This window comes from Rhyacophila brunnea, unplaced genomic scaffold (genome assembly GCF_057557595.1).
Source record: "Rhyacophila brunnea isolate RB1 unplaced genomic scaffold, BYU_Rbru_1.0 scaffold_13, whole genome shotgun sequence".
Lineage (NCBI taxonomy): Eukaryota > Metazoa > Arthropoda > Insecta > Trichoptera > Rhyacophilidae > Rhyacophila > Rhyacophila brunnea.
Genome location: NW_028232785.1, coordinates 19,450,366 through 19,738,723, shown reverse-complemented (window position 1 = coordinate 19,738,723; position 288,358 = coordinate 19,450,366). Strand labels below are relative to the sequence as shown.

Sequence of the window (288,358 nt, the reverse complement as noted above, 5' to 3'; positions counted from 1 at the left end):
GACAAACGATAAATGAAGTAGGGAGTTAGGTCATGGTAACGCGCGTGTTTGAACATGTACCGCTTTTAAAAAAATGTTTTTTTTCGGTTAAATAAGTACATGTTCTAAAACATTAGAGCGAAAGGTTTAAAAGAATATTATTTTATTTACTTTATTGGATTAACGTAGTAACAAATTTTCAAACAGCCACGAATGTATTATAATATAATAGTTTTATAATACATCTTAAGGATATGTTTGAGAAAAACCTTTCAAATACAAATCTTTGAGTACACATTTAATCATGCCACTTGCTTAAGAGCATACATAAGTGAAACAGCAAATAATTTCAACAATAGGTAGGACGAAATTCCCCATTCGTCACCAATCGCCGAACGGCATTTGAGATGAGAGCACGTTAATTTTTTGTGTGATGGCGTCGTAAGAATATGTTCTTATATTATAGACGTTATGGCTTTACTCGAAAAAGAAAATATGTCAATCAATATAATATTATTATTAGTAATATAACAATAAACAAAACAATTAAGGACGCATGTTGAATTTTTATGACAAAGTATGTACCGTTCGTCACGAGTCATTAGCACAATCCGCGCGTCGCATAGTTACGATCTTTTTAGACCATGCCTCAGCTGAGGTATAGCCTTAAGGAACCATAAAATCGCACCGTGAGTGTAAAACCAAGGTATCTGCAAAAGACATATTTTGGATTTATTAGGGTTTGATGTCTTTGTTTTGTTAGGAGAAATAGTTTAAAAAAAATTCATAATATTTGGTTTATATCTTATCCATTTTATTGCATCTGTTACTTCACTTTTCATTATCACGACTTTTGCTGTTGTTTTGCATTTAATCTCGAAATTGAAAAATTTGCAGATGCCTTAGTTTTACACTCACGGTGCGAAATAGTTCGTAGTGGTGAAAAGCCTTTAAAATGCGATTTATTTGATTACAAATGTAGTCAATCCGTTAGCTTATAAATAAAATGTATGTTGTTGGTTAAGACAATTATTATTATCTTTTTGTCTCTCCTATGCGAGGAATGTTCCTGAATAATTTACAAGAGGTGTCATTTGTTTTTGCAATGGAATTTACGTTTAACATATTTTCGGATTATTAAATGAATCAATAGGCGTTTGTGTGATCACCTGAATACCTACCGTTCTGCTTGGGTGCCTCCTGCAATGGTTTCGTGAATATTGTCTGTGACCATTTTTGGATCATAATAAAGAATTATAATATTGTAAAATTTAATTATCCGTCAGGCTTACATAATATGATCTAATAATTAACATAGCATAACATTGTTAAATAGGTATGTGATTGTATTATATTCAATTTTAAAGTTACAATATTCTGTTATTAAGGTATTGTTCTCAAATGTCCTTTAATTAACAATTATAAAAGGTAATTTTATTTATTAGAATTAGAATGTGTAGCGTTTGAATCATATTCCTGTACACATGCATGGAATTACTGTTGGCAATTGTGCTTATTTTAAACTGTCATGACAATAACTGTTTATACGTAAAAGTGCTGACTGTCTCTCTAATTTCATTATTCAAGAGTAAGCGAAACGCGACGTTGTCATTTTATACTACTTTCTGACAGGTCGTATTGAAAATCGGAGCTCAAAATGAGTAGTTCGTTTTTTTTGCCGGCAGGTTCGCTACGATCGCTCTAGTGCGCAGGCGCAAATCGAAAATAATCTTACTGTCGCATTGGAAATTCAGAATCTTCCAATCTTGTTTGATTTATGTACGCAATCTTGTCAACTGCAAGATAATACATACATTTTCTTACTGTGCACAGTACATCCATGCACGTGTAAACGGGGTACTACATTGCACCGCCTAAACTCTTTGCATACTGACAAACACAAAATAAACAGGTACCAACCCAACGATATTTAATTTGTCACAATATGTCCCTACTTTTAAAAATTATATTTTTTCTTCGTAATTATTTCTCACAACACATAGGATGAGAAATAAAATGATTTCAATAAATACCTCTATTAATTATTATAATATATATTTATTAAATATCTGATTGTTCACCTAATGTTACAGAATAAATGATTAAATTTGAAAAATTGTTTTCATATTTTGAATTCTCTCTTTGTTTTTACTCCGCAGGGTGCCCTGATAAATATAATTTATGTATTTACAGACAAATAAAATTATCTAAGTACTATATTCAGATAGGTAGGTAGCTACCTAATTATTGAGTCATCCGGTTTGTAAAATTTTCCATTTCGAGGGGTGTAGATCATTCGAAGAACAGAAGTAAACAATAAAATTATCATTATTCAGTGCTGGCACTGCAAAGGATGATGGCATACTGAGAGGGAGATCAAAGTGCTTTGGATCGATGAGATAATCAAGTCAGCAGTAGGTAGGTAAGTGGTAACAAATGAATAAATATAAATTTGGGTTTCACGTGTCCGAGATAATAATACAAAAAAAAAAAAAATCGGTGTGTGTATTTATGTACGCGCGTTAGAAGTTATACTTCTTTGGCGTAACAAAACAAAACTTGTGATAACCTAGATTCTTTGGCTAGCTCTTATATATCTTAAGATTAGAAGACAAGATTAAGATTAGATTAGAAGATAAGATTAAGATTATAAGATATAAATCTTGTTAAATTACACAATCAAGAAAAAGGACCGCTTGTTGGATCGCCTTTGGTTTATTTCTATACACTTTAAATTATATTACTAATTTATATAGTGGTTTCTGGTTGTTATTATTTTTAAAGTACCAACTGTCACTGACGTTTAATCGTTTGATTACGTAAGGAATTGCAAATGGCCGACAATAATAAATACACTGCCTAGGCAACGGAACAATTCTAAACTATAGTATTATACTGTATAATCGATTGCATTATCATACTGTGGCGAAAAGGTAGTGCGTTCGGCTGATAACCGAACAATCGTTGGTTTGAATCCAATCGAGGGCGATTTTTTCGTGTGAAAAAATAAATTATGTGTTATATGTCACACGCCGAAAATACACTCTGATCTGATTTCCCAAACGCGCCAAAAGAAGTATAACTTCAAAAATAACAAATCTTGTGGTCATCCAAAGTGAGGAAGCAGTAATCTAAAATGTTCTTTGATTAAAACAAAAGCGAAAATATTAACATACCTATAAATTATTCTGGACATTTAGGGGCCTCCACAGAGTAGAGGTTTGTAACAGATTTTGTTTTTACTTACTTTTCACTTGCTCAACCTATTAGGTCCATATTCTGACTCATACACAAATTGAAAAACAATATGACGTGTAGGTACTACTTGTCATACCCCGGATTCGAACCTGAGACCCAGGACCCAATGAGCCAACGCTTAAGCCCCGCGGCCATCGTTGCTATTATTGTTTGTATTTTTATTATATTGAACATATTAGGTACATAATTAGCAAACATTTGGGCTAGGATCATATGGGCCTCCACAGAATGGAGGTTTGTATTGACAGATTTTATTTTTATGAGAAATGGATGTCAGCCACTTGCTCAACCTATTAGGTACATATTCTGACTCATACACAAATTTAAAAACAATATTGTGTACTTGCCAGACCCAGGATTCGAACCTGAGACTCTCGACGCTATATGCCGACGCTTAAGCCGCTGGCCATCAAGGTGGAAAATTAATACAAAATTCCTGCATTTATAATAATTTTGTAAATAATAATATAATATTATGAATATGATATAATAAAACTATTGACGTCACGTGCGAGTAGGCAGGTTATACGTTGCTTATCGCAGAAATTACGAATATTACAAACATCATTGATGGTAGATTCCGTGGATGTGAGAGGGCGTTAACATCGCATGCTGTGGCATAATGAATGTTTATATACCTACCTATGTAGATAAGTATGTGTTTAAAAAAATATTTATGTATGTACCTACAGAACTACAAACTTATCTAGAATGGCCAAAAATGGAACTACGAACTAGGTACCATAGGACGCCATTTTGAAAATTTCATTCGAAAGCCAGATTTTGACCAGTTACGAGTCTTAATTGGGTGGTTTTCGACAGTGGCTCTCCCATCCCATTCTTCGGCTAACTTTATTGGTCTGTACTTCAATCATAAGCAGTTCGGTGCAGTGACGTCTCTAGACAAAATGCCGCCCCTAGGCAGCGTCAAAATGCTGCCCCATTTTATTATACAATATTAAGTAGGTATCATCCATTCATGAATCCAATAACTAATAAATGTGTTGTATGGATACATTACTAACAAAATATACACCACAAAAACATACAAAATCATATCTATATATAGACACTTTAGACACTTATCCAAATCATCAGACTCTGGGGTTTTATTTGATTGATATTTCTGACACATTTGCTTTGTAGGTAGTGATGAATATAATGATAATATTATTATAACTGTAAATGAGTCAAGGCTAAACGATGATGCACAGCAAAACAAACAAAAAGAAAGTTACCGTTATCTGTTTCTGGGCGGACGAGGGATCGAGGGTGGTTACGGGCAGTCGGCTACCTACCCTTGAGCCCATACGTCGCCTCTAAATACGATTCGTTACCTTTTTCGCGCCAAGTCGTGTGTTTACAAAAAAAATGTTGTTAATTAATTGTTACTTGCCAAGCGAAATATACTTAATGTCCTTGAATCGGTGTTTTTAATAAGTGGAAAAGTGTAAATCAACACCCTCCGTAAACCCTTACCTATCAGTAGGTATCATTAATAGCAATACGTACCAACACAGATTTATTATTTTCCCATATTTTTTACTATGCTATTGTTGTACAACATGTAAACAAAATAATTTTAGCTATTTCTATAGTATATAGGTACCAAACGATTCTCCTCGATTAACCGCCTTTCGAGTAACTGCCGCCTCTAAGCGACGCTCAATCTGCCTACCCCCAAGGGACGTCACTGGTTCGGTGACAAAAGATAGCAGCACTGACTACATTAAGGCGATACATCAGTGAAACGGCAAATAATTTTCCACTATAGGCGCGAAAAAATTTTGGACTCGCTGCCATTCGGAGAGAGACCGTTAATCTGGGAACACGTCAATTTGTTTCGTGATGGCGACGGGGGTATTAATTCTTAAATCGTGTAAAGATGACTAAAAACGTTAAAAAGAAAACATCTGAATGAATATATTATTATTGTTACTACTAGAACAATAAACAGAACATTAAATGGACGCATTTTGGATTTATATGACAAATTATATTTTGTTTGGCATGCGTCATTTGCACCCGCGACCCGCAATCCTCCCAACACCTTCCCACAATCTTTTTAGACCGTGCCTCAACTGAGGAATAGCCTTAAGCGTCAATTACACTGAGCTTCTTTACGAGCTGTTTGTTGGCGAATTTAAAAGCGGGCGATTCAGCTACTGCGATTTGTTGATTACACACAAAACTTTCCATTCGCTGAGAAGCCACAAGCCAGCGACTATTTTGACAGAGCGTAGTTCGTTTTTTACCGGGAGGTTGCTACTGCGCAGACGCAGTAGGCCCACTCGCCGGCGTGTAGCGTGTAAAGTTGACCGGCTTTCAACTTTTCTCGGTAGAGTGTTTACAACCTGCTTGTTAGCTTGTTCGATGATTACACTGGGCGACTTTACAGGCAGATTATAAATTCGCCAACAAACAGCTCGTAAAGAAGCTCATTGTAATTGACTTAATGATATTTAAATTTTATTTTATGGCAATACAAATAGTATTTTAGTCTATGGCAATACAGCACAAAATAACAAAAGTTTTGTTAATTGCAAAATCGAAGCCCCCTTAAAAATGGACATAAAAACAGAACCAGTGGATTATAACGATCAAGAATCAAACGAATTTTTTCGTAATGATTCAGAGGAGAGTTTCCATCATACACTGTCAACGAACACGCTGTATGTAAAGCAAGAATACAACTTCACATGTCAGCAATACGAAGTAGGGTTATGTTGATAGACATTATTTAATTTTGACATTTCATTTAATACCCAGTTGGTTTTTATCAATTTTACTTGTTTACAACACCGTTTTACCAAATTTAGATACTTATTTCGGTGTATAGTGATTGAAATATGGATACCATCGATGGAGTGGTGTTTAATTTGGGTTACCAGATATAAAAATGAGATGGAGAGCAAATTAATGACTTGGAATGGAGGACATTATGTTAAATTTAAAATGAAAAACAGATAATGAAATCAATCATTATATTATAGGGTAGGGATGTGCGTATAGACATACTGTCTTCAATTAAAACATTAATTTGTTTAAAAAAAACGGTCACTCGGGGACTACACAAAAGTACGACACAACCATTTTTTAATTGTTTTTATATTGGAGGTCTCACTTCTTTATTCATTTTAGAGTGATAACACCATTGATACGTACCAGTGGCGAGGGGTGGAGGTAGGCTCTTAAGATCAGCCATAAATAGTGCACACTAAACTTTGTCAGTCATACTTTTATTTGTTTTTAATTGAACTAAGATTACAATTTACAGATGGTGTTGGTTAGTTTTTTAAAACTCAATTAAACTCTGCGAAACCAAATCATAATAAATAATAGTAAAAAATACGTATGTATCTATAAAATATCTTAAATTGTGCAATTAAATCATATTACATAACTTGAGATATTTTATAAAAGTATAAAGTATTGACTAATATTATGTATGTATTTTTAATCAGACGAAAACAAATAAATATGTATGAAAAAGTGTGCACAATTTTGTCTTATCGCCCAAAATATACCAAAACTAGTATGGTTTGGTTGGGCAGGGTTAAATTGATTTTTGAAATAAAGGAATAAAAACAAATAGGTACGTATGACTAACAAAATTTAATGTGCACTTTTTATCTGCGGATCATAAGAGCCTTTCTCCACTCTTCGCTACTGTTACAATATTTTACATATTAATATAATAAGCCTTTTTATTTCTTACAAACAAAAGTAATTGACTATATCTAATGAATATATATAGAACCTATGAATATATCTATTATGTATGTATATCTATCTATGATTGTATTATTTATTTATTTTCTAGTCTATATAATATTAATTATTTTTATTTTTTATATTTTTGTATACTTAATACATATATATGAGTCGCTTAGAATCATAACTCACATATTCCAAAAATCAAGTTTTGAGATAATCGCTAAAAACCAACAGAGCACTATTTTTTGTAATTAGATGAACAGTATTGAACTCCCTAGAATATTAATGAGTGAGAGAGTCGAATAACTTTTTTTTAAGTATATATACCTAATACTCCTAACGTTGCAGACATAAGGCGTTGGTGACAAAACTCTATTCTTTGAAATATACGACATATTACACCAACAATGAACTTTGTCAACGATTTTCACATGGTTTAAATTGACTTTTAATACTCAACTACTTTTCGGTATATAGATTAATTCATTTAGAATCACTTGGCATATTTAACTAAAAAACGACAAAATTGCAATATGTGAGTTATGATTCTAAGCGACTCATATATATATTAAGATTTTTTATTTTGTATATACTACTATTAGATAATGTTTATAAATTAAACAATGATATGTAATTGGTTTGTTTGGTTTGTAAGAACCCCTCTTCGGGTGAAGGCCTCCTCCAAAGAGTCTCACTGGACTCTGTTTTTGGCTATTTGTAGCCAATTTGGGCCCGCTGTCTTTATGATGTCGTATTGCCATCTCGCATGGGAACTTCCTCTATAGCGTTTCCCTTTAGGGCCGTTCCATGAAGTAATTATTTTTGTTCATCTCTCGTCTTGTAGTCGCGCTACATGACCTGCCCATTTCCATTTTTTTCCATTTCGCTACTGTTACAATTACAATAATTGGTTGGATTACAAAAACTTATGATGTTATGTTTTATTTCCGTAAAATACAGAAATTAAAACACCAATTTTGATAAGCATACTATGTCTTTGGTAATGCCGGCGTTACTTACACAACTCAGCATCACCAATGATTGGACCCAATGGGATGGGCATCATCAGCCCGTGGTTTTATTGACTACATTGTACCAAATACATAAAGGTTTATGTATTAAGTACATACTTTCGTTATTTACAGGTGGAAATTGTACCTGCTGTTTTTATCAAACCAGAGCCTATGGACCTCAGTGAACCAAACACATCAATAATTACAAGTGACACATGTCTTGGAAATAAATATATAGATCAAAGTACAGATTCGGATTGGAAAACAAGTCAGGTAAGTTAGTTCGTGTCCGCAAACTTGTACGTATGCAGTTCGCCGTATCACACTTAAGCCTCAATTGCATTGAGCTTCTTTACTAGCTGTTAATTGTCAAATTTAAAAGCGGGTGATTCAGCTACTGCGATTTGATGATTACACACAAAACTTTCCATTCGCTGAGAAGCCACAAGCCAGCGACTATTTTGACGGAACGTAGTTCGTTTTTTTTACCGAAAGGTTGGTACTGCGCTCTACTGCGCAGACGGCACCCACATGCCGGCGTGTAGCGCGTAAAGTTGACCGGCTTTCAACTTTTCTCGGTTGAGTGTTTACAACCTGCTTATTAGCTTATTCGATGACTACACTGGGCGACTTTACAGGCAGATTGTAAATTCGCCAATAAACAGCTCGTAAAGAAGCTCAATGTAATTGAGGCTTTAAAATGCTGTGAAAATATATGGCCGTATATTAAAGACCGTCCAACCTCTTTGGGTCGTATAGTACTGTCATAAAATTCATGTCTGAATAAAACATGGTTCTTGTCGGTTTACTATTTAGAAGAAGCCAGCAGCAAACAAATTAAAAAAATAGCCGATATACTGGATTATTTGTTAGGTTAAATTAGGCATTCATTCTTAAATTCATGAATTTTGCCAAAATCAGCCATGAAAATTTAATTAATGTTGATATTGAATCGAATAAAATTGGAGACCGTATACGGTCATCTCTTTCCGATACGAAAGCTCACGGTGAACTGTGCTACGGTGAAATGTGTTACGTACAATTTACATGTAACCAACTTAGTTATTAGACTTTGTTCCTATATAATATTTTTAATGTGGTGAAAACAAGAAAGACAGTAAGTACTCCATGGATAGATCAGACGTGAAAATTGTGGGAAAATCAATGGCAGCTCAATCAGTTGAGATAAGATAATATTTGCGCTGGTTAAAGCGTGTGAACCATATCGCCTTTCCGGCAGAATAATGACAATTAAAGATTATCAAGACATGACGTGAATTCATCTAAAGTTAGTAAGTTAAGCTGGGGCTACACACTATTCAGGTTCATGGTCTACTACTCGGCCTCGTCCCCGAGTTCTCTCTCTCTAATTGGTCGCACAGCCTTTCTTCGTCCACTTTGACGTTATCCGCAGTGGACCTGAATGCTTAAAGATGTTCTTTCGTGAACTTTATGAAGAGCTCTAGATACATCGCAACTAACAATGTGACCGACCATTGCCGACAGAAGTAGAAAGCCGATACATTCACAACGACTGGTCCTACTTTTTCCACCCCTCCCGTTGTTGTCTATGGATGACCTGTCATTTTCTATAAAGTTTTCATACTGACGCGTCTGTCGTGTTCACTCAGGGAATGGTTTGAATTGGATAGATGAGTTACATGATAAATAATACACTAACATTAACACACCTTCTAAAATTAATGTAATGCATAGATCAATGCTACATATTTTTTTGGAAATCCATATTACCACCGGTTTTTGTGTGAAGTACTAGTCTGACTTTGACAGCTGATAAATAACGGGAATGTATATAAATAACACTGATAGTTAATATATTATTTGATTTGATAATTTTTTATAATTATTCAATTTGAAACGAGAAAGCGCGAATTAATATGCCAAGCAATCTGGGATCTGATTTTGACAGTTGAACAGTGGACCACTCGTTGTTTGTGCAAAAAGATATGCTTAGGCTTTATTGATCTAAAGATGGCGCTGGACCGACCCATTTGTGGCTTCGCGCCCTCAAGACATTGACTTTATTGGGCTTAAATTGTTCGCATATGCGCCACTTTTTGTCTCTTTTAACCGGCCCAAGTATTTTGTTTCAGAAGACATGAACAGCATCTTATTGTTTCTCTGTACTTATGTATAATTATTATATCCAATAAAATGAAATAAAGTTTTGTCTATTATGTTTATACTGATGTGTTTTTTTTAATTTACAGAAGATTCCATTAATATTACAAAATGAAATAAAAACTGAGACAACTGACATTCAACATAATGGCTTAGCCATAGAAAAAAATAAAATATCTCACCAATACGATGGCAGTTTCGAAACACATCAATTGCAACATATTATACCAGCTGACCACACGTCTGAGATTCAGTCGGCAGTCCAGAATGAAGAATATAAAATTCACAAATATAATCACGTTAAAAAAGAAATAACACTTACATCCGGGAAAGAAGTCTGTCTTAAGTTGAACAAATCTTCATTTTTTACAAATAATTTTGTATGTCGTGTGTGTTTTGCTTTTTTTTCATCTCAATGCATACTAGACGAACACCAGATTATACACTTGTCTTTGTCTGGTGATACTAAAAATAAATGTGACCTGAATCGATTTGGTTGCGATGAATGCGATTATAAATGCAAACACGCTAGTAGTTTAAAGGTACACAAAATGATACATACTGGCGAAAAACCGTACAGTTGCAACTTGTGTGATTACAAATCTACGCAAAAATGTCACTTGAAGAATCATAAAATGATTCACAGTGCTGAAAAGCCTTTCAAGTGCAATGTTTGCGATTTCCAATGTAATCAATCTAGTAGCTTAAGAAAGCATAAAATGTGTCATACTGGAGAAACTCCCTTTATTTGTAACGAATGCGATTTCAAATGTAGACAATCAAGTAACCTAAAGAAACATAAAAGGATTCATAGTGGTGAAAAACCTTTCAAGTGCGATGTTTGTGATTATAAATGTAATCAATCCAATCGGTTAAAGGCACATAAAATGATTCATAGTGGTGAGAAGCCATTTAAATGCAGTTACTGTGAATATAAATGTACAGAATCTAGTAGGCTAAAGAAACACAAAAGACTTCATAAAAGCAAATCTCCGCTAGATGGAAATTAAGGTTCTTCTTCTTCTTTCACCCTGTCACGTCCCAATATTGGGGCATAGGGCAAGTACAAGTTGGCGCCACTTCCCTCGGTCCATCGCCAACTCCTGCGCCTCCCGCCATGTAAGACCTGCAGGACGTAGGTCGCTTTTGTAGCATCGCTGCAGGGTGAGGGAGGGCCGGCCACGGCGACGGAACCCTTGAAGCTGTGCCACAAGGGTACGAAGTGCCGCACTCTTTGGCGGCATCCGGAATACATGTCCCAGCCACGTAAATCGTCTCTTCGTGATAACTTCAATCACCGATTATTATTTAATTTATTTTTAAGGTTACAAATGACTTAACCAAGACGTACTAATGGTTCATACTCCGAAAAAACATTGAAGAATTATTTTTATTTGTAATTCTTGTATAGAATCAGTTTTGTGAATACAAATTGCTCCGCTTAAGGGGGGACATGCTCGTCGAAGGTCAAAATTGAGTTTTTATTGTATTTTCAAACCATGATCCTGGACACTCCTTAAACGTTGTAGATGATCTATTTATATAATTTTGAAGCCTTATTATCCTTTATAGTTATTTTAAACATTTAATGACAGCATGAAGTATTTTTGTTACATAAAATAGTATTCTTTTAAACCTCTCGCTCTAATGTTTTAGAATATAGTCATATTTCGGTACATAACTGTGCAGTGGTGTTAAGATTTTTTACATTTATTAATTTTTAAACGCATTTAAAAAACCATTATTATAATTTATTACGAGATAATTTTTGTAAAATATTCACGATAAAAAATTATTTTGATAATCTCTGTGATCCCAAATTTGACAAGAATTAGGCATTTTATTATTCAAAAAATCGGCAAGATTAACACATTTGAAGATGATTCTAAAGATATTTATTATAAGCTATGTCTTTGACCATTCAAGTGTGATAAAAATCTTATGAATAATGATTGCTTTATAATAATTATTGACATAAGAAGAAGGTAGTGTTTTTTTGAAATACGCCATTTCTTTTGTCATTCCCTAGTGGTTAAGCTACAACATACGGCCGTAGCCATAAAATGACAAACTATAATTAAAGTAGGGAGTAAAATTATGTTAACGCGCGTGTTTGAACATGTACCTAACCGAATTTTTTTTTAATTTTTTTTAAACGGTACATGTTCAAACACGCGCATTAATATCATTTTACTCCCTACTTTAAATATAGTTTGTCAATTTATGGTTACGGCCGTATGTTGTAGCTTAACCACTGGGGAATGACAAAAGAAATGGCGTATTTCAAAAAAACACTACCTTATTCTTAGGTCAATAATTATTATAAAGCAATCATTATTCATAAGATGTTTATCACACTTAAATGGTCAAAGACATAGCTTATAATAAGTATCTTTAGAATCATCTTCAAATGTGTTAATCTTGCCGATTTTTTGAATAATAAAATGCCTAATTCTTGTCAAATTTGGGATCACAGAGATTATCAATATAATTTTTTATCGTGAATATATTACAAAAATTATCTCGTAATAAATTATGCTAATTGTTTTATAAATGCGTTTAAAAATTAATAAATGTAAAAAATCTTAACACCACTGCACAGTTGTGTACCGAAATATGACTATATTCTAAAACATTAGAGCGAGAGGTTTAAAAGAATACTATTTTATGTAACAAAAATACTTCATGCAGTCATCAAATGTTTAAAATAACTATAAAGGATAATAAGGCTTCAAAATTATATAAATAGATCATCTACAACGTTTAAGGAGTGTCCAGGATCATGGTTTGAAAATACAATAAAAACTCAATTTTGACCTTCGACGAGCATGTCCCCCCTTTGGCATCATAGGCCGAAGAGAGAGTTATGTGACATTTCTAAAAAAAACATTTAAAAATTAATTCTTTATAGGATGTTTAAGGAGAGACATTTCCATAGTTTTCTGTTCCTTTACTGGATTGATTGAAGATGTTGCCAGGAGGCTTGTGTGGCCCTGGATTTATGTACAGTGACTAACCTTGTAGGTAGTTAGATAAGTGATGTCCCGTGGGGGTAGACAGATCATATGTTGCTCTAGGGCGGCAGATGAAGGAGAGAATACGATCATTACAACGTTTGGAAGAAGTGGCGATTTTCCATGAAGCGTCTGGGTCACTTCGTTAGAAATTACCGACATCTTTGTTTTAAGAAATCACAGGAGGGCCTTCATATTTGTCAGTGCGTCAGAGTAAGTTTCGTAAAACTGCTCTAATCGTCAGTAGATTATCTTATGCAATGACATTAATATGGACGAAGCACCTAGAAAAAAAATGACACTTACTTTTTTGTCGAGTCTGCCGAATGGCATAATCTGTTCTAACGCCATTACAATAAAGGTGATATTGCTATAAATTCCCAATGCTTTTTGTCGGGTTTGCCGAATGGTCCAGTTCGACGGGTTCGCTCAAATGAATATTGACACTAGAAACACTTCTAACGCCATTACAATAGAGGTGATATTGCTATAAATTCCCGATGCGTGATATCGCATAATGGAAATTGCGTGACGTCTACTATACATCTGCGAATGCCGCTATGCACGAATTTACTTGCTAGCTACTGTATTGAGTGCGTTGTCCATTAATAATGTCATTGATCTTATGTATACACCTAATATATATTTCAAGATTTATGTTGCATTTGTCTGCTTAGGTTTCAGATGATAATTATTAATTTAGGGATGCACTAAATGATTTCGCATAAAATTAGACAATATAAATTAATGGAAACGGTATTCTAAGTCTGCCTTAGGCCTGTACCTTGCCTGAGTGCGACCCCATCAATACAGCCAGATGTTAAAACTAATCAAACCATTGTATTAAGTAGTAAAAATGTACTAAAAACTTGGTTGCAGCCGAAATAATCAATTTTGAAATAAATCACCGCTTACAAAATATTCTTGCTTAGAAGTTAGTGGTGTATCTTTTTTTAAATTTATTTTACAGTTATGTATTATTAAGTTTTTGATATTGTGTTATATACAATGTTTTGAATAAGTAATTTTACTTAGAAATAAAATTGATTTTCTCAATTTAAGATATCTATTTATTTATTAGTTTATTTAAGAATACATTATCATTACGTTACGTGCTGTCACAGTAAGCTGTAAGGGAAAAAATGTGTAACGTTTTTTTTTTCTTGGTATTTAAAATGTTATCAGACGGATGCCCCCGTCCCGTAGAGCATTTTTAACCAACCTTTTTACACCTGCGGACCGGTGGAAATAGAATTATTTCTTGGAGCACTAATACAAAATAAAAACTCTTATTTACTTTGTATTTTGTTTAGGTCTTATAAAATCGAAATCTTATTAAAAAAAAACTACTGGATATGTGACTGTTTGATTATGTAGATATAACAACAGATATACTATGAAATTACTATTTAGTAATTAAAAACCGGTCTGTAAATAAATTGTTAAAAAGTAATAAATTTTCTGGAATTTTGAGAAGGTATCCTAGTACTCCAAACGCGCCAGTCGCGGTGTTAGCACTAAATGAGTTAAAGTTAGCACTCGAAATGGAAAATTTTACGAACCCGAGCGCTCGATGATTTTACGATAATATTAACATAGTTATCACAATTTATGAGTATTTTTTTTGTTTTATGGCCGATCTAGCTCAGATGGTCAAAATATTTTCCTACGAGATTTTATTAATCGGAACGGCGCTCCGGGACGTTTCGATCAATTTCGAGCCCTGGTTAAAGTGGACCACATATAACTGAGAAGAAATATGTTTAGACAGTAGAAAAGGCAGTTCAAAACCAGTCATCAATTTTCAAATCATACTTACACCAAAATCTTGTAAAAAAATGAGTATTTCTCACAGAATAAATGCTTAATTATCATTCAACGTGTTAAAATCAGTGAGTTGAAGTGAAGAGACAGCAAATTATGGCAAAAATTTCAAATATTTTGTGATAAGTTTTACGGAGCATTGGTATCCTTAGCTAATGGACAGGTGAAATAAATGGAATTGTAATTTTTTTCATAAAGTTTACAATTTATTCGACTTTTTGAATAAATAAATGGTGCCTATTGCAGTGACGTCCCGTGCAGATTGAGCGTCGCTTGGGGGCGGCAGTAACCCAAAGGGCGGCAAATCAAAGAGAATCATTAGGTAAACATAGATAGCTACCTAAACTTAGTAATAACTGAAATATCTTCCCACTAAAAAATTTAGCTCACTGGTTGGAAAAATAATATTAATTAGGTAGATACTATAAAAGTTTTAACAGGACTTTTTTGTCGGGTTTGCGATGTCTAGTTTACTTCCGTTGTCTTTGGACGTCACGTTCTTGGTGAACAGTAATGACACGTGCATACCTAATTTAAAAATTATCCAAATATGTTTGTCAGTCACTCGCGAGTTTTGGAAATACTCAGGAACATTTTTAAATGTACCTTTCTGAATCTGTAGATTCGCAATATTGTCTATTGAAGCAGAGATGGCATTTAAATTAGATTTAGTGGAATACCTATATCTTGTTAGTAATGTATCCATACAAAACATTTCTTAGATATTGGAGTCATGGAAGGATGATATAAAGTATTGTATAAAAAAATGTGGCGGCATTTTGTTTAGGGACGTCACTGCCTATTGGTTTTTAAAAATGTACAAATCGTTCACTTTGTAAAATGCTAGTTATAGAACATGTTATTTGTTCTCTATTATATGTCAATGTTTTATTATCTAATTAACGTCCATTTGTGCATGTAAGGAAAGTTCAACAACTTCTAAACTGACGCGGCAATGCTTGTGCATCCAGACGGTCATGGTAGTAACGAATGAGAGTCAACCACGTCCCATGTGTCCAGCAACACCTGCTGAATATTTCTCTTTGCTTTCCGTAATATTCCATCGTTGCTCGCTTGTTGGATTCCGCGCAATTCGGACACTATAAATTTTCCAAAATTGTCTATTTCACTATGAGGAGACTCTTCGGGATTTGCCTTATCTTTTATAATTTTTGACATTTCCGTCACAGTATTAAATGCTTGAAACAGCAATGCATCGTTTGGTGCAAATTTGGATTTTAATTTTTTTGAATTCTGTAATGTGTTGTTAGTCTTTCTACTGACAGGTGATGGCGGATTATTGATGTCTGCATCATCAGCCATTGAACGCTGAAACAAATAAAACAAAATAGTCAGGTCCACATCAAGGGTGGTGCAGCCAGGGTGTCTGAGCCTAAAATTACTCCCCCCCCCGCCGAAAATTAAAAAAACTTTTTTTAGTGAAATCATCAAACTACGAAGGTACTCATTTTAACATAAATATGCTATAGGTAAGTATTTCACAGTATGAATTTATTATAACGTTGAAGTAGTGATTTAAAATAACCAAATAAAGCATATTTTTTATTAACTATTTTTATATTCAACAAATAATTCACAAGATTTAAGAATGTAACATACCTATGTTATATATTATAGAACATACTTACATAACTTTGAAAACTCTTCTGAGAAAATATATTAAGTACCTATAACCAATAGAAAAAATCTTTTTGAAAAACGTAACCGGAATTGAACCTGCGTCTCTTGGGTATCGCGCCCACGCACATAGACCACTATGCTAAAGGAGCCATACACTTAATTTCGACACATTTTTACTAATGGCTTTCAATACTCTCTGAAGATTACTTTAATAATATCTAACCGACATCACGGATCACTCCAAGATTTTTTGTTGCAATTTACTTGCACTTGCTAATAATTTTAAATTAACTATTTTTTTATTGAACGAATAATTCACAAGATTTAAGAATGTAATCTAATTATTGAACATAAATAATTTCGAAAACACTATAGTAGTATCATCTAACTGTATGATGCTACAGAAATTAAAACCTTGGATTACGAGCATAATTCATTTCTTAAACGTGTTTTTAATTATTCAAAGCACTCGTAAATCAAAGCTAAATTTCCTATAAGAAATAAGGGAAACAATATTCGTCCCAAACCCCTAAAATACTTATATAAAATTGACTTATTAAAAACGTTTTTAATATTTCAATTAAATATAATGTTTCTATAATATAATTTAAAAACATCTCATGCATATATCCACTTAAAAATGTAAGAGCCACTACTTAAAATCATCGTTATTAAATTAGTCGTAGATGGCCCTATTTTCATTGATAAAGCACACTGGCACGACTTCAGCGGTTACAGGTTCAAGTCGCATCGGGTATAGTCATTTTTTTCTTTCAAATTTTTTTCTAGTGAGTATGTGCATATGTTTGCAAATTATGTACCCTAGTATGTTCAATATAATAACAATAACACCAACGATGGCCGCGGGGCTTAAGCGTTGACCTATTGCGTCGTGGGTCCCAGGTTCGAATCCTGGGTCTGACAAGTGCACATATTGTTTTTCAATTTGTGTATGAGTCAGAGTATGGACGTAATAGGTTGAGCAAGTGGCTGACATCCATTTCTCGTAAAAACAAAAATCTGTCAATACAAACCTCCAATCTGTGGAAGCCCATATGATCCTATTAGGTCGAAAAAAATCTTCAATATATAGTAATGTATAGTTCAATATATATAATAATCATTTTTTTCTTTAATTAATTAATTTCTCTAATTCAATATATATATTTATATAGTTCAATATATATATTCAGATGACGCGTGTGTCGCCGCGGGTGGATGTGGACAGCTCAATGAGGTCACATGTACCTCAACGCACGCGAGAAGTGACACGCGGCGATTACATGTAGATGGTTCAATGAGTTCACAATATGTACCTAAAATTCGCGCGTGTCAAATCGCGCCATCTGTACAAGGTCATAGAATCTTACATTCTCAAATCTTCTGAATTATACGTTGAATAAAAGAATTAATAATTTATTAAAAAAGTAGGTACTCGAATTTTTTAATAAGCATTGTGTATGATGTCTTTTATTGTCACTTACGGAAACACTGCTAAGTGCTGACTCATTGGAATCATCTTTCACAAGGAACCTGTCCAATGACACTTGGTTTTGCCTCATTTCAAGGATTTCGCGGAAATGTGATATTGCATAGAGGTTAAACAGATTCATTGCCCGCGCTGTTTCAGTCTTATTCGGATGGTGATATTTTACAAATTTTTGCACTGTTTCCCACATCTTACACATCTCCATAATCTCATTTGACGTGAGGGATTTCTCTGTGTTTTTCTTCTCCTCCTCAGGCGAGGTGTCTTCTAAAACCTCTTGCTGTTGCTCACGATGCAGATCCATCAGTTCGTTGGTGGTCAGCTCCTTAACTTCCGAGCTCGCAGCTTCTCGGTGCCTCACAACACTACGGATGCCACTTCTTCTCTTAAAGTTATCAAACCATCCCCTGCTCGCCTTGAAGCCTTCCTCGTTTTCTATAGACGTACTTGGCAGTTTACTTATAAGGTCGGCGTACAAGGCCTTTGCCTTTTCGCATATCAAGTTCTCAGTCACATTATCACCTCCTAGTTCTTTCTCGTTTATCCACAACAATAGCAACTTTTCTACGTCTTCCAAAATACGTGGTCGTTGCTTTGAAACTCTCGTGACTCCTTTTGCTGCATCCAGCCCCATTATTTCTTCTTTCTTCTTTAATATTGTGCAAATCGTTGACGTAGACTTTTTATAAAACCTAGAGATGTCAGCCACTTGCATACCTTGTTCATGCTTCTTGATTATTTCCTTCTTGACTTCCAGTGTAATCATCTTTCTCTTCTTACCGCCTTCCGTTTTAACCTTTCTCTTCATGGGGGGCATTGTTGGACTATAGTTACTACCAATGTTGCCAACTGCCATTGACAAAAATAATTTGCAGGAAAGAATACTAGATATTCATATACTAGAAAGTAGCACTTCTAAAAAGTAAGCCAGAATTTAGAAGTGTTTTTCACGAACCAAATACAGTAAAACTTTGGATTGCGAGCGTAATTCGTTCCCGATACGTGTTTTGAATCTAGCGATATACTCCTGGCCTGCAGGTGCAACTAATGCGCATAACTTAACAGTCATAATTATTATTATATCCGTCAATGTCCATTTGTGTCATCCGCGCTGTCTTGTCTTTTAAACATGCCGTATCAGAATAACATTAAAGCATGACATTAACATTAACATTATGAGTGTCACGGGTCTTGCCGAGAGAAGAAGGTAGGGCCATCCCGTTCAGAAGGCTGTTTAAAAGTAAAATCATCAGGATCACGATTCGCAGTCATAAGGTTCTGAAGAACAACTAATAACATGTCATTTACTTAATAAATAATTTGTATTTTTTTCGTTTTTGGGAGGTTCCAGATCCGATCACCCCCGAGTGTGCACGCCTGTTAGTTTGACGTACCTACGGTATATCAATGGCTACATTATCATTAGGTATTTTTTCAATGCAGACCTCATAACTTCCTTCATTTTTTTTATATTGCTCTATTGCTAACTGCAAAATTCTTTCAGTTCGATTGGGAAACATGACCTGAAAGAAACAAATTAAATCACATTATCCAAGATGTACTGTAAGACTGCCGATAGACACTTCTTCCACCTCATAAATGAGTCGATGCAGATCAATGACATTAATATGGACGAAGCATCTAGAAAATAAAATGACACTCACTTTGTGTCGGGTCTGCCGGGTGGCGAAATTCATATTTTAATATCGGTATCCTACGCTCAAATGAACATTCTGCTTGCAAGCGGTCTGGCGACACCGCTGGGTCTGCCCATACAAAATTTCTGACTGTCAGGTTTCAACTCCACCGTTATTATTGTGTTACAAAATGCCAATGTGCATAGTTAAAAATTGTAAAAAAAATCTACTAAACACTCCAAGAAAGATGGGATATCGCTTTGCATGTCTTAGTACTATTTATTATTTATAAAATGCCATTTTAAGATATTGATGAATGTTTATTCAATGCAATTGAATGACAGGAACCATTGGAGTCAGTCGCCTGTGATTCGCTGGGCTCACTTGCGTCTAATCTCCGAGAAGTCGTAAGTAACCGAGAATCTGTTTCTAACGCAATGAGTCATGACACTAATACGCCATTACAATAAAGGTTATATTACTATAAATTCTCGAAGCTTGTATCGCATAATGGAAACGGGTACGTCAATGGTCACGTGACATCTACCTATACATCTATGAATGACTTTCATGCACAATTTCTCGTGCGCGTCGGGTATGAAGTGAGTCGTCCATTTAATATGTCATTGATGCAGATAGACACTATTTTCCGCGTCAAATTTGAGCACTTTAGGATTTTTTTCGTTGAGAAATAATATTTTCGATCCGTCACCAAATTTTGTACAAAAAAAACCGATAAGCCAGAATTCGCCAAAACTGCAGATATATACTATTGTCAGATCAACGTCCAAGGCAAAAATGCTGCTGAAATATATATTACTTAGTTACTAGTCAATTTTTTTGCTATTTTTAAATTTTGTAACCGTACTAAGAAGGAAGATAGTGGTATGACATTTCTAATAATAAGTGAGTTTTAGCTGTGCGTCATATAACTGGATAATAACCCTTTTTAGTATTATTGGTCTGAGGTTGTATAACGCACTGTTACTGCCTTACTTGGGTGGTGCTATTCTACAAAAATTTGCTCGTGTTTATCAAAATGATCGCCTTGCAAAACACTCTCGCACATCAAGTAACTCGCAAGCCAAGGTTTTAGTGTAGGTATATTGAAAAACAATTTCGCAACTAAACAACCAGCAATGTATCATGTACGAAATCCAGTCATGACTTATTATTATCGTAATAATGTTACGCTTAAGTAATTTATTGGTAAAATATTATAAGACACAAGCACAGAACAGATTAATAAATATAATTCCAATAGGCTATATCCCAATACACTACATTTTGATGCAGGGTTTTGAATGTGTGAGTGTCCTACGAAAATGAACCACGCATTATTGGCGTGCAATTATGTGTGTTGAAACCTTCATATAGACCAATATTCAATGAGCGTCAGTGCATACACCGAGAGTAGTTGTCAGTATTCGACGTATGACATATTCTTGACACGTGTTTAAGTTTATGCCGTATTCTTCCACACTCTAGATCAGTTGCCTGCTTCTCCACACCCGTTAGGTATTTAAGTTCCCTGTCTAGTATGTTGATTTTCAAAGAAATTGGTACCTAAGTATAAACTTAAAGTTTTTATGAGAAATTTTCAGATGTGTGTGTTGTTTTAAAAATGCTAGATTTAATGTCATTCGCTAGATGCGTATTTTGCAAGGCAGATCCGGTAAGAAAAAAATCTAAGTTGGCAACGCCATTCACTACACTTTGACACAAGATAAAATAAAAAATGTTTTACACAGTCGCTTGCACGGATGTCGACTATAATACGAGTGACACGTCACGTCGACTAAGACCGAGCAAGGGAGACCATTACATAAAATCCCGCAGCGAGAGAAAGAGAGAGAGAGAAGAATTATCGATCACGTGATGCTCGTGAGACAAAGCGTTTACTCGTATTGCAAGACTTCGCTCGTATTAGTGGCTACTATTGCCAGGATTGGAAGATATTATACCACACTTACTTGATAAAGCAGAAATGATAAAAATACAATGGCACACTGCCATTTTCAATAAATTGGAATATTTTTAGTTATATTTTATGAAATATCAAAATAAAATAAATGACTTGTCCTGTCATCGCCGCGATCTTTTCGTCAAAGTTTTTTCTGGGCCGTATAAGGTCATTTTGTCGTTTCTCTTCTTTGCAGTGTGATTTATATTGGTACTAATTATTAGTCTTTCGCTCTAGGTACCACCACTTTTCAACACTTTTTGTAAGTGAGTACCTAGGTATAAAAATAACACAATATCTAAAAAAATGACTTATAGCCAAATTGACTGGACGGGTTTAATCTATTTCCTTACAGCACACACTAATAAGAAACGCAAAGCATGAATTTTTATCGAGGGACACGAATGTGACGTATGTACAAAATCACCAGCTGTCCTGCGGGTATACCTACCTACAAGCTATTGCGAGCTGTCGTACCTATGTATATTATTACCTATCGAATGCATGAGGCTTAATGATTCTTAGTGTGTGGCCTCAGTGACGAGCGTTGTGCAGAGCGCAGCGCGCAGCGTGGAGGACAAACACGTGTTACGCAATGCAGGTGGCCTTACTGGCTATGAAAAACAGCAGGGGTGTTTGTGTTTTTTACAGCGCGCAGACGAGCGCGCGCGCCCATGACAAACCAGTTTGAAATTTAACAGCGTTTAGTTCGGCGCGCAAATTATTTTCGTTATTCGGTGGAGGGAATTAGCAGTAAAAGTCGGAATTGAAGGAAAATAATGTTTTTATTTATTAGTATAAAGTTCGTTGTATTATTAAGTATTTCATTACAAATTTATTCAGGCCGGAGTTATTCTGTTTTCCAAAAAATAGTTGAAAATTGGTTTCTTACATCTCGCGCTGTGACGGAAGAACTGTTGTTTCGTCTATTACCTGAGAATTTATTCGTAGTTGATTCTGTAGGAATATTATTTATAATGTAATGATTTTATTTATTTATTTAATTATTTATTTTATTTATTTAGAAAAAGAGTATTACGGCATTACAGCGATTAGCCAATGCGCCATAATACATAATAAATGCAAAATTATAAAAATGTCTTAATTACAAATAACAACTAATATAACAAGAAAGCAGAAAAAACAGCATGTGTTTATGTAAATATTAAAAAAACATGATATATATAATTATAAATTTAACATATTTAACACGTTTACTAACATTATATAGTTGATAAAAAATAAATCAACCTTTATGGTGCCATCAAATAAGTTAATCGCATGATACACAGCATCATGAAACATAACATCTGTCCTGCGACGAGGTATCATGAAAACCGTAGAGTTACGGGTAATATTGGTGGGAACATGAAAATTAATATTTGCCAGTATTACGGATTGTAAATGAACCCACGAAGAAGTTAAAAGAAATGCTTTAAAAGAGCAATCACTCTTCTAGTGGACAGGGATTGCATTGAAAGCATACCCAGAATAAAACGAGTCGGGAAATTCATTTTATTATCATTATCACAAGGAAAGAACCCGTATGTTCTTAAGTAGAGAAATCTAAGAAATCTATTGTGGATGATGATCAAAATTGCCTTCGAGATCTCTTATAACATTGTGTAAAATGCATGTAGCTATTATTATTAGACAAGCATGTTCCACGTTCGTTTTTATCGCTTTACTTAATATACACCTATTTGCATATAAACTCCCAAGAACACATTCAATACACTTCCGTACGCGAGAGAGCCAGAGTTATTAAAATTTTCACTTTGGCTAAACGCTCCAAACGCTCACTGTGCACTAAGGACAGATCAGAGAACGCCGCACGCTGCGCTGCGCGCCGCGCTGCACGCAACGCTTACTGAGGCCGTACACTTAGTGTACGTCTGTGTCGTCCGCGCTGTCGTGTATGTTAGTCATGCCGCATCGGAATATTACAGCAAACATGCCGCCAATATTTGCATCTATATGAGTAGGTAATTGAAGCCACAAGTTTTGCGTATTGCAAAATACCGTGAGGAATGCAGGCAATCCTTGAGAAGTCAAAAAAATCAGAAGTCAAAAAATCAGAAGTCAGAAAGATTATTCTATTGACCTAAAATATTTTGTATTTTTTCCATCTCTTTTGTGACCAGTAAATTAAAAAGGACCAACGATAAGAAAAAGGGATATAAATTAATAGAATAACACCTCACGCAAAGAAGAAAGAACAAACCTTATCTCAAGGACTTCTAAGTCAACATGACATTGATTAATAAAAGTTTTAATGGTAGGTATGTAGTTAAAACTCCTTTCATTTTTTCCATTTCTTTCGTGGAAACTTGACCCTGTGTGCGTGTTTGTGGTAATAAAATATGTGAACTTTACTCTAAAATCTAAAATACCTACCTACATTATTTAAAGCGGTACCTAGGTAATCATATTTTAATATTATTATGTCAACAACGGATTACCTAGGTAACTACGTATTTTCATCCCATCAGAATCTCCTATATATTATTATCATAAGAGATTTTGGAAAATACGTCAACTTTTTTATTTAAACACCGTTTTGTTGATTATTAAAGGAATTCACTTCAATTTTTGGAGTCCCGAATCTACTTCCATTTGAATCGGGCACAATCTGATAAAACTCGACACAATCACAGATAAAATCATTTTTAAATCGCGTTTTACATCCGTCACCATACATCTTCGCATCTTGCTAGCCATCTACGGCAAATTGATTATATTGTCACTTAATACTTTTTATATTTCACAAATCAGAATTAATGTTCCACCAAACTATTCAAATCTGTAAGTAGCACATAGGCGTGCTACAAGAAATAAATACATCTTTCCTCATTAATTACTACGAAAATATAATCTAAAACCATGTCACTGCTTTTTATCTGTCAAACTAATAGACTTAGATTGTCATTTGTTTTCTTTCGCAAAACAAGTTCATTTGACGTGTCAGATTTCAAATTTAGAATTTGCAGAATTAATCGAAAAAATGTGAAATTTCTATTAGCAATTTTTTTTAAATACTTCTTTGTGGCTGTTCACGAACACTTTTTTATTGAATAATTACCTAGGCTACTAATTTCCATAGATTACAATATAGTCATATTAAGTTGCCATTGCAAACAATGAAATAAATGAATACGAATTGTTATAGTTAACGAAATTTGTGATATTGTATAATATCTACCTGTTTTTACCATCCTTACCATCATCAATCTGGACCTATCCACTGCTGGAAGAAGGCCTCCTCAGCCTTATTGTACTCCGTACTTACACATGAATTATTATATATTCACCTATTTATATTTATAATGCCATTATTATCACGAGCCTCATTAAATCCACTGCTGGATGAAGGCCTCTCTACGTTGATTGTATTCTTGACAGTCTTGAATTTCATCATCATCATCAATCCACTGCTGGATGAAGGGTTCCGCAACCTGATTCTACTACTATAGGTTTAACAAATTTGTGATATTATACCCATTTCTATCGTCCTTATCATCATCGACCTGAACTAATCCACTGCTGGATAAAGGCCTCCCATGCCTGATTCTACTCCTTTATGTCATTTGAATTGCTGTATTTATTAAAATCGGTGATATTATATCTATTTATATTGCCATTATCATCATGAGCCTGAATCAATCCACTGGTGGATGAAGGCCTCTCTAAGTTGTTTGTATTACTGTCGGTCATATGAATTGCTAAATTTATCAAAATTGCTGATATTATATTTACCCATTCATAATATCGTCATTATCATCATCCACCAAGATCAATCCACTGCTGGATGAAGGTTATCCCAACCTAATTCTACTTTTCTTAGTCATATAAACTGCTATATTTTTTTAAATTTGTGATTTTATATACCTACCCATTTATATCGTCAATATCGTCATCAACCTGTATGAATCCACTGATGGATGAAGGCCTCTCCAAGCTGATTCCACATTTTTAGGTTTTATAAATCCCTATTCTTATCAGAATTGGTCGATTCCTCTCAGATATAACATGTATTGCTTTATTATTTATCAACATTTGTCTCGATATGAATGTCCCGCACCGGGAAACTATATTATTTAAGGTTAATTTTGAATTCAAAATTTGATTTTTTAATTAATATTATTCTATGGCTGCAAGCATTTATTTTTTATAGACAATGAAACAAAACAATGTTTAAATTTGTTTTTTATGCTGCTAACCTTTTTCTATTATGTAAATGGGTCCCGAAAGAGATTAATATTTGGATATATTGGATCGCTTTTTATGATTATCACATAATATTGCTATATATTCGAATGAATGAGATGTATAATTATTTATCATATTTAAATGCACATACCTACACATAATAATATATTGTATTAAAATTAAAATGTCATTGGTAGCAATCGGCGATTGACAGCTGTTCTGCTAGGCCTAGCAGCCTGAAGTGGTGTCAGACGATATTGTGAAGGCCAGACTCCAGAATAGACTACGCATATGACTCCAAATTTGTATTGGCAGTGACGACATGCAAATCGTAAAACTGACAAACCAGCGAAATGTCAAACTGTCTGACGTGAATGAAAATCCATCCCGAAGGGACAACTATACATACTTTAAAATTATATTAAAATCCAACACCATGTCATCATGACGAAAAGCTGTCTGCAAGACCTAGCGAGACAGACTGGCGAGAGCCAGCTGGCTCAGCTAGTAATACAATTATTATTAAACCGTTTCTAATTTATTTTTAATAATGGTATTATTTCCCTTCCTTTAATTATAATGGCAATACAGTCTTGAAAAATAATTAAAATAAAATTGTTGTACGTCACAGGGCCGACGATAACAATGAATATAAAAACAGAATCAGATGATTATTACGAGCAAAAATCTAACATAAAATATCGTAATGACCCAGGGAACAGTGCTGACGAGAAAATACCGACGGAAATGCCATATATTAAGCAAGAAAACGAATTTACAAAACTATACGAAGTAAGGTTATGTTTGTTGTACAATATTATTTTATGTTTGTTTTGCAATGTATTTATTAAAAAGGTCTTTTCTGTCAGTTCTGTTGTCCGTGCAGTCGAGCTTTCAGTTACAGTTTGTCCAGTTTTGAAATTGCGGTGTATTTAGATTTAGACAATCAGTTCAGCGGGTCTATTCTATACACAAGCCTGCTTTCGGTCCTCTACGGCAGCTGAATATGGTAGGAAAGTATCGAATTATTAACACTTATTGTAACAATTACAATAAGTTAGCCGTCTGAACTGTCAAAACTGTCTATCTCGGTCTAAAAATTTATCACAACCAAGAAAGGTGCTGTTAAAACATAGTACGTATGTATTGTAACAGTTATAACTAAATTATTGTAATTGTTACGACAAGTGTTAATAATTCGATACTTTCCTTCCCTTCTTAGCTGTCGTAGCGAACCGAAAGCAGCCTTGTGTATATTATAGACCCGCAGTTGTCCGTTGTCTCAGTTGACAGTTCAGTTGGGAAATGGCGATGTAAAATTAGGTAAGTACTTATTTATATCCACTAATAATGGATGTTATTTTTATAATTCCTAGCGGTTGGTATAATGCGGTAACTGTATTGAAGCCATTGTCCTTAAAGGGCCAGGAAAACTTAAATCCACGCGGCCGCAAACATTTCGCATTGGAAAAACAACAAAAACAAGTTTCTACAAATTGTTAGGTAGGTACCAATCTCGGCGTTCAATTAGACACGATGTTATATTTCGATCACCATGCTAAGAACACCTATACTTGACTGACACACATTGCGGTCCAGAGCAGGGGTATTCTAACATATCACATAACTCCAAATCAATAAAAAAGTGATAAATATGATATTATGTCGTCGCACCTATTCAAGCAGTTAGTTGGAAGTTAACTGTCAGACGTAATGGTTTTAACACGGCCGCACATGAGCTGTCAAATTTCGTTGAGTACCTAACAGCTAACATGTGATACTTTCCATACATTCTTTGGTTCTAGTCGGTTATGTGGAATACAGCGGCAAACACATTTTGAAAATACCCTATATACTGGATTATTTGTTAGTTTGGGTTAGGTTAGGTTAACCTAACTAATAATCCAGTTTATCGGCTATTTTCTAAATGTGTTTGCCGCTGTATTCCACATAATGAATTTGTACCGATATTTTTCCTGTTCTAGAGATTCTAATCGGATGTATTTTGAATTAAGTAAGTTACCAATTAGGTATTGTAGATAACCGCTCTGTATAGGTACAGATTTTGGATCAAGAAACATAATGGAAACCTGTTTACCATGTTGTTTCTTTGTAAAATAAATAAATTTAAATTTGATCTGGTTCGGAATCGATGGTCTACCCGTGCATAGTCTGTTCATTTGATGATTGTCTTTATTTTACAGGTTAAAGTTGAACATACTGTTCAAATCAAGAAAGAAACCGTCTGTATATACGAAAGCAGCTCACATGATGAAATATCCCCTAATGCAGTTACCGCATTAGGTACACACTTTGCCATTGGTTGCACCAGTCAAGTGAGTATTATTTTGTTCACCATATCTTCAGATGTAGCATATGGATCCCACAATTTCGTCTAACATATTAGCTGGAAGAAGATAATGCTCTTCCAAACTACCTCCACGCGCATTCAGCATTGAAAAATCTTACGTTAAACCAGTGGTTTCCAAACTTTATGTTACTACGCCTCCCTTTTAAAAAAATCTAATCTTGGCACCTCCCCCCTTTATTTCATAAAATAATACAGACACCTTTTTAAATAGTCAACAATTTACTAATACAAAAAATGAAAAAAAATATAAAAGTAAACAAGTTTTTACTACTTACTTATATTAAATTCATTTTTTAATTAAGATTTGTTTTATATGCGACGAATGAGCTTGTTTATTAACACAATCAATTTTAATAGTAGTCAACCAATTTCATCATCGTTCATTGACAAAAATTAATGGATTCTATCATGGGCTCCACATTCTGAAGCGGACCCCAGGCCAGGATCTTTCAACCACATATTTGAAATTTTTAATAGCCCTGAAATAAAGTAGCGACTTTTTTTTACTGTTAACAAAATAATATGAAAAGTGCATTAGCAAACTAACCAATAACTCAGGAAATAGATAAATTTGCTTCAAATTTTAACATTATGATTTGACCCTTTTATTTCATTTTTTCACGAGATAGCCAGTGCACTTCACAATAGTACAGAAGTGAGGTATTATAAAATTAGTCTCCATATTTTCAGACAATTCAGAGTTTGCAAACAACCTTTTATAGGACTTTTTTATGTGTAGTTTATAACTAGCGGCCGTTTTATAAACTATGCATTTGCAAACTTCAAACTTGTGAGTACATTAGTTGTGTTAAACTCTTTGCGCCTCCCTTTGCAACACTCCGCGCCTCCCAGTTTGGAAATCGCTGCGTTAAACTGAAAATAATGTAATGTTTTGATATAGCGAAGACACATTACAGTGATAACACATAGTCCATAGGTCGACTAAGGTGATGAGGGGGAATAATTTCTAAATTGCGTTACTTATTTTTTTTTTGTACAAAAAGTTTTTTTCTATTGGTAACAATAATTATGGCCAACGATGGCCGCGCGGCTTAAGCGTCGGCCTATAACGTCGTGGGTCCCAGGTTCGAATCTTGGGTCTGAAAACTACACATATTGTTTTTTAAATTTGTGTAGAGTCAGAGTATGGACCTAATGGGTTGAGCAAGTGGCTAACATCCATTTTATCGTAAAAACAAAATCTGTTAATACAAAAACCTCCACCCTGTAGAGGCCCATAATATGATGTTATTAGGATCGGAAATGGTTAAAAAAAATATATATATATATTTATCTCAAAAGTGTTTTCAAATTATGTATGTTCAATAAAAGAATGTTACGTTTTTTTTATGTTATTAGCATGTTCAAGTACGTTCGTAAAAATTTGGAGTTATACTGATACCGGTTAGTAAATTTAGGAAATTCATTTAAAATACAAAAGCCGTTGTCAATAAGTAAAGCAATTTGAAAGTGGTTCAACGAGTATTGTAATCAACATTAGTTAACTTCGTAGCAATTAGATAGGATACGTATAGCTTAGTGGTAAGATGGGCGCGAATGTAGGAGGCGCAGTGTTTCCAATTTATGTATATACAATAAATGTATACACGTTACTGAAATGCGCCTTCGATATTGGTAATATTGGAGACTTTTGAGAGTATTCAAGCAGGCTTTCTATTTCATGTTGTCATTATTAGTTCCGAAGAAGATGAAGTAGAAAATGAAACTTAATAATATTTTATTTATTATAATTTATTTTTCAGAACCCTCCCGAGATTAATATAAAATCTGAGACTGACATCCAGCGAAATAACTTTAAAGGTGAACGTCTTGAAGGCCACGAAGATTCGAAACCAGGATGTTCATATTCAAAAAATTCACTTGATCAGGTACATTGATTTTTTTTATACTTTAGGGTTTTATTAATAACAAAGGGAATCCAGCACTTGCAACTATTCTTTTCTTTATATTGAACATGTCCGATCCTAATAAGATCATAATATGGACTTCCACAGAGTGGAGTTATAGATGTATGATCTGGAGTTGTTCGGTACGTGTAGATCCAACATATTTTATATTATATTATGCTGAAGGTTGCGTCGTGTGTGTGATGATATGCTCGGGGCACAATTGAAATAATACACAGCGTTGACATTGTTTGTTTTTATATTCTGGTAAAATCATTTTAGATTGTAGACGGCATTACGAATAGAGATACAATGATATTGAAAGTTGATTACGTAGGATTTTACATTATGAATTTTGATGAGTTTGGATATTCACGGATTCGCGAGTGAATTTCTGACTGTACAGTTTCATGCCTAGAATGCAACTGATTTATTGGCTCTCGTTTCCGCTTAGTATTATTTTCTGTGCTACACGAATGACCACAGACAATAATACGTCGGTTGTAGACTTGGGTTTACCTCTACAAGTAGGTATGTATCAACAGATTCTTGTTTTTACAAAAAATGGATGTAAGCGACTTGCTCAACATGATAATATTAGGTCCATACTCTGACTCCAAACACTAATTGAAAAACAATAGGTGTATTTGCCAGACCAAAGATTCAAACTTGGGATCCACGATAATATTACCATTATAAAACAAAATGTGCAACATTATTGTCAGTTATTTTTTACTCCCACACTGACAGAAATCATGATGAAGGTTTTTTTTAACGGTATTAATTTTAAATTATTGACATTGGTGAAGGGTTCCTATTAAATAAATGTAGACTATGTTAACGAATTGAATTTACGTATGAATGAGTGTTTATTTTGTTAAAACTACTTAAGAATTGTCTTTAAATCTGTAAATGATAAAATTATTCATAACTTACATTATTAAAATATTTATATTATTCTATGCAAATTAGTTAAGTCCAATTTTATACAATTGAACAAACGTATTTGTTCTGAAAATCTTTGTAAAATTAATTTTTACATAATGTCAATATGTATTTCTTTTTATAAATGTTGTATATTTTGCATCAGTTGATTATATCCTATTAAAGTAGACAAAACCGGCAGTGTTTTATTTAATTAATACTTACTGTTTGGTTAATCGTGTATTTTTTGTATTTTTACGACTTTCGGATTAATAATTTTAGCTAATAGTACCCACTACAGATGACGAGAATAAAATGCCATTTGGCCTTGGTGCCTCTTATAATTGATTCAGTTATCAATTAGAATTGAGTCGAGCTTGGCTTCGTCATGAGACCTAATTCACATAGTTCACTACAGTAGTCTTGCTTGCACTATGAAAATGGATAAACGGTTAGCCATAAGCCCTTTCAGAGTCAAGTGAGTTATTCGATTGAGCCAGGTTCATGGTCTCACTATGGCGTAGTTTCAGTATCTTCGAACTTATACTCGCGCATATCAAATTATCGTATTGTTACCGTATAAAACCAAATATACCATATACTGTTCGAGACACCCACGACATATCATTTATAAATAGAGGATGGAAGAGAGTTTCACCACTTAAGGCTCATTTACACTGCGGATGATCCTCCGCAGGGAATTGGATTCTGGCATTCACCTTTTGTTTACACGTGTCACCGAACGTGAAATACTCAATTCATTCCAAAATGGCGTCAAGTCAAATAGCAATCACAGAAACAGTAACCAAGAATCACAAAACACCACTTTGTTTATTACAATCAGTATGTACTATCAAATATGATGTGGACTGCAGGAACATTCATTTCACCGGTTCGTTTTCAATTATTCTAAATGACAGTTTACGTTCATATGTAAATATTATGACAGTACTCAGGGGCGCAGTGAGCATGCGTGGGGTATGCGCATGCGCGGAATCATCCGCAATGATCGTCAAACGTGAACCATGTTATATATATAGATTATAATTATTTTAGAGAAATTTAATTTTCAAAATGTTTTATTTTGTGTTTTATGTATTTCAGATACATCCCTTTACCTTGAAACACGAACGCGGAATTGATTCAAATGACATACAACAAAACGGTCTATCTGCGGATAGTTACCAAGTGTTTAATAAAATCGATGACAACATTGAATTACATCAAAGTCAGCATTTATCATCTGATTACATTTGTACGCATCTGAATGATGACATTAAAATCGACGTGCACGATTTTAAAAAGGAAATAAAACTTGCAACCGCTAAAGAAGTTTGTTTAAAATTGATCAGAGTTGTCTTTTATTCAAAGAATTTTGTATGCCGTGTGTGTCTTGCTTTCTTCCCATCTCAACGGATTCTCGACGAGCATAAGACTACACATAATGTAACCACGTCTGGTGAAGATAACATAAAAGAAATCGTTTGCAATGATTGCAACTATAGAACAACTGATATTTTCAATTTGAACAGACATAAGCGAGTTCATACCCAAGAAAAATCTTTTAAGTGTAACGTGTGCGATTATACATGTAAAGAATCAAGTAGCTTAAAGAAACATAAAATCATTCATAGTGAAGAGTTTCCGTTCGATTGCAATTTTTGCGACTACAAATGTAAACGATTGCGCGATTTGAAGAGACACAAAATGATCCACAGTGGAGATAACCCCTTTCAGTGTAACGAATGTGATTATAAATGTAAAACAGCTAATTACTTGAAAGTACATCAAAAGGTTCATACTGGTGAAAGCCCCTTTGAATGCGATTTATGTGATTACAAATGTAAAAAAAGTAATGCCTTAAAGATACATAAAATGATGCATAGTGGAGAATTCCCGTTGATTTGCAAGTTGTGTGATTATAAATGTAAAGAACCAAGTAGTTTAAGAAAACATAAAATTATTCACAGTGAAGAGTTTCCGTTCGATTGCGATTTTTGCGACTACAAATGTAAACGATACGGCGATTTGAAGAGACACAAGATGATCCATAGTGGAGATAACCCTTTTCAGTGTAACGAATGTGATTATAAATGCAAAACAGCTAATTACCTGAAGTTACATCAAATGGTCCATACTGGCGAAAGCCCGTTTGAATGCGATTTATGTGATTACAAATGTAAAAGAAGCAATGCCTTAAAGATACATAAAATGATACATAGTGGAGAATACCCGTTTCATTGCAAAGTGTGTAATTACAGATGTAAAGAATCTGGTAGTTTAAGGATACATAAAATGATTCACAGTGGAGAAAATCCGTTGATTTGCAAGTTGTGTGATTATAAATGTAAAAGGATCAGCGATTTGAAGAGACATCAAATGATGCATGATGGAGAAAACCCGCTTAAATGTAATCTGTGCGATTACAAATGTAAAGCACCTTTTAATTTAAGGAGGCATCAATTGGTTCATAATGAAAAAAATCCGTTTAATTGCAAGTTATGTGATTATAAATGTAGAAAAAACAGTGACTTAAAAATACATGAAATGATACATGATGGTAAAAACCCGTTTAAGTGCGATGCGTGTGATTATATGTGTAAAAGAATCAGCGACTTAAAGAGACATAAAATGGTACACAATGAAGAAAATCCGCTTAAGTGCAATCTATGTAACTACGAATGTAAAGTATATTTTAATCTAAAACGACATAAAATGATTCATAGTGGAGAAAAACCGTTCAATTGCAAGTTGTGTGATTATAAATGTAGAAGGACCACTGACTTAAAGATACATATAATGTTATATCATAAAGAAAATTCGCTGAGTGAATTGAAACGTGATTAAGAATGTAAAAACTTGGTTATTTAAAAAGGCATATAGTGGTTATTTTCCCGATTATAGTGTTGGCTCTTTGATAATAAGTGAGAAAGCTTTATGATTTTCATAAAATAATAAAATGAAAGCCATCTTATCAATAATTACTACTTACCACTATATCTATCTCCCCTGGAAGATGCTGCGAAAAGAATAATTCTAAATGTTGAGAAAACTAAGCACTTCAGAGCGTCTAAGAATAATAGACACCCAATAAACATTTTGGTAAGGAATTTGAGTATGTACGTGGGAATCAGCAGCTGCCAAGAAAATAAGAAGAACGTAGAACTTGCCAGTAGACTGAAGAGTGGAAATGCAACGTCAAGCGATTGTCCAATAAGACTTCATTTCGACTGTACAACGTGACTGTGGGAGCAGTGGTTACATGTAAATTGTACCTAAAACATTTCACCATGGCACAGTTCGCCGTGGGCTTTCTATCGGAAAGAGATGACCGTATACTATACGGTCTCCAATTTTATAAGATTCAATATTATGAATATTTATATATAATAACCTGGACATTAACTCTGCGAAATGAACGAGCCCTGAACATCTTTGAAAGAAAGATTCTCGGCCGTATATATGAACCGATCAGGGATGGCACCAATTGGAGGAGAAGATATAATGCTGAGCTCTATGGGCTGTACGAAGATTGAAGCGCAGTTCAATCAATTACGATTTGGAGACTGCGATGAATAGGTCATGTGCACCGTATGAATGACAATGAACCGGCAAAGAGAGTGATGTCCAGCAATCCAATAGGACGTAGAAGAAGAGGGAGGCCAAAGATTCGCTGGTTAGATGGAGCTGCCAGTGACTGCCGTTTTCTGGGGGTACCAAATTGGAAAGCGGCCACACTGGATAGGGACAGGTGGAGGGAGCTGTTGGAGGAGGCCAGGACCCACACCGGGTTGTCGCGCCCCTGATGATGATGATGATTATGAATATTTATTCAGTTTTAATAGTTGATTTTACAAAATGATTTTTTTTTGTATATGCATGAGATGTATTCAAATAAAGTATATACTTACATAAAATTTTGACGCAGGGTTTTGAATGTGTGAGTGTCATATGAAAATTAACCACACATAGACGTGCAATAGTGTATGTTGCAACCTTGAATTATCTACATCAATATTCAATGAGCATCTGTGCATAAACCATGATCTGTTGTCAGAACAAATGACAAGCGTATTCTCGACACGTATTTAAGTTTATCCCATTTCTTCCACACTCGAGATCAGTTGCCTGTTACTCTACACCCGTTAGGTATTACAATTCCCATTAATTCTTTGTTCCCTTTTTCCAGTACTTCTAATGAGGTAGATACAGTCTATCGTAGCAAATGTGGTGTGGTGGGATAATGCTATTTACAAGTGAAAATCAAAATTAGTATAAGTGCTAGATTAATATTTTTAAGTTTCTAATTAAGTGTAATATACCACTATTGATAACTAATTTTAAATAAGCTAATACAATTTAGCTTGCTCACTCTACACGTTTACTTTTTAGTCCTGTGCTTGGTAAAAAAGTGAATCGACAGAAAATACGTTTTTAACACTCCCGTTGCCACGATGGTCTCGGAGTTTAGAAATGACCTTAAATCATAGATACCCCACTTATTATTATGTATATAAACGTCTACTTTTAGCTATTTGTAGATAAAATATTTAGGCATAAAAAGAAAAATATGTCGGTAGTTGAATTGAATGTCTTATATGTAAAATTAATCATTTTTCGAAAGTCTAATCAATATTTTGATAAGACAGTGACAGGGCTATCTAGAAAGATATATGTTAGAGAAACGCGCATAATAGTAATGTAAACATGAGACACTATTTTAAAATGTCATTTGTTAGTCAGAGATAGAAATTTATGTCTTTGTTCAACATATCGAACCTTGAATTATAAATGTTTCAAATGCATCTGACGATAAACGCCAAAGCAACCCTTAATGTAATGTTATAAGTGTTCATTTTAGCAAGTCAACTTCGCTTTATATGCCGTTTATTTCAAAATACTGACCGGAAAGGCTCAGTTTTATTGCGCCCGTAATAAAAATAAATTTACCCGGATTTTGAATACAAACCCTTATTGCCAGGTATGTAAGAATTACATCGGTTTGTGGGCCATGTGTATTTGAAAACTTCGAGCGACCTAAAAAAACATACTATTATTTGGGTGTACAGCAGGCAGTCGAACGGTTAGATTTGTGCGTACTCCCATCATCTACACGTCGATTATCAAATTGACAAATATTTTTGAAAATATTTAATCATGCCGAGAAGATATTTAACAGAGGAAGAAATCAGGGTGGCTGCAGAGGAGTTTTGTGATGACTCTGATATTGAGTTTGAAGTGAACGACAATAATATTTCGGATAATGAAAATTTAATAGAAGTTTATAATATATAAGTATTAAATTGCGGTACCTATCATATTATACATAATGTATAAAAGTAGATTTTTCTGGGGATACAATATTACATTAAATATATGTTTATGTATTTTATTATTGACTATAAAACCTCTTGTTATGAAATTATCTAAAAGTAGGTGTGATATATCTATAGTCTAAGAGATATAGACTTAATACGTGCATATAGGTTCAAGTAACGTAGTGATTTAATTTTTTTAATGTGTATTATTTCAACATAATAAACATAATATTAAAATATATTTAGTGGAAACTATACGATCGGAGTATTTTTGTTGTTTAATTATTCTTATGTAAGTATATTTTTAATGTGTTTTAAAATCCGATTTTTAATAAAACCTAATAACATGATACAATAAGATCACAATTTTTAAAATTATGTATACAGGGAATCGATATTGCAAAATTATAACTATTATTTTATGTGGTAAACGTGATAACGCAAGTCCATGCAGATGTTATGCTACCTAAAAACATCCCTCGTTCGCTTCGGATGAATTAGCCACCCCCACTCTCCGTGAAATGACAGCGTGTGTTGGTTGTTCCATTTAAAACAGATCGAGACATGCCGTGGTTTGGTTATGACGTACATTTATCGATGTTCGATTATTATACACGATTATAAGATAATTGCATGTCATATACACAGAATAACATGTTAAACGATGACTAAATAGTATTTAAAAACATACTTTACCTTTTGAAGCAATCAATTAGCTTTTAAAATGCCTTAAAATGCCAAATTTCCATCGGGACACTGAGTGGACGGCATGGGATCGGGCGTAATTTTTTTACCATGGTAAGGGAAAGGTTAAACTCTGGCAGCACCTAAGTGTTGTTCTCCTTAATTACAACGTTTTTCTTAGCACGTATTCTAATTTGTCCGGTACAAATCTTGCAATCGATTTTTACTAACTTCCCGACTAGCTAGACATTTGAAACTTTTAGAATATATCAGAACACGATGCCAATGCATTTTTTAAATACTTTTAGCCACCTTTAAGTAGAATTGATTTCATTTTCAGTTAATTCTGTTTTGTATGAAAAGTTATTTCGACACCATTATTGGTTGTTAGGGATCTGGTGTCCTAGCAACTAAATTATCGATATATACGTGCGTTACTATGGAAATTAATATGACATGTCAAGTACAACTTTTTTTGATCGTTTAAGCTAGTCAAGTCAAGTTTATATGGTTCAACAAAATTTAAAAACGTTGTACTTATATTATAAAAAGTTCATTTTATCTTGTAATTATTTTAATAATACGAGTACATTGCCGCCTGCAAGTAGTGTCATGCACTTCGATGTACTAGTATAAGCTTTCTAAGCTCTTTTTGTTATGTTGTTAAGAGCTGTAAGTGTGAGACAGTTGTAACTTTTGTCTCCTAGCTTTGCCTAGCTACGTCACTGGTGTGGTCACACGTAATTTGTACGTAAAAAATTTCACCGTAGCACAGTTCGCCGTTAGCTTTTTTATTGGAAAGAGATGACCATATACTATACGGTCTCCAATTTCATTAGATTCACTATGAACATTAACTCATTTAGTGCTGACATCGCGACTGGCGCGTTAGCATTAGTTGGCCATTAGATATAATTAACATGGTAATTATTTAAATGTGGTAATTAATTAGTAATTATCTGGTCAGCAGTAAATGTGTTTTAATTCAATTTTCATAGCTGATTTTGGAAAAATTCAAAAATGAAAACCTAACCTAACCTAACAATGTGGGGAATTTCGAATGATTACAGTTGATTTAATTATTGCAAAATGACATAAAGCTAACACAATTAAAATATTCTTATATAGGTATGGAAAGTACTAAATCCAGAAATATACTCATGCTTAAAGGATGTTGATCTTCGTTTTCTTATATTATAAAATTTATTAAATCCAAATAGAATAAAATCCAGATTTCACAGACTATCACCTTGATGACAGTTTACGTTTTGTAATAACTTAAGTAATTATATGATTAGTTATTTCAAGATTGTCAATGATATACACTGTCAAATATTTCCCTAATTATAGATAGATACCTACATATTAATAAAAATATCTTAATGATAAATTGAATGCTTTTATTCATCCTTGCTTCTCTCATATCTATAAAAATATTAAAACTCTTTTGTTTTTGCAGATGTTTAACGATGTTTTGCCTACATATGAGAATGAATATTATTTACTTTGGAGAACTAAAAAAGCTACAACAAAAATTATATAAGATCCTTATCAGAAGATCACCATGAAAATTGAAATATAGTTTAATGCAAGATAATTATATCCAACCACATGACCCCCACATCTTGAAGCGGGGCCCCAGGGGGCGCTAGGGTTAAAGGCAATGGGACTTTTCACAGAATCGTTTTCTAAATGTTGTTTCAGATAAAATTAAGGGTATCTGGTGTATTTTTAGCGATTTTTTTGTAATGTTGAATAAATCCATTTGAATCATGGAGTTGTCGGATATCGACACACAATAGGTAATAAAAAATTACATCACACAACTGGACATTTTTAAATGTTAAAACTTTACAAAGATAGCGCCGTAGGCGACTTTTTTCCGCATTAGGGAAAATTCTTTGTGATGTGTGTTTATCTCAATTATCAGGTCAACCCACCACGTAGGGCCCCCCCAGAGCCCGGGCCCCTAGGATAGAGCCCTGTCAGCCCCCCTTTGTGGAGGTCATGTCCAACCATATAATAATTTAATAATCTTTTATTTCATTCGACGAATAATTTACAAGGTATGAAAAGGTCAGACATGAGTAATTATTAAAATAATCGATTCCTTGATTTTAGTCAAAACTAATTATTGCCAAAAATTATCAATTTATTAAGCGCTTCAACTATACAACAAACTACTAATTAATATCGCCGTAATCGGATAAGATGCACATCATGGCCCCCATATCCTGATGCGGGCCCCCTACCTATCGCTAAGGTTAAGATCCGTGTAATGTTCTACAATAGTGATCCACACATTGTATTCTACGAAACTGCAGGTTCTGTGTAAAATAAAGAATTTTCCGAGATTTTTGGCATTTTTAAATAAATCAACTTGAATTGTCGGTACGGTATCATTTATTATGAAGCAGTGATCGCGACCCCCTTTTGTGATAGCCAAGTAACATACGGCCTTTCGCCGTATTGGACAAATAGCCGTTTATATTAGCCAGGAAACACTAAAAATACTTAAAAATTAAATACCATTCTTGAAATAGCACCGCAGGCGACTTTATTACTATTAGCGCGAATTTGTAGTGTGTGTTTATCTCGCTTAAGTGATCGACCCACCACGCCGGGCCCCCAGGCTAGAGCCCTGTCAGCCCCCCCTTGTGGGCGCCATGATGCACATGCATCAATTATGTATTGGTAAAGCAGTGGATGCAGTTTAGAGTCCCGTTATATAATATAATATATGAGGTATTTTCAAAATATGTACCTATGCTTAATAAATAATGTTACATTCTCAAATCTTGTGAATAATTCGTTGAATAAAATATAGTTTATTAAACATAACATTGCAATTAAAAGAATTTATGGTACCGATGCGAATTTGAATGACTGTTTAAGAATAGGAATATTCACATCATAATATAAATGAAAATATGTCTGAAGAAATACCATGGTTAAAATAATTGTCATTATTTTTGTTATGTAGGTACTTAACCCGTTCAGACCTGAATTAATTCTGAGAGGTAAAAAAATTATCTCTATGTTGATTCCGTGTGATATGGACCCAAATAAGACAAAAATATTTTTATTTTATTTTTTTCGTTGAATTTTCCTAGTTTTCCAGCATGGGCATAATTATGCACATTTGGTCTCAAGCGTTGCAAAATTGGTACTCGAAAGTATTGCAACACCAATTAAATGTTTGCCTGTTTTGTTAATTTTAAGGCTATTTATTAATATATTCAAGAAATAAAAAGTACAGTAAATACTTAACATATTATATTTTATTGAAATTTAAGATCTAGAGACATAAATGTTGACAATTAATTATGTTTTTCTGTGATATGTTTCTAAACAATTTCTCTCCTTCTTTATGCATAAATGAATATTACTCTTATCATAGTAAAAATGTGTTTTTTTTCTATTACATAGGTATATTATTTTTACATCTTTTCGCTTCTTTACTCTGGTCCAGATGTGGCATATGATCAATGCGGTCATACTGAACTTCAGGAATCGGTTTTACCTCTTCGTTTGGTTTCCTAGCCTTTTTTCGAGGCTCACTGTAACTAATATCACTAGGGCGGCCAGGTTTTTTTTATTTATAGTTTTATTGGCCTTTACCATTGACCCTGACAGCCTCATGCGGAAGCGGTACAAATCCATCTCATCTTCGCCATCGTTTTCTAATGGCATTATATATCGGCCAAACCTTGAAAACTCTATCGGTTTGTACCTACACGACTTCTCGACGGCACCACAGGTGTTGGGATATCTGCCAGTTCATCATCAGACAAATCAAGCAGTCTCTCATCACACCGAGAGTGAAGAGGCGACGTTGGACCTGGCTCGGCTACGTGCTGCGGATGCCAGAAGAGAACCTCAACCTGACTTGCCTGTTCTCCAAACCGACCGGATTCCGGCATCCTGGAAGGCCGCTAAATACTATCTATAGAGTGTATATAGCGGAGTTACGGGATGCTGGTTTGACATGGAATGAAGCAAGAAGAATGGCAAGCGATAGGGATTCTTGGAGGCACCGCGTGGTGTCCATTTGCTCCAACTAAGGGGCGGATATGGCCGAAGAAGAAAAACTTTTGTCCAACATCTCCAAAAGCTTCTCCATATCTTCTTCATTGGTAGGATCATACATTTTTGCTGAAATACGGTGTTTTATACCGATATAGAAATATATAACACTTCTGCATTCGGCATATTATATAGTGACGTTGAGACCAATTGTGCATAATTATGCACATGTAAATTCAAAAGTCTGTGAAATATTTTTTTACTGATATTTTGTTTATTTTATGTTTTCAACATGTCGTTTATATAAATATATTATTCTAATGCTTAACGATGCCTCAACTTGAGTTTATCATAATAAAATGTACTAACCTCGAACGCTGTTCAATGTCAGTGCAGAATAGGTTTCATATTCGATCATTGTCAGTTTATCATTCATAGATGGAGTTAATTGTTCCATTTATAACAAAGAGTATTAATTGATCGAAAATCACATAGATGGTGAAGTTTTAATAAACGAAAAATGAATATTTTATGAAGGTTTAAAATAAGTGTGCATAATTCTGCACATGGGGTCTGAATGCGTTAAGTATATATTTTCTGTATACGACGTTCATAATAAAGATATAATTATATTAATAGGAAATATTATAATCGTTTGTTTTATTAGGTATATTTTAAGACTACACTACGAGTAATTATTGTAAAAAAATAGAAATAAACTTTACTTGCAAATTACATATTAATTAATAAATCGGTAATTACTTAATTATGGCGACTATATAATAATACAACAGGCCTAGAGGTCCAATGACAGTACTGTAGGTATTTAGTAATATAAGTGAAACAATCACAAACATCTAGGATTTGAGAAAATCACATTAATAATTATTATAATATTATTGTGTCCTCACCGGAACCGAACCCGGAGCACCCGGATGGAAGAAAAGGCCAGCGCCACATGCACTGCACTACGAGAGCCGCTATTATTATATTATAGTAAGTATCTATTGACTTCGCAGTGTATGTTCATATGCAGATAACTTCACACTACTAGTATGACAATACCTATTAATTATTTGCCAATTTTCAGACCTTATATAAAGACATACTGCCACGATGGGAAGTTAGCCAGCAAATATAATACTATACTTCAGTTAGCATTATTGTACCTACAGTTGGATTTTTTTTTTGTAAAACCGTTTATAAACTGCACTTAAGTACCTAAAAGTAAACACAATTTAAATTTAAAAAAAAATGCTGCAGTTTCTTGCGTGAGAAAGTCGGAATGGCAACTGAACGATCATAATATTTGTGAAGATTACCGACTTAATCATGCGCTCGCAAAATAATTTCAAATGTTTTACAGAAAAGTAGTGTTCACGACCCCTTTTAAAGGTACGTAGGTACTCCAAATTATTTGTACTATACTGATGTTCTGTCCACCAAGGGTTGTAGTGCCATAAAAATAATGATGATAATGTATAAAAATCAATACATATACTGTCAAGTATTATTAATATATAGATACCTACATGCAGTGACGCCCTGTGTCAGTAGGCAGATTGAGCGTCGTTTGGAGGCGGCAGTTACTCGAATGGTGGTAAATCGAGGAGAGTCAGTATATATATATATATAAATAGATACCTAAACTTAGTAATAACGGAAATATCTTTCCATTAATAGATTCAGCTCACTGGATGGCAACATAATGTATTAATTAGGTACGAATAAGATTTTTTTTGTCGGGTTCGCGATGTCTAGTTTACTTCCGTTGTCCTTGGATGTCACGTGCTTGGCGAACAGCAAAAACACGTGCATACCTAATTTAAAATTATCCAAATATGTTCGCCAGTCACTTGCGAGTTTTGGAAGTTGTCAAGTGTATTTTTAAATGTACTTATCTGAAACCGTAGACTCGCAATATTGTCTATTGAAGCAGAGATGGCATTTAAATTAGATTTATATTGTTAGTAATGTATCCATACAACACATATTTCTCAGATATTGGAGACATGAAAGGATGATATTATAAAGTACTGTATATAAAAATGTGGTGGCATTTTTGCACTGCCTAGGGGCGGCATTTTGTCTAGGGACGTCACTGAAGAGAATCATTTGGTATTTATATAGAAATAGCTAAAATTATTTTCTTTATGTTATGTTGTGTTGTACAATAATAGTTTAGTAAAAATGGTGTGAAAATAATAAATCTGTGTATTCCTAAATGGTACAAACCAAAAATGTGTTAGATACTCAGATATAACAACCAAATAGAACCTTAGACTCTGGTGAATTCGCTTTTTATAGCTAAATTTAATTATGTATACTATTTCAGTGGTCAGTGTGTATTTTGTTAGTATTGTATCCATACAACATACAACACATTTCTTAGATATTGGAGACATGAAAGGATGATAAAATAATACTATATAAAAAAAAATGGGGCGGAATTTTGGTGCTGTCTAGGGGCGGCATTTTGTTTAGGGACATCACTGCCTAGGTACATGGTTAGTAGGCGACTATTAAACCAAAAACATAAACATACAAAATAATCTCAACACAAAGGCCGAGGCAGGTACCTACTCCACAAAAATAGTTTTTAGATAATCTTTCTATATTATCATTATGGAAAAAACTAATAGTTTATAGTCGGTTGACAATTTAAAACATCATTGTAAACAATATTATCTTATTCAAAGAGATTGAAATTCCCCTTTTCGATCTTGTTACTTCGTATGCCGGCGCTCCATTGGCACGCAAGTCAGACGATTTACAGTCTTCGGACTTTTTTTTCGCGTGGAGCACCCCAGGTCTGCGGACTTTTTAATCCGCAGACCAGGCTCGTTGGATTTCAAACATGTTTGATATTTTACTCGCCGAGCCGCTGAAATTCGTACGTTCACCACGCTTTACCGTCACATTATTTATATCTATGCCGACGGACGACAGCGCCATCATTATTTTACTGTCATTCAAAGTGTTCGGACATCTCACATCGATAACAACAATGGTAGATCTACGAGTGCATTCGAAAAGTTTCTTGGAAGATTTTATTAGTTGTTTTAAAGACAACCCATCGTTGTGGAAGACGACCAGCCCACTATATAAGAATCGTGATGCCAAGTCCTTGGCGTATGCGGAACTTTTGGAGATTTTAATCAAGGTGGAGCCGCAGGCAAGGGTCGACGATGTTAAAAAGAAAATACAGACATTGAGGTCGGGTTACAGAAAGGAGAGAAATAAAGTAAGGACATCATATCGAAGCGGAGCCGGCACAGACGCAGTTTATCTACCCAAACTGTGGTACTATAAAAATTTGGAGTTCTTGAACGACCAAATGGAAGGTACGTAGGAATGCTTTAAAGCTATTTATTATACACGTGCAGATTATGAAATTGTCGTACCTAGCTCTGAAAGTGACATCGCATTAGATTAGCTACTATTAAGCAATTAAAACATACAGCTATGAATCATTTCTAGTCACAATAAAATTTCTTATTCTTTGCCGAGGTAGGTAATAAATAATAATAATATATAGGTACGAGGGAATGCTTTAAAGCTATTTATTATACACGTGCAGACTATGACATTGTCGTATCTCTGAAAGTGACATCGCATTAGATTAGCTACTATTAAGCAATTAAAACATACAGCTATGAATCATTTCTAGTCACAATAAAATTATTTATTCTTTGCTGAGGTAGGTAAGAAATAATAATATATAGGTACGATCATGGCGGTGGAAGCGCGGCTTATTGAGTCGTGGTCGGGTCCCAGGTTCAAATCCTGGGTCTGACAAGTACACATTGAATTTCAATTTGTGTATGAGTCAGAGTATGGACCTAATATGTTGAGCAAGTGGCTGACATCCATTTCTCGTAAAAACAAAATCTGTCAATACAAACCTCCACTCCGTGGAGGTCCATATTATGATCGGACATGGTCGAAAGAAGAAGAAAAGAAATGATCATAAAATCAAAAATCGCTCGAGTTAGGTTCCTTCAGAGACAATCAATAAATCGTCAATCATCAATCAAAATTAATGGTACAGTTTGGTTATGAGGAATACAGCGGAAAACACATATTGAAAATACCCGATATACTGGATTACACCAATTATACCAATATCAATATTAACCGTATGAAGGAATGGGTACTTAGGGGAGAAATAATAAAAAACAAGTTTGAGTATTATGTTGTATTTTAACAATTTACATTTTGTTTTACAGAATCGAGCTCAATATCCAGCATGGTGGACGATTTGGAAAACATGTCTCCTGATGAGAGTTACTCCAACTCGTTAAACAACGAAGATTGTATTGAGGTAAACCATTTTAACTAAATTGTTACATTGGTTTAATTTATCTATTGCTTATCATACTTTCTTGCCATGTGACAGCCCCGGTAGTATTAAAATATTTTTCGAAATCTCCTCGCGCTTTCTTAGCATTGGCAGTCGAGTTCCGATTAGTCGTTGCTTCCAAAGGCGCTAAGGTGTCCTGTGACCTCAGTCCGAGCTCTATTAAACCTGTCTCAGGATTTTCCCTATCAAGGTCATGAGAAGGAGTATAAGTATGTGTTGATTTGCGACGAAGAAAGTTGTGCAGCACACAGCAAGTTAATACAACTGTATTGATATTTTCAATTTTCATGTTTATTGGAGCTTGAAAAATGCGGAATCTAGCAGCTAAAATGCCAAAAACATTTTCTATAATTCGCCTGGCTCTGCATGTCCGATAATTATATAGGTATTCTTTTACTGTGATTTAATTGCCTTTGTGAATACGGCTTTATGAAATCGTTACGTAATGCAAAGGCTTTATCGCCAATATAAACAAATGGCAGTGCATCAGAATTAGCAGTAGGTTTTTTTGGTGCAGGTATTTTTAATCTGCCTTCGTCTAAACGTTTGAAAAAATCAGATTTTCTCAGTACGCCTCCATCAGAAATACGTCCATTTGTTCCAACATCAACATAAATAAATTCATAATTAGCATTTGCAATCGCCATCAAAACAATGCTGTGGAAATGTTTGTAATTATAAAAGTGGGAGCCGGCGCCTGCAGGTGGCACGATTGCAATGTGTTTCCCATCAACTGCGCCCAGGCAATTTGGAAATTGCCATTTACTATTAAATTCTTCTGCAATCGTCTCCATTTCTTCGTGCGTATCAGGGAACTGCAACAAAAAATAATCAACATTTTATTTACAGATAGAATATTCGCCTTCAACATCCACGTTGTCGACTACTCCAAGGTCGAATCTCAATAGAGCACCAGAACCCCCATCGTTCAAACGAAAAAAATCGAATGATAGCGCCAACAAAGTGTTAGAATTAATCACCGACAAACTAAGCAAGACTGAAGATGAATTTGATGTTTTTGGCAAAATGATGGCCATGAAACTACGATCGATGTCACAGGGACAAAGATTGCTGGCCGAGAAGCTGATGCATGAAGTTGCCTTTATGGGACAAAGTGACAAAATAATGCCAGCAACTACTGTTCATACTCAACCAGTTTATCGTATATTAAGCAAAAATGTACAAAAGCCGGTATAATAAATTAATGTTTTTTGTATGAATAAATATCTTGTAAAAATATTTGTTTTTTTGTTTGTTTTTATGCCTATAAACCTTAGCTTAAGCGATACAACAAATGGTAAGTATTTGAGCTATGTTAGCAAACCTATATTATTATGTGGCCTCATTTAGAAATCAAATTCCATGCTTGCTTTTCGAAGAATATGACTAGTATTACAATACATTCAACAGGAATAATTAAGCAGCTTGCTTACAGCCTATATGGAGAGTCCTGGCTAGGTACAGCATTCTAATGGTCTATTGAATATTTAGCATGTCAACGATGGCCTTATTTGTGACTATATATATACCTATCTCAAATGCATCTTGTCTGCCATTCTTATGATGTTGCCGTCTATGATTTATATAGGTAAAACAATCCACTAAACGTTCACTTTATAAGACCAACCAATGTCTACTTGTTAATGATATATTTGTAAATTTGCCCAACTTTATTAGATGACGTATAATATAATACACACCTTTAAATATTCTCCTTTCAAAACGTCAATGATGACTTGGCAAGTTTCGGGAATTATCTTGCCCAGAGTTTGTCTTCCAATCCCAGTTCTATAATGCAAGTCAGTGAATGTTCCGCCGGCAGCCAAAAATCGCAGGGTTGCACATAATCTATCATGAGGAGAAATAGCTTCCCTCATCATAGTATTTTTTTTTTTAATAAATGGGGAGACCAAATTATACAGTTCTGTGTATACATCCTCCGACATTCGCAAATAATTGCGGAAATCGCTCGGTTGCAAACGCAATTCTCGTATTAAATTTGTGTGGGATAATGTCGTTCGTTTCCTTATCCAATGTTTCACCCAGTATTTGTGTACCCTTTGCTTCGTTATTACATTATCTGCCACCCAATAACCCAAAAAACATAAAACGTCGGTATCATTTAACGCCATCACGATTTAACTGTCAGATATACGTATATTATCTATGCTGTCAAAGTCGACTGTTTTACTCGTCAAATTAATTATATACTCGTTTCGTTGAACGTCTGTTGGCCAGTAGCAGAACGTAGAAAAATCTGAAGACTTATTGTCGTCGGACTTTTGGCTCGCCAATGGAGCGCTGGCAGTAGAATAATCTATTTTTGATTATTTTCTTGTAACTAGCAACACTTTAAAACAATACGCAAAATGGCCGCTGTGTATGGCGATGCAAAATGGCGAATCGATTTTTGTGTCATTTTGTGTCAAAGAAACTATTCAGATTATAATCACAGTTTAGTGATAGCAAGTAGCACTTAATGTAAGTTGAATTTATTATAATATAAAATGAATGAAATTCATACATATGTAGTGTTATTCTAATTGTAGTGTTTCATTATAATATTTTAAATTTATATTATATGTTTTTGTAAGCTCTGTTAAAATGTGACAGGAGTTGGTATGTTGGTACCTGCCTACTAAATTACTTGTTCATTGATATTTATATTGTTTAGCGACGTATTTACACAATATATATAGCATATATATAATTATTTATATATTTAGTGCACGATATAGTAATTGAAATACAGTACAAACTAATAAATTATATTAAATTGTCTGTGGGACTTGAAGCCGGCGTTAATATGGACATGAAGACGGAACCAGTCGATCATATTAAGCAAGAATCTGAAGAAAAGTGCTATCATGACCTACGGAACAGTCTCCATGACGAATTACCAACGGAGACACCATGTATAAAGCAAAAATACGAAATCACAAGTCGACAATACGAAGTAAGGTTATGTTTTTTTTTGACATATTAGTTAATACGTCATTTCACTACGATTACAATAGACGATGTTACATACATTTCGATGCATCATTATCACACACTAATAAATTAGGTTGGGGTAGATAAGGTTAGGTTAGGTTGGGTTTCTTCTTAAAAGAAAGTTTTAAAAGGTCATGCTGTCATTGGCCGTATTTTACATAACTCAGATAGTTCGCCATATGGTCCAGATGTCTTTTTTTAAAAATATATGAATTCAATTGACATTTTGATGAGTCCTAATTGAAATTTTCTTAAGAGCGTCTTCAGTGAAACGGAAAATAATTTTAAACAATAGGTGGGACGTAATTTTGCATGCGTTGCCAGTCGGAGAGCGAAAATCGACCTGTGATCAGGTCAATTTGTTTTGTGATGGCGTCGGAGGAATTAATTCTTAAATCGTGTAAAGATGACTAAAAAATGTTGTGTATTTACACGAAAAACAAAACATGTCAATGAATAATATATTATCATTATTACTTAAATAACAATAAACATAACATTAAATGGACGCATTTTGGATTTTTATGACAAATTATGTTTTTTTCGTCACGCGTCGTTTGCACAATCTGCGCGTCGCATAGTCACGATCGTTTTAGACCGTGCCTCAGCTGAAGTATAACCTTAATATAAGATGGATTTAAACCTCTCACTCAAAACAAATATGTTTGCTTCTTGTAGAAGGGACCGAAATCACGAGGCATCTCCAATATCGCTCATACTTAAAAGCTTCTTAGCATCGTCCGTAAGAAAGAGATGGCCGTATAGTATTGAGATAAAAACGTTTTTGGTAGTACAAAATTTTAATTACCTATTTTATTAAATTCAATCATCGATATTGAACGGTACCTATCAAATATCTGTCTAAATACCTATATTAAACTATCATTAGGTATTATCAGATATTTACTAGGTACAACGTAATACTTACGAGCAACTACCAGAATTTTACCTATATAAATTTTACGGTATGATTGTATTTCTAATTTATTTACCTTCCTACCTGTTTTCTTCTGTCTATCCCTTATAGTTATTCCGTAAATTTTTACTAAACTATTTTTAAGTGTATTATTTGATTTAAATACTATACAGCCAACTATTGCCGTTACAACATCTCACGGTATACTGTGATCCTACCAACTGCATACGTATAAATTACATAAGAAAACGTGCATTCTTTTTAACACTACAACATACCTAGAGGCCCAATGATAGTAGTGAAGTTTAACAGTAGTATATTTTAGTAATAGCAATGAAAAAATCACAAACACCCAGGATTTGTGGAAATCTCGTAAATATATTGTGCCCTGACCGGGTCGAGCCCGGAGCTCCAGGATTAAAGGCCAGCACCTTACGCACTGCACCACGAGAGCCGCCTATCCTACAATTCAAGTTTTGAATAGGCGGGATTCGCATTTGTCGAGACCTATGTGGAATTCTTTGAATCCTTTTTCAAATTAGCTTTAAATCGATCTCACGTTGATGTTTCTAATATTCACTAATATTGTTCTTTTCAGGTGGAAATTATACCCGATGAGTGTGTCAAGCCGGAACCCATAGATTTTAATGTAAAACACACATTGTTACATACCCCTCACTATCTTCCTCTGGGCCAAAGTTCAGACATCTCTTGCAACGGGCAGGTTGGTTACCATTGTCATTTCGTTTAATTTTGTTTTTATATCACTATGTTTAATAAGAAAACAAAAAATGTGATTCTTCTGTCCTATCCATGAGTCAAGTGGAGACGTAAACCGTTGTGGGGAAACAAGTGTTATTCGATCAGTCTTATGAGTCGTGAACCAGTGGCAAAGGGTGGAGGTAGGCTGTTAAGATCCGCCATAAATAGTGCACACTAAAGCTTGTCAGTCATACGTTTTTGTTTTCATTGAAATAAGACTACAATTTACAGATGGTGTTGATTAGTTTTTAAAATTCAATTAAACCCTGCGAAACCATGCCATAATAGTCAAAAATTATGCAATTAAAATATCATACATAACTTTGGATATTTTTAGACATAATAATATTTTTTCTATTATAGTTTGGATCAGGCAGGGCTTAATGAATTTAAATAATGAACTATCGTATAATAATATGTAATTATGACGTATTATTAGTCCCAACGAAAACAAGTATGAATGAAAAAGTGTGCACAATTTAGTCGTATCGCCCAAAGTACACAAAAACTATTGTGGTTTGGTTTAGGCAGATACAAAATATAGAATATTACAGTTATTTATTTAACAAATTAAAAAAAAAACAATTATTTTCTAATTATTTTTTTTATTCTTTTGAAATTTGAATCATTTTATAAACAACGATTTCACCTTTCGGCATCTTCATGCACTATCTTTTAATAAATACATGTAGATGCTTTTTTAACACTACATCAAGTCAGGAGGTCCAATGACAGTAGTGTAGTAACATAAGTGTAATAATCATACAAACTCAGGCTTTGAAAAAGTCGCGTCAATGTAGTGTGACCTAACCCTTAGCCCCAGTATAAGAAGCCAATGCTGCATTAACCAACGGCAAATGCACACTGACAGAATACAGTTAACACTTGTTTATTTATAAAATTAATACATTAAAAGAATGTCAAAATATTAATTTGTTATTTAAACGAAATTTAGATACTTATTCCATGGTGATTGCGAACATTGCCTGAAGATGCCGAAAGACGAAATTCAGGTCACATAAAATGACCCGAATAAAGTATAAAACTTAATTGAATTAGAATTTAGAAGCAGTTATTGTATTAATTTTTTAATGTTCTTTTATAGGTTAAAGTTGAACCAAATGTTCTATTCGATAACGAAATAGACCACTCATGTGAAAGCAGCTTCCTTTGTGAAACATCCCTTAATTTAAACGGAGAGTCAAGTGAAAGCTCTGCCATTGGCTGTAGCAGTCAAGTAAGTATTTTTTTTTCAGATACACCGTACCTAGGTATATAGTTTTTGAGATTTTATAGAGATTTAGAAGTCCATGCCTATCCAATAGTCAACCGATTGATATAATATTTTATAATATAGCTAAGGTGATTCTATCATCATCATCAGCTGGAGTCGATCCATTGCTAGATGAAGACCTCCCCAAGCTACATTAAATCTTCTCGGTCACTTTTTCTTCACTATCACGTACAAATCCACCGAATTTTATTAATTTGTCTATTCAGCGGGTTTCAGGCCACCACTGTATTACAGCAGTTGCACAGCGGTTCTTCACTCGCCGAATGACATATCTTGTCTATTGCCAGACGACATATAATATTACACGTACCCTTGTCTACTTTTTATTCTTTTGGTTTCTTTTATGGTTTTTGCGGGTTATGTCCAACTTGCACATTTCCATACAACGTTGCTCTACTCTTAATTTTTGTATTTCTCTTACATTGAGAGTATATATTTCACACGCATACATGGTAACTGATAATACACATTTGTTGAACACTTTACGCTTAAAACACAATGGAAGATACTATTGAGATGCTCAAATGTTATACTTTTTATGACTTAAAACTGTAACTGCAATTACCCCTTTCCATTTAGATACAAAAGCTTGTTCGACTGACTTGAATGGACTTTTCTTTCGTTGCACATTTTATAATAATCAAGATAATCAATAACGAACACTACCGTCGTAATTTTCAATGTTGTGCCACGGCCCGAAAGTTGACCTTGACAGGTATCCTTATGATTAATTTGAAAACGACTTTTAACTAATCTGTTTAGGTAAATAAACATCTTAATTTAATGTTTCCCTATACATGTCGTTCCTGATGTATCTGGGGGTGTAAGGATACAACATGTACTATGTTTAGCAGAAGGTTGCTTCTGGCGCATGTGTGTGACAAGGGATTTCGGCAATTAAGGAAACACTCGTTTGTCGTTTAGTAGGACTTGTATTTAGTCACATAGTTACATATTATTGATAACAGATATATACTTTGTTTATCAAGTCTCACACAATACATTTACGTGTAATATTTTGGTGGACAGGAGCGTCATCGTAACTTTGTCTAACGGAAGAGGGTTATTAGTGAATTGTCGTTCGGGCGTATCCGTTTGTACTGTTGTCTATGCCCCAGACATGAGCATCGTCAACAGTATGACAGTTGCTGAGTTCAATAAATCTCTACATCGCCTCCAATATTATCCATCTAAATCCACCCTCGATTGACGCGTTGGACAAGACTATAATTAGGCAAAACATTCTTGTATAAACTATAATACAGTATGGATTTTGTATCCAGGAGCCTTATGTTATAACTTGTGACATGAAGTCACCCGACGACATGACGTAATTGTGACGTAACCTCAATACACGCATCGAGGCGAGCCGCCCAAGCACACGGCTCACCATAGATATGATTATGCTGAAACACCTTTTTGTGTATGGGGACAATGAATAACGCCAGTATTTGAGTAGCGTTAATTTCTCGAATGCTATTACCACTCCGGTAGTACGTCACAATGACGTCATATGACGTCATGTCGACCGGGCGACTTCAATTCGCAAGTTACAACATAAGGCCCCACCTTTTACAATGGATTCTGTTCGCCATACGCTGTGGATGATAGCTATTTAAAATTATTTTGCATTTTTTATATGTGTTTTGATTTACAGGAGATACCACTAATCTTGAAACGTGAAGAAAAAACAGGTTCAAATGATATCCAACGCATTGGTTTATCTGTAGGAAAATCCAAAAGATATCAAATCAACAACATGGAATTAGGCCAATCTCAGTACGTATCGCCAAAAATAGTACTTGCACCTGGGAAAGAAGTTTGTCTGAAGTTAAATAGAGCTTCATTTTATGACAAAAATTATGTATGTGACGTTTGCTTCGGGTTTTTCTCATCTGAAAACACCCTAAAAGACCACAAGGTTATACACATATCTTCGTGTCGTGATGATAAAAATAAATGTGACGTGAAACAATTCGTTTGCAACGAATGCGACTATGCAACAACAAAATTTTCTTATCTGAGTATACATAAATTGGTTCACAGTACCGAAAAACCGTTTAAATGCACAATTTGTGAGTATAGTTGTAAAAAATCTGCCAACCTTAGGAGACATATTAAAATTATTCATAGTGGGGAAACCCCATTTGAATGTACTTCGTGTGATTACAAATGTAAAAACTCTGCACATTTAAACAGACATTTTAAAATGACACATATCGGTGACAAATCTTTTAAATGTAATATTTGTGAGTATGAATGTAAAGAGGCCCGTGTTCTAAAGATACATAAAAGTGTGGAGCACACCGGAGAAGCGCCTTTCAAATGCAATTTGTGCGATTTTCAGTGCAAGAAATCGAGTAACTTGAAGAGACATAAAATGGTACATGATGGTGGGAAACCATACGCATGCGATCTGTGTGATTACAAATGTAAACAATCTAATCATTTAAAGACACATAAGATGGTTCATAGCGGAGAAAAGCCTTACCAATGCGATGTATGCGAATACAAATGTAATCAATCCAGTAGTTTAAAAGCGCACAAAATGGTGCATACTGGTGAAAAGCCATTCAAGTGCAGTTTATGTAAATACAGATGTACGGAATCCAGTAGTTTAAAGAAACATATAATGGTTCATAGTGACGAAAAACCTTTTAAATGTAATTTGTGTGATTTTAAATGTAAGCAATATGGTGGGTTAAATAAACATAAAGTGATTCATAGCGGCGAAAAACCGTTTGAGTGCGATGTATGTGATTTCAAATGTAAAAACTCCAGTAACTTAAATAAGCATAAAAAAGGTCATGGCGGTCAAAAACCGTCAAAGACGTTGAAGACAGCAGTAGAAGGACATTTTCTTTCGTCATTTTTGTATTAAACGCAATTGTGTGACTATTAACAAACTGTCAAATTTTAGAACTTTGATACATGTGTGTGAATAATAAAGTAACTTACACTTATTGCCGTACTGTATTAATAAAACTAACACACGCGGTATATAGACTCACTAAAACCTACTGGATCAACGAAAACTTATGATTCCAGAAGAGTGTAGGGAGTTGGGGAGGCCTCCATCCTGCAGTGGATCGATTGTGACTAATGATAATGTCCATGTATTCTGCATGCCGTCAGAGAGTGCAATACTCCGTACCCTTATGTCAGACCTCATGGATTACATCGCGCTGGTCGACCTTTCTACTCCTGCAGCGGTGCTATTAAAGCAATCTTCACGCTGTTGTTCCTACACACCGGCAAGTACGTCACGTGGCGATGTGATAAGGGTATGGGGCGATCTGGTGCTTGTCCTATGCTCCAATACTCGAGAGTAAGAGCCTGCAGTTTTTATATAGATCCATAATAAAGTATTTTATTGGGACTTTAACAATATGACAATTAGATTAAGGTAGGAGAGGTTGTTGTAAAGTTATTTAAAGTATAACAAAACATTCGTCTTGCAAAACTACAATTTTAATATAAAATACTCAATAGATCATTAAAAATTCTTGAGTCTTGAGGGTATAATGATTATATTTTGACACTCTTCGTTAATAGGCGCGTACTGACTGAGCGAGCAGCCTCAAGCATTTATTTGCTTCGCAAAAATCGCAACAATATTAATGTCACGCAAGGCAGCCGCGCGCAGCACCTTTGAGGATCGATAAACCGATAATGATTGGATCGGCTGTGGCAACGCTTGGGCGAGGCGGCACGTGCGTTTACCTCGGGCGAGTCGCGTGCTGACTGACTGAGCATTTTGCCTCGCGAGGCTTTTACGCATATTATCTATAGCGAAGCTGCCTCGCGACCACGCAAGGCTACTCGCTCAGTCAGTACGCGCCTATTGGTGCATGGCACGCCTGACAGATCACTGGAACCCTTTGAAATAGTAAATTAACATATTCGATCCTAAGCACAGTATATGGTACTCCACCAGAGTGGAGGTTATGTTAGTAGACATGAAAAGTAATTTTTTCCCATTTTCCCATTCCATTGGGTCTTTGCACTGGATCACACATTCGGCAAAAACAACGTAAATTTTTGATTAGTAGTGTGTTCGACCCCCCCACCCATAGTTTTTATACAAAAATGCCCATACTTACTACATGTCCGGAAACTTGTACGTATGCAGTTCGCCGTATCACACTTCACCGTAAAATGTTGTATCGGAAACATATGGCCATCCAACCTCTTTGGGTATTATAGTACTGACATAAAATGCATGTCTAAATAAAATAGGTTCTTGTCGGTTTACACTTTACAGGAAGCCAGCAGCAAACAAATTTAAAAAAAACCCGATATACTAAATTATTTGCCAGGTAAGGTTAGTATTGTTGTTTTAATTTAATAAAACCAATTTTTGTAGTGTTTATTCCACTTTTGATCAATAAATTAGGACCGGTTTCGTCTCAGTCTCCTCCGCCTCAGAGGGACATTTTCAACTGAGGCGAAACCGATCCTAATTTATTGATTAAAAGTGGAATAAGTACTACAAAAAATGCGTTTTATTCAATTAAAACAACAATACAATGCAGTTCCACCGTGAATTGACAGTTAACATAAAAAGGTAAGGTTAGGTTTTGATTCTTGAATTCTGCCAAAATCAGATATGAAAATTGAATTAATGTTCATATTGAATCTAATAAAATTGGAGACCGTATAGTATACGGATATCTCTTTCCGATAAGAAAGCTCACGGTGAACTGTGTGACGGTGAAATGTTTTACGTACAATTTACATGTAACCTACGAACTAGGCCAAAAGTTGTGGTAAAAACTATGTCGCAAATAATATGATATCGTTGGGTATAATTAATTTGCTTGCTTTTAAAATTATCGCATGACAGATGGTGAAACATACAATGAACTCTATCAGAATATAAATAGGCATAAAATATAAAAACAAAAATATAATATTAAAATAATTCGATTATTAATTATTAATATTTTTAATCGATAGTTATTGCACTATTATGACATTCTAATATACAATTGTTTTTTTGATATTGTAACTTTTTACTATTCAATATTTTCTGTGCACGTAGAATACGATTAATGACAACTTCTTGAAGTCACGTTTTTAGATATTTAACAAAATATATATTTTTTTAAGTAAGCATCATAAGGATTTCAATCTGGTTCATAAAGATTGCCAGTCGCGTACACTACCAATTATTATTCACAATTATTAATTGCCTATATTGTATTCAATAATAATTTTAGATGTATTTAAAATCACACTATAGAAGAAGATAAAGGCAGCTGTATGCATTTTATTTTCAATAATAAAACAATATACTTCTATAATTAAAATTATTTCTTATTTATATGTAATATAGCGGCAATGGGTTGATGTAGGCTGTGGTGATCCAAAATAAATAGTGCACACTGACCATTGTCAGTCATACTTATTTGTTTTCATTAAACTACGAATACAATTATTTATGTATTGGAAATGGTGTTTAGTCAAATCCCGCATAAAGCACACCATAATAGACATCTTAGATACAATAATATTTTTTTAAACTGTTATGGTTTATAGTAATAATAATATAATATATTGTGAGAAAAATATTTAATGTTATATTCATTGTCAATATAATTAATTAATACTATTAAAATTTATTTATAACATGTTCGTTTAATTTTATTTTCCAGATATGACGTCTCACGATTTTGGCTATTTTTAGCCTCCTCCCCCATCGCCACATAACCTTTTACCCCCTGTTTATATTACGTCACATTTTTGACCCTCCCCTAAATGTTAAAAACTTTCTTTTTGAATATGTACTTATATATTCTTAAATTCCCGATCCCCAATATTGTGTTTTCAGATCCTTTAATTTTTTTGTTTACTTTGTGAAGTCACATTTTCTCTAACCCCCCCCCCTCTCCACCCTTCGTCACATTATATCAACCCCCCCTATAGACCCCAAAAAAAACGTAGGTATTCGTGTAATTGTATTGTGGAAACTGTTCATTCTATCTGCTGATTATATCGACTTGAGGAAAGGGAAAGTAGGAAGGGGAAAAAGGCATAATCCACACAAATTAAATTTTACAGGAGTCACAAAAACGTTTTTGTTATGTTTTTCGGTCAAAGTTAAAATACAAAATAAACATAACCCTAAAATGCATGATAATTGATAATTTGACACAATCACTGCCAACCTTTTAATTACCACATTTAAATAACACGTTAATTATATATAATGGCCAACGACTCCAAGCGTGCCAGTCGCGGTGTTAGCACTAAACGAGTTTTAATGTGATATTAATTTATTGAGTTAATTAAAAGTCGTTTTTTCTACGTCACTTCTTTTTTTTCTTTAATTATTAGCTAAATTTAGATAATAAATCAGCATTCACAGCATATATCCTTTGGACACAACGTGTACTTATTTAGTCGTATACAATGTTATTATACAATAAAACCTAAGTTTTTTTTTTAATTAGGGTTACGCCTTTTTTCATTTCTAAGGTATATAAATAATTTTGAAAGGCATTTTTCATATAATTTTAATTACAATAATGTTATTATTCTTGTGCTCGTTAATGCCTTTTTTATTGATGTGTTTGAATAATAATTTCAACTTATTTATTTCATTTTTTTAACATATTGTGGACATTACAAATTATAAGTTTAAGACGTTCACAACATGACATTATTTAGAAACAAAGAAATATAAATATAACCGTAGTACATAAAAAAAGAGATATATAAATTAGATAGGTACAAAGAAGTACACCGGATGAGTTAAACAGACCCTATTTTAAGAATTTATAAAACAACGTCCACCTAAACTCATTATCACGTAGGTGGAATATATCAACACCCGAAGCAATTACGTTGAACATAGTTATCGCCCTCCCAATTGGCATTACCAGTGGCAGGTTGGTTCTGCACCTTGGGAGAATAAACAACTGATGGTAATGACTCATGTCTCTCCACATGCAAAATATAACATAGTTTGCAAGACTTGAGCATAATGAGTTTTTAACGATATCTATAAGTATGATGGTTGGTAAGTATTATAAAATATCACATTCAATCTGGAGGACCTGGAATAACATGCAATCATCTCTTTTTGAAAGGTACCTAACACCATGTTATTAATAAACAATGTTAAAAATATTATAATATACTTAATGGGAATTCACATCAGATATACCTACATCCTTGAAAAAAATACGACGATTGGCGGGACTTGAACCAGCATCCATTGAATTCCGGCAAATAATGTGGTTTACCAATTGAGCCATCTACGTCTTATGTGTCAATTACATTGAGCTTCTTTACGAGCTGTTTGTTGGCGAATTTATAATCTACCTGTAAAGTCGCCCAGTGTAATCATCGAACAAGCTAACATGTGTACAATGTAACGTTTAAGAAACTGAAAGTTCTTCAATTGTTATTATAAGATAAATACTTACCTACATACAAGACTGGTGCTCATATGTAATAACTGTACTTAAATGAGGATTAATGACTTAACCTTTATCGGACTTATAATTCTGGTTCTGCTCGTGCCGACCTCGTTCTCACCTCCACCTGCCTTTGCCACCTTCCGGTGTAGAGCATGAGATTCTCTTTATCAAAGGGAGTGGATACGGCCACTATTCGTAGCAGCTAAACCCACGCCGGGAAGCATCTCCCTTGGCGTGGATTCCCAGACTCATAAAGAGTCTGGAGTTAGGTTTGCATGTTTCATCTAACCTTTAGGTACCTCCGTCCAACAGGGTGGACGCCAGCAAGCTTTTCTTTGGGAGGGAAACAGGTGCAAAAGACCATGTGTTTGATGGGATTCTAGGTCGATAATTGAAAGAAGAATAAAGTTAGAACGCCGTGACGCGGCAACATTTAATGCAAGATATTGATCGAGTGATGAAAATACAAAGGTTTATGAAAAAGATAAATGGACGAAGACCCTCACATGAGACTCTTGAAGCTTAGTAAGATGCCATGTCTCACAGCCATACAGGAGCACAGGTAGCACGCGATAAACAAACGACGTTGGGTCCTCACCAGTGGCGCACCCTGGGGGGGGGGGGGGGGGCAGGGGGCCTTGCCCCCCCCCGAAAATATGAAAATCATCAGAATGACTTTACACATTGAAATTGAAAGCCAATAAACTATACCTTGGGCTTAGACAAACAACACAGCAAAAAATGATTTGTAATTCTCCAGCACCCTTTTTAGTAAAATTTCTTAGATTTAAATTTCTAATACAAAAATTTCGAAACACTAATGTCAGGTTTTTTTAGAAACCATTCCCCAATGAAATTCTCGGTGTCCACCCGAATTCCGGAGTGGTATAGGTTATGGCTGGGGAGGGTTGACAGGGCTCTAGCCTGGGGGCCCGGACTGTCAGGGGCCCGGCGTGTCGGGTTGACCAGATAAGTGAGATAAACACACATCATAAATTAGCTTTAACATGCGCCACTGGTCCTCACAGAATACAGCCTTGACCTCCATGTGACTCCAAATTGGTTGAATGCGCACCTGCCATACCCATGCGGATTCCAAACTAGGAGAATTACTAGAATATAGGAGTGAAAACGTCAAAAAATTGGAAACCACAAATTGGTGACTCCTTCAATAAAAAATATACAGCTATCTACCCACATCAAATTATAATAATCATGGGGTAGTACTAGGTAGCGATAGGTAGCAGCAGTAAATAATTAGGTATGTACTTGAAAATTCACTTGAAGTCGCTCCATTCCGATAGAAAGATTTTAAAAAGGAGATAAAAATAACTTTACAAATACAATTACTATTATTATTTGGTTTATAATTTATTTCATGAACCTATTATCGTTGATTGTTTTTCTTAGTTTATCTGTTTTTATGCATATTCACAAGTTCTTTCAAACAATCAGATTATAAAATACCTACTATACCTACATACTATTTATTTTTATATGTTAATATATTATTAATTTGACATCTTTATTGAATTAGATAGGTACACTGTATACTAAGAATTTTACTATAAATAAAATAGCTAATTTCTCTGACTAGGTGCTACATATAATATTATTTTTATGACAATACTGTTTAAGTATAACATAGGTAGCTACCTGCATCATTTATCTTCATTTAATAGAATGGCAATACAGACTCCACACTTCAATGGAAAATCCTGTACATAGTCGAAGCCAGTGTTTAAAAATGGATATTAAAACTGAACCAGGTATTTGCGATGAGAAAGAATCAAATGAACAATATCATAAAAACACTGGATACCGTTTTCACAATGAGATACAAACAGAAATGCCATATACAAAGCAAGAAAACGAACTCAAAAGTCGACAATACGAGGTAAGGTTATGTTTTTTGACATATTAGTTATACGTCATTTCCCTAGGTACGATTACAATATAGACGATGACGTTACATACATTTCGATGCATCATTATCACACACTAAGATTAGGTTAGGTTGGGTTGGGTTTGGTCTAAGAAAGTTATAAAACGTCATGCTGTCATTGGCGACACCAAAAATTATATAATTAAATTGTGCATTTATTTTGTAATAAATAATATACCTAATGTGTCAGCCAGGGGTCTCTAAGAGGCCAAAGGTTAGTACGACTTCAGTGGGTTATGCCTGATGCCAAATCAGGTGTGCTTCCATTTGAAATGCTGAGTGGTATGTCGACTATCTATGATAGCTCTGCCAACAAATCCCACCTCTAACCTCTCCGCGGGGGTCCCTACATAATGCAGCATGCTGTAGTGCAGTGGTGCCCACCCTTTAATCTATTGCGTCGTGGGTCCCAGGTCCGAATCCTAGATCTGGCAAGTACACAATATATTGTTTTTAAATTTGTGTATGAGTCACAGTATTGACCAAAGTCCATAGGTTAAGCAAGTGGCTGACGTCCATTTCACGTAAAAACTAAATATGTATATGTGGAGTATATATGTGGAGGATCCATAGATCGGACATGGTTATATGTGGGCTGATTCCTCAATTGGAAGAGCTTTATCCAGATAGTAAAATGGTGTTAGGTTCAAATTCCTCGTGGTCAAACTTATTTATAGGAATTTTTCTAATATCTATGTTTTCTTAGTTTTTAAAAATATATATAATATATTATTCAATATATCGTAGACCTATAATTTTTTGACCGTCGGTATTTTCAGATTTTTGCATTTTGTTATAATGGTTTTCCAATCAACGATATTTTTAAACACATTTGCGATGATATACTTTCCTAAAGAATTTTCTCTATCCGATATCTTCTGCAGACCCTTGCCTTGATGGATATAAAAGCCGAGACGAATTTACAGCTAGATGACTTCAAAGGGGAATCTGTTCAGGGTATAATTCGACCATTGAGCTATGAAGAACCACAAGCTGGATGTTCTCATTCAGAACATGTGCCACAAATTCAGGTACAGTTATATTTTTACAAACAATTCTTGTTTACTACTGTTACTACATATGATTGTCGGAATCATGGCCCCCACAAGGGGGAAGGGGCTGACAGGGCTCTAGCCTGAAGGCTTTGACAGTAAAAAAGTCGCCGGTGGGGCTATTTTGCTTCCAATAATATTATTATTAAAAATACAATTTTTAATTGTGTATCAATTCTCGACAACTCCATAATTCAATTGGATGTTCATATATATACAAAAAACACTAAATATACTTACACATTAATTTTACAGCATACACCATTTGGAAAACGCTACTGTAGAGCGTCACATTGCCTTTATACTTAGCGATAGGTAGGGGGTAATTCTAAGATATATCAGGGACACAGTCAACACTGTAAGAATGGCAGAGTTCTCATTTATACCTCGTATAAGTCGAAAAAAATACATAGCTCAAGGGGGGACATGCTCCGCGTAAGTCAAAATGGAGCTTTTATGTTATTTTTAAAGCATAATCCTGGACATTCATTAAACGTTGTAGATAATCTATTTATATAATTTTGAAGCCTTATTATCCTTGTCGACATAAATTATACTAATAGTTTTATAAATGCGTTTAAAAATTAATAAATGTAAAAAATCTTAACACCACTGCACATGGATGTACTGAAATATTACTATATTCTAAAACATTAGAGCGAGAAGTTTATAAGAATACTATTTTATGTAATAAAAATACTTTATGCAGACATCAAATGAATGAAATTAAAATAAATATGAAGGATAATAAGGCTTCAAAATTATATAAATAGATTATCTACAACGTTTAAGGAATGTCCAGGATCATGCTTTGAAAATACCATAAAAGATCCATTTTGACCTACGCGGAGCACGTGGGCCGTTAATAAAGATTTCTTCTAAATTGCAGACTGCAGTTTGTCAGTGTATTATGAAAGTACACAGAATGAGCTTATTAGAACCCCCATTTTAAGAATTGTATTTATTTTTATTTTGTCAACCAACTCTGTTGATGATAATATTTTATCATGTTTTGGTACTTGTAAGATTGTTTTGTCCTGCTTTTGCTAGATACATAAAATATTTTAGCAGAATACATACTAACTTAATTATTGTTTTTCAAAAGGTGCCACTACATTTGAATCACGAAAAGGTGACATCTTCTTATATTCCATACAAAGGTATGTATAGTGGTAAATACAACATTGGATTGCATCAATATCAATACATACCACTTGACATGGATATTCAGTCCGCACTGTCATATAATGATGACATTGACATTCAGAAACATGACATAAAAAAAGAAAAAGTGCTTACGCCAGCTGCTAAAGAAATCTGTCTGAAGTTGAGCAGAGTTTTGTTATATGATAATAATTTCGTATGTGATGTGTGCTTTATCGTTTGCCCATCTCAAAACATTCTTAATGAGCACAAAATAATGCACGTGTCTGAAAATGACAAAAACAATTATGTTGTTAAACACGTCGTTTGCAAGAAGTGCAACTATAGAGCAGCGAATAAAGCTATTTTGAAGAAGCATAAATTGATTCATATTGACTACAAACGTTGTAACTTGTGTGATTACAAATGTAAAGATTCCCGTGATTTGAAAAGACATACTTTGGTCCATACTGTAGAAAAGCCCTTTAAATGCACTATATGTGATTATAAATGTAAGCAATCTCTTAGTTTAAAAAGACATCAAGTGGTGCACAGTAATGAAAAGCGCGTTGAATGTCACCTATGTGATTTCAAACCTAAACACACTGCAAGCTTAAAAAGACATTTGAAGTTTCATTCAAAGGAAAAACTATATAAATGTAGTAAATGTGAATTTACATGTAAAGGCTCAGATAGTTTAAAAAAACATAAAATTGTCCATAGGGTTGAAAAACCATTCCAATGTACCATGTGCAATTACAAATGTAAATACTCTTCGCTTCTTAAAACACATTTGATGGTTCATAGTGGAGAAACGCCTTTTAAATGTAATTTATGTGACTTTAAATGTTATGCATCGGGTAACTTAAAAAGACATATGGATGCGCATAGCGGTGTAAAGCGGTATGCGTGTAGTTATTGTGATTATAAATGTTATGACCCTAGCCCTTTGAAAAATCATACATTAATTCATATCGGTGCAAAACTATTTCATTGTACTATATGTAACTACAAATGTATTAACTCAAGTAGGTTAAAAACACATGCATTAGTTCATAGCAGTGAAAAACCATTTCATTGTAATGTATGTGATGTCAAATGTAAAACATCCGCCAACTTAAAGAAACATGAAGCCATTCACACTGGAGAAGCTCCCTTTAAATGCGAGTATTGCGATTATAAATGTTATCAAGCTGGCCGTTTGAAGCAACACATAATGGCCCATATGAATTGATGAAAAACCAATTAATTGTAATATGTGTTTTTTATAAATCACAGGCTCTCAAACTTATTTCAACCACCGCCCACTTTGAGATTTAAAAAAAAATCTAGTACCCCCTATATTTTTTAACTTACCTTTTCATATTACCATCTGTTGCGTATCTTAAAAACAGTTATTACAAATATAATTTATAAACATGCATTATTCTATGGATGGGATAGATAGGGTGTGACCCATATCCTATTTCTGAGATGAAAGAATATGTAGGTAAGGGAGGTGTGATGGGTAGGTTACGAATGAACAGAAGGATTTATTGCATGATAAAGTAGCCCAAATTTATTATCCCTTAACAAACAAAAATACAAATTCAATTACAGTTCGTACAACGAGAAGTTTACAAATAATATTTACGAAGAATTGTATTTGCAATAAAAACTATTTAACGTCGAAGCGAGAAGCGTGTAGTTAGTTTGAATGATTTGAAGGTACTAGTTACTGTCGTATTGCGACATTTGTTTTTATATTAAAAGAAGACAAAGGAATATCAGAACTGGCGTGGGTTGACTGACCGCTGTAAGTTCCCACACCGTGGATTATTTCTTAGAAATTTGTCTGCGAAATTTGACTATGACACAAATGTTATCAATTAAATAATGGATTTCTCACTACAATGTAGGAAAAATGCACCATTTACTTGTTAATTCTTGTAATACAACAGATGAAATTTGCCACGTAAACATTCCTTCGGACTGCGGGAAATGTCTATGCGTCGGTTCGCACGATCGAGTTTACTGATCGTAAAAATTATATTGCTGTAAATTTTGGTTTGAAATACACTTTAAGATTAGTTATATGATGTACATATTTCTAGGTTTTTTTTTACTATGACTTAAATGCTATTGAAACGTTGCACGTTGTCTGCGGAACCTTCTTCCACCCTCAAATATTTCAATGAGAGGAAATAAAACTCATACTTAATGATATTTAGAAATATTTTTATAAACATTAAAAAAAAGCCCTGAATTTAAAATTTATCTAATGTGAAAGATGAATCTGATGTATTTCGACGAGTTTGTCAATATCAGGCTCGAATTCACTTAAAAACAGCCGTAAGTCACCGCGTTCAGTAACTCGCAGCCGATTTCTCTTTTTAGTTTGCAACGTTGCCACAGCACTAAATCCACGTTCATACAAGTATGACGATGGTAATGCTATCAGAAATCGTTGTACAACCGACAATAACCCAGGGTACAGTTGAGAGATTCCCTTCTGAGCCAAATTCTTGGTAGCCATTTTTTAAATTCTGCGTTTGTTGTCAGTTTTATAAGTTCATCTTTATGTTCTATAAGTTCTTCTTTCTATAATTTGTCTGCCGTCGCCCCTCTAGATTTCCTTAATGCCCCCTAATTTTCTTTAAGCCTTCTACTGCCCACCCGAAAGCCTCCATCGTCCACAAGGGGGCGTAATCGCCCACTTTGAGAAAACTGGTATAGATGTAGAGACTACGACTCCTTAAAGAGACATAAGATTATTGTTCACGGTGCTGAAAATCCTTATGTGATGTCAAATGAAATCAATTGAGTGATAAGTGAGCCAAGGATTTTGTTGATGACGTTAAAAATTTAATGAAAATTGATCATAGTAATTTGGTATCATCCTTGACCGGACCATCTCCCAAGTCACGTTCTCACGTGGAAATTTTGAACGTTCAACTGTTACCACTAAATGGAACCGACCAGGTAGCAGTTGCGAAGGGTAGTAAAAAAAATACTCGTCTATCTATTACATATTTTAAATTATGCAATTAAATCATACATAAGTTAAGGATATTTTATAAATAGAATAATATTTGTTATCTAATAAACCTAGTGTAATTAAGGCTATTTAATAAAAATAACAAATAGTATGTGTACTTACTATGTATTCTTAATCTATAGTTACCACGACGTCTTCAGTTCCTTAAGGTAAAGCCTTTACTGAGCCTTTTTTAAAGAGGTACCTAGCGGAAAAATATGAAGCTTGCAATTTGGGATTTTTTTTTATAATTTACAATTTGAACTGGATTTATTAATACATATCGACTGTGGAAAGGCAAAAGGAGTTAATCCACACTAATCAAATTTTACAGGAGGCACAAAAAACGTTTTGATAAAGATTTTGGGCCAAAGTCTAAATATAAAATAGACACAAACTTGAAGTGGATGGTGATAAATAATTTGGTGTTATTTTTTCCTAATCTATAATTAAATAATGAAGTTATTGAAGAAAAACTAATAAAAACGAGGGTTAAGTCATTTTACCTGACAAAAAATTAGGTAGGTATTAACATATTTGGAGTTAGACACGTACATTTTACTTGCGATTTATGTTATTACTATAATAAATTAACACAAAACAGTGCATAATAATGATATTAGTCTATTACAATGATATTAATCGTAAATTAAAGCGAATTGAAAACAATTACAATTGAGAAGTATTTTTGACACATACATAACCTATAAATCGCATGGCAGTGTTTTAAGTAAATTCGCAAATATTGTATTACTTTTCTCAGATATTATGAAATCATCAAATCAATTAATCTATAATCGACAATTAAAACACAATATAAGTTGTCACATGCTGTTTCATACCGATATAGATAGAATTTACAATAGCTCTTCTCGCGTGTGATATAAAAACTTCAAGATGTAATTTTAAACACTAACAGTTCTTGTCGGGAATGTTTGTTGCGTCCATATTAATACCACACTTTTCAAGAATCATGTTGCTTCGTTCTGTTGCCATTTTCACGCAATGTTTAAACTTTAAATGATTTTTTATGAAAAGACTGTCGAAATCCATGTTAACTGTCAAACGACCGACCGAGAAATTTACGTGCTTAAGTCCTCCTTCTGGTTCATAACTTACCCGGTCGGCCGGCAGAGTTTAGTAAAACTACCATTATTTTCATACATTTGCAACTTAAGATGCATAACGCCTTTTTCCTTTCCGTAAAAGATTACTTGAACGACTAATAATGTCATTGATGTGGAATAAATCCTTTTACCTGGACGCAAATTACAAACGCCCTTATTTTTTAAAAATTAAAAGCTAAAATTTGATAATAATTTGGCATTTTGCAGCTTACATCCTTTAGGCAGAATTTGTATTCAGTTGTGTGCAATGCTTTTATTCAATAAAATCTATTTTGCAAAAAGTGAGGGTTAAATCCTTTTGCCTTTCCACAATCGATATGTATCTGAAAACATTAAAAAGAAACATATTTTTTTATTTATAAGTCAATGATAAACTTCCAATTGTAAAAAAAATGTAATAAAATGTGATTTTGTTTAATCAGACCGCCTTTTATTATTACTTACATAATGAAAGGAGTTTTACCTACCAATAAAACTCTTATTATTCATGTTGACTTTGAAGTCCTTGAGATAGGGTTTGCTCTTTCTTCTTCGCGTGAGGATATATTCTACTAATTTATTTTTCTTTTTCTTGTCGTTGGTCATTTCTCCGTTTTCATTTACTGGTCATACCCGCGCGTCTGTTTTTTATGTATAAAGTTTGGCATCACTTTGTTCATTATGATATGACTCAAGGAACCAGGTAGAAGTTACCTGGACTTCAAAGTCAACATAAATAATAAGAGTTTTATTGGTAGGTAAAACTCCTTTCATTATTCGAATTTGACTTTGAAGTCCTTGAGATATCTGTTTGTTATCACCTGGTGTTGGGTATGCCAAATTCCTGTATGTGACAATGATTCATTGACGAGGTATAGACCATCGTGACTTTCCATGTATATGTTGAATAGAGAAGTTAATGGGTTCTTTTCCCCTTCTGATGGTGGTGTATCCATCGTTCTCTGGTAGTTGTCGTGAAATGTCGACTCACTACGCCAGTTACCTCTCTTTAAAATATCATCTATTGGGTATATTTACAGTTTAAGGAAGCCACTACTGAGCGGACACTACCTGGTGGTTCTTGTACCCCTGCTTCCAACAGTACTGACCATATCCAATTCCCTATAACTGTCCTGGTGGTTGGTTTTGGTGATCCTCTTGAAGATATAAATAATTCCGAAATACACCGACCTTCCCCTCTCTTTTAGGTTTGACCAGCGCTCGAAATGGAAAAGATTACAAACCGGAGCGCTCGAAAATTAACATGGTTATCAAATTTTATGTGTATTTTATAAACATAAGTGTGCTAGATTTTTTTTTTTTTTTTATTATATGGCATATCTAGCTCGGACGGTCAAATTATTTTGTCCACGAGACGGGGCGATAACTTTACAGAATTCACGAACCGGAACGGCGCTCCGGTGCGTTCCGGTCCATTTCGACCCCTGGGTTTGACATGCAGACGAGTTTCCGTAACCAGAATACTGGGTCGATGTTTTGACACGTGGAAGCGCTTAGCTTCCATTCCGATTGACGATGCTTGGCGGTATCTGTATTTGAGCCAAACATTGGCCATACAATTTGTGGCCACTTTTTTCCACTAATCCATTGTCTACTATTACTGAGTAGTGTGAGGTCATGAACCCTTCGTCCCGATGCGAGAGGCAGCCGAGTAGGTGGCTGTCCTGCGAGAGGTTTCGAATAGGTTGTACTCCACCGGTGTTGTTTTCCTAAGATGATCTACCACTCGTCCTGGATCCCAAACCGGTGGTTTGATGGGTTTCATATTTTCAGTTATCATAACCGAAATTTCCTGTAACATATTGTGTTGTACTACCACGTTGATGCTGATATCTACAATGATAATCGGTTTGCAAAATGTGGCTATGGCTGACTTATGCACCAGGATGGTTATGTACGACAAACCCTCCATGTTGTGCATGTAGCCTAGGTATCTGGCCAATTCCATTGGTTGAGGGCTATTATGATCCATTAGGTTCATGTTACCCATGTCATTGTCTTCCATTTGTTCCAAGCTGGTTTATTTTTAGAGTCGAAGGCCGCCATCTGGAAGTAAGAAGTGCCCTTTCTTCCACCATTCAATTTGATGTTATTTCCACCCCACCCGAAATTATCCATAGTTAAAGGGACAGGTCCCGGGTCCTTGGAGGTGGACCGTTGGTCTCCATACCAACTAGTGTCGTATGTAGGTGAGGCATTGTATAAGCATTGTTTCCAGCTTGGTGCCACTAGTGAGTACTTCCCTCTTGCTGAGTTCAGGTGCGCTAGGACTCGTGAAAGGATGTTTGGTGGGGGAAATATCCACGCCAATCTAAAGTCCTACACTCGGCTGAAGGCGTCGTGAAACAGCGCGCCACTGTCTGTAACGTCTCGTGACACATACGTTGCAATGACATGTGCTGTTTCGCTTGCGAAAAAATCCACCTCGGGAACACCCCATCTTTGAAACAGGGGGGTGGTTGCGGTGTTGATGAGGTGCCATTCGGGAATGAGTTGTCTGCGGGAGAGATGATCTGCCACGCAGTTGTAATTTCTGCGGAAGTATTGTGCAGTAAACGTAATGTTGGTTCGACTGGTAAATACTAGTATCTGTCGGCATAGGTTTGGGAGGGTGACAGATTTTGTGCCGCCCTCGTTGTTGATGTATGCCACCACTGTTTTGTTGTCTGTCTGCAGAAGCAGATCTGATCCTATGATTTTGATTGTATCTGAGATTGAATTGCAAACATCTCCTTCCTGTTGGAATGCCATGCCATGCTAACTGGTCTTGTTTCCACGTACCTGATAGGTGTGTTCATTCAGTTGGGCTACCTAGCCTGTGTCAGACGCGTCTGTCGTCAGGAGGTGATTGATGTGTGTCAACTCTGAGGAGCCTATCACCTGGAGCCACCACATGATGTCCTGTTAGGCCTGTGGTGGGATTGTCGTCTATTGGCGAGAATGGGACCTCGACAATTTTGATGACTGGAGCTTTGTAGCCGTCGGCAATGCAATCTTCCTCGTGGAGGTAGGATGCGAAGTTAAGTCGCCCCAGAAGGGATTGAACATGTGCCTACCTGAGGGACCAACTGCCTTTTTGTAACTGCGTTGTGTCAAATCTGAGGATCCTATCGCCTAGGGCCACCACAAGATGTCCCGTTGGGCCTGTGGTGGGATTGTCATCAATTAGCGAGGATGGGACCTCGGCCATATTGATGACTGGAGCTTTGTAGCCGTCGGCAATACAACCTTCCTCGTGGAGGTAGGATGTAAAGTTGAGTCGCCCCAGAAGGGATTGGATATGTGCCTGTCTGAGGGACCAACTGCCTTTTCCTGCGTTATGTCAACTTTGAGGATCAGCCACCACATGATGTCCCGTTGGGCCTGTGGTGGGATCGTCATCAATTGGCGAGGATGGGACCTCGACCATATTGATGACTGGAGCGTTGTAGCCGTCGGCAATGCAACCTTCCTCATGGAGGTAGGATGTGAGGTTGAGTCGCCCCAGAAGGGATTGGATATGTGCCTGTCTGGGGGACCAACTGCCTTTTTGTACCTGCATTAGCAGCTGATGGTGACGGAGTGCTACACACTTCTCCGGCGACAGAAACCCCTGCTTGTTGTGTGTGTCCTACGTGATGTCCAGGGACCCTCATTGTTGGCTTGGGTTCAGACAGGATCTTTTAATATTTATAAACCATCCTAAAGACTGTAGGAAGGTTATCCTGTATTCCACCTGAATCGAGACTGTTTCTCGGATTGGTTGGCTACTAAGAAGTCGTCTAGGTAAGTGAATATTCTCAGCCATTCTTTCGTAGGCGTTCGGCGACCCAATCGGTCAGGGATGCCAACATAATTGGAGCGGTTGGCAGCACGAACGGGAGTCACGTGAATCGTAGGAGCTCCCCTTGGTAGGGTAGTCGAACGAATCGACGATGTTGAGAAGCCATTGGTACCTGGAGGGACGCCTGGCTTAGATCTATTATTACTAGCCAGTCTTCTGTTTGTAAGACGGCTGGAACCTCGTAATGGTGAATTAGTTTGAATGGCCTTGGCTGTAGGAACGCATTCAAACGCTTTCGGTTGAAAACAGGGCATAGGGCCCCGTCTTCTTTCTTGATCAGAAACAGGGTAAAGAGAAAAACCAGGGGTTTGACCCGCTTCTTCTAGAACCCCTGAGTTCTTTAAGTCCTCGATCTGGAGAGTGACCGCTGCTGATTGTTGCGTTTGAAAATCTTTCCGTAAAAGTAAAGAAGGACTTACCAATGGTGGTATCCGCACAAAAGGTATGCGGGCTACGGCTATTATTTTTACCAATTGTTTTGAGGATTAGTTGCCCAATCCACTAACCCTTGCATACCCTTTCAGAAGCTGTCCCGTTGGGAAAAAATCGCATTCTGGAGGGCCGCGATGGTCCTTTTCGTCAGATGGTTAGCTGATCACGAGTGGTCGCACCGACGCAACTTGTCATTTAGACCTAACTCTACGACCGTAGGGGCCGCCAAGAATTGTTTTTTGGGCGTTGTGCCACTCCTTGCCGGTCCCCCTGCTGAAATAAGGTACGTAACGAGGATACCTCAAACATCAGCATCTTAATCGACGTTGGTACGTTGAACTTTTCCTCCTGTAGCAGTTCTGCTGCGCCGTCTGGTGTCCATTGCTTTTAGAATATCCTCCTCACGGTCATTCAGATTTTGCGCCATAATCACTGATCACTTAACGTTCACTTAACTATCACTTAACGTTCGTCCAAGATAATTATTTTGATAGTTAGAATGAACTGTCAGAAGCAACACGTAAACAAAGTAAGAAGTCAAATCCATAAAGAACAAAGTGATGCCAAACTTTATACATAAAAAACAGACGCGCGGGTATGACCAGTAAATGAAAACGGAGAAATGACCAACGACAAGAAAAAGAAAAATAAATTAGTAGAATATATCCTCACGCGAAGAAGAAAGAGCAAACCCTATCTCAAGGACTTCAAAGTCAAATTCGAATAATATATATTATGGTTATATTTATTAATAAAATTTGGTTTATTATTTTTCTTAGCATCGCCTAAGAGATTTTTGACTAATTCATAGTTTTAATATTTTTTATAAGTATATATTTTAAAAATCATCGATTTTTATAAAAAATATAAATGTGTAGGTATATCTTGAAATCCATTTTATTTATATCAAATTTTATTTATGTATGGTCCCAATATTGAAGCTTGAAACCAAACCATAATAAAGTTGGTATACTTCGTGCGAGACGATACGATACGAAATTGTGCACAATTTTTCATTCATATTTTTTTGTTTTTGTTGGATTAAGATTAAAAAGTTAATAACACGTCGCCTTCTGTATCCATACAATAGCGAACTGTCATTTTGAGAGTAAATTTTACTGAAAAAAGTAGGTCAAGTAGGCAATGCACTTTACCAGTGACTGATTTCAAAATAAATTCGCGAGTCTATATAACAGTACCTACACACACAAACTTATTTAAAAATCCGTGTGGTGTAATATTCATTGATGCTAAGTAACTGAGAGTTAGTGTGAATAAAATTTGTTTCAATTTGAACAATATAATAAAGCAAATGAAATTTAGACAAGTTACGATCAAGTCAATCAGTCAAAATGGGTCGCCCCCACCACGCGTCCTTCACGCCCCTTTCAAGGGTTTTTCGGAAATACATGACAGTGTGCGTGAACATTTGCTTGTGCGTAGTGTTGCCAGATTTCAAATGATTTTACAAGCGACTTATTTTTATATTATATTAATAAATATTAGCAGAGTGAATTTTGGTAATAAGAAATATATAAAGGTAATACACAGTCTCAAAAATACGATTAATATTTATTACATTCCTAAAGATGTTCGGAGAAATAATGTTTTCATAAAATTTTATTATGTAAACGTCAAATTTGTGTTGTTATGTCTTACGCAAGACAGGACACTACGTGCAACCATACTTACCTATGTTATTCATATTTAAAAAACATAATTGTCATTTATATAAGTATATGCATATAAGTACTAGGTAGGTATTGTTCCTTCAGAACTCAATGTCAGACCTGTCAAACGCAAACGAGAATGATTATCAGCCAATTATTGATTTCAACCAAAACGTACAAAGCTTAAACTTATAATGCTTAACATAGATACCTGCATATCTAATTTTAAGTAGGTACCTACCTATATTTTATAAAAAATAAATATTTACTATTTTTTGTTATAATTATTAAGCCCTACTACAACTTATCTACATGTCAAATTATTTTTTTCCACGAGACGGAGCAGCGATAATTATTTCGCCGATTTCATGAACCGGAACGGCGCTCAGGCCATTCCGGGTCCCTTGCTTCTCTCTTAAATTTATGTTTTGTTGCTTCGCGGCTTTTTTTCCCACCCCGCTTCTTTCCTAATTCCATTCCCAATAATATCAGCTAGTTCAACAACATTTTTTAATGTTGATGCATTTCCAAATAATATTTTTCTTAACGTTGGTAAAAAAATGCAATCCTCTTGCCAATCACAATTAATTACATGATCATCAGGATCGTGGTCCAAAATACAAGAATAATCTTGATATCATTGAATCAGCCTTTCATGAAACAATCATATTATTTTGAATTAGGTACCTACTAGGTACAATATTACCAGTTGACATATTACCTACCTACTATTAATTTCGTTGTCTTGCAATATTTCTTGAGATTTTTTAGGTTTAGTATGAATATAATCATAAAAGTATTAATAATCTCCACAAGATTTCGATTATTTTTAGGGATATATATTATTTTCATCCAAGGACAATGGGTAGGTATTATAATTTATACCAAAATTATAAATTTCATGGACTACACATGGTGATAAAAAATGACAACACTAAAAATTTGTCATACTGTCTATGGTACGCTACTAAAGTATATTAGTCTATGGTAAATAATTGTCACGTGGCGTTTTAAAGGTGTGGAAGATTTTGATGTTAAATAACGCATAAAATGGAAGTAAAAACCGAACGAAACGATGAAATATCGCCTGATCATGCGGCGGATGAAGTCAGCGTAGGCGCTTACCAACGGATTGACATAAACTACTTCAAGAGAGAGAGTCGATTTGACGTTTCAGTCAAACAAGAAACTATCGAGGACGTCAGCAACAGTATCCACTTCAAGGAGGTGAGTAGATTCCTTATTTGTTTAGGCGTTGGTACCTATTCATAATGGCACGACTATTCTAAAAATTAACCATAAAACCCTCCGCCGACGCAGCAACTAAAATCCGCCGGAACTGAAACTCCAGTATCTAGCTAATGTATTTCAATGACGGCTCGCTGACGGTAAGACTAGTGTCTCTCAGTTTCAAAGTATCCGCAACTGAAATTAAGGAAACGTGACATGCTAGTCTCCCAGTCTGTCTGTTGCCAGTCATCCATTAAACAGTGGTACCAATATCAGTAGATTCAATGAAAAAAACATATTTTTTTACCAAAATTGGTAGCACTTGTAACAGCGTCATGCCATAAACCATAAGATTACAAACCAAGACGTCAAACGCGAGCAAAGATGGCCGAACACATTTTTAATTTAAATTTTGTGGCAGTAGTCGAAAAACATCCCTGCCTGTATAATTGCAGACTACCAGATTATTCCCGTAGAGATATTACGGAAAAGGCTTGGAATGAAGTAGGAATTTTGGAATTTGTTTCTCGTAGGTCATGTGCAGCAACGAATAGTCTGCAGTTTATATTTTTGTCTATATAAGGATGTATCCAAAATCTTCTTTTATTTTGTCTCAAATATCTGTAATATTGGTATAGAACCAAAGCCTCGCCATCACTTGACCCGCTCGAAGACATTATCTATTAAATATTCGATGGACAGGGTAATAAACTAAAGAGAGTGATGCATTCTAGTAATTGCGTCAGCTTGCGTGTTGTCGGATTTTTGGTACGATATGCAACACCGGCATCGTGTACAAAACAGCTGATGGCCCAGTTTGAGGTAATGAGATTAGAGTTCCAGTAACGCTGTGTGCGAAGCACCGGTCACAGGCCAGTTTATGAGTTCTCTCACCAGCCATTTTACGGAATCTCAGTTGCTGCGTCGGCGGAAGGCCTAAAGGTGTCATCAAAGGAGCATTTGATACGAATTTCGTGTTTTGCCTCACACCAACGCGGCAACTATGCAGCCGTAGACTAAATAATTTTATTTCCGAAAACAGTTAATAATATTAATATTTTACGCTAAATATTCTGTAATTTTTATGAATTTAAACGAGCAAAGGGAATACAATCAAATGATATATCATATCCTAATGAATAGGATGCAACAGTCCTGAAAAACTACAATAAAAACCAAAATTAGACGCTATTTTACAAACAAGAAGAATATACTTAGCCAGAGAGATAAGTAATCAAAGAAATATGGGAAAAAGGAACTAAAAAGGACCAGTACAGAAGAACACAAGGCGAAAAATACGATCTACATCTCAAAGGACTTCAAAGTTAATTTAACCATCAAAAAAACAATTCATTCAACTCGAAAAAATATACGTGTAAAATTAAAACAAAAAATGCGAATGGCCCGATTCACCGTCATCTTAAGATTAATAAAGCCTGAGCTTAACTGTTTTCAGAAGCAACGAGTGGTCCAATTTTCAGCTGTCAAAATCAGATACCTGATTGCTTGACAAATTGATTCGCCCTTTCTCGTTTCAAATTGAATTATAAAAAAATCTCAAATCAAATATATTAACTATCAGTGTTATTTATAAATAATATTTATTCCTGTTATTCATCAGCTGTCGAAGTCAGACTAGTCCTTCACACAAAAACCGGTGGTACCTAATATCGATTTCCAAAAAATATCGACTGTGGAAAGGAAAAGGGGCGTAAGCCTCAGTTTTTGCAAAGTGGGTTTTATTTGTTATTAGCAAAGTATTCAACTCAATACATGGTATGCCCAAAGGATTTAAGCTGCAAATGACGAATTATTATGAAAATTTAGCTTTTAGTTTTTAGAAATGAAGGGCGTGTGAATTTTACGTCCAGGAAAAGGGGCTCAAACCACGTCAATGACATTATAAGTCGTTTAAGCAATCTTTTGTGGTAAGGAAAAGGGCGGTAAGCAACTTAATCCGTAAATGTATGAGGATAATGGCAGTTTTACTAAACGCTGACGCCCGGCTGGCTCAGGTATGAACCATAATGAAGATTAAGCCACCTAATAGTTTCGCTCGCTCGTTTGACAGTCCAACACGTTTTTCGACACTCTTTCCATTAAAATTCATTTAAAGTATACTAATCCAGTGAAAATGGCAATAGAAAGAAGTTAAAATATTCTTAAAATGTGTGGTGTTAACATGGATGGAATAAACAACACAAAGAAAAATGGTAAGACCTTAAAATTACGCCTTGAAATTGTTATGCCGCACAAGTGAAGCGTCATCATTAATTCTCTGTAAATTGTTATAAAACATTATGTTACAACTTATATTGTGTCTTAATCATTGGTTAATGATCTCTTGTTCATATTAGATGATAAAATTAATAAAATATTTGCTATATTTACTTCAAACACCGCCGTGCGGTTTATAGGTTATGTGACATGTCAAACACAATTCTAAACTGTCCTATGTACGCTTATATTTACGATTAAAATCATTGTATTGGACAAAAATTATAATTATGCACCGTATTATTTATAGTAATAACATAAATCTCGAGTAAAATGCGTTTTGTTTTAATTTGTTGTCAGAAGCCACTGATCAAAGTGACAAGTGATTGTCAAGAACCAAATACATCCGAAAATATTGGTTATTTGTTATAATTATTGTAAATAACTAAGATTAGCTTGAATCAATATACTATGTCTATCTATATATAATAAAATATTTGCTATATTTACTATTATCATTATTACTATTATGTAATGATTATGTGTCATTTATGGTTTAATAAAATACTTTTTTTCTGAAAATAATAAATTATGATTGTTCTAATTTTAAACTTAATATAATTAAACCATAGGAAATGAAAAAATATTAAATAAACACCTAGTGAAACACTATAAAGAAATACATTCCCAAGAATTTAATTAAAAATAAGTGTGAAAAAAGGCTATTTGCTGCGTAAGTCCACTGTATTTTATGAATACGACATTTGAAATTGGTAAGGAAAAAGGATGTTACCATCATTTTTATCGGTTTTTCTCTAATAACTTACGTAATTAATGTCAGATTGGGAAAATATTACACTAAATTATTAATCATTATGCACTTTAAGTCTGTGTATATTTTTTATTTTGATTTTGACAGAAAATCATTGAAAAAACGTTTTTTGCTCCTCCTGTAAAATTTGCGTTGTGTGGATTACGCCCTTTTTCCTTTTTACAGTCGATATGTAGTATTGATCTATGCATTACATTTGTAGAAGGTGTGTTAATGCTAGTTTATTATTTATCATGTAAATTCATCTATCCAAATCAAACAATTCCTTGTGTGAACGTGATAGACTCGTCAGTATGAGCACTTTATGGAACAATGACAGGCAATGACAGGTCATCCATAGACAACAACGGGAGGGGCGGAAAAAGTAAGACCAGTAACCATGAACGCCTCAAACATAAATGGTACGTTTATCAGACAATAATGGTTGTCTCTACAAAATTTTAATAAATATATAATTAATATTCAACCAATGTGCGCGAATAGTATAATAAATAATCAGAGCATCACGACTAGGGAATCAAATCCCGAGCCAAAATTCTGATCCCGGGATTTCAGGATTACAATTTGACAATCCCGGGATCCCGGGACTGGTCCCGTGATTGGCATTTTTTCCATTGTCAATATAAAAATTTTATATTTACAAATAACATTGATAAAATCGGTCAAAAATAAATCTTGTATAATTTATACTATTTAATACATTTATTGTTGATATTGTATACGTTCAATCTTGGAAATACACAAGTTTAATGGAGTAAATAATATTTAAATGAGATTTAAAATAGTAAAGCAAATCGTGGTGTACTTATGGCGTTTCTGCTTCATAAATCCAATTAGTCAGCCATATATGAAACTGCCGTAAAACGTATGAGATCATGGTGGACTTACTTTGTTAATAGTGTGAATCATTGTTTTTTCCAATCTTTCTCATTTTTATTAACTTATGTGAAAAAATAAAATGAATCGGCAACTTACACATAGGTATAAATCAAACTACATTCAAACTCAGTTTATTTCTAATGTGGTTATTTGTTATTAAAAGTATTTTTTTTTGTTATATTTTCGTTTTTATTATATTTTCCATAAAAATTGATAAAAAAAATCAATCCCGAAAGTTTCGAAATTATGTTTATCAATCCCGGGATTCATAGGTATGGCAAATAGCTCGGGATCCCGGGATCCCGGTATTGGAATCCCTAATCACGACTAGCTTCAACATAGCATGGTAGATATGGTGCATGTTAGGCACCACACGACAACACATAAAAAAACATGTAGGTACACAGCTTTATGATGTATTAAACTTATGAAGGTTAATTGGGCTATAATGTCGCTCGGTGAGTATAAAATCACTTGATTATAATGGTTATAATATTACATTTTATTTATAATAATGTTATTTTCAGAAGCGTGAATACGGTCTGATCAATATAAAGTCTGAGAACGATAATGAGGGAATTGTCATCAAAGCGGAATTTGTTGACAACGCAATCCGCCAAATCAATAATGAGATACCGCAACCTGGTTGCTCCGATCCACAATACAGGTCATTAGATCAGGTATGTTCAATTATAATAATGTTGTTTTTTAAGCCATATAGAATTTTAAAGTGTAAAACCTATACGCGTTAACTATTATTTTTTTTATCCGAAAGATCGATAATAACACCCGAAAGTCATTTTAGAGATAAGGCACCGCAACAGTGGCGCACTCAGGATTTAATATTGGGGGGAGTCCAAGGACTAGAATGTAAATTAGTCACATAGGCTCTTTTTCTTCTTCATATAATTGTTTTTACATATTTTCACAATACACGGAGGCATATTTGTACAGTTTCTCCTAATTTTTATTAAATTAGAGGCATAGTGGCGGTAACCGTTGAACCGTCCAGTGACCATGCTGGACATGTGTGCCTAGTACCTAGAGAGCTACAATATTTTTAATGCCGAATTTCTCTGAAAAAAAAAGTTCTTTTGATTTATACCACCACCGACTATTGTAGTAAGTTTAGTCGTTCTTTTCGCCGAATATTTATCGTCGATTTTTGGTTTTTTAATATTGAGGTTCCAAAATAATAATTGAAAATTGACAAAAAACACTATTATTGCATTTAACGTATACAAAAACCTACTCAACACAACACAGCCTAATTTCTCGTTTATCGGTCTTTTGTCTATTGCACTCGGTGTACCTACACCATGGCCCCTACATCTTGAAACGGGCCCTCAGGCTAGGATATTTGGCGGGCCCCTTACCTACCGCTGAGATTAAAGGCAGTGTGAAACACTACATTAACGTTTTTCAAATTGTGTTTTAATTAAAATTAAGGGTTGTTTAACAGTTAATTATTAGCGATTTTTTATACATCTACTTTAATAATGGAGCTGTCGAGTATCGACACATAATAATCAGAAATTTTAATTATTCAATTATTAATATAATTTAAAATGTTTATGGTCATGAAGTATAATAGCGCCGCAGGCGACTTTTTTTACTATTAAGGCTAATTTATGATGTGTCTTTATCTCACTTATCTGGTCAACCCGACACGCCGGGTCCCCCACAGTCCGGACCCCCAAGCTAGAGCCCTATCAACCCTCCCCAGCCATGACCTACAACACTCCGGAATTCGGGTGGACACCGAGAATTTTTTGAAAAGAAAACCCGACATTAGTGTTTCGAAATTTTTCTGTTAGAAATTAAAATCTAAGAATTTTTTCTCAACGAAGCAAATTATGTGCGTCCAATTTGGGTCACGTTTCCGAGCACAATCGGCCGTATTGTCTTTGGTCTAGTCACAACTTTGTAGGCGAATTGATCGGTCCATTTCTTGAAATCAATAACTTGTCGCCAAATCGTTATGTAGAACATAGTGTCATCCTGTTTAATCCAATCCGATTTTCGCCCTTAACTTTAAAGAAATATATTCACATGATGTCACCAGCATGTATACAGCATTTTTGTCATCCTATGAGTTGAATGGAGTCTGGAGGGACTCGTCTGGCTTGGCCTCACTTCATATGCGGAGGTTTTCCTTTTTGGCAACCCGTTAAGCCAAAAGTAAGCCTTATCCGCTGAAAGTAATTTTTCGTTAGAATGCAATTACAAGAAGTGTATATATCGAATACTGATATCAAAGTAAATTTGTATATTTATTCAACGAATAATTCACAAGATTTAAGAGTGTTACATTCTTGCCAAAGTAGCTTGATTTCGAAGAACGCTAATGAGTAGGTATTACAGTGACCAATAGTTTAAATTTGTCGCTATTAGTATGTCATACCGTAGCATAATGGATAAAATGCGCCGATTGGGGCGTTTACCCGTGAAGATGCTGGGTTCGATTCCCGGCCGGGTGGCTTACTTTTTTCAAAAATGATTTTTTCTATTGGTTATAATATAGTCTCTGAGAAAGTTTTTTTCCTAAATTATGTAATGTTCTCATTACTGAACATACATAATTTTGAAAACACTTCTGAAAAAATATATTATAACCAATAGAAAAAAATCTTTTTGGAGGAATTCAACCTGCTTCTCACGTGTATCGCGCCCATTCACATATACAACGCACATATTATTATACCTCGTGCAATACCCGAGAGATAGACGTTCGATTCCTGCGGGGTTGTACTCTTTTCAAAAAGATTTTTTCTATTGGTTTTAATATTTTTTCTCAGGATGTTAAATTTGGAATATTGGGGAACATAATCATATTTTATTTATTTTAAAGCTTTTTAACTGAATATACCAACAATATGCTTTTTGTAGATATCTACACAGCAATGTTTCACGTTCCATCACAGTAAACCACTGGAGATCGCTCAAAAAGATACAGTTGACAACAACATGGTTAAAAACAAAATAACACATGCGACTAATACAAATATGGTGATACAGCATTCAGAGATAACTATAGGTATATCAAACGTCAAACGGGAGGTTCAGAAATTATACTTGCCAAAGGAGGTCCGAATAATGTTGAGTAGAGTTTCATATTTCCCACGTAACTTTATTTGCAATGATTGTTGTGAAGTGTTTGAATCTTTAAATCGTCTCAAAGCTCATGAAATAAAACATACTGGTGAAAAACCACATGAATGTGATGTATGTTTTAAAAAATTCAAAAGAAATTATGCCTTAAAAATTCATAAAATGACACATACTGGTGAAAAACCACATCAATGCGATGTTTGTTTTCATAACTTTCAGCGAATTGGTTGTTTGAATAGACATAGAATGACACATACCAGTGAAAAACATCATCAATGTGATGTGTGTTTAAAAAAATTCATACGTGTTCATCACCTACAAAATCATAAAATGACACATACAGGTGAAAAACCATATCAATGCGATGTGTGTTTTAAAAACTTTCTGCGAATTGATAATCTCAAAACACATAAAATAACACATACCGGTGAAAAACATCATCAATGTGATGTGTGTTTTAAAAAATTCATACGTTTTCATCATCTAAAAAATCATAAAATGACACATACAGGTGAAAAACCATATCAATGCGATGTGTGCCTTAATAAATTTCTGAGTATTGATACACTTAAAGCACATAAAAAAAAACATACTGGTCAAAAACCACATGAATGCGATGTGTGTTGTAAAAAATTTCTGCTTATAAGTAAGCTCAGAATCCATAAAATGACACAAACTGCTGAAAAACCACATCAATGCGATATATGTTTTATTAAGTTTCGGTTTATTGGTAATCTCAAAACACACAAAATAACACATACTGGTGAAAAACTACACCAATGTGATGTGTGTTTTAAAAACTTTCTGCGAATTAATAATCTCAAAACACATAAAATAACACATACCGGTGAATAACATCACCAATGTGATGTGTGTTTAAAAAAAATCAAACGTGTTCGTCAACTAAAAAATCATAAAATGACACATACAGGTGAAAAACCATATCAATGCGATGTGTGTTTTAATAAATTTCTGAGTATTGATACACCTAAAGCAAATAAAAAAACACATACTGGTCAAAAACCACATGAATGCGATGTGTGTTCTAAAAAAATTCTGCAAATTGATAATTTCTAAACACATACCGGTGACAAACATCATCAATGTGATGTGTGTTTTAATTTTTTTTTGTTTATCAGTCAGCTCAAAGCACATAAAATGACACATGCTGGTATAAAAACACACTAATGCGATGTGTCTTCTAAAAACTTTAATGGAATAGGTACTCTCATTCACTGATACATACTCGTTAAAACCACTCCAATGCGATGTGTGTTTGAAAAACTTGCTGCAAATAAGTAATTTAATAGACGTACTGGTGAAAAAGTCATCAGTGTGATGTGTGTTTAAAATAAATTCTGCAAGTTAGTGAACAGAAAAGACATAGAATGACACATACTAGTGAAAAACCACATCAATGCCATGTATTTTTTAAAGACTTACATCGAATTAGTAGTCTCAAAAGATATAAAATGACGCATACTGATGAAACATCACATTTATGCGATGTCTGTTGTAAAAGCTCTTAGCAAATTGGTTATTTGAATAGACTTAAAATGACACAGTTACCGGTGAAAGACTTCTTAAATCCGATGTATACTGTAATACTTTTCCGCGAATTGGTCATAAGATCTAAAATGACACATATTGGCTAAAAATCACATCAGTGCGACGTTTAATATAGAGAATTTAAAAAGCAAACCAAAATTGTTTCGTGTTCTGAAGAACTCTCCGTGCTTCAATTATAGTTTTATTTCAATAAAACTAAGATCGAACACCGATCGATTGAAAATACGATAATTTTTACCATGCTGTCAGCAGTGTTTTCAAAAGTATTGATTCTTCGCTTAGATTGCTCGATTTAGTAGTATGTGTATAGCATCACCAATTTGTTAAGTGTTCAATATATTTGAGCTCGTATACTTGCATATGAAGCACTAATGTGCTTACAGTTCGCAGATTTTATTGATCAGGTTGACGTATCTGATCATGAAGGAGGATTATGTGTCTTTAAAGAAGAGACTATGGTCGTTAAGGCAAAGTCGGGTTTATTGGAAATTTGGTATGAAAGTGTTTTTTGTCAAAATTTATAACTCTTTAATAAATTGATATGCATAATGAAAGCGAGAATTTCAAGTTTTTTACTGATGACTCGGAGATGGTGGAAATCCTTTTAAATCCGATCAAAGCAAATGAAGATATATATACTGGCTGGCATGTCCCCCACATCCTGAAGCGGGCCCCCAGGCTAGAATCTTTGAAGGTCCCCCTACATATCGCTAAAGATAAACGCAGTGTGACGCTCTATAATAGCGTTTTCCAAATGGTGTACGCGGTAAAATTAATGTGTACTTATATTTAGTGTTTTTTGTATATTTGAATTCTTTAATTTGAATTATGGAGGTGTGGACTATCGATACCCAATCAAACACTGTATCGTAGAACCACATAATTTTAAATGATACTAATATTGAAGATAAATAGACTTTTTTTTACTATTCGATAGAATTTTTGATGTGTGTTTAAATCACTTATCTGGTCGATTCCCCACGCCGGGCTCTTCCTGAAACCGGGCCCCCAGGCTAGAGCCCTGTCATCCCACCCTTTGTGGGGGCCATGCTGGTTGGTACTTTAACTGAAATATCAATATAAAACAATATGGGAAGCTTAACGAAAGTTAACGATTCGAATTAAAACAAAAAAGTGTTGACCCTATAAAAAACACATTTTAAAAACCTTAAATATTGTGAACGGTGTACAGGTTTCAGCAGACAACTACGAGAAACAAAATATGTAACATGTTCAACAGTATATTAGCTTATCAACGTGGATTCTACCTTAAAATGTCGGCAGACAAAATATTGGATAACTTTTTGATTAAGAGCGTACATAAGTGAAACGGCAAATAATTTTCAACTGTATGTGGAATGAAATTACGGTCGCGTTGCCATTCGGAAAGTGATAATCGATGTGTCTGCACGTCGATTCGTTTTGTCATGGCGTCGGATGAAAATATTCTTAAATCGTGTAAATATGATTAAAAAACTATACGTATATACTTAAAAAAGAAAACATTCCAATGGATATACTATTATTATTACGAATATAATAATAAACATAACATAAAAAGGACGCATGTTGAATTTTTATGACAAATTATATTTGCACCCGCGACCAGCAATCCGCGCATCGCCTAGTCACGATCTTTTTAGACCATGCCTCAGCTGTGGTATAGCCTTAAGATGGCTTTTATAGAAATCTTCCAAAACAATTTGCCCTCGAAATAAAAACGAAACATTAGTATGAAAACAACAATGGAATAAAAGAATTTTAATCCTTCGATAATCCAAAAGTTTACATATTAGGTACACTGCATGTTAATTGTCCAACATATTCAATTTAAAAAGTTCAGCACATTTAGTCATTTCGCAGAAACTTTTTTCAAACACATCTTATGTTATTTTTACTCAGCCTTCTTTACAAGAGTTGATGGATATGACAATATTATATCTTTACAGTTTTTGGAAACGAAATTACGATCTAAAGACAATCTTCAAAACTTGTAGTTACATCAAAGCATTATTTGCCCATCCAAAAAGTCCCTCAAGACTGGTAAAACTTCTTGCGAGTCCTTAAATAAATTTACATTTATTCGAAAAAATGTCCCACATTTGCAAAAATCAACGAAAAAATGTTAGCTGTACATTTGTGGTTGATTTGGCGACCGCATAAAATGATTTATTACATGGATCAATTATCATTGACATCATTGATATGAAATATAATCACTTTGAAATTGATTTAAGAATTACCTATGTCATATAACTAATAATTAGTTAGGTATATGACAAAGGTAATTCTTGTAAGTAAGTAACAATTGTTGTAAGCTTTATTATCACTTGCTATTGTCATTATAGGTAACTCATATTTATATTGAATGGTATGGAATAAAAGGGTATTTTCGGATACACGCAATCCATTCTGAATCTTTTAATCACAACCTAATCCTCCACTTCCTATCCCACTGCCATATATATAATATGTATAGCTATTTTGAAAATACAATTATTTATAATAACACATAACATTAGACATTCTGGAGAAAAATTACATCAATGCAATGTATGGTTTGAAAAAAATCTTCACATTGGTCATCTCAAAACACATAAAATAACCCATACTATTAATAAACCACATCAATGCGATGTGTGTCTTAAAAATTGCAGGAAATTCGTGAACTTAAAAGACATAAAGTAACACATACTTTTGAAAAAGAACATTATTGCAATCTGTTTTCAAATTTGTACGTCCATAAATATTATATCCCTAAAATTTAAATAAATATTAAAAATAGACTATCAGTTTAATATAATAAACAACAGATTAAATACGATATGTATAGTGAAGATTTTTACTATTCACTTTTCCAAATCGCAAGTTGCTGAGATATCTGACAATCGTGCACAAATGACCTAAGCCGCAAATGACATTTATTATACAATGGACAAACGCCCCTACGGTGCGTGAGCCAGTGTACCACGTGGTTATAGTAAATGCACAAAGAATATTACACTGACATCTTGTGATGTAAGTGTGGAAAATTGGCTCGGGCTATTTCCACTTATTAAATGATTAATGGAGAATTCAAACACCAGCTTTACTCAGAAAGCGAAATATATGGGTTGGGCTTTTGTTTTTCGAGCCCCTCAAATACGAAAATAGGTAAGTCGATTAGTCATGATGACGAAAGTTAATAAATTAATTTAAGTATTAGAACAGGTTTGGCTAACTTGTTTGAAATTGCGCTTTTCGAGTAGAAAATTTTTTCGCGGTCTACTTATGAAATTCGCGATATTTAATACATAAACACACTAACACTTTTACTCCTATTCGACCGATATTTCGGCCCACCCTACCTATGTGAAAACTCCCACTGGGCCGATTCATAGTTTGGAACCAAATTTACGACTTTTTCAATTTTTTTTGGTCATATTTCGTCTGGTGTAGACACACCACTATATGTGCTCTGTCTTACGTATGACTAATATTTATTTTAGCTTGCACTCTTGTTAATAATCTGTGTCATAATACCCATAACCCCCGTTTCAGACGGGACACCGGTTTCGCGCTCGTATATGAGGCCCTTGTATTCGAATGAAGGGGCCTTTGTATTATGTTTATGAACGCCCAGAGCTAATGAGTCAACGCATAATTTCGCGATATAAATTAGAACATAAAACTGACTGCGGTCATAAAAACATGTGTATCAGCGGCTTGAGAATGTAGCGGCCGACGGAAAAGTTTGCCGGACACGCTTTGACTAATTAGCTCGGGGCGTTCATAAACACAATACAAAGGCCCTTTTATTCGAATATAAAGACCTCCTTCTTATACAGGAGCGCGACACCGGTGTCCCGTCTGAAACGGGCCTAACTCACTTAGTCATAATAGCTTTTCTGTCGAAGTATTTTTCGCCGCCAAAGAGGGTCGTAAAAAATATTGAAACATTATTTTATAACCATTTTAATTTCTTATAATTAATTATTTTTGTTATTTTATATATCAATAAATCATATATTATCAACCTACATTAGGAATTGTGTGATTTTTAAAGACATACGTGACGACGTGACTGAACAAACAAGGAATGTTCACTGTTATTTTAGTTAGTAGTATGTGAAAAAATATATAATTTATATTTTGAGATGAAAATTTAGTACTATTCACATAATTATACTTCATTCCATTATCAGCAGCCCTCGATAGGTATTGTACCGGATGAAAACTGACAAAGATACTTAAACATTGTAACATTCATACATTTATTATACTTAATATTAGGTAAGTAGGTATCTATATAATAACCTAGTAATATTATAATACATAACGCACCCCCAGTAAAATAGTGTCGTAAGTCTGAAATTGGCGTTTTGGAGTTATGAATGTGGTTGGATTCGTTTTTTTTTTACTATTTTAATAAAATACTTTCGTATCCCAAACTCAAATAGTGTAAGAGAAAAAGCGCTTAATACAGTATATTACTTTCCGAAAACTGTTAAATCGATAATAAAATAGTGTTGTAACTAAGTTACGACAGTATTTTACAAGAAGCTTTCTAAAAAACTAAAACAATACTTCAAAAAAATACTGTTGTAACTCTGTTACTACAGTATATTATTGGGTACATATTATAATGTTTGGTGACAGCCCTAGATACTACAGGTAAACAAGTCAGAACAAGTCAAGTGACAGCATCTTGCTGCGAATTAATTTAACGTTTTCAGTTTGATTTAAGTATTAAAATGTATTCAAGAGGGAAAAAAATTGTTATGATGTTGAAGGAGTTCACCATAAATCAAGGTAAGATGCGAAAATATTCAAATTATAATGTTATTGGTGTTTAAATATTATAACGAGAAAGTGAGGTTATGACGTTAAGTCAACTACTACTAACAATAATTATTATTGTACATAATAGTATTCATAATAATTTCAATTCTATGTTTACTATTTCTAAATACTTTTATACAAATAATTACTACTTTCCGAACAGATACAGTGCATTGTATTATATCAACGCGTGAGGTCATCCACATATTATTATTTATTGTGAATTAAGATCTTATATTAACACTTATGTACGCAGTAATAATATTCTGTCTAGTGTGTGATATTACTCGATTACTGCATACTTATAAATATGCTCATTGGGTGAGATTTCATTACATTTAAAACCTTGTAACCTTGCTATACTGAACATTGTTTCCATTTTTCATTACAGACAATGTTGACAAAGAGTCTTCAACTATCGTAAATGCAGAAGAATCTCGGATGACAAACAATGAAGAAGGAGTGAACATTGAAGGTATTTTTGTTGTGTAGTAACGATAGTTTAGTTATATAACTATTTTAATTGAAATTTTATAAAATAACTATATTGATTTTCTCTTTTCATTCCAGAAAATGTTGAAGAGGAATTTTCGGTGATTGCTAATTCAGAACCAGGAGTGTCTCAGGAAGCGAATAACTTGATGTATATTGCAGATTCCATTGTTATGGCCGATAATATAATTTACGAATACATAGATGAATGCCCACCACAAGGACCTGTTTCTTTGAATAACAGTAGAGAGGGTAAGGTATATTTTTTGGAAAACTCAACTACAATAAATTTTCTAATTTAATTATGTATTATTATAAAATTAAGATACCAATTCCATGTTATTACTTACGTAGAATTGGGCTTCTAACATTATTTAGATGCTAATCTCCCTATGTAAAACAACATTATTGATAATCATTATCTTTTTCTTTACAGCTGGTACATTCCACACTACTCAGATTTCACCGAAAAAAAAAACACGTAAGCGAAAATGTAATCCAAAAATGTGGAAAGATAATTTAAAGAAATATAAAAGGAATTTGGGACAGTCATACAAAACTAATTCAGGAAAAGAGGTAAAACCGAGGACCGTTGGACCTAACTGTTCAGAAAAATGTCGTCTGAAGTGTCCGATACTTATTCAAGAAGAAGACAGAAAACATTTTTTTCAAAAATTTTGGGACTTGGGAGATCTTGGGATGCAGCGTAATTTTCTCACTAGTTGCATGGATATTATTGTTCCCAAGTATTCAAACAAAAAAACTGGAAGCAACAGAGGCAACAATTTTCGTTATAAACTTCTATTAAATGGAAATAGAATACACGTATGCAAAAAATACTTTATCAACACATTTGGGGTGAGTGAAAGGTACTGCTCTACTGCGTGGAAAAAAAGAGATCTCCTTTTTGGAACGCCAATTCCAGAACAAAGAGGTCACCATGCCAATCACAAAAAAATTGATGACGTTTTAAAAAATGATATAAGAGCTCACATTAAGTCTTTCCCAGTGATCGAGTCACATTATTTACGTGCACAGACGTCTAGATTGTACTTGGATGGTAAATTAACAATTGCTGAAATGTATCGGTTATACAAAAAACAACAAGCTGACAACAATATGCCATATGAAAAAGAACACGTATACGCATCCATATTTAATAACGAATTTAATATTGGCTTCTTTAAGCCTAAAAAAGATTTGTGCATTGAATGCGACCTATACAATAATTCTTCACCAGAAGAAAAAGAAAAAATCCAAGAAAAGTATGAGGCACATCAACATGAAAAAAAAGAGGCAAGGGATGAAAAGACTAAAGACGTAGCAGAGTCTCGAGCTAATGGCCAAAATAGCGTCATTAATGTAGCTGTATATGATTTGCAAGCTGTGTTACCGCTTCCTTGCGGAAACGTGTCAACTTTCTATTATAAACGAAAGTTGGCAATGTACAATTTTACAGTCTATAATATCACTGAAAGTATCGCAAACTGCTACATGTGGGACGAGAGTCAAGCTGCACGAGGATCTAATGAAATTGGTAGCTGTGTACTCGATTACATTATTATTATTAAACTGGCGCTAGGGGCCGTTCAGGTCCATGGCCGACTGCACAACGTTTTTCCAGGCATCTCTGTCCAGCGCTCTCTCTTCCCAGTTGACTATCCCCAGCCTTTCCGCATCCCTTTGAATGTTGTCCGCCCATCTCCGTCGAGGGCGGCCAAGAGGTCGAGTGCCAGCTGGTGTGCCTTTGTAAATCCTATAGAGAGTTCTAGATCGTTCAGATCGTACAACGTGGCCCGCCCATCTGAGCCTTCTTGACCTCAGAATATTAGTGATTCTAGGTTGGTATCGGTCGAAGAGCTCAACCCTCTGGAAACATTGGAATAAGAAACTCCTCGTTCGAGAGAACCTCTCTCTTCAAGTACTTGGGCTCCAACATTACCTCTAAAAATGAAATGTCCCTAGAGCTCTCTGACCGACTGAGAAGTGGAAATGCAGCGTACTTCGCGCTGAGTCGTCTGTTCAGGTCCAAAATGCTGTCCATCAAAACGAAATTCCGGGTGTATAACGTGGTCATCAAGCCAATCGTCATGTATGGATGTGAAACGTGGGGTTTAACAGAAAAACAAGAAAAGGCGCTCCAAGTGTTTGAAAACAGAATCCTCCGGAGAATACTTGGACCCGTCAATGAGAACCACTCGATTACATTGAGTGTGAAAAATATCACCACATTGAGCATTTTATTTTTTACAGCGACAATTGTGCCGGGCAGAATAAAAATAAACACATTGCAGCAATGTATTTATATGCCTTAGGGAATTCACAAAAAATTAAAACGATCTCCCATAAGTTTTTGGTCACCGGGCATACACAAAATGAAGGTGATAGTGTCCATTCTACAATTGAGCAGCAGAAGACTAGGGCTCTAAAAAGTGGACCGATATTTGTGCCCAGCCAAATGATTACCATTGTACAAACAAGTAAGAAAACAGGACAACCATACATAGTTAAACCTATGACGACAAATAATTTTCACAACATGAAAAAACTAGCAGATGAAATCGGTAAAAATTACAACACGGATGAAAATGGAGAAAAAGTTTTGTGGCAGAAGATTAAAGTTATAAAAGTAGACAGGGACTATCCATACATTATTTTTTTTAAAACCAGTTATCATTAAGAATTTAGGAAATTGAATGTTCGTCAACGGCAAAGAGGTAAACCGTTACCAATGAATGGTCTCAATTTATCCAAAGCATATCAAGAGCTGCCAAAAATAACGGCAATTAAAAAGAAGGATTTGCTTTCTCTCTGCACTGCTAAACATCATGAATTTTATTATGATTTTTTTGCTTCTCTTCCAAGTGATGATTAAAAATTAAAAATTGTACCTAGAAATTTTATTTGCACATTAAATAAAAAAAAAGTATTTTTTTGTTGTTTTGAACTAATAATTATATTTTTCTTATTTTTTTCAATAAATCTTTAAAGCTTGTACCATGTCTTAATATTTTGAAAACCTGTGCCCAACGAATTAGAGTTAAAATTATTAGTGTGATGGTAGGGAATTTTCATAGAAAGTATTGAGTTAATTCAAATTTTACCATGAAAATTTCAAATTTCCTAATAAAATACAGTCGTAACTCAGAAATATTCAAATATCTCCATTTTTATATGTTTTAGAGAAAAATGATGAATACAGTTGAAAATAGATCATGTTTTTCTATAAAAATGAGTAATAATTTTTACATTCACACTTTTCCTGTATTTACAAAGAATATTTGAAACTTCAAATGGCTCTCCTGCAAAATGCCAATTTCTGGATTACTACAGTATTTTACTGGGGGTGCGATAATTTATATCTCTTTAAATAAATTAAAATAAAATACGTTTTCGAATGCTGTCGTAATGGCCACTGAAACATGTGTCATAAGGTTCCTAATAGTGTACAATATCAATAAAAAAGTCAAGACTACTGAGGGACAAATCAAGTCACGTGAATATTTTTAATGAACAATACTTCTTGGCAGCCCCAATCTACGTAGAGCTGGGACTGAACGACGAGTACCGTCGGTACGACCATTGATTTGTCATCAACCAATCATCTAACGGAGAGGACGATCGCACCCCTCCAGAATGCGATGCTTTCGGAACGTACAGCTTCTGGAACGGTATGCAAGGGTTGGTGGATTAGGCAGCCAATCCTCAAACCACTATGACGGCCACTGGCCTGTAACAAAAAATCGAAGAGGGTTTTGGGGACAAGTGCACGCATAATAAAACTTGTGAGGATACGGCCAAAATCCTCACTGGGAAACGCGTCGAGATTATAAATACAAGCTAGGCGACAGGTGAGTGCTCTATCAATAGAGTCTATCTACTTAGGTAGGTACCATATAATAATAATTAAGTAAGTATAAAGTTTCATCAAATTTACCTTCTTTTTTAAAGAGTTTGTTCATCGATTTATGTTTCTGTACGATTTATCTGAATTCAATATATATTATGTACCTAATAACAAAACCATTAAAGTAATAATAAGTAAACTTATTAGAACTTATAGCTAAAGATTGCTGACGTCACAAACAGTGCTATACGCTATATGGTGGAAAATCGGTTAAATAGCTTATAAAGAATTTGGGAATCTCATATATACGACCCTACGTCTAGTAACGCCACACTGTGTACAGAAATGGGATTCTTGGATTTGCAGATTCTTATTAATTGCTCCAAACTCCTTCGTAAGTACCTACTATTATTTCACAATCAGCCCCAGTTTTGTTCTTTTTCATCACAGCATGGACACCATCAACCTTAAAATTGGTGTAGCATTTCAATATAACAAAAAATTGATTGAAGCATTTAATATGTTGTATTTAGGTACTCAAAATGATTTGAATATTTATGTTTTGGCCCTTACAATTAATTTTCTGCCCAATTGGTCAGTTTTCTATGTTTGTTGAAAATTCCTCGTACCTACTTCATAGTTTTATGCGTAACACGTCATCGTATTATAATATTGTTAGATTGTATGTGGAATGCTAGATTAGGACATAGTTAGAATACTTAATTACGTTACAACATTTCTGATCCACGTATAATAATCACGGTGTTTTTCTCACCCCTGCTTTTGTTTTATTTCGTAGAACTAGAACTACGAACACATGTATTGATTGTGTAATGTTTGAAGCTTTCACGGTTGTTTTTTATCGTAGTAGATTTTTGGGTTTCCACTGTGTGTCCTTCTTCCTTATGTACTCGACGTTTCGGGCTCGTTGCAGAGGTCATTATCCTGACATGATATGCTTTATGATGAAAATGTAGCGTAGGTATGTGAATGTAAACGTTGCTCTAATAATGTCAAAAGGAATCCTTTTAGCTAAGAGCAAACGTTGCTCAGAGTAATCTGTCAATCGTTACGACCAGGGATACCGGCTCGAATATTGGATTTTGCTGATTGTGCCAGAAGCCATGACGTTTTTAACGGTAATCCATCATCCCTATTAATATTTTCAAGGTTTCTATGGATTTCAATAGCCTCCTTTAACAATCGTGCGAAATATCCTTTATTTCCCCAATTTATACCCAATATCTTGGTTTCAAAGTCAAATTTGTATCCTGTATCCATCGAGTGCTCGGTAATTGTCGACTTCGTTTAATGTTTAAGTCGGTATGGCCTCTCGTATTCACTCACACGCTTCTTTATTGTTCTAGAAGTTTGGCCTATATACTTTTTTGACGCACGGTGGAAACCCAAAAATCTACTACGATACACGTATTGATGTCGTTGTTCACAATTTTAGGTGCAATAATTGACGCTTTTGATTTTTTCGTGTTACATTTTTTATGCCTACACATCTGTAGTCCTTCCATAATACCTACTCCAATAAGTTTTTTTTAGATCAATTAATTATAAGATGCTGATTGATAATATTGTAATTCTCCAGTGCTCGACATAATATAAGAGTTCATGAACCTAAGTGCTCGATAATTTTCCTAAAATATTAACATATATACCTACCTATCCAATTTTAAGTAGGTAGTACCTTCCTACATTAATAAAAAAATAAGTGTGTTCTATTTTTCATTATTATTATTATGCCCTAACTACTTACCTACGGTCAAATTATTTTTTCCACGAGATGGAGCGATAATTATTTTGCCGATTTCACGAACCGGAACGGCGCTCCAGTGCGCTTCAGGCCATTTCGGGTCATTCCTTCTCTTAAAAATTTGATGCTTATGCGTCAATTACATTGAGCTACTTTACGATCTGTTTGTTGACGAATTTAAAAGCGGGCGATTCAGCTACTGCGATTGTGATGATGACACACAAGCTTTCCATTCGCTGAGAAGCCAACAAGCAAGCGACTATTTCGACAGAACGTAGTTGATTTTTTACCGGGAGGTCGCTACTACGATCTACTGCGCAGACGCAGTAGGCCCACACGTCAGCGTGTAGCGTGTAAAGTTGACCGGCTTTCAACATTTTCGGTAGACTGTTTACAATCTGCTTGCTAGCTTGTTCGATGATTGTAAATTCATATTATTTCATATAAATTCAATTAAAGTACCTAGCTGAATGTCATTGAGGCTTTAGCGGCATTTTTTTCCACTACGCTTCTTTCCTAATCCCCTTCCCCATAATATCAGCTAGTTCAACTACGTCTTTTAATGTTGATGCATTTTCCAAGTAATATTTTTCTTAACGTTGGTAAATGCAACCTCTTGCCAACCACAATTATTACAATCAGGATCGTGATCCAAAATACAAGAATAATCATGATTTATATTATAATGTTGTATCATTTATTACCAGTTGACATTATTACCTACCTACTATTAATTTTGTTGTCTTGCAATATGTCTTGTGATTTTTTAGATTCAGTATGAATATAATCATAAGATTATTAATGGTCCCCACAAGATTTCTGTTATTTTAAGGGATATATATTATTTTCATCCGAGGACAACGGGTAGGTACTATAATTTTTGCCAAAATTATAAATTTCATGAACTACACATGGTGATAAAAAATGACAACGCAGTCTATGTCATAATGTTTATGGTACACAACTAGAGTATACTAGTCTATGGTAAATAATTTGTCACGTGGCGTCGTGAAGTTGTTGAATATTTGATGTTAAATTACGCATAAAATGGAAGTAAAAACCGAACCAAACGATGAAATATTGCGTGATGATGCGGCGAAAGAAGTCAGCGAAGGTGCTTACCGACGGATTGACATAAACCACATCAAGAGCGAGAGTCGATTTGACGTTTCAGTCAAACAGGAAAATATCGAGGACGTCAGCAACAGTATCCACTTCAAGGAGGTGAGTAGAATTCCTTATTTGTTTAGGCGTTGGTACCTATTCATAATTTTCTTAACAAATTCTAAGTCGGAAAATAGGCAGGCACGACTATTCTAAAAATTAACCGTAAAGTAGTTATCAAAGGAGCATTTGATGCGGCTTTCGTGTTTGGCCTTACGCAAAGATGGCGGTGCCTCACGCCAATGCGTCAACTACGCAGCCATAAACTAAATAATTTTATTTCCGAAAACAGTTATTAATAATATTTAACCCCAAATATTCTGTAATTTTTATGAATTAAAACAAATAAAGGGAATACAATCAGCTCATGGATAGGACGCGACAGTCCTGACAAACTGCAAAGCCAAAATTAGACGCTATCTAGCAATAAGAATGTAACCAGAGAGATAAATAATCAAGGAAATATGGGACAAGGGGGTTAAAAAAAACCATCAAAGAAGAATACAAGGCGAAAAATACGATCTACATCTCAAGGGACTTCAGAGTTAATTTAACCATCAAAAAAACAATTCATTTAACTCGAAAAAATATACGTATAAAATTAAAACAAAAAAATGTGAATTGCCCGATTGCATTAGGACATGCAAAAATTATGAACGCTTCAAACGTAAATGGTGTGTTATCGGACACTAATGGTTGACTCTACAAAATTTTAATAAATATATACCTACTTAATTATTATTCAACCTATGTACGCGAATAGTATAATAAATAATCAGAACATCACGACTAGCTTCAACCTATTTTGAATAGTGTTAAATGTTGGTAGATGTGGTGCATGTTAGCCACCACACGACAAGACATAAAAAAAACATGTTCATAGCTTTGTGATAATATTAAACTTATGAAAGTTAATTACGCTGGAATGTCACTCAGTGAGTATAAAATCACTTGATTATAATGGTGATACTGTTACATTTTATTTATAATAATGTTATTTTCAGAAGCGTGAATACGGTCTGATCAATATAAAGTCTGAGAACGATAATGAGGGAATTGTCATCAAAGAGGAATTTGTTGACAACGCAATCCACCAAATCAAAAATGAGAGTCCTCAACCTGGCTGCTCCGATCCACAATACAGGCCATTAGATCAGGTACGTTCATATATAATAATGTTTTTTTTAATCCCTATAGAATTTTAAATTGTAAAAATTATACGAGTAACTTTTATATTTTTTTATCCGAAAGATCGATATTAACCCTGGAAAGACATTTCAGAGATAAGGCGATTGCAAATTTACTATTCTCAACAAAGCAAATTATGTACGCCCAATTTGAGTACTATCGGCTGTATTGTCTTTTGATTTGAATGAGGTGTCAAATATCACAACTTTGGAGGCAAATTGATGGGTCCATTTCTCGAAATCGATAACTTATTGCCGAATCGTTATTTGGCACATTGTGTCATCCCGTTTAAACCAAACTTGTTCTTCTTATTGTGCCATCCCCTAGCGGAGGTCGGCCATTATCAAGGCGAAGGCCATCTTATCTTTGTCGTCTGCTACCCTGAACAATTTAGTGGAGCTGCACTCGTACCAATCACGGAGGTTCTTAAGCCATGAAATGCGGCGCCGTCTTCAGCTACGCTTCCCATTGATCTTTCCTTGAATGACAAAATGGGGAATGCTGTATTTTTGTCCACTCATAATGTGGCCGAGGCACTGTAGTTTCCTGGTTTTGATACTACGTAGAACTTCTCGGTCCTCCCCCATTCGATTGAGAATTTCATCATTTTGTCACCCGGTTAGTCCAAAGAATTTTGAGGATGCGTCTATACAGCCACATCTCGAAAGCTTCAAGTCTCCGTGACATCTCTTCGTTTAGAAACCAAGCTACATCCGATTAAATGTCAATGATAATTTCAAAAAATATCATATCAAAATATGGTTCGGTGACCATCCCCATTCACCGTACCGCGTTTTCCGTCCATATTTTTGTAAAAATATATTCAAATATTGTCACCAGCACCGCTACCGTACCGAACGGCATTGTGCCATGTGCATTTTTGTCATGTTATGCATTGTATAGAGTCTATGGGGACTCGTCTGGATTGGTCTTACTTCATACGCGGAGATTTTCCTTATTGACAACCCGTTAAGCCAAAAGTAAGCCTTATCCGCTGAATGTAATTTTGCGTTAGAATGCAATTAAGGGATGTGAATATCGACAACTGATTTAAAAGTAAAATTGTATGTTTAATTGACTATTTTTTTATTCAACGAATAATTCAGAAGATTTAAGAATGTTAAATTCTATTTATTGACCATACATAATCTTGAAAACACTAGGATCACCTGAATCCCGCGACTAGCTCTAGTGTTAAGTTTAGAATCCGGATCAACAAATAATAAATAGTTTTTTTCTCATTATTTGGAACTATCCAAATTATTTCAATATGAAGTCAAGTAAAACTCATCAGATGTTTAGATTTAGTTTATATTCTCTTTTTTTGTTCAATTAAAGTACACATAATTATTACAGACGTTCAGTTTTCTTTAGTAGGTTCTTAAATTAATTTCTAATTAATCTACTTTTAATAAATATATTTTAATTAGGTAAGTATAATTATCTAAAATTTATTATATTATTATATACTTGGTACCTATTCAATTACACAGTATGTTGAAAAATAGTCATTACTCCTAAATTAAAAAGGGCCTCTAGTTGAGAGCCGCTGGTCTAGTATTATTTTCACTTCCAACTTTATTATGTTAGAGTTGACTTCTAAGCAAATCTTTAAGAATACAATTTTGGGCCTTTAGTAGAGAACCCCTGATTTAATATTATAATCAGGGCTTGAAATGGACCGGAACGCACCGGAGCGCCGTTCCTGTTCGTGAAATCGGTAAAATTATCGCTCCGTCTCGTGGAATAAATAATTTGACCGTCTGAGCTGGATAGGCCATATAATAGAAAATCTAGAAAATGAAATTTTTTTTTTATAAAACTTTGATAACTTTACTATGTAAAAATCTTCAGAAAACTGTCAAGCGCTCCGTTTCGTAAATTTTTCCATTTCGAGCGCTGATTATAATATACATTTGAACTTTAATTATGCATATTGTTTAGTTATATTTTCAAAAAATAAAAATTATGAAAATTAAGCTGTCAAAATACATAGTTTCGATGCAATATTAGGGAACATAATCATATTTTATTTATTTTAATGTTATTGCACTGAATATACCAGCTTTCTTCTTTTTGTAGGCTTCTACCCAGCAATGTTTCACGCAACAACATCACAGTAAACCACTGAATATCGCTAAAAAAGATACAGTTGACGATAACATAGTTAAAAACAAAATAGCACATGCGACTCATACAAATATGGTGATACAGCATTCAGAGATAACTATAGGTATATCAAACGTCAAACGGGAGGTTCAGAAATTATACTTGCCAAAGGAGGTTCGAATAATGTTGAGAAGAGTTACATGTTTTTCACGTAACTATATTTGCAATGATTGTTGTGGAGTATTTGAATCTGTAAATCATCTAAATATTCATTACACTACATGCATAAAGTCTCAGCATCATGAGTCATATAAGAAGCATATTGTTGAAAAATCATATAAAACCTCGAACCGTAGTAAAAGTATTCACAAAATTGGTGAAAAATTACACCAATGCGATGTGTGTTTTAAAAAATTTCTGCAAATTGGTGTTTTGAATAAACATAAAATGACACATACTGGTGAAAAACGTCATCAATGTGATGTATGTTTTAAAAAATTTCTGCACTTTGGTAATCTAAAAACTCATAAAATGAAGCATACTAATGAAAAAGGACATCAATGCGATGTATGCCTTAAAAAATTTCTGCATGTTGATTACCTGAAAAGACATAAAATGACACATACTGGTGAAAAACCACATCGATGCGATGTGTGTTTTAAAAACTTTCTCCAACTTGGTGTTTTGAATAGACATAAAATGACACATACCGATGGAAAACGTCATCAATGTGATGTATGTTTAAAATTCTTTCTACACATTGGTAATCTAAAAACGCATAAAATGACACATACTAGTGAAAAACGATATCAATGCGACGTGTGTCTTAAAAAATTTCTGCATATTGATTACCTGAAAAAACATAAAATGACACATACTGGTGAAAAACCACATCAATGCGACGTGTGTTTTAAAAACTTTATGCGAATTGGTCATCTCAAAACACATAAAATGACACATACTGGTGAAAAACCACACCAATGTGATGTGTGTTTTAAAAACTTTCTGAAAATTAGTGATTTGAATACACATAAAATGACACATACTGGTGAAAAATGTCATCAATGTGATGTTTGTTTAAAAAAATATCTGCATATTAACTATCTCAAAAAACATAAAATGTCACATACTGGTGAAAAACCACATGAATGCGATGTGTGTTCTAAAAGATTTCTACGTTTAAGTGATCTCAAAAGACATAAAATGACACATACTGGTAAAAAATCACACTAATGCCATGTGTATTTTAAAAAGTTTCACGGAATTAGTCTCAAAATACAAAAAATGACACATACAGGTGAAAATCTTCATTAATGCCATGTGTGTTTTAAAAAAATATCTACAAATTAGTCGTCTCAAAATACATAAAATGCTCATCGTTTAAGACACACATCGCATTGATGTGATTCTTAAAAGATTTCTGCAAATTGGCGTTCTCAAAAGACATACCATGAAACATACTACTAAAAAAACACACTAATGCGAGGTCCGTTTTAAAACAAATAATAATTTATCATCAAAATGACACTGACTGGTTACATGGCATTACAACTATAACAATGCGTCGTTTGTTTATAATGTAAAAAGGGATGGCACGGAAAATTGTTTTCGGTTCTTGCTCAAACGACTCAAAACTACTCGACGTTCCAGCTCTTAAAATCCGCTAGTCCTTACTTTACCTATCTCGTCTAAAAATGTTTTCGTCCATATTTGCTCGCGTTTGACGCCTTGGTTTATAGGTAATCTTGACATGGTTTATGGCATGATGTTCTTAGAAGTGCTACCAATTTTGGTAAGAAAATTTGTATTTTTTTATCGAATCGACTGATATTTGTACCACTGTTTAATGGATAACTGGCAACTGAGAGACTGGGAGACTAGCATGTCGCGTTTCCTCAGTTTCAGTTGCGGATACTTTGAAACTGAGAGACTCCAGTTTTACCGTCAGCGAGCTGCCATTTAAATACATTAGCTAGATACTGGAGTTTCAGTTCCGGCGGATTTTAGTTGCTGCGTCGCCGGAGGGCCTTCCTATTAGTTTTTGATAAATTCAATCATTTTTTTATGATTGTTCAGTGTGTACATGATTTTGGTGCAAATTTATATATATTAAATTACGATAAGGGAGTGATGATTGATGACTTATAAAGAACAATGATGCACATTGGGTGATGTTTTAGGAAATGGGAGTGCAGCGCACGCGCACGATGTTAGAAAAGCCGCCGCTGAGACTCGCCCCAGGGCTTTTCCATTGCAAACATTTTCCTATCAATTTATTAAAATAGTTTTTTTGCAACATTCGTTTATTGCTATAATTTTAATTATAACATGTTTCCAATTTTATTACCGATTGAAGAAAACATGAGGTTAAATAAATTTTATTTCATTTTACCATAATTAATGTTTAAATGTTTTATTAAGAATAATAAGTATTCAATGGTTTACTCACTGATCATTTTTTTATAACAATATGGTCTGTATATTATTAAGTTATGTTTTTGTATAAGTACCTAATAATTAAAATACATGGCAAACCTATACATAGCTACATATTTAATTACACACTCCTGAAATGTAATTTGATTATACCTAGGTAATACGTAGATGTAAAAATATAATAAAGCTTTTGTTTATTCATCTAATTAATTGTAAATTAAATGCCTCATACAAAATAAAATACCTTATCATAATTAATAATTAATGATCATTAATGAGCTGTTAACAGAAAATGGTAACAGAAAACAGCTGATTATTTATATAATTTAGTTTGGCTATACCTACCCTATTACACTACATTTTGAAGCAGAGTTTTGAATGTGTGAGTGACATTCGAAAATGAAAAACATTATAGACGTGCGTTAGTGTGTATTGCAACTATATAATACACCAATATTGAATGGGCTTCAGTGTATAAACTGAGATCGTTAGCAGTCATCAGAATGAAGAACAAACTTAGAGTGACGTGCCTTGATACGTTTATCAAGTGTGACACAACACAAAGGTGCACGCGCCCAGCGCCATCTTTAGATTAATAAAACCTGAGCATATCTTTTTGCACAAGCAACGAGTGGTCCACTGTTCAGCTGTCAAAATCAGATCCTTGATTGATTGACATATTGATTCGCACTTTCTCGTTTCAAATAGTATACAAAATTCTCAAATCAAATATATTAATAAATTATAAATAATATACATTCCTATTATTCGTCAGCTGTCAAAGTCAGACTAGTCCTTCACACAAAAACCGGTGGTAGGTAATATAGATTTCCAAAAAATATGTAGCATTGATATATGCATTACATTTTGTAGAAGGAGTGTTAATGTTAGTGCAATATTTATCATGTAACTTATCTATTCAAATCAAATCATTCACTGTGTGAACACGACAGATGCGTCAGTATGAGCACTCTATAGAAAAATGACAGGTCATCCTTAGCGCTAGGCCACAGTTACGGGCGGGTGGCTGCGCGGCGGCGTCTTGAGCAACTGAAACGTATCACTGCGTGTGATATACCAAAAATTTAAATACATGGAGGTATTTAAATTGTTGTTTTTACAGCATATGAATGCTGTTTTCATTACTAAGCAATTTAAAGAAAAGGATGTTTCTGTTCCATTTAGATACAAAAAATCATTAGGTATGCATTGAATGTCGATTTCGACAAAAACGAATATTCGACAAACCAATCTATAGCGACGATTACGTTGATCGGTGGTTACTCAGTGGAAGACATTCGGCCATAAACTCTAACACGAAAAGGAATCGAAACGATTTGCCAGACGAAAATTAGACTGAACTTTTGAAATCACCATGGTCCCCACAAAAGGGCGGGCTGACAGGGCTGTAGCCCGGGGGATCGACCAGATAAGTGAAATAAATGAACATGACAATTTTGCTCTAATCGTTAAAAAATCGCCTGCGGCGCTACTTTTCTTCAGACGTATTAACATTTTAAAATAATATGTGGGTGTGTAATAGCATTTTTTTGTTGTTTGTTAATACACTGAATAACCTTAATTTTACCTCGAACACCATTTGAAAAATGATACTATAGAACGTCATGTTGCCTTTAACCTTAGTGCTACGTAGTGGGCCCGCCAAACTGGACTGGGGGCCCGCTTCATCGTGTGGCGGCCATGGAAATCACTATATACTTTTATTCAAGTAATATGATGTTTTTACAATTTTATATTTTACAAATATTTATTTGTATTGTTGTTTGTTTGTTTATTTTTTTATGCAATTCGTGGCATAGGAAAAGTTTCTTTAAATGATATTTAAATATTATAATTTTCTTTAGTAGGTAAGAAGTTTGGCGAGAAGTCAGTTCCGGCACCTTTTTTATAAAAAAAGCCCTGAGTACCTACATCGATAACAAAACGTGAAGCAGGGTATCAAAACACATATAATCACCAATTTTTAGAACCTACCACAATGTGCAGTTTCCGTGTTTTAAAAAATAGTTTAGTAACAGCTACCATCTCACTCGTCGACTTAATAACGTCTGGCAATGACATTAATTTGGACGAAGCATCTGGAAATAAAAATATCACTCACTTTTTTGTCGGGTCTGCCGAATGGCATAATCTGTTCTAACGCCATTACAATAAAGATGATATTGCTATAAATTCCCGATGCTTTTTGTTGGGTCTGCCGGACGGTTCGGCTCGAACTGGTTCACTCAAATGAACATTGACACTAGAAACACTGTTCAAACGCCATTACAACAAAGGTGATATTGCTATAAATTCCCGATGAGTGATATCGCATAATGGAAATTGCGTGACGTCTACCTATACATGTGCGAATGTCACTGTGCGTGAATTTACTGACTAGCTACTGTATTGAATGCGTTGTCCATTAATAATGTCATTGTCGTCTGGAGAATAATCCATGTATTCACATCAGAAAACATGGTGTCGACACCATTTCTGATTATTTTTTATAAATCAGTGACCACCCCTCCATAGGTGGCTTCAGTGACGTCCCGTGGGGGTAGGCAGATTGAGCGTCGCTTGGGGGCGGCAGTTACTCGAAGGGCGGAAGATCGAGGACAATCGTTAGGTATATATAGAAATAGCTACCTAAACTTTGTAATAACGGAAATATCCTTTAATTAAAAAATCAGGTCACTGGTTGGAAACAAAATTTATTAATTAACATACATGATTTAACAGGAATGTATTTTTTGTTGAATTCGCGATGTCTAGTTTACTTCAGTTGTCCTTGGAGGTCACGTCCTTGATGACCAGCACTTGCCTAATTTTATCCAAATATTTATGTCAGTCACTCGCGAATTTTGGAAGTTGCCCGGTGTATTTTTAAATGTATCTGAAACCGTAGAAAGGATAATAAAAAGTACTGTATAAAAAAATGGGGCGGCATTTTATCTAGAGACGTCACTGCATGGCATCATCCAATAATTTTTAGTAGATACTGAAAAATCTTAATAGCTACACTTACTACTAAGTTACACATTCCCCCAATTCACCTTACAGCATGTATGTAGCTAAAAATAATGACAAAAAAACATACTTACATATTACTTCAATTTGTCTGCTTCTAATCCACTGCTTAGTCACAAAAAATAAAGCATTTCTGTACAATAGGTAGGTATCTACATAATCGAGTTGAGTTTTTACTTACATTAAATTTAATAATCTGAATTATTAATTAATTAAAAAAATTAAAATTGTTAATCATATATGAAATAGGTACCTACACACGTGATCTATCTTACCTACCTATGAATAAAAAGGGAACCTTCAATTACTCAACTGTTTCATTGTATATATAGTTGGTATTTTAAACAGAAGACGTAGGTACATATTTGCCAAAAATCTAAAATTCAGGTAATGTAAAAATGGCAACACTGGTTGACATCATAATGTCTATGATAGACATCTAAAGTATATTAGACACGTGCCGTTGTTAAGGTGTTGGAAGATTTTGTTGATTATCGCATAAAATGGAAGTAAAAACCGAAACAAACGATGGAATATTGCCTGATGAAACGGTGGAAGAAATCAGCGACGGTGCTTACCAATGGATTGACGTAAATCACTACAAGAGCAAGGGCCGATTTGACGTGTCAGTCAAACAGGAAAATGTCGAAGACGTCAGCAACAGTATCCACTTCAAGGAGGTGAGTAGATTCCTAATTTGTTTAGGCTAATTAATAATTATGTTGAAAATAAAGTCAATTATTAAACGAAATTGGAATTATTCTTAAAAAATTACCATTCATTTGGTAAGTAACTACTAGGCTAAAACAGAAACCGTTAAACTGTAGTTTTTCCTTCGAATTTACGAAATCAGTAGGTATTGCAATGATAAAAAATAGGTACTTATTGACACATCTACATTACGTACTGATAGAATACTAGTCAAATCGCATGCTATTGCGTGACAGAACATTGTAATGACCATAGATAGTTTTTATTGCAGTTGTATTCGGCGACGATCTATGCGAGTACCTACCTAATCTCGTAAAGGCCTATTTACTCCTATTTACTCGTCGACCCAACCAGATTCAATGATCATCGTGACCAATCGTCGACTTTAAATAGCAATAATTTGGAACAATTCAGCTAGGTACCGACTCAGCCTGTGGACGCTTGATTTGATTCATAATATAATATGCTCAGTTATAAGTAAAGCAACAAAATTAATTAATAAGTGAAGCAGCTTCCAATTTCTAAACGTCAATTTTGTATTTTGTCTAACGCGTGCTCTTTTCACGACTCCAGATAAACGACCCAAAGGTGTCTGTTTAAGATCGTGGCAGACCAATTTTGCAATATAATATGAGTTTAGCAAAACAAGAACACCGTTTATGATCATTTGTTGCTGACCATGTCAGGCAAGGTGTATATTAATCATGTCAAACTCAATAGGTACCTACGCATCTGAGCAGTGACATAACTAGGGTTGGTGTCACCCGGTGCGGTAAATGTACACCCCCCCCAAAAAAACACATACAATCTTTCAATAAAACTTATATTTTTAACGTATTTATTAATGTCTTCAATCTTCAATCAAATCTTCTTAGTGATCGCATTTGAAATATATATATAATAATAAGTTTTCTATAATTAGTACCTACACTATATAATATTATGTAACTGTGCAAGCAATTGTATTGTTCACTTGAATGGTTTGTTACGTAGGTACACTGAACACACCTGTAGTTATTTATTACAAAAATTGGTTATTAGTTATGTATTATAAATGTTTTAAGTAAAAAACACTGCTTTTTCACACGAACATTTTATTTTTACCGTTTAAAAAATATAGTAAGAAATGTGATGATTTCACAATAAGGACTACTATGAGACTGTACATACTGACAATGTTTCTTGCAAGTTGAAACATGTCAAAGACTAAGAAATGTAGAGGACCCGGCACATAGGTGGTCATTGATATACACTAAAATACCTCCGTACTTATTTTCTTTTCGTATACTTTGGGACGAGATAGAACGAGACGGATATAGCGATCCCGCTCGACATAAAATTTCACTTACATACTCGCGTTAGTCGCACTTGACCTTCGCCTTCCGTGCACAATTATTGTGCACGTGATGGTTTCGTTCATTCGAGCAAAACTAAAGTCTGGCAAAGGAAACATTCTTTTACAATATTTTTGTGTGAGGACTGTACGGAGGATAAAAACGTCATGTGTGCAGACACATGTAGGTAGGTGTGCGAGCGCTCTTGCAGGGTACATTGATACCTGGCCTTTTTATCATTAAAAAAACTTAAATAATATTCATAAAATAGGCATCGGGCCTGACAAACGCAAACTATGAGAATGGTTATTATCCAGTTGACTTCAACCACTACCTTCTTGATAATAACTCTAAATAATAATGATAGGACATCCATTTACATCAACTGGAGGGGCAGGAGAGGTACGACCAATTGTTGTTGGCACGTCTCATTTTATATCGGTTTGTAATTTGTAGTCGGCAACGCTGCAACCCATTATGTCCATTGTTCGAAATAGAAAAGTAGGTAATACACAAGAGTTAGGAATGTAGCATTCTTTATTAAATATGTATAATTTTAATCATCTCAAAAGTGTAGCTACATATAAGAAAAAAATATTCACATCATGTGGGCACGTGTGATAATTTATTCTCATTTGTTTCTGATATTGATATTATTATACAGAGATTCTACTATATTCTATATTATAGATATATATTCTACTATCTACAATTAATTCTACCCGAAAAAATATATGTACCTAAGTATATAATTAAAACAATAATTATATTAATTTTAGATGCGTGAATACAGTCTGATCAATATAAAGTCTGAGAAGGATAATGAGGGAATCGCCATCAAAGAGGAATTTGTTGACAACGCAATCAACCAAATCAATAATGAGAATCCTCAACCAGGCTGTTCTGGTACACAACATATACCATATTATGATCAGGTATGTTCAATTGAGCGTAGTTATGCACAAAGCAGCCAAACCACAATTTTGAAAAAAATGAGTTATTGTGATTTCCATAATCTCACACGTTTGTTTTACGTTGTGCACAAATCAGCCAAGCTGCTGTCATACAAACATCTCATATAAATGCGTTTTAAAGATTTTGCAAATCGCAGAATATGACATTTTCGATTTGCATAAAGCAACCAAGCTGCTGTCATACAAAAATGTCATATAAATGCGTTCTAAAAATATGCAATATGTATTCGTTCTGCAAAAAGCAGCCAAATGATAATATTATGTACTTACGTAAATTTTTAAAATCGTGACTGTAAGGTGTGTTTTTCTACATTCAATTAATACACATTATTTTCTCAATTACATTATATGTTTTTCATTTTATTATATATAATATAATATACAGATTTTTCCAGCGCTCGAAATGGACAATTTTACGAACCGGAGCGCTCGAAATTTTTCGAAAATATCAACTATATAATACTATAACTACATTAATTGTTAATGTGATTTATAAAAATAAGTGTGTTATTGTTTTATTATATGAAATATCTAGCTCAGACGGTCAAATTAATATTTCCACGAGACGGAGCGATAATTTTGTGGATTTTATGAACCGGAACGGCGCTTTGGTGCGTTCCGGTCCATTTCGAGCTCTGGATTTTTCATATAAAAAATAGTGCCAGGCAGCTAAATATTGATGTATAATTTACAAGTTTTTCGAATTATTTTCAGAATTTTGAAATTCCCATAATAATTTAGTAACCAAAGGCTATTTTTAAAGAAAATAATCAAAAATAAAGACTTTTCTTACAAAAGTAAGAGATGGCTGCATTCTGCAGAATGCACATTCTAAAAAAAATCATTTTACTCAAAACACCTGGACTGCTAAAACACCAAAATTTCATAGATTATATGCTTTTATCTCTTCAAAAGTTATACAAAATCATATTTATATAATATCTATCTAGCTTTGCTGATTTAAAGAAACACAATTTCCATAAAAGTGCTTCTATCCCTGTTTGAGGTTTGTGTGGCTCGGCTGCTTTGTGCATAACTACGCTCAATTATAATAGTTGTTTTTTTTAAACTTGATCACCGCCATATTTAGATTAAATAAGCCTGAGCATAACTTTTTGTACAAGTAACGAGTGGTCCACTTTTCAGCTGACAAAATCAGATCCCAGATTGCTTGACATACTGATTCGCCCTTTCTCGTTTCAAATTGAATTAGAAAAAATTCTCAGATCAAATATATTTACTATCAGTGTTATTTATAAATAATATACATTCCTGTAATTCATCAGCTGTCAAAGTCAGACTAGTCCTTCACACAAAAACCGGTGTAATATGGATTTCCAAAAAATATGTAGCATTGATCTATGCATTACATTTGTAGAAGGTGTATTAATGCTAGTGTATTATTTACCATTTAACTAATCTTTGAGTGAACACGTGAGACGTGCCAGTATGAGCACTCTATAGACAATGCTAGACAATGATATGAGAGGGGCGGAAAGGTAGGACCAGTCGTGAATGTATCGACTTTCTGTTCAGTCGGCAATGGCTTGATAGAACTTTAAAATGTATAAATTATACACGACGTTAACTTTTATTCATTTTTTTTCGAAGGATTGATATTCACACTTCAAAGTAAAGCTGTTCTCAACAGCGAATTCTGTCCGTCCATTTTTAGCCACTGATTTTTGAGCATTGCCGGCCGTATTGTCGTACGGTTTGAGGTGTCAAATTTCACGGCTTTGGAGGGGAATATTGAGTGCTTTTTACTGGTTCTCCGTCGTCATTATCTGTCAGTCGCCATTTTGGAATTAAGCTATCTTTTTGTCATCGAATTATAGTACGCCGTCCAAGGCATTATAGTATTTCGGCAAAAGTTATAGGATGTGTTGAAAATGTAAGTTTTTTGTTTGTCACATACATAAACATAAAGGAGAATTCGAGAAATTCCGATGCCCTGCTTTATTAAAACACCTCTTAGGCATAAAGCCCACCAAAGTGGCGCTCGGTGCGCTCACTACGAAGTAGGCCCCCTCCCACCCGCGCATTACCCTTCACCTTTATTATTATCACCGTCTCTCATAATAAAGCAATAAAAATATTATTAAATTTCTCGGGGCTTGTAATTAATATTTACGATGACATCATTCTACCAGCGAAATATCGGACACGCAGCAACTAAACAATGAGTTCACTGTTATAAAATAATGCCTACTCGCCAGTCTATCGACGACGCTTCCAGAAGCGTGATTTTGCTTGCCGTGTTCAATGAATGGGCTACGTTGTATTTTCGTCAAATCCAGTGTGCTCTGGCGTATTTTATTACGTAGTATTTTCGATGATTTACGCGCCACTAGTGAAATTTTGCGCGAGTGCCCCACTCGCTGCGTTCAGTAGGTTTTACGCCTTACGACCAAAAAATGCTAACGCCGGCCGCTGTCATTAAGTGCAAGAACGTAGTCGTCGCGCGGAGCGGCGGCGTCTTGTGAAACTCAAACGTATAACCGTGTGTAAAATGTTCGTAAACAGTGTCTTTTTTGGGGCATAATACACACGGTTATACGTTTGAGTTTCACAAGACGCTACGGCCGAGCACTTAATGTCACGTTAGTTTTTTAGAGTACAGACAACGCAAGACTACGTCCATAATCGGCGAATTCAATTAATTCTATTTTTCAAAATTGTGGTATTTTTGACGTACTATCCTTTTTTAATAGTACGCGAACCAAAATTTACTATAATTATAGTTGATAAATATATTATATATAGTTATAAATATATCACTGACAGATGACAGCGAGCGGCTGCGTAAACCAGTAAAAAGACCCGAATATTGCTAGTATAGGTACCTACTTGGTTAGAATTTATTATAGCATCATTGAATACGGTTCGGTAACAATCTTCTTACAGCGGTTTTCGCCCTTATTTTTGAAGAAATATATTCAAATGATGTGACCAGCGTGTAAACCGCACCAAACGGTGCATTTTTGTCATTTCATGTATATGTTACACCGAATGTGCGAAATTGACTATTACATGAAATGGCCAAAATTTTGGCTAATTCATGTAACAGTCAAGCCTGTTGCCTTATTCATGAATAAGGCAAATTTTCTGCTGGGTACATGAATTCGCCAGGGTATGGAATTCTTGAACTGTCAACATGACAGAAGAAAAAGTAAATTTAATACGGATGGTTTTATTAGTTATAATTGGACATAATATAATATTAATATTATTAGGTTAGGTTAGTGACGATACCCTGGTCCCGGAATAGTCTCAAAGGTACTTTATCTTCAACCGGTCCTGCCCTCGGACCGATTAAGAACCTTTGTTTGGCTAGCTCAGTACTGTTTGGGGAGAGGGTGGTCAACTAAAGTTCTTGATTGACACTTTTGGAATACACTTAATCGATATTATTTAGAATCACCACCTAGTAATAGGTTGGTGTCTAGGCTATTAATTATCCGATTAACTTTCAAATCGAATTTATTTTCGTAAATATTTACGTAAACGTCAAAGACAGCTGACTATCTGTCACTTTCCTTAGTATCGTTTCGTAAAATACTTCGCAGATTATTTTCAAAATAAAGACTCCTTGTAATAATTCAGTTTAAATTATTTATTAAATTATTCTTAATAGATAAATTTATTTTATTTAATTGTTTATTGACAATTATACACTTTAGTTTAATTTCAAATAATTACTTAATTATTTTATAAAACTTATTTAACTTAATTATTAAATAAAGTTAATTAATTATAATTACTTTATTTTTAATTTATGTACGATTACACTCTTATAACTATGAGTCGCCGACCGTAAACTTTAAGGAGATATGCTTCTTTAAAAAAAAAAATAATATCGCGAGAATAAGATCGCGAATGATGACGCGACGCGGTGTTGTTTACGTTATCAACTGACAGTCCGAACTGCGCGTCATCTACTTATGACGTCAGACCTGTGACACGTCGGAAATATCCCGCGAATGAATATATCGGGAAAATATTCAAAAACTATGCGAATTCAGATCGCTCTCGGACACAACCTCTCGGCAATATTGGAAAATCGGCGACTAACTTATATGGAAAAACACGTTCCTTTATACTCTCCAAAAGGGAACTTCCCGAGATTTGACGTCATTCCCCCCACTCTAATTTTAAGTTTTCTTGAATAACTAAAGAACTACTTATATTTTTAATCAAGAGATTACGTTTACGTATAAGGATTCAAATACTTGTTATCGAAGTATAGATTTTATTAACTTATAATATCAAAAAGGGACCTTAAGGGTCTTACATGATTTTTCTAGGCGTGTTCATGCGCGAAAAACGGACCAATGAGAGATTTTCCTACCTCCTCCACAGAGCCAAAAACCAAAGTCTTGGACCAATCACAGAAAAGCCGTTTATTTACCGGCTTTTCCGGAAAATTATGATCATTTAATTAAATAAAAATAAACAATTTATAAGTACCTATAGGTGGTACAAGTTTGGTAACAATCGTAAAAGTCTTTATAGTGCTTTCGACATAGATTGTCCAAATATTTATTAATTCATTTATCAGGTTAGCGGTAAAGAAAAATGAAAATATTTTCGCTAAAAATAGAGCGTAATAGGAACGTGAATCATTAAAACCACCGATCAGTTACGTGTGCACAAAGAGAATGGTAGAAATCGAACTTGTCCGTTTCTTTTATGCAGAACTTTGCGGGCTAACTGTGGGTAACCGGAAGTGGTTACGATTAAAATTTATTTAATTACATTTATAGAACACTTCAACTTAAAGGTATAACATTAGTTTCAGTCTAGATTTCTATGACAAGTATTTATTTATTGAGTTTGAAAATTACCTATTTCGGGTAATTTAATATTGATCTGTCAGGGTTAATTGACAAGTCTAAAGAACAATTTTTATTTGTAAATTAGGAGAGCAACCGAGTCCTTAAACTTACATTATCAGAATTTCTATTTTCGAAATTCCTTCATTTAACTTTTACAAAAGTAGGTACTTAAATTGGTACCCTTTTTATTACGATTCTAAATATTAATTCATTATTTAAATTGAACGTGTGTAATCAGTACTTACAAAACTTAATCATTAGATTTTAATTACGACAATATTTGATATCATAATTTATTTATTTAAGTTATTTTGCTTTGGTATCGGCAAATAGATCGAGACCAAATTTGAAAAAATAAAATTTATTTTTATATAATTCAAAATCAGATTAAATACAAATGGACATTTATTTACAATGTATAGCAAATGATATCCCATAAGTCGTTTACAATTTATTATCTATTTTTAACCTTAATCCTATACATTTCAATTACTTACATTTCACCTTATAAGGCCGTTCGGCCTTCTTGAAAGAAAACTCATCCATAGTTCAGTCTGAGGGGCTATAAGTCGCTCAGACTGTACTATGGGACTCAATACATAATTAATATAGCTTTGTTTAGAGGTAGGCCGCGTATTTTCAAGTAAAATCGACATTTAAGGTCGGATCGAAAAGTTGTGACGTCACTAATTTATTAAAAGAAAATGTCGGCTAATGGTGTACATTTTATGGCCGTGTCATTAGGTTAGGTTTGGTTTTGTAATTCTGAATTAAAGTATTCAACTGAATGTCCATTTTGAGGTTAGCTATCAAGTGTCAACAAACTATCACATACATTCAATCGACCAAGCACGAATCAAATCACGAAAATATTTTTCAATAAAATTCTTCCGTTATCATATTATAGTTCTAGATTTTTTTTGCGCATAGTAAATAGATATGAACGTCATTGCAGTTACATATTGATTGATATATTTTTATATTATAATCAATGACATTTGTTTAGTTTGATTAGTTCCAAAAAATACCACCGTAGCGCTACTATCTAATTTGTCCAAGACATGAACTAGACAGAAAAATTACTGCCGAATTCACGCACTCTCCAGATATTTTGTCTAATTTATGAACAAGGTAACGGGCTTGCATTTTTCATGATTTAGGCAAAATTTTGCCCATTTTATGTAATATTCAATTTCGCACAATCGGCGTAACATATACAATGGAGTCTGTAGTATTTCGTCTTCTGGATCTGTCACTTCATATGCGTTATAATTCCTAATTGATAAACCATTAAGCCAAAACTAAGCCACATCCGCTGAACGTATCTTTGCGATAGAATTCTAATATAAGATGTGCACATTGACAAACAATATCAAAGTAAATTTGGTAGCGTTGATCAAGCGTGAGTATTCGTGAGTAAGCACAGTATCACTTTTAACTTATTCGTTAATTCTATTTTATCAAAAGAAATACCGATTTTATACATAAAGATTAGCTGTCAAAACTTAAAGTATTTATGCAATATTTATATAATGATATATAATATCACAAGTATTTTTTATTTATTTTTAAGTTATTGAAATAAATATACGTACCAACCTTATTCTTTTCGTAGATTTCTATCAAGCAATGTATCACGGAACAACGTCACAGTAAACCACTGGACATCGTTAGAAAAAGTGCGGTTGACAACAATTTGGTCAAGATCAAAATACCAGATGCAACAATGAAAATCAACAATATGACGATACAGCATTCAGAGATAACTATAGATGAATCAAACGTCAAACGGGAGGTTCAAAAATTATACTTGCCAACGGTGGTTCGAATAATCTTGAGAAGAGTTACATATTTCCCACGTAACTTTATTTGCAATAATTGTTGTGGAGTGTTTGAATCTGTAAATCATCTAAATAGTCACTACACTACATGCATGATGACTCGGCATCATGATTCATACAATACGCATGGTGGTGAAAAACCATATGAATCCAATGTGCGCCCATGTAAAACCTCGAAGCGTGGTATTCACAAGATTGGTAAAAAACTACACCAATGCGAAGTGTGTTTTAAGAGTTTTCTGTACATTAGTGATTTGAAAAGACATAACATGAAACATACTGGCGAAAAACCACATCAATGCGATGTGTGTTTTAAAGGATTTCTGCAAATTGGTCATCTCAAAATACATCAAATGACACATACTGGTGAAAAACCACATCAATGCGATCTGTGTTTGAAAAAATTTCTGCGTATTGGTCATCTCAAAGCACATAGAATGACACATACTGGTGATAAACCACATCGATGCGATGTGTGTTTTAAAAGTTTTCTGCAAAGCTGTGTTCTCAAAACACATAAAATGACACATACCGGTGAAAAACCACATCAATGCGATGTATGTTTTAAATTCTTTCTACACACTAGTCATCTCAAAGCGCATAAAATTACACATACTGGTGAAAAATCACATCAATGCGATGTGTGTTTTAAAAGATTTTGGCGAATTGGTAGTCTCAAAGAACATCAAATGACACATACTGGAGAAAAACCACATCAATGCGATGTATGTTTTAAAAAGTTTCTGCGAAATAATCATCTCAAAACGCATAAAATGACACATACTGATGAAAAACCACATCAATGCGATGTGTGTTTAAAAAAATTTCTGCGAAAATATCATCTCAAAACACATAAAATGACACATACTGGTGAAAAACCGCATCAATGCGACGTGTGTTTTAAAAGATTTCTGCAAATCGGTGTTCTCAAAAGACATAGAAGGAATCATACCCCCAAAAAAACTGCACTAATGTGATGTGTGCTTATGAAAATATTAATTTATAATCTCAAATGACACTTACTGGTTACATACCATACCATTAAGCGTCGATTGTTTATATATAAATTAAAATTAATTAATGATGATTCATAATTAACTATTTATTTTATTCAACGAATAATTCACAAAACAAGATTTAAAAATGTACCATTCTAATTATTGAACACACATGATTTTGAAAAACACGTCTGAAAAAATATATTATAACCAATAGAAAAAAAATCTTTTTGAAAAAAGTAAGACACCCGGCGGGAATTGAACCTGCATCTCTTGAGTTTACGCCCCGTATCCGCATTATCCACTATGTTACGAGGTGAAATACTAATTACACAAATTTTAACGATCGCACATTACTATAAATGAACTGTACTGTATAATATATTGTAGGTTCACTCTTAAATCTTGTGAATTATTTGTTGAATAAAAGAAATAGTTAATTAAAAATTATTAGCAAGTTCGAGTAAATTACATCATAAAATATTGGAGAAATCCGTGACGTCGGTTAGTAATGGAAGTAGTAGGTACTAATACCAAGAAGAATGGATGGACTCACATGTATTCTGGCACGATTCTTCATAAGCATCACTTCGATTGGGAGGTGCGGAAATCACGGGATATAATATCGATAAAACACATTATTTTTGGTTTGACAATTTCCCCGCGCAGGGATGTTTAATTTCACTAAATTATTCAGACGTCGGTGGATATTACATTATTGATTACATTGTAGGTTACAACAGAGAAGATACATTATTATTACAGGCCATTGTCGCAACACTTTTTATTTATTCGGCACTGACACTGTGGCCAATTAATTTATTTAGGCACATTTCCGGGATTAACACCGACGCACTTTTCGGACGCACGATTCGTGTTTAAGGGTCGTTATAGGAATTAATATTAACACATTATCGGTAAAAGGGATTCACTAATTTGTAATCTAGGAACAAGCGCGGCCTTACGTTTTTGTATTGAGGAAGGCCGCGTGGTCACGCCAAAGCGTGACACGAGATACCTTCAGCTTTCACCGGAGAATCTACACTGTCCCACAATTATCTACAACGAATCTATGGGTGATGAGACAGCGGGGGGGTGCAAAGGGAAGGCTTTCGGTCAAGTCAAAACCTAACGGTGATTTTTTCTGTCACTTCGGCCGAGCGACGATTTCGACGGTAGATACAATTTTTTTCGCCCATCGAGGGTGCTATTATTTACTTGGCTCTGTCAGAGATTCTAAACATTCGTCAGGGGTATCCGAATGGTGTTTTTGATTAAATTGCTGATTTCGAATTTTAAACGTCATCGCGCCGTAGTCTTTTTCTTTTTGTCTGGTAACAGTACCTACTTCGATTTAATAAACGAAAACCGATTGCCAATAGTAACTTGATTTGGAAGACCGCTTATGAAAGGAAAATAGTTAAAAAAAAAAATTGTAATTAGTATGTCATCTCGTAGCATAGTGGATAGTGTACGGACGGAGGCTTAAACCCAAGGGATGCAGATTCGATTCCTGCCGGATGTCTTACTTTTTTCAAAAAGATTTTTTTCTATTGGTTATAATATATTTTCTCAGAAGTGTCTTTCAAAATTATGTAAGTATTATTAATGATCAGTCTGCATAGCCACACTACACTATGAAGCCAATACTTATGGAAACTGGCCCACAACAATTGGTCCTACCTTTCCTGGCCCCCCACCCGCTGGTCTCAATGGATATCGTATCATTGTACTATAATATGGAGAGTGTCTGTGCTAACGCACCTTATATTGTTTTTTGTAAAAAACGAATTATTTTAACTTATCTTTTAGATCTCGGAGTTCATCTGTTTTAGTGGTTATCTGTTATTAATAATTGAAAGTTACGATCAAAGTAAGTATACTTGTGTTCATAATATCATAATGCAGTAGTATGCTTGCTAAAATTGTGACAGTCAGTTCAAATCGATAATAACTAATAACTTATTTATACTCTCCAGTCTACATCAGGGGTGGTCAACCTTTTTATACCTGCCGCCCATTTTTGTATCTCTGTAAGTAGTAAAGTTTTCTAACCACCCACCGGTTCCACAGTAATAATGATTTATAAAGTAGGGAAATAACTTTACTTTATATAATTTATAAAGCGAAGTTACAGCAAGTTAAAGCATATAATAATAATTACTTACTTAAGTTTTGCAAAATAGTTCCTTATAAAACAAATAATGACCGTAGTTAAACCTATCTTTTTATTATACATAAAAGCATAAAGTCTGATAAAATTACACTTAAAAATGTTTTTAAAACCCCTGGCGCCCACCATGAAAGCTGGAACGCCAACTAGTGGGCGGTAGGGACCAGATTGACTACCCCAGCTAGATTATAATATATCAAATTGCGACTCTCAATGGTGTAATAAACAGAACAAATCGTCCCCTTATTGCAGAACTAGCCTAACTGATTTTTAGACATTTTACAGGAGAGCACTTTTAAACTTTATTTCGTCATTAATTTGAAAACTGTAAATATAAAAAAATTGATTTAAATATATGATAATGCATTGGTTAAATGCTTTGTTTATGTGAAAAAAAAATACCAAAAAGTATATTCCGTCACATATTTTATGCAGATAGGCTACTTTTGCACTACAGTATTTGAAATCAGCACTATCTTATTTGAGTTAAGCTTGTTCTGCATAACTATTAGGATATAGTTGTACTACAATAATTCAGATCAGAACTATCTTAATTGAGTAAAGGTATTTGAACGCGAACATAATGCAATAAAAATGGTACCTTAAGCGCATTAGGAAGTTAGGCTAAATTTGTATAGCACTACAAAATAAAAATTATATCTCACGACATAGTTTTTTTATTCACAAAATCTACCAAACACTTCAATGAACATGGGTACTTATAATATACTGTAGTTATTAATGAAAGTTAAAGTTCAATAAGTTATATAAATGAAAAGGCAATAAAACCTATTACTCATAAGCACTATTTTTAATTTAATCACTGTCGGTTTCATCCCTATTCACTTCTTGTGGTAAGGTGATCAGTCTTGTATAGAAAGAATGGTAGTCAACAGGGATTATTTTCTCCGGGCAAAGATACATTAGGTCACAATGTTTTAGCTTAGCTATTGGTATGACCGAACTTCTTACTGGCATCAATTTGAAGTCAGTTATCTTTTGAATTAGTGGTCCACGGCTGCGCTCAGCTGTATTAACTGGTGCAGGCGATTCTTCAAAGTTGTACTCGATTTGGAGTGTGTGTGGATTTTCTGGCATTACTGAGATTCATTTTATCTTTTGCCAAGAAAATTTGATTCCACGTTCATCCTAATCCCAATTTTTGGTTGTTGATTTCAAGCAATGTAGGCGTAGGGTCTCTTCCTACATGCTGATCGTGCTATTGAATACCACTAGCTCGGTGTATATACTGGTATTTTCTTGGCAGCCCTTTCAATAACACTATGAATCGAATCAACTTCATTTTGCGTGTGACCTTTTTCTGAAAAGATATGTGTTATTTTACAAGAGAAATTGGCCGCACAGAACATGTATATACAGTACATGAAATAGATACATTTTTTTCCAGCACGATTATCTGAAAAAAATATGATTTCTTTTATCCCTTCCGATACCTGTTGTTTGATGAAATCAAAGACACAGCTTCCAAATTTCACACACTCCTCTCATTCCAATTGATTCATGTCACATAAAACAATGACCTTGTTGTGATCCTAGATCATAAATACTGAGATTGTATGTGGCATACTTTCGTTTATGTTTATAGTATAGTTGTGCGGCTTCTGCTCTGGGATTTGTAAGACTTGTTGTTGCGCAATAGGAACATTTTATTTAAGTTTGCCTGCTCCTTGACATTTATTTTAACTTTCGGGTAATTTCTTTATTTTTTAAATGAGTATCATATTCTGCTTTCATAATATCTTTTTCTTCATTACTGCTCTGCTCATATTTCAAGAAAAAGTCACACTGGTCCTTCTTCGGAGTAAAGAATAATTAAATTCATTACAAAATATGCCTCTATATGTAGGTACATTGAAGCAATGGCTACTGTTAAGCTTTTTCCTTCGTAGTCCTTTTTATATAGGTCAAACATCTTTGTTATATTTAATGCTGCATCCAAGTACTGCTTCGTGGTCTTTTTTCGGCAATAATGGCTGCTTACTGTAGAAAAACTGTTAATGTGATCCCTCACGTTTTGCTTCATGTGGTCGCTTACCGCAAATATCCTCTGCAACCCTCTGCTGTCATCAGCAACCGTGTTTTAATTAAGGTGGTATGAATTCTTTGCAGCAGTCTTAACCATTTGATAACGTATGCTCAATGAGTTTTAAAACAATTGGCATATTTTAATCTTGTTAAGATCTTCTGAAAGAAAATTTGAGTTGTCAGTCATTTTACGATGACTTCTTTCTCGACCTTCACTTATATCAATTGTAGTTCTTTTTTTTATTAAATTCAACGAAGCGGTTCACGTTGATTATTTATATCACCTAAATTCCAAAACTGATGAAATATTGCAATCCTCTGTCCTTGGGTAATTTTTATAGAACAACCAAATTTGCATGTTTGAGGAGAGGGTTCCTTCATTTGACGCTCACATATTACATTGTTTTTCCAGTTTATAAATTCGTTTCCAGAATTTCGCTACTTTTTATTACATTTCTGCGCCACAGAGCTTCATTACGATGTCTTTTCCTAGTCTTTTTTTCCCTGCTTGACTTGAGTTATACACCTCTAGGACAGGTGCTAGAAGTCGATTTACAATATTACCAATACCATTTGATGAGTTTTCATCACTGTGTGATGATAGTGAATGCTGTGATGGTTCATAGTCTGATCCACTGTCGGTAGAAAATGGGTCCACTTTCCCATCATTATCAAAGGAATCAGATGTCGAAAGAACCTCTTGATCATCCATAAAATTATTGCAAACCTTGTCGATGATTACAGAGTCTGAAAATATATACATCATTGAGCTAATGTGCGGGATAGAAGCAAATTGCAGTTCTTATTTCAGTCAACAAAGTGTTTATTTTTGTTGTAAAAGTGAACAATAAAACTCATAATTACCTCGTTGTTCTAATGTAAAGTGGGCCACTGTGGCACTGATTTCTCCTTCGTTATTTGGAGTCAGCGGGATCAATCGATTTGATGTTGATTGAACTCCAGTCATGCCACTGATTTCGGTAGAAAATGTGTTAACTATCTCATCATCATCAACCGAATTAAATGTGGAAGGAGCCACTAGATGGTCCATAGAATAATTGCAATACTTGTCGGTAATTACAGCATCAGCGTAATTACGTTGGCAGTTGACATTGACAGCAAACTAGTACAAATAAATCCTAACTGCAATAGAAAGAGGCGATATTGCCAACGTGTAGGTGTAATTTTGCGTGCAGAACTAGCTTAACGTCAGTTAGGCTAATTTAGTTCCAAAATATTTTTAAGATTGAATTTAGGCTTGGAATGATCTAAGCTGATAACTTTTTTTATATTGATAATTCAGATACGCCTGTTCGGACTCCAAATAGAGAATCAAAAAAGGAATTTTTCTCTCAAATAAAAAAAAAATCACAAAAAATCAGTTAGGCTAGTTCTGCAATAAGGGGACGAAATATTATTATCAAATTGGTATTTTGTCACGAATTGTACAATTATATTGAGCTATTTTAAAATGACAAGTTTGACGTTGTCGCGCAAATTTAGTTGTCAAAAAAACATTCAGAAATTATTTAAATGAGTTTTATTTTGTTAAATATACTGGAAATTCAGTCATTACCATAACCAAGTATCACCAATAAATATTTGGTGTTGATATAGGTTGAGGAGAGAGAAGGTCGTTATTTGTTGGTTGATTGGAGAGACTTTATTGTTGATACGTGAATAAAAAAATACAATGCTGAAGATGACAGTGTGTTTGTAATCGCGGGTAATGATAAACTGGTGAAATCGATGTGATCAAGAGATTGATTATATTTATGAACTGGTAGACTCCATTCGAGTGGAATGGCGGTCGACTATGTCGACTGAAGGACTCGTGATGATAAGTAGTGTATCGCATGACGGACTCGATAAGTTGAGGAAGGATTCATGCATTGTCCTTCCAAATTATACAAATGCAATACATAATATGACAAAATGAAATACATACAAAATGCTTATGACTATAGTTTAAAAACTACAGATATTTTTTTAAATTGTGTACCTATTGATTTATGTTGATTCGGATGTTGTATTTTTTTAGTGGGTTATTTCAGATTATTTATGTTTAATTAAATATTATAATACATCTATGTAGCTGTTTACACTAATTATAACCTTTTAAAATGTAATGAAAATCGTTAAATATACATTAAGTAGTTAAAAATAATAGAAAAAGATATGTAGGTACTTTCAGTAGGTGGACTTTTTAATATTACCTTTTAATACATAAAATAACTTAGGCTAGCCCAGCAACTGCCTGTATTAAAATAAAATAAAATAAATAAATATAAATATTATAAAAATGTTTTTAGGGTAGGGACGGGTGACATTATAAGAGAAAAATAAAAGGACCGATTTGTGCACTAGCGTATTGTTTGTATTTGTTATTCAAAGTTTCAGTTATATTAACAGAAAAATTATACTTGGATCGTTATACGTAATTATTTACATATTATATATATTCTAAATAAGATCTATTATTTATGTCCCTGTTGTTAATTTGCACAATACACATTATAAATTTAAGCCAAATGTTTCATAAAGTAATATGTGCAGTGAATGTGCTTTTATAATTAATTATCGGAAGAAATTACGATTTGTTTAACCATCTCAACTGTCAAAGCTCGACTTTTTTACTCGTCCGTTGCTCAGTAGCAGAGTATAGACAAATCGGACGATCCTTAGACCTTTGGCCTCAGAGCGCCTGAGCCTGCATTATCATAAATAAAGAAAAGGTACAATTCAAAGTGAATTACTGTAAATTGGTTATCTTTTTAGATAGACATTGTTTCTTTGCAGTGCAATTTTAGTAAATAAATGTTTACACAATTTATAGATAAATAATTGAGCCATAAAATGAATATAGATCCAAAAGTACTTAATTAACACAGTATTAATTAATTAATTACAGCAAATTGAAGGTTGGATTACAAAAACATTGTATGACAAGTTTTTTCATATTTGAGATATAAATGCATTTTTTTTTAAATATGTCTTATGCTCTTATTTAAATCATTGTTTCAAAAACAGCACATGGCATGAATAAGGTGTTTTAAGTTTCTTTGATTCAAGTAAAAGAATCATTTGTCAAACAGTTCTACAAACACACCCACATCATAATATCGTTATTCGGCATGCAATACCGCGTAAGCGACCATTTTACCGAAAAGTATGTTTTGATGCTATTCGAATTTAAATCTATATCTCCAGATATGTGCATTCACAGAATGCTGGATATTTGTTTAAATCGACATATTTATAGGCAATTTGTAACACTGGTTGTGTGATTTTGCAATGCATAGTGTAGTTACTGATAATACACACCACGCTAGTTGAAAGCGTCACCGCTTAATGTTCATTTCCCATGCGAATCAAGCATACGTAATATATGATTTTTTTGTAGATTCTACAGATAAAAACACCACAATTATTTATCTATCTATAAAGCTGATTCGTGGAGTTGGACGCAATGTAACTGACATTGAGTATTGCAAAAGTATTCATTTACCTAGTATATGCCCAAGCTAGATATTTTGTTTTATGATTCAACTAGATTGCTAAAGCACAAATTATTGCATTTTTCAGGACTATTTGGAAAATACATAATTAAAATATTACTCCACGAGTGTCTAATTCATCTATCTAGACGCCCCGTTTGATTTTAAATATTAAATTAAAAAATGAAGACATTATTGCATTATGAATAATTATTCCAGCACAAAAAAAGTAATATAATACCACAATAATATGAAATTATTAATTGATGAAAAAGCCAGATAATATTTATCATATTATATTATTAAATACACAGTCAGTACGTCTGCAACATGGGTCACTTTGTGACTAATGAAATATTGATTTAAGCACCTCAATATCTAATTTTTTTAAATTAATATTGATAACATATAATGTTAAAATATTTACGCACAAAATAATAATTATAATTACCATAGATTGGAAACATATGGTAGGTATTATAAGGAATAATAGGCCTCGCCTCATCAAAAATAGCCCTTACAAAGGAAAAATAATAACACATAAAAACTAGATTAAAATTGAACTATACCCATAAAACTGAATTAATTATTATTTGGTAGGTATCTTATTATCTAGTCTTTTTAAACTTGATGTATCTAATTCTGGCGGCAAGTTTACCAGGATCATCGATAATAATTATCACTGTTATTTTTACCACTCAGGATTTGACAGACATCTTTGCACCAACTATGAATAACTGTTTTAATGGATAAAGTACAAAATGTCCTAATAAATTCAGTCTTATGGATATCACAATTTATAAAATTAAAAATAACATGTTTATCTACCTGATCATGAATTTTCTTTTGCAAACCTAATGTGTGGCAATCATGTCTTAAATAACGGCAAGTTATTTCTTTAATACGGTTGAATGCAGTTATTACATCAATAGATGGATAACCAAGTGAGTGATGTTTAGTGTTATATTCGCGGGAATCAATGACCTGAATGCCAGGTGCATTAGGATTGCCGAAAGAAAAGGCATTGCACAAGGAACATTTTTTAAATAAGGTCTTTTGTAACTTCTTAGCTACATAGCCAGCAACATAATTTGCTGCGCCAGCCTGTATAGAAGTCATATTGTCAGATACTGTACTTTCAGAAAATAATATATTGTTTTCCAAATCTGTACTTATATCTTGCTCAGGGGTAATGTCTTCATCACGCAAAAATATTCGCAGTGAATCTAGACATTTCCCTGAGTCATCCTTATCACAATTAGAACCTACAGAGTGGGACGAAGTCATATTATTTATAAGGAGCGTCTTGTACGCGGCTTCAAATCCTGAGCATGTCGGCATAACATTCCGAACCCCTTGGCTTCGGATAGATCCGAAGAAATTTTCTAGGGGGTCTTGATTGAAATGCCGAAGAAGCAAGCATTTGACGCCACGACCTTTCATATCCCTAGAAATGTCTTTGAAACCCCTCAGTGTTCTCCCCCAGTTCCCCAAGGTAGGTGGCTTGCTACACTTACCATTGCCATCGACAAAACATGCAGTCTCGAGTGTGGAGATGGCCTCTGACCAAAATTCCCAATGGAAAGAGTTTTCAGTCAGAGGTGCTCGGAATATTTTCCCTCCGACAAGAGTGGAGCTGCAATTGCAAGAGTCAAACAGCTTGTCGAAGAAGAGCAATATTCGAGCAGTCTCACATGCTTCACTCGGGATTAGGTTGACATCTGAAAATGAAAGACATGATCACAATAAATTTTATCATGCTAATAAATCATATAGGCACATACTCAGGACTATGTCAATTTTTATACCTCTTCAGAACATATTTATTATGTATTTATATTATCAGACATTTACTTACATCGTTACTAATCGTTTGTTAACTAAATTGGCAAAAAAAAAGGTTTAAATTCAATGCACACTAAGTATATAAAATAATGGGGCACTTGTTTTTATGCTGAAAAATCAGAATAAATACCTATAATATACTATATTCAGAAACAAATTGTATAATATACGTACTGGCAAAGAGTAGCATGTTCGTGCCCACTCCATGACTAAAAATCTGACTGGCATATTTCACCTTCATTTTTGGGATTTTATCTGGTACTACGTGGAGCTCTGTCAATTTTGGTAACACCCTAATCTCATTCACTATAGTATCAGCATGATATACTTGTACCACATGATCCCATTTTCCAACTAATCGTTTTCCGTCAATTGTGCATTTTAAGTGTTTTGTCAATAAATTATTTCTCATTCCTTTCATTAAATGGGGAATATCAAATAGTGGTATTACTTTGTGCCCATTTACTTCAAAGAAATTATCCTCACTCTTAATACAGATGAGCTCGTTTCTCGTCGCTCAAATACGATCTTTTTGTCTGCTGGATGAGTTGCTTGATGGCAGCCTCATTACTCTTGCCTTGATCGCATACTGTTGCTACAACCTTTAGTCCAGTTGAGTTGACAGCTTCTATAACGGCTTTCAACTGAAATATGAGTTCAGGTGTTTTTGTTGACCCTGCACAGAATGTGTAAGCAACCGGTTGTTTAAATTTACGACGTATGCCTCTTATCATAAAAACAAGCACATGATCAGCAATTATGTTGGTCCTTCGATTATTGCCATAGTCTTCGAAGCCTTCGATTCTGTCCTTCCTTTCATCATATTGTAAACGGGGACTCAGAGCCATTTCATCAAAGAGTAATGTGCAATATCTTTGTTCTTGTGGTATTCTATGCACAATCTGTTTGAGGTGAGTAAATATATGCTCATTAATGCCAGCAGTCAATGGTACTCTCTGAAGAACTTTCAGCAATGTTCAGGCAAAACAAACACTTTAGATAAAAATCTATAAGCTTTTGGGCTCTGTTTGTATAATGATAGCGAAAGTATTTTTTCATCCTCCGTAAAGCGTCTTCCTCTAGCCTTCTTGTCAGACTGTTTTGCTTGAAGAGAGGTAAAGATTTTTGCAGAAGCTGTCATATTATCCGTTACCTGCATCAATGCCTCATCTTTTGAAAATACCTCCGCTGCATGAAGTCTACTTCTAAAACTTCTGCATTTCTTTAATACCCTTTTCATCTGCCTTCGAACATTAACCGCTGTTCTATGGAGTATTCTTGCTTGGGGGTGAGTTGTTCAACACGAGGGACACCAACACGAGCTAAAATGCTGTCATATCTTTTACCTGAAACATCATAAAACAATGTATTATTTACTTATAATTATAACAATAAATCTTTTATTTTTCAGTTTTGTATAGTTGGCCATATCATTAATTTAAAACAAAAGCTACGATGTTTTTGAGAACACCATGTGTAATATGTATTCATTATAATTTAATTATTATTCTTGCAAGTCGGATTTTTATAGTCCCAGTAAATTTAGCATCTTGTGAACCTGCCAATTTTAGTATTTTTTAGTTGTGTGGATATGATTGATTTCTGTCAAACAGCCCTAGTTTTGTGCTTAAAGGCACCTAAAAAAATATTACTCACATTTCTCTTGCCGAACAGCAGAAGTGCTAGGCCTCTCCAACTGACGCTGTTGCTGCAATGACAAGTGCACTGGCGATTCTACACGTTCAACTGAAATCGTACAATATTGACCATCATTAATAGTCGTTGAGGAACAGTCTATCCTACCGGCTAACATATCAAGCAGTACTGAAATAAAGTTACTATCGTGATAATAATTGTTCACACGTTAAAATTTTGACTGCCTCGCCAAATTCATTCTTCAAATGTAAGCGAGACGCGATGTTGTCAATGTATGGTGATATTTGACAGGTTGTAAAAATTGGGAAACGTCAAATAAGCTCCGCACTGACGTGTACTGCGTATTATTTCCAAAAGGTTCGCTTCTATCGCTCAACTGCGCATGCATATCTGCCAAGCAAGTCCTGACTACTGCATTTGGTAGGTACGTTACTTAAAAATATTACTTACGTTCTTCTTCCCAAACAACAGTAGTTCTAGGCTGCACCAACTGAGGCTGTTGCCCTATCGTCAAAGATGATTCTGCACCTGAAATCGTGCAATGTTCGCCATAATTAGTAATCGTTGAAGGGTTTACTTTTTATTGGGTTATTGATCTGATGTTTATAGTGGAACAAATGTAAATCAAATAGCTTAAAGAAGCACGATACATAACTGATAAATTTACTCTTACCTGGAATATGTAGCGTTGGTATTACCAATATGCTGAGTCTATTATTACGCATTCGATACTTATACTCAAAGTGAGCATCACATATCCGTCGGTGCTTACGTATAAAAGTCGCATCAAATTGTTTTATATGGACGCCGCTGACTCGTGCCCATTCTAAAAATCTATCTGCTTCTTTCTCTGGGTGTGGATAACTGTGAAGGACCACTCCAGCTGAAATATAAAATAATACCAAATTACTGCAGCGGTGCTACAAGAGTGACCTACGTGCTGCAGGTCTGACATGGCGGGAGGCGCAAGAGTTGGCGATGGATCAAGGGAAGTGACGCCAACTTGTGCTTGCCCTATGTCCCAATGTTGGGACGTGACAGGGTGGAAGAAGAAGAAGACTACATATTTTCAGACACCATGGAGCGGGGCTTATACAGACTTTTCTACAGGTCTTTGAGTAATATTCATATTTGAGAGAAAGTTTGACATATTATTGTATGTAGAAATGTTTTTTGGGAACGCGAAGTCTCACATTGAAATTAGTGCAGATGTTTTAATACTAATATTGATAACTTACGTCTAAAAATAACACAGTCATCAACAGCACATTTTTTTTTTGACATTTTACAGCTATGAATAGGTACTTAACACAAGAACATAGAGTATAATATTACTGTTTGCTGGACACACAATTATATTAGGCTAGTATTCTGGACACAAGAATAGACTAAGACACAAGGATTTCTCCTAACTTTATAAAAATCAAGAAATTATAAACATAACAAACTGACACAACACAAGCAAGTATATTAGTCTATGACATAAGCAAAAATTGATTTTAAATTTTCTAACGATGTTTGCAGTGCTGCCAGATGAAATGAACTTGCCAGTTTATGATTATTTGTCCAAGATGGAATTATTATTAATTATTTAATATTAGATTAGCACGAAATAAATAATTACACCATTATAGATATGAAGATTTAATTTTGAATATTAATCCAATATCCCACAAGCCAGATTGGCATGAAAAAATAAATATAAAATGACACTGCCATCTATCTGTAGTGGTCGACTTAGATTTGCTATGAACAAGTACCGTTATATCAGTTTCACCCCCCGTATATATAGTTGGTATTTTAAACAGAAGACAACGCGTAGGTACATATTTGCCAAAAATCTAAAATTCAGGTAATGTAAAAATGGCAACACTGGTTGACATCATAATGTCTATGATAGACATCTAAAGTATATTAGTCACGTGCCGTTTGGAAGATTTTGTTAAATATCGCATAAAATGGAAGTAAAAACCGAAACAAACGATGGAATATTGCCCGATGAAACGGCGGAGGAATTCACCGACTCTGCTTACCAATGGATCGATATAAATTATTTCAAGGGTAAGGGTCGATTTGACGTGTCAGTCAAACAGGAAAATGTCGAAGACGTCAGCAACAGTATCCACTTCAAGGAGGTGAGTAGGTTCCTTATTTGTTTAGGCGTTGGTATTCATAATTATGTTGACAAATTCTAAGTCAATTTCTAAACGAAATTGGATTATTCCTAAAAATTTACCAAAAACAAGAACCGTTTATAGGTACTGTAGTTTTTCCTTCGAATTTACAAAATCAGTAGGTATTGCAATATTGTATTGAAAAAAATATTCACATCATGTGAGCACGTGTGATAATTTATTCTCATTGGTTTCTGATGTGTTGAAATTATTATACAGAGATTCTACTATATTCTATATTATAGATATATATTATTCTACTGTGTACAATTAATTCGACCCGAAAAAATATATATACCTAAGTATAATAATTAAAACAATAATTATATTAATTTTAGATGCGTGAATACGGTCTGATCAATATAAAGTCTGAGAAGGATAATGAGGGAATCGCCATCAAAGAGGAATTTGTTGACAACGCAATCCACCAAATCAATAATGAGGATCCTCAACCAGGCTGTTCTGGTACACAACACATACCATATTATGATCAGGTATGTTCAATTGAGCGTAGTTATGCACAAAGCAGCCAAGCCACAATTTTGAAAAAAATGAGTTATTGTGATTTCCATAATCTCACACGTTTGTTTTACGTTGTGCACAAATCAGCCAAGCTGCTGTCATACAAACATCTCATAAATGCGTTCTAAAAATATGCAATATTCGTTCTGCAAAAAGCAGCCAAATGATAATATTATGTACTTACGTAAATTTTTAAAATCGTGACTGTAAGGTGTGTTTTTCCACATTCAATTAATAAACATTATTTTCTCAATTACATTATATGTTTTTCCTTTTATTATATATAATATACAGATTCTTCATATAAAAATAAGTGCCAGGCAGCTAAATATTGATGTATAATTTACAAGTTTTTCGAATTATTTTCAGAATTTTGAAATTCCCATAATAATTTAGTAACTAAAGGCTATTTTCAAAGAAAATAATCAAAAATAAAGACTTTTCTTACAAAAATAAGAGATGGCTGCATTCTGCCGAATGCACATTCTAAAAAAAATCATTTAACTCAAAACACCTGGACTGCTAAAACACCAAAATTTCATAGATTATATGCTTTTATTATTAAGTTAATGAAATAAATAAAGGTACCTACCAATCTTATTCTTTTTGTAGATTTCTATCAAGCAATGTTTCTCGGAACAACATCACAGTAAACCACTGGACATCGTTAGAAAAGGTGCGTTTGACAAAATCATAATACCAGATGCAACAATGAAAATCAACAATATGACGATACAGCATTCAGAGATAACTATAGATGAATCAAACATCAAACGGGAGGTTCAAAAATTATACTTGCCAAAGGTGGTTCGAATAATCTTGAGAAGAGTTACATATTTCCCACGTAACTTTATTTGCAATAATTGTTGTGGAGTGTTTGAATCTGTAAATCATCTAAATAGTCACTACACTACATGCATGATGACTCGGCATCATGATTCATACAATACGCATGGTGGTGAAAAACCATATGAATCCAATGTGCGCCCATGTAAAACCTCGAAGCCTGGTATTCACAAGATTGGTAAAAAACTACACCAATGCGATGTGTGTTATAAAATTTTTCTGTACATTAGTGATTTGAAAAGACATAACATGAAACATACTGGTGAAAAACCACATCAATGCGATGTGTGTTTTAAAGGATTTCTGCAAATTGGTCATCTCAAAATACATCAAATGACACATACTGGTGAAAAACCACATCAATGCGATCTGTGTTTTAAAAAATTTCTGCGTATTGCTCATCTCAAAAGACATAGAATGACACATACTGGTGAGAAACCACATCGATGCGATGTGTGCTTTAAAAGTTTTTTGCATAGCGGTGTTCTCGAAACACATAAAATGACACATACCGGTGAAAAACCACATCAATGCGATGTATGTTTTAAATTCTTTCTGCACACTAGTAATCTCAAAACGCATAAAATGACACATACTGGTGAAAAACCACCACATCAATGCGATGTGTGTTTTAAAAGATTTTGGCAAATTGGTAGTCTCAAAACACATCAAATGGCACATACTGGAGAAAAACCACATCAATGCGATGTATGTTTAAAAAAATATCAGCTAAAGAGTCATCTCAAAACGCATAAAATGACACATACTGATGAAAAACCACATGAATGCGACGTGTGTTTTAAAAGATTTCTGGAAATTGGTAATCTTAAAACACATCAAATGACACATACTGGCGAGAAACCACATCAATGCGATGTGTGTTTTAAAAAATTTCTGCGAAAATCTCATCTCAAAACACATAAAATGACACATACTGGTGAAAAACCGCATCAATGCGATGTGTGTTTTAAAAGATTTCTTCAAATCGGTGTTCTCAAAAGACATAAAAGGAATCATACCCCAAAAAAAACTACACTAATGTGATGTGTGCTTAAAAATATAATCTCAAATGACATTTACTGGTTACATACCATAGACACTATAACACTAAGCGTCGTTAGTTTATATATAAATTAAAATTTAATAAATAGTAATTAACTATTTATTTTATTCAACAAATAGTTCAAAAAATTTAAGAATGTACCATTCTAATTATTGAACACACATAATTTTGAAAAACACGTCTGAAAAAATATATTATAACCAATAGAAAAAAATCATTTTGACAAAAGTTAGACACCCGGCAGGAATTGAACCTGCATCTCTTTGGTCTGTGCATTATCCACTATGCGATGACATACAAATTACGACAAATTTTAAGGAATTTTATGGAAACATTATATGGAAACTGGCCGACAAAAATTGGTTTTAGCTTTCCTGGCCCCCCACCCGCTGCTCTCAATGGATGGAGTGTGTGTGCTGACGTGTTTATTTGTCAAAGCATTTTTTATTGTTTTTGTAAAAAACGGATTATTTTAACGTATCTTTTAGACCTCGGAGTTCATCTGATTTAGTGGTCGATAACTAATAACTTATTTATACTCTTCAGTCTACATCAGGGGTGGTCAACCTTTTTATACCTACCACCCACTTTTGTATCTCTGTAAGTAGTAAAATGTTCAAACCACCCACCGGTTCCACAGTAATAATGATTTATAAAGTAGGGAAGTAACGTTACTTTATATAATTTATAAAGCGAAGTTACAGCAAGTTAAAGCATATAATAATAAATACTTACTTCAGTTTGGCAAAATAATTCTTCATAAAACAAATAATGCCCGTCGTTAAATCTATCTTTTTATTATAGATAGAAGCATAAAGTCTGATATAATTACATTTAAAAATGTTTTTAAAACCCATGGCGCCCACCATGAAAACTGGAACGCCAACTAGTGGGCGGTAGGGACCAGGTTGACTACCCCAGCTAGATTATCAAATTGGTATTTTGTTACAAATTGTACATTTACATCGTGCTATTTTAAAATGACAAGTTTGACGTTGTCGCGCAGATTTGGTTGTCAAAAAAAACATTCAGAAATTATTTAAATTAGTTTTATTTTGTTATATATACCGGAATTTCAGTCATTACCAAAACCAAGTATCACCAATAAATATTTGGTGTTGATATAGGTTGAGTAGAGAGAAGGTCGTTGTTTGTTGGTTGATTGGAGAGACTTTATTGTTGATACGTGAATAAAAAAATACAATGCTGAAGATGACAGTGTGTTTGTAATCGCGGGTAATGATAAACTGGTGAAATCTATGTGATCAAGAGATTGACTATATTTATGAACTGATAGACTCCATTCGAGTGGAATGGCGGTCGACTATGTCGACTGAAGGACTCGTGATAATAAGTAGTGTATCGCATGACGGACTATATAAGTTGAGGGAGGATTCATGCATTGCCCTTCCAAACAAAATGCTTATGACTATAGTTTAAAACGACAGATATTTTTTTAATTGTGTACCTATTGATTTATTTTGATTTGGATGTTGTATTTTTTAGTGGGTATTTTCAAAATATTTATGTTTAAGCCAACCCGACAGGGAATCAAACCCCGTATCTCCCAGATTCTTCCAAATATTTGGAAGAACACTGATGAGTAGGTATTAAAATTGACCAATAGTTAAAATTTGTCGCAATTAGTATGTCACCTCGTAGCATAGTGGTAATGCAACGGATAGGGCGTAAACCTGGGAGATACGGGGTTAGATTCCCCGTCGGGTTGGCTTACTTTTTTTCAAAAAAAGATTTTTTCTGTTGGTTATAATATATTCTTTTAGAAAGTGTTTTTCAAAATTATATATGTTTAATTAAATATTATAATACACCTATGTAGCTGTTTACACTTATTATAACTTTTTAAAATTTAATGAAAATCGTTAAATATACAATAAGTAGTTAAAATATTAGAAAAAAAGATAGGTACATTAAGTAGGAAAGCTTTTTAATGTAACCTTTTAATACACAATCTGACTTAGGCTAGCTCAGCAACTGCCGAACTATGGTATTAAAATAAAATAAAATAAATAAGTATAATTATTATAAAAATGTTTTCAGGATTGGGGCGGGTGAAATTATAACATTAAGAAAAATAAAAGGAGCGATTTGTGCACTAGCGTATTGTTTTTTTTTTGTTATTCAAAGTTTTAGTTATATTAACAGAAAAATTACATTTGGATCGTTATACGTAATAATTTACACACACACACATATATATATATATATTCTAAATGAGATATATTTATGAGTCCACAAACAACTTTTATTTCTTTTATTTTGTTAACTGTCAATATTTGGGATTGTTATAACATAACTTTATATATTGTACATTATTTATTATTTTAATTTTTATTTAATTTTGACTCATATTTTGGTTGTATTTGTTTTGTATTCGATCTCACTTCAATTGATAATATTGTTTAGTTTAGTTTTCTCATTAGTTTTAAATTAATCTGTTATTGGGAAGGTATTATTGGACGGATAATTATTTATGTACCTATTGTTATATTATTTCTATAGCTTTGGATTTTGTTTGATAAATACTGTTTTAAAAAAAATGTATTCAGTTGAGAACGTCCCTCTGATGCGGACGAAACCGGTCCTAATCTATTGATTAAAAGCGGAATAAGTACTACAAAAAAAATGCGTTTTATTAAATAAAAACAACAATCCACAAACAACGTTTAAAAATGATTTCAATAATATTATTATGTTCCTGTTGTTAATTTGTACTATACACAATATTATAAATTTCAGCCAAATGTTTCATAAAGTATTATGTGCAGTAAATGTGTTTATAAAAGATTTTTTTGTACCGCCTTAGTCAAATAATTACAAGATAAAAAGAACTTTTTATATACAACGATTTTAAATTTTCTGTTGAATCATATAAACTTGACTTGACTAGCTTAAACAATCAAAAAAAATTGTACTTGATAGAAATAATACTGAAATGTCATATTGATTTCCATAGTAACGCACGTATATTTTAATATTAATAATTTAGTTGCTACGACCCACTTAGCAACCAATAATAGTTTTACTTTTTACGGATATCTTTCGAAATAGCCTAAAAGATGGCTAAAAGTATTAAAATATGCATCGGCATCGTGTTCTGATATATTCTAAAAGTTTCCAAAAATGTCTTGCTAGTCGGGAAGTTAGATAAAAATCGATTGCAAGATTTGTACCGGACAAACAACCACCGGACAAATAAGAATACGAGCTAAGAAAAACGTTGTAATAAAAATACATGAACTGAGTAGATATCAGATTTTGTGTAAAAATAATATTGGACATTGACTACCTGTGTAAACATTCAAAGGTTATTTATTTAATTATTTATTCTGCGGATACAAATCGTCGCTATAGAATTGGTTTCCCGAATATCCGTTTTTGTCGAAATCGACCTCTTAATACAGAATGTTTTCTAATTAAATCTAATTGGACGAGAACCATCCCTTTCTTTAATTTTTTTGTAATGGTAATGAATACGTCATCATTCATATGATGTAAAAATAACAATTTGGATTATGAAATTTGTTTTTCGGCTCCTGAACATTTGGTCTATTCGGGAAACCAATCCACAGCGACGAAATAAAAAGGAAAGAAGGATTTTTTTGTATGTATTTACTTATGTAGTTTGGCAATATTCGTGTTGATATTTTAATATTTTCAATTAGTATATAAGTAGCCTATTTACAAAAAAGCATTGCAAATATGACAAAATGTTATACAAATAAAAAAATTGGAATTTATGGTTTTATTTTACTTCTCTGTAGTTATCGCATATTGTTTTGTCTCCCATTTAAAAAAAAAAAAAAAAAAAAATTAGCATCAAAACTTAATTTTCGAAAAAAGTTGAGTTAGTGGAGAACACACAGCATTATAGTATATGACAGTTAAAGTAGGTAACTAGTTAAAAATAATGACAAAAAAGATAGGTACCTACACGAAGTAAGCAAACGACGTAGCACTTAAGGCATGTTCGGACTGTTCCAGTGATTTAGTCGAGTAGCGAGCGAATTATTGAGAACAGGTAAAGAGGTAGGTACACATTATCCTAGTGTCCATAAGAATAATTATAAGTTACATTCATTTATCATTCCGTTTTTTTGTATAGTCAGTAAGAACCATGGAGCATAAAGTAGGTACATATTTTTTATCTAAACAAACTACAAAAATACATAGGCATACAAAAATTTATGAAACCACAAAAATATAAAAGGTACTTATCCAATGTAAATTAGTATCCATCAATAGGAATTTGGAGCATAAATCGATTCAATTACGTCAACGCCGTTTTTGTATAATATTATTATTGACATTCGAATTCTTTTAAAAGTTTATCTGGCAGACGGCAGCACTCTCGTATCGCGCGAATGGTGTCCGATTTGAAATATCCGTCGCTCTGTTCATTTTGACACGTCACTCACGTTACTAATTTACTAAATCACTCGCCACCCTACTAAGACACTCGACCGGTGCGAACCGGCCATTATTAAAAGATAATGCAATTTTGTACAATTAATAATCGTGCCGTGTTTTTAATTCTATAATATAAAAATAATTTGAAATGAATCGAAATAAAATACAAATTAAAGATCATAATTATTTAAAATACGATAATGCATACTATAATTTTATTTTAGCCGAAATTCTAAAATTTCATCGAACGTTTGCTGATAAAAAAAAAATGGCAACACTTGGCCTTGTCATAATGTCTATGGTAGAAAATTATAGTATATTAGGCTATGGTCAGTAATTTATGACGTGGCGCTGTGAATGTGTTACAAGATTTTGTGTTAAATAGCGCATAAAATGGAAGTAAAAACCGAACCAAACGATGAAATATTGTCTGACAAAACGGTGGAGGAAAACAGCGATGGCGCATATCAATGGATTGAGATAAATAACCTCAAGAGCGAGGGTCGATTTGACGTGTCCGTCAAACAGGAAAATATCGATGACGACAGCAATAGTACCCACTTTATAGAGGTGAGTCACCGTCATCTTTGGATTAATTAAGCCTGAGCATAAATTTTTGCACAAGTAACGAGTGGTCCACTTTTTAGCTCTCAAAATCAGATCCCAGATTGCTTGACATATTGATTCGCCCTTTCTCGTTTCAAATTGAATTATAAAAAAATCTCAAATCAAATATATTAACTATCAGTGTTATTTTTTATAAATATTATACATTCCTGTTATTCATCAGTTGTCAAAGTCAGACTAGTCCTTCTCACAAAAAACCGGTGGAAATATCGATTTCCAAAAAATACGTGGCATTGATCTATGCATTACATTTTTGTAGAAGGTGTGTTAATGCTAGTGTATTATTTATCATGTTACTCATCTATCCAAATCAAACCATGTCCTGTGTGAACGCGACGGACGCGCCAGTATGAGCTCCCTATAGAATGACAGGCAATGACAGGTCATTCGTTGATAACAATGGGAGGGACGGAAAAGGTAGGACCACTCGTTGTGAATGTATCGGCTTTCTACTTGAGTCGGCAATGGGTGAGTTGATTACTTCGTGAGCAATCGTCTACGTTTAATAGCAATAACGCTGAACAATTTAGCCACCGATGCAGCCGTGCGGATGCTTGATTTGATTCATAATATATGCCCAGTTGCTAGTGTTAACAATTATAAGTAAAGCAACAAAATTAATGAAATCATTAAAATAATGAATAAGCCAAACAGCTTTCATTATGTACCTAAACGTCAAATTTGTATTTTATTTAACGCATCATGTCTTCACGACTCAAATGTGATTTACGATCGGGAGCGATCGTGGTAGACCAATTAATTGTCAATGTAATTGATCTCTAATGGAATCAAGTTCTGTACTATTCCATTTAAGTCGTTTTCCCGGGTTTCGCCTTTCGGCACCTTCAAGCGCCGTGTACACTCACCAAAGGTAAACACACACTGACAACGAACTCTCTTTACACTAGCTTATATAATAAATCAATACAATAAAGTAGGTAAAGACTCCATTACCTACCTATCAAGTCAATGAAAATAATATACAGAGTACATTTTATTGCGATACAATAGACCTTCGAGTACTCACTGGTGTCACGCCGTACACCCAAGTGAACATAGAACAGTAATTAGTATTTAGCAACTCGCGCAGCCAGTGCCAGAGTTAAACACGTATTTATTTTATTCTTATATTATTACTTATAGTATTTAATTATGTTGTTATATAAGACGGCTATACATCAACAGGAACAAATATGTTTAACTGTCAAATCCTTATGTAAGGCCATTTCCAGATCAATCGGTAAGTTTTCAAATTCTGACTTTTGGTTAGTTGATAACGGACAATACTTGAGACGTTTAGATAAAAGGGATGACTCATCATTATTTAGATTAATACTTATAAGGTTAACTATTCTATCAAAAAATTCTATTTTATTTTTGGTCATGCTGGTTGCTACACGTTCACTATTGATTTTCTTTAATTTATAAGCTTGTTTCTCGTATTTGGCTTGGCTTATTACTGAAACATTATATCTCAACTCCCTACCTAAGTTATAAAATTCAATGGGATGAAGTTTACGAGCAAGTAAACAGTGAATTAATAAAGATGTTGACTTACTTTATCCCGTACTGCATACCAGTGATTTGTTTCCTCCTTCAGCCATGCTGTTTTTGCTTTTATTAAAACATTAACAGCCGGGCTAAACACTCCACCTGATACACTTATTTTAATATTTCGAGATATGAATTTTGGAATCACATTATTTTTAATACAACTTTTATTAAACCACAAATTTTGACACGCAACGCGAAATTTTAAAAGTAATTTACTATATAATTCAGTCAATATTGCCGTACTAGCAATATTTATAATATTAATACTATCGATTAAAGGTACTTGATGGAATTTGAATTTAAATTCTAATGGATTCAAGCTCTGTACTATTCCATTTAAGTCGTTTTTTGCGACTCGGGTTTCGCCTTTTCGCATCTTCAAGCGCCGTTTATCTCACCAAAGGTAAACACACACTGACAACGAACACTCTTAACTTTATCTTATATAGTAAATCAATACAAACACGTGTGGCGTGTGACAACGGTCACAAAAAATACAATTAACAAATTATTATGAATAGTTAAAGTGTCAGTAAAAAACCTAATTAGTAAAATCCCTATCTTCTTAATAGTAATACACTGGATAGCATATTATTATAATAAATCGTCACCGGTCACACGACAATATCTAAAAAACATTTACAGCGACGCGTTAAGCCGATGAAAGTTTACTTGGCCGGAAGTCTCTCGGCGAGTATAAAATCACTTGATCATAATGGTGATACTGTTAGATTTTATTAATAATATTGTTATTTTCAGAAGCGTGAATACGGTCTGATCAATATAAAGTCTGAAAACGATAATGAGGGAATTGTCATCAAAGAAGAAATTGTTGACAACGAAATCCGCCAAATCAATAATACGAGTCCTCAACCTTGCTGCTCTGATCCACAATACAGGCCACTAGATCAGGTACATACTCGTACATTAATTATAAATGTTTGTTTTTTAAACCGTTTTAATTCGTCAAATCGTCGTGTGGCTGATAGTGTCATCCAGGTTAAAACAAATTACCTAGATATTACCGAGATCGCATTAAAAAAATCATACAAAAAATCATTTAATGAGAAAAAGACGTACAAATGTAATGAATGTGGCCACATATCAACTAGATCTGATCTTTTGAAACGTCACAAACTGATTCACTCTGAAGTGTTGGGATATAGTTGTGGTTTATGTGATTTTAAGTGTAGGTACGCAAGTAACTTGAAGAGGCACCAGTTGATTCATACCAGTGAAAAGGATTTTAAATGTGACGAATGCGAATATGAATGCTCCCAGACGAGCGCTTTAAAAATACACAAAAATACCATTAAACTAAAACTTTCATTCTTTTATTAATAATATTGTTATTATCAGAAGCGTGAATACGGTCTAATCAATATAAAGTCTGAGAACGATAATGAGGGGATTGTCATCAAAGAAGAAATTGTTGTCAACGAAATCCGCCAAATCAATAATGAAAGTCCTCAACCTTGCTGCTCTGATCCACAATACAGGACACTAGATCAGGTACATTAATAATTATGAAGTTTGTTTTTTTTAAACCGTTTTAATTCGTCAAATCGTCGTGTGGCTGATAGTCTCTTCTAGATTATTCACAAATTATTTACAACATCTAGCTCTCAAAACACATAGGTAGGTACTACAATCCTACAAACTTATAAAGAACGATCAAAAATAAAACTACGAACTACCATATGGACATCATATTGAAAACGTCATTCGAATGTCAGAATCTGTACAATTGTGAGCCTTTATTGGGTAATTTACGACTGTGCCCCCATTTATTCTTTAGATAAGTTTGTAGGTCTATACCTATTGATGCAATATTAGGGATAACAATCATATTTTATTTATTTAAAGGTGTTGAATTGAATATACCAAAATTATTGTTTTTTAGATTTCTACCCAGCAATCTTTCACGGAACATCAAAGTAAACTACTGGACATCGTTGAAAAGGTTGCGATTGACAATTATTTGGTCAAGAACAAAATACCACATGCAACAAATAAAATCAAAAATATGACGATCCAGCATTCAGAGATAGCTATAGATAAATCGAACATCAAACGGAAGGTTCAGGAATTATACTTGCCAAGGGAGGTTCGAATAATGTTGAAAAGAGTTACATATTTCCCACGTAACTTTATTTGCTCTGATTGCTATGGAGTGTTTGCATCTGTGAATCATCTAAATAGTCACTACACTGCTTGCATGAAGTCACATACTGGTGAAAAACCGCATCAGTGCGATGTGTGTTTTAAAAATTTTCTGCTAATTGGATGTCTCAAAAAACATAAAATCATACATAGTGGTGATAAACCACATCAATGCGATGTATGTTTTAAAAACTTTCTGCGAATTGGTTGTCTCAAAAAACATAAATTGATACATACTGGTGATAAACCACATCAATGCGATGTATGTTTTAAAAACTTCCTGCGAATTGATGGACTCAAAACACATATGATGACACATACTGGTGAAAAACCACACCAATGCGACGTGATTTTCAAAGCCATTCCGCGAAGTGGTGACCTCAAAATACATAAAATGACGCATACTGGTGAAAAACCACATCAATGCGATGTGTGTTTAAATTTTTTTTTGGAAATTGGTAATCTAAAAGCACATAAAATGACACATACTGGTGAAAAACCTCATCAATGCGATGTGTGTTTGAAAAACTTTCTGCGATTTAGTGATCTCAAGAGACATAAAATGACACATACTGGTGAAAAACCACATCAATGTGATGTGTGTTTTAAAAGCTTTCTGCAAATTTATCGTCTCAAAGAACATAAAATGACACATAGTGGAGAAAAACCACATCAATGTGATGTGTGTTTTAAGAAATTTCTGCAAATTCGTAATTTGAATACGCATAAAATGACACATGCTGGTGCAAAACCACATCAATGCGATGTTTGTTTTAAAAAATTTCAGCATTTTGATGGTCTCAAAAAACATAAAATGATACATAGTGGAGAAGAACCATATCAATGTGATGTGTGTTTAAAGAAATTTCTTCAAATTGGTAATTTTAAAGCACATAAACTGACTCATACCGGTGAAAAACCACATCAATGCGATGTGTGTTTTAAAAAATTTCAACAAAAAAGTGGTCTTAAAAAACATAAAATGATACATGATGGTGAAAAACCACATGAATGTGATGTGTGCTTCAAGAAATTTCATCAAGTTGGCAATCTGAAAGCACATAGAATGACCCATTCTGGTGAAAAACCTCATCAATGCGACGTGTGTTTTAAAAACTTCCTGCGAATTCGTGAACTCAAGAAACATAAAATGATACATACTGGTGAAACGAAATTGCAAAATTGAAATTGCGAAAAAAGCGAAATTGAACGGTGTGTTTTAAAAACGTTTTGCTAATTGCTGATCTCAAATAATATAAAAATAACAACACATACCAGTGATAAACTACATCAATGCGATGTGTGTTTGAACAACTTTACGCGAATTAGTGTTTTTAAATTACAAAATGACTTGTACTAGTGTAAACCTACATTAAAGCGATGTGTGTTTCAATAAGTCACTTCACAAGAGCCGTGAAATGAGAAAATACAAAACGTGACAATTATTCATCATTGCTATGATATTATTCTTTTTTTTTATAATCCAAACGCAACTACTAGCTTTGACGAAACCTTAGTTCTGTCATTGACAATATTTTAAATTAATTTTTATAAAAAAATTAGTACATTAAGATTTAACCTATTTGTTTTCTGTGTTTACCGTACTTCTAAACCAATCTTAACATCTCTCTTTATTATTAACATCTATCGTTTCAAAATGCTTAGTAAAATATACTGTTCCCTTATTGATATTAATTAATTACTTTGACGATAAATTAAAAATAAACTCAAAACCAGACCCTCGTGGTTCAGTGCTGGCCTTTCATCCGGGGAGTTTATATTTTATCTCTTTAACCAGGTTCGTTTCCCGATAAAATCACAATCTTATTTATGTGGTTTTTTAATGCCCTGGGTGTTTGTAATTGTTTCATTTAAAATCCTAACTACACTACAATATAACATTCCGATTTAACTTAGTTCTTATCAAGACATCTTTAGGCATGTCGGATGATATTAGGATACATTGCCATCCCACACACAAGTATTTAAGCTAAATCGCGACGTCTGTAGTGTTGTTAGGTGATATTATTGATGAGGATCGCTTTTGGTTCAGGAAAGCAGGCTATCATTTCTTTTTTCAATTTGTCATCTGCAGTCTCTGGATGATTGACTGGTTTATCATGTTTTCTGTTCAACAAATACGGATACTACCTACTAAGTTGTCTGAAAAGATCTTGCATAGTGGCTGTGATGAATCTCGGTGAGATCGTGTCGCCTCAACATTATCATATAAAAATATGACTATTACGAGTACATCTGGTGAAATAATTGTGGATAGTTCGAAGCACTCAAAAGGTATTTTCCACATAATGCAGTGATACACCCCTGGGCGTTGGTCCTATACTGATGTCCACCTTAGAATATTTAAACGGCCTAAACATGTAAGGAACCTGATCCAATATCACTTGAATAAAGGAACAGTATGCTCAAATTCCTTGATTAAGTAAAATGATTATTTTCCAGAAATAAGTCCCATGTTTTCAAGCTGTCTTTGTAAGACGTGGATGCGAAATCCTGTTAAGGCGGTGTGAAAGGTGAAGAATGAGATCAGACTTTTCTCCAACATGTTTAATAATAAACATTACTTGTATATAAAAACGTATAAAGATGTCAGTATTAAGAATATAACATGTACTTAGCACGTAAGATGTCATAAATAATTATAATAGTCTGCCTAAAAGAGAAGGGATGACAGAAAATGTATAATGGTTTCATATTAGTAATAAGTTTTAAATATTAATTTTATACGAAATGTTAGATTTAGATTTTCACACATTGTATTGTAACATTATAATACGTTTAGTCATAAGAATTTTTACGAATGTACAGTATAGGCCGAGGAAATTCTTTTCGCCCTGTAACTTAGTTCGCTTGCGGTATTATTTTCAATAAGTTGCAGGGCCGAATCTCTTTTAAATCACCCATATTTAAGACAAACCTGAAAAAATGCATTTTGGAGGTACTTCATTTTTGGGGGATATCTCTAGGAAATTTCATACCAAATTCTTTTAACTTTCCAGTCCTATAACGGTTTATATTTTTGAGAAGTATAATGGCAGATTCTTATTCTAACATATCTCGATTTAAACGTATATGACGGTAAATCGTGTAAGTATATAATTGTTGAAAAATAAGATCGTGGATCAATAGTAAGAGGTGTTAAAATTTAGTTGTTCTTACCGATTTTGTATATAACCAAATTTCGATTCGCCGAATTCGCTTTATATTCGCCAAATCCGTAGTACAAATATAATCGCGCTTGAGCGCACAATTATTGTAGTAATTTTCGCATCAAACAGAACGTACTATAAACAGTCACCCACGGGTGACGTCGGCAATTATCGCGCCAAATCATAGCGCGGATCAGCTGTGATCGTATGGATGGCCATTTTGGAATTCCGATCCCAACGTAATTTGCCCTTGTGAATAGTGAGATACCTGTTAACAGGTAAAAATTGGTAGAGCAGTGACCCTCCAATAGCGGCCCGTTTTTTCGTGAAAAAAAAAAGATTTTTTCTATTGGTTATAATATATTCACTCAGAAAGTGTTTTTCAAAATTATATATGTTCAATAATCAGAATGATAATATTATATTCTTAAATCTTGTTAATTATTCGTTGAATAAAAGAAATAGTTAATTATAAATAATATCTTCGTCTAATTAATATTTAACTACATTAAGAAAACCTGTATCAAACTTTAACGAAGGTAATTGTTTTTTTTTTTTTGTAACTCTTTAATGTGAACTCAGATCGTTGGAGCGGAGCTCAGAGCAGGAGCACGGAGCAGTGGAGTGATAAGGTTTACTCGGATTACCCAATACTTATAGAGCTCTACTGCTCCTCCGGATGATTTTATTATTATAAAATTATCGTCCTAAAATAAAATGAAATTATTATTTTGACATTTTGAACCACTGGAATTACTTGAACTTTGAATTATTTGAACACCGCTGAGTTTTAAATTTACTTTTTTGACAGAATAGGCAGATAATGAAAAACAATTTGTTGTCGGATTTTGTTTTATAGTATATATAGGTAAAGAAAATTATAAATAAAACCTTGTTTCAAAACTACTTACACATTATTTTTTTTTAACATTTTGTATACCTAGGTACCTATTAACACTTTTTACCCGGAGCGGAGCAAACCCCGTAGGAAGTGTTAGGTCCCGGAAAGGAGCAACTAAAAAAAACTCAGATAATAAAGCTCCAGTGACCTATTCCGGTTTTTATTTGTAAGAACTATTATTGATTGAGCCACCTACCTGACACTTTATACTGAGTTTAAATCACACTGACATTTATTTAAATTAGGTAGATAATCTATTTTGTACTCTGGGCTTCAGTTAACACCCTGAGCTTGTTAGAACACTGGAAGTTACAGTAGGCATAGGTAATGTTCAAAATCATCTTCAAAAGATATAGGTAGAGCTAAATGGATAAATAGCCTCAGAAAATATTGGTACATTGCCATCAACCATATAATACCTATATAGAAACTAATTGCTGTGAATAAATTATTGAAATGATTCTATACATTCGGATTTGGTTATTTTTATTTGATTGTATCCAAAAAGAAATGACGAATGTAAAAGCAAAGAGTATGAATCTTTTTGTACAACATTTGATAGCAGCATCCATTTCTCCAACCGATTTATGATGTTATCCATATTGACGTTGGCTGTTTGCAGACCTCTTATGAAGCAAGCGATTTTTAAATCAGTCTCAGACATTTTCCTGACTCCGCCTTCTCGGAATATTGCTTTGTCCATTTCCTTCAACATAAATGCTCTTTCGTACAACTTGCTGGTTATAGAAAATCTCACAGTGAGGCCATGTAATCGGTGCAGATTGACCTGAAGACAACAAAAACAAATTGATAAGCATCAACATAACTATGGTTAATATTCATGGTTGCGCGGGTAGAGAGCGATTGTCATCCTTCTTTCCCCACCCACCTCATAATGCCTTGGTTTTGTTTCAAGACAAGACGATAAGCAATCATGGGTCAAAGAACACCGTAATTGCAAACAACAGGCAGTTACATATACATAGCGGACGTGAGCGGGTTTCTGATAGCTTATCGTCGCTAGTAATTCAAATGAAAATACAGACAAATTCAGGAGTAACATCAAGTCACCTGTCGCGCGTGAATCAACTCGAGAGAACAGCGGTGTTCGTTGTCGCACCGCGTTATACAGAGTGATTCAATACATACAAATCATTCTCATCCATAAACTGTGTACCAAGTGATGCGAACAGGGTGACCCAAAACAAACTAGTGCGTGAGTGTATGACGCGGCACCCATGCCAGTGCGCGCCAGACCTCATCTCATCAAAAGTTCAGTGCCTGGTATTCTCGTACATCACCCCCCTCCCCTTTATCCGGAATCCACCCATCCAGCATCACCTTTAACAATAATTACAGTCCACTTGTGAAATGCTCATCCAATTCAGAATAATTTCATTGAGGAGCCGATGACTAAAAGCATACAAGTGCGTAAGTAAAAATATTGAGTACATAGGTAAGTACATCAATTTCAAAATTTAATAGCGATCGTAAATTTTAATTACTACATCATAATATTGTCCAAAGGCTCGTCTTACGTGGGCGAAGTTGCGCGAAGCGATGAGCGGCGCGCGCAACTCAAACGTTTTTGTATAAACGGGGATTCGGGTCTGGACATATTTGCGTGCGCGCCTGGCATAGCCCCTCAAATACCTAAATATTTAACTTATCAAATCACTCACCGCATGTTTGAACTGCATGTTTTGAATACTGAATGGGCCGTCACAGAAGAGAGATTTGCATGCAATCAATTGTTGTATGGATGGAGAAACTCCGTCATCAAGAGTTTGCAGGACTTTTTCCCATTCTAATTGTACATGATCGTCTTTGATAAACCTGGACCGCGTTTTCAAGTATTTCAATAAAGTCGTGTTTGCCAGGAGTCTGTAACTCAGAGAGGTAGAATTGAATTTTTTTTTTGCTCAGGTGTCCAAAAGTGGGAAGGTAAAAGTTTTTGCGGAAACATGTACCTAAAATACATAATAAAATAAATTACTTATTTATCCCACATAGACACCTTTATTAATAAAAAAAAATGTATGTAAGTATAGCTTGTGATTGCTCCACTGTTTTCAATTCTCTAGATTTTAATATAGGTATTATATGAGATTGGTTAATTTATTTCTCGAGATCTCAAAGTTTTCGGAAAATGTTGATAATACGACGTATAATTTAAAAAAAAATCCATCGACCGAGGGTAGGCCAGTACCAGTACAGAGGATTTTGAAATTAAATTCTAATTGATTTAAGTCTTAAAATATTTAATTTGAGTATTTTTTGCGATTCGGGTTTCGCATTTCAGCATCTTCAGACACCAATGGTAAGTGCACACTGACAACGATTGCAGTTTAAATTCCTGTTTATATTAACTACAACATAAGAAAGTAAAATCCTTATTACATAATTATTATTTAAGTATCTGGGCTGCGATCAGTGCGAACTAGTGACAATGGCTGCCTAGTTCGCGGCCAGCCTATGTGTAAGGCCTGAGTGGACAGAATTCGGCGGGGCGTGCGCAACTCAAACCACACTCGGGTCTTAGCGATAGTGCCCATAGAACGCGTCGAGCGGGCGAAGTCGGCGAATGAAGCGTTTATTCATAACCATAATCACACGTCTCTTGCCGCGCATTACCCTTCACCTATGTAATAAGCGGCCCAAGCAGCGCAAAGTAATTATTATTACAGCGTCTTTCATAACAAAGCAATAAAAATATTATATTATTTCGGGGCTTGTAATTAATATTTACGACGACATTATTCAACCAGCGAAATATAGGACACGGAATAAAATTAAGCAATGACTTCTCTGTTATTAAATAATGACTTCTCGCCCATCGAACAACGACGCTTCGAGCAGCGTGATTTTGGTAGCCGTGTTCAATGTATGGACTCCATTGTATTTTCTTTCATTCGTATCGCCGAGAAGCCAAAAACGATGATTCATGCGGCGGGCGGGGCACAAGGCATCGTCAAGTCCAGTGTGCGCTGGCGTATTTGATTACGTTGTATTTTCGATGATTTACGCGCCACTTGTAGAAATTTTGCGCGAGCGCCGCACTCGCTGCGTCAATGGGCTTTATGCCTTACACTTAAGATTTTCTGTCCCACGCTAGGTACTTATTTTTTTTAAATTTGTTATAATTGTAATATATTTCTTTGTTCGTAGCCCAGTTTGGCAGAAACTGATCTAGGTAGGTGATGCAATAGAGACGTAAATACATTTTGTGCATGCCAAATAGATGCTTCAAAAAGCAGAAATACGTCGCATGCACCCCAAGTTTACACATGCACCTAGATGCATGTCGATCCCACTTTTTACAAGTCATTCCTTAAAAACACACATTAAAAAATGAATTACTTACGCAACCGGAAATACAACATAATGTGCAAATGGGGCAGCTGATAATATCAATACGGGTGCTATTTTCAACATGTCTTTGGGCATTTGCTGGTAAAGTTCAATGTCTGCCCTTTTGAGAGACGAAAATCCCTCTTCCTTGCTCGTGCTGAGTACCAGGAGTCTCATTTTGAAGAATTTGTTAAAGTCTTGGTAGAAAGTTTTGATTCCGGAAGTGAAGACCCGATAGACCTGCATGGCGGACGGAAATCGTTTCTCCAGCATCTGTTCGTAGCGGTTCAGGTACTTTAAATAGCCGGTCATTATGTATCTTTGAAGTTTACTTTCTTTATTTTGGTCTGTTCTGTCCTTCCATGCAGCTGCAGTCGTGGACAGATATCTGATAATGAAATAAAATAATTTTGAATTTGGATCCCTTTCTCTCATTTTCTATCATATTAGTACCACTTACCTAATAGTTTGAACTAATATACGCATGTCTTTAAATAAATAAACATACCTAGTAGGTATAAGAACGATTTACAAATATTTGTATCAATATTTTTTTTGTATTCGCCACCAATCGAAACATAACTGGTATATGGCTGAAACAACTCTGGAAAAGGCATACATATAGCAGGACTACACGATATGATCCATGGTTTGAATCTCACGGCTCTCACAAAGATATTTAGAAAACCTAGTCAGGAAGATCGTCCAGTGAGTTCATCATTAGAATGCAGTTCCTCACACCCGAAGCGATCACGTTGCCAATAATGTATTGACAACCATACAAGTGTGGTCATATTCACGTGATTTTTCAATATTATAATTTAGCGATGCAGTTTCATATAAAAGCATTCAAATTTATTCAATGTGGACTGTCCAAATAACAGTTATTTTAATGGAAACGTTTGCAGATGACGTGGACTAGCATTGAATTTCAAACAATCGATTGTAAATTTGCATGGTGGCAAAAGCTTAAGAACCATTGAGTATAATTTGTTTGCAGACTTATGTATAAGTCTGAACTAGGCTTAATTGACTATAATTCTACATCAAATAAACGTTTCAGACTTGCACATATGCCTGCGGGGATAAACAATTGTTGTAATCTGTGTATTATTTAAACTAAAACACAATTTATGTAGTAGGTACTAGTTCTACTGTCAGTTCTGTCCCTCAGAAGCGACGAAACCGTTCTAAAATATTTAAAAAAAAGTGGAATAAGTACTATATTATTATAACAAATGGTGTTGGGCATTGCATCTTCTTGCCTACTTATCCTTTTGAAGCAGGCGCCATAACTCAATCCATCTTCATATTTTCAACACCTGAGTGCTCTCAGTTCAAATTATATAGCCTTCTTACTCATCGGTTCGTAGCAACAAATTATTTGATATATGACGTACAAGTTTAAATTTTATCATGTAGGATAACTACCGAAACAAATTAAATATAATATAATCTTGTACACAAAATTTGTGTAATAGAATATATCCTAAGATGTACATATCAACACGAGAGATCGTCTATGTACATGTTCAAGTGAGTAAGGTTATGTCAATATTAGATCCAATAATAATTTATTGAATATGAATATTTTTATATAATGGCATCAAGTCAACACAGCTCATAGATACTTACCTTTTAAATAAAAATGGTCTGGTTAGACAAACGCGAAACATATTTCTAACGATTATTATGCAGGTAGGTATATGAATTTAATTCAAATTATTAAAAAAACAAAGTTTTATGCTGCCCACTACAAACCACTGGACTGGAATGTCAAAAAAGTGCTGCCATCTTTTTGGCACCGAATTATTAATAATACGCGGTCCAAGAAGATAATAATTATTAATACCTACCTTATATATCGGCAAAAAAAAATGGTGTTTCTCACAAAACAAATAACGGAGAATTTGAGAAATTACATGGTTCTCTTTGCAGATTACCACTTTGCAGTGGACCACGTATTGTAATTCGATGCCAAAAAGATGGTAACACTGAAATAGGCTTTAGGACAGTGGTTGAAAACCTATGGAACGCATAATGCAGATGATTTTGCATGGCAGGCGTTTGAAGAGACAAATACCTATAATAATGTAAACATACAATTTCATAATATGTCGGTCCTAAGATTTTATGCGTCACATATAATATTATCGCAATAACCTCATTAGGCGGCGAGGAATGCCGCTACGCGAACCTTTAATAATTTTAATCGATTTGCAATGATCGAGAGGCAATTCTGATGTCAATTTGTGCGTAAATAACCAAACTAATTAATACATTATTTAACAAACCAATTTCATTTCTAACCACAATAAAAATGACTGTACCAAATAAGAAACAAAAAGTTGGTGAAGCTAGTACTTACCTAATAGTTATTTTGACATATTATAGTTTCAAAATTGGTGGACCAAAATTTATGGTGTAATTTTATTTTAAAAAGTGATATAGCTATTAATATGACGTGTGCTATGTTCTTTTAGTAGTATTTAGCCACAATATTATCATTTTTTTTAATAGAATTTTTAAACACTATTTTTCCACATAACAAGCGTCAACACGATTGAGTTGGTAGTTGAATCGTTCGTTGTAACATTAATTGATATTTTTATAGTCGATGATTAATAATTTTACGACGATCGTTGAATCTGGTTAGGTCTGCATGTTAGTGAATAGCCTTTAGCAACGTCAAAATGTTCGCCGGTCAGTTGTCTATGGTAAAAATATATATTGACACGTCAATATTATTTATGTTGTTGTCAATTGGCTAAATCAGCTGTAAAATGGATATTAAAATAGAGCCAGATGACTGTGAATCCTGTCCAGATGAACAGCCGCCGAGTGCATGTTGGTTTGACGTGCCAATACAACGTTCACTACCACATAATTACATCAAACAAGAACACGTAGACCAAGCTGACAACAGTTTTGAGGTTAGTTTGCCAAAAAAAATCCACAAAATTTATTGGATTTAACGGTAATAATTCATTCTTAGATCTAGCTCCAATACTGTCACGTTACGTATTGCGGAACACTTAATTAATTTTTTTAGCATGGCTGTTCTAACTTAATATAAATGAACTCCAAAATCAATAAAATAAGTGTGTGTACTTATGTACGCGCGTTAGAAGCTATACCTCTTTGGTGTAACAAAACATAAACAAAACTTGTGATAACCTAGATTCTTCGACTAGCTCTTAATTATCTTGTAAAATGACACACTCAAGAAAATGGACTGCTTATTGGAACGCCGTTGGTTTATTTCTATACACTTTAACTTATATTACTAAATTATCTAATTATTTATTGTTGTTTTTATTTTTAAAGTAACAACTGCCACTATGACGTTTAATAGTTTGTTTACGTAAGGAATTGCAAATGGCCGACAGTAATAAATTCGCTGTCTATTCAACTGAACAATTCAAAACTATAATATTATACTGTATAATCGTCACGATTGCATTATCATACTCTGTCGTAAAGAGCAGTGCGCGTTCGGCTGATAACCGAACAATCGTGGTTCGAATCCAATCTATTGCGTTTATTTTTCGTATGAAAAAATAAATCATGGGTTACACGTCACACGCCAATAAATACACTCTGGTCTGATTTCCCAAACGCGCCAAAAGAAGTATAACTTCACAAAGTGATAAATATTATATAACCTATGTCGTATATTGGAGGTTGATTATCCCGGGAAGTTCTTAAGATCGGATTCTTTCGGTTTCCGTAACGTTAGCGTCAATTTATACAGCACTGCACGCGGCATTGTTAAGTGAGTATCTATTTTTTTTACAGAACAATGCAGTCGACATCTCCCATATCAAGATCGAAACTGATCTACCACAAAACATCCGCCATGAGCGACTTATTGACGATACGTTTCCAAAAGAATGTGACATTAAATACACCGGTGGATGTTCCTATTCTCAAAACAAACCAGTAAGTCAGGGTTATATTACTATCAGCCAAAATTAATCAACTGCTAAATCAAGGTATAATATATTTTCTTACAATTGTTAACCGGAAACCAGCTGTGTTTACCAGATCGTTTAGACACACATATTTATTTTGTTCTTCCCGGACATTAAATGACTATTCGAGATAACCATGTTAACTCCTGACCATCACACCAGTCAATTTTTGTCAGGCCACGGTGGGTTCGCTGCCAAACTTAATGTGCCGATATAAGCAGGTGCAAACCACATCCTCTGGGAATGTCCGAGAATGTGCTGTGAGAGGGAAGAGTTACTCGAGTCGGTCCAACCAGCTGTTGGGCTCATCGGGCCGTCCGACCTCGTCGCCACAAAGGCGTGAAGATCTCTTCAAATAATTTTTGCTGTCCGTGTGATTAGCTTCGTTTTTTTGTTGTTAATCTCCTTGTGCCTTTTCTCTCCCCTGCACTTTGCAATAGAGGAAAATCAGTAAACTGCTTGTCAAAGCTCAACGACCTCAGTCTCGGGTAACTGCTCCTGGGATATTAGCAGGCGTTAAAAAATGTATAGATGCTTCACTTCAAACGCAGTGCCTAGTGATACGCTCGATTAATACCGAGTGTGTTGCGGGGTGGGTTTGGCTTGGAGGGCGTGTTTGTGTTATTCGTTTAGAATGCTACTTAGTTGTATTAATGTGGTAGCCAGACGATGGGATCTAGGCTGGTGGGCATGGCGAGGTATTAATGAGGCGAGTAATGAGGTCTTTTTTTATCAAGGTCCAAATTTGGACGCTGTACGATTTTCTATGGTGGCGTCTTTAGAGCTTAGCAATAATTAACTTTAAACCTTTATTGGAAAATAATAACGTAGAACTAGCCTATTGAATATGAATGGCTTGCACTTAGACATAACCTTCTTAATTGGGTTACATGTAAGTTGTACGTAAAGCATTTCATATTGGCACAGTTCGCCGTGAGCTTTCTATTGGATAGAGATGACCGTATACTATACGGTCTCAAACTTTATTTGATTCAATAATAACATTAATTCATTTTTCATAGCTGATTTTGGCAAAATTCGCGAATTCAATAATAAAAACTTAACCTAACCTAACAAATAATGCAGTATATCGGCTTTTTTCAACAATTGTTTGCTGCTGACTTCTTGTAAAGTGTAAACCGACAAGAACCGTGTTTTATTTAGACATGAATTTTATGTCAGTACTATACAAACAAAGAGGTTGGAAGGTCTTTAATATGGGGCCATATATTTGCAAAACAACATTTCACGGTGAAGTGGTATACGGCGAACTGCATACGCACATGTTTCCGGACACGTTTTATTAGTAATAGATTTTTGAGTTTTCACGTTTCGGACGCGTTGCAGATGCCATTACCAAGAGATAATAATCAGATAAACTTTATTAAATCACTTGTAAAGAATATGTTCTTTTTTAGTTACACCTGTATCATGATAGCAGCGCTCCAAATGAAGAAGTTTACGAACCGGAGCGCTCGACAATTTTCTGAAGATAACATAGTTATAATATTGTATATGTAGTTGATAATATTAAGTGTGTTAGATGTTTTTGTTATATGGCCTATCTAGCTCAAACGGTCACATTATTTTTTCCACGAGACGGAGCGATAATTTTATCGATTTTACGAACCGGAACGCTCTCAAATCATTTCGAGTCCTGCATAATATCCAATAATGTTTGTCTTGTAAACCAAACGATAAATATTTGAAAACATTCAAATGATATTGGTATACCTTGCGTTTTATAGTCTGGCCGTTATTAAGTCGTAAATAAAAGCAGGCTTCAAATTCTTGGTCAATATATTCTGGTGGATTTCCATGGAGCACATGCTCCGTTAAAAAGTACAGATAGCTTAGTTTAAAAAAATCATAAAGGGGCCTGCATATTTGCTAGCGTCTCAGACTTCTACGTAACTAAAATCGCCACTGTTTGAGCGTAGTTTTAGTTGAGTACTCTAATACTTTGTAGATGCTGGGTAACATTTGCGTATATTTTGAGATTAAAAGGGGACTGTATTCTAAATGTGATTAAGGGCGGCACTATAGGGTCGTCACTGATTCATGCTCCTTTTGTATAGAATATGTTTTCTATAAAGTTTTCGTCCAATTACAACGTTTTTCTTAGCTCGTATTCTTATTATTTGTCCGGTACAAATTTTGCAATCGATTTTTAACTAACTTCCCGACTAGCTAGACATTTGAAACTTTAAAAATATATCAAAACACGATCCCAATCCATTTTCTTAATACTTTTAGCCATTTTTAAGTAGAATTGAATTCATTTTCAGTAATTCTGTTTTGTATGAAAATTTATTTCGACACCATTACTGGTTGCTAGGGATCTGGGGTCCTAGCAACCAAATTATTAATATATACGTGCGTTACTATGGAAATGAATATGACATGTCAAGTAAAAAAAATTTGGTCGTTTAGTTTATATGGTTCAACAGAATTTAAAAAACGTTGTATATAAAGAGTTCTTTTTATCTTGTAATTATTTTTAAATTATTTTATAGGACATGAAGATCAACGTGTGTTCAGTTATTGAGAAAACGATTTTGAAATTATCCGAACATGATCTACTGTTGCCACGTAGTAAAGTCAAAGTTGAACTGCAAAATATTGAAAAAGAATGTCATTTAGAAGCTGTTATTGAAATATAAAAAACTATCATGTATAAACGGAATTTCGTTTGTACTGTCTGATTTAAACACTACACATCGTCAGACATATTGACAATTCACAATACCTTATATAGACAATCAGAATTTTGTAATATCATTACTTTCAATACATCAAACTTTTATTCTTTTATTAATAATATTGTTATTTTCAGAAGCGTGACTATGCTCTAATCACTATAAAGTCTGAGAAAGATAATGAGGGAATTGTCATCAAAGAAGAAATTGTTGACAACGAAATCCGCCAAATCGATAATGAGAGTCCGCAACCTTGCTGCTCCGATCCACAATACAGGCCATTAGATCAGGTACATTAATTATAAAGGTTGTTTTTTTAAACCGTTTTAATTCGTCAAATCGTCGTGTGGCTGATAGTGTCATCCAGCTTAAAACAAATCACCTCCGACTAATGTCAATCATAATTTCAAAAAAATATCGTTGAATGTGGTTTGGTAACGATTTCCACCGACCTTACCTTGGAAGAAATTTATTCCGATGTCGCCAGAACAAAAAACAAACCTAACGATGCATTTTTGTCAAGTTATACAATCTAATTGAGTCTGTAGGGCATCTTCTGGATTGGTCTCGCTCATGCTGATATGTGTGTTGTCTCACTCCATATTGAGGATTTTTCCTTATTGACTGACCAATTTTGCAATACGTAATTTTGCAATAGAATACAAATACTTATTTATGTGCAAATCGATGACTGAGATCAACGTTAAATAGGAGAATTTGGTAGCGTTGATCAAGCGTGAGTTTTCATGATGATAAGAATTAAATTGTAAAAAAATGGGCGCAGTCAGTTAACTTATTTGTTAGGTCTATTTTATCAAAAAAAAAAAACTCAAATTAGTTACAACTTCTAGCTCTCAAAACACATAGGTAGTACTGTTATTAGGTAGTAGACAACATTTTGAAACCGTCATTCGACTCTCAGATTCTGTACAGTTGCGACTCTTGGTTGGTTAATTTACGACTGTGCCCCGTTTTATTCTTCAGATAAATTTGTAGGTCTGTACCTATTGTTGCAATATTAGGGATAGCAATCATATTTTATCTATTTTAAAGGTGTTGAATTGAATATACCAAAATTATTGTTTTTATAGATTTCTACCCAGCAATGTTTCACGGAAAATCAAAGTAAACTACTGGACATCGTTGAAAAAGTTGCGGTTGACAATTACTTGGTCAAGAACAAAATACCACATGCAACAAATAAAATCAAAAATAGGACGATACAGCATTCAGAGATAGCTATAGATCACAACACTACTTGCATGGAGTCACATACTGGCGAAAAACCGCATCAGTGCGATGTGTGTTTTAAATTTTTTTTGGAAATTGGTACTCTGAAAGCACATAAAATGACACATACTGGTGAAAAACCACATCAATGTGATGTGTGTTTTAAAAGCTTTCTGCAAATTCATCGTCTCAAAAAACATAAATTGGTACATAGTGGTGATAAACCACATCAATGCGATGTATGTTTTAAAAACTTTCTGCGAACTGGTGATCTCAAAATACATAAAATGACGCATACTGGTGAAAAACCACATCAATGCGATGTATGTTTTAAAAACTTTCTGCGAATTGATGGACTCAAACAACATAAAGTGACACATACTGGTGAAAAACCACATCAATGCGACGTGTGTTTCAAAGCCTTTCCGCGAAGTGGTGACCTCAGAAAACATAAAATGACGCATACCGGTGAAAAACCACATCAATGCGATGTGTGTTTTAAATTTTTTTTGGAAATTGGTTCTCTGAAAAAACATAAAATGACACATACTGGTGAAAAAACTCATCAATGCGATGAGTGTTTTAAAAACTTTCTGCGATTTAGTGAACTCAAGAGACATAAAATGACACATACTGGTGAAAAACCACACCAATGTGATGTGTGTTTTAAAAGCTTTCTGCAAATTCATTGTCTCAAAAAACATAAAATGATACATAGTGGAGAAAAACCACATCAATGTGATGTGTGTTTTAAGAAATTTCTGGAAATTCGTAATTTAAACGCACATAAACTTAATCATACTGGTGAAAAACCACATCAATGCGATGTATGTTTTAAAAAATTTCAGGTAATTGATGGTCTCAAAAAACATAAAATGATACATAGTGGAGAAGAACCATATCAATGTGATGTGTGTTTAAAGAAATTTCTGCAAATTGGTAATTTTAAAGCACATAAACTGACTCATACTGGTGTAAAACCACATCAATGCGATGTGTGTTTTAAAAAATTTCAACAAAATGGTAATCTCAAAAAACATAAAAAGATACATGATGGTGAAAAACCACATGAATGTGACGTGTGTTTCAAGAAATTTCTGCAAATTGTTCATCTCAAAGAACATAAAATGACCCATTCTGGTGAAAAATCTCATCAATGCGACGTGTGTTTTAAAAACTTCCTGCGAATAAGTGAACTCAAGAAACATAAAATGATACATCCTGGTAAAAACCTACATTGAACGACGTGTGTTTTAAAAACGGTTTGCTAATTGCTGATCTCAAATAATATAAAACTAACAAATACCAGTGATAAACCTGGGTGTTTGTGATTGTTTCATTTAAAATCCTAACTTAACTATAATATAACATTCCGATTTAATTTAGTTCTAATCAAGACATCTTTAGACATGTCGGATGATATTAAGATACAATGCCACCCCACACACAAATATTTAAGCTAAATCGTGACGATTGTAGTGTTGTTAGGCGATATTATTAATTAGGAGCGCTTTTGGTTCAGGAAAGCAGGTTATCATTTCTTTTGTCATTTTATCATCTGCAATCCCTGGATAATTGACTGGTTTATCCTGTTTTCTGTTCAAGAAATAAGGATACTACCTACCAAGTTATCTGAAAAGATCTTGCATAGTGGCTGTGATGAATCTCGGTGAGATCGTGTCGCCTCCACATTATCTTATAACAATGTGACTATCACGAGTACCTACATCTGGTGAAATAATTGTGGATAGTGCAAAGCACTCAAAAGGTAATTTCCACATAATGTAGTGATACACCCCTGGGCGTTGGTCGTATACTGACGTTTACCCTAGAATATTTAAACGGCCTAAACATGTAAGGAACCTGATCCAATATCACTTGGATAAAAGAACCGTATGCTCAAATTCCTTGGTTAAGTAAAATGATTATTTTAAGTCCCATGTTTTCAAGCTGTCTTTGTAAGACGTGGATGCGAAATCCTGTTAAGGCGGTGTGAAAGGTGAAGAATGAGATCAGACTTTTCTTCAATATGTATAATAATAAACATTAATGTTATATAAAAACGATTAAAGATGTTAGTATTAAAAATAAAACATGTACTTAGCACGTAAGATTTCATAAATAATAATGATAGTGTGTGGGAAAGAGAAGTGGTTGACAGAAAATGTATAATGGTTTCATATTAGTATAAAGTTTTAAATATTAATTTTATACGAAATGTTAGATTTAGATTTTCACACCTTGTATTGTAACATTATAATACGTTTAGTCATAAGAATTAAGAGTTATAAGAATTTCGAAAAAGGAAATTCTTTTCGACCTGTAACTTCAGTTGCGGTATTATTTTCAATAAGTTGCAGGGTCGAATCTTCTTTAAATCAACCACCTTCGAGACAAACTTCAAAAAATGGATTTTGGAGTTGCCTAATTTTGCGGGGAAAATCTCTAGGAAATTTCATACAAAATTCTTTCAACTTTCAAGACCTGTAACTTAGTCCGCTTTCAATATTTTTTAGAAGATTATTAGCAGATTCTCATAAAATTCATTTGTCTTTAAGGTAAACCCAGAAAAATACGATTAGGAAATAATTATTTTGGAGGGGGGGTGGACAAAATTTTGTAAAATTCTTTCCATCGACTCATACTAAGAGCCAAGTCTCCAGCTCGAGTGAATGTAAGGGATTAATCCAATAATCAGACCGCCTATTGTTCTCGATTTTTTCTAACACATTTCGATTTACACGTATATGGCGGGAAATGGTTTGAGTATATTATAATTTTAGAAAAATAAGAACGTAAACCAACAGTGAGAGGTGTTAGAATTTAGTTATACTTGCTGATTTTATATAAAACTTCATATATTTGCCAAATCTTTAGTAGAAAAATAATCGCGCTTTAACTATCAATTACTGTAGTAATGTTCGCGCTAAATTATCGAATAAATAAAAATATTACTCGAATCAACTGTGTTCGTGCGGACGGTCATTTTGGAATTCCGATCCGAACGTAATTTGTCCTTGTGTATAGACATTCCTGTTAACAGATTGACGTTCACCCCGGTCCGGGAATAGTCTCAAAGGTACTTTATCTTCAACCGGTCCTGCCCTCGGACCGATTAAGAACCTTTGTTTGGCTAGCTCGATACTATTCGGGGAGAGGGTGATCAACTAAAGTTCTCGATTGACACTTTTGGAATACACTTGATCATTATTATTTAACTTTATATTATTTAGGACCACTACCTAGTGATAGGTTAGCACCTAGATCATTAATTATCCGATTGTCTTTCAGATCGAACTTATTTTCGTGAATATTTACGTAAGCGTCAAAGACAGCTGACTATCTGTCACTTCCCTTAGTATTAGATGTTTTTCACGAAATGTTTCGTTAGTTGTTTTTCAAAATAAAAATGAAAACTCCTTTTGGTAATTCAATTCAAATTATTTATTAAATTATTCTCGATAACAAATTTAATTTCTTTTCTTAATTAATTATAATCGACAATTATACACTTTAGTTTAATTTCGAATAATTACATAATTATTTTATACTCTTATTTAAATTAATTATTAAATAAAGTTAATCAATTATAATTATTTTATGTTTAATTAATGTACGATTACACACTTATAACTAAGAGTCGCCGATCGTAAACTTTAAGGAGCTATGCTCTTTCAAAAAAAATATATCGCGGAGATAACCTCGCTAACGATAATACGACGCAGTATTATTACGTTATCGATTGACAACTCGAATCACACACGTCATCCGCCGTGACGTCAGACCACGACGCGACCGAAATATCTCCCGAATGAATATCGGAGAAATATCCAAAACTAAGCGAATTCGGATCGCCTCCGGGCACAACCTTCCGGGAATACTGAAAAACCGACGACTGACGGTACATAAAATGCAGACCGTTATATAGACTCACAGCGGGAAAAACCCGAGATTTTGACGTCATTCGAAATATGGACCAATGGGAGATCGTTCTACCCCCTCCACAGAGCTAATGGCCAAAGTTTCGGACCAATCATAGAAAAGCTGTTTATTTCCCGGCTTTTCCGGAAAATTATGATCATTCAATAGAATAAAAATATATAATTAATTAATACCTATAGGCGGTACAAGTTTAATAACAATCGTGAAAGTCCTTATAGGGCCTTTGACACAAATTGTCCAAATATCTGTTAGTTCGTTTATCGAGCTAACGGAAAGGAAAAATGAAAATATTTTCGCTAAAAATAATACGCAACAGAGGCGTAAATCATTAAAATCACCGTCCAAGAGCGCAGATATAATAAGACTGACGGAAATCGCAGTTGTCCGTTTCTTTTATGCAGAACTTTTGCGGGCTAATTACGGATAGCCGGAAAGGGTTGCGATTAAAATTTATTCAATTATATTTATAGAACACTTCAACTTAAAGGTATAACATTAGTTTCAATCAAAATTTCTATGACAAGTCTTCATTTATTGAGTTTGAAAATTACCTATTTTGGGTAATTTAATATTGATCTGTCGAGGTTAATTGACAGATCTAAAGAATAATTTTTATTCGTAAATTAAGAGAGCAACCGAGTCCTTAGACTTACATTATCAGAATTTCCATTTTCGAAATTCCTTCATTTAACTTTTACAAAAGTAGGTACTTAAATTGGTACCCTTTTTATTACGATTCGAAATATTAATTTATTATTTAAATTAAGTGTGCGTAATCAGTACTTACAAAACGTAATCATTAGATTTTAATTACGACAATATTTGATATCATAATTTATTTATTTAAGGCATTTGACTTCGGCCGCGGCGAAAACATCGCGACTTAATTTAGAAAAATAAAATTTATTTTTATATAATTCAAAATCAGATTAAATAGAAATGGACATTTATTTACAATGTTTAGCATATGATATCTCATAAGTCGTTTACAATTTATTATCTATTTTTAACCTTAATCCTATACATTTCAATTACTTACATTCCACCTTATAAGACCATTTGGCCCCCTTGAAAAAAAATTCATCCGTAGTTCATTCTGAGGGGCTATATGTCACTCAGACTGTACTACGGGACTCAATACACAATAACTATAGCTTTGTTTAGAGATTGGGCACGTATTTTTCAAATAAAATCGACATTCACGATCGGATCGAAAAGTTGTGACGTCACTAATTTATTAAGGAAAAATGCCGGCTGAGGGCCTACATTTTGGGGCCGTGTCAAGATGGAAATTGGTAGACCAGTGACCCTCCAATAGCGGCTCATTTTTTGTGAAAAAAAAACTATTACAATAACTTCGTCTAATTAATTTATATAACTAAAATACATTAAACTTTTATTGTAATTTTTTTCTTTTGTAAATCTTTAATGTGAACAATACAATAATCAAAGCGGAGCAGTGGAGCGATGCCGTTTTACCCGGATCACTCAAAATTTGTAATGCTCCACTGCTCCGGATGATTTTTTTATTATTAAATTTTCGTCCTAAAATAAATGAAATTATTATATTTGACATTTTGCTACACTGTAATTATTTGAAATACGGCAACACCGCTGGGTTTTAAATAATTTATCTTTTTTGACAGAAGAGGCAGATAATGAAAGATAATTTGCTGACGGTAATTTTGTTTAATATAATAAAATATGTAATGAAAATTATGAATAATAAACCTTGTTTCAAAACTACTTACTCTTTATTTTTTTAACATTTGTATACCTTTTAACAACTTAAACCTAGTTTAGCAAGCGTCATAGAGCGTCTTTAGGAGAGTCATAGCGGAGCAGACCCTAGAGCAAGTACCTATTAGGTCTCGGAACGGAGCAACTAAAAAAAGGGACCGCAACCACTCTCTGATAATAATACTCCAATTCCGCTTTTTATTGGTAAGAACTCTTATTAATTGAGTGACCCACCAGACACTATTTACTGAGTTTAAATCACACTGACATTTATTTCAATTAGGTAGATAATTTATTTTGTACTAAAGGCTTCAGTTAAAATCCTGAGCATGTAGTTAGCATCCTGGAAGTTACAGTAGGCATAGGCAATGTTCAAAATCATCTTCAAAAGATATAGGTAGAGCTAAATGGATAAATAGCCTCAGAAAATATTGGTACATTGCCATCAACAATATAATACCTATATAGGAACTTATTGCTGTGAATAAATTATTGTAAAGATTCTATACATTTGGCTTTGGTTATTTTTATTTGATTGTATCCAAAAAGAAATGACGAATGTAAAAGCAAAGAGTAGGAATCTTTTTGTACAACATTTGATAGCAGCATCCATTTCTCCAACCAATTTATGATGTCATCCATATTGACGTTGGCTGTTTGCAGTCCTCTTATGAAGCAAGCGATTTTTAAATCAGTTTCAGACATTTTCCTGACTCCGCCCTCCCGGAGTATTGCTTTGTTCATTTTCTTCAACATAAATGCTCTTTCGTACAACTTGCTGGTTATAGAAAATCTCACAGTGAGGCCATGTAATCGGTGTAGATTAACCTGAAGACAACAAAAACAAACTGATAAGCTTCAACATACATATGGTTGATATTCATGGCTGCGCCGATTGTGAGCGATTGTCATCCTTCTTTCCCCACCCACCTCCTAATTCCTTGGTATTGTTACAAGACTAGACGATAAGCAATTATGGGTCAAAGAACACCGTAATTGCAAACAGGCAGTTACATCTACATAGCGGACGTGAGCGGCCTTCTTACCGTCGCTAGTAATTCAATTGAAAATACAGACAAATTCAGGAGTAACGTCTTCAAGTCAGCCGTCGCGCGTGAATCAACTCGAGAGAACAGCGGTGTGTGTTGTCGCACCGCGTTATACAGAGTGATTCAAAGTTAACTTAAATATATCTGTAAGACATTTGTACATACAAATCATTATTATTTATCATCCATAAACTGTGTACCAAGTGCTGCGTACAGGGTGACCCAAAACAAACTACATAGTGCGTGAGTGTATGACCCGGGACCCATGTAAGTACACTCCAGCCCTCATCATATCAAAAAGTGAGTGCATGGTATTCTTGTACATCACCCCCCACCCCAAATATCCGGAATTTACCATCCAACATCACCTTCAATACAGTCCACTTGTGAAATGCTCATCCAATTCAGAATAATTTCATTGAAGAGCCGATGAGTAAAAGCATACAAGTGCGTAAGTAAAAATATTGAGTACATAGGTAAGTACATAAATTTCAAAATTAAATAGCGATCGTAAATTTTAATTAAGAAACTATTTAAAACATTCTGTAACTACATCATAATATTGTCCAACGGCTCGTCTTACGTGGGCGAAGTTGCGCGAAGCGATGAGCGGCGCGCGCAACTCAAACGTATAACCGTATAAACGTACAACCATAAAAAGTCAGTTTACGAACATTTTCACACACGGTTATACGCTTGACTTGCGCGTGCCTCTCAACGCTTCGCGCGATTTCGCCCACGTAAAACGCCCCGTTAATCTGAAATAATCTTTACTTAAAATATATATATATCATTATAGACATCGGATGTAATCTAATAATAGGATGCAAATGTTTTAAGGATCATGACTTGACAATCTGACCATCAACCAGTCTTCTCCACGACTTGGCTCCACTTCTCTCGACCATCTTGTTGTTTAAATTAAGGTATAGACAACACTAATTTTAATTCCTGGACAGCGTCATGCCATTGTAGCATTGTTAATCTACATATAGATTTTAATCACTTTAACTGCAGAACAAAGCACGTTTAGAGAGACATTCTTCATACTCACACACTTTGAATCTAGCTATAAATACCTGGTTTCCTGCCAGGTATGGCTAATGATGCTCACCTACGAGTTTTTGCGAGCTGTCGCATTCACAAGTGGCTATAATTATTAACGTTGTTAGTGTCCATTCATGTCACCCGCATCGCTATATTAAAGAAAACACTGGATGGCCCACATTGCATCAATTCATGAGTGCCACGGGTCTTCCAGTGGTCACCAGTCTTACTTGTTTTATAATGCCTAGAGGAGTGGGGGACATAAATATTTTGTATTTTTTGTTTCTTTGGTCTGAACCTCTTTCTGTGCGCGCCTGTCATAGCTTCTCAAATAAGTACCTAAATATTTAACTTGTCAAATCACTCACCGCATGTTTGAATTGCATGTTTTGAATACTGAATGGGCCGTCACAGAAGAGAGATTTGCATTCTATCAATTGGTGTATGGATGGAGAGACTCCGTCATCAAGAATTTGCAGGACTTTGTCCCATTTTAATTGTACATGATCGTCTTTTACAACCCTGGATCGCGTTTTCAGGTATTTCAATAAAGTCGTGTTTGCCTGGAGTCTGTAACTCAGAGAGGTAGAATTGAATTTTTCTCTTTGCTCTGGTGTCCAAAAGTGGGAAGGTAAAAGTTTTTGCGGATACATGTACCTAAAATACATAATAAAATCAATTATTTATCACAAATGGACACTTTCTAAATAATAAATAATGTACTTATGTATAGCTTGTGATTGCTCCACTGTTTACAATTCTATAGATTTTAATATAGGTATTATTTGAGATTGGTTAATTTAATTCTCGAGATCTCAAAATTTTATAAAAATATTAATAATATGACGTTTTAATTAAAAAATAATAATAAAATCGACCGAGGGTTCTGGTCTGATGGAATTTGAAATTACATTCTGATTGATTAAGTCTTATACTAATCAATTTAAATATTTTTTTGCGACTCGGGTTTCGCATTTCAGCATCTTCATACACCAATGGTAAGGGCATAAAGAACGACTGCAGTTTAAATTCCTGTTTATAAAGTAATTTAATACAACAAAAGAAAGTAAATCCTTATTACATTTTATTATTTATGTATCTGGGCAGCGATCAGTGCGCGGCCAGCCAAAGGGTAAGGCCTAAGTGGACAGTGTTCGGGGGGGGGCGTGCGCAACTCAAACCACACTCGGGCCTTACACTTAAACTTTTCTGTCCCACGCTACTTATTTTTTTTTAATTTGCTATAATTGTAATGATCTTCTTTGTTCGTAGCACAGTTTGGCAGAAACTTATTTAGATAGGCGATGCAATAGAGACGTAAATACATTTTATGCTTGCCAATAGTTGCTGCAAAAAGCAGAAATACGTTGCATGCACTCCAAATTTACGCATGCACCTAGATGCATTTCGTTCCCATTTTTTACAAGTCATTCCTCAAAAACACACATTAAAAAAAATACTTACATAATCGGAAATACAACAAAATGTGCATATGGGGCAGCTAATAATATCAGTACGGGTGCTATTATCAACATGTCTTTGGGCATCTGTTGGTAAAGTTCAATGTCTGCCCTTTTGAGAGACGAAAATCCCTCTTCCTTGCTCGTGCTCAGTACCAGGAGTCTCATTTTGAAGAATTTGTTTAAGTCTTGGTAAAAAGTTTTGATTCCGGAAGTGAAGACCCGATAGACCTGCATGGCGGGCGGAAATCGTTTCTCCAGCATCTGTTCGTAGCGGTTCAGGTACTTTAAATAGCCTGCCATTATGTATCTTTGAAGTTTATTTCCTTTATTTTGGTCTATTCTGTCCTTCCACGCAACTGTAGTCGTGGACAGATATCTGATAATGAAGTAAAACCATTGTGAATTTGGATCCCTTTCTCTCGTTTTCTATCATATTAGTACCACTTACTTAATAGTTTGAACTAATATACATCTGTCCGTAAACAAATAAACATACGTAGTAGGTATAAAAACGATTTATAAATATTTGTATCAATATTTGTTTGTATTCGCCACCAATCGAAACATAACTGGTATATGGCTGAAATAACTCTGGAAAAGACATACATGTAGCAGGACTACACGATATGATCCATGGTTTGAATCTCACGGCACTCACAAAGATATTTAGGAAACCTAGTCAGGAAGATCGTCCAGTGAATCCATCATTAGAATGCAGTTCCTCACACCCGAAGCGATCACGTTGCCAATAATGTGTTGACAACCATACAAGTGTGGCCATATTCACGTGATTTTTCAATATGATTATTAGCGATGCAGTTTCATATAAAAGCATGCAAATTTATTCAATGTGGACTGTCCAAATAACATTTAGTGTAATGGAAACGTTTGCGGATGTGGACTAGCATCGTATTTAAAACAATTGATTGTAAATTTGCATGGTGGCAAAAGTTTAAGAACCATTGACTATAATTTGTTTGCAGACGTATGTATAAGTCTGAACTAGGCTTAATTGACTATAATTTTTCATCAAATAAACGTTTTAGACATACACATAATTATGCCTGCGGGTATACATAATTGTTGTAATCTGTGTATTAATTAAACTTAAACACAATATTATGTAGTAAGTACTCGTTCTACTGTCAGTTGGAAATGTCCCTCTGAAGCAACGAAACAGTTCTAAAGTATTTAAAAAAAAAAGTGGAATAAGTACTATATTATTATAAGAAATGGTGTGGCGCATTGCATCGTCGAGTTTATTTATCCTTTTGAAGTTGGCGCCATAACTCAATCAATCTTCATATTATTTTCAACACCTGTGCTAGTGCTCTCAATTCAAAATATATAGCCTTCTTAATCATCGGTTCGTAGAAACATATTATTTGATATAATATGACGTACAATGCTTAAATTTTATCATGTAGGATAACTACCAAAATAAATAAATATAATATTATTACCTCGAACACAAAATTAGTGTAATAGAATATATCATAAGAAGTACATATCAACACGAGAAATCGTCTATGTACATTTTCAAGTGAGTAAGGTTATGTCAATATTAGATCCAATAATAATTTGTTGAATATGAATATTTTTATTTATAATGGCATCAAGTCAACACAGCTCATAGATACTTACCTTTTAAATAAAAATGGTCTGGTATGACAAACGCGAAACATATTTCTACCGATTATTAGACCCACTGAATATCTATGTAGGTAGGTATATTAATTTAATTCAAATTATTATGAAAACAAGTTTTGTGCTGCCCACAACAAACCACTGGACAGTAATGTCAAAAAAGTGTTGCCGTCTTTTTGGCACCGAATTAATAATAATACGCGGTCCAAGAAGATAATAATAAATTATTAATTCTTAGTATTTCGTCAAAAATAAAAAAATAGTACCTTCTGTTTCTCACAAAAATAACAGGGAATTTAATAAATTAAATGGCTCACTTTGCAGATTAAAATGATTTTTTTGTGAAAAATAAAAATCCTGTACGTTTTCAACAAATTACAAGGTGAACTAGGTAGGTATAATGTTTGCGGACATCAGTCTAATCTCTTTGGTGGACATAGGTACTATAATTGAATACGTGTATTAATTAAGGCGCTAAGTACCAAAAACAAAAAAACTGACATTTTTATTGAAAAGTGTTCTACATACTAACGCCAATAACTTCAACTATGGTCTAAGTGCCTCAAGCAAGTCAAACAAATACAGCAAAATATTTAAACCTGTCGATGCTGTAAGTCCGTTGGCCTGTTTTATTTATAATGGTGTAAATAGTACTACAGTGGTCAACCTCATTCAATATAAAATGGCAGACGATGGTGTATTGACACTTGCGAGTTCTTAATTCCTAAAATTAATTATAGAAGCTGCCGTGATTGCTTCACACTGTAAAACCACATTTTTCAAAAGGTCTGCTTCATGAAATTTTACTGCAATGACTCGGTATTTTGTAACTACAGGCAATACTACTTTTTGGTACTTAGAGCCTTAATTAATATAGGTATTCAATTTATTATTTCGTGGATCACGTACTGTAATTCGGCGGCAAAAAGATGGCAATACTGTACTAGGCTGTAGGACAGTGGTTGAATACCTATGGAACGCAGGCAACCAGTGGCACGCGGGAAGATTTTGCATTGCACACGTTTGAAGAGAAAAATATCTATAATAATGTAAATATACATTTGCATAATGTCGGTCCTAAGATTTCATGCGTCACATATAATATTAGCGCACTAACCTCATTAGGCAGCGGGGAAAAGCCTCGAAACGAACCTTTTACAATGATCGAGACCACTGTAGCGAGAGAATGCATGATCTGATCAATTCTGATGTCAATTTGTGCGTAAATAACCAAACTAATTAATATATTAATTATTAACAAATAAATTTCATTTCTAACCACGAAAATGACTGCACCAAATAAGAAACAAAAACCTGGTAAAGCTTATACCTAAGTCTTCTTCCAACCTGTCACGTCCCAACATTGGGGTATAGGACAAGCACAAGTTGGCGCCACTTCCCTCGGTCCATCGCCAACTCCTGTGCCTCCCGCCATGTTAGACAGCACCGCTGCAGGGTGAGGGAGCGCCGGCCATGGCGACGGAACCCTTGAGGCTGTGCCACAAGGATACGAAGTGCCGCACTCTTTGGCGCCCACCCAGCAACACCCAGCCACGTAACTCGTCTCTTCGTGATAACTTCAATCAACGAAGGCTGTTGTGTCTGCTCACGAAATCGGGTGTTTGTAACGCGGTCGTACCAATGTACCCCTAAGATTCGGCGGAGACATCGATTCTCAAAGCTCAAAAGCCAAAACTCTTGAAGCTTAGTAAGATGCCATGTCTCACAGCCATACAGGAGCACTGGTAGCACGCACGCGTTAAACAAACGACATTTGGTCCTCACAGAATACAGCCTTGACCTCCATTCGACTCCAAGCTGGTTGAATACAACCCCGCCACATCCATGCGGATTCCAAGCTTACCAGAAATACCACCATCATCGGCAACCGTGGCACCCAAGTATTTGAATCTGGACACCAGCTCGACGGGCAGACCGGAAACCTGGAGAGGAGTGTCGGGGTCGATGCATGCAGCACTGCACATGGATTTGGTCTTAGCCGCATTCAGATTAAGACCCACACGTTTCGAGTTCGCGGCGAGCCTGTTTACGGTCATCTCCAACCTTTCGATCGTCGAGTCAAACACGACTGCGTCGTATGCATATTCCAAGTAGCACAGTCTTTCTTCGCATATATCGGTTGTGTCATCATGATGTAGACGTACTATCCCACTGTCGGGGCAAACCGTCCTACGCATTATCAAATCCATCATGATGATAAAAAGAAAGGGCGCAAATACACATCCTTGCATGACTCCTGACGTGATTTCAAAGAGGTCAGCGGATGTTCCGGCTGCTCTCACGCGACATTCTGTATTGGTGTAGAGAGCACTTATCACGGCGACCAGTTTCCGTGGGTTTCCGTAGCCTAGCAGAATTTGCCATATAGATTCACGATGAGGACTGTCAATAATGCCTTTTCATTGTCCACTAAGCAGCGGGCGACAGGTATATTCATCTCTTGGTACTGTTGCAGGAGGCATCGGAGAGTTGAAATATTCTCCGAGCAGGACTTTCCCGGGACAAATCCACTCTGATGCGCACGCAAAACCTCCAGCATGGGACTTCTAATCCTGTACAGGAGAATTTGCGCCAACACCTTCCCGGGAACGCTGAGGAGAGTGATTCCTCTGTAATTACTGTGGGTTACCCTTTTTGTGCAGAGTAACAACGGTACCATCCCTCCAGGCTTTGGGGCACTGCTCCCTTTCCCACACCTCGTCCAGAAGGTCACACAAGGACGGCAATACAGCGCTCAGTCCGCAGAGCAGAAATTCTGCATGGATGCTATCATCTCCAGGAGCTTTCCTGAGCTTCAGTCTTTTGACTGCCTCTTTAACTTCAGCACTAGACTTGTCGGAGGATCTTCGCAGAATCCCGATGCAGTAGTGATTCCGAGGGCGGTGACCTCCGACGGAATATCGAAGGGTATAGGGAAGGATATATAGGGAAGGGTCTTATACCTAAGTACCTAGTAGTTATTCTGACTTTCAAAATTGATGGACCAAAATGTATGGCGTAATTTAAAAAAGTGACAAAGCTATTAATATGACGTGAGCTATGATTCGTGAGTAGTATCTAGCTAGAACATTATGTATCATTTTTTTTTAATAGAATTAAAAAAAAAATATTTTCCCCCATAATCTCTCTTGACATAGGTATATGTGCCCGATCGTTAAAGTGTATTTGGACCTTAAAAAGGCTCGGCAACTCTGCTGTAGGAGTATTTATTATGGTTCAATCAAATCATGCGTCATCACGATTGAGTTGGTAGTTGAATCGTTCGTTGTTATATTTAGTCGACTATAGTGGTATATATTTATAGTCGATGATTAATAGTTTTACGACGATCGTTGAATCTGGTTAGGTCTGCATGTTAGTGAAAAGGAACATTAAAGTGTTCGCCGGTCAGTTGTCTATGGTAAAAATATATTGACACGTCAATTTTATTTATGTTGATGTCATTTAGGGAAAACTGTAAAATGGATATTAAAACAGAGCCAGATGACTGTGAATCCGGCCCAGATGAACAGTCGCCGAGTGCATGTTGGTTTGACGTGCCAATACAACGTTATAATAGCCCACTACCACATAATTACATCAAACAAGAACACGTAGACCAAGCTGACAACAGTTTTGAGGTTAGTTTGCCAAAAAAATCCACGAAATTTATTGGACTTAACGGCAATAATTCATTCTTGGATATAGCTCCAATACAGTCACCTTTCGTATGGTGGAACACTTAATTAAATTTTTTAGCATGGCTGTTCTAACTTAATATAAATGATCTCCAAAATCAAAAAAAAAAGTTAAAAAATAATAAATATTATCTCCGGGGGTTTTTAAGACCGAATTCTTTCAGTTTCCGGAATGTTAGCGTCAATTTCTACAGCACTGGACGTGGCACTGTTAAGTATGTACCTATCTAAATTTTTTTACAGAACAATGCAGTTGACATCTCCCATATCAAGATCGAAACTGATCCACCACAAAACATCCGCCACGAGCAACTTATTAACGATACGTTTCCTAAAGAATGTGACATTAAATACACCGGTGGATGTTCCTATTCTCAAAACAAACCAGTAAGTCAGGGTTATATCATACCGCAAAGAGTAAAAGTGTTGAAAAATAATGATATATTATTCTAGATGAGATATACATTTTATGTTTTTTTTTTTAAATTTGATAATTACATAATTTTATCAGCAACTTCAATCACTCTCCACTCCGCATTACGTGCATATTAATTGTTAGAAAACAATAAAAGTAGATAAATAACTTTATACACAAACCATACATACATATGTATACAAACAAATATGTCATAATCGAACTGTATTTTTTCTGTTAAGACGTGTAATTTTTTAATATTGATTCACAAACGTCGTGCACTGACAAAATTCCTGGAGAACTAACACTAAAATGTGCGTTTTGAAAACAATTATCTAAAAATAGACTGCACCTGCACCACAGACGTGTGACTCATTGTAAAAAGATGAATTTCGGTCGCAAATGTATATCCGTGAAAATATAATCATATTAAAAACACAAAATACCTTTAAGTTTTCTATCAGTGACGATTCGGATTAGGTATATACCGTTGCTACGTTGCTACTGCATAATTTGTTCACATATTGAACAGAGATTTTTATCATATTCAATGAAAAATTTGGTGAATAACTACTTGTTATTTTCGGTTGCAACAAATGCCATTTCGGGCCGAGGGTCGCGTTTGTGTACCACTTGTTTAGACACATATTTTTGTTCTTTCCGGATATTAAATGACGATTCTAGATAACCAGCGACGTTCCTAGACAAAATGCCGCCCCTAGGCAGCGCCAAAATGCCACCCCATTTTTATACAGTATTTTTTATCATCATTTCATGACTCCAACAACTAAGAAATGTGTTGTATGGATACATTTACTAACAAAATATATACAACAAAATCTAATTTAAATACCATCTCTACTTCAATCGACAATATTGCGAGTCCACGGTTTCAGAGACATTAAAAAATACATCTGACAACTCTCAAAACTCGCAAATCACTGGCAAAAATATTTGGAGAAATTAATTAGGTGAGAAACTATAATTCAAATATAATTCGTAAATCTGCACGTGTCATTGCTGGCCATCAACGACGTGACGACCAAGGACAATGGAAGTAAACTTCTAATTATATTCCTATATAATATATCTAATGGTTATCCTCAATTTGCCGCCCTTCGAGTAATTTCCGCCCCCGAGCGACGCTCAATCTGCCTACCCCCACGGGACGTCACTGTAGATAACCATGTAGACTCTTGACCATCGCACGAGTCAATTTTTGTCAGGCCACGGTGGGTTTGCTGCCAAACTCTTTGAGCTTGGACTTGTAACTATACCGACATGTCAATGTGGTGGAGAAAAACAGGATGCAAACCACATCCTCTGGGAATGTCCGAGATTGTGCTATGAGAGGGAAGAGTTTCACGAGTCGTTCCAACGAGCTGTTGCTTGTTGCAAGGGCGTGAAGATCTCTTCACACAATTTTTGCTGTCCGCATGATTGGCTTCGTTTTTTTGTTATTAATATCCTTGTGCCTTTTCTCCCCCCGGTACTTTGCATTAGAATAAAATCAGTCAACTCAGTCAAAGCTCACTTGATAGCGAGGCGACCTCAGTCTCGGGTAACTGCTCCTGGGATATTAGCATTCGTAAAAAAACTATACAGATGCTTCACTTCAAACGTGGTTGCCTCGTGGAACGCTCGTTTAAGACCGAGTGTGTCGCGGGGCAGGTTTGGTTGGAGGGCGTGTTTGTGTTGTTTGTTTAGAATGCTCCTTGGTGGTATTAATGTGGTAGCCAGTCGGTGGGTTCTAGGCTGGTCGGCGTGGCGAGTTTTGCAGGCAATGAGGTTTTTTTTATCAAGAATGTATTCTGAATGTGATTAAGGGTGGTACTTTGCATATTATGGTCGTCACTGATTCCGGCTCTTTTTGTATAGAATAGGTTTTTGGCCAATACTATATATGTTTTTAAATTATTTTATAGGACATGAAAATCAACGTGTGTGCAGTTATTGAGAAAACGTTTTTGAAATTATCCGAACACGATCTAGTGTTGCCACATAGTGAAGTCAAAGATGAACTGCAAAATATTAAAAAAGAATGTCATTTAGAGGCTGTTATTGAAATAGAAAAAGCTATCATTCATAAACGGAATTTCGTTTGCAGTGTCTGCTTTAAACACTACGCATCGTCAGACATATTGACAATGCATAAAACCTTCCATAGACAATCACAATTTTGTAATATCACTCAAGAAAATGTTATCGATAATAGTACGTCTCTCATTGGGCATAGTGAATCCATACAAGATACACATACATTGACAGCTTTGGATTTATCTAAAAATACATGTAGTAAAAGTAGTCAAATATTTGAAGTGACTACAGTAGTGGCACAAGAGATCGGATCTATAACACATCGGAAAAAAACATACAAAAAATCATTCAAAGAGAAAAAGACGTATAAATGTAATCAATGTGAGCACGTATCAACAAGATCTGATCTTTTGAAACGTCACAAACTGATTCACTCTGAAGTGTTGGGATTCAGTTGTGGTTTGTGTGATTTTAAGTGTAGATACGCGAGTAACTTGAAGAGGCATCAGTTGATTCATACCGGTGAAAAGGCTTTGAAATGTGACGAATGCGATTATAAATGCTCCCAGACAGGCGCTTTAAAAATACACAAAATGAGTCACGTCGGAGAGGCACCGTTCAAGTGTAAATTGTGTGACTACAAAACTAAAACTTTCAACTGTTTAAAAAAGCATACTATGCGGCACGAAGGAATCAAGCCTTTTGAATGTGATTTATGCGAGTACAAATGCACGCAGTACGGTGATATGCGTATTCATAAGATGCGTCATAGTGGAGAAAAGCCACTGAAGTGTGATATATGTGAATATAGATGTATACTGCCGAGCGATATGAAAAAACACGGATCGACTCATAGTACGACAAAGGAGTTCAAGTGCCCAGATTGCGATTTTCAATGCGCGCGGATGGACACACTAAGAAGGCACAAAATGCGACACACAGGCGAGATGCCATTCGCGTGTATTTATTGCGATTATAAATCTAGGCATTCAGGCACGATGCGTAAGCACAAGATGTCGCATCCGGTCGAAGGAGTTATCGTGGTGGGCTTCGACCCTCAGCATCCACCGTCATCATCAGAGGAGATCCTGACAATCCATAATGACGAGAAAGCACAATCCGTTGAGGGGAACATCTCAGTGACAGAAAGCGAACTGCAAGGTTGATTAATTAGTTTACAAAATAGGTTTGGCATAATCAGTATATATAAATTATATATTTTTTTGCTTTTTCGTTAGGAGTTTCGGAGGTTGTTGTAATTTCGAGCAATAACACCCAGGATTTGAGAACACATAAAAATTGTGTCCTCTCTAGGAATTGAACCCATAACTCTCGGGTGCAAGGCCAGCACCTTACGCACTGCACCACGAGAGCCGCCAATATATTACATATTAACGCGGTTACCGTTTCGGCTTAGAATGTCGAGGGTCTTGGGTTGGAATCAATAACATGGAATTTCATCATTATCATCATCATCAGCCTAAATCTATCCACTGCTGGATGAAGGCCTCTTCAAGCTGCTTCCGCTTCTCTCAGTCCTGTGCATTGCGTTGCCACGTACTTCCGCAGAACTTTATCATTTCATCGATCCAGCGGCCTCTAGGTCTACTTTGCGGACGTTTTGTACTTCTTGGATACCACTGGATAACTAGATTTGTCTCTTCTGCGAGCTATGTGTCCAGCCCATTTCCATTTAAGGCTTTTAATAAACTCTATTACATCGCAAACCCTTGTCTGCTTCCTTATCTACTCATTCCTCTATATGTCCTTTCGCGGTATGCCCAGCATGCACCACTCCATACCACGTTGTGCTACTCTAAGTTTCTGGATCTCTCTTTTACTTATGGTCCATGTTTCACACGCATCACGGAAAGCACACACTGGTTGATGGAATTTGGAACATGGAATTTACTTTACGATAAATAATTTTAAAAAATCCTTTGTCGGATTACGCTGGAAAAATATAAATCTATTAAAAATACAATACTGTATGTAATTAGGTAGGTACTATAATAAAATTGCTTGCCTTTATAAAACATTTTATTACATACATTTTTAATTATATTATTATTTGTACTTTCTATTTAGGAAATAATTCCTGGTTTGTCCTAACAATTTGATGAATAATTATGTAATAAAATATGACAAAATCCTCATTTTGTTTTGTAAACCAAAGCTAATTATATATTTATTTCGACACACTGTAGGAACTTCTTGATATGGCCAAAGTATAGTAACTTTTTTGTTTCTATGATAAAAATAAATGCAACAATTATCTACTCAAACTTTCTACATTTATATTTAGTGTAGTTTTGTATTTTCAAAAGCGCATGAAACGAAAAATTATCGATGTTAATTTTAAATATTTTAGGGTTAGATGCAGATATGTAATGATTATTTTTTAAGCTTGACATAATTATACCACACTTTAGAGCATGGATGGCCAACCTTTTCAGCAGCCGGGCCAGATTCTAAAAATGAGATTTCCTACCGGGCCGCAAAACTGTTTTTTTTATAATACAAAACAAAAAAGAAATATACCTATAAGTATTATATATATTAATAAAATAAAACAAAAATAATAATCAAACATATTTATTAGATTAGACTTTTTTAAAATAATAAAAAATAAGCAAAATAATATAAAAATAATAAATTTTAGTGAGAAGTTTGATTTTGTGTGGCAGAACTAAGTGCATCAATATCGATATCAAGTGAGGTTGTTCCTACACGCAAACAGTTTTCCAAATGCACATCAGTGATTTGCGTTCTCACTCGGGATTTGATATGCTTCATCCGACTAAAAAGCTATTCACACGTGTAACGTTCACAAATAGCGAAGTCATCATTAGAGGAAGTTTGTAAAATGCAGGATATTTCTTCTTGTCCAAATTTATTTTGTAAAACTCTTCCAAACCAACCTGATGGATTTTCTTCTTTAACTGTTCATCGCAACATAGTTCACAATGTTCCATTTGGAAATTTCCTGGTAATAAATTCACGTCTACAGAGAATGGCGTAACAAATGCAGCAAAAAGCGCACGGTGCTTTTTAAAATCTTGAGCCAATATCGAATCTCAATTTGCGAAATTAGCACATCTAGCGGTAGGTAGCATTTGATATTATTTTTATTTTCTCACTGCTACACGGGCCACAAGTTGACACCCAGCGGGCCACATGCGGGCCGCGGGTTGGTCACCCATGCTTTAGAGTGTAGATGACACCATAATCATTAATATATTTAAATTACATATCGATACCATATTTCAATAGGGAAACGGTTCCATGACAAAACAGAACAACGATAAATATAACTATGACCTTTCAGGAAAAATATGAATTTAATATTTAAATTGTCCTATCTCTATTATGTTGATAGATTTTTAATAGCACAGATTTTCAATACGCTATAATAAATCAAATTATATACAGTGTTGCCGTACAGTATAATATTATATAGTGTTACCGGCAAGCTAAGGATATCTCATCTTAATCAATATAATATGTTCAAAATGATTGGGTGACTAGGTACAACGAAATAATGACCTAACCTAACCTAAATAGATTCCACAAAAAATAATGTTTCATTTTTCCCCTGGCTGTTCTGTTTTGTTCGGTTACCAGGGAAACAGCTCAAGAAACTAACTTTATTCAAAGAAGAGTTTGAATTCTTTGCAGAAGTTCTTATTTCAATTTTAAAGCCTTGATTTTGAGAATGTATATTTATTTCGACCATGTCCGATATGGGCCCGCCTATCGGTGCTTGCAAAGATACATTCTTCTTGGAAGAAGTTGTAGAGTTTAATATTTTGCCGAATACACCATTCCTCCGCGTCTAGTATTTATCCATATATCATACAGGTCATATTTTAATATTCACATTCACAAATATTTTTTTTCCGACCATGTCCGATCCTAATAGGATCATATGGGCCTCCACAGAGTAAAGGTTTGTATTAACAGATTTTGTTTTTTTACGAGAAATGGATGTCAGCCACTTGCTCAACCTATTAGGTCCATACCCTGACTCACAAACAAATTGAAAAACAATATGTGTATTTGCCAGACCCAGGATTCGAACCTGGGACCCACGGCGTGATAGTCCAACGCTAAAGCCGCGCGGCCACCGTGGGATAATTATTATAATCCGTCAATAACTGGTGGAATGAATTTGCATAGAATGCGTTTCGTTAACATGTTTTTCATTGTCGCAATCTAATAAATCCTTTTTTTCTGTGGACAACATACTTTATAATATTTTGACAGTAGATCCACGCTGCCTTTGAGAACTTACTGATAATTAATTATGAATTAAAAATTGCCTTGCATCTGGTTTTTTGTAAATTCGCTAAATTCTACACTAATTTGATGTTTTTTAAAATAGCTACTAATAAATATTTAAAAACAATCTTTTGGCATTCTATGATTTAACTCTTCATGCTTCTTTAAACGACTGCCTTGTCTGCATTTGTAATCACAAATTCTACATTCGAAAGGTTTTTCGCCACTATGAACCATTAGATGTGTTTTCAGGTTACTTGATCGATTACATTTCTAATCGCATAAAGTGCATTTGAAAGGGGTTTCCCCACTATGAACCATTTTATGCCTCTTTAAAATACCGTCGTCTTTACATTTGTACTCGCAAATGTTACATTTAAATGGTTTTTCAGTACTATGAAATAATTTATGTCTCTTTAAATCACTGGATGATTTACATTTGTAATCGCATAAACTGCACTCAAACGGGTTTTCACCGCTATGAATCATTTGATGAGTTTTCAAGTTTCCCAATTGTTTGCATTTGAAATCACACACGTCACATTTAAATGGGTTTTCTCCACTATGAACCATGCTATGTGCCTTTAAGTGAACGAAATATTGAGTTTTGTAATTACACAATTCGCAATTAAAGGGACTTTCTCCACTATGAAGAATTTTATGGTGTGATTGATATCTCATTTTTAATGTCATATTTCTGCTTATCAATTTCATCATTAGGCAATGTCGTTTGAAGGTCATTCCTCTCACGTGGTATATGCCGATCAATTTTCATCTTGAGTTGATTAGATTCTTTTGATTGTTCTATGAATATACCATTATCTTTGATGTTATTTGAAACAGGTGATATTTCGTGTCTCAGAATAACTTACCATTCTGAAAACAAATAATTACAAGATAAAAAGAACTTTTTATATTATAAACGTTTTTAAATTTGCTGTTGAATCATATAAACTTGACTAGACTAACTTAAACGATCAAAAAAATTTGTACTTGATAGAAATAATACTGAAATGTCATTTTGACATGCCATATTGATTTCCATAGCAACGCACGTATATATTAATAATTTAGTTGCTAGGACCCCAGAACCCTAGCAACCAATAATGGTGTCGAAATAACTTTTCATACAGAACAGAATTAACTGGAAATGAATTGAATTCTACTTAAAGATGGCTAAAAGTATTAAAATAATGCATTGGCATCTTGTTCTGTTATATTCAAAAAGTTTCAAATGTCTAGCTAGTTGGGAAGTTAGTTAAAAATTGATTGCAAGATTTGTACCGGACAAAGAATCACCGGACAAATAAAAATACGAGCTAAGAAAAACGTTGTAAAATCAATATAACATCAAAAATTTTAATAAATTCAAGTTCTGTCAAAACGTCAGTGGCAAAAGGTGGTGTAGACCGTTAAAATTCGACATAAAATATAGTGCACACCAAAGTTTGTCAATCATGCGTATTTGTTTGCAGTGAACTAATAGCGCCTGGACACATACATGGAATTACTGTCGGCAATTATGCTTATTTCAAACTGTCATGACAATAACTGTTTACACGTAAAAGTGATGACTGTCTCTCCAATCTCATTCTTCAAGAGTAAGCTAGACGCGAGGTTGTCATTTTATACTATAACTGACAGGTCGTATTGCAAATCGAAGCTCAAAATGATTAGTTCGTTTTTTCACCGGCATGTTCTCTATAGCTATCGCGCTCTACTGCGCAGGCGCAGATTGAAAATAATCTTACTTGCGCGCAATAAATCATCTCAATTTGGAACCTTCCAATCTTGTTTGATTTATGCACGCAATCTTGCTAACTGCAGGATAATACATGTTTCCCAATACATTTTCCTACTGTGCACAGTACATCCATGCACGTGTAAACGGGATATTAGACTACAATTTGCAGATAGTGTTGGTTAGTTTTTAAAATTAAATTTAACCATGCGTTGAACCAAGCCATAATAGATAATAATAAAAAAATATTCGTCCAACTACATCTCACAATAAACTAGATTAATGTCCAGAAATCAATACCGTACTGGTAAAATCAGTACGTATAATAACGCCAACAGGAACACTTTACATTCCGTTGGACGAAAGACCTCATTAAATTCGTGGCAGCCAATAACTGTGGGCAAAGGAACTAGCGGAAGCCTTCATCCAGTAGTGGAACAATTATTCCGAATGATGGTAAGATGTAATATAAATAATTTATCTTTTGGTCAAAATGAACTTCGGATAATCAAAAAGCAATTATTTTCTTACATGAATCACAGTATTGTTATCTGAATATGAACAGCCAGGTTGTGGTTCTTCATAATTTAATGGATGCAGTGTGTCTTCAACAAACTCGCATTTGAAGCCATCTCGAATGTCAGTCTCAGATTTCATTTCCTGAAAATGGTAGATATAAATCAGCGCCATCTTTAGATTAATAAAGCCTGAGCATATCTCTTTGCACAAGCAATGAGTGTTCCACTGTTCAGTTGTCAAAATCAGATCCCAGATTGCTTGACATATTGATTCGCCCTTTTTCGTTTCAAATTCTAATTCAAAATAAGAATTTAATAAACAGACTGCCATTAACTGTAAAAATCAAGTGAGTATATCTTTTTAATGATATCTTTTTCAGACCTAGCACATGGTTCTTATAGTTTCTTCAAACACTATAACTGTATGCTGAATCGAGCAATCAGGTGAATTATAAATGTGATTTCTCAACTCCGATTTAATTTTACCATCGATTGTCAGATGCCTGACCTCAACATAAAAAATTTTTAACATAATTTTAACATATACATTTTGATTAATGTATTTATACATTGCCGACTCTAGTCGAAAGCCGATACATTCACAACGACTGGTCCTACTTTTTCCGTTCCTCCTATTGTTGTCTAAGGATGACTTGTCATTGCCTGTCTTTTTTCTATAAAGTGCTCATACTGACGCGTCTGTCGTGTTCACACGGGGAATGGTTTGATTAGAATGGATAAGTTACATGATAAATAATACACTAGCATTAACACTCACTCTACAAATGTAATGCATAGATCAATGCTACATATTTTTTGGAAATCTATATTACCACCGGTTTTTTTGTCAAGGACTAGTCTGACTTTGACAGCTGATGAATAACAGGAATGTATATTATTTATTAATAACACTAATAGTTAATATATTTGATTTGAGAATTTTTTATAATACAATTTAAAACTAGAAAGGGCGAATCAATATATCAAGCAATCTGGGATCTAATGTTGATAGCTGAAAAGTGGACCACTCGTTGCTTGTGCAAAAAGTTATGCTCAGGCTTTATTAATCTATAAATGGCAGTGGTCGGACTGTTGGACTCTCACCAAGCCCAATGAGCATGCGCTCGATTTGTTTGAGAGAAAACTGTTGCGTTGGAGGTGTGTAAGAATGTATCCCCACATCCATTAAGCACGGTAAACACCGATAGGCGAGACGTGTAGCAAGAATGGACAGTGCCCAGGGAACTGAAATACCTAACGGGTGTGGAGAAGCAGACAACCGATCTCCACTGTTGAAGTATACGGGATACATTAAAACATGTATCAAGAATACGTCATACGTCGAACACTGTTCTCGGTTTATGCACTGACGCATATTTAATATTGGCGTATTAAAGGTTGCAACACACACTGTAGCACGTCTGTAATCCGTATCTATAACTCACCTTGGGTTGTTGGGACACTGATAATGTTTGTGTTTAAGGTTATACTTCAGTTGGGGCATGGTCTAAAATGATCGTGGCTAGGCGATGCGCGGATTATGCAAATGACGCGTGCCGAACGAAATATAATTTGTCATAAAAAACCAACATGCGTCTATTTAATGTTATGTTTATTGTTATATTGCTAATAATAATAGTATATTCATTGACTTGTTTTATTTTTTAAGTATATACGCAAAGTTGTATAGTCATCTTTACACGATTTAAGAATATTTTCATTTGATGACAAAACAAATCGACGTGAGGACACCTCTCTGTCTGTCTCCGATTGGCGACTAGTGAGAAATTTCGTTTCACCTACTGTTGAAAATTATTTGCCGTTTCACTGAAGTACGCTTTTAATATTATGTGATGATGGTTTATGTTGTGCTCGCATATGAATATGCATCGCATTTGAAATTGTATTTTTTAATTCGACAAAAATAATGCATCGTTTAATACTGTCGGTTTGTGATATATAAAATTATATAAATAAAAGACTATTTGCAGAAAAATTTAACAAACCCAACTGTTGCAAGCAATTGGTGTAGGTTGACTCAGAGAACATGGTGTGTTTGTTTCATACATGTCCATTGGCTCTGGCTTGATACAAGCTGCAGGAACTATGTCCACCTGTAAATAACCGAATAAATGAATACTGAGTGAATAAATCAATGCAAGGACCACTCTAATGCATTCACTGATTTAAAAAGACAAAGTGAAGGCATTCATAAAAAATTGGAGCTTTGGAAATCAAAATTTAAAAAAAAAAGTTCGCCATGTCTCCACTTTTGAATGATTTCTACGCCAGATATATAGAAGCAAACAAAAATCTATTTCCTGAGTTCTTGGTTAGTTTGCTAATGCACGTTTCACATTATTTTATTATTAGTATATATTATTTTATAATAAGTATAGTAATATTTTAAATATGTGGTTAAAATATCCTGGCTTGGGGCCCCGCTTCAGGATGTGGAACCTATGATAGAATCCATTTGTCAATGAACGATTGACTACCTACTATTCAAATTGATTGTGCTAATAAACAAGCATATTCTTCGCATGAAAAACTAATTAATTGAAAAATAAATATAATATAAGTATCTAGTAAAAATTTGTTTATTTTTAAATTTTTGTATTCGTACATTGTTGACTAGGTATTTAAAAAGGTGTCTGTATTATTTAATGAACTAAAGAGGGTGGAAGCGCCAAGATTATTTTTCTTAAAGGGAGGCGTAGTAACATGAAGTTTGGAAACCACTGCTTTAAGTTAACAATTTAACACAATAGAATATTATAATTTAAATGCAATTCAATTCAAATTTATTATATAACATTATAGTGAACTTAACAAATTCAAAAAGTAGATACAAAGAAGTACGCCGAATGATTCAAGTAGATAGATCTTATTCTAATAATCGATTAAACAACTTCAAGTATGTAAGTGGTCAGTGACGTCCTGTGGGGGTAGGCAGATTGAGCGTCGCTTGGGGGCGGAAATTACTCGAAGGGCGGCAAATTGAGGATAACCATTAGATATATTATATAGGAATACATAGCTACACAAACTTAGCAATAACGGAAATATCTTTCCATTAAAAAAATCAGCTCACTGGTTGGAAACAAAATGTATCAATTAACATAAAAGGCTTAACAGGACTAATTTTTTGTCGGGTTCGCGATCTCTAGTTTACTTCCGTTGTCCTTGGACGTCACGTCGTTGATGGCCAGCAATGACACGTGCAGATTTACGAATTATATTTGAATTATAGTTTCTTACCTAATTAATTTCTCCAAATATTTTTGCCAGTGATTTGCGAGTTTTGAGAGTTGTCAGATGTATTTTTTAATGTCTCTGAAACCGTGGACTCGCAATATTGTCGATTGAAGTAGAGATGGTATTTAAATTAGATTTTGTTGTATATATTTTGTTAGTAATGTATCCATACAACACATTTCTTAGTTGTTGGAGTCATGAAATGATGATAAAAAATACTGTATAAAAATGGGGTGGCATTTTGGCGCTGCCTAGGGGCGGCATTTTGTCTAGGAACGTCGCTGTAAGTGGTAAGTATATATTATTCATCATTCATATTGTTCATCACTTGGGAGAACAAAATGATGTCTAAGATACTCGTAGTTGCGAAGGGCACGCAGGTCAATACTATCAACAACGGTTGAGTTCTCATTTGCACTGTGTAGAATGCTGGAGGATATACCGGCAAGGCGGGCCATGTACGCAACCCCCGATGGCGAGAGAAGACTTGAAATGGCTTGTATGCGCAACTGGAGATTGTCGGCGCTGGATCGTCCAGGATGAAGGAAGTTTATGAAGGAGGCCAAGACCCCTAAGCGTTTTAGTGCCATAAATATGACTGTAAGGCGGAAAAAATACCTGGCCAAATAAAGATAATAATTAACTCCCAGCGTTTAGAATTTAGCATCCTAAGAGAGTCACTCGGATAAAGCCACGGATTCTAATCCATACCACCGCCATCTTTAAATTAATAGAGCCTGAGCATAACTTTTTGCACAAGCAACGAGTGGTCCACTTTTCAGCTACCAAAATTATATCCCCGATTGCTTGACATATTGATTCGCCCTTTCTCGTTTCAAATTGAATTATAAAAAAATCTCAAATTAAACATGTTAACTAGGTATCAGTGTTATATACATTCCTGTTGTTCATCAGCTGTCAAAGTCAGACTAGTCCTTCACACAAAAACCGGTGGTAATGTCGATTTTCAAAAAATATGTAACATGAACTATGCATTACATTTGTAGAAGGTGTGTTAATGCTAGTGTATCATTTATCATGTAACTTATCTATTCAAAACAAACCATTCCCTGTGTGAACACGACAGACACGTCAGTATGAGCACTCTATAGAAAAATGACAGTTCATACATAGACAGCAACGGGAGGGGAACGGAAAAAGTAGGACCAGTCGTTGTGAATGTATCGGCTTTCTATTTTAGTCGGCAATGATCCTTACAGTTTCAAGTAAAGGGTTTCAAAATTTTCTTTTGAATTTACTCCACCATAAGATCTGTGTGTATATTCATAGAAATGCTGGAATAACCAGATAAAACAGTTGATTTACGGCAATATTGGTATCAGCACGTGGTCTACATATGAACCACCTAAGAAACTCACATGGACAATGGGCATTTTTCAATTTCAGTTTCGCGATAGCATAAGAAAACATTAATCTTTAAAGACATTATTTACAAATTCGAGAAAAATTGCTCTTTTTAAATAAATGGCCAATATTGCCCAACTGTTATCGTAGGTAGTGAAATATAGTAAGATTTAAAATATACTTAGGTACATATTAATGTCAAATAACATAACCTTACTTACTTCGTATTGCTGACATGTGAAATTATATTCTTGCTTCAAATGTGGCATTTTCTCGTGGACACTATTCTCTGGGCCGGGCTGATAATATTTGTTTAATTTCTTCTCGTTATTCTTTACTGATTCCGTTTTTATGTCCATTTTTAACGCCAGCTTATAATCATTCAAGACTGTATAGCCAGTATGTTAAATGCAGTGTTGCCAAATTTTCATAGTGGAATTACAGTGCAGAGCCTCCAAAATTAAAGTAGGTATTTGGGGAAAAAAATATAGTACGCGTTGTCATCTGTTGAAAATGTATACTTAGGTTTTTTGTTTCTCAGAAAAAAAATAACGGAAAATTTGAGAAACTTTTCCACTTTTTATTTAGGTACATACTTCTTCCGACCAAAAAATGCTTACCGAAGAATTCAAGAAATTTAATTTTAAACTAGTCAAGGGATATTTTTACGTTTTTCGAGCAATTTTTTTTATTATGGGATAAACACGTGTCAAGAATACGATATTCAAAGCTTGTACTTCGTTCTGCCAACTGCTCTCGGTTTATACACTGACGGTCATTCTATATTGGTACATTTGAAGGATACAACACACAATATTGCACCTCTTTGTATTTAATTTTCGTAAGACACTCACATATTCAAATCCCTGCTTCAAAATGTAGTGTATGGGGGTAGTTAAGCCTATCTGAATTCTATTCATTACTCTCTTCTGTAATAATGTATTTTGTAACATCTAAACAAATCCAACATTTCGTCATATAGCACAAAACTTCTATCAAGTATTTCATCGGCTGATTCGCGGAATAGACTCAGATAGGCTTATATCTGAATATTACAAGGTTCCGTTTTATTTTTACTATGTTCTTTTTTTAAATGTGAAATAAAGACGTTTTGTAACCTTGGATTCCAATGTTATTCCTCTTGCATCGTTCGTTACCACTTCCTCTGCCTTTTTTTTTACTTCACGGCACACTGGTGAATGGGATTTCTTCCGCGGCACACCAAATAAAAATGCCTTAAATATGGAAATGTGAAAAAAGTAAAAAATCAGTGTAGGTAATTGTTTTTAAATATTTTAATATTTTATCAACATATTATTATTTATGTTAGAGAAACGAACATCATATCTTATACCTAGATGGAAAAATATTATAAAAAATGTTGTTTGTTAGTTAGAGATAACAATGTGTGTTTCCGTTTGACTATTATATTGTATATTGTCATATAACATATCGGAATTTGAAGTGGGCACAGTATTTGACAATTATTGCATCTGACGATAACCGCCAAAGCGACTCGTATTGCAATATTATTTTGTCATTTCAATCGTTTTGTCGTTACGGCGCTGGTGACACAAAAAAGATATCAGATTTGGAATATTGACTCTTGAAAGTGACCTTTTGCAAACATCCTAATAGGTCTAATTACAAAAAGCGACAAGTCCACAATTCAATATTTTCGGGAAACAACGTTTTCATGTTTCAAGCTTCAATTATTTCTTTTAACGTTAGATTATTTTTTCCGTTGTATTCTATGTCGAAATTAGAACCAAATGGCAATTTGTTTCAGCCGATAAACTCTTCAATGTAATAAATATAGGCAAATAAAAATTGGACGTAGCGCTACTTGTACCTCACTTTTTAATTTATTCCGCGTAAGGCACATATTTCCGTGGCACTGTCATGAGTTTACCAGAAGCAACAGCATGGGAGACGCCCTTTTTAATATTGAACGTTCCCTCATTGGTTGACTTAAACACGCTTGTAATCAACCAAGCTTTAAATATTATGAAACATGGACTTGGCGCTTTTTGTAATAAATCAAACTTAAAATGTTTTTTTTCGTAGGGTTATGTCGCGTTTAGGAATTTATAGATCACTACATATTGTGTAAAATTCTACAAAGAATACGTGCGTATTTTCTTCTCGATTTTGATCAAGTGTGGACTTATCGCTTTTTGGAATTAGTTGCCTCCTATGCTAGCTTAATACATCAGAAATCTAAAACTAGACACATTCGTCGAATGCGGCCACGGTAACCATGTCAATGAATACAATAATTAAAAATGTATTTTATGCTTATACAACTCAGGTTCGATAAAATATTTTAAATTATTATTTTTGAATATTTAACTAAATGTACACCGTTCGGAGTCGCTAAATGTCATGTCATAACTCACATTTTGCAATTTTATCATTTTATAGTTATTTTTACTAAAATTACTGTTGCGATTCCCATCATAATATTTAGTTGAATACGGCGCTTTAGCGCCATAAATCATTTGTTACTGAAAAAAAGAAATCGTTTTGATATTATCACAAACTGTGGAGATTTAAGATTAAAAATTACCAAATTAATACCTCACATAAAAACTCTTTGCAGCTCAATAAATGTTCATCCGAGTTGTACGTCTAATATACATAATAAATAAACATAGATACTTACTTACGAAAGTTAAATTAAAAATAGTATTGCCTATGTGCATTTTTTAGTTGAAGCAATTCAGTTTTTTCGTATATGTTAGTTAACTATAAAATTTTGATAGGGGGGGGGGGGAAATGGAGATTTTTGAAGCATTGAAGTGGAGCATGACAAAAATAAGGTTGGGAAACACTGGTCTACTGCAATAACTCTAATTTTACATTTTAATATATCTTTAATTAGAAAACATGTACGTACCTCATTTAATGTGCCCACCTAATTGTAATTTCTTATTCTATTTAGCATTCAAACCTAATCTTATTGCTTGTAGACAACACATTTTCATATTATATATCACTGTCTTTATATTATAAATTATACCAATAATTTACTACTCAGATAATACAACTTCAGTTGTGCATTAAATTGAATGTGGAATTAATTGGTCAACACTATAATAAATGTGCATTTATAGGCGTCCACCACCCCATCGATATTACATTTTTACCAATGATGACATGTGATAGTGGTCCCTACTAAGGCAAGCCATAATGGAATATGACGTACATTTGTTGATCCCTTATTATTTTATACGATTAGGTGATAATTGCATGTTATGTATATAAAATAAAGTGTGAAACGATGATTAAATAGCATTAAAAATCCATTTAACTTTTTGAAGCACTAATTTCATTAAAAAACCCGAATTTCTAAAATGTAAACAAAATCTACAGCCATAGCAATGTTTCTTTTAAGGCCGCATCAATTTGTAGAATTTTTCTAAAAGATACATCGCATTGATGTAGTTTTTCACCAGAATGAGTCATTTTAAGTTTTTTTAAAAACACCAGTTCTCGGAAAGTTTTTAAATAATATATCGTATTGATATGATTTTTCACCAGTGTCATTTTATGTGTTTTGAGTTCAACAATTCGCAGAAAATTTTTATAACACAGATTTTAATGTACGTTTTCACTACTGTGTGTCATTTTATGTTTTTTGAGTTCACGGCTTCGCAGAAAGTTTTTTAAACACACATTTCAATGATGTGGTTTTTCACCAGTATGAATCATTTTATGTGCTTTGAGATTACCTAATTGCAGAAATGTTTTAAAACATACATCGCATTGATGTGGTTTTTCACCACTATGTGTCATTTTATGTTTTTCGAGAACACCAATTTGATGAAATTTTTTAAAACACACTTGGCATTGATGTGGTTTTTCACCAGTGTGAGTCATTTTATGTGCTTTGAGATTACCAACTTGTAGAAAATTTTTAAAGCACACATCGCATTGGTATGGTTTTTCACCTGTATGTGTCATTATATGAGCCTTGAGATTACTAATTTCCAGAAATTTTTTAAAACACACATCGCATTGATGTGGTTTTTCACCAGTGTGTGTCATTTTATGTGCTTTGAGATTACATATTTCTAGAAAATTTTTAAAACATACATCGCATTGATGCGGTTTTTCACCAGAATGTATCATTTTATGTTTTTTGAGATGACCAATTTGCAGAAAGTTTTTAAAACACACATCGCATTGATGTGGTTTTTCACCCGTATGTGTCATTTTATGTCTTTTGAGTTCATCAATCCGCGAAAAGTTTTTGAAACATACATCGCATTGATGTGGTTTTTCACCAGTATGTGTCTTTTTATGAGTTTTGAGAGTACCAATTTGGAGAAATTTTTTAAAACACACATCGCATTGATGTGGTTTTTCACCAGTATGTGTCATTTTATGTATTTTGAGACTACTAATTTGAAGAAAATTTCTTAAACACACATCGCATTGGTGTGGTTTTTCACCAGTATGCGTCATTTTATGAATTTTAAGACTACTAAATTGGAGGAAGTTTTTAAAACACACATCACATTGATGTGGTTTATTACCGCTATGTATCATTTTATGTTTTTTCAGACATCCAACTAGCAGAAAACTTTTCAAGCACACATCGCATTGATGTGGTTTTTCACCAGTATGGGTCATTTTATGTTTTTTGAGAACACCAATTCGCATAAAGTTTTTAGAACATACGTCGCATTGGTGTGGTTTTTCACCAGTATGTGTTTTTTTATGTGCTTTGAGATTACCAAGTTGCAAAAAATATTTAAAACACACATCGCATTGATGTGGTTTTTCACCAGTATGTGTCATTTTATGTTTTTTTAGAACACCAATTCGCATAAAGTTTTTAAAACATACATCGCATTGATGAGGTTTTTCGGTACTATGTGTCTTTTTATGTGCTCTGAGATGATTCACAGATTCAAACACTCCACAACAACCATTGCAAATAAAGTTACGTGGAAAATATTTAACTTTTTTCAATATTATTCGAACCACCTTTGGCGAGTATAATTTCTGAACCTCTCGTTTGACGTTTGATTGATTTATAGCTATCTCTGAATGCTGTATCGCTATGTTTGTATTTGTTGCGTATGTTATTTTGTTTTTGACCATGTCATTGTCAACTGTATTTTTTTGAGCGATGTCCAATGGTTTACTGTGATGTACTGTGACGTATTCCTGGGTAGAAATCTAGAAAATAGTTGGTAGTTGGTTAGTAGTTGGTTGGTATATTTAGTTCAATAACTCTAGAATAAATAAATTATGATTATGTTTCCTAATATCGCTGATAATAATCTGATTTGACAACTAATAACTTTTGCAGAAATCTACATAATAAAATGTCGCTAGATTTCAAAATCAGCCAACTTCATAATATATGAATAGGAGAAAAAAAGCTTTTTGTTTTCCCAAATACAGTCACAAGGGTGAAAGTTTATATTATTTTGTGTATAGAATATTTAAAATTAATAAATCCCACATTTTGATAATGCAGACATGTTAGAAAGCAGTAGTTCTTCAGCAATTCACAAAAAAGTCAAAAATACCTAAAGGTGGACAAATAATGTTGGTATATTCAGTTCAATAACCTTCAAAATAATAAAATATTGACATTAATGATTGGTATCATCAAGAATACTCACACTTGGTCAACGCTATCAGATTATTTAAATTTACTTTGGTATCAGACAACGATTTGCACGGAGTTAACTGAATTATATTGTAAAATTATATTCAGCAGACGATTATTTCTGGCTTAACGGTTTTTCAATAAGGAAAATTGCCTCTTATGAAGTAACACCAATCTAGAAGAAGTAACAGAAGAAATGTACCGTTTGATGCGGTTCACACTCTGGTGATATCAATTTACTATATTTCTTCAAAATTTACGCCGGAAATAGCGGTATGGAGGTCGTTACCAAAACATATTAAAATAAGTACTTATGTATTTTTTTTAAATATTATTACATACCTATGGTACGAGGGTGGGTCAATAATTCCTTAGAAAAAAGCATTAAAACAGTTTTTATTTTTATTTATTTTTTTTATTTCTCAACATAATCTCCTTGGAGCTCAATACACTTGGTTAGACGTTTCTCAGTTTTTTTTAAACCGTCAGAAAAATAAGTTTTCGGAAGGTCCTCAAAATAAGCATTTGTCCGATCGATGACTTCTTCATTTGAAAAAAAACGTTGTCCACTTAGCCATTTTTTTAAGTTTGGGAAAAGGAAAAAGTCACTGGGGGCTAAATCTGGCGAATACGGTGGGTGGTCGACCAATTCGAACTTCAATTCTTCAATTTTAGCCATTGATCGTAAACATGTGTGAACACGGGCATTGTCCTGATGAAAGAGGATTTTTTTCCTGTTTAAATGAGGCCGTTTTTCTTCAATTTTGTTTTTTAGCTGGTCCAATAAAGATGCATAATAATCCCCTGTTATTGTTTTTCCTTTTTCCAAATAGTCAACGAAAATAATTCCACGTGCATCCCAAAATACAGTAGCCATAACCTTACCAGCTGATTTTACGGTTTTCGCCTTCTTTGGACATGGTTCGCCTTTCGCAATCCACTGCTTTGACTGTTCTTTCGTCTCGGGAGTATAGTTGTGTATCCATGTTTCATCTACAGTCACAAAGCGACGAAAAAATTCATCCGGATTGCGTTGCATGAGCGACAACAGGGCTTTAGAGGCCACCACCCTATTGCGTTTATTGTCGACTGTGAGCAAACGCGGCACCCATCTTGCCCATCTTTCATGCCCAATTTGTCATGTAAAATAGAAATGACGCTACCTTTGGCGATCCCTGTAACCTCAATTATCTCACTCAACTTTAATCTTTGGTCACTTAACACCATATCGTGGATTTTATTGATCATTTCTGGTGTAGTCACCTCTACAGGACGTCCTGAGCGTGGTTCATCCTTTGTTGATGTACGACCACGTTTAAATTCATTTAACCAGTTATAAATAGTTGCAAATGAAGGAGCAGATGTGCCGTGAACTAAATCCAACTCATTTTTTATTTCCTTTACTGTTAACCCTTTTATATTAAAATGTTTAATAACAGCTCTAAACTCAATTTTCTCCATTTTTGTAAACAAGCAAATTTTTTTTTAAATGTACGAGAAACACACAACAACCCGACCAATCTGATTGAAACTTCGCAGCATACTGAATCGGTAGTGCCGCTGCATGAAAACAAACCGCTTACAGTACTAGTCGCGCCACCTGTCGGCTTTTCTAAGGACTTATTGACCCACCCTCGTACGTTGTTATGTTCTGTACTATTTTTTCTATGGTATGGAAGTATGGACGCTATACCAAGAGATGTCACGGAGACTTGAAGCTTTCGAGATGTGGCTGTATAGGCCCATCCTCAAAATTCCTTGGACTGACCGGGTGAGAAATGTTGAAGTTCTCAATCGAATGGGGATGGACCGAGAAGTTCTACGTAGTATCAAAACCAGGAAACTAGAGTTCCTCGGCTAAATTATGAGGACGAAAATACAGCATTCCCCAACTTGTCATTCAAGAAAAGGTCAATGGGAAGTATAGCAGAGGACAGCGTCGTATTTCGTGGCTTAAGAACGTCCGTGATTGGTACGAGTGCAGCTCCACTGAACTGTTCCGGGTAGCAGCCGACAAAGATAAGATCGCCTTGATGATGGCCGACCTCCGCTAGGGGATGGCACAATGAGAAGAAGAATATACATATGGAAGGGATTTGGTTTAAACAGGATGAGACTATGTGCCAAACGACGAATTGGCGAAAAGTTGATTTCGAGAACTTTACCTATCAGTTCGCCTCCGTGCAATTTAACACCTCTGTCAAATTGCAAGAAAATGCGTTCGGCATTGCTCGAGAAAGTGTCCCAAATTGGACGCACAGAATTTGCTTTGATGAGAAAAGTTCCGGTGACCTTATATCTATAAAGACTTTTGATTGTTGAAAAATGAATTAAAATAACGGGTATAATTTTAATAATTTAAAATTCTATAGGGCTTAAAATAAAATATTTATGATTGAACGTACCATATCTGAAGTCCTGTATTGTGGATTAGAACAGCCAGGTTGAGGATTATTATTGATTTGGCTGATTGCGTTGTCAATAATTTCTTCTTTGACGATTCCCTCATTATCGTTTTCAGACTTTATATTGATCAGACCGTATTCACGCTTCTGAAAATAGCATCATAATTAATAAAATGTAACAGTATCACTATAAATTTATTTTTTTACAAAATACGCACAGATTGTTTTATTATATTTGTTAGCATAATGGGTTGAAGTTGACTAGCAGATAATCATTCTCATAGTTTGTGTTTGACAGATCCGTTACAGAGTTCTGAAGGATCAATACCAATTATTTGAATATATTTATCGCATATATGTAAAGGTTTTTTTTTAATGATGAACGCCTAGTGCTCAGCCGTAGTGGTTTGGCGGGCACGGCGCGGCGGCGTCTTGCGAAACTCAACGAAAATGTTCATTAACTATTATACAATTATTACTACATATAACTATTTGCTGGAGTAATAAAACGTGTTCTTGCTGTGTTAAGCTCAAATTACATTGCCAAATTGGTCTGCCATGATCATCCCCATCGTAAAAAAGTCGCCTTTGAGTTGTTATCTAAAGTCGTGAAGACAGGACACGTTAGATATAACAACACAAATTTGACGTTTACGTACCGAACAAAAGGCGCTTTACTTATTTTCATTAGGTATTTTAATAATTTCATTAAATTTGTTGCTTTACCTTTAATTGTTCACACTAGCAACTGAGCATATATTATTATGAATCAAATCAAGCGTCCACACGCCTGATTCCGATTTGTTCCGCGTTATTCCTATTTAAAGTCGACGATTGCTCACGACTATCATTGTATATGGTTGGGTCGGCGAGTCTTCTGGTGTAAATAGGCCTTTATGAGAATACTCGCATCGATCGCCGCCGAAAACAGCGATTTTTTTCATTGAATTCCCGACGAATTGGTAAAAAAAAATCAGACAGCATTTCAATATCAAAGTCGTTATCGTTGATAAAAATAATAGGTACTCAACTGTCTATGGTCAATACGATGCACTGTGTCACTCAATATGTTCTTTTTTAGTAAAGTATTTAAATATCAGTATGTAATGACTGTGTGTAAATAAGTACCTACCTATTAATCTTTGCAATACTGATTTCGCTAATTCGAAGGAAAAACCACAGTATAAACCATTTTTGTTTTTACCCAGCACCAGAATAATGGTAATGGAAGACATTGATGGAAGAATAATTTAAATCACCTTAAGGCAATACCTCAGCTGCTGCATGGTCTAATTAGATCGTGACTAGGCGATGCGCGGATTGCAGGTCGCGGGTGTAAATGACGCGAGCCGAACGAAGTATAATTTGTCATAAAAATTCAATTTATGTTATGTTTATTATAATATTTGTAATAACAATAGTATATTCATTGACATGTTTTCTATTTCAAGTACATGCGGAACGGTTTTAGTCATCTTAACACGATTTAAGAATATATTCATCCGACTTCATCACAATAGAAATTGACGCGCGAACAGGTCGACTATCCCTCTCCGAATGGCAACGCGGCCGAAATTTCGTTCCGCATAGTGTTGAAAATTATTTTCCGTTACTTACGTACGCTCTTAAGTGGTTTTTCGTTCCGTATCGTATTTATCAAGGTTCATCTTCTGCCTACCTACTTCAAAAAAATATTTCTGTATATAATCAATAGAGCTCGCTTTATTTATTTAAATTGGGAAACCACACACATAGTTCATTCACCGGATATTATGCGTCTATTTTGTAGTATTATAACGTCATTTCGTCTGTAATATATTAATGGTTATCTCATAATGTCGAAACAGAGAGTGTTCATCCCCAAAGTGAAACAATCTCAGATGCACCTATTGTGTCAAAAGATCTTGAAATATAACGTAAAACGTGTAAAGAAAATTAGACGGGAGTAGTGAAGAAGAAAAGACATTCTGGTGTATCGTATACAGCAACAACTGGTAAAAAACATAACGGAAAATCTTTTGTCTATGTCAAAAAGTGCTGTCCAAACAAATGCTCAGATATAATTGGATACGTATTTAAAAATGAGTTTATCGGTGCACACCATTACTCATCAATCATGTTAATATATTTGAGGCGTCTAATTCCAAAAAGCGATAAGTCCACATTTGGTCAAAATCGAGAAAAAAATACGCACGTATTCTTTGTATAATTTTACACAATATGTATTGATCTATAAATTCCAAAATGCGACATAACCCTACGAAAAAAAATATTTTAAGTTTCGATTTATTACAAAAACCGTGTTTCATATTATTTAAAGCTTGGTTGATTTCGCGCGTGGTTAAGTCAATCAATAAGAGAACGTTCAATATTGAAAAGGGCGTCTCCCATGCTGTAGCATCTGGTAAGCTTATGACAGTGCCACGGAAATATGTGCCTTATGCGGAGTAAATTAAAAAGTCAGATACAAATAGCGCTACGACCAATTTTATTTTTCCTACATTTATTACATTTAAGAGTTTATCGGCTGAAACAAATTGCCATTTGGTTCTAATTTCGACATAGAATTCAACGGAAAAAATAATCTCACGTTAAAACAAATAATTGAAGCTTAAAACATAAAAACGTTGTTTCCCGAAAATATTGAATTGTGGAGTTGTCGCTTTTTGTAATTAGACGCCTCAGTTATAGTATGTTTAGGTATGTTGGGTCACTAGTGTGGTGTTCGATGTGTAGGTAGAGGATGATGATAATGAAGTCTACGATGTAGCAGGGTGAGATTTATTAGCAGCGTATCGGTACAATAGTATATTATACATGATAGTTACGAGCTAAGTACTTGGATTCGAGTGACATCTAGATATATTATTCTTCGTTATTTATACAATAAAAAGTAACACATTAACATTAAATTCTGGTACATAATCATATTAGACTAATTATAGAATCAGCGTTTTAAATTGAGTAGCGAAATGAAATATTATTTGTTATTACAGTCGTAAGAAAATATAATACTATGAAAAATGATTATTCGGCTAATACACCGTAATGGTATAATGTGCTGTGATATGATGTAATAATACACCGTCTCTAATTTCGCCAATCGACTTGCTGGTCTAGCTAAGTTGTTTACTGGAAATGGATTCGCTGGGAATATATTACTGCAGAGTAATTTGATATAATAGATATTTGATCGCTTATTATTCTGCAGCTATAGGTATGTTCATAACAATGTAAACCAAGCAGCGAGCATTATAAGTCCACCGGGTGTTCAAAACACAGGTCGAAAACCTCACACAATGGTGAAACTCCAATATCTTCACACTGTATTACGAAAACTTATATCGTTAGATTCATATTTGTAATAATAACAGATTGCAGTATTGTCATGTAAGCAGTAAAATCATGCCATTGTCGTCTGCAGTCCAGCAGTGATTCTATGTACCCGTGGTGTCATGCACCCACGATTGTGCAATGCACAACGTTTCACGTACTCAATATTTTAATTCATTTATTAAATTATTTCTATAATTGTTTTCGCAACATGATAAGCAGTTTGCTAAGCTTTCACCTCATGAGAGTTCAAACGGGAAAACAATAGACGATGCTCTACGGTCATTTGCCCTAAGGCAAGTATCAATTTGCGATACTTCCTTTGTTATAAAATAGTATATAAACTCGATGGCGCGACCTAATAAAAAAACACATGTATTCAAATCTTTTATTCAGGAACATCTACGTCCGTCGAGTTGCATACTTTCAAAACATATGCTCAGATAAAATAGGATAGGTACGTATTTAAAAATGAGTTTTTAAAAAAATTTTGGAGCGTTGGTAATAAAAATGCCTAAGATACTTCCCTTTTGGGAGTTTTATTGATAAAAGACAATAGTTAAGAGTTGTTATAATACTAAATATATGAAAAATATAAATCATATCTCGAAAACGATTAAATATATTTTTTCAGTTTATAAACTAGCATAAGAATGTGATTTTTTTAATCGTTATTTAAAATAATGCTTTAAAAACGTTTTTGGTTTCATATATCAGCATATCGTATACAGTTGACCATTCTTTCTACTTTTTATTGACAAAAGTTCACATAAAAAAATATTGTGCCGGTTGGAATAACAACTTTTGACATAGACTTATTTTCAAGGTTATAGCATTTTTACAAGCATGAAAAATGAAAAAGAAGAAGCGGGTTAAATCTCAAACCTGAGACCCCACCACTCACTCCGGCTCATCGGTCTCCGTCTACCCTCCAAATTCTGTCGAAATCCGACTGCCCGTGTGGATTTGTATAAAGAAAAACCGACACGACGTTACAAACAAATATATTTTCGAAATTATAGTATAGATAATGCTTTAAAAGGTTTATGGTTTCACTTATCACCATTTCGTATACAGTTGACTATCCTTTATACTTTTTATTAAAAACACTTCACATAAAAAAATATTTTGCCGGATGGAATAACAACTTACGACATAAGTTTATTTTCAAGGTTAGGTATAACATTTTTACTAGCATGAAAAAAAGGATTTTTTGCATTACTAAAATAGCTGAATAATGACAAAGAGCAAGAAAATATTACACAATATTTAACACTGAATATCTCAGAACAACTTTCGGGGGTTAAATGGTTAGTCATCCAAGGTCTTAAATTATTGTTAATTTTGAAGAATGGTCATCCCAATTTAGTTTAGAAATTGACTTTGTCAACAATTATGAATACCTACCAACGCCTAAACAAACAAGAAATCTACCCACCTCCTTGCAGTGGACATTAATGCTGTCGTTCTCGACATTTTCTTGTTTGACTGACACGTCAAATCGACCTTCGCTCTTGAAGTTATTCATGTCAATCCATTGGTTTACACCATCTTTGATTTCTTCCGCCGCTTCGTCAGGCAATACTTTATCGTTTGGTTCGGTTTTTACTTCCATTTTACGCGCTATTTAACACAAAATCTCTTAATACCTTCACAGCGCCACGTCATAAATTACTGACCATAGACTTATATACTATAATTGTCTACCATAGACAATATGATACGACAGGCTGTTACCAATTTCGGCTAAAACAAAATTATAATATGCGTTAACGTTTTTCAAATATGATATTTAATTTTTAATTTAATTCGGTTCATTTTGAATTATTTTTAAATTAGGTACCTACCTATAGAATTCAAGAGTATTGTGCAAATTCGCACTATCTTTGGCTAAATGCTACGTCGTTTGATTGCTTACTGTACATATCTTTTTGTCTTTATTTTTAACTAGTTACCTACTTAAACTGTCTAGAAAGTCCTAGTCGTATACTAATTATGTTGGATGTGTTCTTCACTAAATAATTATTAAATTATAGAGACACATAATATATTATATTATTATGCTCGGTTAAAATACCTACCTAGATACCAACATAGTTTTTTTTGTTGCTCACAGAAAAAATAATGGAGCATTTCAGAAGCCCTTTTTAATTGTAGGTAATGTATACAAGTGTACTTATTCAACGTATTTCAAATAATATTATGATCTTTAATTTGTATTTTATTTTAGATTCATTTCAAATAGGTTGGTAGGTAGGTACCTAATTGTTATATTTATTTAAAGCTGTATTACTTGAGACAGTAGGGTAATGACGATACCTCGGTCCTGGTGAAGATGCAAGGGCGTTAAATTCTCAACCGGCCCTGTCCCTAGACCAGATTCTCTAAACTAAACGACACTTGTAAACACACCATAGCAACACTGCGATGTAATGATAAAAATGCCACCAGATATCGTATGTCGGATGTCGTCAGCCTCTTTGTTATTTATTTAATTCAAAATTGTTTCACGGCCACTGCGTGAAACGTCCAAAAACAGCTGGTGATTTAAATTCAATGTCACCAAACCAAAGAGATTGGACTTTCAATCTCTTTGCACCAAACTCTCGTGCCGTATTATGTGGTAATATGGATCGAGGATATATATTGAATTAAAAGTTGTTGTAATTATAGTTAGATTATTTATTTAATTATTCTTCAACAAAATAATTTTTATAATTAAGTAATTTTATTTTGTGTCTTATCACTAATATTTTTTTTACAAATAATCCATAGAATATTTATTTACGTAGAACTTATTTCGATCACGTCAGAATATTATTTATATATCTACTTATATATATGTTTTATATTTATTTATTTAATTACACACATCACACAAATTCATGGGGTGAGATAACGCGGGATAATCGACACAATTACGATATCTTTACACTTTAAATGCCTCTCGAACTTTCACTCCTCTATTAAAAATTTTAAACTTAGTAACCTGTGGGTCTATTCTATACGTATCGAACACTAAAGTGATAAATAGTATCAAACTTAGGGTAGGTTTGTATCAAAATATTAGCACTTATTGTAACAATTACACGAAGTTGGTTTTTATTGTTGCAATAAGTGCAATATTTTAACAGCAGCAAGATAGGTGATCAAACAAGAATGCAGATTAACCCTAAAAATAGTCAGTACTTACATGACAAAGACGTAAGCACTTACACTAAAATCAAAACGATAAAGAGGTTTGTCGATTGTGTGCGGCGTGAGAATACGTGTACTAAAGAATGAGTTAAATTTGAAATGTTATAATAGCTTCACCAAGAATTAACAGGGTAAAACATTATTTTTTTAGCTCGAAACAGTGAGCATTAACAAACAGTTGATGGAATTTAATATACCTAACATGATTATTTTCGTATTATTACAAAATTAAATAACAATCAGCAAAAATAAAATGTGGATACAAATAGAGAGTAAGATATAAATGAAAAAATATTAATTAATACACAAAAAAATTAAATCTCTAGTAACGTTTTGGGTGTCATTCTCGAATCATTCTTTCGTTTTTACTGTACTTACAATTCAAGTTCAGTGCTTACTTACAAAACTATTTATTCTAACTTAATTATTACGAATTGCAATATTTGAAATTGCATGACTAGGTACCTACTGTATATTGTAACCAGAGATTTTTGTTTTGAAAATTATTTCGCCTCTTCGTCCAGTTGATGGTTGAGGCAATATGCAGATGACATCCTCTTTTTTCACTTCATAAATGTTCTTCTACTCTTGGAAATGAAAACATAGTTTCGCTTTCTTTTTTAATCGTCTTAAGTTTTCGAGCAAACTTTGTCAGAATTCTGTCATCTTGCTCAAGTTTTATTATAACCCCGACAAAATGTTTCACAGTTTTTTTTTGTAGCAAATTGTACTACAATCCATTTTCCAATCTCTAACATTTCTCAATTAGATGCAACTGCAGTATCATCAAACTGATCAACCATTGATATATTAAGCATATTAATTGAAGGATCGGTTTCCTCATCTCCGAGCAAATCATTAATAATATAGTCTTGCATATTATCTTAGCTTTCGTCACTTGATGTCCATGACAAATCTTCTTCCGATGACATGGGTTCGTGTTTTTTTTTTGTTTTGGTGTACTTTTATCAGTTTCAATACCTTCTTCTGCATGTTCGTTTTATCTTGCAATGGCTTTATTTTCTTTTCTATTGGGACAATATTTTTCATTCGCTCTATAACATCATAACTTGTTATCACTTCTGCTCCTGGGGCAACCATTTTTCTCTTATTCTTTATAGGCGCCTTACTACCGATAGAATTCAGCAAAAGTGTTTCAAACAAAGTTTTTTCTATATTTTCTGCAGGAAACTTTTGTAACAGTGGCATTTCTATTAAACTTTCGGTAACTTCTTTATTTGGTAATTGAACAACTATGCAATCCAGACTTATAGGCTTAGAAAAACATTTTTGAGTCGAACAGTCCCCATACAAATTTTTTTCTTCTTCCGAAAATTCGATTTATAGCGATTTTCGCGAATTCGAAATCAAATTTTCAGAGTCCCTTTGATTTCGAATTATCTAGGCTATACTGGTACTTATACAAATTCCTATATATTATAAACATTCTATTTCAATTACGAACATTTTCGATCTTCGATACTTCGATCGATATAAATAATGCGTCATGTCCCATCACTAGTTAAAATATTGACTTTGTAAATTCATAGAAAATATATGGGGGAAGTGTGACACAATACAAAGGCACACTTACCCCACGTGTTTACTTTCGTGGGGGAAGTGTGTCTACTTGATTAAAGGTTTCAAATGCTTATAAATCAGTAAAACGATAACACAACGTGAAGCAGCGTATCAAAACACATATACTCACCAATTTTTACAACCACAATGTGCAGATTTCCGTTTTTAAAAAAATATTTTAGTAGCAGCTACCATCTCACTCGTCGACTTCAAAATGTCGTCTGGAGAATAATCCATGTAGTCACCTCAAAAAACATGGTTTCGACACGATTTCTGATTATTTTTATAAATCGGTGACTTTGCTATCACCTTTCCAAAAATGGCATCGTCCAATTTGTAGTAGATACTGAGATATCTTAGTAGCTACACTTACCCCGACTCGCCTTAATAAAAATACTTTATGCAGTCATCAAATTCTTAAAATAAATAATATAAAAGATAATAAGGCTTCAAAATTATATAAATAGATTATCTACAACATTTAAGAAATGTCCAGGATCATGCTTTGAAAATAGAATAAAAGCTCCATTTTGACCTACGCTGAGCATGTCCCCCCTTAAGTATAAATTATATGAAATTGCATAGCTAATAATGATAATTAAAAAATCACGTGAGTATAGCCACACTTGTTTGGTTGTCAGTAGGTATATGATTGGCAGTGTGACTCGTTAGGTTCGGGTGTGAGGAACTGCTTTCTAATGGTGGATTCACTGGACGATCTTCCTGACTAGGCTTCCACGTAAATATAACGCGTGTCTGAACCGAATCCGGTGTGGAAATTCTAGATAAGTCCCCACTTTGTGAGTGCGGTGAGATTCAAACCATGGATCATATCGTGTAGTCCTGCTACATGTATGCCTTTCCCAGAGTTGTTTCAGCCATATACCAGTCATGTTTCGATCGGTGGCGAATACAAAAAAGTATTGATACAATGATACAAATATTTGTAAATTGTTTTTATAACTACTAGGTATGTTTTTTTGTTTACGGACAGATGTATATTAGTTTAAACTATTAAGTAAGTGGTACTAATATGATAGAAAATAAGAGAAAGGGATCGAAATTCACAATTGTTTTATTTCATTATCAGATATTTGTCCACGACTACAGTAGCATGGAAGGACAGAACAGACCAAAATAAAGAAAATAAACTTCAAAGATACATAATGGCAGGCTTTTTAAAGTACCTGAACCGCTACGAACAGATGCTGGAAAAACGATTTCCGTCCGCCATGCAAGTCTATCGGGTCTTCACTTCCGGAATCAAAACTTTCTACCAAGACTTTAACAAATTCTTCAAAATGGGACTCCTGGTACTCAGCACGGGCAAGGAAGAGGGATTTTCGTCTCTCAAAAGGGCAGAGATTGAACTTTACCAGCAGATGCCCAAAGACATGTTGATAATAGCACTTATTGTATTTCCGATTGCGCAAGTAATTTCTTTTTTAATGTGTGTATTAAAAAAAAGGAATGACTTGTAAAAAGTGGGATCGAAATGCATCTAGGTGCATGCGTAAACTTGGAGTGCATGCGACGTATTTCTGCTTTTTGCAGCAACTATTAATTGGCATGCATAAAATGTATTTACGTCTCTATTGCATTGCCTACCTAAATCAGTTTCTGCCAAACTGTGCTACGAACAAAGAAAATCATTACAATTATAGCAAATTAAAAAAAATAAGTAGCGTGGGACAGAAAAGTTTAAGTGTACGGCCCGAGTGTGGTTTGAGTTGACCACGCCCCGCCGAAAACTGTCCACTTAGGCCTTACACTTTGGCTGGCCGCGCACTAGGCAGCCATTGTCACTAGTTCGCACTGATCGCTGCCCAGATACATAAATAATAAAATGTAATAAGGATTTACTTTCTTAGTTGTATTAAATTACTTTATAAACAGGAATTTAAACTGCAGTCGTTATGTGTGCTCTTACCATTGGTGTCGAAAGATGCTGAAATGCGAAACCCGAGTCGAAAAAAAATACTCAAATTGATTAGTAAAGACTTAATCAATTAGAATGTAATTTCAAATTCCATCAGACCAGTACCCTCAGTCAATTGTATATTTTTTTAAAAATTACAACGTCATATTCTTATCAATTTTTTTTTGAAAATTTTGAGATCTCCAGAACTAAATTAACCAATCTCAGATAATACCTATATCAAAATCTAGAGAATTGAAAATAGTGGAGCAATCACATGCTATACTTACATAAGTACATTATTTAATATTAATGAAAGTGTCCATGTGTGATAAATAATTGATTTTATTATGTATTTTAGGTAAATGTATCCGCAAAAACTTTTACCTTCCCACTTTTGGACACCAGAGCAAAAAGAAAAATTCAATTCTACCTCTCTGAGTTACAGACTCCAGGCAATTACGACTTTATTGAAAAACATGAAAACGCGGTCCAGGGTTGTCAAAGACGATCATTTACAATTAAAATGGGACAAAGTCCTGCAAACTCTTTATGACGGAGTCTCTCCATCCATACACCAATTGATGGAATGCAAATCTCTCTTCTGTGACGGCCCATTCAGTATTTGAAACATGCAATTCAAACATGCGGTGAATGATTTGACAAGTTAAATATTTAGGTTAAGAAGCTATGACAGGCGCGCACAGAAAGAGGTCCAGACCCGAATCCCCCCCCAGAAACAAAAAAAACAATTTTTTTGGCCCCCACTCCTCCAGGCATTATAAAATAAGTAAGACTGTTGACCACTGGAAGACCCGTGGCACTCAAGAATTGATGCAATGTGGGCCATCCAATGTTTTCTTTAATATAGCGATGCGGATGACATGAATGGACACTAACAACCTTAATAATTATAACTGTCAAGCCATGCGCATTCAATAGCCACTTGTGAATGCGACAGCTCGAAAAAAAACCTAGGTGAGCATCATTAGTCATACCTGGAAACCAGGTTTTTATAGCTAGATTCAAAGTGTGTGAGTATGAAGAATGTATCCCTAAAAGTGCTTTGTTCTGCAGTAAAATTGATTAAAATCTATATGTAAATTAACAATGATACAATGGCATAACGCCGTCCAGGAATCAAAATAAGTACTGTATATACCTACCTTGATTTAAACCACAAGATGGTCGAGAGGGGTGGAGCCAAGTCGTGGAGAAGACTGGTTGACGGTCAGATTGTCAAGTCATGATCCTTAAAACATTTTCATCCTATTATTGGATTTTATCCGATGTCTATAATGATATTATATATATATTTCAAGTAAAGATTATTTCAGATTAACGAGGCGTTTTACGTGGGCGAAGTCGCACGAAGCGTTGAGCTGCACACGCAAGTCAAACGTATAACCGTGTGTGAAAATGTCCGTAAACTGACTTTTTTTGGTTGTACGTTTATACGGTTATACGTTTGAGTTGCACGCGCCGCTCATCGCTTCGTGCAACTTCGCCCACGTAAGACGAGCCGGCAGACAATATTATAATGTAGGTATAGAATGTTTTAAATAGTTTCTTTTATAAAATTTACGATCGCAATGTACGTATTTAATTTTGAAATCGATGTACTTGCCTATGTACTCAATATTTTTACTTACGCAACTATATGCTTTTACTCATCTGCTCTTAAATGAAAGTATTCTGAGTTGGATGAGCATTTCGCAAGTGCACTGTAATTATTGTTGAAGGTGATGCTGGATGTTGGATTCCGGATATAGGGAAGGGGGGTGATGTCCAAGAATACCAGGCACTGACCTTTGGATGTGATGAGGGCTAATGCGCACTGGCATGGGTCCCGGGTCATACACTCACGCACTAGTTTGTTTTGGGTCACCCTGTTCGCAGCACTTGATTATGGATGACAAAGATAAATGATAATGATTTGTATGTACGAATGTCTTACAGATATGTTTTGAGGTAACTTTGAATCACTTTGTATAACGTGATGCGACAACACACACCGCTGTTCTCTCGAGTTGATTCACGCGCGACGGCTGACCTGAAGTTACTGCTGAATTTGTCTGTATTTTCAATTGAATTACTAGCGACGGTAAGCTATCAGAAGCCCGCTCACATCCGCTATGTAGATGTAACTGCCTGTTTGCAATTACGGTGTTCTTTGACCAATAATTGCTTATCGTCTCGTCTTGTAACAATACCAAGGAATTAAGAGGTGGGTGGGGAAAGAAAGATGACAATCGCTCACAATCGGCGCAACCATGAATATTAACCATAGGTATGTTGAAGCTTATCAGTATGTTTTTGTTGTCTTCAGGTCAATCTGCACCGATCACATGGCCTAACTGTGAGATTTTCTATAACCAGAAAGTTGTACGAAAGAGCATTTACGTTGAAGGAAATGGACAAAGCAATATTCCGGGAAGGCAGAGTCAGGAAAATGTCTGAGACTGATTTAAAAATCGCTTGCTTCATAAGAGGGCTGCAAACAGCCAACGTCAATATGGATGACATCATAAATTGGTTGGAGAAATGGATGCTGCTATCAAATGTTGTACAAAAAGATTCATACTCTTTGCTTTTACATTCATTTCTTTTTGGATACAATCAAATAAAAATAACCAAAGCCGAATGTATAGAATCTTTACAATACTTTATTCACAGCAATAAGTTCCTATATATTATGTATTATATTGTTGATGGCAATGTACCAACATTTTCGGAGGCTATTTTTCCATTTAGCTGTACCTATATCTTTTGAAGATGATTTTGAACATTACCTATGCCTATTGTAACTTCCAGGGTTTTAAGGACAAGCTCAGGGTGTTAACTGAAGCCCGAAGTACAAAATAAATTATCTACCTAATTTAAATAAATGTCAGTGTGATTTAAACTCAGTAAAAGTGTCAGGTAGGTGGCTCAGTCAATAATAGTTTTTACAAATAAAAATCGGAATTGGTCACTGGAGTTTTATTATCAGAGTTTTTTTAGTTGCTCCGTTCCGGAACCTAATACTTGCTTCGGGGTCTGCTCCGCTACGGTTAAAAAGTTTAGGTACCTAGGTATACAAAATGTTAAAAAAATTGAAGAGTAAGTAGTTTTGAAACAAGGTTTATATTTATAATTTTCTTTACCTATATATACTATAAAACAAAATTACTGTCAAAAAAGTAAATTTAAAGCTCAGCGGTGTTGCCATATTTTAAATAAATCCAGTATTGCATAATGTCAAAATAATAATTTCATTGGATTTTAGGACGAACATTTTATAATAATAAAATCATCCGAAGCTCTATAAGTTTTGGGTAATCCGAGTAAAACTCCACTGCTCCGTGCTCCTGCTCTGAGCTCTGCTCCAACGATCTGATTATTAGGTTGTTCACATTAAAGTTACAAAAAAAAACAATTACCTACGTAAAATTTTGATACAGGTTTTCATGACACTCCCGTTGCCACGATGGTCTCGCAGTTTAGAAATGACCTTAAATCATAGATACCCCACTTATTATTATGTATATAAACGTCTACTTTTAGCTATTTGTAGATAAAATATTTAGGCATAAAAAGAAAAATATATAAGTGGTTGAATTGAATGTTTTATATGTAAAATTAATCATTTTTCGAAAGTCTAATCAATATTTTGATAAGACAGTGATAGGGCTATCTAGAAAGATATACGTTAGAGAAACGCGCATAATAGTAATGTAAACATGAGACACTATTTTAAAATGTCATTTGTTAGTCAGAGATAGAAATGTATGTCTTTGTTCAACATAATTCTGTGAATAATGCAATCAGTTATAGCCTCCCATAATATATCGAACCTTGAAGTATACATTTTTCAAATACATCTGATGATAAACGCCAAAGCAACCCTTAACGCAATGTTATTAGTGTTCATTTTACCGTGTTAACTTCGCTACATGTGGCGTTTATTCATGAACAATTGACGAAAAGGATCCAATGCTATTGACCATTGTCTAGTCAAGTCATAAAAACCTTTTTCCCCGGATTTAGAATATAGACCCTTGCTGCAAGGTTTGTAAAGATTACATCAGTTTGTGGGACATAAGCAATTGAAAAAAATTCTCGAGCGGGCTAAATAAAAACAGCACAGCATGTGGCGTGGCGTATTCACATGTTCTACATGTTTATACTATTATCATATTAGGCAATGCAATATGTTAAATATTGGCAAGGGTAATATTATTTCATTCTGTTTTAGAATTTTAGGAAAAATATACAATGCGATAAATTTCATAATATTGTTGTACCTACCCATTCAAATGTTGTATTCAAACCCAAATATTAAACCCGTTTAAATAAATACCCTGCATTGAAATCAGACAGCTACCGAAAATGTAGGTATGTTCTAATGACTGGCATCATAATAATATATTTGCATCTATTCATTATCGTTCACTGTAGCTTTGTAAATTGCGGTGCGGTGCGGTTAATACGATATTCTAAAATATCCTTTTTTTGACGATATTACTAATACCAACCTATATAAGTTTTTTTTAATTATAAAAGATTTATAAATGATTATTTTGTTGGTCCATGGTTGAACCGTAATAAATTGTATTGTCGTCGTGAATCACTAATAATAGCTTTCATCCGAAAATAATAATGAGTCAGCAAATGCAATTCAAGTGCAACTAGGTAGTACACGTGGAGTTTCTTTTGTTTATGAAGTAGACACACAGTTGCAAAAAATATTTTATAGTGTTTGCAGTTACCTATGTTCTAACTTTCCCGTCGGAAAAATCGGTATAATATCTTTTAGTAGGTACAATGAATATTTACTTATATTTTTTTACGTTTTTATCTCTTAATTTTACGTAATTTTTTAGTACCAACAATAAAATTATAAAGTAGGTACCTACTTACATACCTAATATGTAAATAAATAATCATAGTGAACCTGTTGTGTTTACATGATATTGTGTTATAATATATATATTATTTTAACTATATATAATAATATCTCCATAAGATCGTTGGATTGTAGGTAGGTACAAGAAATTCATTTTAAGATTACTGAATCATTCTAATTTCATAAGTGCTTACCAAATAATATTATTACTTATATAAATAAATATTATCATACTCAATCTGATGTAGGTATATACATAATACTATTATATTATTTCTTAGTGGTGAAGTGTGGAGGTAGGCTGTTAAGATCCGACATAAATAGTGCATTGTGAGTCATACGTACCTATTTGTTTTTCTTGAACGAGTACTACGATAATTTGCATAATGTGGTGTTGGGTAGTTTTTAAAAATCAGATAAACCCAGCCAAAATAAAACCATAATAAGTAGTTTCGGTACGCTTTGGGCAATCCGACAATTTTGTGCACACTTTTTCATTCATACTTATTTCTTTTCGTTGAATATAAAATACATATTATTATTACACGTCGTGTTGTTGGTATTTTTTAATTCATCAAGTGAAGCGCCTAGTTTCAGAAGCCCCTAAAAAGGTTTTCATAAAATTTTGAGTTAGATATATATTTTGATATATGTTTTTGTCCACTATATGTTGGACAAAGTTATAGTTTCAAAAAAGGCCTAAAACCCTTAATATTTATTATCAAAGTGTTTTCATGTGAGTTTCAAATCCCCCTAAAATGAATAAGCCAATCAGCGGCTGCTCTGATGGTCATGTAATATGGATTTCAATATGTCTGCCTGAACAAAATTAAAGTGACTTTGTGTTGATCGCTCTGTAGGTTAATAGTATTTTTCGATATTTATAATGAATGTTGAACTGATAAATGTGTCGAACCGTAAGCCCAATGAGTCAAGGAAGCGTTTAGAAAGAAAATAAATATGGGAAATCAATATCGAACGCCAAAAAACGGCAAGTTAATATTGACAATTTCTGCGTGTTATTATTTGTCCAATAATACAGTGGTGTCTCATCATACTGTCTCTATTGTGGATTATAAAATTTCTTGATTTAAAATAATTACAGTTTACCATTGCAAACGTTAAATATGTACCTATTGACTAAATACTTTTTTCACATATTTTATTAATTATCAGGACCGGATTTACCAACTTATTATTTTCTATGCAAATATTTAAAAAGGCATAATAACAACATATAAAGTAGGGACAGCCACTAACTAGAATATAAAAAATTATATTTACACCATACCTATACCATTCATCCAATTGCGATAAAACTTTAGTGAGTTATTGTGAGCCATTCTAATATTTCTCTGTACCCATGTCCGAAAAATTAGTTCATGTTATGCAGGTTTACCATTTTAAATGGACATCGTCAGTACATAATGGTATTGACTAAATATAAATAGCAAAAAAACCTCAATCTGCATAAAATGTTTTAATGTATTTATTATTATAATAATATGTCATATTTTTTCTTAATATTTTTCATTTCAGAGATTGATTGGGATTCTTATATAAGTAGGTAGTTTTATTATTTAAGTAGTTATTTCACGTTTATAATATGTTTACTTAATATTTTAGGTACCTACTATGTAAGCAATAAAACTTAATGTGTTCATTAAAATATATCGAAGCCAATATTATTTCATAATATGCTAGGTATCTATTATTTTATGTGGCGAACGTAATAACGAACGCCTGCACACGTGTTATTCTACCAACACCCTCGTTCGCTTCGGATGAATTAGCCATCCCCACTATCCGTGAAATGACAGCGTGTGTTCGTTGTTCCATTTAAAACAGATCGAGACACACCGTGGTTTGGTTATGACGTACATTTATAGATGTCCGATTATAATACACGATTATAAGATAATTGCATGTGATATACACAGAATAACATGTTAAACGATGACTAAATAGTATTTAAAAACATACTTTACCTTTTGAAGCAATCAATTAGCTTTTAAAATGCCAAATTTCTATCGGGACACTGAGTGGACAGCATGGGATCGGGCGTAATTTTTTTTACCATGGTAAGGGAAAGGTTAATGTAGTTAAATATTAATTAGACGAAGATATTTTTTTTTTTTTTTAGAATTATTAATAACCATGTCTTTGCTTTTTCGTACAAGGTGGTTGTTAGTAATTTTGAACAATCACAAACACCCAGGCTTTGAGAAAAACAAATAAATGTTTTTGTCATGACCGGGAATCGGGTCACATGGTCTACCAATTTCCACCTGTTAGCAGGTATAAATAGGTATGTCACTATTCACATGGGCAAATTGCGTTGGGATCGGAATTCCAAAATGGCCATCCGTACGATCACAGCTCATTCGCGCGATAATTGCCGACGTCACCCGTTGGTGATTGTTTGAACAATGTACGTTCTGTTTGATGCGAAAATTACTACAGAAATTCTTAGCTCAAGCGCGATTATTTTTGTACTACGGATTTGGCGAATTTAAATCGAATTCGGAATTCGGCGAATAGAAATTTGGTTTTATACAAAATCGGCAAGAATAACTAAATTTTAACACCTCTTACTATTGGACCACGTTCTTATTATTCTAAAATTATATACTTACATGATTTCCCGCCATATACGTGGAAATCGAGATATGTTAGAAAAAGTCGATAATAATAAGCGTTCTGATTGTTGGATTAACCCCTTGCTTGAGCTGGAGACTTGGCTCCTAGTATGGGTCGATGGAAAGAATTGGCAGAAATTTTGACAAATTTGCAATTCTAATTTTACAAAATTTTGCCCCCCTCCCCTCCAAAATAATTATTTCATAATCTTGTTTTTCTGGGTTCACCTTAAAGATAAATGAATACGTGTATTAATTAAGGCGCTAAGTACCAAAAAAATAAAAACTGTCATTTTTATAGAAAAATGTTCTACATACCAACGCCAATAACTTCAACTATAGTCTAAGTGCCTCAAGCAAGTCAAAAAAATACAGAAAAATAATTAAACCTGTCGACGTTGTAAGTCCGTTGGCGTGTTTTATTTATAATGGTGTAAGTAGCACTGCAGTGGTCAACGGCATTCAATATAAAATAGCAGACGATGGTGTGTTGACACTTGCGAGTTCTTAATACCTAAAATTATAGAAGCTGCCGTGAGTGCTTCACACTGTAAAACTACATTTTTCAAAAGGTCTGCTTCATGAAAATTTTACTGCAATGACTCGGTATTTTGTAACTACAAGCAATACTACTTTTTGGTACTTAGAGCCTCCGAAATGCCTGTTTTCAAGTTTGTCTTGAAGGTAGGTGATTTAAAGAAGATTCGACCCTGCAACTTATTGAAAATAATACCGCAAGCGAACTAAGTTACAGGGCGAAAAGAATTTCCTCGGCCTATACTGTACATCTGTAAAAATTCTTATAACTAAACGTATTATAATGTTACAATACAAGGTGTGAAAATTTAAATCTAACATTTTGTATGAAATTAATATTTAAAACTTAATACTAATATGAAACTATTATACATTTTCTGTCATACCCTTCTCTTTCACACACACTATCGTTATTATTTATGAAATCTTACGTACTAGGTACGTGTTTTATTCTTAATACTAACATCTTTATACGTTTTATATAACATTAATATTTATTATTAAACATATTGGAGAAAAGTCTGATCTCATTCTTTACCTTTCACACCGCCTTACTAGGACTTCGCATCCACGTCTTATAATGACAGCTTGAAAACATCGGACTTATCTCTGGAAAATGATCATTTTACTTAATCAGAGAATTTGAGCATACGGTTCCTTTATCCAAGTGATATTGGATCAGGTTCCTTACATTTTAAGGCCGTTTAAATATTCCAGGGTGGATATCAGTATATGACCAACGCCCAGAGGTGTATCGCTAGATTATGTGGTAATTACCTTTTGAGTGCTTTCAACTATCCACAAATATTATTTCACCAGATGAACTCGTAATAGTCATATTTTTATATGATAAGGAGGAGGCGACACGATCTCACCGAGATTCATCACAGTCACTATGTAAGATCTTTTCAGACAACTTGGTAGGTAGTATCCGTATTTCTTAAATAGAAAACAGGGTAAACCAGTCAATCATTTAGAGATTGCAGATGACAAAATGACAAAAGAAATGATAACCTGCTCTCCTGAACCAAAAGCGATCATCATCAATAATATCGCCTAAAACAAAACAGACGTCACGATTTAGCTTAAATATTTGTGTGTGGGGTGGCATTGTATCCTAATATCATCTGACATGCCTAAAGATATCTTGATTAGAACTAAATTAAATCGAAATGTTATATTGTAGTCTAGTTAGGATTTTAAATGAAACAATCACAAACACCCAGGGCATTAGAAAACCACATAAATAAGAATGTGATTTTGTGAGAAAACGAACCAGGTTAAAGAGATAAAATATAAACTCCCCGGATAAAAGGCCAGCACTGAACCACGAGGGTCTGGTTTTGAGTTTATTTTTAATTTATCGTCAAACTAATTTTTATTAAAAGTATTTTTTAAGCATTTTCAAACGATATATATAAATAATAAAGATAGATGTTAAGATTGGTTTAGAAGAACGGTAAACACAGAAAACAAATAATTAGAATCTTAATGTACTGACTAATATTGTTTCATAAAAAATAATTTAAAATATTGTCAATTACAGGACTATGGCTTCGCCAAAACTAGTAGTTGCATTTGGAACAAAAAATATCATAACAAGGATGAAAAATTGTCTGTAACGTTTTGTGTTTTATCATTTCACGGCTCTTGAGAAGGAATTTATCGAAAAACATATCGCTTTAATGTAGGTTTTCACTGGTATGTGTCATTTTGTGTTTAAGATCAACAATCCACGTAAAGTTGTTAAAACACACATCGCATTGATGTAGTTCACCACTGGTATGCGTTATTTTTATATTATTTGAGATCAGCAATTAGCAAAACGTTTTTAAAACACACGTCGTTCAATGTAGGTTTTTACCAAGATGTATCATTTTATGTTTCTTCAGTTTACTTATTCGCAGGAAGTTTTTAAATCACACGTCGCATTGATGAGGTTTTTACCAGGATGTATCATTTTATGTTTCTTCAGTTCACTTATTCGCAGGAAGTTTTTAAATCACACGTCGCATTGATGAGGTTTTTCACCAGAATGGGTCATTTCATGTTCTTTGAGATGACCAATTTGCAGAAATTTCTTGAAACACACGTCACATTTATGTGGTTTTTCACCATCATGTATCATTTTATGTTTTTTGAGATTACCATTTAGTTGAAATTTTATAAAACACACATCACATTGATGTGGTTTTTCACCAGTATGAGTCAGTTTATGTGCTTTGAAATTACCAATTTGCAGAAATTTCTTTAAACACACATGACATTGATATGGTTCTTCTCCACTATGTATCATTTTATGTTTTTTGAGACCATCAATTACCTGAATTTTTTTCAAACACATCGCATTGATGTGGTTTTTCACCAGTATGATTAAGTTTATGTGCATTTAAATTTCGAATTTCCAGAAATTTCCTAAAACACACATTACATTGATGTGGTTTTTTTCCACTATGTATCATTTTATGTTTTTTGAGACAATGAATTTGCATAAAGCTTTTAAAACACACATCACATTGATGTGGTTTTTCACCAGTATGTGTCATTTTATGTCTCTTGAGTTCACTAAATCGCAGAAAGTTTTTAAAACACACATCGCATTGATGAGTTTTTTCACCAGTGTGTATCATTTTATGTTTTTTCAGAGTACCATTTTCCAAAAAAAATTTTAAACACACATCGCACTGATGTGGTTTTTTGCCGGTATGCGTCATTTTATGTTTTTTGAGGTCACCATTTCGCGGAAAGGCTTTGAAACACACGTCGCATTGATGTGGTTTTTCACCAGTATGTGTCATTTTATGTTGTTTGAGTCCATCAATTCGCAGAAAGTTTCTAAAACATACATCGCATTGATGTGGTTTTTCACCAGAATGGGTCATTTTATGTTCTTTGAGATGACCAATTTGCAGAAATTTCTTGAAACACACATCACATTGATGTGGTTTTTCACCAGTATGTGTCATTTTATGTCTCTTGAGTTCACTAAATCGCAGAAAGTTTTTAAAACACTCATCGCACTGATGTGGTTTATCACCAGTATGTGTCACTTTATGTATTTTGAGATCACCAGTTCGCAGAAAGTTTTTAAAACATACATCGCATTGATGTGGTTTATCACCACTATGTATCAATTTATGTTTTTTGAGACGATGAATTTGCAGGAAGCTTTTAAAACACACATCACACTGATGCGGTTTTTCACCAGTATGTGACTTCATGCAAGTAGTGTAGTGACTATTTAGATGATTCATAGATGCAAACACTCCATAGCAATCAGAGCAAATAAAGTTACGTGGGAAATATGTAACTCTTTTCAACATTATTCGAACCTCCTTTGGCAAGTATAATTTCTGAACCTCCTGTTTGATGTTTGATTCATCTATAGCTATCTCTGAATGCTGGATCGTCAAATTTGTGATTTTATTTGTTGCATGTGGTGTTCTGTTCTTGACCAAGTAATTGTCAACCGCAACTTTTTCAACGATGTCCAGTAGTTTACTGCGAGGTTCCGTGAAACATTGCTGGGTAGAAATCTATAAAAATAATAATTTTGGTATATTCAATTCAACACCTTTAAGATAAATATAATATGATTGTTCGGTTCGTTTTTTACTCTGGCGACATCGGAATAAATTTCTTCAAAAGTAAGGCCGGTGGAAATCGTTACCGAACCACATTCAACGATATTTTTTTGAAATTATGATTTAAATTTAGTCGGAGGTAGATTGTTTTAAGCTGGATAACACTATCAGCCACACGACGATTTGATGAATTAAAACGGTTTAAAAAACAACCTTTGTAATTAATGTACCTGATCCAGTGGCCTGTATTGTGGATCGGAGCAGCAAGGTTGCGGACTCTCATTATCGATTTGGCGGATTTCGTTGTCAACAATTTCTTCTTTGATGACGATTCCCTCATTATCGTTCTCAGACTTTATATTGATTAGACTATGTTCACGCTTCTGAAAATAACAATATTATAAATAAAAGAATGAAAGTTCGATGTATTGAAAGTAATGATATTACAAAATTCTGATTGTCTATGGAAGGTTTTATGCATTGTCAATATGTCTGACGATGCGTAGTGTTTAAAGCAGACAGTGCAAACACAATTTCGTTTATACATAGCTTTTTCTATTTCAATAACAGCTTCTAAATGACATTATGTTTTAATATTTTGCAGTTCAACTTTGACTTCACTACGTGGCAACACTAGATCGTGTTCGGATAATTTCAAAAATGTTTTCTCAATAACTGAACACACGTTGATCTTCATGTCCTATAAAATAATTTAAAAATAATTACAAGATAAAAAGAACTTTTTATATACAACGTTTTTAAATTATGTCGAACTATATAAACTTGACATGTCATATTGATTTCCATAGTAACGCACGTATATATTGATAATTTAGTTACTAGGACCCCAGACCCCTAGCAACCAATAATGGTGTCGAAATAACTTTTCATACAGAACAGAATTAACTGGACATAAATTCAATTCTACTTAAAGATGGATTAAAAGTTTCAAATGTCGAGGCTAGACGGTTAAGTTAGTTAAAAATCGATTGCAAGATTTGTACCGGACAAATAAGAATACGAGCTAAGAAAAACGTTGTAAAATACATAGTATTGGCCAAAAACTTTATAGAAAACCTACTCTATACAAAAGGAGCCTGAATCAGTGGTGACCCTATGCAAAGTGCCGCCCTTAATCACATTTAGAATACAGTCCCCTTCGCTTTTTACTCTCAAAATATACGCTAATGTTGCCCAGCATCTACTAAGTATTAGAGTACATATTTCAACTAAAACTACGCTCAAACAGTGGCGATTTTAGTTACGTATAAGTCTGAGACGCTAACAAGTTTGCAGGCCCCTTTATGATTTTTTTATACTAAGCTATCTGTAGTTTCCACGGAGCATGTGCTTCATAGAAATCCACCAGAATAGATTGACAGAATTTGAAGCCTGCTTTTTATTACGACTTAATGACGGCCAGACCATAAAATGCAAGACATACCAATATCATCTGAATGTTCTCTAATATTTATCGTTTGGTTTAAAAGACAAATATTATCGAATATTATGCAGGACTCGAAATGATCGGAGCGCCGTTCCGGTTTCTAAAATCTGACGTACAACTTACATGTAACCCAATTAAGAAACTTAGATCTAAGTACAAGCCATTCATATTCCAGCGGCCCAGTGTTACGTTATTATAGTCCAGTAAAGGTTTAAAGTTAAATGCTACGCTCTAAATACGCCACCATATATATAGAAAATCGTACATAGTCCACATTCAATTCAATTCAAAATGAATAGATTCACTAGAATAGATTGACCAAGAATTTGAAGCCTGCTTTTATTTACGACTTAGTGACGGCCAGATTATAGAACGCCATCATATATAAAACCAATATCAAATGAATGTTCTCTAATATTTATCTTTTGGTTTACAAGACAAACATTATTGGATATTATGCAGGACTCGAAATGATTGGAGCGCGTTACGGTTCGTAAAATCGATAAAATTATTGCTCCGTCTCGTGGAAAAAATAATTTGACCGTTTGAGCTAAATAGGCCATATAACAAAAAAATCTAACACACTTATTTTTATAAACTACCTACATATAAAATATTTAAACTATGTTATCTTCAGAAAATTGTCGAGCGCTCCGGTTCGTAAACGTTTCCATTCGGAGCCCTGCTATCATGATACAGGTGTAACTAAAAAAGAACATATTTTTACAAATGATTAAATAAAGTTTATTTGATTATTATCTTTGGAGAATGGCATCTGCAACGAGTCCGAAACGTCGAGGAAAAAAGGCGGAAGAACACACGATGAAAACTCAAAAATCTATTACCAATAAAAGGTGTCCGGAAACATGTACGTATGCAGTTCGCCGTATCCCACTTCACCGTGAAATGTTGTATCGAAAATGTATGCCCGCATATTAAAGAACGTCCAATCTCTTTGGGTCATATAGTACTGACATAAAATTCATGTCTAAATAAAACACGATTTTTGTCGGTTTACACTTTACAGGAAGCCAGCAGCAAACAATTTTTGAAAATAGCCGATATACTGCATTATTTGTTAAGTTAGGTTAAGTTTTTATTCTTAAATTCATGAATTTTGCAAAATCAGCGATAAAAAATTGAATTTATATTCACATTGAATCTAATAAAATTGGAGACCGTATAGTAAACGGTCATCTCTTTCCGGTAGAAAGCTCACGGCGAACTGGACCACAGTGAAATGCTTTACGTACAACTTACATACAACCCAATTAAGAAGCTTAGATCTAAGTACAAGCCATTCATATTCCAGCTGCTCAGTTTTACGTTATTATAATCCAATATAGATTTAAAGTTAATTGCTACGCTCTAAAGACGCCATCATATATAGAAAATCGTACATAGTCCACATTCAATTTGGATCCTGATAAAAAAAACCTCATTACATACCTGCAAAACTCGATATACCGACCAGCCTTGATCGGATCAGCTGGCTACCACATTAATACCACTAAGGAGCATTCTAAACGGACAACACAAACACGACCTCCAAACCAACCTCGTCCCGCAACACAGTCGGTCTTAATCGAGCGTATCACCAGGCACTGCGTTTGAAGTAAAGCATCTATACAGTTGTTTACTCCTGGTAATATCCCAGGAGCAGTTAACCGAGACTGAGGTCGCCACGCTATCAAGTGAGCTTTGACTGAGTTGACTGATTTTACTCTAATGCAAAGTGCCGGGGAGAAAAAAGGCACAAGGAAATTAACAAAAAAAAAACGAAGCTAATCATACGGTCAGCAATTATTATGTGAAGAGATCTTCACGCCTTTGTGGCGACGAGGTCAGACGGCCCGATGAGCCCAAGAGCTGGTTGGACCGACTCGAGTAACGCATCCTTCTCATGGCACATTCTCAGACATTCCCAGATGATGTGGTTTGCATCCTGTTTTTCTCCGCCACATTCACATGTCGGTCGGGTTACAAGTCCAAGCTCAAAGAGTTTGGCAGCGAACCCACCGTGACCTGACAAAAATTGACTCGTGTGATGGTCAGGAGTCGATATGGTTATCTCGAATCGTCATTTAATGTCCGGAAAGAACAAATATGTGTGTCGAAACCTGTGGTGCACAAACACGTCCCGTGGCAAATGGCATTTGTTGCAACCGAAAAGAACAAGTACTTCATCACCAAATTTTTTATTGAATATGATAAAAATCTGTGTTCAATATGTGAACAAATTATGCAGTAGCAACGTAGCAACTGTGTATACCTAATCTGAATCGTCACTGATAGAAAACTTTATTGTAATTAATATGATTATATTCTCACCAGTATAGATTTGCGACCGAAATTCATCTTTTTACAATGAGTCACACCGTCTATGGTGCAGGTGCCGTCTGTTTTTAGATAATTGTTTTCAAAACACGCATTTTAGTGTTAGTTCTTTAGGAACTCTGTCAGTGCACGACGTTTGTGAATCGATATTAAAAAATCGCTTGTGTTAACAGAGAAAATACGGTTCGATTATGAAACATTTGTTTGTGCACATATGTATAGTGCGTGTATATAGTTCTTTATCTAGTTTTATTGTTTTCTAACAAATAATATGCACGTAATGCGGAGTCGAGAGTGATTAAAGTTGCTGATAAAATTATGTAACTATCAAATTAAAAATAAAACATAAAATGTATATCTCATCTAGTATAATTAATCATTATTTTTTAACACTTTTATCCGTTGCGGCTCGTCAAAAATTAGAAAAAGGATAAATTGGCCCTTCTTTTAAAAATCTTGTGCACCACTGGTCTAAACGAACAGGTAAACGCAGCTGGTTACTAGCTAACAATTATTGAGATAATTGAAAGATAATAGATGATACCTTGATCTAGCAGTGCATTGATATTGGCTGATAATGATATAACCCGACTTACTGGTTTCGTTTGAGAATAAGAACATCCACCGGTGTAATTAATGTCACATTCTTTTGGAAACGTTTCGTCAATAAGTCGCTCATGGCGGATGTTTTGTGGTAGTTCAGTTTTGAGCTTGATATGGGAGATGTCAACTGCATTGCTCTGTAAAGAAAATTAGTTACTTAACAATCCCACGCTCAGCGCTGTATAAATTGACGCTAACATTCCGGAAACGAAAGAATCCGGTCTTAAAACCCCCCGGGATAATTAACCTCCAATACACTACATATAACCGTTAAACCCCATAACTTCGCCAAGTGTCCCTAACTTCACTTAAATCAATTAAACACTAGAAACTCAAGTTTGTACTAGACATTTACTACATTACTACAACACTTTTTCTCATATTTCCTTTATTACAAATTAATCTATTACCTATCTAAATCGCTACCTACAAAAAAATGATTTTGTGAAGAAGTTTGTGAGAAATGGTCATTTTTAATGGATTTCGTGAGTATCCATAGATAATAATTTAGTACTGGACCTACTAAAACACACTGGGCGAAGTTAGGGAATCGTGCCGTAACTTCGTCTATATAAAAAAAAGTGATTTATTGTATTATTTAGTATGATCCGATATATTTTGTGGATTTTTTTGGCAAACTAACCTCAAACCTGTTGTCAGCTTGGTCTACGTGTTCTTGTTTGATGTAATTATGTGGTAGTGAACGTTGTATTGGAACGTCAAACCAACATGCACTCGGCGGCTGTTCATCTGTACCGGATTCACAGTCATCTGGCTCTGTTTTAATATCCATTTTACAGTTTTCCCCAAATGACCTCAACATAAATAAAATTGACGTGTCAATATATTTTTACCATAGACAACTGATCGGCGAACATTTTAATGTTCCTAAAGGCTTAGTTTCACTAACATGCAGACCTGACCAGATTCAACGATCTTCGTAAAACTATTAATCGTCGACTATAAAAACATCAATAAATATAACAACGAACGATTCAACTACTAATTTACTCCGTGTTGACGCTTGATTTGATTGAACCATAATTAACTCCTACAGCAGAGTTGCCGAACCTTTTTAAGGACCAAATAGACTCTATAACGATCGGGCACATATATGTCAAGACGTACCTACATAGAGAATATGGGGGGAAATAGTTTTTTTTTTTAATTCTATTAAAAATAAGATACCTAGCTGGATACTACTCACAAAACATAGCACACGTCATATTAATAGCTTTATCACTTTTTTAAATTACACCATACATTTTAGTCCATCAATTTTGAAAGTCAGAATAACTACTAGGTACCTAGATACTAGCTTCACCAAGTTTTGGTTTCTTATTTGGTGCAATAATTTTTGTGGTTAAAATGAAATTTGTTTGTTAATAAATTAATTTATTATTAAGTTTGGTTATTTACGCACAAATTGACATCAGAATTGCTCCGATCAGATCAGTCATTCTCCCGCTACAGTGGTCTCGATCATTGCAAATCGATTAAAATCATTCCTCGCCGCCTAATGAGGTTAGTGCGATAATATTATATGTGACGCATAAAATCTTAGGACCGACATATGCAATTGTATATTTACATTATTATATATATTTTTCTCTTCAAGCGCGTGCCATGCAAAATCATCTGGTGGCACGCGTTCCATAGGTTCATAGGTTCCTACAGTTTAGTTCAGTATTGCCATCTTTTAGCCACCGAATTACAGTAGGTACGTGGTCCAAGAAATTTAATAACTATTATAGTATGTCCGCAAATAAGATAACTACCTAGTTCGCCTTGTAATCTGTTGAAACGTACAGGATTTTTATTTTTCACCAAAAAATTATTTTAATCTGCAAAGAGAGACATGTTATTTCTCAAAATCCCCGTTATTTATTTTGTGAGAAACAGTAGGTTCTATTTTTTTTGCCGAAATACTAGGTATTAACAATTTATTATTATCTTCTTGGACCACGTATTATTATTAATTCGGTGACAAAAAGATGGCAACACCTTTTTTGACGTTTCTGTCGAGTAGTTTGTAGTGGGCAGCACAGAACTTGTTTTTATAATAATTTGAATTAAATTCATATACCTACATAGATATTCAGTGGCTCTAATAATCGTTAGAAATATGTTTCGTGTTTGTCTAATCAGACCATTTTTATTTAAATGGTTAGTATATATGAGCTGTTTTGACTTGATGCCATTATTTCAAAATATTCATATTCAATAAATTATTATTGGATCTAATATTGACATAACCTTACTCACTTAAAAATGTACATAGACGATCTCTCGTGTTGATATGTACATCTTAGGATAATATATTCTATTACACTAATTTTATGCACAAGATTATATTATATTTAATTTGTTTCGGTAGTTATTCTACATGATAAAATTTAAACTTGTACGTCCTATATATCAAATAATATGTTGCTACGAACCGATGAGTAAGAATGCTATATAATTTGAATTGAGAGCACTCAGGTGTTGAAAATATGAAGATGGATTGAGTTATGGCGCCTAGGTACTTCAAAAGAACAAGAAGGCTCGAAGATGCAATCGCCACACTATTTATTATAATAATATAGTACTTATTCCACTTTTTTTTTTTAAATATTTTAGAACGGCTTCGTCGCTTCTGAGGGACATTTTCAACTGACAGTAGAACGAGTACCTACTACATATTGTGTTTTTGTTTAATTAATACACAGATTACAACAATTAATTATCCCCGCAGGCATATGCGCATGTCTGAAACGTTCATTTGATGTAGAATTATAGTCAATTAAGCCTAGTTCAGACTTATACATACGACTGCAAACAAATTATACTCAATGGTTCTTAAACTCTTACCTCCGTGCAAATTTAGAGTCAATTGTTTCCATTAAATATGTTATTTAGACAGTCCACAGTATAGTTTATATGAAACTGCATAGCTAATAATAATAATTAAAAAAATCACGTGAGTATAGCCACACTTGTTTGGTTGTCGGTAGGTATATGGTTGGCAGTATGACTTGTTAGGTTTGGGCGTGAGGAACTGCTTTCTAATGGTGGATTCACTGGACGATCTTCCTGACTGGGCTTCCAAGTAAATATAACGCGTGTTTGAACCGAATCCGGTGTGGAAATTCTTAATAAGTCCCCACTTTGTGAGTGCGGTGAGATTCAAACCATGGATCATATCGTGTAGTCCTGCTACATGTATGTCTTTTCCAGAGTTGTTTCAGCCATATACCACTTATGTTTCGATTGGTGGCGAATACAAACAAATATTGATACAAATATTTGTGAATCGTTTTTATACCTACTAGGTATGTTTATTTGTTTACGGACAGATGTATATAAGTTCAAACTATTAAGTAAGTGGTACTATTATGATAGAAAATGAGAGAAAGGGATCCAAATTCACAATTGTTTTATTTAATTATCAGATATCTGTCCACGACTACAGTTGCATGGAAGGACAGAACCGACCAAAATAAAGAAAATAAACTTCAAAGATACATAATGGCAGGCTATTTAAAGTGCCTGAACCGCTACGAACAGATGCTGGAGAAACGATTTCCGTCCGCCATGCAGGTATATCGGGTCTTCACTTCTGGAATCAAAACTTTCTACCAAGACAGCAACTGTAGTGCATGGAAGGACAGAACAGTACAGAATAAAGAAAATAAACTTCAAAGATGCATAACGGCAGGCTATTTAATTTAAAATTTTAAAATTGTAAATGTAAAAATTGTAAATGCGAACAGTACCATATAAATTTAATAATTATTTTGAACTTAAAATAATTAATCAGTTATTTTATCACATTTTTGTTTACAATTCTACTGTACGAAAGGATAGTATTCCCAGTAAACATTTCCATATGGCATTTGGTGGCAACACATACAGTGTTATATTATGACTAGGGAATCCAATCCCGAGCCAAAATTCTGATCCCGGGATTTCGGGATTACAATTTGACAATCCCGGGATCCCGGGACTGGTACCGGGATTGGCATTTTTCCATTGTTAATATAATAATTTATAATTACAAATAACATTGATAAAATCGGTCATAAATAAATCTAGTATAATTTATACAATTTAAGACATTTTTTGTTAATATTGTATACGTTCAATCTTGGAAATACACAAGTTTAACGGAGTAAATAATATTGTAATTTAAATAATAATGTGAATTTAATAGGAGATTGCTGTTTCTAATAGTAAAGACTTAATGAATGGATTAGCGATATTAAAGCAAATAATCATGGCGTACTTATGGCCTTTCCGCTTCATAAATCTAATTAGTCTGACAAATATGAAACTGCCGTAATACGTATAACATCATGGTTGAATTACTTTGTTAAAAGTGCGAAACATTGTTTTTTCCAATCTTTCCATTTTTAATAATTTACGTGAAAAAATAAAATGAATCGGCAACCTACACATGGGTATAAATCAAACTTCATTCAAACTCAGTTTATTTCTAGTGTAGTTATTTTTTATTAAAAGTATTTTTTCTGTTATATTTTCGCTTATATTTTATTTTCCATAAAAATTGATAAAAAAATCAATCCCGAAATTATGTTTATCAATCCCGGGATTCATAGGTATCGAAAATAGCTCGGGATTTCCGGGATCCCGGGATTGGAATCCCTAATTATGACTTACTTTACTACTGTTATGAGATGTCAAAACGGAATAAGAATAAATGACAGAAATGAAAATGGATTTAGATAATAATAATATGTAATAATCTCTGTATAATATTATTAACATTTTTATACCAATCACCGTATGACAATCTTGATGTTACCAGTGTGTTTACTGTATTTGAGACTTTTGCCTTGTTCATTACAGTTAGGTACCTATCTTACAATTAACTTGGTCGGTAGGTACGAGTACCTACCATAATATTTTGAAAGAATGCAGAATGGTTTCAATTCCATATTATTTTAATACAAATACAGCAGTAGGTACTAATACCTAGAAGACGAAGAACTCACGTGCGTGTGTGGAGTCCTTTATTCGGGTAGGTTTTGGTGTATTGGTGAGTGAGAGACAATAATATAACGGGCACAAATTGAGAATTGATAAAGCAGATGCTTATTTTATAATTCCGCGCAGAATTATGTTTTATTACACTAAAGCATGGACAAGCATAGGTCTTAATACAATTACATTAAAGAGGTCTTAGATTAGGCACTACACCGACTTTTTTTTGGGCTGATTTAATTAGGTACCTTGTATTCACTATGTATTAGGTTGCACGGATCACTTGTTATTTATTTCGCTCTTGCGTAGTAGGGGTTATACGATTATTTATTAACACGGGAATACTACAAGGGATATACTGATTTGAAAAATCGAGACGGAGGAGAGAGGAGGAGGAAGACAAAAAAAAAGTTTTGACTAATGATAAGAATACTAATATTTCTCCTTGGACCGCACAATGCAAGTTTATGAGGAACTTCGGTAGGAATCAAAATGTATATATATTCTTCACCGCTGTTGAAAATATCTGTACAGTAAATTGAAAGTTACTGTAAAGTTTAGTTAAAGTTAAGTACTGTTAATACAAAAAAAATTGAAGCGTCTTACAAAGAGATTTCCATATGAGATGCCGTATTTATTGAGAAGATCTCCTGTTGACGTTTTCATTTGTATTTTTATTATTTGTCTCATAAACTGTGTGACTATAATTTTGTTGAAAGTATTTTTGCTTTTCATGTATTGGTTTCTCTGATAAAATTCAAATCCTTGCCGAATTAAAAGACGAATTCACAGAAATATCTGGGGACTTCCAAAGTTTGTATCTCAAGTAACATTAAGTCATTAGTTCGTTTGGCCGGAATAAAGTGTTTGATGAGCGTTGTCATTTGAAAATACTGTAACCATAGTTTTGCAATGGGAACATTATTTTCTAGCCAACACCTGACTGTTTCAAATTTATTTTTATATTTGAGTATGAAAAACTCACTTTATTTGAGCGTAATTATACACAAAGCATTATCTCACACGTTTCTTTTACGTTCTGCACAAATCAGCCAAGCTGCTGTCATACAAAAATCTCATATAAATGCGTTTTAAAGATTTTGCAAATCGCAGAATACGACATTTTCGATTTGCATAAAGCAACCAAGCTGCTGTCATACAAAAATAAATGCGTTCTCAAAATATGCAATATTCGTTCTGCAAAAAGCAGCCACATGATAATTTTATGTACTTAGCTAATAATTATTAAAATCTTGACTGTAAGTTGTGTTTTTCTACATTCAATTAATAAACATTATTTTCTCAATTAACTTATATGTTTTTTATTTTATTATAAATATAATATAATACTTATACAGATTTTTCATATAAAAATTAGTGCCAGGCTGCTAAATATTATTAATGTGTAATTTACAAGTTTTTTGAATTATTTCAGAACTTTGAAATTCTCATAATACTTGAATAACTTAGGTTTTTTTTAAAAAAATAGATGCAAAAATAACAATTTTTCTCACAAAAATTAGAGTTGGCTGCACTCAAGAATGAACATTCTAAAATCCCGTTTTGCACAAAACAGCCTGGACTGCTAAAACATCAAAAATTCATAGATTTTATGATTTTATCTCTTTATAAGTCACACAAAATCATATATATATATATATAATATATAATATCTACCATTCAAAAGTCACGAAAGTGTTGCTAGTAATATATTTTTCCCAATTAATACTCTATAGGGATGGGAAATAACATGCGTGGCTGAATGCGAACATATGCTGAAACCGTTCCCTCGCCCCTACATATTAAAAGTTACTCGCGGTTGTAATTCAAGTCACAGCTTTTTATCAAGACAAGGAAAAAGCTCCGCTAATTAAATTTTCACATTTTATTTAACAGATAGAGTAACACTATTGAATTTAAAATACAAGGAAACGAATTATCTCTCATACAAGTATACGCACTCACAGACATAGATGAAGAAGAAATTTATACTTTTTAATCAAATGTAAACAAAGCTATCAACCAAACACACAAAACTTTTATAATAATGGGCGACCTAAATGCAAAAATAGTCCAAACCAGACAAGAAGAATACTAAGCTACGAAATCATTCGGGTATGGAGAAAGAAAGCAGAGAGGCCAGAGATTAATAGTTTGGAAGAGGCCTTCACGCGAAGAGGGGTTCTTACAAACCAAACAAACCAATTACATATCATTGATTAATTTATAAACATTATCTAGTAGTATTATATACAAAAATAAAAAATCTTAATATACATAATATGTATTATACAAAAATATAAAAAAAATATATTTAATATTATAATATAAACTAGAAAATAAGTAGATACCACAATCATAGATAGATATATTTATAGGTAATATAATATATTCATTAGATATAGTATTTTTACTGTCATTTACTTTCGTTTGTAAGAAATAAAAAGCCTTTTTTATTTTATTTATTTTTTATTATTCTGTTTAAAGCCTAGGAGGTAGAAACCTGTATATTATACACCTGATAACAGTGACCACCTCTGTACATATCATTGTTAGGGAACTAAGCGACTATTCTATAGACTTAAAAATTTTGTCGTTGCCTTGTAGTATGTAATTTTAATTTATTAATTACAGGTGTGACTCTGTGGTGTGGGTCTGACTGTGCTTTAGGTAAATATTGTATTTGGTCTGCATAATATTTACGAGCAAAAAATTTACAATGCGTTGAATTTAAAATTTACAACCTGCGTTGACTGAATACGCGATTTCATTCATGGATGTTGTCGTCTTATCAATCAGTCGAAGTTTCTATTTTAAAAGTTGATTTTTACCTGTGTGGTATTACTTATACTTACAATATTTTTATAAGTACTAGAATGATAGCTTAAAATTACCTTAATCTAATTATGTTGACATACGTTTTCTTTTCTTAGTATTTATACAAACCAAAGCATTATAAAGTATTATTAAAAATAAATTTTATTGATATGGGAATTTTATAATATTTTAATATGGAGTTTTACTTAATTATCTCTTTCTGCCATGGAGCGTTTTATTTTGATGAACAATTTTACACTCTACCTCGCCTGTTTTGTCTTAGTGTTTCTTATGGAGTTAAATGAGATGCATATAGGGAGTGTTTTTCAATGTCATGGATTGGATATGATCACTACATTCAGATGGCATTTTGTTAGTCTTATCTCGATATTATAATCTAGTTATATGAATATATTTTTCTTAAACATTTTTCTTTGTTTTATATTATTAATGCAATTAATATTACCGTATGTTTTCTTACGTTATGTATAACTATATCTATAACTGTCACCATTTAAGCAAGCGTCCTTCTATATTATCATATTATGAACAGAGGTATACTTACCTTGATCGTCACTTACAATATATATATATATATATATAAATGAATGTTTGTTTGTCTATATGTCTGTCCCGTATGCATTTCTATACCATTCACCTGATTGCGATGAAACTTTGGTGAGTTGTTGTGTGCACACCCGCGAAGGTTACTGAATTAGAAAAACCATCGTCTTCATTCTATTTTCTTTTATTTGTATGGTTCCTATGCCATTCATCTGATAGCGATAAAACTTTCGTCAGTTGTTGTGCTCACACCCGCAAAGGTTTCTGAATAAGTACAACCATATTCTTCTTTTATTCTATCTTCTTCTATTCGTATGCGTTCCTATACCATTCATTCGATTGCGATGAAACTTTAGTCAGTTGTGCGCACACCCGCGAAGGTTTCTGAATTAGTACAACCATTTTCTTTTTCTATTCTAACTACTTCTATTCGTATACGTTATCCTATACCAAATTTGGAAAATCCATGCATCTCACATGGAAAGCTGAACGTGGCCTGCTCACGCATTGGAAAACTTTCTGATTTATTCGTGTATGCACAAGTAAACACGTCAGCACAGATGCTCTATAGATTATAGAACAATGAGACATCCATTAAGAGCAGCGGGTGGGAGAGGGGAGAGCAAAGGTAGGACCAATCGTTGTCGGCCAGTTTCCATTGTATTGTTGTCATAATGTAGTGTGGCTATGCAGACATATCATCAATCAATCTTAATTTACATGTATATATAAACAAACGACGCATAGTCATAGTTTCTATGGTATGTACGTGTAAGTGTCATTTTAGATTATAAATTATTATTCTTTTTAAAACACACATCACATAAGTATAGTTTTTTTGGTGGTGTGATTCATTTTATGTCTTTTGAGAACACCGATGTATTTTGAGATTACCAATTTGCCGAAATCTTTTAAAACAGACATCGCATTGATATGGTTGTTCACCAGTATGTGTCATTTTATGCCTTTTCAAGTTACTAATTTGCAGAAAGAATTTAAAACACACATCGCATTGATGTGGTTTTTCCCCAGTATGACTCATTTTATGTTTCTTCAAATGAAAAACTTGCAGAAAACGTTTGAAACACACATCGCATTGGTGCGGTTTTTCACCAGTATGTGTCATTTTATGTCTTTTTAGTACACTTTTAAGCAGAAAGTTTTTAAAACACACATTGCATTGATGTGGTTTTTCTCCTGTATGTGTCATTTTATGTGTGTTAAGACTATTAATTTGATAAAAGTTTTTGAAACATACATCGCATTGGTGTGGCTTTTTACCAGTATGTCTCATCTTATGTATTTTGAGTTCGCCAATTTGATAAAACATTTTAGAACACACATCGTATTGGTGTGGTTTTTCACCAGTATGTGTAATTTTATGTCTTTTCAAATTACTAACTTGCCGAAAATTTTTGAAACACACATCGCATTGGTATGATTTTACACCACTATGGCTCATTTTATGTGTTTTAAGACAACTTTTCAGACAGAATTTTTTAAGACACACATCGCATTGGTGTGGTTTTTCACCAGTATGTCTCATTTTATGTGTTTTAAGATGACTTATTCGATAAAAATTTTTAAAACATACATTACATTGGTGTGGTTTTTCATCAGTATGTGTCATGCTATGTCTTGTCAGTTCGCCTACTTGATAAAAGTTTTTGAAACATACATCGCATTGGTGTGGTTTTTCACCAGTATGTTTCATTTTATGTAATTTAAGTTCACGAATTTGATGAAAGTTTTTAAGACACACATCGCATTGATGTGGTTTTTTGCCAGTATGTCTCATTTTATGTGTTTTAAGACTGATAATTTGATAAAACTTTTTAAAACATACATCGCATTCGTGTGGTTTTTCACCAGTATGTCTCATTTTATGTATTTTGAGTTTACCAATTTGATCAAAGTTTTTAAAACACACATCACATTGATGTGGTTTCTCGCCAGTATGTGTCATTTTATGTATTTTGAGTCCACTAATTTGAAGAAAGTTTTTAAGACACACATCGCATTGATGTGGTTTTTCCCCAGTATGACTCATTTTATGTGTCTTCAATTCAGAAGCTTGCAAATATTTTTTAAAACACACGTCGCATTGGTGTGGTTTTTCACCAGTATGTGTCATTTTATGTCTTTTGAGTACACTTTTGTGCAGAAAATTTTTAAAACACACATCGCATTGATATGGTTTTTCACCAGTATGTGTCATATTATGACTTTTGAGTGCATCAATTCGATAAAAGTTTTTAAGACACACATTGCATTGGTGTGGTTTTTCACCAGTATGTGTCATTTTATGCATTTTCAAATGACTAACTTGCAGAAAATTTTTGAAACACACATCGCATTGGTGTGGTTTTTCACCAGAATGTGTCAATTTATGTATTTTAAGACTACTTTTTCGATAGAACTTTTTAAGACACACATCACATTGGTGTGGCTTATTACCAGTATGTATAATTATATGTTTTTTGAGTACACCAATTAGATTAAATTTTTTAAGACATACTTCGCATTGGTATGGTTTTTCACCAGTATGTGTAATTTTATGTATTTTGAGTTCACCAATTTCATGAAAGGTTTTATGACACACATCGCATTGATGTGGTTTTTTACTAGTATGTGTCATTTTATGTTTTTTCAAATGACTAGCTTGAAAAAAATCTTTGGAACACACATCGCACTGGTGTGGTCTTTTACCAGTATGTGTAATTTTATGTCTATTGAGCCCACTAATATGACGATAGTTTTTAAGACAAACATCGCATTGGTATAGTTTTTTATCAATTTTGTGAATACTACGCTTCGACGTTTTATATGAACGAAAATTGGATTTACCACTAATCGTCTTGTATGAGTCATGATGCCGAGACTTCGTGCATTTAGTGCAGTGTCTATTTAAATGATTTTCAGATTCAAACACTCCAAAACAATCATTGCAAATAAAGTTACGTGTGAAATATGTAACTCTACTCAAGATTATTCGAACCACCTTTGGCAAGTATAATGTTTGAACCTCCCGTTTGATGTTTGATTCATCTATTGTTATCTCTGAATGCTGTATCGTCATATTTTCGATTTTATTTGATGCACGTGGTATTTTGTTCTTAAGCAAGTAATTGTCAACCGCACCTTTTGTAACGATGTCGACTGGATAATTGTGATGTTCCGTTAAACATGGCTGGTTGGAAATCTACAAAGAGAATAATGTTGGTATATACAGTTTAATAACTTTAAAATACATAAAATATGATTGTGATCTCTAACATTGCATAGATACTGCATAAATAGGTACTTTGTGTTTTGACAGCTAATTGTCATAAATAATAGGTTAACTGTGATACTGCGCTCATTTTTTGATATTTACGATTCGTATCATCATGAATACTCACGCTAATGCTACCAAATTATCAGTCGTAAATTTTCACATCTTGCGTATTCTATCGCAAAATTACGTTCAGCAGAGGAGGCTAATTTCTGGTTTAATGGTCTGTCAATAAGGAAAATTGCCGACTATGAAGTAAGACCAATCGATAAGTGGCCCTACATGCTCTATTGCATGCATAACTACACAAAAATAAGCGTTCGGTTCGCTTTCCACGCTGATGGCATGATCAGAATAAATCTCTTCAAAAATTAGGCCGAAGCTCGCGGTTCGGTAAATGGAGTCGTTACCGAACCATATTCAATGATATTTTTTTGGAATTATGTTTGACATTCAGGTGGAGGTGATTTGGTTTAAACTGGTTTACAATATGTGCGACACGACGATTTGACGAATTAAAACACCTTAAAAAACAACCTTCATAAATAATGTACCTGATCTAGTGGCCTGTATTGTGGATCGGAGCAGCAAGGTTGGGGACTATCATTATTGATATGGCGGATTTCGTGTTCAACAAATTCTTCTTTGATGACGATTTCCTCATTATCGTTCTCAGAATTTATATTGATCAGACCGTATTCACGCTTCTGAAAATAAAAATATTATTAATAAAATGAAACAGTTACACCAGTGGCGACAGGTAAGTTATTTTACTAGGATTTCACTTTTTTATAATATGAAAGTACGTATATATTATATTATTGTTCATTTTTATGAGAAATTCATTCTTCTGTTTTTCATATACACATTTTTTTCAATCACGTTTGTCAATCATGAGACATGGAAAATAGAATAGTGCGTTTAATTGGTCACATCCACATAGCAACGAATTTTGTTCATATTGTTTTATGTTGAATGTTCTTTCGTACTTTTTAGTTTTTGAAACGCATTGTACCTAGTTTTAATTTTCGATTAGGTACGGGTACTGCTATGTTTAATATGAAGACGTTCATCATAAGTATTACAATGTTTTTTATGTTTTCTACAGCAAATGGTGCCATTTTAAAATAAAAACTAATGTAGGTACACAAAAACTAAAAATATGACATTGGAAAATAATTTATTTATTACGCAAGCACACATTAATAATTATTTGACAGCAGTCGAGACTAATAATTAAAATGTGCAGAAACCATTTTTCTCTCCATGCGTAATCATAAGACGTCAGCTGGCTGCATTGTCGCGAAAACAGCGAAGCTCGTTTCACACGGTACGATAGTTGCCAACGGGACAATCCGTTTAAATGTGAAGACCGCAAGCAAATATCATTCTACGTCACATCTGTATCGTGTTGAGTAAATCGATTTTTAAATGATTTTTATTTGTATATTGCATAATAGGACATTCAAATGAAAATATTATATTATATTTCCATTTCATATTTCTGAAAATAATCTTTTTGTAGTCAAGTCATTTTTTTATGGGGAAAAAAACATTTCATGTGCCTTTGTTGTGGTCAGATCACTAAGAGTAAATTTATCATTATAAATATAGACTTCTCAGTTTGCCAATGAAAATAATGGATAATGATGTCTAGATGTACCTTCTTCATTCCAAAAGTGTATTAATTGATAAAAATCAGTTTATTATGCAAAGTAAAAAAGTTCACGTTTGTCAAAAAATGCTATATTTCAATTGTCTAATATTTAATTATTATATTTTATTGAGATACAATATTATTATTATGATATATTAATTTTCATCGATTGTTAGGTAACATAAACATATCATTAATAAACACTGCCTACTATTTATCTAAAAATTATACTCAATTGACAAAAATACAATACATAATACCGAGTATTCATGCACACGAATGATCTTTCCCTTTCAACACGATTATAATCAAGTGATTTTATACTCAACGAGAGACATTTCGGCCCGGTAATCTTTCATAGGTTTTACACGTATGATTTTATGTTTCACAAATATGTTTTTTATGTCTTGTTGTTGTTATGTCTGACATGCACCTCACCGTGTTATGATGACGCTGGTCGTAATTTTCTGATTATCTTTTACACTATTCGCTCACATTGGTTAAACTTTTGAGCATAATTAGCGCTCGGAATTGACAAAAACGCACTAGAGCACAGCACCGGTTCATAAAATATCAGGGGAAGGCGTTCTAGTTCGCATAAATTTGTAGGGTGACAACCATTATTGTCCGAAAAACGTACCGTTTACATTTGACACGTTTACAGTTTTGACATTTTATAATGCAATCGGGGCCGTTCACATTTTTATTGTTTAATTGTATACATACATTTTATCGGGTTGGATAAATTGTGTTTGTCTCAAACAATTCTAATATCAATATACTTCCCTATGCAAAATCATTGCATGCATTTTAAACCTTTTTGTTATTTTAGATCCAATGGGATAAATATTTGATTTTTTTTCGAATAATATAACAATGTCAACATTAGAAACCTGTTAGAATAAATTTTTCCACATGTCCACACGATGTGAATATTTTTATATTCTTTTCAAATATTAAGGTACCTACACTTCTGGTGTTATGGTGGATATTTAACAAAGAATGCTACATTCGTAAATCTTTTGCATTAACTTTTTTTTTAAATTTAATTTATTACAAATCATGCCCTTGCTTTTTCGGACTGGATGGATTATGATTTGTTTAAAATTTTTTCAAAATCAAAAAATTTTAAATTTACGAAAAATCAGAGCTTTAAATACAACGTCATGTATTTTAGTTTAACCAAGGTATTTACTCATATTTTATATCCACTCTTAGTTACATGTTTTTATTCAAACTGCTAACGAGGCCAATGGGAAATTGTATTGGTAATTGTAATAATTTTTCCCAGTCCAATAAGATTCACATATATTTAGGTATTTATATATTGTACAAGTAATTAATAATGTTAATATGAATACTGAATGATTTCGTAAACTTAATTGATTATATATTTTTAGTGGCAGTGGTTGAAGTCAACTGGCTGATAAACAATCATTCTCATGGTCCAATGCCTATTATATGAATATATTTATCGCAATTATATTTAAGTATTTTTTAAATGATTTGTAAAAAAGTGGCAGTGTATTGAGTTTGACATTATAAATAAACAAAGGTGATCATGACCAATAATAGCTATTCGCTGGAGGTGAACACGTTTTCTTGTGTTAAACAAACTCCAATTACATTGACAAATTGGTCTACCACGATCGCCCTTGATCGTAAAAAGTCAACTTTGAATCGTTATCACAACACAAATTTGACGTTTCTATAATGAAAGCAGTTTGATATATTGATTATTTTAATAATGTCATTAAATTTGTTGCTTTATTTGTAATTGTTCATACTAGCAACTGAGCATAATATTTATTATGAATCAAATCAAGCGTCTACACGACTGAGTCGGTAGCTGAATTGTTTCGGGTTAATGCTATTGAAAGTCGACGATTGCTCATGATTAGGCTTAAGATTCTTTATATTCAACCATGTCCGATCCTAATAAGATCATATGGGCCTCCACAGAGTGAAGGTTTGTAACAACAGATTTTGTTTTTACGAGAAATGGATGTCAGCCACTTGCTCAACCTATTAGGACCATACTCTGATTCATACACAAATTGAAAAACAATATGTATACTTGCCAGAAATAGGATTCGAACCTGGGACCTACGACGTCATACGATTTTTAGGTATTTTAATATTTTTTTGAGTAGCCCCTCATTGAAATATCAAAAATATTAATATAAATTGGCGAATCCCCACGTTCATAAAAATAATACTAAACTTTGTATGGTCAATACGATGCTCTGTGTCACTGAACATGTTCTTTTTTAGTAAAGTATATTAATATCAGAATGTAATGACTGTGTGCGAATAGGTACCTACATATTTATCTTTGCAATACTGATATCGTTAATTCGAAGGAAAAACCACAGTATAAATAAACCATTTTTGTTTTTGCCCAGCACCAGAATAATGGTAATTGAAGACCTTGATGGAAGATTAACTTAAATCACCTTAAGTCATGGGTGGCCAACTCGTGACCTGCAGTTTGTCAACTTGTGGCCCGCGGAGCAGTGAGAAAATAAAAATAATATCAAATGCTCCGTTAGATGTGCTAATTTCGCAAATTGAGATTCGATAGTGGCTCGCTCGAATTTGAATTCGCGCGCGAACACACACATAATCACTGTCATTTTTTACCACGATACTAGCAGAAGAAAAGATATTCTGGTGTATCGTATAAAGAAACTACTGGTAAAAAAAAATGGAAAATCTTCTGTCTATGTCAAAAGTGCTGTCCAAACAAATGCTCACATAAAATTCGATGCGTATTTAAAAATTAGTATTGGTAATAAAAATGTTTTATTGATAAAATACAATTCCTAGCTAAGTGATGTAATAATACAAAATCTATGAAAAATATAAAACATTTCTCGAAAACGATTAAATTTTATTTCAGTGTATAAACTAAAAGAATGTATGATTGTTTTAAACGTTATTTAAGACTAGCAGTATCACCCGGCGCTGCCCGGGAGTGGAATGGTTTAATATTTGAAAATTAAAAATTCCAAATTTAATTCGTAGAATAATTTAAATAATTTAAAAATTTAAGCATTGAATTAAAAAAACACGGAAATGCGATGGAAATATTTACGCCAAATCATCAGATAATCTATATGCAATCTGTCGGAGCTGAAAATTGCACATAGGGTGAGTCTCGCTGAGCCTTTTTGAATTTTATTGAATTCATTAGAAAATTTGGCAGCACTGCGTCCCCAGCATATATATATATATATATATATTAAAAAACATCATTAAAACTATAAATAAAATGATTTCAAGTTAAACACATTTATATTTTTTATAAAAATCGATGTTTTTTAAAATATTTATACCTATGCGGGTGTGCGCACAACAACTCACCAAAGTAACATTGCAATCGGATAAATCGTAAAGGAATGCATACGAAAGGAAGAAGAATATAGTTGTATTAATTTAGAAACCCTCGCGGGTGTACGCACAACAACTGACAAAAGATTCATCGCAATCGGATGAATGGTATAGGATCGCAAACAAATAGAAGAAGAAGAAAATAGTTGTACCAAATCAGAAACCTTTGCGGGAGTGCGCACAACAACTGACCAAAGTTTCATTGCAATCGGATGGATGGTATAGGAACGCATACGAATAGAAGAATAAGAAGATGGTTGTACTAATTCAGAAACCTTCGCGGACGTGCGAACAACAACTCAACAAAGTTTCATTGCAATCGGATGAATGGTATAGGAACGCATACGAATAGAAAAAGATAGATTGAAGAAGAAGAAGAAGATGGTTGTACTAATACAAAAACCTTCGTGGGTGTAGGCACAGCCACTGACGAAAGTTTTATTGCATTCGGATGAATAGTATAGAAACCATACGAATAAAAGAAGATAGAGTGAAGAAGAAGTATATGTTGGTTTTTCTAATTTAGAAATCTTCACGGGTGTGCGCACAACTGACGAAAATTTCATCGCAATCGGATGAATGGTATAGGAAACCTTATCCTTATCATTATTATTAATCTGAAATTCGAGATCCCACCACGCACTTTGACTCGTCGGTCTCCGTCTACCCTCTAAATTTTGTCGAAATCCGACTGCGCCTGTGGATTTGTATAAAGAAAAACCGACACGACGGTATAAACAAACATCCAATTAATATATTGGTATAACTATAACTAGCTAATTATACTATAACCCACAGGGCACAGGGTCGCTTCGCGGATACATTTATCTTAGATATTTATAATATTAATAATTAATATTATAATATCATGTGTAATACAATATGGCAATTTGAAAATAATTCTAATAGGAGTAAAGGTCAAACATAAGAACACTAAATTAAAATAGAATCAAAATATGCAAACTTTATAAATAGTATTAATATGTAGTAAAAAATTCAAAATTGGATGAAACAAACAAACAAACTTTGTATTTTATATAATAGTTATTAGGAATCTAACGGGTGTGCGCACAACATCTGACAAAAGTTTCATCGCAATCAGATGAATGGTATAGGAACCATACGAATAAAAGAAGATAAATTGAAGAAGAAGATGGTTTTTCTAATTCATAAACCTTTGCGGATGTGCACACAACAACTCACCAAAGTTTCATCTCAATCGGATGTATGGTACAGGGACCATATGAATAAAAGAAGATAGAATGAAGGAGGTAATTTTTCTAATTCAGAAACCTTCGGGGGTGTGCACATATCAACTCACAAAAGTTTCATCGCAATCAGATAAATGGTATAAGAACCATACGAATAAAAGAAGATAGAATGAAGCTGAAGATGATGGTTTTTCTAATTCAGAAATCTTTGCGGGTGTGCATACAACAACCCACTGAAGTTTCATTGCAATCGGATGGTGGTATAGGAACCATATGAATAAAAGAAGATAGAATGAAGAAGAAGAAGAAAAAGATGGGTTTTCTAATTCAGAAACCTTTGCGGGTGTGCACACAACAACTCACCAAAGTTTCATTACAATCGGATGAATGGTATAGGAACCATACGAATAAAAGAAGATACACTGAAGAAGAAGAAGAAAAATATGGTTTTTATAATTCAGAGACCTTCGCGAGTGTGCACACAACAACTCACCAAAGTTTAATAGCAATCGGATGGTGGTATAGGAACCATAAGAATAAAAGAAGATAAAATGAAGAAAAAGAAGAAAAAGATGGTTTTTCTAAGTCAGAAAACTTTGCGGGTGTGCACACAACAATTCATCGCAATCGGATGAATGACATAGGAACCATACGAATAAAAGAAGATAGAATGAAGAAGAAGGTGGTTTTTCTAATTCAGAAACCTTCGCGAGTGTACACACAACAATTCGCCAAAGTTTCATTGCAGTCGGATGGTGGTATAGGAACCATAAGAATACAGGAAGATAGAATGAAGAAGAAGAAGAAGCGGGATAAATCTGAAATTCGAGACCCCCACCACGCACTCCGGCTCATCGGTCTATGTCTACCCTCCAAATTTTGTCGAAATCCGACTGCGCCTGTGGATTTATATAAAGAAAAACCGACACGACGGTACATACAAACATCCAAATATATTTCGAAATTATAGTATATTAATGCTTTAAAAGGATTTATGGCTTCATTTATCACCATTTCGTATAACAGTTGACAATTCTTTCTGCTTTTTATTAAAAAAAGTTAACATAACAAAAAATATTGTGCCGGATACAATAACTTATGACATAGGTTTATTTTCAAGGTTATGACATTTTTATTAGCATGAAAAAAAGGATTTTATTATTACTTAAATAGCTGAATAATGACAAAGAGCAAGAAAATATTACGCAATGTCCAACACTGAATATCTCAGAACAAGCCATCGGAGGTTAAGTGGATTTATTCATTCAAGGTCTTCAATTGTTGTAATTTTGAAGAATAGTCGTCCCAATTTGGTTCAGCAATTGACTTTGAATTTGTCAACAATTATGAATACCTACCAACGCCTAAACAAATAAGAAATCTACCCACCTCCTTGCAGTGGACATTAATGCTGTCGTCCTCGACATTTTCTTGTTTGACTGACACGCTCTTGAAGTTATTCATGTCAATCCATTCGTATGCACCGACTCTGATTTCCTCCGCCGCGTCGTCAGGCACTTTATCGTTTGGTTCGGTATTTACTTCCATTTTATTCGCTATTTAACAAAAAATCTTTTGACACCTTTACAGCGCCACGTGTCATATATTGCTGACCATAGACTAAAATACTATATTTGTCTACCATAGACAATATGATACGACAGAGTGTTACCATTTTTTATCACCACGCGTCAAAGAAATTTTAGAATTTCGGCTAAAACAAATAATTATAATATTATGCGTTAAACCGTTAACGTATTTCAAATAATATGATCTTTAATTTTTATTTTAATTCGGTCCATTTTGAATTATTTGTATATTTGGTACCGAAGAATTCGTAACAATATCACAGTGACCACACTTTTCATTTTTAGTCGGAGTGGAAGAGTGTATAATAATTATTAATATATTATGTGTCTCTCGTTTACAATAATTCTCTCAAGACATTTATGTCGCAGGTAAGAAGCTGTGTCTTTATTAATATTTCAGTAAATTTAATTAAAGGTAGAAAAATAGTCCTAATAATTCGCCCATCTATTTCAAAAGAACATATTATAAGTGCTCAAATTGTGTTTCACTGTTTTAAATGAAAAAAATTCCGTAGGATTGTAGTAGAATAACACCACTACTGCTAGTCACTCCTTATCATTTTTAATGCTTAGTATATTTAACAAATTTTAAATTTTTACAATAAAAAAAACAGCACATGTCGCGATATAATGTTCTTTTTTCATTCAAGTCAATGGGTTATGTTGAGTGCAAATGAAACATAAGTGCTGTTTCGTTGTTTTTAGTATATGAAGTAACTGTTACTGAAAAATCGCACACAATACCTAGGTACCTATCTAAACTGTCAGTTGGTTAGCACACGGAACTGTATAATTCATTTACATTTATATTGCAATATCATCGTTATTATCAGAGAAAAATGGTGTCCAGAGGACGATACATGGTAGAGCTTTGCCAGAATATGGAATTAAATGGAAGAAAAGACTTCACTTCTCAAAAAGTAAATAAAATATAAGTAACATCACAAAATAAAATATGTGCCTAGTTACTGTATTTTTAATTAGGTATGTAATTAAAATATATAGATTTTTTGTTGATGGTCACAGGGATGCATTTTTATTAGATGGAGATATCCATGCCAAGATTATATTGTATGTTGCTCGATTAACCCTATTGATAATACCTAATAGCATTATTGAAAAAAAAAAAAGAAAATTTATTACAGCAAGATGTTCTGAAAGGAATGACACCACGGGAGATTTCTCACCAAATGACACAGATGATGAGTATGTGTGTGAGAGAAGTGATCAAGAAACGGATTCCAACAGTGGTTAAAAGTCACGATATACTTATCGATGCCAATTAATAGTCAAAATACAACTTTATCACCCAAGCGACATCGTCTAGGTCAGTGGTCGGCAAACTCATTAGTCAATAGAGCCAAATATCAACAGTACAACGATTGAGATTTCTTTTGAGAGCCAAATTTCTTAAACTTAAATTATTATATACGTAGGTAGTAACTAGCTACACTGTTAATTTACTTAATAAACTTTAGTTATAGTTTTAAGTCCTAATTAACTTATAGGTAGGTACACTGAATAAAACTGAATATCATACGTAATATTGATCTTATTTATTAATAAAAAATAAATTGTAAGTTAGGTATCCATAAAATTGAATCATGACAATGACTGACAAACTCAATGTGAGTAATGGCCATGCATCTCCTTGTAAAGTTTGGGTAAGTCAGGTTCGTATGTTGTTGATTTAATTTTAAGCACGATTCCTGGTTCTCATCGATAAATCGATTTCTCAATTGACTCTTGATTTCCTCTCTTGGAAATATTTTTAGTAACCACAAAACTTGCAATATTAACACTGTTGAAAGATTTTATTCAGTACCTAATTAAATACAGAACTTGATTTTTCTTGACTCTTCTCCTCAGCTGCTTTCTTCCTTGCGTCATCGACAAAATATTTGGTGCAAAATTACCAGTTTTTAGTTGTAGTATCTCTCTAAATTTGAATGCGCCAATTTTTCCCGACACATAAATACAGGTCGGTAAGCCATTTAAGTTTTGAATAAACGCGAAGTCTCGGTCTATTCAACATTACATTTACGGTTATCCTCTTCCATTTTCTTTGCTTCTTCTTTGTAGCCATGTCAAATATGGGAGAGAGCATCTGTGGCAGAGCCGCACTCAAGGGGCCAATGAGCCGCATGTGGCTCGCGAGCCGCGGTTTGCCGACCACTGGTCTAGGTACCTGAAAACTGGAAGCGAAAAAGAACGTCAATTATTTTGGTAAACAGCATGTAACCATTTCAGGTACCTACCTAGGTAAGATCATTGAAACTAAGTGTGACAAAGGCACTTGCAATGATAATAATTTATTGTAGGTAAGCGAAAGTGTAAAACTAAGTTATCACATTAATGTCAACTTGTCATCAATAGGTACCAAGTTTTGGGAAATGGTAGAACATGTTATGCGTCAATTACATTGAGCTAGGTACTTTACGAGCTGTTTGTTGGCGAATTTAAAAGGGGGCAATTCAGCTACTGCGATTGTAATGATGACACACAAAACTTTCCATTCGCTGAGAAGCCAACAAGCTAGCGACTATTTTGACAGAACGTAGTTTGTTTATTACCGGGAGGGCTCTAATGCGCTGACGCAGTAGGCCCACACGCCGGCGTGTAGCGTGTAAAGTTGACCCGGTTGACCGGCTTTCAAATTTTCTCGGTAGACTGTTTACAATCTGCTTGTTAGCTTGTCGATGATGACACTTGGCGAATTTACAGGCAGATTGTAAATTCATCAACAAACAGCTCGTAAAGTAGCTCAATGTAATTGACGCATTAGACAACGCAATTTTATCGTGACCCATACTTCTGAAGTCTTGCCAAAATATAGACGCATAAAGGACGGTGTACCAAACCGAAAACTAAATTTGTCATACCAATTGACATGGGACGGAAACATGATAAAGATATGCAAGACATTCTTTATGAAAACATTAGACATTGGTGATACTTTCACAAGAAACACTCGTGACAAGGTTTTGGAAGATCAGTGCACACTCTGTGAAGGGTTTAAGAATGTTGACACTGATAAGCAAAAGGAGCTGGAAAATGAGTATCAAACTCATTTACAAAATAAGCAAATTGCTCGTGATGAAAAATGCCATGACACCATTCCCCCCAAGTCTGTGGATTCAATAGAAGCATGCTTTGATCTACAAGCCGTACTCCAAGTTCCCTGTGGTCATGTAACGGCGTTTACTATAAAAAGAAAATTGAATTGTTTTAATTTTACAATATTCATAATTAACATAAATTTATAATTAACAAAAAATGTGCATGCTATTTTTGGAATAAAGCTTTGGCTAATAGAGGTGCCAACGAAATCAGTTCTTGCGTTTTGATGTGCTTACTTACCTAAAAGAAAATAGTATGTACCTTGTGGAAAAGACATATTTTTTACAATTGCACTGGTCAGAATAAGAGTAAAGCAATTGCCAGCATGTATCTATATGCTGTAGGAAACTTGGACATACCGACTATTACCCACAAATACTTGGTTGTGGGTCACACACAAAACGAGGGTGATTCTATGCATTCCACTATTGAGTAACAGAAAAAGAGGCATCTGAAATCTGGTTCAATTTATAGTCCGGCCCAATGGACTCCTGTGATTCAAATGGCAACCCATACACTATCCATGAGCTGTCGACCTCACCATTCTTCAACTTTTTCATGATGCCGCCTGTAATGAGGACGAATTTTAATGTGAATACAGATGGTGATAAAGTTATATGGAAGGATATCAAAGTGGTCCAAGTGAGAAAGGAAGTACCCTTGACAATTTTTTTATAAATTAAATTATGCCGCACAAAATTTTAAAGCCATTGCCATACGAACGCACATATAAGTCGGCGGTAGACAATGGAGCCAATTTTAGTTGCTGCATACGATAATCCACCTAAACTGTCAGCAGCAAAACTTAAAGATTTGTAGGATTTGTGACGTGTACGTGTACCCAAACGTGTACTTACTGTAATTATTATGATAGTCTTGCGGCAGAGCCACCTTTCCCTGTTAATGATGTCAGAGAAATGATGATGATGAATAAGACTCACGTCTTGCTAATCTGAGCCACTCTGATGCCACTTTCTAATCGTGAGAATCGTGCATTTGTTATGTAAATTGGTTATTTTTATATTAAGAATATAAAAAAAATATTAAGTACCTACATCAGTGGTATCCAAACTTTATGTTACTACGCCTCCCTTTGAAAAAAATCTAATCTTGGCGCCTCCCCCCATTTTATTTCATTAACTATTATATACACCTTATTAAATAGTCAACAATGTACTAATACAAAAATCAAAAAAAAATATTATATTCATTTTTAAATTAATTTGTTTTTCATGAGATGAATGTGCTACACACAATAGCACAATCAATTCAAGAGTAGTCAATCCAAATTCATCGTCGTTCATTGACAAATGGATTCAATCATGGGCCCCATATCCTGAAGCGGGCCCCCATGCCAGGATCTTTGGTGGGCCCACCTACCTATCGCTGAAATTAAGGGTAGTGTGGTGCTCTAATGTAGTGTAATCATATAGGTATCACATCAAATTGCAACGCACAACCACATATTTAACAGCTCTGCAGCAAAGCAGCGATACTATTAATAAAATAATGTGAAAAGTGCATTAGCAAACTAACCAAGAACTTGCTTCAATATATCTGGCGCAGAAATCATTTAAAAGTGTTTCCACATGGCGACTTATTTTTTTTGTAATTTTGATTTCCAAAGCTCCAATTTTTTATGAATGCCTTCACTTAGTCTTTTTAAATCAGTGAATTCATTAGCATTAGTGGTCCTTGCATTGATTTATTCACTTTTTTTTTTAAATTTCAACCAAATGGACCAGTTCAACAACAAAATTATTGTTCCTAAGCAAATTTGCCTCAAATTTTAACATTATAGTTTTACCCTTTTATTTCATTTTTTCACGAGATAGCCAGCGCGCTTCACAGTAGTATAGAAGTTAAGTATTACAAAATCAGTCCCCATATTTTCAGGTTTGCAAATAACTTTTTAAAGGACTGTTTTTTTATGTAGTTTATAACTAGTGACCGTTTTATCAACTACCTATGCATTTGCAAACTGTAAATCTGTGGCTACATTAATATTTGTGTTACACTTTTCGCGCCTCCCTTTGCTTCACTCCGCGCCTCCTAGTTTGGAAATCGCTGACCTACATTAACAGATTTTTTGTATCAGCATTAAAGTCATTTCAATGTATATTTTTTTTATAAAAATAAACACTACCTCTCATTGTAAATATTTTTCATTGCAACACAAATGCATAAAATTGTAGGTCATTACCAAAATATCTATTGTAAAAAGATTACAAGTGCTAAAATAAGGCTTTAAAATCAGATTTTTTTGCTGAAAGTAGTAGTTTGAAGCACATTATTTTACTATGGAAACAAAAAAAAATATCTTCATACCTGAGATATTAGATCTGAAGAGTATTTTAAAACTTTATTGAAAATTATTATATTTGTTTATTGATTAAGGTTATTGCAAAACTTCAATTGCGATTTTCTCAAAACTATGAATTTGCAGTTATTATTGTTTTGTACTGGATGGGAGAATATAACTTCATTGCCAACCTATACTTCCAATTGTTTTTAGGGTCGTATGCATAAGATTCCCAAATACTTTATTAGATAAATACTGCTCATTTGCAAGCATGAGTGCAAATGTCATCCGTTGTTTAGCGACGTCACGATGTGACGTCACAATGTGTCATGGCGTCCATATAATGGCAAACTCATAAAATTTCATTGACCGATCATTAATTTAAAATTTTGAAATTGTGAATGTGTCTGAAAGTGTGCTAACGATACCGTATAAATTTAATAATTTTAAATGAATTATCATTATGAACTTAAAATAATGTATTATCAGTTATTTTATCACATTTATTTTATAATAATGTACGAAAGGATAGTATTACCAGCAAACATTTCCATATGGCATTTGGTGGCAACACATACAGTTATATTATGACTAACTTCACTTCTGTTATGAGATGTCAAAACGGAATAAGAATAAATGACAGAAATGAAAATGGATTTAGATAATAATAATATGTAATAATCTCTGTATAATATTATCATTTTTATACCAATCACCGTATGACAACCTTAATGTTACCAGTGTGTTTACTGTGTTTGAGACTTTTGCCTTGTTATTACAGTTATCTTACAATTAACTAGGTAAGTAGTTAGGTACCATAATATTTTGAAAGAATGCAGAATGCTTTCAATTCCATATTATTTTATTGCCAGATACAGCAGTAGCTACTAATACCTAGAAGACAAAGAACTCACGTACGTGTTGTTGAGTCATTTATTCGGGTACCTAGGTACTTCGATGTATTGGTAAGTGAGAGACAATCATATAACGGGCACAAATTGAGAAATGATAACGCAGATGTTTATTTTATAATTCCGCGCAGAATTATGTTTTATTATACTAAAGCATGGACAAACATGGGTCTTATTACAATTACATTTAAAGAGGTATTAGATTAGGCACTACACTTAGATTAATTTTTTTTGGGCTGATTTAATTAGGTACCTTGTGGTATTCACTATGATTTAGGTTGCACGGATCACTTGTTATTTATTTCGCTCTTGCGTGGTAGGGGTTATACGATTATTTATTAACACGGGAAAACTACAAGGGATATACTGATTTGAAAAATCGAGACGGAGGATAAGGAGGAAGATAAAAAAAAGAAGTTTTGACTAATGATAAGAATACCTACTAATATTTCTCCTTGGACCGCAGAATGCAAGTTTATGAGGAACTTCGGTAAGAATCAAAATGTATATATTTTCTCCCCCGCTGTTGACGATATCTGTACAGTAAATATAGATAATATGTAGCTTCAAAAAAATTTGAAGCCTCTTACAAAGAGAGGGCGATACAATATGTTTTCATATGAGATGCCGTAGTTATTGAGATGATCTCCTGTTGACGTTTTCATTTGTATTTTTATTATTTGTATCATAAACTGTGTGACTATAATTTTGTTAAGAGTATTTTTGCTTTTCATGTATTGGTTTCATTTATAAAATTCAAATCCTTGCCGAATTAAAAGACAAATTCACAGAAATATCTGGAGACTTCTATAGTTTGTCTCAAGTAACATCATGGCATCAGTTCGTTTGGCCTCAATAAAGTGTTTTATGAGCGTTGTCATTTGAAAATACTGTAACCATAGTTTTGCAATGTGACCATTATTTTCTAGCCAACACCTGGCTGTTTCAAATTTATTTTTACATTTGAGTATGAAAAACACACTTTATTTGAGCGTAGTTATACACAAAGCAGCCATGCCACAATTTTGAAAAAAATGGGTTATTGTGATATCCATTATCTCACACGTTTGTTTTACGTTCTGCACAAATCAGCCAAGCTGCTGTCATACAACAATCTCATATAAATGCGTTTTAAAGATTTTGCAAATCGCAGAATACGACATTTTCAATTTGCATAAAGCAACCAAGCTGCTGTCATACAAAAATGTCATATAAATGCGTTCTCAAAATATGCCATATTTGTTCTGCAAAAAGCAGCCACATGATAATATTATGTACTTACCTAATAATTAATAAAATCCTGACTGTAAGGTATGTTTTTCTACATTCAATTAACAAACATTATTTTGTCAATTACATTACGTATATGTTTTTCATTTTATTATCTATAATATAATATCAATGACATTATTAATGGACAAAGCACTCAATACAGTAGTTAGCAAGTAAATTCGCGCATACGACATTCGCACATGTATAGGTAGACGTCACGCAATTTCCATTATGCGAAATCACGCATCGGGAATTTATAGCAATATCACCTTTATTGTAATGGCATTAGAACAGATTATGCCATTCGGCAGACCCGACAAAAAAGTGTCATTTTTTTCCCAGAGGCTTCGTCCATAGTAATGTCATTGTATAATATACAGATTTTTCATATAAAAATTAGTGCCAGGCAGCTAAATATTAATGTGTAATTTACAAGTTTTTCGAATTATTTTCAGAACTTTGAAATTCCCATAATACTTGAATAACTTAGGTTTTTTTTAAGAAAATAGATGCAAAAATAACAATTTATCTCACAAAAATAAGAGTTGGCTGCACTCAATAATGAACATTCAAAAATCCCGTTTTTCACAAAACAGCCTGGACTGCTAAAACATCAAATTTTCATAGATTTTATGCTTTTATCTCTTTATAAATCACACAAAATCATATATAATATGTAATATCTATCATTCAAAGTGTATAAATAGTATACAGAGGCTTTGTGGATTTAAAGAAACACCCTTTACATAAAAGTGCTTCTATCTCTGTTTGAGGTTTGTGTGGCTTGGCTGCTTTGCTTATAACTACGCTCATTTTTTTTCCCTATGTAGAAAAAACTCCAGCGACAACTCGAGATGACAGACGGAAGTGTTGCCAGTAATATATTATTCCCAATTAATATTCTACAGGGATAGGAAATAACATGCATGACTGAATGCGAACATATGCTGAAACCGCTCCCTCGCCCCTACCTATTAAAAGTCACAAGCGGTTGTAATTCAAGTCACAGCTTTTTATCAAGACAAGGAAAAAGCTCCGCTATTTAAATTTTAACATTTTATTCAGTTTAACAGATAGAAGAGCACTATTGAATTTAAAAATACAAGGAAACGAATAATCTCTCATATAAGTATACGCACTCACAGAAATAGCGAAAGAAGAAGAAAGTGATACTTTTTATACAAATGTAAAAAAGCTATTAACCAAGCACATAAAACTTTTATAATAATGGGCGACCTAAATGCAAAAATTGGCCAAACCAGACAAGACGAATACTTAGCTGCGAAATCAAACGGGTATGGAGAAAGAAATCAGAGGCCAGAGATTAAAACTTTGGAGGAGGCCTTCACCTGAAGAGGGGTTCTTACAAACCAAACTAATTACATAATATCATTGTTTAATTTATAAACATTATCTAATAGTATAATATACTAAAATAAAAAAAAATAATATAATATAAATATATATTCATTAGATATAGTAGGTAATTTAACTGTCAGTTACTTTTGTTTGTAAGAAATAAAAAGGCCTTTTTATTTTATTATTCTGTTTAAAGCCTAGGAGGTAGAAACCTGTATATTTTACACCTGATAACAGTGACCACCTCTGTACATATTGTTAGGGAACTAGGCGACTATTCTATAGGCTTAAAAATTTTGTCGTTGCCTTGTAGTATGTAATTTTAATTTATAATTTACAGGTGTGACTCTGCTTAAGGTAAATATTGTATGTGGTCTGCATAATATTTACGAGCTTAAAATTTACAATACCTGCGATGACTGAATTCGCAATTTCATTCATGGATGTTGTCGTATTATCAATCAGTCGAAGTTTCTATTTTAAAAGTTGATTTTTACCTATGTGCAATACAGGTACGTATACAATATTTTTATAAGTACTACAATAATAGCTTAAAATTACCTTAATCTAATTATGTTGACATAATATGTTTTCTTTTCTTACTATTTATACAAACCAAAGCATTATAAAATATTATTAAAAATAAATTTTATTAATATGGGAATTTTATAATATTTTAATATGGAGTTTTACTTAATTATGTCTTTCTGCCATGGAGCGTTTTATTTTGATGAACAATTTTACACTCTACCTTGCCTGTTTTGTCTTAGCGTTTCTTATGGAGTTAAATGAGATGCATGTAGGGAGTGTTTTTCAATGTCATGGATTGGATATGATCACTACATTCAGATAGCATTTTATTAGTCTTATCTCGATATTATAATCTAGTTATATGAATATTTTTTTCTTAAACATTTTTTTTTGTTTTATATTATTAATGCGATTAATATTAACGTATGTTTTCTAACGTTATGTATAACTATATCTATAACTGTCACCATTTAATCAAGCGTCCTTCTATATTATTATATTATGAACAGAGGTATACTTACCTTGATCGTCACTTACAATATATATATATATATATATGAATGTTTGTTTGTCTGTCTGTCTGTCCCGTATGCATTTCTATACCATTCATCGGATGGCGATGAAACTTTGGTGAGTTGTTATGTGCACACCCGCGAAGGTTACTGAATTAGAAAAACCATCTTCTTCATTCTATTTTCTTTTATTCGTATGGTTCCTATGCCATTCATCTGATAGCGATAAAACTTTCGTCAGTTGTTGTGCTCACACCCGCGAAGGTTTCTGAATAAGTACAAACATCTTCTTCTTTTATTCTATCTTCTTCTATTCGTATGCGTTCCTATACCATTCATTCGATTGCGATAAAACTTTAGTCAGTTGTGCGCACACCCGCGAAGGTTTTTGAATTGGTGCAACCATTTTCTTTTTCTATTCGAACTTCTTCTATTAGTATACGTTATCCTATACCAAATTTGTAAAATCCATGCATCTCACATGGAAAGCTGAACGTGGCCTGCTCACGCATTAGACAACTTTCTGATTTATTCGTGTATGCACAAGTAAACACATCAGCATAGATACTCTATAGATTATAGAACAATGAGACATCCACTGTTAGTAGCGGGTGGAAAAGGCGGCAGCAAAGGTAGGACCAATCGTTGTCAGCCAGTTTTCATTGTATTGTTCTCATATTGTAGTGTGGCTATGCAGACTTATCATCAATCAATCTTAATTTACATGTAAATATAAACAAACGACGCATAGTTATAGTTTCCATGGTATGTACGTGTAATTGTCATTTTAGATTATAAATCAATATTCTTTTCAAAACACACATCACATAAGTATAGTTTTTTTGGTGGTGCGAATCATTTTATGTCTTTGGAGAACACCGATGTATTTTGAGATTACCAATTTGCCGAAATCTTCTAAAACAGACATCGCATTGATATGGTTGTTCACCAGTATGTGTCATTTTATGCCTTTTCAGGTGACTAATTTGCAGAAAGAATTTAAAACACACATCGCATTGATGTGGTTTTTCCCCAGTATGACTCATTTTATGTTTCTTCAAATAAGAAACTTGCAGAAATTTTTTGGAACACACATCGCATTGGTGCGGTTTTTCACCAGTATGTGTCATTTTATGTCTTTTGAGTACACTTTTAAGCAGAAAGTTTTTAAAACACACATTGCATTGATGTGGTTTTTCTCCTGTATGTGTCATTTTATGTGTGTGAAGACTACTAATTTGATAAAAGTTTTTAAAACATACATCGCATTGGTGTGGTTTTTCACCAGTATGTCTTATTTTATGTATTTTGAGTTCACCAATTTGATAAAACATTTTAGAACACACATCGCATTGGTGTGGTTTTTCACCAGTATGTGTAATTTTATGTCTTTTCAAATCACTAACTTGCCGAAAATTTTTGAAACACACATCGCATTGGTGTGATTTTACACCACTATGTGTCATTTTATGTGTTTTAAGACGACTTTTCAGACAGAATTTTTTAAGACACACATCGCATTGGTGTGGTTTTTCACCAGTATGTCTCATTTTATGTGTTTTAAGATTACTAATTTGATAAAAAATTTTAAAACATACATTACATTGGTGTGGTTTTTCATCAGTATGTGTCATTTTATGTCTTCTGAGTTCGCCAACTTGATAAAAGTTTTTAAAACATACATCGCATTGGTGTGGTTTTTCACCAGTATGTGTCATTTTATGTAATTTAAGTTCACGAATTTGATGAAAGTTTTTAGGACACACATCGCATTGATGTGGTTTTTTGCCAGTATGTCTCATTTTATGTGTTTTAAGACTAATGATTTGATAAAACTTTTTAAAACATACATCGCATTCGTGTGGTTTTTCACCAGTATGTCTCATTTTATGTATTTTGAGTTTACCAATTTGATCAAAGTTTTTAAAACACACATCACATTGATGTGGTTTCTCGCCAGTATGTGTCATTTTATGTATTTTGAGTCCACTAATTTGAAGAAAGTTTTTAAGACACACATCGCATTGATGTGGTTTTTCCCCAGTATGACTCATTTTATGTTTCTTCAACTCAGCAGCCTGCACAAATTTTTTGAAACACTCGTCGCATTGGTGTGGTTTTTCACCAGTATGTATCATTTTATGTCTATTGAGTACACTTTTGTGCAGAAAATTTTTAAAACACACATCGCATTGATATGGTTTTTCACCAGTATGTGCCATTTTATGGCTTTTAAGTGCACCAATTTGATAAAAGTTTTTAAGACACACATCGCATTGGTGTGGTTTTTCACCAGTATGTGTCATTTTATGCATTTTCAAATGACTAACTTGCAGAAAATTTTTGAAACATACATCGCATTGGTGAGGTTTTTCACCAGAATGTGTCAATTTATGTATTTTAAGACTACTTTTTCGATAGAACTTTTTAAGACACACATCACATTGGTGTGGCTTATTACCAGTATGTATAATTCTATGTTTTTTGAGTCCACCAATTAGATAAAATTTTTTAAGACATACATCGCATTGGTATGGTTTTTCACCAGTATGTGTAATTTTATGTTTTTTGAGTTCACCAATTTGATGAAAAGTTTTAAGACACACATCGCATTGATGTGGTTTTTTACTAGTATGTGTCATTTTATGTTTTTTCAACTGACTAGCTTGAAAAAAATCTTTGAAACACACATCACACTGGTGTGGTCTTTTATCAGTATGTGTAATTTTATGTCTATTGAGTGCACTAATATGACGATAGTTTTTAAGACAAACATCGCATTGGTATAGTTTTTTATCAATTTTGTGAATACTACGCTTCGACGTTTTATATGAACGAAAATTGGATTTACCACTAATCGTCTTGCATGAGTCATGATGCCGAGACTTCGTGCATTTAGTGCAGTGTCTATTTAAATGATTTTCAGATTCAAACACTCCAAAACAATCATTGCAAATAAAGTTACGTGTGAAATATGTAACTCTTCTCAAGATTATTCGAACCACCTTTGGCAAGTATAATGTTTGAACTTCCCGTTTGATGTTTGATTCATCTATTGTTATCTCTGAATGCTGTTTCGTCATATTTTCGATTTTATTTGTTGCACGTGGTATTATGTTCTTGAGCAAGTAATTGTCAACCGCACCTTTTGTAACGATGTCGACTGGATAACTGTGATATTCCGTGAAACATGGCTGGTTGGAAATCTACAAAAAGAATAATGATAGTATATTCAGTTTAATAACTTTAAAATACATAAAATATGATTGTGATTGCATAGATACTGAATAAATAGGTACTTTGTGTTTTGACAGCTAATTGTTATAAATAATAGGTTAACTGTGATACTGCGCTCATTTTTTGACATTTACAATTCGTATCATCATGAATTCTCACGCTAACGCATTATCCAAAGCTACTTTGATATCAGTCGTCGATTTGCACATCTTGCGTATTCTATCGCAAAATTACGATGCTAATTTCTGGTATAATGGTCTGTCAATAAGGAAAATTGCCGACTATGAAGTAAGACCAATGCATAAGAGGCCCTACATACTCCATTGCATGCATAACTACACAAAAATAAGCGTTCGGTTCGGTTTACACGCTGATGGCATCATCAGAATAAATCTCTTCAAAAATTAGGCCGGAGCTCGCGGTTCGGTAAATGGAGTCGTTACCGAACCATATTCAATAATATTTTATTGGAATTATGTTTGACATTCAGGTGGAAGTGATTTGGTTTAAACTGGTTTAAATTATGTGCGACACGACGATTCGACGAATTAAAATGCCTTAAATAAGAGCCTTCATAAATAATGTACCTGATCTAGTGGCCTGTATTGTGGATCGGAGCAGCAAGGTTGGGGGCTATCATTATTAATATGGCGGATTACGTTGTCAACAAATTCTTCTTTGATGACGATTTCCTCATTATCGTTCTCAGAATTTATATTGATCAGACCGTATTCACGCTTCTGAAAATAACAATATTATTAATAAAATGAAACAGTAACACCAGTGGCGACCGGTTATTATACTAGGATTTCACTTTTTATAATATGAAAGTACGTATATATTATATTATTGTTCATTTGTATGAGAAATCCATACTTCTGTTTTTCATCGACACAATTTTTTCAATCACACGTTTGTCAATCATGAGACATGTAAAACAGAATACTGCATTTAATTGGTCACAAATCCGCATAGCTACAAATTTTGTACATATTGTTTTATGTCGAATGTTCTTTCGTACTTTCTAGTTTTTGAAACGCATTGTTGTTTTAATCTTCATAAGTATTACAATTTTTTTTTATGTATTCGACAGCAAACGGTACCATTTTAAAATAAAAACTAATGTAGGTACACAATAACTAAAAATATGACATTGGAAAATAATTTATTTATCACGCAAGCACACATTAATAATTATTTGACAGCAGTCGAGACTAATAATTAATATGTGCAGAAACCAGTTTTCTTCCCGTGCGCAATCATAAGACGTCAGCTGGCTGCATTGTCGCGAAAACAGCGAAGCTTGTTTAACACGGTACAATAGTTGCCAACGGGACATTCCGTCTCAATGTGAAGACCGCAAGCAAATATCATGCTATGTCACAACTGTATCATGTTGAGTAAATCGATTTTTAATGTTTCAAACTCTGAAAAACTGTTAAAAGTAATCTTTCACTATAATTTTTAAATGATTTTTATTTGTTATTATATTGCATAATAGGACATTCACTTGAAAATATTATATTATATTTCCATTTCATATTTCTGAAAATAATCTTTTTCCAGTCAAGTACCATTTTTGTGGGAAAAAAAAATATTCCATGTGCCTTTGTTGTGGTCAGATCACTAAGAGTAAATGTATTATTATAAATATTAGACCTTTGCGGGTGTGCGCACAACAACGCACCAAAGTAAGATTGCAATCGGATAAATCGTATAGGAATGCATACTAATAGAAAAATATGGTTGTATTAATTCAGAAACCTTTCAGCGCGTGCGCACAACAACTCACCAAAGTTTCATTGCAATCGGATGAATAGTATAGGAACGCATACGAATAGAAGAATAAGAAAAAGATGATGGTTGTACTAATTCAGAAACGTTCGCGGGCGTGCGCACAACAACTGACAAACGTTTCATCGCATTCGGATGAATGGCATAGGAACGCATACGAATTGAAGAAGGTGATTTTTCTAAATCAGAAACCTTCGCAGGTGTGCACACAACATCTCACCAAAGTTTCATCGCAATCGGATGAATGGTATAGGAACCATACGAATAAAAGAAAATAGATTGAAGGAGAAGAAGAAGATAGTTGTACTAATTCAGACACCTTTGCAGGTGTGCACACAACAAATCACTAAAGTTTCATTGCAATCGGATGAATGGTATAGGAACCATACGAATAAAAGAAGATAGAATGAAGAAGAAGACGATAGTTTTTCTAATTCAGAAACCTTCGCAGGTGTGCACAAAACAACTTACAAAAGTTTCATCGCAATCGGATGAATGGTATAGGAACCATACGAATAAAAGAAAATAGAATGAAGAAAAAGTAGAACAAGATGGTTTTTCTAATTCAGAAACCTTCGCGAGTGTGCACACAACAACTCACCAAAGTTTCATCGCAATCGGATGAATGGTATAGGAACCGTACGAATAAAAGAAGATAGATTGAAGAAAAAGACGATGGTTTTTCTAATTCAGAAACCTTTGCAGGTGTGCACACAACAAATCACTAAAGTTTCATTGCAATCGGATGAATGGTATAGGAACCATACGAATAAAAGAAGATAGATTGAAGGAGAAGAAGAAGATAGTTGTACTAATTCAGAAACCTTCGCAGGTGTGCACACAAGAACTCACAAAAGTTTCATCGCAATCGGATGAATGGTATAGGTACCATACAAATAAAAGGAAATAGAATGAAGAAGGAGAAGATGTTTTTTCTAATTCAGAAACCTTCGCAGGTATGCATACAATAACTCACCAAAGGTTCATCGCAATCGGAAAATGGTATAGGAACCATACGAATAAAAGAAGATAGGATGGAGAAAAAGATGCTTTTTCTGATTCAGAAACCTTCGCGAGTGTGCACACAACAACTCACCAAAGTTTCATTGCAATCGGATGGTGGTATAGGAACCATGAGAATAAAAGAAGATAGAATGATGAAGAAGAAGAAGCGGGATAAATCTGAAAATTGAGACCCCCACCACGCACTCCGGCTTGTCGGTCTCTGTCTACCCTCCAAATTTTGTCGAAATCCGACTGCGCCTGTGGATTTATATAAAGAAAAACCGTCACGACGGTACAAACAAACATCCAAATATATTTTAGAAATTATAGTAAGTATAGATAATGCTTTAAAAGGGTTTATGGGTTCATTTATCACCATTTCGTATAACAGTTGACCATTCTTTCTGCTTTTTATTAAAAAAAGTTAACATAAAACAAATATTGTGCCGGTTACAATAATTTATGACATAGGTTTATTTTCAAGGTTACAACATTTTTACCAGCATGGAAAAAAAGGAATTTTTTTCATTACTTCAATTGCTGAATAATGACAAAGAGCAAGAAAAAATTACGCAATGTCCAACACTGAATATCTCAGAACAAGCTTTCGGAGGTTAAGTGTATTTATCCAATCAAGGTCTTCAATTGTTGTAATTTTGAAGAATAGTCGTCCCAATTTGATTCAGCAATCGACTTTGAATTTGTCAACAATTATGAATATCTACCAACGCCTAAACAAATAATAAATCTACCCACCTCCTTGCAGTGGACATTAATGCTGTCGTCCTCGACATTTTCTTGTTTGACTGACACGTCAAATCGACCCACGCTCTTGAAGTTATTCATGTCAATCCATTCGTATGCACCGGCTCTGATTTCCTCCGCAGCTTCGTCAGGCAATACTTTATCGTTTGGTTCGGTATTTACTTCCATTTTATGCGCTATTGAACACAAAATCTTTTAACACGTTTACAGCGCCACGTGTCATAAATTACTGACCATAGACTAATATATTATAATTGTCTACCATAGATATTAATATGATACGACAGAGTGTTGCCATTTTTTATCACCACGCGGTCCATGAAATATTAGAATTTTGGCTAAAACAAAATTATAAAATCGACCTTGAACCGCCAACACCTTATATCTACATAAAATGTAAATTTTACAAGTTGGAGGTAAAAACCTTCTCGTTTTTTTTGTACTTGGATATTTGAACAATTTATTTTTTCGAATGGCATAAAATTGTTTTAATGGTATATTTTCACAGATCATAAAGTATAATTAATGTTTATATTTTTCTTTTAATAACACATAGGAGTTATTGGCATATAAAATATTGGCACAAATACTGCACTTAGGAGCTATCAACTCTTGTAATCATATGATATTTAAGTAGTCATATTATGGCTATTGTTTTACTTTTTTTTACAAAATTTGAAAGGCAAACAGAAATAATAAATCGGATTAATATTTTATAATAATTAGAATGGTATACAAATAAGTAGGAAAGTAACGAATAAAACAATATTTTAATACCTATATGTTTTTTTTTTCTATTAGTATCAGTGTGGAAGAGAATCATAAAATGAATGAGCATCGACAGGAAAATTACTCTTTTAACTTTTGTAAATGGTTAAATTTAGTATTAATTTATTGTGATAGAATAGGGTAATGCAGGAATTTGTATCATTATATCTTTATGTAGGTATCCCCCCCCGTTCATCGCGAGGCATACGTTCTATACGTCATGGTCGCGATAAGCGAAATTTCGCGATCAACGGGGGTGTATTCCCTTGTTTGGCCTCTCTACTTTTACATAAATTGTGCAAAATTTGCGTTTACTATCAAGTAATGTTTTACAGCAGTGCTCCGCAACCGGTGTGCCGTGAGACGATGCTAGGTGTGCCGCGGTGCATTATAGTATATTAAGTATACAATACTTACCTACTTAATAGCCAAATTTGCGTACATGGCTGGTAATATATTTGAGCACCTGCATGAACTTAATAAAACAATGCAAGGTCAGAATGAAAATATATTGACGTGATCTAATAAATTAGAAGGAGTTAAGACAACGTCGCTATAGGATTTGTTTCCCGAATAGACCAAATGTCAATTTTACAGGAGACGAAAAACAAATTTCATTGTCGTATATTTAAATATCAGTAGATGTATCAATCATTCTTTCTACATTGTATGATTGCAACATTATCTAAGAATAGATTCCAAGAATAATATACTGGTATAAATCATTAAATGTACAGAAAATGCGTTTTATTTACAAGTACTCACTGTGGATATTCGGCAATTTTTTAGCGCTCTCTCAGAATAATGGATATTCGGGACAAAACAAGGTCATTCGGGATTTAATAGGCTATCCATGGAATAAGCCAAACCGAATGGTTTATTACCCTCCACACTTACGCTGTTTCCGTTTACAACCATTTACTAACTAGTCGAGTGTTCGTGGAAGTGCTTGAGGAACTGTATATAGACTTCGCTTCGTGTTCCGTTATGCTTCACTCAAATCATAGTGTTCGGGTATGCACGCTTATTTGGATCAAGTATTCTTTCTACCAAAATCAGAAAAATATTTTTCTTTATGGTCAGTTTTTGATAAGTTTGATGTCTATGGGACTGTGTACTGTCAAACGCGGCTATAAACATAAGTATTGTGAAGTGTACATGCAACCGAATATTCAATCGTTTCTTGACTTCCAGTGAAGACAGAAGAACTTTTAATACCCTCAGTCCAACCGGAATACAAACAGTAAGTGATTTAATATTTATCTGTACTGTTTGAATAAGTCATATCTATTTTATTTGAACTCAAAATTTGTTTCATTTAATGTGCATGTTATATGTATTTATATTTCTTTAGCTTCTTCGTTGTAATGTATACGTGCTAAATGATCGTATACCATTTCATTATATTATTAATTATTCCCCTCGTGGCCTGATTCAGTGACCTTATACCACAAAATTAAAGTGATTTATAACTTTAACAATTCATTTCTTTCATATAATAGTACCTGGTGATTGTCTTAGAAATACACCCTAATCGTAGTTTTTATTTTTCTAGAATAATGAAAGTCAGCGAGGAACAACAGCATCTCTTGATTGATTTATTAATCGGTAAGTGGATAGTGCCAAATATTTGATATCAACAAAAGTTCATTGAATACTGACAATTATCTTGTAATGGTCTGAATCATATTGTTATCATAAACATCACATTCAACTATCATGGCTTTGTCCATTATCTTAAATACTATTTACCACATTTCCATTATGGATACGAATTCTTTTTGAGAATTTCTCAATCTGCATACATAACCTGTTCTATTATATATTTTACAGAAAATCCACGGCTTGTAAGTAGCCGTTTCACACCATATTTTACCACAACGGACGCGATGCGGCTATGGACGGCCATTAGCCATAAATTGAATTCCCGGGTGGGTGCTAAAAAAGATGGATCCGGCTGGCGGAAGGTATTTATATACACATTAATTAATTTTATTATAATCATATGATTACACCAAATATATGAATACACCCTCAGAGATGAGGGAATTCCTTCAAATACAATTGTAAGATATATTTAATAGCCATACCACAATCGCAAGGGGTGGATACTCAACTTTTTCAGTCATACTTATTTATTTTCATTGAACTAAGAACACAATTTACAGGCGGTGCAGGTTAGTTTTTAAAATTCAATTTAACTCCGCCCAAATCAAACCAAAATTGATACAAGATTTTATTCTATCTATAAAATATCAAAAATGTTGTATGGTTTGATGATATAATTTTGGATATTTTATAGATCAACGAATATTTTGTTGACTTATTTACTATTGCTTGGAGAGTTTAATTGAATTTTAAAATGTAACAAACACATCCACACATTGTAGTCTTTGGTCAATGAAAACAAAAATACATTGGACTGACAAAGTTTAGTGTACACTATTTATGTCGGATCTTAGCAGCTTACCTCCACCCTTCGCCACTGCCATACCATCATATGAGGCAGTTTCCTAATATGTCATTATTGTTTTACAGACGTGGCATGATTTACGGCAAGCTGTAAAAAATAAGCAGTCGAAAATACTGCTGTGGCGAAAGCAAACTGGGGGCGGTCCACCGTGTAATGTGGAGTTAACCGCAGTGCAACAGAGGGTGGCGGAGATGTTGACGGAGACCGTATCGTCAGGTCTCCCTAGTAACGAAGTAATAAGAGAGAGTATTGTAAGTTCACATTATTTTAATTCTGCGATATTAACCAATGTGAGTTCAAACCTGCTAACTGCTACTTCATTCTTTATTAGTTTTTGTTTGATTTTAATCAGTTTACGCATATTCAAATGCAATACATATATAATGGTACCATAACATAAGTCGAGGATAAATAATTTGGTACAGTTTTCATTACCTACATGTTTTCTTTAACTGTTATTATCACTCAGGTAAAAAAAAGCATGCTTGAATAAACTCTAATCTTTTTCTTGGAATATAAAATTTCCCTTTTTTTGGGGAAACCCTATCTTGGGAATGGATTATAATCTGCTGATATGATTTAAATGAACTCAGGTAAATCTACTTTCATACCTAAGTGATTATTTCAGGTAATACTACTTCATGAAGGTATACATATTAGGTATACCACAGCTAATTAAACTCTTCATAATTCATGAAAAGGATAATAGTATGCCGTTATTTATTTTTAAATTTATAGAAAAGTATCTATTTTCAATCTTATTTTTATAATGGATAATAATTATGCTGCGGGTAATCCGACCATGCTGTATATTAATAGAATACTAGATCTTGTTATTGGTGAATAAAAGGAAAGACTTTTTGTCATTTTTAATGTGGACAAAATAATAAGAAATTAAAATATAATGCTGTCTTCTGATCCTAATCTGTATCCTTTCCAGGTGATTACGTCGGCGACATACTCACCGACAACGCTGACGGCAGGTTTGGCTGCAACGTCACCAATTATGCCGGCAACGTCTGTGACAACGCTGATGGCAGGTTTGGCTGCGACATTAACACCAGTAATGCCGTCCACATCAATGAGGCCATCAACGTCACATGCAGAGGCGACCCCAATATCAATCACACCGCTAACAATTCTGTCCACCACCACTACTACCACCCCTGCAGCTCCACCTTCACGTCTAGCCCCTAAACGGTTGGCATATTATAATGGTAATGACCAAACAGCGGAGTCAGTGGGCCCTCAACCACGAGAGCTCACACCTGTTCAAATTGCAGCAGAAATGCTTGTTTTAAAACAGAAGAAAATGGAGTTTCTTCAAGAATCAACGAGGACTCTTGAAGTACTACTTAAAGACCTAACAATGGCCATCCGCGAATCAACAGAGGCTAGACGTGAAGGTCCTTAAAGTTTTGTTTGTGACCAATTGTAGTTTTAAAAATTTTTTTTTTCATTTCATCAATTTCACTCTCTGTCAAGTCATATTTGAAATAATATATTGTATTTTGCTGCATTCAATTACATTTGATAGATTTTATTGATAATTTACATTATTAAGCGTTATGAATATTAATTTTAATGTAACTGTCTGCTTTCTATAAAATTACAATATATGACTTTAGATAGGAAATGTTTATAATTTTGTGTGAGATTGTAACTTGTGCTATATATAGTATTGTTTTTTTTTTTAAACATAGTATATTGGTTGAAGTATGCATGTTCTTTTCGTTCTTGTATTGACTTTTGATCTTGTATCATTAAATAAAAATGTACATACTCTCATACAATAGTTTTTTTTATTTATATGTTATCTCTTATTGATGATGAAGAGTATGGATTATTATTCCAAAATAGGAAGAATAATATTGGGTTATATATACATAAAGCAACAAATTAAACACAGGTGCACGATCACTTCAATTTATAAATGGTATTTATTTATCATGATACACATATATTTATTTTACATAAATTGATTCAAATTCAAAAATTGGTGATTATAAGATTGCATACAAATATCCAATTAATATTATAAAGAAATATATATAAATGCAATCATACCTTTACATAGTTGTTACAAAATGAATTTATATATTGAAATACATAAATTATCGAATTAATTTTGGCTGATGATTATGCGAACAATAATTATTAATCAAAATATATATATGTCTATTAAAATCAACAGACTTTATGTGATTTTATGGCCATTTCTTGTTGTGATTCTATAATATTTAAATGAATAGTAATAGAATTCTTATCATTTTCATGCTGAAATAAAATTTAAAACATTTTCAACGGATCAATTTTCAGTTACAAAATATTTTTATTAAAAGTGGCTTCAAATATACCAAATTATTGTATTGCAATTCAATCTCAGACATCTTAAGCAAAGCAATATGATCAAAACGTGAAAATCTAATTACATATTTGTTGATGTTTACTTGTACAGTTGTACGGTGCAGCGAAGAGTATATTGTTTAGACAAACTTCTCTCAAAACTATAATATTCGTATTTCTGCCATAATGTGCTGCTCCTAAGCAACGTTTGGTCTGCCTATCTCTACAGGACGTCACTGCCTATAATGTCAATCATGTATTTTTTATAACTTGTTTCTTGATATTTTTTGTTCTCATTTCTTGTTATTATGTCATAATAATAAAATTGACAATACCATTGTTATCATTTCCATGATTTGATATTTTTCCCGATAAACGGATACGGGTATTCCTCCTCTTCTCTCTTCGGATACGGGTCTTCCTGCACGTAAGATGGGATTCCTTCGTGCAGACTCGGCGGAATCATCATTTTCATCCATTATAGATGCGTCCATTCCGTCATTATACAAACTTTCTTGTAGGTGTGGCACAGGAATCCTACTGGCAATACACATATTGTGCAAGACAGTACACGTGTTTATAATTTGGGAAGCCTTTGCGGGGGAGTAGTGTAATACTCGATCTGCCAAAAGACATCTCCACCTCGCTTTTAAGACGCCATTACAGCGCTCGATGCAATTTCGTGCACGGATGTGCATCCTGTTGTATGACTCTTCAATAACATTATCTGGAGTGCGCACCGGCGTCATCAACCATGGCTCCTGAGGATAACCGGCATCACCTAAAATCAATTTTAACTTGTAATGGTTTTTCATTAAAAATGAACAATAAATTCTCACATCTTATTTTTAACATTACTTCTAAAACTCAACCCAGTCGCACATTGAAAATCGTCTCGACAGTGACAAGAGTCATAAATCAACACTGGGCACAATGTAGTTTGGTTCAGATGCGCGCGCCGCTCCGGATTACATGGCAGTCGTGGCACATATAAAACCTTGAAAAATATTTTCAACATCAAACTATCTTGATTTAAACTGAGAATAGTACAATATGAAATAACAAGTGGTGTATTTCAAAGTCTTTCTTCCAATTTCTAGTTTATATTTAGGTATGCTACAGTGTGACGCTTCGGCCATGTGTATCAGCAACAGTCATAAAGAAACTTCAATGAATCACATAGCAGAGTATATTGTGTTTATTAATAAAATAAGATGAATCTATGCATTAACTCCCAAGTTTTATGACATTATTGTATCAAAGTTGTATTAAGAAACAAACATTCAAAATATATGTTCTATGTGATATGTGTATCTAATAATAATGAAAATGAATAGACAACTCACCGAGCAGCCAACTCCTATCTCTGTTTACATGCTCCATCACCGATTTCATAGTCGAGTGGCGCCAAATGTATGAGTCATGGGTGCTTCCAGGGAATAATGCGTTGACATTCAGGATTCTTAAATCCGCATCGCAAACCTATAAATTAAAATAATAGGTGAAAAAGACTATTCCAGCAAATGATGTAAGTAGATATAAGATATAAATTATCAGAGGAAAACACTTACTAATTGGACATTTATTGAGTAATAACTCTTCCTGTTCACGTATATGTGTGCTGGTGAAATTCGGTCTTCTTTGTGCGGACTCACAATAGCGACATGTGTGCAGTCAATTGCACCACACACCCCAGGGATCTGATATTTCTCGTAGAATCTGATGAAAATTGAAATAAGTTACTTGACATTGGTACTTACAGCATTGTTATGAAAAGGAGTTTGATTTTATTAAAAAAAAACTCAATCATAGGTAAACATCCTGAATAACATAATATACGGAGGTCGCTAAGCAGATGAAATGGCTATCGGTTGGACATATAGCTTGGCGAATGGAACACCTCTGGACAAATGCCACCCGAATACAGTGGTACCCAAGAGCACTAAACGACCACAAGGACGGACGCCCTAAAGGCTGCAGGATAGACAAACGCATAAAGTGCGGTGGCTGTATGTGGCAGCGAAGAACTAGGGACCGAGAACACGGGAAAAAGCCTGGTGAGGCCTTTATTCAGCAGTGGATTGACCATGGCTGGTGATGATGGCTTAAAGCATAATAGCTAGCAATAAATCTTGAGTGTTAGGATACGAGAAGTTGATTGCTCACCGTTCTTTTATTGATGGTATGAGTGCCTCATTAAAGAACACCCATTCATTCAACAAATGGCTATTGATGGCAGTTGTCACTTTTTCAATGGCATTACTCATTGCTCCCAGACTGAGGCCAATATATACCTCCTCACCAATGCCCCGCAAGTAGCTTCCGGTCGCCAAAAATCGCAGTGTAGCTAAAACCTGGATCAAAAATAAACGTTAAAAATCGCGAATTAGGTACACAATTGGACTGAACGGAAAAAGTATATAATAACTGTGAAGTAAAAACTTACCGCGGTTTTCACACTTATTGCCGGTTTTCTATTTGGCACTGTCATTACGCCTTCCAGTCTTTCGATTAATTGGCGGGCCAATGGTTTCGACAATCGAAAAAGTTGGATGAAACGCTTGTCGTTTAACTCGAAAGCGTCGTCTCTCTTCCGATATTTGCGGTGTTGTGCATTGGCTTCACCTTCGAAAGCCAGGTTTAATACAAATAAAGCAGTCATGATAATATATAATATATATATATAAACGGGAGAAAACAATTTATAACAATAATCTATTATTGATAACACTCGCGAACTTTCAGTCATCAGTGTCGGAAACTGTCGTCAGTTGATCTGTCAAACATCGACTCTGACAAATTTAGCAATCGGTTCGCTCAACTTATGGTAGAGGGGCATTCGGTGTACGGATTCGGCGAGATGCTTATATACAAAATTTGGATGAACGCAATTATACGGGCGTATTATATACCTGGCGTAAAATCGCATTCGAAAATTTTGGATGAACACCCTATAAGACCGTAGCGTATTGCTGCACGGCCCAAGGATTACTGAGTGGTCAAAAAGTACGCGCGTCAAATGTTATATTTATTTACACGATAATTGTTAATAATTACTTCTACTATTTAAATACTTAATGTTCATAATTACCCAAATTCGTATGTAATAATAACATGCGGCAATCGCTTTTTCAGGTTTTTTCGGATTAACCCTTTGGCTGCTACGATGTTGTGCAAAATCCGGTCGAAGATTGCTACCAATAATTGTCGATAAATTAAAGTATTGTTTATTTTTAGACACCTTACCACTCTAATTGATTCTGCGAAATCGGAATATTATGAAAACACGTTTTGTAATTAGTTTATCGTTTTGAATAGATAATGAGGCTATTAGATATTCCCCGCTTCGTCTGCCTTTAAAATTAATTAAAATTCTATTTCTCGCTCTATCATACTGACGACCACGTGTGCGAGCGAAACGAACTATCGAGTTTTTATTTTTATCAGCTATTGAAAACAATTGGTTGTGAAAAAGGTCTTCATGGTGTTTGCTTATCGGAACATTTAAAATATTGCAAATGATTTTTATTTCATTATTTTTTTTATAAATGAAATTGTCTTTATATAGTATAAATCCACTTTATTTTATAAGAAAATCTACGGTCCCTTCAGGGAGTCACGATCCGTGTATTTTACTTTAGTAAATTAGAAATAAGTAAGTTAGTATTAATTAAGTTAGTATAATCTTTAGTATTTTTAGGGAAACACTGTTCTAAAATACTTTTCCCACTGTTTCAAATGTATAATATTAAATAAAAAATTGTCATTCCATCCAGAATTTGACTGTAAACAAAAAAAAAACGAAATTTGTTTATATTGTAAACTTAAATTTGTATTTGAAATTAATGCTTTTATTATAAAAATGCTGATGCGATGAAAAAAAATACAATTGTTATAAGTTCTAACCCTACCCAGTCACAAAACATATATAAATCAAGTTATATTACACAACAATAAAACAAAATATATCAAAAATGTTTCATACCGCTGAAGCAGTAGTATGTTCCAAAATTACCTTAACATTTCAGGCATCAAATGCAAAACGACGATCGTTGTGGCCAATATCATAAACAACGATATATCGTTGCGTAGCAGTCTAAGGGTTAAGTAATAAAATAGTTTTTAAGTAATTAACTATTTTTTTATTGAACGAATAATTCACAAGATTTAAGAATGTACCATTCTAATAATTGAATATACATAATTTTTAAAATCACTTCTGAGAAAATATATTATAACCAATAGAAAATATTTTTTTGAAAAAAGTAAGACACCCGGCAAGAATCGACCCTGCATCTCCTGGGTTTACGCCCCAGTCCACGAATTATCCAATAATATGCTACGAGGTGACATACTTATGACGACACACTTTAACTATTAGCCTTTTAATACCTGCTCATCAGCACTCTTCAAAATCAAGCAACTATCGGCGATCGGTTTTTGTTTATTAAATAAAAGTAGGTATCTACTACTTCAATTACTAACCGACGTCACAGATTTCTCCAATATTTTATGATGGTACTAACTCGTACTGGCTAACAATTTTATATTAATACTTTTCCAAAAAAGAAATCTATGTAAGTATATATATCTGTATATTATTATATCTATATATTTCTATTATTAACAATTAAACTTATTACAAACCACCAAATAATATTATATATTTACTATTGTAAGGAATAACAACAAAAAATAATAGCATGTATAAATTAATTACCATTAATATCCAAGTATATAATATTCACCAAATAAATAGTTACTAACATATATATTAAATTAAATTAACTATCAGCGCATTCAAAAATAAATAATAGCATTGCCTTTATTTTCATAGAAATACCTAGATTAAAAGTAAAATAAATACAAACAATGTTTGATTAATAATAATTTGAAATAATAATTATTTTTTACGTCATAGTAGTTTCCGGGTCACACTGTAGAATTCATATAACCGTTGGGATTTTGTGTCATTTATCAAAACAAAATGCAGTTATTTAGGTTAAATTACTCACTTCCATAACTATACTGTAAGTTCAGGACGAACTGGTGATGTATCAGCTATGAATGATCTCTTCAAATTTGATGAATTCACTATTAAAACAATAGTAACTTTAAAAACAATATCAATAAGACGAAATTTGAAAGAGGACTCCAGACGGCCAAAAAATATGAAAGTGGGCGTGATTGTTTTAGAGCTAGACAGAGTGAATGTGGGAGTGAGATGCACGGCGTCAGCGCGGTTTGATTGGCTAAAAGTCATATTCGGGAAATATGAATCGGCCAGAGATATTTTTCGACCGAAATTAACTTGGATATTCAGGTACGAATAGTTGGACATTCGGGAGAACACCACGGAGTAATTGTAACTTAACATGGCGTATTCGGGTTTTTTAAAAAAATATCTCTGTTCCTAGATAAAAATATATTGTTTTTATAAATGATTTAGGTAGAGTTCGATAAAAGAAATTGAACTGCATTAAAATGTCGATTTCGACAAAAATGGATATTCGGGAAACAAATCCTATAGCGACGACAAGGATCTCTAAAATTGTACCAAAAGACCTACCAGACAACCACTGAAAACAAAAAAATAATTTGGATCCGTTTTAAAAACATTTAACTTTCCTGCAAAAGAAAATTCATTATTACTTTCATACAATACGACTGGATTCGAAACCCTTTTGCAAACAATGCCGAAAATTTGATAGAAGCGCTTTCCCTATAAACTCGAGAGGAATTGTTTGAATTGAGAAACGACGAAACGCTAAAACTGAACTTCGCCGATGTTTCATTGGCTATTTTCTGGATTTCGGTTAATAAAGAATATCCTCGGATTTCCGACAAGGCTATCGCAGTTCAGCTCCCATTTTCTACGACATATCTAGGTGAGCGAAGTTTTTCAACTCAAGTTATAATTTAAAATAATAAGCAGTCTTGCTTGACGGGTCTTGACCGAGAACTTCGAGTTGCTCTTTCATCAAGCCAAAATATATAAAACTTTTACGTTCATTGAAACAAGCTCCGTTATCACATTATTTAGTTATTATATTGATAATACAAATACATGGAAATATGTATATTTAGTTCGTCGTGTTATGTGTTTTGTATATTATTTAATTAAGACTTTGTAGGATACAATTATTTATAATTATGTCAATACTCGACAAATAATATTTATTTTCTTACGCAGACAATTAGCCATAATTCAGGTGGATGTATTAACAAATACAAAAATCGCTAAACATACAATCAATACCATTATTTTTCCTCGAACATCATTTGAAAAAACGCTATTTTAGAGTATCACAATGTATTTAACCTTAGCGATAGGTAGGGGAGTGACGATACCCCCCGGAATAGTCCCAAAGGTACTTTATCTTCAACCGGTTCTGCCCTCAGACCGATCAAGAACCTTTGTTTGGCTAGCTCAGTACTATTTGGGAGAGGGTGGTCACCTAAAGTTCTTGTCTGACACTTTTAGAATACACCATGACGATATTATTTAACTTTATAATGTTTAAGAATTACCACCTAGTAATAGGTAGGCAGCTAGGTCGTTAATTATTTAATTAACCTCAAATTTAAATTTATTTTTCGTAATTATATACGCGAATGTCAAAAACAGCTGATTATCTGTCACTTTCTTTCGTATCAGATGTTTTTCGTAAAATACGCAGATTATTTTCAAAATAAAAACTCCTTGTAGTAATATTGTTTAGATTATTTATTAAATTATTCTTGATAAATAAATTTATTTTATTTAATTGTTTATCAAATATCTTAGCACTATAATTTATTTACTAATAAATTAACAATAATTATTTATATAAACTTATTTTTAATTTACTTAATTTTATTATATCTATATTTATTTTTACATTTAACTTAATTTATAGGTATGCTGCGCGCTTTTTATATTATTAAGGCACCGACTATTAAGATTGAAAACCGGTTGTCATGCGCGGCTGATGATGAGTGATGTCATCGTAAGATGATGCAATTGTTTACATCGAACGCGGGATAATCGTCACAATTACGATATATTTACTTTAAATGCCTTTCGAACTCTAATCGTGGCAAGGGCTTTCTCACAGAAAACAAATAAATGCATCGATGCACATTCGATTACGCGATTAAATCTCGACTTTTCTTCCCGAGTGAATATTTTCAACTTTTTCCCCGCAGACGAACGGCACGTCATTCCCCTGCGGCTTATTCTTTCCCACTCTAAAATTAAAAATTTTAAATCAAGATTCTGGACGCTATCGGAAAAATGACAACATTTCTGGCGAATCATAGTCCAGTTAAATGATGACATTCTTGTTTAATTTTATACTGATGCCCATTGGTCAAAAGTGTCTTCGTATTCGTCCAATTGAATGCTATAAAAATGTCATCATTCCACTAAAGATTTTACATTGCCCAAAATAGATCAATTACGTTATTGATTATTTTTATCCTCTCTCGCGCGGATTCAAAATATTACGTATATGTACGTAAAATGATTTTATATAATGCAAAGAAGATTATAGTTATAAATTAGCGTTACTTTACAGCATTTAGCTATTGATATCGCATAAATTATTTACATGAAATGGTTTATGTTTAACCTTAAACTCTAGACTTCTTAATTACTTACATTTTACTTACAAGACCGTTTGGTCTATCTGAAAGAAATCATCCATAGTTCACTCTGAGTGGCTGTGAGCTACTCAGACTGTACTATGGGACTCATAACATAATTGTTATAGCTTTGTTTAGAGGTAGGCCACGTATTTTCAAACAAAAATCGACATTTAAGGTCGGACTGAAAAGTTGTGACGCCACAAAATTTTCGAAAAGAATGTCAGCTGAAGGCGTACATTTTTATGGCCGTGTCAGGGGCCGCCAAAGATCCTGGTCTGGGGTCCCTCTTTAGGATGTAGGGTTTATGTTTTGGTGTATAAATTGTTTTATCTGTGGTGTGCCGAGGAATTCTGGGAAGACCTTTGGTGTGCCGTGGGTGAGAAAAGGTTGCGGAGCACTGCTTTACAGCCACGTTTTCCAGTACTCACTTGCTCGTAATCTTCGTCGTTCTCCTCTAACAACTGATGCATTGATTGTGGAGAGAAAGGGCCTTTTCAATGGTTTTAACACTTAACTCTCGCACGGGAACAGGTTCAGAGACGTCATTTTCTAGGGACGTATGACAGTCCATTTCCTGCAGCTCTTCATTAGTTATGGGTTCGCCGTGTGATTTTAACAGTCAAGTTAGTCTGAATATCATCTACAATCTACATTAACACCTTTGATGCCTCCGGATCCATAAGACTAATCTCTTCGATGATAATATTTTGAATATCATTTTCATTATTGCAGTGAACTTCAGCAATTTCACTGAACAACCTTTTCCAAACACCCTTCATACACGACTGGGAGACTTCATTCCACACGTCGTCAATATTTCTGATAGCTTTCATAATATTAAATTGTTTCCACCAAACCCTTTCACATCCATCAGTTTCTTCAATGAGTTGAAAGAAGAATAGTTAGACGATCCTTGGATGCTTTAAATCCAGAAGCAATCTTCTCCTCTATGGAAATAAACGTAGGTACGTGTTGGTATTTGTTTCCCATATAGTCCTGTCGCATAAAGGAAGGTATGCCCAACCGAAAACCAATTTTGTTATACCAATTGACATGGGACGGTAACATGATAAAAGTATGCAAGACATTCTTTATGAATACATTAGACATTCATTGGTGATACTTTCATAAGAAACCCTTGTGACAAGGTTTTGGTTCAAACGGGAATATTGGACGCTGAAAAGCAAGGCGTTCACCAAATTCATTCAAAAAACTTCCCCCAGATATAAGATCTGCCATATTAAGGGAGTATATAAATTCGTTTCCGCATATAGATTCTCACTACACAAGGGCTAACACTTCCAAGCAATTCATGGATGGAAGTTTAACGCTAGCAGAAATTTATAGGATGTATAAGGATAAGCAAAGAGCTGAAAACCGTGTCATTACAAAGCATTGCACTTATGCAATAATATTTAACGAGGAATTTATCCTGTCATTTTTCTCACCAGAGAAAGATCAGTGCATACTTTGTGAAGGGTTTAAGAATGCTGACACTGATAAGCAAAAGGAGTTGGAAAATGAGTATCAAACTCATTTACAAAATAAGCAAATGGCTGGTGATGAAAAATCCCGTGACACCATTGCCGCCAAGTCTATGGATTCAATAGCACCTAGCATGCTTTGATCTACAAGCCGTACGCCAAATTCCCTGTGGTGATGTAACGGAGTTTTCATATAAAAGAAAATTTAATTGTTTTAATTTTACAATATTCCATATAATTAACAAAAAGGGTGAATGCTATTTTTGGAATGAAGCTTTGGCTAATAGAGGTGCCATCAAAATCAGTTTTTGCGTTTGGTTGTACTTACCTAAAAGAAAATAGTAGTGGCAAAGACATGATTTTCTATTCTGACAATTGCACTGGTCAGAATAAGAATAAAGCAATAATTGCCAGCATGTATCTATATGCTGTAGGAAACTTGGACATAATGACTATTACCCACGAATTCTTGGTTGTGGGTCACAGACAAAACGAGGGTGATTCTATGTATCCCACTATTGAGCAACAGAAAAAGAAGCATCTGAAATCTGGTCCAATTTATATTCCCGCCCAATTCTGTGATTCAAATGGCAAAAAAGAATAGCAACCCATATACTGTCCATGAGCTGTCGACCTCATCATTCTTCAACTTTTTCACGATGTCACCTGCAATGGGGACGAATTTTAATGTGAATACAGATGGTGATAAAGTTATATGGAAGGATATCAAAGTGATCCAAGTGAGAAAGTAAACACCTTTGACATTTTTTTATTAAATAAATTATGCCGCACAAAATTTTGAAGCCTAAACATACGAACGCACATAAGTCGGCGGTAGACAATGGAGCCAATTTTAGTTGTTGCATACGATAATCCACCTAAACTGTCAGCGGCACAACTGAAAGATTTGTAGAATTTGTGACGTTTTCGTGTACCCAAACGCGTACTTACTGTAATTATTACGATAGTCTTGCGGCAGAGTCACCTTTCCCTGTTAATGATGTCAGAGAAATGATAATGATGAATAAGAATCACTTACTAATCTGAGCCACTCTGATGCCACCCACTTACTAATCGTGAGTGCATTTGTTATGTAAATTGGTTTTTTTTATATTAAGAATATAAAGAAAAATATTAATTGCCTACATCAGTGGTTTCCAAACTTTATGTTACTACGCCTCCCTTTGAAAATAATCTAATCTTGGCGCCTCCCCAATTTTTTATGAATGCCTACACTTTTTCTTTTAAAATCAACGAATGCATTAGCATTAGTGATCCTTGCATTGATTTATTCACTTTTTTTTTAAATTTCAACCAAATGGACAAGTTCAACAACTAAATTGTTGTCCCTAATCAAATTTGACCCTTTTATTTCATTTTTTCACGAGATAGCCAGCGCGCCACACAATAGTATAGATGTGAAGTATTATAAAATCAGTCCCCATATTATTATCAGATATATTTTCAGGTTTGCAAATAACCTTATAAATGACTGTTTTTTTATGTAGTTTATAACTTTACTAGCGGCCGTTTTATAAACTATGCATTTGCAAACTGTATATCTGTAGCTACATTAATATTTGTGTTACACTTTTCGCGCCACCTTTGCTTGACTCCGCGCCTCCCAGTTTGGAAATCGCTGACCTACATTAACATATTTTTTGTATTAGCATTTAAGTCATTTCAATGTATATTTTTTTTTATAAAAATAAACACCACTTTTCATTGTAAATATTTGCATTGCAAGTGCTAAAATAAGGCTTTAAAAATATATTTTCAGATTTTTTTGCTGAAATTAGTTTGAAGCACATTTTACTGTGGAAACAAAAAAATATCTTCATACCTGAAATATTTGATCTGAAAAGAGAAAATTTTAAATGGTTGAATAACTTCAATCGCGATTTTCTCAAAACTATGAATTTGCAGTTAAGGCTGTTTTGTTCTGGATGGGAGAATATAACTTCATTGCCAACCTATACTTCCAATTGTTTTTAGGGTCGTATGCATGAGATTCCCAAATACTTTATAAGCTAAATATGTGACGTCACAATGTGTCATGGCGTCCATATAATGGCAAACTCATAAAATTTTATACCCCGATCATTAATTAAAAATTTTGAAATTGTGAATGTGTCTGAAAATGTGCAAACGGTACCGTATAAATTTAATAATTTTTAATGAATAATTATTATGAACTTAAAATAATGTATTATCAGTTATTTTATCACATTTATTTTATAATACTGTACGACAGGATAGTATTCCCAGTCAACATTTCCATATGGCATTTTGTGGCAACACATACAGTTATATTATGACTAACTTCACTTTTGTTATGAAATGTCAAAACGGAATAAGAATAAATGACATAAATGAAAATGGATTTAGATAATAATAATATGTAATAATCTCTGTATAATATTATTATTATAATTTTTATACCAATCACCGTATGACAATCTTGATGTTACCAATGTGTTCACTGTGTTTGAGACTTTTGCCTTATTTATTACAATTATCTTATAATTAACAACGTAAGTAGGTAGGTACCATAATATTTTGAAAGAATGCAGAATGCTTCTAATTCCATATTATTTTAATGCCAGATACAGAAGTAGGTTCTAATACCTAGAAGACGAAGAGCTCACGTGTGTGTTGTGGAATCCTTTCATTCGAGTAGGTACTTCGATGTATTGGTGAGTGAGAGAAATAATATAACGGGCACAAATTAAGAATTGATAAAGCAGATGTATATTTTATAATTCCGCGCAGAATTATGTTTTATTACACTAAAGCATGGACAAGCATGGGTCTTATTACAATTACATTAAAGAGGTCTTAGATTAGGCACTACACCGACTTTTTTTTGGGGCTGATTTAATTAGGTACCTTGTGGTATTCACTATGTATTAAGTTGCACGGATCATTTGTTATTTATTTCACTCTTGCGTAGTAGGGGTTATACGATTATTTATTAACACGGGAATACTACAAGGGATATACTGATTTGAAAAATCGAGACGGAGGAGAGAGGAGAAGGAAGACAAAAAAAGAAGTTTTGACTAATGATAAGAATACTAATATTTCTCCTTGGACCGCAGAATACAAGTTTATGAAGAAATCCGGTAGGAATCAAAATGTATATATTATATTCTTCCCCGCTGTTGACGATATCTGTACAGTAAATTGAAAGCTACTGTAAAGTTTAGTTAAAGTTAAGTAGGTACTGTTAATACAAAAAAAAATTGAAGCGTCTTACAAAGAGATTTCCATATGAGATGCCGTATTTATTTATTTGTAAATATTTAGCTAATTTAAAAATATTTTTTTATTTAGCTGCTTGCAATGGAACTAATCCACCATATGTTGTTTTAAATGCAATCGTGACTTGAATTTGATTTTTATTCACTACATTGCATCTATACCACAGCCTAGAGAGAAACTGAAATGTTCGCAAAGCACTTCTCCCTTACTAGCCTGGTCTATTTTGTACATTTTAACTAGCCTACAAATTTTTACAGTAAATGCCTAAGTTTTAACCTATATTTCATATTAAAAAAATCTTTTTCTCCGATCACTTTAGATTTTATAATGAAGGGCCCAGAATTTTCCTTATTGCATCCAACTGAACAATAATGAAACTCACCGTTATTTGGTAAAAACGTTGCATGGTTTTGTTAATTTTTCTCCTTCGAGACGTTTCAGATGTCTTTGCTAGTAATATCCATGATAAAATATAAAAACAATCATAAGAAAACGTTATAAAAAGCAATAATTAAACGAATCAAGGATAATTTGACAGCTCCAGACCCTAAATTGTATGGAATGTTACTAACGCCGCCTGGTGATAAAAGTGTAGAACTACTGGACCTTTGCTGTTTTCACACAAAAATGCCTGGACTATTGCGGTTTTTAGAACAGTGGCATATTTTGGAGAGCAGATTTGAGGGACTTATGATTTTTTTTTTAAATATATCTTTGCACAGTTGTGTGTAATCATACACAGGGAATATAGAAATGCAATAAAATGAAAATGGAAAAAGTGGACATTTGATGTTTTTATGCCAAGATCTTCAATTATAGATAGATATATATATATATATATACATAATAAATATATTCATAGGTTATATATATATTCATTAGATATAGTAATTTAACTGTCGTTTACTTTCGTTTGTAAGAAATAAAAAGGCTTTATATTTTATTTATTTTTTATTATTCTGCTTAAAGCCTAGGAGGTAGAAACCTGTATATTTTATACCAGATAACAGTGACCACCTCTGTACATATCGTTGTTAGGGAACTAGGCGAATATTCTATAGGTTTAAAAATTTTGTTGTTGCCTTGTAGTACGAAATTTTAATTTATTAATTATAGGTGTGACTCTGCTTTAGGTAAATATTGTGTGTGGTCTGCATAATATTTACGAGCTAAAAATTTACAATACCTGCGTTGACTGAATTCGCAATTTCATTCATGGATGTTGTCGTCTTATCAATCAGTCGAAGTTTCTATTTTAAAAGTTGATTTTTACCTGTGTGGATTTAAGTATACAATATTTTTATAAGTACTACAATGATAGCTTAAAATTACCTTAATCTAATTATGTTGGCATATGTTTACTTTTCATAGTATTTATACAAACTAAAGCATTATAAAATATTATTAAAAATAAATTTTATAATAATGGGAATTTTATAATATTTTATAATGAAGTTTTTCTTATCATGGCGCGTTTTATTTTGATGAACAATTTTACACTCTACCTCGCCTGTTTTGTCTAAGTGTTTCTTATGGAGTTAAATGAGATGCATATAGATAGTGTTTTTCAATGTCATGGATTAGATATGATCACTACATTCAGATGGAATTTTGTTAGTCTTATCTCGATATTATAATCTAGTTATATGAACATTTTTCTTTGTTTTATATTATTAATGCAATTAATATTAACGTATGTTTTCTTACGTTATGTATAACTATATCTATAACTGTCACCATTTAAGCAAGCGTCCTTCTATATTATGATATTATAAGCAGAGGTATACTTACCTTGATCGTCACTTACAATATATATATATATATAATAAAAATGTTTGTTTGTCAGTCTGTCTGTCCCGTATGCATTCCTATACCATTCATCCGATTGCGATGAAACTTTGGTAAGTTATTGTGTGCACACCCGCGAAGGTTACTGAATTAGAAAAACCATCTTCTTCATTCTATTTTCTTTAATTAGTATGGTTCCTATGCCATTCATCTGATAGCGATGAAACTTTCGTCAGTTGTTGTGCTCACACCCGCGAGGGTTTCTGAATAATACAACCATCTTCTTATTTTATTCTATCTTCATCTATTGAAATGAAACTTTGGTAAGTTGTTGTGTGCACACCCGCGAAGGTTACTGAATTAGAAAAAACAGCTTCTTCATAATATTTTCTTTTATTCGTATGCGTTCTTATATCATTCATTCGATTGCGATGAAACTTATGTCAGTTGTGCGCACACCCGCAAAGGTTTCTGAATTAGTACAACCATTTTCGTCTTCGATTCTATGTTCTTCTATTCATATACGTTATCCTATACCAAATTTGGAAAATCCATGCATCTCACATGGAAAGCTGAACGTAGCCTGCTCACGCATTGGACAACTTTCTGATTTATTCGTGTATGCACGAGTAAACACGTCAGCACAGATGCTCTATAGATAATAGAACAATGAGACATCCACTGAGAGCAGCGGGTGAGAGAGGGGGCAGCAAAGGTAGGACCAATCGTTGTCGGCCAGTTTCCATTGTATTGTTCTCATAATGTAGTGTGGCTATGCAGACTTATCATCAATCAATCTTAATTTACATGTATATATAAACAAACGACGCATAGTTATAGTTTCTATGGTATGTACGTGTAAGTGTCATTTTAGATTATAAATTAATATTCTTTTTAAAACACACATCACATAAGTATAGTTTTTTAGGTGGTGCGAACGATTTTATGTTTTTTGAGAACACCGATGAATTTTGAGATTACCAATTTGCCGAAATCTTTTAAAACAGACATCGCATTGATATGGTTGTTCACCAGTATGTGTCATTTTATGCCTTTTAAGGTTACTAATTTGCAAAAAGAATTTAAAACACACATCGCATTTATGTGGTTTTTCCCCAGTATGACTCATTTTATGTTTCTTCAAATGAAAAACTTGCAGAAAACTTTTGAAACACACATCGCATTGGTGCGGTTTTTCACCAGTATGTGTCATTTTATGTCTTTTTAGTACACTTTTAAGCAGAAAGTTTTTAAAACACACATTGCATTGATGTGGTTTTTCTCCTGTATGTGTCATTTTATGTGTGTTAAGACTATTAATTTGATAAAAGTTTTTAAAACATACATCGCATTGGTGTGGTTTTTTACCAGTATGTCTCATTTTATGTATTTTGAGTTCACCAATTTGATAAAAGTTTTTTGAACATACATCGCATTGGTGTGGTTTTTTACCAGTATGTGTAATTTTATGTCTTTTCAAATTACTAACTTGCCGAAATTTTTTGAAACACACATCGCATTGGTGTGATTTTACACCACTATGTGTCATTTTATGTATTTTAAGACAACTTTTCAGATAGAATTTTTTAAGACACACATCGCATTGGTGTAGTTTTTCACCAGTATGTCTCATTTTATGTGTTTTAAGATGACTTATTCGACAAAATTTTTTTAAACATACATTACATTGGTGTGGTTTGTCATCAGTATGTGTTATTTTATGTCTTGTGAGTTCACCAATTTGATAAAAGTTTTTGAAACATACATCGCATTGGTGTGGTTTTTCACCAGTATGTGTCATTTTATGTAATTTAAGTTCACGAATTTGATGAAAGTTTTTAAGACACACATCGCATTGATGTGGTTTTTTGTCAGTATGCCTCATTTTATGTGTTTTAAGACTAACAATTTGATAAAACTTTTTAAAACATACATCGCATTGGTGTGGTTTTTCACCAGTATGTCTCATTTTATGTATTTTGAGTTTACCAATTTGATCAAAGTTTTTAAAACACACATCACATTGATGTGGTTTCTCGCCAGTATGTGTCATTTTATGTATTTTGAGTCCACTAATTTGAAGAAAGTTTTTAAGACACACATCGCATTGATGTGGTTTTTCCCCAGTATGACTCATTTTATGTTTCTTCAACTCAGCAGCTTGCAAAAATTTTTTGAAACACACGTCGCATTGGTGTGGTTTTTCACCAGTATGTGTCATTTTATGTCTTTTGAGTACACTTTTGTGCAGAAAATTTTTAAAACACACATCGCATTGATATGGTTTTTCACCAGTATGTGTCATTTTATGACTTTTGAGTGCATCAATTCGATAAAAGTTTTTAAGACACACATCGCATTGGTGTGGTTTTTCACCAGTATGTGTCATTTTATGCATTTTCAAATGACTAACTTGCAGAAAATTTTTGAAACACACATCGCATTGGTGTGGTTTTTCACCAGAATGTGTCACTTTATGTATTTTAAGACTAATTTTTTGATAGAACTTTTTAAGACACACATCACATTGGTGTGGCTTATTACCAGTATGTATAATTTTATGTTTCTTGAGTACACCAATTAGATTAAATTTTTTAAGACATACTTCGCATTGGTATGGTTTTTCACCAGTATGTGTAATTTCATGTATTTTGAGTTCACCAATTTCATGAAAGGTTTTATGACACACATCGCATTGATGTGGTTTTTTACTAGTATGTGTCATTTTATGTTTTTTCAAATGACTAGCTTGAAAAAAATCTTTGGGACACACATCGCACTGGTGTGGTCTTTTACCAGTATGTGTAATTTTATGTCTATTGAGCCCACTAATATGACGATAGTTTTTAAGACAAACATCGCATTGGTATAGTTTTTTATCAATTTTGTGAATACTACGCTTCGACGTTTTATATGAACGAAAATTGGATTTACCACTAATCGTCTTGTATGAGTCATGATGCCGAGACTTCGTGCATTTAGTGCAGTGTCTATTTAAATGATTTTCAGATTCAAACACTCCAAAACAATCATTGCAAATAAAGTTACGTGTGAAATATGTAACTCTACTCAAGATTATTCGAACCACCTTTGGCAAGTATAATGTTTGAACCTCCCGTTTGATGTTTGATTCATCTATTGTTATCTCTGAATGCTGTATCGTCATATTTTCGATTTTATTTGATGCACGTGGTATTTTGTTCTTTAGCAAGTAATTGTCAACCGCACCTTTTGTAACGATGTCGACTGGATAATTGTGATGTTCCGTTAAACATGGCTGGTTGGAAATCTACAAAGAGAATAATGTTGGTATATACAGTTTAATAACTTTAAAATACATAAAATATGATTGTGATCTCTAACATTGCATAGATACTGCATAAATAGGTACTTTGTGTTTTGACAGCTAATTGTCATAAATAATAGGTTAACTGTGATACTGCGCTCATTTTTTGATATTTACGATTCGTATCATCATGAATACTCACGCTAATGCTACCAAATTATCAGTCGTAGATTTTCACATCTTGCGTATTCTATCGCAAAATTACGTTCAGCAGAGGAGGCTAATTTCTGGTTTAATGGTCTGTCAATAAGGAAAATTGCCGACTATGAAGTAAGACCAATCGATAAGTGGCCCTACATGCTCTATTGCATGCATAACTACACAAAAATAAGCGTTCGGTTCGCTTTCCACGCTGATGGCATGATCAGAATAAATCTCTTCAAAAATTAGGCCGAAGCTCGCGGTTCGGTAAATGGAGTCGTTACCGAACCATATTCAATGATATTTTTTTGGAATTATGTTTGACATTCAGGTGGAGGTGATTTGGTTTAAACTGGTTTACAATATGTGCGACACGACGATTTGACGAATTAAAACACCTTAAAAAACAACCTTCATAAATAATGTACCTGATCTAGTGGCCTGTATTGTGGATCGGAGCAGCAAGGTTGGGGACTATCATTATTGATATGGCGGATTTCGTGTTCAACAAATTCTTCTTTGATGACGATTTCCTCATTATCGTTCTCAGAATTTATATTGATCAGACCGTATTCACGCTTCTGAAAATAAAAATATTATTAATAAAATGAAACAGTTACACCAGTGGCGACAGGTAAGTTATTTACTAGGATTTCACTTTTTTATAATATGAAAGTACGTATATATTATATTATTGTTCATTTTTATGAGAAATTCATTCTTCTGTTTTTCATATACACATTTTTTTCAATCACGTTTGTCAATCATGAGACATGGAAAATAGAATAGTGCGTTTAATTGGTCACATCCACATAGCAACGAATTTTGTTCATATTGTTTTATGTTGAATGTTCTTTCGTACTTTTTAGTTTTTGAAACGCATTGTACCTAGTTTTAATTTTCGATTAGGTACGGGTACTGCTATGTTTAATATGAAGACGTTCATCATAAGTATTACAATGTTTTTTATGTTTTCTACAGCAAATGGTGCCATTTTAAAATAAAAACTAATGTAGGTACACAAAAACTAAAAATATGACATTGGAAAATAATTTATTTATTACGCAAGCACACATTAATAATTATTTGACAGCAGTCGAGACTAATAATTAAAATGTGCAGAAACCATTTTTCTCTCCATGCGTAATCATAAGACGTCAGCTGGCTGCATTGTCGCGAAAACAGCGAAGCTCGTTTCACACGGTACGATAGTTGCCAACGGGACAATCCGTTTAAATGTGAAGACCGCAAGCAAATATCATTCTACGTCACATCTGTATCGTGTTGAGTAAATCGATTTTTAAATGATTTTTATTTGTATATTGCATAATAGGACATTCACATGAAAATATTATATTATATTTCCATTTCATATTTCTGAAAATAATCTTTTTGTAGTCAAGTCATTTTTTTATGGGGAAAAAAACATTTCATGTGCCTTTGTTGTGGTCAGATCACTAAGAGTAAATTTATCATTATAAATATAGACTGATCAGTTTGCCAATGAAAATAATGGATAATGATGTCTAGATGTACCTTCTTTATTCCAAAAGCGTATTAATTGATAAAAATCAGTTTATTATGCAAAGTAAAAAAGTTCATGTTTGTCAAAAAATGCTATATTTCAATTGTTTAATATTTAATTATTATATTTTATTGAGATACAATATTATTATTATGATATATTAATTTTCATCGATTGTTAGGTAACATAAACATATCATTAATAAACACTGCCTACTATTTATCTAAAAATTATACTCAATTGACAAAAATACAATACATAATACCGAGTATTCATGCACACGAATGATCTTTCCCTTTCAACACGATTATAATCAAGTGATTTTATACTCAACGAGAGACATTCCGGCCCGGTAATCTTTCATAGGTTTTACACGTATGATTTTATGTTTCACAAATATGTTTTTTATGTCTTGTTGTTGTTATGTCTGACATGCACCTCACCGTGTTATGATGACGCTGGTCGTAATTTTCTGATTATCTTTTACACTATTCGCTCACATTGGTTAAACTTTTGAGCATAATTAGCGCTCGGAATTGACAAAAACGCACTAGAGCACAGCACCGGTTCATAAAATATCAGGGGAAGGCGTTCTAGTTCGTATAAATTCCGAATGAATTTTGTAGGGTGGCAACCATTATTGTCCGAAAAACGTACCGTTTACATTTGACACGTTTACAGTTTTGACATTTTATAATGCAATCGGGGCCGTTCACATTTTTATTGTTTAATTGTATACATACATTTTATCGGGTTGGATAAATTGTGTTTGTCTCAAACAATTCTAATATCAATATACTTCCCTATGCAAAATCATTGCATGCATTTTAAACCTTTTTGTTATTTTAGATCCAATGGGATAAATATTTGATTTTTTTTCTAATAATATAACAATGTCAACATTAGAAACCTGTTAGAATAAATTTTTCCACATGTCCACACGATGTGAATATTTTTATATTCTTTTCAAATATTAAGGTACCTACACTTCTGGTGTTATGGTGGATATTTAACAAAGAATGCTACATTCGTAAATCTTTTGCATTAACTTTTTTTTAAAATTTAATTTATTACAAATCATGCCCTTGCTTTTTCGGACTGGATGGATTATGATTTGCTTAAAATTTTTTCAAAATCAAAAAATTTTAAATTTACGAAAAATCAGAGCTTTAAATACAACGTCATGTATTTTAGTTTAACCAAGGTATTTACTCATATTTTATATCCACTCTTAGTTACATGTTTTTATTCAAACTGCTAACGAGGCCAATGGGAAATTGTATTGGTAATTGTAATAATTTTTCCCAGTCCAATAAGATTCACATATATTTAGGTATTTATATATTGTACAAGTAATTAATAATGTTAATATGAATACTGAATGATTTCGTAAACTTAATTGATTATATATTTTTAGTGGCAGTGGTTGAAGTCAACTGGCTGATAAACAATCATTCTCATAGTTTGCTTTGACAGGTCCAATGCCTATTATATGAATATATTTATCGCAATTATATTTAAGTATTTTTTAAATGAGTTGTAAAAAAGTGGCAGTGGATTGAGTTTGACATTATAAATAAACAAAGGTGATCATGACCAATTAATAGCTATTCGCTGGAGGTGAACACGTTTTCTTGTGTTAAACAAACTCCAATTCCATTGACAAATTGGTCTACCACGATCGCCCTTGATCGTAAAAAGTCAACTTTGAATCGTTATCACAACACAAATTTGACGTTTCTATAATGAAAGCAGTTTGATATATTGATTATTTTAATAATGTCATTAAATTTGTTGCTTTATTTGTAATTGTTCATACTAGCAACTGAGCATAATATTTATTATGAATCAAATCAAGCGTCTACACGACTGAGTCGGTAGCTGAATTGTTTCGGGTTAATGCTATTGGAAGTCGACGATTGCTCATGACTAGGCTTAAGATTCTTTATATTCAACCATGTCCGATCCTAATAAGATCATATGGGCCTCCACAGAGTGAAGGTTTGTAACAACAGATTTTGTTTTTACGAGAAATGGATGTCAGCCACTTGCTCAACCTATTAGGACCATACTCTGACTCATACACAAATTGAAAAACAATATGTATACTTGCCAGAAATAGGATTCGAACCTGGGACCTACGACGTCATACGATTTTTAGGTATTTTAATATTTTTTTGAGTAGCCCCTCATTGAAATATCAAAAATATTAATATAAATTGGCGAATCCCCACGTTCATAAAAATAATACTAAACTTTCTATGGTCAATACGATGCTCTGTGTCACTGAACATGTTCTTTTTTAGTAAAGTATATTAATATCAGAATGTAATGACTGTGTGCGAATAGGTACCTACATATTTATCTTTGCAATACTGATATCGTTAATTCGAAGGAAAAACCACAGTATAAATAAACCATTTTTGTTTTTGCCCAGCACCAGAATAATGGTAATTGAAGACCTTGATGGAAGATTAACTTAAATCACCTTAAGTCATGGGTGGCCAACTCGTGACCTGCAGTTTGTCAACTTGTGGCCCGCGGAGCAGTGAGAAAATAAAAATAATATCAAATGCTCCGTTAGATGTGCTAATTTCGCAAATTGAGATTCGATAGTGGCTCGCTCGAATTTGAATTCGCGCGCGAACACACACATAATCACTGTCATTTTTTACCACGATACTAGCAGAAGAAAAGATATTCTGGTGTATCGTATAAAGAAACTACTGGTAAAAAAAAATGGAAAATCTTCTGTCTATGTCAAAAGTGCTGTCCAAACAAATGCTCACATAAAATTCGATGCGTATTTAAAAATTAGTATTGGTAATAAAAATGTTTTATTGATAAAATACAATTCCTAGCTAAGTGATGTAATAATACAAAATCTATGAAAAATATAAAACATTTCTCGAAAACGATTAAATTTTATTTCAGTGTATAAACTAAAAGAATGTATGATTGTTTTAAACGTTATTTAAGACTAGCAGTATCACCCGGCGCTGCCCGGGAGTGGAATGGTTTAATATTTGAAAATTAAAAATTCCAAATTTAATTCGTAGAATAATTTAAATAATTTAAAAATTTAAGCATTGAATTAAAAAAACACGGAAATGCGATGGAAATATTTACGCCAAATCATCAGATAATCTATATGCAATCTGTCGGAGCTGAAAATTGCACATAGGGTGAGTCTCGCTGAGCCTTTTTGAATTTTATTGAATTCATTAGAAAATTTGGCAGCACTGCGTCCCCAGCATATATATATATATATTAAAAAACATCATTAAAACTATAAATAAAATGATTTCAAGTTAAACACATTTATATTTTTTATAAAAATCGATGTTTTTTAAAATATTTATACCTATGCGGGTGTGCGCACAACAACTCACCAAAGTAACATTGCAATCGGATAAATCGTAAAGGAATGCATACGAAAGGAAGAAGAATATAGTTGTATTAATTTAGAAACCCTCGCGGGTGTACGCACAACAACTGACAAAAGATTCATCGCAATCGGATGAATGGTATAGGATCGCAAACAAATAGAAGAAGAAGAAAATAGTTGCACCAAATCAGAAACCTTTGCGGGAGTGCGCACAACAACTGACCAAAGTTTCATTGCAATCGGATGGATGGTATAGGAACGCATACGAATAGAAGAATAAGAAGATGGTTGTACTAATTCAGAAACCTTCGCGGACGTGCGAACAACAACTCAACAACGTTTCATTGCAATCGGATGAATGGTATAGGAACGCATACGAATAGAAAAAGATAGAATGAAGAAGAAGAAGAAGATGGTTGTACTAATACAAAAACCTTCGTGGGTGTAGGCACAGCCACTGACGAAAGTTTTATTGCATTCGGATGAATAGTATAGAAACCATACAAATAAAAGAAGATAGAGTGAAGAAGAAGTATATGTTGGTTTTTCTAATTCAGAAATCTTCACGGGTTGAATAGTATAGAAACCATACGAATAAAAGAAGATAGAGTGAAGAAGAAGTATATGTTGGTTTTTCTAATTCAGAAATCTTCACGGGTGTGTGCACAACTGACGAAAATTTCATCGCAATCGGATGAATGGTATAGGAAACCTTATCCTTATCATTATTATTAATCTGAAATTCGAGATCCCACCACGCACTCCGGCTCATCGGTCTATGTCTACCCTCCAAATTTTGTCGAAATCCGACTGCGCCTGTGGATTTATATAAAGAAAAACCGACACGACGGTACATACAAACATCCAAATATATTTCGAAATTATAGTATATTAATGCTTTAAAAGGATTTATGGCTTCATTTATCACCATTTCGTATAACAGTTGACAATTCTTTCTGCTTTTTATTAAAAAAAGTTAACATAACAAAAAATATTGTGCCGGATACAATAACTTATGACATAGGTTTATTTTCAAGGTTATGACATTTTTATTAGCATGAAAAAAAGTATTTTATTATTACTTAAATAGCTGAATAATGACAAAGAGCAAGAAAATATTACGCAAAGTCCAACACTGAATATCTCAGAACAAGCCATCGGAGGCTAAGTGGATGTATTCATTCAAGGTCTTCAATTGTTGTAATTTTGAAGAATAGTCGTCCCAATTTGGTTCAGCAATCGACTTTGAATTTGTCAACAATTATGAATACCTACCAACGCCTAAACAAATAAGAAATCTACCCACCTCCTTGCAGTGGACATTAATGCTGTCGTCCTCGACATTTTCTTGTTTGACTGACACGTCAAATCGACCCACGCTCTTGAAGTTATTCATGTCAATCCATTCGTATGCACCGGCTCTGATTTCCTCCGCCGCGTCGTCAGGCACTTTATCGTTTGGTTCGGTATTTACTTCCATTTTATTCGCTATTTAACACAAAATCTTTTGACACCTTTACAGCGCCACGTGTCATATATTGCTGACCATAGACTAAAATACTATATTTGTCTACCATAGACAATATGATACGACAGAGTGTTACCATTTTTTATCACCACTTGTCAAAGAAATTTTAGAATTTCGGCTAAAACAAATAATTATAATATTATGCGTTAACCCGTTAACGTATTTCAAATAATATGATCTTTAATTTTTATTTTAATTCTTCCATTTTGAATTATTTGTATATTTGGTACCGAAGAATTCGTAACAATATCACAGTGACCACACTTTTCATTTTTAGTCGGAGTGGAAGAGTGTATAATAATTATTAATATATTATGTGTCTCTCGTTTACAATAATTCTCTCAAGACATTTAAGTCGCAGGTAAGAAGCTGTGTCTTTATTAATATTTCAGTAAATTTAATTAAAGGTAGAAAAATAGTCCTAATAATTCGCCCATCTATTTCAAAAGAACATATTATAAGTGCTCAAATTGTGTTTCACTGTTTTAAATGAAAAAAATTCCGTAGGATTGTAGTGGAATAACACCACTACTGCTAGTCACTCCTTATCATTTTTGATGCTTAGTATATTTAACAAATTTTAAATTTTTACAATAAAAAAAACAGCACATGTCGCGATATAATGTTCTTTTTTCATTCAAGTCAATGGGTTATGTTGAGTGCAAATGAAACATAAGTGCAGTTTCGTTGTATTTAGTATATGAAGTAACTGTTACTGAAAAATCGCACACAATACCTAGGTACCTATCTAAACTGTCAGTTGGTTAGCACACGGAACTGTATAATTCATTTACATTTATATTGCAATATCATCGTTATTATCAGAGTAAAATGGTGTCCAGAGGACGATACATGGTAGAGCTTTGCCAGAATATGGAATTAAATGGAAGAAAAGACTTCACTTCTCAAAAAGTAAATAAAATATAAGTAACATCACAAAATAAAATAGGTGCCTAGTTACTGTATTTTTAATTAGGTAGGTAATTAAAATATATAGATTTTTTGTTGATGGTCACAGGGATGCATTTTTATTAGATGGAGATATCCATGCCAAGATTATATTGTATGTTGCTCGATTAACCCTATTGATAATACCTAATAGCATTATTGAAAAAAAGAAAAAGAAAATTTATTACAGCAAGATGTTCTGAAAGGAATGACACCACGGGAGATTTCTCACCAAATAACACAGATGATGAGTATGTGTGTAGGAGAAGTGATCAAGAAACGGATTCCAACAGTGGTTAAAAGTCACGATATACTTATCGATGCCAATTAATAGTCAAAATACAACTTTATCACCCAAGCGACATCGTCTAGGTAGGTACCTGAAAACTGGAAGCGAAAAAGAACGTCAATTATTTTGGTAAACAGCATGTAACCATTTCAGGTACCTACCTAGGTAAGATCATTGAAACTAAGTGTGTCAAAGGCACTTGCAATGATAATAATTTATTGTAGGTAAGCGAAAGTGTAAAACTAAGTTATCACATTAATGTCAACTTGTCATCAATAGGTACCAAGTTTTGGGAAATGGTAGAACATGTTATGCGTCAATTACATTGAGCTAGGTACTTTACGAGCTGTTTGTTGGCGAATTTAAAAGGGGGCAATTCAGCTACTGCGATTGTAATGATGACACACAAAACTTTCCATTCGCTGAGAAGCCAACAAGCTAGCGACTATTTTGACAGAACGTAGTTTGTTTATTACCGGGAGGGCTCTAATGCGCTGACGCAGTAGGCCCACACGCCGGCGTGTAGCGTGTAAAGTTGACCCGGTTGACCGGCTTTCAAATTTTCTCGGTAGATTGTTTACAATCTGCTTGTTAGCTTGTCGATGATGACACTTGGCGAATTTACAGGCAGATTGTAAATTCATCAACAAACAGCTCGTAAAGTAGCTCAATGTAATTGACGCATTAGACAACGCAATTTTATCGTGACCCATACTTCTGAAGTCTTGCCAAAATATAGACGCATAAAGGACGGTGTACCAAACCGAAAACTAAATTTGTCATACCAATTGACATGGGACGGAAACATGATAAAGATATGCAAGACATTCTTTATGAAAACATTAGACATTGGTGATACTTTCACAAGAAACACTCGTGACAAGGTTTTGGAAGATCAGTGCACACTCTGTGAAGGGTTTAAGAATGTTGACACTGATAAGCAAAAGGAGCTGGAAAATGAGTATCAAACTCATTTACAAAATAAGCAAATTGCTCGTGATGAAAAATGCCATGACACCATTCCCCCCAAGTCTGTGGATTCAATAGAAGCATGCTTTGATCTACAAGCCGTACTCCAAGTTCCCTGTGGTCATGTAACGGCGTTTACTATAAAAAGAAAATTGAATTGTTTTAATTTTACAATATTCATAATTAACATAAATTTATAATTAACAAAAAATGTGCATGCTATTTTTGGAATAAAGCTTTGGCTAATAGAGGTGCCAACGAAATCAGTTCTTGCGTTTTGATGTGCTTACTTACCTAAAAGAAAATAGTATGTACCTTGTGGAAAAGACATATTTTTTACAATTGCACTGGTCAGAATAAGAGTAAAGCAATTGCCAGCATGTATCTATATGCTGTAGGAAACTTGGACATACCGACTATTACCCACAAATACTTGGTTGTGGGTCACACACAAAACGAGGGTGATTCTATGCATTCCACTATTGAGTAACAGAAAAAGAGGCATCTGAAATCTGGTTCAATTTATAGTCCGGCCCAATGGACTCCTGTGATTCAAATGGCAACCCATACACTATCCATGAGCTGTCGACCTCACCATTCTTCAACTTTTTCATGATGCCGCCTGTAATGAGGACGAATTTTAATGTGAATACAGATGGTGATAAAGTTATATGGAAGGATATCAAAGTGGTCCAAGTGAGAAAGGAAGTACCCTTGACAATTTTTTTATAAATTAAATTATGCCGCACAAAATTTTAAAGCCATTGCCATACGAACGCACATATAAGTCGGCGGTAGACAATGGAGCCAATTTTAGTTGCTGCATACGATAATCCACCTAAACTGTCAGCAGCAAAACTTAAAGATTTGTAGGATTTGTGACGTGTACGTGTACCCAAACGTGTACTTACTGTAATTATTATGATAGTCTTGCGGCAGAGCCACCTTTCCCTGTTAATGATGTCAGAGAAATGATGATGATGAATAAGACTCACGTCTTGCTAATCTGAGCCACTCTGATGCCACTTTCTAATCGTGAGAATCGTGCATTTGTTATGTAAATTGGTTATTTTTATATTAAGAATATAAAAAAAATATTAAGTACCTACATCAGTGGTATCCAAACTTTATGTTACTACGCCTCCCTTTGAAAAAAATCTAATCTTGGCGCCTCCCCCCATTTTATTTCATTAACTTTTATATACACCTTATTAAATAGTCAACAATGTACTAATACAAAAATCAAAAAAAAATATTATATTTATTTTTAAATTAATTTGTTTTTCATGAGATGAATGTGCTACACACAATAGCACAATCAATTCAAGAGTAGTCAATCCAAATTCATCGTCGTTCATTGACAAATGGATTCAATCATGGGCCCCATATCCTGAAGCGGGCCCCCATGCCAGGATCTTTGGTGGGCCCACCTACCTATCGCTGAAATTAAGGGTAGTGTGGTGCTCTAATGTAGTGTAATCATATAGGTATCACATCAAATTGCAACGCACAACCACATATTTAACAGCTCTGCAGCAAAGCAGCGCTACTATTAATAAAATAATGTGAAAAGTGCATTAGCAAACTAACCAAGAACTTGCTTCAATATATCTGGCGCAGAAATCATTTAAAAGTGTTTCCACATGGCGACTTATTTTTTTTGTAATTTTGATTTCCAAAGCTCCAATTTTTTATGAATGCCTTCACTTTGTCTTTTTAAATCAGTGAATTCATTAGCATTAGTGGTCCTTGCATTGATTTATTCACTTTTTTTTTTTAAATTTCAACCAAATGGACCAGTTCAACAACAAAATTATTGTTCCTAAGCAAATTTGCCTCAAATTTTAACATTATAATTTGACCCTTTTATTTCATTTTTTCACGAGATAGCCAGCGCGCTTCACAGTAGTATAGAAGTTAAGTATTACTAAATCAGTCCCCATATTTTCAGGTTTGCAAATAACTTTTTAAAGGACTGTTTTTTTATGTAGTTTATAAATAGTGACCGTTTTATCAACTACCTATGCATTTGCAAACTGTAAATCTGTGGCTACATTAATATTTGTGTTACACTTTTCGCGCCTCCCTTTGCTTCACTCCGCGCCTCCTAGTTTGGAAATCGCTGACCTACATTTACAGATTTTTTGTATCAGCATTAAAGTCATTTCAATGTATATTTTTTTTATAAAAATAAACACTACCTTTCATTGTAAATATTTTTCATTGCAACACAAATGCATAAAATTGTAGGTCATTACCAAAATATCTATTGTAAAAAGATTACAAGTGCTAAAATAAGGCTTTAAAATCAGATTTTTTTGCTGAAAGTAGTAGTTTGAAGCACATTATTTTACTATGGAAACAAAAAAAAATATCTTCATACCTGAGATATTAGATCTGAAGAGTATTTTAAAACTTTATTGAAAATTATTATATTTGTTTATTGATTAAGGTTATTGAAAAACTTCAATTGCGATTTTCTCAAAACTACGAATTTGCAGTTATTATTGTTTTGTACTGGATGGGAGAATATAACTTCATTGCCAACCTATACTTCCAATTGTTTTTAGGGTCGTATGCATAAGATTCCCAAATACTTTATTAGATAAATACTGCTCATTTGCAAGCATGAGTGCAAATGTCATCCGTTGTTTAGCAACGTCACAATGTGTCGTCATAATGTGTCATGGCGTCCATGTAATGGCAAACTCATACATTGACCGATCATTAATTTAAAATTTTGAAATTGTGAATGTGTCTGAAAGTGTGCTAACGATACCGTATAAATTTAATAATTTTAAATGAATTATCATTATGAACTTAAAATAATGTATTATCAGTTATTTTATCACATTTATTTTATAATAATGTACGAAAGGATAGTATTACCAGTAAACATTTCCATATGGCATCTGGTGGCAACACATACAGTTATATTATGACTAACTTCACTTCTGTTATGAGATGTCAAAACGGAATAAGAATAAATGACAGAAATGAAAATGGATTTAGATAATAATAATATGTAATAATCTCTGTATAATATTATCATTTTTATACCAATCACCGTATGACAACCTTAATGTTACCAGTGTGTTTACTGTGTTTGAGACTTTTGCCTTGTTATTACAGTTATCTTACAATTAACTAGGTAAGTAGTTAGGTACCATAATATTTTGAAAGAATGCAGAATGCTTTCAATTCCATATTATTTTATTGCCAGATACAGCAGTAGCTACTAATACCTAGAAGACAAAGAACTCACGTACGTGTTGTTGAGTCATTTATTCGGGTACCTAGGTACTTCGATGTATTGGTAAGTGAGAGACAATCATATAACGGGCACAAATTGAGAAATGATAACGCAGATGATTATTTTATAATTCCGCGCAGAATTATGTTTTATTATACTAAAGCATGGACAAACATGGGTCTTATTACAATTACATTTAAAGAGGTATTAGATTAGGCACTACACTTAGATT

General features: G+C 33.9%; 18 protein-coding genes and 4 long non-coding RNA genes across 28 annotated transcripts; 13 read left to right on the top strand and 9 right to left on the bottom strand.

Annotated features, from left to right (window-relative positions):
• Positions 1–5,740: 5,740 nt before the first annotated feature.
• On the top strand, positions 5,741–14,181 carry LOC147076842 (uncharacterized). Its single transcript, XR_015069714.1, has 4 exons — positions 5,741–5,952; positions 8,100–8,240; positions 10,199–11,564; positions 12,937–14,181. It is a non-coding gene; the product is annotated as an uncharacterized LOC147076842 (long non-coding RNA).
• Positions 14,182–15,693: 1,512 nt separating this feature from the next.
• On the bottom strand, positions 15,694–19,600 carry LOC147076841 (uncharacterized). Its single transcript, XM_085941373.1, has 2 exons — positions 18,073–19,600; positions 15,694–16,276 (listed from the first exon to the last, which is right to left on the bottom strand). Exons 1-2 carry the CDS (start codon positions 18,931–18,933, stop codon positions 15,923–15,925), a joined length of 1,215 nt encoding a protein of 404 aa, XP_085797499.1. The 5' UTR covers positions 18,934–19,600; the 3' UTR covers positions 15,694–15,922.
• A 6,875-nt stretch (positions 19,601–26,475) lies between these two features.
• LOC147076840 (uncharacterized) lies at positions 26,476–33,847 on the top strand. Its single transcript, XM_085940937.1, has 5 exons — positions 26,476–26,678; positions 28,091–28,222; positions 30,021–30,146; positions 32,193–33,335; positions 33,815–33,847. The coding sequence occupies exons 1-5, from the start codon at positions 26,532–26,534 to the stop codon at positions 33,845–33,847; spliced, it is 1,581 nt and encodes a 526-aa protein (XP_085797063.1). The 5' UTR covers positions 26,476–26,531.
• Positions 33,848–44,344: 10,497 nt separating this feature from the next.
• Positions 44,345–46,711, top strand: LOC147076839 (uncharacterized). Its single transcript, XM_085941698.1, has 3 exons — positions 44,345–44,460; positions 45,346–45,440; positions 46,329–46,711. Exons 1-3 carry the CDS (start codon positions 44,454–44,456, stop codon positions 46,674–46,676), a joined length of 450 nt encoding a protein of 149 aa, XP_085797824.1. The 5' UTR covers positions 44,345–44,453; the 3' UTR covers positions 46,677–46,711.
• A 1,132-nt stretch (positions 46,712–47,843) lies between these two features.
• On the top strand, positions 47,844–55,312 carry LOC147076838 (uncharacterized). 2 transcript variants are annotated; one of them, XM_085941371.1, is made up of 5 exons: positions 47,844–47,960; positions 48,275–48,435; positions 49,988–50,113; positions 51,257–51,388; positions 53,103–55,312. In XM_085941371.1, the coding sequence occupies exons 2-5, from the start codon at positions 48,286–48,288 to the stop codon at positions 54,324–54,326; spliced, it is 1,632 nt and encodes a 543-aa protein (XP_085797497.1). In that variant the 5' UTR covers positions 47,844–47,960; positions 48,275–48,285; the 3' UTR covers positions 54,327–55,312. The 2 variants fall into 2 exon arrangements, with proteins under 2 accessions (XP_085797497.1, XP_085797498.1); XM_085941372.1 differs by lacking the exon at positions 47,844–47,960 and having other exon boundaries at positions 48,156–48,435.
• A 5,248-nt stretch (positions 55,313–60,560) lies between these two features.
• LOC147076837 (uncharacterized) lies at positions 60,561–65,234 on the top strand. The gene is made up of 3 exons (XR_015069713.1): positions 60,561–60,769; positions 61,702–61,848; positions 62,975–65,234. It is a non-coding gene; the product is annotated as an uncharacterized LOC147076837 (long non-coding RNA).
• Positions 65,235–74,115: 8,881 nt separating this feature from the next.
• Positions 74,116–83,788, top strand: LOC147076836 (uncharacterized). Its single transcript, XM_085940510.1, has 3 exons — positions 74,116–74,307; positions 78,766–78,918; positions 81,128–83,788. The coding sequence occupies exons 1-3, from the start codon at positions 74,131–74,133 to the stop codon at positions 82,202–82,204; spliced, it is 1,407 nt and encodes a 468-aa protein (XP_085796636.1). The 5' UTR covers positions 74,116–74,130; the 3' UTR covers positions 82,205–83,788.
• Positions 83,789–87,560: 3,772 nt separating this feature from the next.
• Positions 87,561–91,817, top strand: LOC147076835 (uncharacterized). The gene is made up of 5 exons (XM_085940936.1): positions 87,561–87,709; positions 88,131–88,214; positions 88,310–88,483; positions 88,668–89,774; positions 91,762–91,817. The coding sequence occupies exons 1-5, from the start codon at positions 87,652–87,654 to the stop codon at positions 91,815–91,817; spliced, it is 1,479 nt and encodes a 492-aa protein (XP_085797062.1). The 5' UTR covers positions 87,561–87,651.
• A 2,984-nt stretch (positions 91,818–94,801) lies between these two features.
• Positions 94,802–100,992, top strand: LOC147076834 (uncharacterized). Its single transcript, XR_015069712.1, has 3 exons — positions 94,802–95,067; positions 96,012–96,164; positions 98,278–100,992. It is a non-coding gene; the product is annotated as an uncharacterized LOC147076834 (long non-coding RNA).
• Positions 100,993–104,247: 3,255 nt separating this feature from the next.
• On the top strand, positions 104,248–138,778 carry LOC147076833 (uncharacterized). Its single transcript, XM_085940935.1, has 14 exons — positions 104,248–104,450; positions 106,595–106,750; positions 113,243–113,486; positions 113,898–114,086; positions 114,124–114,137; positions 114,209–114,361; positions 127,744–127,818; positions 128,196–128,351; positions 129,400–129,823; positions 129,914–130,045; positions 135,105–135,289; positions 137,660–137,812; positions 138,260–138,412; positions 138,767–138,778. The coding sequence occupies exons 1-14, from the start codon at positions 104,274–104,276 to the stop codon at positions 138,776–138,778; spliced, it is 2,223 nt and encodes a 740-aa protein (XP_085797061.1). The 5' UTR covers positions 104,248–104,273.
• Positions 138,779–138,925: 147 nt separating this feature from the next.
• Positions 138,926–140,272, top strand: LOC147076832 (uncharacterized). Its single transcript, XM_085940507.1, has one exon. It carries the CDS (start codon positions 138,927–138,929, stop codon positions 140,247–140,249), a length of 1,323 nt encoding a protein of 440 aa, XP_085796633.1. The 5' UTR covers position 138,926; the 3' UTR covers positions 140,250–140,272.
• A 2,801-nt stretch (positions 140,273–143,073) lies between these two features.
• On the bottom strand, positions 143,074–149,115 carry LOC147076831 (LETM1 domain-containing protein 1-like). 3 transcript variants are annotated; one of them, XR_015069373.1, is made up of 5 exons: positions 148,121–148,260; positions 146,499–146,873; positions 144,817–145,018; positions 144,284–144,475; positions 143,074–143,921 (listed from the first exon to the last, which is right to left on the bottom strand). XR_015069373.1 is itself a non-coding variant. In XM_085940511.1 (4 exons), exons 1-4 carry the CDS (start codon positions 148,159–148,161, stop codon positions 143,583–143,585), a joined length of 957 nt encoding a protein of 318 aa, XP_085796637.1. In that variant the 5' UTR covers positions 148,162–148,260; the 3' UTR covers positions 143,074–143,582. The 3 variants fall into 3 exon arrangements, 2 of the variants coding, with proteins under 2 accessions (XP_085796637.1, XP_085796638.1); XM_085940511.1 differs by lacking the exon at positions 144,284–144,475; XM_085940512.1 differs by lacking the exons at positions 144,284–144,475; positions 148,121–148,260 and adding an exon at positions 148,854–149,115 and having other exon boundaries at positions 143,138–143,921.
• Positions 149,116–149,194: 79 nt separating this feature from the next.
• LOC147076830 (uncharacterized) lies at positions 149,195–155,903 on the top strand. Its single transcript, XM_085940502.1, has 4 exons — positions 149,195–149,418; positions 150,284–150,427; positions 153,296–153,448; positions 154,250–155,903. Exons 1-4 carry the CDS (start codon positions 149,269–149,271, stop codon positions 155,627–155,629), a joined length of 1,827 nt encoding a protein of 608 aa, XP_085796628.1. The 5' UTR covers positions 149,195–149,268; the 3' UTR covers positions 155,630–155,903.
• Positions 155,904–160,002: 4,099 nt separating this feature from the next.
• Positions 160,003–165,426, bottom strand: LOC147076829 (LETM1 domain-containing protein 1-like). 2 transcript variants are annotated; one of them, XM_085941369.1, is made up of 4 exons: positions 165,274–165,426; positions 163,631–164,005; positions 162,535–162,823; positions 160,003–160,898 (listed from the first exon to the last, which is right to left on the bottom strand). In XM_085941369.1, the coding sequence occupies exons 1-4, from the start codon at positions 165,312–165,314 to the stop codon at positions 160,560–160,562; spliced, it is 1,044 nt and encodes a 347-aa protein (XP_085797495.1). In that variant the 5' UTR covers positions 165,315–165,426; the 3' UTR covers positions 160,003–160,559. The 2 variants fall into 2 exon arrangements, with proteins under 2 accessions (XP_085797495.1, XP_085797496.1); XM_085941370.1 differs by having other exon boundaries at positions 162,535–162,736.
• A 3,283-nt stretch (positions 165,427–168,709) lies between these two features.
• On the top strand, positions 168,710–171,751 carry LOC147076828 (uncharacterized). The gene is made up of 3 exons (XR_015069711.1): positions 168,710–168,917; positions 169,218–169,361; positions 171,315–171,751. It is a non-coding gene; the product is annotated as an uncharacterized LOC147076828 (long non-coding RNA).
• Positions 171,752–176,485: 4,734 nt separating this feature from the next.
• Positions 176,486–182,970, bottom strand: LOC147076827 (uncharacterized). Its single transcript, XM_085941127.1, has 4 exons — positions 182,811–182,970; positions 179,973–180,080; positions 177,980–178,108; positions 176,486–176,583 (listed from the first exon to the last, which is right to left on the bottom strand). The coding sequence occupies exons 1-4, from the start codon at positions 182,946–182,948 to the stop codon at positions 176,566–176,568; spliced, it is 393 nt and encodes a 130-aa protein (XP_085797253.1). The 5' UTR covers positions 182,949–182,970; the 3' UTR covers positions 176,486–176,565.
• Positions 182,971–185,455: 2,485 nt separating this feature from the next.
• Positions 185,456–195,653, bottom strand: LOC147076826 (uncharacterized). Of its 2 annotated transcripts, XM_085941367.1 has the most exons (3): positions 195,395–195,653; positions 190,624–190,770; positions 185,456–187,779 (listed from the first exon to the last, which is right to left on the bottom strand). In XM_085941367.1, exons 1-3 carry the CDS (start codon positions 195,569–195,571, stop codon positions 186,271–186,273), a joined length of 1,833 nt encoding a protein of 610 aa, XP_085797493.1. In that variant the 5' UTR covers positions 195,572–195,653; the 3' UTR covers positions 185,456–186,270. The 2 variants fall into 2 exon arrangements, with proteins under 2 accessions (XP_085797493.1, XP_085797494.1); XM_085941368.1 differs by lacking the exons at positions 185,456–187,779; positions 190,624–190,770 and adding an exon at positions 194,211–194,314 and having other exon boundaries at positions 195,395–195,625.
• Positions 195,654–210,033: 14,380 nt separating this feature from the next.
• Positions 210,034–217,518, bottom strand: LOC147076825 (uncharacterized). The gene is made up of 4 exons (XM_085940482.1): positions 217,332–217,518; positions 216,682–216,825; positions 212,532–212,684; positions 210,034–212,253 (listed from the first exon to the last, which is right to left on the bottom strand). Exons 1-4 carry the CDS (start codon positions 217,509–217,511, stop codon positions 211,033–211,035), a joined length of 1,698 nt encoding a protein of 565 aa, XP_085796608.1. The 5' UTR covers positions 217,512–217,518; the 3' UTR covers positions 210,034–211,032.
• Positions 217,519–223,353: 5,835 nt separating this feature from the next.
• On the bottom strand, positions 223,354–236,161 carry LOC147076824 (uncharacterized). The gene is made up of 3 exons (XM_085940480.1): positions 235,980–236,161; positions 228,884–229,036; positions 223,354–228,257 (listed from the first exon to the last, which is right to left on the bottom strand). Exons 1-3 carry the CDS (start codon positions 236,136–236,138, stop codon positions 225,912–225,914), a joined length of 2,658 nt encoding a protein of 885 aa, XP_085796606.1. The 5' UTR covers positions 236,139–236,161; the 3' UTR covers positions 223,354–225,911.
• Positions 236,162–246,146: 9,985 nt separating this feature from the next.
• LOC147076823 (uncharacterized) lies at positions 246,147–253,155 on the bottom strand. Its single transcript, XM_085940481.1, has 3 exons — positions 252,979–253,155; positions 250,011–250,163; positions 246,147–249,392 (listed from the first exon to the last, which is right to left on the bottom strand). Exons 1-3 carry the CDS (start codon positions 253,153–253,155, stop codon positions 247,047–247,049), a joined length of 2,676 nt encoding a protein of 891 aa, XP_085796607.1. The 3' UTR covers positions 246,147–247,046.
• A 1,739-nt stretch (positions 253,156–254,894) lies between these two features.
• On the top strand, positions 254,895–258,020 carry LOC147076822 (uncharacterized). Of its 2 annotated transcripts, XM_085941365.1 has the most exons (5): positions 254,895–254,998; positions 255,311–255,363; positions 255,589–255,722; positions 256,294–256,479; positions 257,169–258,020. In XM_085941365.1, the coding sequence occupies exons 2-5, from the start codon at positions 255,315–255,317 to the stop codon at positions 257,640–257,642; spliced, it is 843 nt and encodes a 280-aa protein (XP_085797491.1). In that variant the 5' UTR covers positions 254,895–254,998; positions 255,311–255,314; the 3' UTR covers positions 257,643–258,020. The 2 variants fall into 2 exon arrangements, with proteins under 2 accessions (XP_085797491.1, XP_085797492.1); XM_085941366.1 differs by lacking the exon at positions 254,895–254,998 and having other exon boundaries at positions 255,293–255,363.
• Positions 258,021–265,710: 7,690 nt separating this feature from the next.
• On the bottom strand, positions 265,711–282,693 carry LOC147076821 (uncharacterized). The gene is made up of 6 exons (XM_085940934.1): positions 282,446–282,693; positions 276,655–276,807; positions 274,948–276,028; positions 273,917–274,023; positions 269,531–269,544; positions 265,711–265,804 (listed from the first exon to the last, which is right to left on the bottom strand). The coding sequence occupies exons 1-6, from the start codon at positions 282,617–282,619 to the stop codon at positions 265,711–265,713; spliced, it is 1,623 nt and encodes a 540-aa protein (XP_085797060.1). The 5' UTR covers positions 282,620–282,693.
• Between the last annotated feature and the right edge of the window lie 5,665 nt (positions 282,694–288,358).

Bases quoted from the DNA above. Each gene is read 5' to 3' on its own strand.
- LOC147076841 (XM_085941373.1), bottom strand. From the start codon at position 18,933: ATGGCAGTTGGCAACATTGGTAGTAACTATAGTCCAACAATGCCCCCC. The intron at 16,277-18,072 runs GTAAGTGACAAT...TATTTGTTTCAG, and splicing joins CAGCACTTAGCAGTGTTTCC to CGTTCAATGGCTGATGATGC.
- LOC147076840 (XM_085940937.1), top strand. From the start codon at position 26,532: ATGAATATAAAAACAGAATCAGATGATTATTACGAGCAAAAATCTAAC. The intron at 26,679-28,090 runs GTAAGGTTATGT...TTTATTTTACAG, and splicing joins AATTTACAAAACTATACGAA to GTTAAAGTTGAACATACTGT. The intron at 33,336-33,814 runs GTGTGTAATTAC...AATGATTCATAG, and splicing joins AATACCCGTTTCATTGCAAA to TGGAGAAAAACCGTTCAATT.
- LOC147076839 (XM_085941698.1), top strand. The intron at 45,441-46,328 runs GTAAACCATTTT...TTTTATTTACAG, and splicing joins ACAACGAAGATTGTATTGAG to ATAGAATATTCGCCTTCAAC.
- LOC147076838 (XM_085941371.1), top strand. From the start codon at position 48,286: ATGGACATGAAGACGGAACCAGTCGATCATATTAAGCAAGAATCTGAA. The intron at 48,436-49,987 runs GTAAGGTTATGT...TGTTCTTTTCAG, and splicing joins TCACAAGTCGACAATACGAA to GTGGAAATTATACCCGATGA. The intron at 51,389-53,102 runs GTAAGTATTTTT...TTTGATTTACAG, and splicing joins CCATTGGCTGTAGCAGTCAA to GAGATACCACTAATCTTGAA.
- LOC147076836 (XM_085940510.1), top strand. From the start codon at position 74,131: ATGGAAGTAAAAACCGAACGAAACGATGAAATATCGCCTGATCATGCG. The intron at 74,308-78,765 runs GTGAGTAGATTC...TGTTATTTTCAG, and splicing joins ACAGTATCCACTTCAAGGAG to AAGCGTGAATACGGTCTGAT. The intron at 78,919-81,127 runs GTATGTTCAATT...TGCTTTTTGTAG, and splicing joins AATACAGGTCATTAGATCAG to ATATCTACACAGCAATGTTT.
- LOC147076835 (XM_085940936.1), top strand. From the start codon at position 87,652: ATGTATTCAAGAGGGAAAAAAATTGTTATGATGTTGAAGGAGTTCACC. The intron at 87,710-88,130 runs GTAAGATGCGAA...TTTTCATTACAG, and splicing joins GGAGTTCACCATAAATCAAG to ACAATGTTGACAAAGAGTCT. The intron at 88,215-88,309 runs GTATTTTTGTTG...TTTTCATTCCAG, and splicing joins AGAAGGAGTGAACATTGAAG to AAAATGTTGAAGAGGAATTT.
- LOC147076833 (XM_085940935.1), top strand. From the start codon at position 104,274: ATGGAAGTAAAAACCGAAACAAACGATGGAATATTGCCTGATGAAACG. The intron at 104,451-106,594 runs GTGAGTAGATTC...TATTAATTTTAG, and splicing joins ACAGTATCCACTTCAAGGAG to ATGCGTGAATACAGTCTGAT. The intron at 106,751-113,242 runs GTATGTTCAATT...TTCTTTTCGTAG, and splicing joins ATATACCATATTATGATCAG to ATTTCTATCAAGCAATGTAT.
- LOC147076832 (XM_085940507.1), top strand. From the start codon at position 138,927: ATGACGATCCAGCATTCAGAGATAGCTATAGATAAATCGAACATCAAA.
- LOC147076831 (XM_085940511.1), bottom strand. From the start codon at position 148,161: ATGTTTCGCGTTTGTCTAACCAGACCATTTTTATTTAAAAG. The intron at 145,019-146,498 runs GTAAGTAATTCA...TCTGAGTTACAG, and splicing joins TATGTTGTATTTCCGGTTGC to ACTCCTGGCAAACACGACTT. The intron at 143,922-144,816 runs GTGAGTGATTTG...TGTTGTCTTCAG, and splicing joins ACATGCAGTTCAAACATGCG to GTCAATCTGCACCGATTACA.
- LOC147076830 (XM_085940502.1), top strand. From the start codon at position 149,269: ATGGATATTAAAATAGAGCCAGATGACTGTGAATCCTGTCCAGATGAA. The intron at 150,428-153,295 runs GTAAGTCAGGGT...TGTTATTTTCAG, and splicing joins CCTATTCTCAAAACAAACCA to AAGCGTGACTATGCTCTAAT. The intron at 153,449-154,249 runs GTACATTAATTA...TTGTTTTTATAG, and splicing joins AATACAGGCCATTAGATCAG to ATTTCTACCCAGCAATGTTT.
- LOC147076829 (XM_085941369.1), bottom strand. From the start codon at position 165,314: ATGTTTCGCGTTTGTCATACCAGACCATTTTTATTTAAAAG. The intron at 164,006-165,273 runs GTAAGTATCTAT...CTTCATTATCAG, and splicing joins AGACCATTTTTATTTAAAAG to ATATCTGTCCACGACTACAG. The intron at 162,824-163,630 runs GTAAGTATTTTT...TATGTATTTTAG, and splicing joins TTTGTTGTATTTCCGATTAT to GTACATGTATCCGCAAAAAC.
- LOC147076827 (XM_085941127.1), bottom strand. From the start codon at position 182,948: ATGGACATAAAAACGGAATCAGTAAAGAATAACGAGAAGAAATTAAAC. The intron at 180,081-182,810 runs GTAAGTAAGGTT...GGTTATTTACAG, and splicing joins TCACATGTCAGCAATACGAA to GTGGACATAGTTCCTGCAGC. The intron at 178,109-179,972 runs GTTTGTTAAATT...TACCATTTTCAG, and splicing joins CAATTGCTTGCAACAGTTGG to GAAATGAAATCTGAGACTGA.
- LOC147076826 (XM_085941367.1), bottom strand. From the start codon at position 195,571: ATGGAAGTAAAAACCGAACCAAACGATAAAGTATTGCCTGACGAAGCG. The intron at 190,771-195,394 runs GTGGGTAGATTT...TGCTATTTTCAG, and splicing joins TTAATGTCCACTGCAAGGAG to AAGCGTGAATACGGTCTGAT. The intron at 187,780-190,623 runs GTACGTTCAATC...ACTATTTTCTAG, and splicing joins AATACAGGACTTCAGATATG to ATTTCTACCCAGGAATACGT.
- LOC147076825 (XM_085940482.1), bottom strand. From the start codon at position 217,511: ATGTTGAGGTCATTTGGGGAAAACTGTAAAATGGATATTAAAACAGAG. The intron at 216,826-217,331 runs GTTAGTTTGCCA...TTTTCTTTACAG, and splicing joins AAGCTGACAACAGGTTTGAG to AGCAATGCAGTTGACATCTC. The intron at 212,685-216,681 runs GTAAGTCGGGTT...TGTTATTTTCAG, and splicing joins CTTATTCTCAAACGAAACCA to AAGCGTGAACATAGTCTAAT.
- LOC147076824 (XM_085940480.1), bottom strand. From the start codon at position 236,138: ATGGAAGTAAATACCGAACCAAACGATAAAGTGCCTGACGACGCGGCG. The intron at 229,037-235,979 runs GTGGGTAGATTT...TTTTATTTTCAG, and splicing joins TTAATGTCCACTGCAAGGAG to AAGCGTGAATACGGTCTGAT. The intron at 228,258-228,883 runs GTACATTATTTA...TTCTCTTTGTAG, and splicing joins AATACAGGCCACTAGATCAG to ATTTCCAACCAGCCATGTTT.
- LOC147076823 (XM_085940481.1), bottom strand. From the start codon at position 253,155: ATGGAAGTAAATACCGAACCAAACGATAAAGTATTGCCTGACGAAGCT. The intron at 250,164-252,978 runs GTGGGTAGATTT...TGTTATTTTCAG, and splicing joins TTAATGTCCACTGCAAGGAG to AAGCGTGAATACGGTCTGAT. The intron at 249,393-250,010 runs GTACATTATTTA...TTCTTTTTGTAG, and splicing joins AATACAGGCCACTAGATCAG to ATTTCCAACCAGCCATGTTT.
- LOC147076822 (XM_085941365.1), top strand. From the start codon at position 255,315: ATGAAAGTCAGCGAGGAACAACAGCATCTCTTGATTGATTTATTAATC. The intron at 255,723-256,293 runs GTATTTATATAC...ATTGTTTTACAG, and splicing joins ATGGATCCGGCTGGCGGAAG to ACGTGGCATGATTTACGGCA. The intron at 256,480-257,168 runs GTAAGTTCACAT...TATCCTTTCCAG, and splicing joins AAGTAATAAGAGAGAGTATT to GTGATTACGTCGGCGACATA.
- LOC147076821 (XM_085940934.1), bottom strand. From the start codon at position 282,619: ATGGAAGTAAATACCGAACCAAACGATAAAGTGCCTGACGACGCGGCG. The intron at 276,808-282,445 runs GTGGGTAGATTT...TTTTATTTTCAG, and splicing joins TTAATGTCCACTGCAAGGAG to AAGCGTGAATACGGTCTGAT. The intron at 274,024-274,947 runs GTGAAAAACCAC...TGACACATACAG, and splicing joins ACATAAAATGACACATACTG to GAGAAAAACCACATCAATGC.